Source organism: Chiloscyllium punctatum, chromosome 35 (genome assembly GCF_047496795.1).
Source record: "Chiloscyllium punctatum isolate Juve2018m chromosome 35, sChiPun1.3, whole genome shotgun sequence".
Lineage (NCBI taxonomy): Eukaryota > Metazoa > Chordata > Chondrichthyes > Orectolobiformes > Hemiscylliidae > Chiloscyllium > Chiloscyllium punctatum.
Window position 1 is genome coordinate 6,213,817 of NC_092773.1, and position 278,638 is coordinate 6,492,454.

General features: G+C 48.5%; 4 protein-coding genes across 9 annotated transcripts in view; all 4 read left to right on the forward strand.

Annotated features, from left to right (window-relative positions):
- LOC140459600 (erlin-2-B-like) overlaps window positions 1–10,274 on the forward strand; it is a 20,264-nt gene extending 9,990 nt beyond the window's left edge. The window contains exons 7-12 of the mRNA XM_072553873.1: window positions 441–514; window positions 804–862; window positions 2,553–2,644; window positions 5,016–5,105; window positions 5,885–5,964; window positions 8,076–10,274. Of these exons, the coding sequence (XP_072409974.1) occupies window positions 441–514; window positions 804–862; window positions 2,553–2,644; window positions 5,016–5,105; window positions 5,885–5,964; window positions 8,076–8,279 (599 nt within the window). The 3' untranslated portion in view covers window positions 8,280–10,274. The remainder of the gene's footprint in view (window positions 1–440; window positions 515–803; window positions 863–2,552; window positions 2,645–5,015; window positions 5,106–5,884; window positions 5,965–8,075) is intronic.
- Window positions 10,275–18,790: 8,516 nt separating this feature from the next.
- On the forward strand, window positions 18,791–43,022 carry plpbp (pyridoxal phosphate binding protein). Of its 2 annotated transcripts, XR_011953838.1 has the most exons (9): window positions 18,791–18,892; window positions 19,981–20,088; window positions 24,366–24,401; window positions 27,548–27,623; window positions 30,950–31,084; window positions 35,312–35,454; window positions 39,925–40,023; window positions 41,328–41,542; window positions 42,163–43,020. XR_011953838.1 is itself a non-coding variant. In XM_072553874.1 (8 exons), exons 1-8 carry the CDS (start codon window positions 18,800–18,802, stop codon window positions 41,472–41,474), a joined length of 837 nt encoding a protein of 278 aa, XP_072409975.1. In that variant the 5' UTR covers window positions 18,791–18,799; the 3' UTR covers window positions 41,475–43,022. The 2 variants fall into 2 exon arrangements, 1 of the variants encoding a protein (XP_072409975.1); XM_072553874.1 differs by having other exon boundaries at window positions 41,328–43,022.
- Window positions 43,023–59,333: 16,311 nt separating this feature from the next.
- adgra2 (adhesion G protein-coupled receptor A2) lies at window positions 59,334–204,609 on the forward strand. 5 transcript variants are annotated; one of them, XM_072553877.1, is made up of 19 exons: window positions 59,334–60,138; window positions 87,332–87,403; window positions 137,234–137,305; window positions 141,206–141,277; window positions 142,654–142,725; window positions 143,983–144,146; window positions 157,592–157,805; window positions 159,961–160,125; window positions 164,461–164,659; window positions 165,433–165,582; window positions 166,651–166,812; window positions 167,367–167,558; window positions 169,140–169,347; window positions 174,835–175,043; window positions 183,077–183,201; window positions 184,327–184,450; window positions 188,441–188,586; window positions 188,733–188,822; window positions 196,157–204,609. In XM_072553877.1, the coding sequence occupies exons 1-19, from the start codon at window positions 59,930–59,932 to the stop codon at window positions 197,328–197,330; spliced, it is 3,819 nt and encodes a 1,272-aa protein (XP_072409978.1). In that variant the 5' UTR covers window positions 59,334–59,929; the 3' UTR covers window positions 197,331–204,609. The 5 variants fall into 5 exon arrangements, with proteins under 5 accessions (XP_072409978.1, XP_072409977.1, XP_072409981.1 ...); XM_072553876.1 differs by having other exon boundaries at window positions 59,335–60,138; window positions 183,074–183,201; XM_072553880.1 differs by lacking the exons at window positions 59,334–60,138; window positions 87,332–87,403 and adding an exon at window positions 89,692–89,710 and having other exon boundaries at window positions 183,074–183,201.
- Window positions 204,610–236,768: 32,159 nt separating this feature from the next.
- Window positions 236,769–238,661, forward strand: LOC140459554 (probable G-protein coupled receptor 139). The gene is made up of 2 exons (XM_072553799.1): window positions 236,769–236,838; window positions 237,760–238,661. The coding sequence occupies exons 1-2, from the start codon at window positions 236,769–236,771 to the stop codon at window positions 238,659–238,661; spliced, it is 972 nt and encodes a 323-aa protein (XP_072409900.1).
- The last annotated feature ends 39,977 nt before the right edge of the window (window positions 238,662–278,638 follow it).

Genomic DNA, 278,638 nt, shown 5'->3' on the forward strand with positions numbered 1-278,638 from the left:
TGGTCCAGGCAGCGTCTGTTCAGAACCAAGGGAAGGGTCACTCAACCTGAACCGTTAACTCTGACTTCCCTCCACAGATTCTGCCAAGACCTATTGAGCTTTTGCAGCAGTTAGCATGTTTGTTTCTGATTTACCGCATCTGCAGTTCTCTCGATTGTTATGAAGTGAGGAAATCCTCCTTCGCTTGGGTAAGGCTCTAGATTACACTACCTGGAAATGGGATGGACATTGGATAGTTAGTTAGAAAACAAAACTGTGCAAGGGTGTGGGGGAAAGCCAGAGGTTGGCCGAAGGTAAGGAAGCTGTTTTCATGGGTTGGTGTTGGCACGATGGGCTGAGTGGCCTTCTGGGTGGTTCTGAATGGTTGTAGGATTTGGGGGTCTGGCTTGGCACCAAGTGTGGAGAGTGCTGCTGGTGAGCCTGGTTTCTTGTCTTATCAGATCGGATAGATGAGGACCTGAAGTTGGCACTACAGCAAGATCTAACAGCCATGGCTCCAGGTCTGATCATCCACGTGAGTTTGTCTTCACTGTTTTAAACTGATGGAATTGTGTTGGTCTGATTGACAATCAGCAGCGTCAACTTGTGTGGGGAGCTGGAACCGAACTGACGGAGGAATCTTGTGTTGAATCAGGGAGCTGCAGAAACGATGAGGAATCTGTTTGGGCTGGCTGGCTGTCTGTAAGCCAGAACCACAGTCTTGTCAGTTTGTTTCTCCTCCTGGTGTACATCTCGATGTCACATCCCATCGTGGTCAGACACTGTGTAATTAACCCTGACTGCTATTTATGATTCCTCCATAGGCCGTCAGGGTGACCAAACCCAACATTCCAGAAGCCATTCGCAGGAACTACGAGTTGATGTGAGTCTGGGGAACTCCACGAGAATTCAGTAATCTGTGCAAATCAACCCAGCTGTCACTCTGAGACTGAGGGAAGGTCTCAATTCTGCCAAAGCTTCAATTGCGCCCCACCCCCCAAACCTCCGAGAGGTATCCAACCACAGCCAAAACATTCAGCCATAACATGGCCCGACTGTTCACTCCCACAGGGAGGGTGACACAGTCTGAATACAGCCACGATGTGGAGGAGCTGGTGTTGGCCTGGGGGTGGACAACGTTAAAAAGCCCACTACACCACAGTATAGTCTAACAGGTTTATTTGGAAGCACTAGCTTTCAGAGCGCTGCTCCTTCATCAGGGAATGAACCATTCCTTTGTCACTAGCTACCCGATTAAAGAGCAGTGTTCTGAAAGCTAGTGCTTCCACATTAACCTGTTGGACTATCACCTGGTGTTGTGTGACTTTTAACTTAATGTAGACTGACTGTTCACTCGAACAGTTGTCGTCCAGGCAATGCAGCAGCCTCTGATCAACAGCAAGATTCCACAAATATTTGAACGAGGAGTAAGAGCAGTCTGCTCAGCTGTTCCAGCCTGCTCCTCCATTTGCTAAGATCATGGCTGATCTGATTTTAGCCTCAATTCAACATCTCTGCCTATCCCCAAGAACCATTCATCCCTCGGTAATCCATAATCTACCTCCCCGCGCCTTCAATGGTTTAGCATCCACTATGTTTTGAGGAAGGTAGTCCAAAGACACTCCACCCTCCGAAAGAGGAAATGTTGCCTCATCTTTGTGTTAAATACGTGCACCCCATTATTTTTAAGCTCTGACCCCCTCACCGTAGATTCTCTCACAAGAGGGAATCTCCTTTTAACATTGACCCAGTCAAGTCCCCTAAGGATCCTGAATGTTTCAATGAAATCATCTCTGATCCTTTTAAACTCTCGAGGTGACGGACTTTCGTCATGAGGTAAACTGCTCATTTCAGGAATGGGTCCAGGAAATCTTTTCTGAACTGCTTCCAGTAACATCCCTCTGGAAGGTGGAGTGCTAAATGAGCTGTTAAGCCATTTCAGAGAGTGTTGGAAAGTCAGCCAGAGGCCTGAGTCTGAAGTCAGGTAGCAGCAGATTTCCTTCCCTGAAAGGGCACTAGTGAACCCAATGTCTTTTCCAACAATCTGATGGTATCATGCTCATGATAAATTATAATAGTATTTAATTTGAGTTTTACTCCTGAATTGAAGCTCCGCCACCTGATGTGAAGGGACCTGTTTCTCAGACATTAATTCCGGGTGCCTGAATTACAAGTCATGCCCAGTAAGATTATCACAGGCCGTCGATTCCACATCAGGTTCATGTCCCCTTGGTGTTGACTCCTCCATCAGAGGCAGCATTTATTCTATGTGTACTCCGTGAAATACCTTGATTGTTTTACAACAAAAATGGTGACACTGAGAGACTTGTGTGAAATCTATGTGGTGTTCCTTGGAGAGGGTGGAGGGTGGAGGGGGGGGGGGGGGGGGGGGGGGGGGGGCGTGTGTGGTGTTCCTTGGCAGGGGGGGGTGTGGTGTTCCTTGGCGGGGAGGGTTGTGGGTCGGTGGGGGGGGGGGGGGGGGGGGGGGGGGGGGGGGGGGGGTTTGGTTCTGTCTGACTGGTTGGTAGAGAATACAGCTCCTGATCACAGCTTCCCCTTTGTGTGTCTGGCAGGGAGAGTGAGAAGACAAAATTACTGATTGCGGCGCAGAAACAGAAGGTGGTGGAGAAGGAAGCTGAGACTGAACGGAAGAAAGCACTCATCGGTCAGTGTTTGTTGGGAGAGTCAGTAAACCCTCTTGCAAGCAGTTGTTGCGATGTGACCCTGTGTTTCCTTTTGAATCCAGTCTGAGGTTTATATGACTCGGTTTTGCTGGGCTGAATGACCTTTTTCTGTGCCACGTTGACCCCATATTGCAATCCAGTTTGGGTCTGTCGCTGTCTGTTGGGATTCTGAGATGTGGAGCATCGAAGCAGCTGTATACCTTTGCTTTCAAGAGCTTTAAATTCATAGAATCCCTTTGGCCCAATAAGTCCACACCGACCCTCCAAAGAGTGACCCACTTAGACCTATTCCCCAACCCTATATTTACTCTTGACCAATGCACCTAACCTACACATCCCTGAACACTATGGGCAGATTTAGTGTGGACAATCCACCTAATCCCCACATCTTTGGACTGTTGGAGGAAACTGGAGCACCCGGAGGAAACCCACACAGACACGGGGAGAATGTACAAACTCCACACAGAGAGTCACCTGAGGCTGGAATCGAACCTGTGTTCCTGGTACTGAGAGGCAGCAGTGCTAACCACTGAGGCACTGTGCTACCCTTTGGAAGTTCTCAAAGCAGGTGAAGAAACCTGACCAACCTGCTCAGTATGTTACAGTGTTCAGATATCAGGCAGGGAATGGCTGCAGACAAAGGAAGGTCCTGTTGACCATTGTGTTGGAGACCTGGTAGGAGTTCAGGCAGTGTCTGTAGAAAAGGCAAGATACAGCAGGCACCTGTCGTCAGCACCATCCATTTCAGGGTCAAAGTAGAACAGTCTATGCAGTCTGTTTACAAAAAACTTCTCAAATTCATGGTCTTTCTCTGGTAAAAGGAGAATTATAGCAGTGAGTTGGATCTCATTAAATACCAGTTAGGTTTGTTATATAAACTCCAGTCTGTGTACTTGATTGACACAAGAACATCCAGTGAACTGTCTTCTGCTAAATATAGAGCAGTTAAAGTCACTAGATGTTGGGGTACATGAGGGGTTGAAGGTCACACTGAGTGAACCAGCTTGTTCTGTGCAGGTTGGTGAATCCCAGGTTGGGATTTACTGAAAGGAACAAAGAGCAGGAGTTGTGTTTAGCCCCTTGACTCCTGACTCCAAAGCTCTGGGCTGTCTGCTCTGTGGAGTGGTAATCTTCCCCCTGTCTCATAGCCACTCTTGTTAGCGCACTCATTCTCTGCCTATTCATTCATAGCTGCATTACTGTGTTAACTTCCAGTGTCTACTAGAACTTCCCCTCCCGATTGGCTGTTCTCATACCCTCACCTGTTTACTTTTCACTTCACTGCTTCCTGTTTGCTTCTGTTCTTTCCTTCCCCTGCCAACACGCATCTCGTCACATATGTCTGCAGCTTAGGACAGCTTCCATACTGGGACTGTGTTCAGTGATATACTCTGTGTTCCCAAACCATGTGCCTGCATATTGATTGATTGACTGTATTTGATATATCCCAAGCTGTAGGTCTCTGGAGATTGCCGTCTCTCAGAGCTCGTGGTTTCAGAGCCTTTTACAAACAGTAAAAACCAGAACACATCTCTGGTTTCCTCCAGCTATTTTTAATCATTTCTCTGGAGCTGCTTGCCAGATCCTGGCTGCCGATGAATTCTTGGAAACTGTGTGGGATTTCTGTTTTCCTTGGGATATGAGCCACATTCCTGCCTGGGTCTGGCTCTGCTTTTCAGGGAGGGAAGCTGACTGTTTCTCTGTGAGGCACTGACAGAAAGACCAAGGCTTGTGCTGTAGAACCTTTCCCAGTCCAAAGCACTGGGCACCTTTCTGAGGGAATCGCCACTTGCTGAGTGATGGTGTCATGTTCCTGTTTCACAGCAGCTCCTTGTTATAGTCACCAGCTTCAGCCAAACTGCTCTGACTGTGCGCATTTCCAATGCCTTGGTCACCCAGTCATAACACCCCTGTCATTCATTCGATTCCTGTTGTTTCACATCTCAAGATGCGATGTGGTGGAATTTACGTTTTAATATGTTTGGGGGGGGGAGGGGGGAAGAGAGAGCTGAGGAATGGACTTTGAACTTTCTGACTGATCACTCTGTGAACTTTGTCACCAGGAAAGGTGTCATACTGGCAAACTCAGTAACAGGCTTCAACCAGACCAAACATTCGTGTCCTGAGATCTGTAAAAGTATTTGTTTTCCTTCTTCTTCCATTTCAGTTGAGAACTCCGTGTTCTTACTGTCCCATCTTCATGATGAGGTACTGATCTGGTTTGACTGTCTCCACGTCATGTACCTAATGAGTGTATCTTAGCCACTGCTGGTGTTGACCTGCAGGTTGAAGTATTTCTGCCAGGAGCTTGTCACTGGGTTGTAATGTGGACCTTGGGTTTACGTTTTCCAGAGGCAGAGAAGGTGGCTCAAGTGGCTGAGATTAAATTTGCCCAGATGATAATGGAGAAGGAAACGGAGAAGAGGATATCAGAGATTGAAGGTGAGTGTTTCTCCTCTGATTTCCTGCAGGCACCCCATCCATTGAACTAGATTCTGACATGATCCGATATCATATTGAGCAGATACTCACCTGTGAAGACATCATGTCCTTCTGAAATCTGTATTTCTCATTGTTCTAATGAACGACTGATGTTGGTATGTGTGAGGTGTGGATGGTTCCCTCGCTCTCCCAGGCTCTGCCTACCGCTCCCCCCCCCCCCCCCCCCCCCCCCCCCCCCCCCGCCACCCTGAAGGGCTGTGGAACAAGGGATTCGAGTGGGAGAGAGAAAGCCAGACATTTGAGTGTGATTGCTAAGAGGAGGAGTCAGATGGGAAGAAGTAAGGGCAAACTGAACCGAGTGGTAATGTCCTGATCTCTCTCTCTCTCTCCCTCTCGATCTCGATCTCGATCTCGATCTCTCTCGATCTCTCTCGATCTCTCTCGATCTCTCTCGATCTCTCTCGATCTCTCTCGATCTCTCTCGATCTCTCTCGAACTCTCTCGAACTCTCTCGAACTCTCTCGAACTCTCTCGAACTCTCTCGAACTCTCTCGATCTCTCTCTTGATCTCGATCTCTCTCTTGATCTCGATCGATCTCGATCTCGATCTCTCTCGAACTCTCTCTCGAACTCTCTCTCGAACTCTCTCTCGAACTCTCTCTCGAACTCTCTCTCGATCGGTCTCTCGATCGGTCTCTCGATCGGTCTCTCGAACTCTCTCTCGATCGGTCTCTCGACCTCTCCCCCTCTCGATCTCTCCCCCTCTCTCTCTCGGCTAGATGGTGTGTTTGTCGCACGGGAGAAGGCTCGAGCAGATGCTGATTTCTACACAGCCCAGCGAGTGGCAGAAGCTAACCGGGTAAGAGATCGATCCAGCCCTAGTGGCAATCTCAATGGAATAAAATGAGAATATCCAGCAGATGCTGGAAAGCTGAATAAAAAAAGCAGCAAGTGCTGGAGGAGCACAGCAGGTCAACCAGCATCTGTGGAGAGTGAAACAAAGATAATGCGCGTGTGTAGTGTGACGTTTGAGTTCACAAGAAGAACCAGACTGGACTAGAAATGTGAACTTTGTTTCTCTCACCGTAGGCACTGCCAAACCTGCTGAGCTCTTCCAGCACGTTCAGTCTTGATTGTTTTGATGTTAGGGGGCCAGGCTGTTTGACACAGAGTCATAGAGATGTATAGCATGGAAACAGACCCTTTGGCCCAACTCATCCATGCTGACCAGATATCCGAAATTCATTTAGTCCCGTTTGCTAGCATTTGGCCCCCATCCCTCCAAACCCTTCCTATGCACATACCCATCCAGATACCTTCTAAGTGGTGCAATTGTATCAGCCTCCACCACATCCTCTGGCAGCTCATTCCATAGACACACTACCCTCTGTGTGAAAATGTTTCTCCTCAAATCCCGTTTAAATCTTTCCCCTGTCGCTCTAAACCTATGCCCTGAACATGGAACATGACAGCCCAGTACAGGCCCTTTGGCCCTCGATGTTGTGCCAACCTGTGGAACCAATCTGAAGCCCATCTAACCTACACTATTCCATTATCATCCAAATGTTTATCCAATGACCATTTAAATGCCCTTAAAGTTGGCGAGTCTACTACTGTTGCAGGCAGGGCATTCCACACCCTGACTACTCTGAGTAAAGAAACTACCTCTGACATCTGTCCTATATCTATCACCCCTCAATTTAAAGCTATGCCCCCCTCGTGCTCGCCGTCACCATACTTGGAAAAAGGCTCTCACTGTCCACCCTACCTAACGCTCTGATTATCTTATATGTCTCTATTAAGTCACCTCTCAACCTTCTTCACTCTAACGAAAAACAGCCTGAAGTCCCTCAGCCTTCCCTCCATACCAGGCAACATCCTTTGCACCCTTCCAAAGCTTCCACATCCATCCTATAATGTGGTGACCAGAACTGTACACAATACTCCTAGTGCAGCCGCACCAGAGTTTTGTACAGCTGCAGCATAACCTCATGGCTCTGAAACTCAATCCCTCTCCCAATAAAAGCTAACACACCGCTTGCCTTCTTAACAACCCTATCAACCTGGATGGCAACTTTCAGGGATCTGTGTACATGGACACCGAGATCCCTCTGTTCATTTCCACAACCCAGAAGCTTACCATGAGCCCAGTACTCTGTATTCCAGTTACTCAGGCCAAAGTGAATCACTTCACACTTTTCTGCATTAAACTCCATTTGCCACCTCTCAGCCCAGCTCTGCATCTTATCTATGTCTCTCTGTAACCTACAACATCCTTTGGCACAATCCACAACTCCACCAACCTTCATGTCTTCCACAAATTTCCTAACCCATTTTTCTACACCCTCATCCAAGTTATTTATAGAAATGACAAACAGCAGATCCTTGTGGTACACCACTAGTAACTGAACTCCAGTGTGAACATTTCCCATCAACCACCACCCTCTGTCTTCTTTCAGCTAGCCAATTTCTGATCCAAACTGCTAAATCCCGTGCCTCCGTATTCGGTGTAAGAGCGGTTTTACAATGTGCAATGTTGTTTTGGACTCCCCTACGCTGGGGAAAAAGACTTAGTCTATTTACCCTATCCATGGTCCTCGTGATTTTATAAACCTCTATAAGGTCACTGCACAACCTCTGACACTCCAGGGGTAACAGTCCCAGCTTATTCAGTCTCTCCCTATAGCTCAAACCCTCCAACCCTGGCAACTTCCATTTTCAAATATACATTGCTAATCTTTCAATTCTACCATTGGTTCCATTTTTTCAAATCCTCTCAATTGCGACAGTATCCTTGGACCAGAACAATCCATTTCAGACCATTTCAAAAATAACTTCCCTGGGATTGTAGCTTTTGGCAAAGTCTGAGTGTCCGAGAGGTGCTGTAGAAAACTGTGGTCTTTCTTTGTAAATGCCATCTTTTCATCTGATTGCTGACCAAACCCATCTCATATTCTTGTGCCCTTGCAGCTGAAGCTGAGCCCTGAGTATCTGCAGCTTCTGAAATACCGAGCGATCGCTTCCAACAGCAAAATCTACTTTGGGAAGGACATCCCCAAGATGTTCATGGACCTGAATGCCTTTCCGCCTGGAGCAGTGAGCCAAACATCGGGGGAAGTGAACTCAGCACATGAGATTGACAGCACACTGAAGGAGTTTGAAGGCAGGCTATAACAATGTGAATGGACCGGTGGGTGCAGCTAGGTAGAAATCACTGTGAGCAAGCTCAAATAACACTGAGCTGCTTGAAAAAGGATATGGTCCACACTCTCTCTCTTTTGTTTTTAACTCATTGTGTCCCTTGAACAGAGCTCCTTTTGCTTCCTTTCACTGCAATCAGGCTGCCACTTGTCCATCACTGTTTGAAATATACATCACTCACTTGAAGTTGCATCATGACTCAATGAGATGTTGGGACCCAGTGAAGTCCGTCCAAGAATACACCGAGTCCCGTGCAGGACTGCAGCTGCTGCCAAAACTGTGACCAAGTCTCTTGCCCCAGGTTCCAGTAATAGTTTTGGAAAGTATACTCATGTGTGAGAGACAGAGAGACAACTGGCTGACGTGGTACATGGAGTGGTGACAGGATATGGTGGCATTGGTACTTGGTCAAATGAAGCATGATGCTCTGTTACCTGGCATTATTTCCTGGAGTTGGCTGGTTTATACCATGGAGTTTGATCCATCAGCCTGGTTTTCAAATGTATTTGTGAACGTTCTCTAGCTCCCCTTAATAACACTAAGTATTGTTCACATCCCAGCTTCAGGGACAAACACCTTTACACCATCTTCTCTCAGTCCAATATATGATTGCATCAACAACAAGGGATCAGTGAATGTTGAAGCAGTTTGTTTTAACTGCTCTGTTTAGTCCCATTTCCACTTAACCAGCAATCAATTTTCTACGATTTGCTGCCTCAGGCTGAGAGTTTCTCGGTTTATCTCTGGCCTCCTCGAGTGTTTAAACTAACCATCCTGACCCCTCCTTTATGTTTGCTGCAATGGGTAATCCTGTGAAACCTTCACAGATATGGTTGGACCTGAGGTAAACATAGAGGGGTGACAGCTTACAGGAGTCTAAGCCCATTGTCCTGTAAAAGGGGGTTAACCCCATGGTTTGACAGTGACGATTTCGTTTCAAACCTGATTTCCTTCAGCACATGGGAGTCAGCATTTCCCTGTGAGGTACACCATGGATACAGCTGACTATGGGTGGGAGACTGCTCTTCACTCCTCTCTCCATCGGGTAGAGGATTAAATTTGTTTCATATGCCTGCCATGAGGTCAATTGAATGGAGTTTTATGATGAGGGTTGAAGGAGCTGTCTTGGCCTTTTAGGGAGTGATTAGTGGTCCTCTACTTAACTTTCTGACTGTTTGTTTCAGTAAATCATTGGCACCAGGGTCTGTTTTGATAGCAAGAGAATTGCCAACGGATCTCCGAGTCCTGACTCAGAAACCTTGAGGCATTGCAGTGTCTCCATTGGCAGAAGGATAATATTATGTTGTGATATGTTCCCATGGGCAGTTGCTGTGATACACAGGAACCTCAAATGGAAATTGCAAGGAATAACTGGAAAGAGGAGTTGTGTCTGTCTAGATACGTTCAGTCAGTTATTAGCAGCTGCACCCTGGCCATCCTCGAAAGCTGCTTCATTTGAAACGTGTGGTTCTTTTCGAGAATGTGAAAGGATCTCTCTGGGTCGAGGGCCACCAAGTTGTCTGCTTTGATTTGTCTCAAGCTGTCTGCACATTGCTGAGGGAAACTGATATGTTTCTGGTAGCCTGTATTGTCACAGAGCACGTGTGAGTGCTGTTGTCAGTGGACCTGTCGATTTCAGCACAATCAGCCTTTGGGTCCAGATTGACACCAACATCCAATCTGTTTCTGATCAACAATGGGATTGAGATTCTGAGAAATCAGACCCAGTTTGTCTGAGAGGATTGCTCAGAGAGGATAATTGAATGTGATCTGGGGTGTGAGAGTGCTTTTTAAATGAGAGCAATGTTTCTGGGTTGCGCTCTTGCCCACATTGTGAACGTATTTGTTAATTATTCCTCATGTGCATTTTGAAATGTTGAATTTTTGGGATAATTTTTATTTGTAAAATCTACTCCGTTAATTATTGAGTGTCCTGAAAACCCCTCAATAAAAGAAGTGATGTCTGCACGCTGCTATAAATCTGCAGGAAGTGCTGGGGAATGGCCTTGGCAGCTTGGCTCCAAGAAACTGAAATGTATCTTTTCCCCACCCACTGATGTCTGTTTCACAGAGTTGTACAAATCGATGGCCTTTCATTCACCCTCCCTTAACATCTTCACTGTTCGGGGCATGGTTTCTCACCACACTTATCTACGTAAGAAATATTCTTAGGTGACTCACCCCCCCTGCTTTTTCTTGCATGTGGAAAGCTGATTGGGGCACATTGGGAAAGTATTTTCTCTGCAGGAATGTCATGTTTGGTGCATGGATTATTTGCAGTACAGAAGCTGCCCCATTGGACTGGTCTTTGTGCAACTGCTGAAGTTTATCCCACCATTACTGTGTCCCTCTCGCCCTGCCTCCCTCACATGCCTCTGTACTGCAGCCTGTGGGAGTGACTGCCATATTCCCCACACGTTCTGGGTGAATGAATTCCTGACTTGATTTGGTTTGGGACTATCTTGTGTTTGTGGCTCCCAGCTTTGATTTTGGGATCAATTGGTCAGTATGTTACCAGAGAAGACCCTCCCCCCCCTCTCTCTCTCTCTCTCTCTCTCTCTCTCTCTCTCTCCTCCCCCCCCCCCCCCCTCCCCCCACCTCTGCAGGCTGCTCAGCCTTCACCATGACAAGTGCTGACTCTGAAAGGCCCAGCCTAAAATCTGCATCTCTGTCCTTTCAATCAATCCCTGCAGTGTAGAAGCAGGGCATTCAGCCCAGTGAGTCCACACTGATCCTCAGAAGAGCAACCCACGCAGACCCACCCTATTCCTGCATTCCCCGTGGCCAATCCACCCTAACCTGCACAGTCTCTGGTTTGTGGGAGGAACCCCCATGCAGACACTGGGAGAATGTGCAAACACCACAGCTGAGGGTGGAATCAAGCCCAGGTCCCTGGCCCTGTGCGATAGCAGTGCTAACCACTGAGCCACCGTGTCGCCCAGTTAAAGAAAGAAACTTCACCAGTCCTGTCTGGCTGAAGTCAGCATATACCAGGCAAAGACATGAAGGGCTTATGCCCGAAAAGTCGACTCTCCTCCTTGGATGCCGCCTGACCTGTGCTCTTCCAGCACCACACTCTCGACATTGACATGAAGGCACAACATTTTAAATAAGGTTCCAGTAATGGCCAGAGTTTCTGGTCTCGGCAGATGCTGCTTGAGATGGTGACGAGCTGTTGATCAGCCGATGTGGTGATGATTGCCACAGTGCTGTTTGGGCACAAGTTCTTGGATTTGGAACCAATGAGTTGAAGAGCTTGCTGCTTGTTTTCCAAATCGGGATGTTGTGTGAGGTGGTAGTGTGGTTCCTCATCTTGTGCTTCTGGTCATCGAAGTTCAGAGGCACTGTGAAACAACTCCTGGGAGGTGAGTTCATCAGCCATTAACCAATCATGGTTCTAATCAAGATTGATCCTGTAAGCTGCACTGAGGAAAAACCAGCTCATCTGTTTTGAGTGCGTTGCCATTTGTGGGAGCCTGTGGGGGTGCTGACAACACAACACTGCAGAATCACTTCACTGGCTGCAAAATGCAACATAAAGCTGTTTGGAAAGTCCTTTGAAATGTCCAAAGGCTGCAAATGCTGCTGTATCAATGCACATTAGTTACTGTTGTTACCATGTGGATCAGAAAGGGTTATTTTGATCCTTGTTCATTTAGGGTGAGTGATTTTAGTTGTAAAATGGTCCATTTTCCCATCTCTGTGAGCTGAGGAGTTTCAAAGCAAGGAGTATCATAGGACTGTTGGTGGGATCACCTTCCTGAGACTTTGTTAAAGGGCTGTTTCCCTGCCATGTGCTTAATCTAATAGAAACTGAAAATGATCTTCATTGAAACTTCAAGGGCTGAGGGGTGACCTTACTGAGGTTTATAAAATCATGAGGGACACAGATAAGATAAATCGACAAAGGTTTTTCCCTGGGGTGGGGGGGATCCAGAAGTAGAGGACATAGGTCCCTTTTACATCTTTCCCCTCTCACCCTAAACCTAAGGGGTAACCTTTTCCACACAGAGGGTGGTACGTGTATGGAATGAGCTGCCAGAGGATGTGGTGGAGGCTGGTACAATTGCAACATTTAAGAGGCATTTGGATGGGTATATGAAGAGGAAGGGTTTGGAGGGATATGGGCCAAGTGTTGGCAAATGGAACTAGATTCGGTTCAGATATCTGGTTGGCATGGACGGGTTGGATCAAAGGGTCTTTATGACTCTGTCACATGAAAGTGACCCGTTCATCCCAACTCTAGTCTTATGTTGCCAGTTCTCAAGCATGCTAATACATTACCCCCCATTACCATGGGTCCCAGTCTTGTGTAACAGCTTTTAATATGGCACCTTATCGAATGCCTTCTGAAAATCTAAATACACTACATGGCCTGCATCCCCCTTTTTCAACTCTGCTTGTTTTATCTTCAAAGAACTCAAAATGATCGAATGTGATGTATCATGAGAGACAAGGTATTTGGTGAATGAATGGGATTAAAAACAGACAAGTTTGAACAATGGGTCTGTAGAGACAGGGATGGCGTTGATCGAGATATTCCAGATTGGAAACTGATACCCCTATTCAAGAAAAACACAGTCAAGCGTAAAGGGAAAGGTATTAATATAGGAAATGATAAACAGACCACAACAGAGTGTGATTCTCACAATTAACCAGCAGAAAAGACCAGAATTCACAAAGAGAGTAAGAAGATAAATTAAAGGGATCTGTATCTAAATGCACGCAATATTTAACACTATGAACTGTGCAAATAAAAATAGGTAATTGCAATAAGTTGGTAGCAAGATGACATGAATTGACATCTGAATCGTGAAGGATAAAGGACATTCAGAATTGACAGGAAGCTAGGAAAAGTTGGAGGAGTGACTCTTTTAGTTAATATGATATTATCACAACAGGGCTGACCTGGGTTGAAGAAACCAGGATGAGGAAACAGTTTCTGTTGAAATGAGAAAGGATAAAGGCAGGAAGTTACTGGTGGGGAGTGTTGTGCATCAAGGGTCGAGATTGAAGGGAGAAATTGTGAGAGCTAATCAGGAAGGCCCAGTGATAATCCTGGGACATTTTGATTGACATCTGGACTTGGAAAGTCACATGGGTAAACATATCCCAGATGAGGTGAATGTTTCAGGATGCTTTCTTGGCTCAACGCATTCTGGAGTTGAACAGTGAGTAGGCTGTACTGATCTGATATTAGGAATGATATAAGATTAACGAATGATCTCACTTTGAAGGCACCATCAACCGTGTGACCATGATGTGGTTGAATTTGACACACGGTCTGAGGGTGACAGGAGTGGGTCTGACAGTATTCTTGTAAAACTTAATCAAGAGCCATTGTGAGAGCCTGAAAGCAGAGCTGGCGAAAATTTACTGGCACTTGAGTGTAAAGAATAGGTCAATATTTAAGATATTTCAGAGAAAATTTCAGAATTCTTAGGAAAATATATTCCACCGAGTAAAAGCTTAAAAAAAAAGGGATAGACCCACCATCCACGATGTGAGTGGAAATGAAGAAGATGGTGCCATTGTGTGAAGCCAGATTTTCCAGGTCAGAAGATTAGACAGAATTTGAAAACACAATGCATGTCCAAAACATTAAGCAAGGAGGAAGTGGGAGGACCAGGGAGGGAAAAAACAGATATGAAGAGTATCTGTAAATATTTTTGAAAAGAGCAAAAAAGGTCATCTTTGGCCAAATGGAAAGTGAGACAGAAGAATTCTCTCAGTTTAAGGGAATATAAAGAAATGGCAGATGAATTGCACAGGGATTTACATCTGTCGTTACTGCATAGGATACAAGTAACATCCTGAAAGCAGTCAAAATCAGGAAGTGGAATGGAGGGAGAGACTCAGGAAAGCAGAGAAGTTGTACTGAGTAAATGTTTGGAGCTGCCGGCTGTCTGAACCAGGATCCTGATGGTCTGCATCATGACTCTTCAAAGAAATGGCTAGTGGGATGTGTTAGCCTGAATTTTCCAAAACTCCCTTGATTTTGGGATGATGCCATTAGATTACAAAATTGTGTGAAATTGCCTATTTTGGCAGGAAGAATAAATTGCAGAGATCTGAGATGCTGACGATCTAAGTGATTTTGTGTGTAAGTTGTAAAATGTCAGCTCGCATGTGCAGCAAGTAATTATGAAAGCTCATAGTTTTATTTCTGACAAGGGAAATTGAATTTAAAAAGTGATGCTTCAGTTACTCAGGGCACCAGTGAGACCACTTCTGGAGTACTGTACTGGTCTCTTTATGTAAGGAAGGACTTGCACACAGCTCAGATGTTTGACCAGACTGAAACCTGGAATGGTTGCGTTGCCTTATGAGGAAAGCTTGGACAGGCTGGGCTTATCTCTCCTGGAATCGAGAAGAACAAGAGGCAACTTGGTTGAAACATACAAGATCCTGATGAATTTGGTCTGGCATTTATTGCCCATCCCTAGTTGCTCTAGAGAAGGTGGTGGTGAACTGCCTTCTAGAACTGCTGTAGGTAGACCTAAAATGCCATTACAGAAAGGAATTCCAGGATCCTGACACAGCGACATTGAAGGGATGGTGATATCAGGATGGTGAGTGTCTTGGAGGGGAACCTGCATGTGGTGTTGGTTCCACACTTCACATAACAGCAGCATGCAAACAATGAGATGCTGTGTGTCTCGTGATGTTGGGTTTCATGCCCATCTGAGAGGGCAAGTGCAGACTCAGCTTTCTCCTTTGAACCCAGTGCTGCCAAGAGCAGCACTCCCTCTGCCAGCATGGATCTACATGCTGAGCTCACTGGTGACACTCAAGCCCAGACTCAGAGTTGAAAGTGACACCCACTGCTGACATTTCAAGTAAGAAAATAGCTGTAAGGGGTTACTACTTGATGCAAGAACAGATTTGTCTGGTTTGTTTTCTGGTAAAACAGCTGGAACTTATTAACTTACATTGACTGAGCCTTTTGAAAATTTCCCAAATTCCCACTAGGACGTTGAGAGTCCCCTCGCACTGGGATGTTCAGGGTCTGTTCCCATCGGGATGTTCAGGGTTGGTTGCCAGCTGCCAGTGAGAGTGCGGATGGGTACAAGAAACGAAACGTATCCGATCCGAGGACAGTATGTGGGCAATCACAGGAAGCTTGCCCATTCTTATGCATTGGAGACCTGATGCGTTACATTCCTGGACACTGTCAAGTGGTATCAAGGGGAAAAGATCAGAGGGCCGTTTGAAACTCTGGTCATGATCCTTGGACAGATTGGTAACTTTTCAAACAGACAACTGAACTTCCAGTGAGTAGCTGAATTGATGACACAGACATTTGCAGAAAGGACTATTGATAGTCACTACTTTCGTTGGTAAAATGTACTTTAAATTACACTACAGAAACAGGGAAAGAAAGGAACACCATCAGGTCAATATGATATGGTCTTTGAAGATGATGTTCAGTTCTCCCAGAAACAATCAAGAATGATTCTTAGCTCCTGTGAGCTGACATCTTAATTATACCTCTTCCAGCTAAGATATCTGTAACCCCTGAACCGTTTTTCAAGGTGAGAGTCTTTTCCTGGTTTTAACTCCTCACAAATTTTATGTTTCAAATTAAAGCATGACTCCTTTTTGGAATGTATTCCTTTATTGTGTACTGGCCCAGGGCCCCATTAATGTAGATAGACTTTTTGGTTCTACCACTGCATGTGGTTGTAAGCCTCTTAGATTTCCAGCAAACATTTTATTAACTGGCACTTCCAGGACCAGCTGTGTGCCTGTTTGATCAAATATTCTGGAGAAACAGGAGATCCACATAGTCAATTTAAAAATATGCACAAAATAATTGAAACACAATTGAGGGATATACTGACTGTTATGCATTATTTGCAGCTTAAATCACTTCATTAATAAATCAGCTTTGCATTAAATAAAATTAATTGGCAGAGAGGTATCTGTGAACATTGTGGTTTTTGAGGAGAAATTGAATCACCTGTTAATATTTCATATGACGATTCAACTGAACTGGAAGTATATTTGCATTAAGGAAGCTAAACTAAAAAACTGATAATAATTGGACAGAATAATACAATAAATCTAGCTGTATTTGTGGTCTCTAATTTTTGCCTGTCTATTGAGAGTTCATAATGTACCAGTTAAAACAGTTTGCTGTATTAGTCTTCCACGTCAGCCTTGATTTCTTCTGAGGAAAAAATGACAAGGGTCCATTTGTTTGCATTGTCCTGTAATGCTCCAAAACCACTTGTCACCTTTGGGAAAATGCAATGTTTGCTTGTTCTTTCGCAGTTTCCTGCTGCTTAGCCAATTTCTAAAGCTGCGCCCACACCACCTCCCTCACCTCTATCCAAGGCCCTAAAGGAGCCTTCCACATCCATCAAAGTTTTACTTACACATCCACCAATATCATTTATTGTATCAGTCGCTCCCGATGCGGTCTCCTCTACATTGGGGAGACTGGGCGCCTCCTAGCAGAGCGCTTTAGGGAACATCTCCGGGACACCCGCACCAATCAACCACACCGCCCCGTGGCCCAACATTTCAACTCCCCCTCCCACTCTGCCGAGGACATGGAGGTCCTGGGCCTCCTTCACTGCTGCTCCCTCACCACCAGACGCCTGGAGGAAGAACGCCTCATCCGCCTCAGAACACTTCAACCCCAGGGCATCAATGTGGACTTCGAGGAGAAATTGAGGACTGCAGATGCTGGAGATCAGAGCTGAAAATGTGTTGCTGGAAAAGCGCAGCAGGTCAGGCAGCATCCAAGGAACAGGAGAATCAATGTTTCAGGCATAAGCCCTTCTTCAGGAAATTTCCGTTTCGGGCATAAGCCCTTCTTCAGGAAATTTCCTGAAGAAGGGCTTATGCCCGAAACGTTGATTCTCCTGTTCCTTGGATGCTGCCTGACCTGCTGCGCTTTTCCAGCAACACGTTTTCAGCTCATCAATGTGGACTTCAACTGTTTCCTCATTTCCCCTTCCCCCACCTCACCCTCGTTCCAAACTTCCAGCTTAGCACTGTCCCCATGACTTGTCCGGACTTGTCCTACCTGTCTCTCCACCCATCCTCTCCTCCCTGACCTATCACCTTCATCCCTTCCCCCACTCACCCATTGTACTCTATGCTACTTTCTCTCCACCCCCACCCTCCTCTCATTTATCTCTCCAACCTTCAGGGTCACTGCCTGTATTCCTGATGAAGGGCTTTTGCCCGAAACGTCGATTTTCCTGCTCCTCGGATGCTGCCTGAACTGCTGTGCTCTTCCAGCACCACTAATCCAGAATCTGGTTTCCAGCATCTGCAGTCATTGTTTTTACCTAGTTTCTAAACCAAGTCAAGTATTATGTGCATTGGTCAGGGGTAAATATAGGGTAGGGGAATGAGTCCAGGTGGGTTACTCTTCGAAGAGTCGGTGTGAACTTGTTTGGGCCAAAGGGCCTGTTTCTATACTGGAGGGAGTCTAATCTCAAGTCAAAAGTTTGCCTTTGAATCAACAAGCTTGAATTTGAGCCTGGAGTGCCTGTGGAACAATTTTAGCGCCTGCATTCTGAAAGTGCAGGAACAGTAAATATTTAACTTTTGGCCAACAATTAATTCACTGCCTCTCCAAGGATTCCCTTAGGTTTGTCCGTCATGGCCTAACCCCATGACAAACCCACACTGGTTCCCTACAGTGTCCTGAGTTTGCTGATCCTGAAATTATAGGCACTTGTTATTCACTGGCTGTAGATCTGAGGCTGACTCAGCTGTTAATGCCTTGGTTTACCCCAACCACTGTTTGATTCAGTTCACTCCTGACACATGTGCATCATGACATTTATCTGCCCTCCCTCAGGGTCTGGGAGAAGGTAGACATGAGGTTGTGTGATATTTAACTTTGAGAAGTTAGTGTGAGGGAGGGAGCCCCTCAGGCTAACTGTCAATCACTCAGGAATCCCCGCCCACCTGACTGGGGAGTTCTGATTGAACTGTCAAAGGCTGAACAATGATTGGATAACCTGGGGGTGCTCTGGGGCATTCGGTGATTGGTCTGCAACGCTGCGCTGTGATTGGTTCGAGGACCGAGGTCTGCGGTTGGTTGGTTTTACCGCAGGGTGTGATTTGTCTGGATGCGGGAATTCAGTGAATGGTTAGATTGAAGCAGCTCGCTGATTGGTCAGGGTAAGGTTGCTGATTGGTTGAACTAAGAGCTCACTGATTGGTCGGACTGAAGGAGCGCGATGATTGGTCGGGCTGAAGGAGCGCGATGATTGGTCAGGCTGAAGGAGCGCGATGATTGGTCGGACTGAAGGAGCCCGATGATTGGTCGGACTGAAGGACCGCGATGATTGCCGGACTGAAGGAGCGCGATGATTGGTCAGGCTGAAGGAGCGCGATGATTGGTCGGACTGAAGGAGCCCGATGATTGGTCGGACAGAAGGAGCCCGATGATTGGTCGGACTGAAGGAGCGCGATGATTGGTCGGACTGAAGGAGCGCGATGATTGGTCGGGCTGAAGGAGCGCGATGATTGGTCGGGCGGTGATGGCGGCTGAAGTCGGTGTCCGGCTCCGGGCCGTCACTGAAAACATCAAGATCGCGACATCGAGGAGATCAGCGGTGAGGGGGCGTCAGTATGAAATAAACCCGTCAGTAAATGGTGATAGAGCCCGGGCCCGGGTCTGGGGGCGGGAGCGAGCTTCTGGAATGTTCTCCCGGGAATCCCCCGGAAGTAGGTAATCAGGGAATGGGATCCACTCGATCCCGGATCACAGCATTCAGGGGATTCTTATCCCTGCAGCCCCGAGGGCTCATAGACTGCGCTCGAGGGGCAGAATGGCCTCTTGCTTCCCTGAAGAGACCGGCCCCGGAGGTTGGGGAGGACCCTGACTCTGACCCCTGACCCTGACCCCGACCCCTGACTCTGACCCCGACCCCTGACCCTGACCCCGACCCCTGACCCCGACTCCGACCCCGACTTTGACCCTGACCCCGACCCTGACTCAGACCCCGACCCTGACTCAGACCCTGACCCTGACCCTGACTCTGACCCCGACCCCTGACTCTGACCCCGACCCCTGACCCTGACCCCGACCCCGACCCTGACTCTGACCCCGACCCTGACTCTGACCCCGACCCCGACCCTGACCCTGACCCCGACTCTGACTCTGACCCTGACTCAGACCCTGACCCCGACCCCTGACTCTGACCCCGACCCCTGACTCTGACCCCGACCCCTGACTCTGACCCCGACCCCTGACTCTGACCCCGACCCCTGAATCTGACCCTGACCCCGACCCTGACTTTGACCCCGACCCCGACTCTGACTCTGACCCCGACCCCTGACTCTGACCCCGACCCCTGACTCTGACCCCGACCCCTGACTCTGACCCTGACCCTGACCCTAACTCTGACCCCGACCCCTGACTCTGACCCTGACCCTGACCCTGACTCTGACCCCAACTCAGACTCTGACCCCAACTCCTGACTCTGACCCCAACCCTGACCTGACCCTGACTCTGACCCCAACCCCTGAATCTGACCCTGACTCTGACCCCGACCCCTGACTCTGACCCCGATCCCTGACCTGACCCTGACTCTGACCCGACCCTGACTCTGACCCCGACCCTAACCTGACCCTGAATCTGACCCCGACCCTGACTCTGACCCGTGTCTCTGACCATGTCTGTGTCTCTCTCTGTCCCCAGGCTCTCCCTGATGTCACGCCGCGCCTGGTGGCTGTTGGAAAGACCAAACCAGCGACCCTCATGATAGAAGCTTACCATCACGGCCAACGGCACTTTGGGGAAAACTATGTGAGTAACTGGTGGCTTCATCCCCCTTCCTTCCCGTTCCCCTGTCCTCATTAGGAGAGTGACAGGCATTGGAGCTGGTGACGCACCTCTTTGACCAAACACTTGCCGATGGAATTTACATTTGACTGTTTCCTCTGAGGGACCACCCGAAGGGGGAGATACATCTCCAACTCTTCGGAAACTGCAGCACACCACTGCAGGAGTGCAACACTGTCAGGTGCGCCTGCTAAATTCCTCTTCTCTTGTGGAGGTGAAGCATCCTATTCGATGACTTATTCAATTGTGTGCACTGGAACACTCTCGGGTTTGTAAAGTTGCTGTAATTCTCCATGTTGTTAGGCAGATGTCAGTGCTGTAACTGGACGGATACAGCTTGGTTAGGGAAATGGCAAGTTCTGGAGCACAATATTGCTGGAATATTGTCAGGACTCATCTGTGAGGGACACGGACAGGGGCATAGTGCACAGGGATGTTTGGGTGAGTTGCATTAGTCAGGGGTAAATGTAGAGAAATAGGATCAGGGAATGGGTCAGTGTGGACTTGTTGGGCTGAAGGGCCTGTTTCCATTGTAGGGATTCTATGATATCATATGGAGTGAATTGAATTGGCTGAAGACTGACATTGATGATGCTGAGAGCCATTGGAGGAGGTTGAGATGGATCATCTACATGGCCCTTCTGGCTGAAGAGTTTCGCAAATGCTTCCGCCTTATCTTTTGCACTGACATACTGGGGTCTTCTGTCATTGAGGATGTGGATATTTCTGTTGAATGGTCCACCACCATTCACAACTGGATGTGGCAAGACTGCAGAGCTGAGATCTGATCCGTTGGTTGTGGCATTGCTTAGCTCTGTCTATCACTTGCTGCTTATGCCATTTGACGCACAAGTAGTCCTGTTTGGTAGCTTCAACAGGTTGACATGAGATTCTCAGGTCTGCCTGATGCTGTTCCTGGCATGCCCATTGAACCAGGGTTAATTCCCTGCCTTGATGGTAATGACTGGGAGGTGGGGGGGATGGAAATAAGCCAGGCCATGAGGTTACAGATTGTGCTGGAGTAGTTTTGCTGCTGTTGAACACCTACAGCACCTAATGGATGCCCAGTCTCCAGTTGCTGGATCTGTTTTGAAGTCTGTCCCATTATGCATGGTGATACTGCCACACAAAACAATGGAGGGTATTCTCAATGTGAGGTTGGGACTCCATATTCACAAGGACTGTGCGGTGGTCCCTTTTACTGATCCTGTCATGGACAGATGTATCTGCAGCCAGCAGGTTGAGAAGATTGATGTCTTCCCTCCTTGTTGGTTCCTTCATCAACTGCCACAGACCCAATCCAGCAGCTGTGTCCTTTAGCACCCAACCAGCTTGTTCAGTAGTCCTACTGCTGAGTGACTCTTTGTGATGGACAATGAAATGCCCCATCCAGAGTACGTTTTGTACTCCTATCTCATCCTCAGTGCTTCCTCTAAATGTTGTTCAACATGGAGCAGTAATGATTGATCAGCTGAGGGAGGATGGTATGTGGTTTTCTTGCCCATGTTTAACCTGAAGCAGTGAGACTGCACGGCGTCCAGAGTCAACATTGAGGACTCCCAGAACAGCTGCCTCCTTACACTGTATCCCACTGTGCTGCCACCTCCCCTGGGTCTGTCCTGCTGGTGAGACAGGACATATCCAAGGCTGCTGATGGTGGCTGTGTCAGGCTCCTGCTGGATTAGTCTGTGAGACCGCTCTCCCAGTTTTGGCAGAAGCCACCAGGTGTTTGCAGGCTCGACAGGGTTCTTCCTGCTGTCGCCTTTTTGTCTGTACCTCAGTCAATACCAGGTCATCCATTTGGTTTCATTTCTTTGGTGAGACTTGGTAGTGATGGATGAAAGTGTGTCGTTTGCTTGGCCATTTCAGAGGGCAGTTTGCTTGGGTCTGGAGTCACATGTCAGGCAGATCCGGTGAGGATAGCAGATTTACTAAGACACATGTGGTTTTCTGACAATTGACAGTTGTTGTATGGTGAACGTAGATTCTTCATACCAGATTTTATTTTAAAGTTGAATTCAAACTACCCATCTGCTGTGGCAGGATTTGAACCCAGGTCCCCAGAACATAAACTAACTTTCCAGATTAACAGTCTGGTGATTTGTGCCACTTGGCCATTACCTCACCCTATCTCCATGTTGTCCCTTGAGAAGGTGGTGACAGCAGTTTTTTGTGGCTCTTGCTGTGCTGTTGGTATGTGGGCAAGAACTAATGATGAAAGGTTTTGTGTTGCACTAGATTGCGATCTAGAACATCGAACATAGAACATAGAAGAATACAGCGCAGTACAGGCCCTTCGGCCCTCGATGTTGCGCCGATCAAAGCCCACCTAACCTACACTAACCCACTATCCTCCATATACCTATCCAATGCCCGCTTAAATACCCATATAGAGGGAGAGTCCACCACTGCTACTGGCAGGGCATTCCATGAATTTACGACTCGCTGAGTGAAGAACCTACCCCTAACATCAGTCCTATATCTACCCCCCCTTAATTTAAAGCTATGCCCCCTTGTAATAGCTGACTCCATACGTGGAAAAAGGTTCTCACTGTCAACCCATCTAACCCCCTAATCATCTTGTACACCTCTATCAAATCACCCCTAAACCTTCTTTTCTCCAATGAAAACAACCCCAAGTGCCTCAGCCTTTCCTCATAGGATCTTCCTACCATACCAGGCAACATCCTGGTAAACTTCCTCTGCACCCGTTCCAGTGCCTCCACATCCTTCCTATAGTATAGCGACCAAAACTGCACACAATATTCCAGATGCGGCCGCACCAGAGTCTTATACAACTGCAGCATGACCTCAGGACTCCGGAACTCAATTCCTATACCAATAAAAGCCAGTACGCCATATGCCTTCTTCACTGCACTATTTACCTGGGTGGCAACTTTCAGAGATCTGTGTACATGGACACCAAGATCCCTCTGCTCTTCCACACTACCAAGTAGTCTACCATTAGCCCAGTAATCCATCTTTTTATTACTCTTACCAAAGTGAATCACTTCACACTTAGCTACATTGAACTCCATTTGCCACCTTTCTGCCCAGCTCTGCAGCTTCTCTATATCCCGCTGTAACCTGCCATATCCTTCCTCACTGTCTACAACTCCTCCGACTTTCGTATCATCCGCAAACTTGCTCACCCAACCTTCTAACCCTTCCTCCAGGTCATTTATAAAAATGACAAACAGCAATGGTCCCAAAACAGATCCTTGCGGAACACCGTTAGTGACGGCACTCCAAGATGAACCTTTGCCATCAACTACTACCCTCTGTCTTCTTCCAGAGAGCCAATTCCTAATCCAAACCTCCAACTCACCCTCAATGCCATATCTCTGTATTTTCTGCAGTAGCCTACCATGGGGGACCTTATCAAACGCCTTACTAAAATCCATATATACCACATCTACCGCTTTACCCTCATCTACCTCCTTAGTCACCTTCTCAAAGAATTCAATAAGGTTTGTGAGGCACGACCTGCCCTTCACAAAACCATGCTGACTATCCTTGATCACATCATTCTTATCCAGATGTGCATAAATCCTATCCCTTACAATTCTCTCTAAGACTTTGCCCACAACAGAAGTGAGACTCACTGGCCTATAGTTACTAGGATTATCCCTACTCCCCTTCTTGAACAAGGGAACCACGTTTGCTAGCCTCCAGTCCTCTGGCACTACTCCTGTCGACAAAGAGGACACAAAAATCAAGGCCAATGGCTCTGCAATCTCCTCCCTTGCTTCCCAGAGAATCCTAGGATAAATGCCATCAGGCCCAGGGGACTTATCTATTTTCACCCTTTCCAGAATTTCCAACACCTCTTCCCTACAAACCTCAAAGCCGTCCATTCTAATTAATTATGACTCAGTATTCATATCGACAACAATGTCCTGTTCCTGAGTGAATATTGACGAAAAGTATTCATTCAGCGCCTCCCCAATCTCTTCAGCCTCCACACGCAACTTCCCATTACTATCCTTGATTGGACCTATTCCTTCCCTAGTCATTCTTTTATTCTGCTGACGTTATGCAAGAACTGCTCCAAAGGTATCCCAGCCCTAATTCGCTTGGTGTGCAACTATGTGCAGTTGCAATGCACCTTGTGTTTCTGGCCTCGTGTGGGAATGAGAGTCAATGTTTAAGGTGGTAGATGGGTTTTCAATCAACTGGTTAGTCCTGACTGATGTTGGGTTTCAGATATTTTTGAGCTATCTCTCTGTTCTCACTCACAGGTCCAAGAGCTGGTGGAGAAAGCCTCTGACAATCAGGTACAGTAACTGTTGTTTCCCTTGCTTTGAGTGATTTGATGTGACTTATTCATTGCCGTGTGGATTTTATCCCAAAATGCAGTGAAAAGTGTTGTGTGGTGTTGCTACTCTCCAGTGCCATCTTAAAACTCAGAAAATAAAACCAAACCATGGGATAGAAAGGCAGCAGGATAGAGAAATGAAGAAAAAATGTTCACCTTTATTGTTAATTGGTTTGCCATGGGCGACGAGCCTGGTGATCAGGCATGAGTCCTCCTCGATGCCCCACTGCCAGAGGAATGGAAGTTACCCACTCTTCAGGGTCATCTTATCTCCACCCACACCCTCAGCACTGAGTCCTTGCTGGCCTTGTCAATGCAGTCACCACCACCACTGGGTACTGCATTGGCTCAAACATGACTCTGCCACCACCAGGTGTCTGGGCCATTTTGTGACTGTGCCGGTCTCTCTTGACACTGTGCCAAGCCCTGGGTCCCCTTGAGATAACATCGGGTTACATCAAACTGGGACACCTTGCTGACCACACCAAGTTGCCTTGTTTCATCTATTGTGAGTAACATTTCCTCACCCCTCCCTTCTTAGCAGATCCAACCCTTGAAGAGAAAGGCATTTTCTCCTGTTCCAAATGGACATTCCTGATTTTATAATGGTGACCCCGACGTTTACGTTCTCCTGTAAGAGGAAACCACTTCTCCAGTGTGAAAATCCTTTGGAATTTTGTTTCATTCAAGTTGCCTCTTAGTTTCCTTAACTTCGGCAGATGGAAGCTTTGTTTGTCCAACATTTTCTCAAATGACGATTGGTCCATTTTATGTACAAGTCTGCTAAATCTTCTCTGAACTACTTCCAAGGTATATCCTTACTGAAGTAAGCTGATCAATACGGGCTACAGTACTCTAGATATGGTCTCACCAATGCCCTGTTGAACTGATTATAAATTGGGAATCACTTGGATTGGTAGCTGGTTTGTCATGCAAACAGCATGGGTTCAATTCCTGCCCTGGCTGAGGTTACCATGAAGGCCTCTCCTTCTCAACCTCTCCCCTTGCATGAGGTGTGTCGCCCTCAGGTGAAACCACCACCAGTTGTCTCTCTTTCTATCTCTCTGTCTGTAGTGAGGGAGCAGCCCGATGATCTGGTAAGTCTGTGGCAACTTTAGCTCTTATGACTGAAACGTATGACAATCGCACGAAGCAACTCCACCGTCCCGTGGCCTAACACTTCCACTCCCACACCCAATCCCATTTCGCCAAGGTTATGCAGGTGCTGGGCCTCCTCCCGACGCCTGGAGGAAGAACACCTCATCTTCCACTTTGGGACCCTCCAACCCCACGGGATTAATGTGAATTTCACCAGTTTCCTCAGTTCCCCTCGCCACCTTATTCCAGATACAATCTTCCAACTCGGCACCAGCCTTGTCCTACCTGTCCACCTTCCTTCTTACCTATCCACTCCACCCTCCGCTCCAACCTATCACCATTACCCCACCTCCATCTACCTATCGCACTCTCAGCTATCCTCCCCTAAGCCCCACCCCTTCCCATTTATCTCTCTACCCCCCAGCCCACAAGCCTCATTACTGATGAAGGGCTTATGTCTGAAACATCGATTCTCCTGCTCCTCGGATGCTGCCTGACCTGTTGTGCTTTTCCAGCACCACACTGTCGACTCTGATCTCCAGCATCTGCAGTCCTCACTTTGTCCTCCCTAAAGCTTATCCTCCCTGCCCCTGCATTCAATTCCCCTCCCCCAGTAAATGGTGAGAATATGTTAGCTTTCTGTACCTGGGTAATAACCTTCTGCAATTCATGCATAAGGACACCCAGATCTGTCTGCATCTCTGATCTCTGCAATCCCTCACCAGTTAATTATATGCTTCCTTTTTATTATTTTTGCTCAAATGGGCAATTTCACATTTTCCCACATGGTAATCCCTATGTCAGATATTTGCCTACTTGCCCTGTTCTAACTTAAATAAAAAAGCTTCTGGCATTTTCTTCATGACAGATATGAGGCTAACAGGCCTGTAGATTCCTGCTTTCTGTCTCCCTCTATTTGAAACAAGTTAAATTTGCTGTCGACCAAATCAATGGAGTTTTGGGAAATGTAAAATAACACATCGACTATTTCACTGGCCACTTCTTTCAACATCTGAGTATGATGTCCACCAGGACCCTAGCTCCAGATAGCTCACAGCTGCAGCAGTTTACTCAGTGCCCGTTCTCTAGTGAGTGTGATTTTCCTGGGTCCCTCCCTTCGTTCCATCTGCTGTTTTTATCACTGTTTCTGGGATATTACTTCTAACTTCGAGAGTTAAGACTGATGCAAATTCCAGTTCAATTTATTTGCTGTAACCTTATTTTCCCCTAATAATTCTCTAATCACACACTGTATAGGACCAACACTCAGTCTGTCAACTCTTTTCTCTTTCAAATATGTATAGAAACTCTTACTGTCTGTTTTTATATTTTTGTCTAGCTTTCTCTCATAGTCGAACTTTTCCATGTATTTATTGTTGGATCATTCTTTGCTTTTTGTGTATCCTAATCAGTCTTCTGACCTGCCAAATGTTTGCCCAATTGTACAGTTTTTCACTTGCCTTGATACCATTTTTAATATTCTGATTTACCATGGATGGTGGGTTCATCTCCTGGAAGTTTTCTTGCTCTTGGGATTATATTAATTAAAGTCCAAGAGGTTGTCTCCAAATGGCCTGATCTCCATGGCAAGTTGTGTGCCTAACCAATCTGGGATTCATCTGAATTCAGCAAGAGTTTATCCTTCAACAGATTGTCTATCTGTGTCACTACAAGATAATTTCTTCTCCATCCCTAACTGTTCTTCAGGAACTGCTGGAAGCGTGCTGGATTGAATCACAGCAGTTTGTCTGCTGAAGATCCTCTCCCACAGCATTCAGAAAGGCATTTTTGAGGATGTGTCAGCTGACAAAGTGTAATTGTCAGAATGAGATGGGTGTGTGCAGACATACATCTGTAGATGACATTGCTGTGAACAGTATTGATGTGCATCTGTTGCTGTATTTCTTCATGGGGGAATTGATGGTGTTTCTTGAAATGCTGACATGATGCATGAACCCGTTGGTTCGGCCTGATCATCTAACTGACTCCGTTTCTCCCTGGTTGCAGATTCTCTCTGTGTGCCCCGACATCAAGTGGCATTTTATCGGACACCTGCAAAAAAACAATGTCAACAAGTTGATAGGTAATGCTGCAGACGGCTTGGCTGTGTGTCTTACTCACTGCGGAGTTAGGGATTTATGGTAGCTCTCTTCTGATGACTGGCTGCTGGTTTTACATGCGTTGGTCAATTGAGGAGTAACTAGTGGTGGCTATGAGATTGTTTATGTCTCCTGACAGGGCAGATGAGCTGTGGACTTGAATGTCTCTTCAGCATTTGGGATTGCAGCACTCCAAGTACATCAGGAGTATAACCTTGGTTACACACCAAGGTCTCAGGGTGGGACTTGAACTGTCACTTTATGGCTTAGGAATTGAGAGTGAGTGCAGATGAACACGAGGCTGCAGAGTTGGTGTAGGAGGGAGGCTTCAGATACGTGCATCATTGGGATACCTTCAGGGGAAGGTGGGACCTTTACAAGGAGGACGGGTTGCACCTGAACTGGAGGGGCACCAATATCCGAGGCAGAAGGTTTGCGAGAGTTCTGCGAGAGGGTTTAAACTAGTTTGGCAGAGGGAGTGGGAAGCAGAGCTAGGGATCAGAGGATGGGGTAGCTGGTGAATAGGCAGATGCAGCGTGCAGAGAATCTGTGAAGAAGGCTAGACAGGTGATTGGGCAAAGTTGCAGTCAGTGTGATGGGTTAAAGTGTGTCAGTTTTAATGCAAAAAATGTCAGGAAAAACGGGGAGGGACTTAGAGCATGGATCAGTACTTGAAGCTATGATGTTGTGGCCATTGTGGAGACTTGGGTATTCCAGGGGGCAGGAATGGTTGTTGGATGTTCCGGGGTTTAGATTCAAAAGGAATAAGGAGGGAGGTAAAAGAGGTGGGGAGTGGCATTGCTAATCAGGGATAGTATCACAACTGCAGAAAGGGAGGTAGTCGAGGAGGGTTTGTCTAGAGAGTCACTATGGGTGGAAGTCAGAAACAGGAAAGGCACTGTCACTTTATTGGGAGTTTTCTATAGAACCCTCAATAGCAACAGAGACATGGAGGAGCAGATTGGGAGGCAGATTTTGGAATGGTGCAGAAATAAAAGGGTTGTTGTCATGTCACACTTTCCTAATATTGATTGGAACCTCCTTAGTTCAAATACTTTGGATGGAGCAGTTCTTGTCAGGTGTGTCTAGGAAGGGCTCCGATGAGAGGTAGGTAGGCCGATGAGAGGGGAGGCCATTATTGGATTTGGTGCTTGTAAACAAACCAGGTCAGGTGTCAGATCTCTCGGTGAGAGAGCATTTCAGTGATAGTGATCACAACTCCCTGACCGTTACTATAGTCATGGAGAGGCAAAGGAGAAGACAGTATGGGAAAGTATTTAATTGTGGTGGGGGAATTACAATGCTATTAGGAAGGAACAGTGGAGCATAAATTGGGAGCAGACCTTCTCAGGGAAATGCACGATAGAAATGTGGAGGTCGCTTCAGGAGCAAGCACTTGTTGCAACTGTTGGATAGGTATGTCCCACTGAGGCAAGGAAGGGATGGTAGGGTGAAGGATACTTGGGTGACAAGAGATATGGAACATCTAGTCAGGAGAAAGAAGGAAGCTTACTTAAGGCTGAGGAGGAAAGGATCAGACAGGGCACAGGACAGTTACAAGGTAGTCAGAAAGGAACTGAAGAGTGGAGAGCGAGAAGGGGGCATGAAAAAACTTTAGCAGGGAGGATTAAGGAAAACCCCAAGGCCTTCTACACTTATGTGAGGAACAAGAGGATGGCCAGAGTGAGGGTCGGGCCAATCAGAGATAGTAGAAGGAACTTGTGCCTTGTGTTAGAGAAGGTAAAGGAGGTTCTTAATGAGTATGTGGTTCAATATTCACTGTTGAGAGGGACCTTGTCATGTGTGAGGACAGCGTGAAACAGGCTGACATGCTTGAACAGATTAATGTTAAGGAGGATGTGCTGGAAATTTAGAAAAATATAAGGATGGATAAGCCCCGTGGGCCAGACGGGATATATCCAAGGTTATCACAGGACGCAAGGGAAGAGATTGCTGCACCTTTAGCCATGATCTTTACATCCTCACTGTCCACTGGAGTAGCATCAGATGATCGGAGGCTGGCAAATATTATTCCCTCCTTCTAGAAAGGGAATAGGGATAATCCTGGGAATTACAGGCTAATCAGTCTTATGCCTGTGGTCGGCAAATTATTGGAGAGGATTCTGAGAGACAGGATTTATGGTTACTTGGAAAACTATAGTTTGATTAGCTTTGGTCAGCATGGCTTTGTGAGGGGCAGGTCATGCCTCACAGACCTTAGTGAATTCTTTGATGATGTGACAAAACACATTGATGAAGGTAGAGCAGTGGATGTGGTGTATATGGTTTTTAGCCAAGTGTTTGATCAGGTTCCCTGTGGTGGGCTCATGTAGAAAGTAAGGAGTAAAGGAAACCTGGCTGTCTGGATACAGAATTGGCTGGCCCATAGAAGACAGAGGGTGGTAGTACATGGGGAGTATTCAACCTGGAGCTCGGTGACCAGTGGTGTTCAACAGGGATCTGTTCTGGCACCTCTGCTCTTTGTGATTTGTATACATGGCTTGGATGAGGAATAATAAGTTTGCCAATGACACGAAGGTTGGTGGAGTGGTGAGTAGTGTGGAAGGCTGTTGGAGGTTGCAGTGGGACATTGACAGGATGCAGAACTGGGCTGAGAAGTGGCAGATAAAGTTCAACCTGGATAAATGTGAAGTGATTCAGTTTAGAAGGTCAAATTTGAATGAAGAATACAGGGTTAAAGGCAGGACTCATGACCGTGTGGAGGAATAGTGCGATCTTGGGTCCCTGTCCATAGATCCCTCCAAGTTGCCACCCAAGTTGATAGGGTTGTTAAGAAGGCATATGGTGTGTTGGCTTTCATTAGCAGGGGGACTGAGTTTAAGAGCCATGAGGTTATGCTGCAACTCTATAGAGCCCTGGTTAGATCACACCTGGAATATTGTGTTCAGTTCTGGTCGCTTCACTGAAGGAAAGATGGAAAATGAAGGGAATGTGGGTTAGGTTGATCTTAGAGTAGGATGAAAGGTCAGCACAACATCGAGGGCCGAAGGGCCTGTACTGTTCTATGTTCTATCTCCCCACACCATCATAGCTGATAGCCTATGAGACTGAAGCTCTTGGAAGCAGCAGTGAACTCTTGCTTCAGTTCACATTAGTCAGGTGGTGGGAACTCAAACACAAGCAGGCTCTTGGTTAGCAATCTGATGCAGTATTTGTGAAAGCAGTTTGTTCCTAACAGTGTTGTATTGGTCATTCATGGGGGATTGAACTCACGCACAGGAGTCTCTCTTTCCAAACCTTCAGTCTGTTGACAGATACCTTTTTTATCTTTGTGAACCTCCCTTGATAGGTGCTCCCAACCTGTTCATGATTGAGACCATTGACTCCATCAAACTTGCTGATAAAGTCAACCAAGCCTGGCAGAAGAAGCAAGCTGCTCAGAGGTTGAAGGTGATGGTCCAAGTCAACACCAGTGAGGAAGACAGTAAGTACAGGGTCACAGGGACAGGGTTTGAATGTCCCTGTGATGGGGTGAGAGTTCTTTCTCTGCCAGTTTGCTGTTGAAATCTTTATGTCAGTCTTCTAAGGTTTGGCCATGTTCTGTTAGCTTGTGAAGTATGGTTGAATGTTTGTGCAGAACTCTTTTGAAGGTGGCAGAACAGTTTGAGAGCAATTCATCAAGTATATTGTACCACAGGCTTTATTAACAGGCACAGAGAGGAGACCAGCGAGGAGGTGATGTTGAACTTGTATAAGATGTTTGTGTGATCTCAGCTGAAGTCATGTCTTCAGTTCTGGGTGTGGCTCTTTGCAAAGGATGTGAGCACAGTGAAGACAGTGGCAAAGAGGTTCCTGTGAATGGCTCCTGAGGTGAGGACTTTCAGAAGTTAGGAGTAAAAATCAAAACAAACTGCAGATGCTATAAATCAGCGTTCTGAAGAAGGGGTCAATCGATCTGAAATGTTAACTCTGAATTCTCTGTACAGATGCTTCCAGACCTGCTGAGCTTTTCCAGCCATTTCTGTTTTTGTTTCTGGAGAAGTTGGAGCTGTTTTCATTGGACAAAACAGGAGGAGATTTCCTGGTAGAATTGACAATGATGAGCAGAGTTAGAGAGTGAGGAACTGGACCCACCAGTCGTGAAGGGACCAAGAGCGAGAAGGTATGGATTGAAGACTGAAAAGTGACATGAGGAAAAGCAGTTTGGGGCACTGAATGACTAACGTCTGGAATGCACTGCCTCATTATGTGAAGTTGGATCTGATGGAGGTGTTCTGAAGGGATTGAGAGTGTTCACTGCAAGGTTATTCAGCCATGTCTCCTTCCTAAGCACCTGCCCATGAAACCACCTTATCCTGTATGGACTGCAGAAAGACTAAACTGACTCTCTGCCATCTGCAGACCTCACTTTCTCCTATGGTTGGGATGCAGCTGTAGAACATGTTGCTGAGGTCCTATTCCAGTTTTTGGGTTTCCTGATGAACATTGCGGTGCAGTGAATCCAGTTTGTGTGGGAATCACCTTCCGAATCCCTCCCTGGGCCTAATTGGATCTGACAGGCAAAAGTGAGTGGTGCTGGAAAAGCACAGCAGGCCAGACAACACCCCAAGGAGCAGGAATATCGATGTTTCGGGCAAAAGCCCTTCATCAGGAATAGAGGCAGAAAGGGTGGAGAGATAAATGGGGGGATGGGGCTGGGGAGGAGGTAGCAAAGAGTACAGTAGGTGAATGGGGATGGGGAGAAGGTGATTGGTCAGAGGGGAGGGTGGAGTGGATAGGTGGAAAAGAAGATAGGCAGTTAGGACAGGTCATGGGGACAGTGCTGAGCTGGAAGGTTGGAACTAGGGTGAAGTGGGGGAAGGGGAAATGAGGAAACTGTTGAAGTCCACATTGATCCCCTGGGGTTGAAGTGTTCCGAGGCGGAAGATGAGGCGTTCTTCCTCCAGGCGTCTGGTGGTGAGGGAGCGGCGGTGAAGGAGGCCCAGGACCTCCATGTCCTCGGCAAAGTGGGAGGGGGAGTTGAAATGTTGGGCCACGGGGCGGTTTGGTTGATTGGTGCGTGTGTCCAGAGATGTTCCCTAAAGCGCTCTGCTAGGAGGTGTCCAGTCTCCCCAATGTAGAGGAGACCACATTGGGAGCAACGGATACAATAAATGATATTGGTGGATGTGCAGGTAAAACTATGATGGATGTGGAAGGCTCTTTTAGGGCCTTGGGTGGGGGGGGGGGGATGTGGGCGCGTGGGCGCAGGTTTTGCAATTCCGGCGGTGACGGGAAGGTGCCAGGATTGGAGGGTGGGTTGTTGCGGGGGTGGGGAGGCTTTGACCTGACCCGGTAGTCAGGGACACCAACCCCCCCCCCACTCCCCAAAACATTACCTACCGTGTCTGTTCCTGGATCCTGGTGGCTGTGTTTGAGCTGATTCATTGAGAAGTCGTGCAGACAGTACTGACTTGGCTGCTTACTGGGCTTGTTTTACAAAAAACTGGTTAGACAGGCTTGTCTCCTGCTTCTGGGAGGGATGTGAGGTTGATGTGTGGTTATTCATACCATTAAAATTGAATTAAACAAAATCTTGAATAGAAGGGATGAAAGTGTTGTGGATGTGGGGCGGGTGGGTGCAGACAGGAAAGCAGAGCTGACCCAGGATGGTACAGTGGCTCATTGGTCAGCGCTATGATCTCATGGCGCCAGGAACCCAGGTTTGATTCCACCCTCGGGCCACTCCCTGTGTGGAGTTGAGACATTCTCCCCGTGTCTGCGTGGGTTTCCTCCCACAGTCCAGAGACTTGCAGTTGAGGTGGATTGGCCATTCTAAATGGCCCAAAGTGTTGAGGGATGTGCAGGAAGGTGGGTTAGCTGTGGCAAATGTAGAGATTGGTTATGGGGAGTGGGTTATGGGCGGGATGCTCTTCACAAGATTAGTGTGGACTCGATGGGCCAAATGGCCTGCTTCCATACTGTAGGGATTCTGTTCTCTCCTCTCACCTGCGGCGTCTATCTTCCCCTGCCCTCCCTCTCTCTATCCCTCCCTCCCTCCCTCCCTCGTACGTTCTCGTAAATAGAGCGCATTCAGCTTAGCCAGGCCCCATCTAGTGGCAGATACTGGTCATTGCAAATATCTGGGCTACCTGCAGTAACCAACATCAGCCATAGGATGGGGCTCAGCCCATGAGGGTGAATTCAGAATGTCTGGGAGAGGGGGAAGGTAGGAGAAGATAAACAGACCCTGGAGGTGAAAGGAGAGAACAGGAGGCAAGGCCATAGATGAGCAATACTCTGGAACAAGGTGGGGCTGGCCCTGAAGCCAAGGATGGCAATGGGAAAGAGATTGAGGACAAGAATGGAAACGTTTGGGGGTTTCCATAGGAGAAAGGCTGGTTGTGGTGCAGGGATACTGAAATTTGGCTGGCGGTGTGAAGTGAATATATTGACTCTGTTTAATAAGAACAATGTGAAGGGAGTCAACATGAAGTGGGGACTAATTGAAGGAGGATGTGGTGTTGCATGAGGGATGAGTCGAAGCCAGGGAAGCAGGAGAAATCTTCGAAGAGTGCAGCGCATGAACAGAGGAGAACTTTGCTAAATATCTCATCTGAAAGGTGATCTGTATGACACGACAGTGGTTAGTGAGTTGTGGAGTGACAGTGTCAGCTGGAGTCTTGATCTTCAAATCTCTGGAGAGGGTTTTGAAGCCAGGACCATTGGATTGAGAGAGGTTTGGAAGCAGGAGGTGACTCATTGTCACTCAGAGCATACAGGAGGAACAATGCAGGGGTTTCTCAAAGGGGAAAGTGATGGGTAAGTGAGAGTGCTGGAGCAAGGTTGAGAATGTGTGTTGAGAAGGTGCTTCCTGTTGTTGACTCTGGAGTTGAAGGTGCTGTTGCAGTCTCCCTGTTTGTTCTGAATTGCTTCACACTGAATTTCAGCAGAGTTTATGGTCATCTGGGTTCCTGATCAATGTGTAATTGTAGGTCAGGAATATTTGCAAAGTAAATGCAGGAAATATAATTGAGCCTTGAGTTTGTGAAGGTTAGTTTTGGAATGATCAACGGTTTGATGAAACAGTCCTTCAGGGCAGCATCAGGTTTTGGTGCCTTTGCAGTTGGGGGGATAAGGAGACTGCAGGTGTCTGGACCAGTTCATGGTTTTCCTTTCGACCTGTGAACTCCAGGGACCTCCACAAAGCTGTACTTCTCTTCAATAACTGGACAAGCACAGATGCAGGGAATGGGGAGGAGGGGGTCTGGCCAGGCCAGAGGACTGGGAGCTCAGCTGGCTGGCATTTTTGCGGCATGTTAATTGTGTTTTAAAACAAAACCCTACCAGCAGCATCAAACACAACTTGAAATCACTGTACTCGAAGAGATGTTAGTAATGTGTGATCTCTGGCTCGGTCAGGCATGTTTTCTGTGTCTTCAAGGAAGGAAGCAAAGCTGTGAGACGGAAGTTTAGGGAGGGACTGTGAAGCAATTGCTGTCGATGATGAGGTGGTGAAAAGGGACAAAATGGAGGAGCACTGTGAGTGAAGAAGATCGCAGGAGAGGTTCTGGAGGAACTCTGCAACAAAGATGAGGAATTTTGTTTGAGGTGCCTGTGTCGTTGTAAGCAGGGGTAATCAAGAGAGCAGGCTGGGGGTGGGGGTTTCTGGAGCAGATGGGGGAGCTGGCCTGTGCTTGGTCTGCTTGTCACTTACTTTTTGTTTTCCCAGGCAAGCATGGGCTTTCTGTGGAGGAGACTGTGGATACAGTCCGGCACATCCTCAGCAACTGCCCCTGCCTAGAATTTGTCGGGCTGATGACTATCGGAAGATATGGCTATGACCTGAGTCAGGGGCCCAATCCTGACTTCCAGGTAAAAATGGATACAGGCTTGTTCTTCTATCATATCCTTACAAACTCGGGACGTGCCAAAACACTCGAACGCTCAACCGAGTATTTCTGAAGTGTTGCGATATGGTGTGTTGGTAGGTGACAGTCCATTTACATACTGCAGGATCCCACTAATGACTGGAGAAGGAGTGTCTGTGCTGTTGGTTGAGCAATAAAATTGGCCCAGGGCAGTAGGGAGAACTTTGCTGCTCCTGTTCACAAAGTGTTCAAGTACTTTTGAGATCCAGCTTCTAGAATAGGCTGTTGGGGGAGTTTGTCTGAATTCCTTTGGCAGTGCTGTGCTCCCTCAGTATTGTAGAAAATGTTTCAGGTTTTAAATTTGTGTTCCTTTTGAATTGGACTTGAGGTTGTCAGGCTGATGTGACAGGAATTTCACAATGATATTTGGATAGCTTGTGGAATGCTGTAACCACTTTGCCTCAAGCGCAGGTTCTGTAGAAACTCCTGCTTCCACACAATAAAAGCTAAAGATGCTGGAGCATAATCCACAGGTGAAGTAGCGCAGAGAGAAGGAGCTAAACATGGAGGTGCATCACCTTTTGTCAGGACATGTCACAATATTATTGAAGGGCGGATCAGACTCAGCAATCTCGTTTCTCTGTGTTTGTAACTGCGATTGCTCCAGAGTAGAGCTGCCTTTCAGCTGTCAAGCTGTAGAAGCTAAAGATGAGAACACATCTCGATCAGTACTGAGCCTCCGGGCCTTGTGAGTTGTCAGTTCCTCTTGAAAGTTTGCCTTCTTGAATCAGGTGCCTCTCCCAGCATTGACCTTTGTTTCAGCAACTTTCTCAGTGTCTTCATCTGCTGCCTTGTCCTCGGGCAAAGGGTCACAATGGGGGCTCAGTGCCAGATTAACTGCTTCTCTTAATGTTATTTAAAAATAAGGGTGGCCTATTGAAAACAGAAGTGAGGAAATATTTTTTCCCCTGAGGGTTGCAAGTTTTTGGAATTCCCTTCATCAAAAGGGATCCTTAATTGTTATTCAGGTGGAGGTTGATGGATTGTTCATGACCGAGGGGCTGAAAGGTTCACGGGGATATGCAGGAATGTCAAGTTGAGGTTAACATCCGATCAGCCTTGATCTTGGTGAATGGTACAGCAGGCTCGAAGGGCGGAGTGGCCTACTCTCATTCCTCCTTTGTACGGTTAAATTGGAACACAGTTGTTTGGGACCAACCCAAAACAGCCATGAATCATCTGGTGCAGTATTGTTCAATTGGTTAAGAACATGCTACCTGTAGATTATCACATTTCTGATTTGATTTTTAAAAAGCTGAAGTGTTCTGATCCCCAATTGTCTGCTATTGTGAGTTTTATTTTTTTTCTCAATGTCATAAAAGCCCATGGAGTTCACAAGTGTTCTTCAGGGAAGGAAGTCTACTGTCCTCACCTGATCGACTGACATGTGACTTCAGGCTCACAGTAATGTGGTATGGTGACTCAACTATCCTCAGGGCAATTGGGGATGGACAGGCACATCCTCTGACACCCAAATCTTAGGAGTGAACGAACACAGCTCAGTAGGTCTGTTAGGTATGTTTTTTTAAAATCATTGACTTCCGTGGGTTCTGATTTACTGACCCACGTTTTGATACGTGTAAAGTGCATCGACTTGGTTTGGTGGTGATTTTGACTAAGCTTCAGCTGCACACACAGATTATGTCGTCATTACAATTTTGTGCTCCTTAGCACGACACTGGCCTGATTCTTTCTCATTATCCTGAGGCCATCAGCCAACCCATTCATGTTTTTGTTGGCAGGTACCAAGTAATATGAAATCCGGGCAAGTGAATGGGAGTTGAGATAATGATCAGCCATGATCTAATTCACTGTTGGAACAGGCTTCTTTTAATTCTTTTGGTTCTGGGATGTGAGCGTTACTAACTCCTTTCACCGATTTTGCCTGTCCCCAAGTGCCCTGGAGAGGGCACTGGTGAGCTGTCTTTTTTGTTTGATTTACACATGGAATGTGGTTACCTCCAGCTAGACCAGTATTTCCAGAGTTGAACAGCACGGAAACAGACCCTTCGGTCCAACCAGTCCATGCTGTACATCATCCCAACATAAACTCATCCCACCTGCCTGCTACTGGCTCATATCCCTCCAAATCTTTCCTATTCATGTACTTCTCCAAATGTCTTCGAAATGTTGTATTTATACCCACATTCACCACTTGCTTAAGTTCATTCCAAATGCAAACCACCCTCTGTAAAAAATTAAATCCTTCTCTTTTCACCTTAAAACTGGGTCTCCTAGTTTTGAAATCACCCATCCTCAGGAAAAGACAAGTCCCATTAACTCTCTCTACTCCCCTCATTATCTTATAAACTTCGAGGTCACCTCGCAACCTCCTCTGCTCCAGTGAAAAGAATTCCCTGCCTGTCCACTCTTTCTTTGTTACTCAAACCTTCCATACCTGGCAATATCCTGGTAAATCTTTTCTGAACCTTCTCCAGCTTAACAGTATCCTCCTTATTACCAGGCGACCAGAGCTGGACACAGTATTCCACAGTGAGGAGGCCTCACCAAAGGCCTGTACAACCTCAATATGATTTCCCAACTCCTATATTCACAGGACTGAGCAATAAGCAAGCATGCTAGACATCTTTTTACCCACCCTGTCAATATGTCACACAACTTCAAATAATTATGTCCCTCTGTTCTACAATAATACCAAATCCCTCCCATTCATTGTAGGAGCTCTACCCTTGTTTGTTGTACCAAAATGCAATACCTTGCATTGATCCTGATTGAATTCTCATCTGCCGTTTCTCAGCCCATGGACCCATTTCATCATGATCCCTTTGTAATCTTTGAAAACCTTCCTCACTGAATACAATGCCACCAATTCTGGTGTTACATGCAAACTTACTAACCATCCCTTCTGTATTCTCAGGCAAGTTATTTGTATAAATGACAAACAAAAGAGGACCCAACGGAATACCGCTGGTCACATGCCTCCAGTCCAAAAAGCAACCTTTCACCGCCACTCTGTCTCCTGCCATTTAGCCAATTCTGTATCCACTTGCCAAGCTCACCCTGAATCGCATGTAAACTAACCATTGTCTATCCCTAGTTGCCCAGAGGGCAGATAAGAATGAACCACATTGCTGTGGGTCTGGAGTCACATGTAAGCTAGACCAGGTAAGAATGGCACTTTGCTTCCTTAAAGGGCGTTAGTGACCCACTGCAGTTCTCGGTGTGTAGGTACATCCACAGTACCATGAGGGAGGGTGTTCCAGGATTTTGACCCAGCAACGCTGAAGAAACAGTCATTTATTTCCACATCAGGATAGTGAGTGTGGCTTGGAGGAGGATTTCTGTGTACCCACTGTAGGGACATTGGCCTTCTTGGGTGGTAGAGGTTGTGGATTTGGAAGGTGTTTTCTAAGTCAGTTGGCTGAGTTGATGCAGTGCATCTTGTAGATGATGAACCTTGCTGCTACTGTGACAGGAGTGAATGTTTAAGGAAGTGGATTGAATGCTGGTCCACATTGAGGGAGCAATTCTTCCTGTGCACTAACATCTTGTTCTGATAGACAAAGTTAAAAATCACACAACACCAGGTTATAGTCCAACAGGTTTAATTGGAAGCACACTAGCTTTCGGAGTGCTGCTCCTTCATCAGGTGGTTAACTTGGTGCATCCCAGTCCAACACTGGCATCTCCAAATCATTGTACTGGTAGAATGGCCTTGATGGAGGGAAATGTCCCAAGAGACTTAACAACAGTACCTGCCAGACAATCATGTGTGGAGATCCTGGGATAGGTGAACAAATGGATGATCAAACAGGGGTGTTTGAAGGAGCATTGTAAAACAGCAGCGAACTGCAGTGAGTCAGGGCCAAAACACCTGAAGGCCTGGTCATCATTGCTGAAAGACAAAGGTATTGCATTTGGAGGGGAGCACACAGCTCAGGTGGTTAGGAATTAAAAAGGAAGTGAAGAGAAGAGGGGAGGTCAGGGTCATGGGCTGTTGGAAAACTAGCATGGGAATTTCCTGAATTGAAATACTTTCAGACTGAGCAGCCGGGGAGGTCCCTAACTACAGCATTGATAGTCGAGTGGGATTTGATACGAATTCACCAAACTGCTGAGTCAAGTTTAAGGGGCTTAATCACCTTTCACTTCCTCTCCTGCAGTTTGTCTCCCTTCCAGCCTCCTTGTATCTTTGAGAATGCACATTGTTCCAAGCCTTCCTGTCATTTGATGCATTCCTGTGCTCGATTTGGTGGGGCTTGGTCAGACATCAGTCCTAGTTTTGCAATCCAGACTAATTCTGCTCGATGGGCTATGGTGTCTGTTCCTGGGTGATCCTACGTTGTGGAGAGGGTAGGAAATTTGCTCATCTGCCTCTGGGAAGAGCCCAGAGGCTACCATAGTGAGCACTGCATTCAACTCTTGACCCAAGTTCATTTCTTTGCCAATTCAGGTGTTGGTAACTCGTCGTAAGGAGCTGTGTGATCAATTAAACTTGCCTCTGGAAACAGTGGAGCTAAGCATGGGCATGTCAACAGACTACGAACATGCTGTAAGTCTCTCTAATTGTTCTGGATTTCCTCTCCAGTGGGTTTCTAATCTCTCATTTCCTTGCACAAATAAATATTTTTGGTTTTGACTCTAATGTGTTCCAGACTCTCTGTGTCGGGACAACTGATAATCTGGTGAGCAGGCAGCACACTCGCCTTAGTTCCTGCAGTGTCCCACAGTGACACAGCCCAGAATGTGGCAAAGGTCTCGGTTTCCTCATTGCCACTCAGTTACCTGAATGTGCTGCCCGTCCATGTGTCATTCACCATGAACCCAGGCCAGGGGCAAAGTTCAGCCACCAGCAGTGGTCGCTCAGCTAGGTGTGGGAGTGGCTTTTCCGCTCCCAACAGTCACACACTGGACTGGGATTCCTTCCTCTTCTGTCCCCTCCCCCGACTCCTGACCTCCTTCTATTAAAAGAACAAGCCAACTTGCATTTTTTATACTTCCTTTGACGTCCCAAAGTGCTTCACAGCCAATTAAATACTTCTGAAGTGTAGTCACATTGTGGTGTGGTAAGGAAAATTGGCAGCCAAGAAACACACAGCAAGATCCCACAAATATTAAATTAGGTGCTGGTGTTTTGACCCTGAGTTAAAGACCAACCAGCTGACAGTGTTGATCTGTCATTTGGACACGTGTGGACCATGCTGAAATACGATAGAGTTGTGAAACTCTGCTGGAGCTATCTCCATTGTGTTCTCCTCCCTACAGTCTTCATGTTGGCGTACCACCCTGCGATACCTGCAAATGGTGTTGACTTTGCTCGCACCTTTGTGCTTTCAGTACGTTGCTGGCCTTTGTTCCCAGCTGCTGAAAGAACTCGACTTCAGTTTGGCTGGAGCAACCAACTTAGTAGAGGGGAGATGGTGAGAATTGTTTTATGCTGTGAATTATCATTAGCTGCGTGAGAGGCCTTTGGGAGCAGTTCCAGTCGGAACAACTCAGTGAAGAGACAATTGCAGTGCGATGGGGAAGGATGTTGTTATGGGACTAACTGAATGGTCCTGTCAGTCCTAATGGTCAGAACAGTCTGCTCCTGTGTTTCAGCTAACTGATTCTCTGAGCTGATGTGGACTTTTTCTTTCAAAGATAAACTTTCCTGCAGTTGATAAAGTTTTTTGTTAAGAGCAACTCCACTGAAGTGGAGCAGGCAGGGCTGGCACAAGCCTGGCCCCACTTGTCTGGCGTAGGCAGACAGTTGTTTGGTGCAGGATAGGAGAATGTGTGTCTGTGTGGGAGAAGGGGAGGTGGGTATCGACCGAGGAGCACAGGACATTGTCCAATGTTTTTCTTTACTGGCAGATCGAAGTGGGGGCGACCAATGTGAGGGTTGGCAGCACCATCTTTGGAGAACGGACATACCCCAACAAGATGGGCACGGAGGAGGCCTCAAAGGAGGCAGGAGAGCCAGCGGAAATAGCGGGCAGAGTGACTGCTAAGGCACCTTGATGGACAAGCCAGGTGGAAGGGAGAGGACCTGCTCCCTTTCCACCCTTCACAGGAGTCTCTCTGAGAAGGTGCTCTTTCAGTTGAGCCTCAAACAGCAGTCCCTAGAGTTTTTAAATGATAGGTTTCAAAGGAAATAGTTATTGATATTTGATGGATCATGTTGGGTGTAAGTGCTGAAGGCCTTGGCCTTCCCACCCTTTCGTAAAGTCATACACTGATAACAACACTGGAACTTGCACTATAACACCAGAGACTTGCACTATTAATTATAAAATCACAAACTGATTGAGGACAGATGGAAGCCATTCAGCCCATTCATCTTGTGATGGTTCTCAAAGCACTGCCTAATGAATTCTAGTTTCCTGCTCTTTCTCATCACCCTGTGAACTATTCCTTTTCACAGATTTCACAAGCTCCTGTTCACAAGTCACAATTGAATCTGCTCCTACTGCCTGTTCTGGTGTCTGAAATAAAGACAAAGAGACAGCTCTTGTCAGCTCTGCTTCTCCAGCCAATCACTGTTGTCTGATAAAGTCTTCCTATTTATTCCGTTTGGCAATATGAGTTCAGTTTGCTTTAAAATGTACAAATTTAAAATGTCCTGCAAATAAGAAGGTGATCTCAATGAGGAGGGAGATGAAGCTGTCAGATGGTCTGATAAACTGAACTGGTTCCCTGTGTTCTGTAGGTGAGAGAGACCTGCCTTTGAAATGATGCCTACACGTGAGGCCAGTCCCACACCTTGAAATGGCCAAGCCACCTTCTCAAGGGGAACTTCGAGATGGAGAGTAAATGTAGACCTTATCGGCAAAAGTCACAGCCCTAAATAGTTCTGAAGCGTTAGTCCTTTTGCATGTGAAAGCAGCCACTCTGTCAGAACAGTGAAACTGGAGAGTGTGGTTTGGAGCAAACTCTCAACTTTGACCATCCATGGTCAGCAGGTGCCTTATTCTCCAGGTTCCCATCCCATCCTCTACCACCTTCACTGGGGGGAAGTAACCTTCAGGTACCTGCACCGTCTGATTGCACTGGTTCAAGAAGGTGGTGTAGGTGAAGAAGCAACTGGGAATGGCCTTGTCTTGTACACCCAGTGCCAATCTATGTTAGCTACCAGTCTGGCCATGTCTCCATTTTACAGTTGTCATTCTTTAACTGAAAAGACTTTCACTGCCTCACTCCTCTGTACATTCTTGTAAAAACCTTATGTTCCTCTAATTTTAGCCTGTTACATCTTCCCCTCGTACTCTCTTTGCCCCAGTATTGGCAGCGGTACCTGAGGCATGAACCTCTGAAATGCATTCCCTCAATCTCACCCATCTCTCTCTCTTCCCCCCCCCCTCCCCCTCCCTCTCTCCCCCTCGCTTCCCCCCCCTCTTTCTCTCTCCCTCTCTCTCTCTCTCTCTCTCTCTCTCTTTTACCCTCTCCCTCCCCCGTCTCTCTCCCTCCCCCGTCTCTCTCCCTCCCCCGTCTCTCTCCCTCCCCCGTCTCTCTCCCTCCCCCGTCTCTCTCCCTCCCCCCTCCCCCGTCTCTCTCTTTCTCTCTCTCTCTCTCTCTCTCTCTCTCTCTCTCTCCCCCCCCCCCCCCCACCCCAACTCTCTGCAACCCCCCCCCCCCCACTCCCCCCGGCTCTCTGCCCTACGCCCCCTTCTCTCTCTCTCTTCCCCCCCCCCCCCCCCACCTCCACATCTCTCTCTCCTCTTCTCTTCTCTCCCCCCCCCCCCCCCGTCTCTCCCTTTCTCTCTCTCTCTCCCCCGCTCCGTCGCTCTCCCCCATTCTCAGAGAAACTCCTTAAAACCTTTGACCAAACTTTGGCTGATCTGCCCTGGTAATACTGCTCATGGCTTGTTATTTTGTCTGCTGTCCCTGTGAAGCACCTTGGAATCTTGTACTGTATTAAGGGCACGATGTAAATGGAACTTGAATAAATGAACTGTTGATGATTGATGTCTTGCTGTGTCAATGAGTCACTGCTGGAATCAGGAGGATTTTGGCTGTGAGCCACACATAGACTGCAAAGAAGGCATTGAGATGGCTCCCTGTCATTGGCTGAGGATGGGTTTTTTGACACTTTCCAGCCCCATTTTAATTGTGATTCTCTCAACTATCGTAATGTACTTGGGAGAGTGAAGCAATGAAACTGGCTTTGTATGGTGTTGCAGCTTTCTGAAGGGATTCAGTCACCAGTGTGTCGACTAATCCTAATTCTCTTTGACTTCAATGTGGTTTGAAAGGATTGAGCATAAAGTATATATTGAAGTGGAGCAAGAGTCTCAGGTTTTGATTAAATATTGAAATGCGGTTGGCATCTGTAAAAGCTCAAGCTTTCTTCCTCTGTGTTTACAACTTGCTAAGAAGCTCAACAGTAATTTACAGTCAACACAGAGCTCACTGATTCCACATACAGGACAACCAGATGGACACATGAAGGAGGGCACCTGTCTGGAATATGAAGGTCACTGAGGATTTATCAAGCTGAATGGCCAACCTGTCTACTGGACCTTTGTTGTGTATCTGAAAGAATTTTACCAACACATACCACATTCTCTCAATGTTCATTCCAACCACACAACCCAAGCCATTCGCTTCAATATCAGTCAGATTCAGTCTTGTTACAGCACAGAAGGAAGCCATTCAGTCCAGCATGTCTTTGCAAGTCATAAATATCTGTCGAACCAAAGCCCGGTTTCCAGCTTTTGGCCGAATAGCTGTGGAGGCTATAACAGTGCAAGTGATTATCTGAACATTGCTTGGCTGTTACAAGGGTTTTTGACTTGAGCACCCATTCTGGCAGTGAGTTTCAGACTCTTGTCACCCTCTGAATATCAGTTTACCTCTTTATTGTCTGCCCCCTGTTTATTGACCCATTATGATTGGAGACGTACCTTCCTATCCACTCCTTGTATGTCCCTCAATCTTCTGCCTAATCTAATCAAGCCTGCTCTTCGACACTCCATGGAAAACAACCTCAGCCAATCCAAATTTCCTTCAAGATCAGACTCTCCCATAGAGACAACATCCTGGTAAATCTGTTTGATAGCCTCTCCAGTGTAACAGCCCCGATAGTACGGTCCACACAGTACTCCAATTATGCCCCAGTAAGTGTTTTGCCTGTTCAGTGAAACCTAATGTCTGTTATGTGGGCCCTTGTTGAACACCGGATGAAACTTGCTGTAAGGCACTGCAGGGTAGAGGGGGAAAAAAACAATTTCTAATCAATTTGCACATACAATGCAACATTGACCTTGGAAATATCCTGTTCCAAGTGAACTGAAGTATTGGCTGGGGAAGTATAGTTTTGTTTTTATTCATTGAGGATGAGGGCATCACTGGCTGGTCAGCATCTATTGCCCATCCCTAATTGCCGTGAGGGCAGTTAAGAGTCAACCACGTTGTGGGTCTGGAGTCACATGTAGGCCAGACCAGGAAAGGATGGTGGTTTCCTTCCCTGAAGGGCACTGGCAATCCAGGTGGGTTTCTCCAACATCCCCAATGGATTCATGATCAACATTTAGACACTTAGTTCCGGACAGCCCATTGAATTCAAATCCCATGGTCTACCTTAGTGGGATTCAAACCCAGGTCCCCCGATCATTAGCTGGGTCCAGAGGTAATACCATTAGGCCATTGACTTCATTCTCTATCTCACCCCATGCTTTCCCAGATCTGGGAGTAGTTGGTGGGGACAATGGCAAGCAAACTTTCCTTTTGGTTTACTTGAGTTCAAAGGATTGGGGGAGCTTTGATCTGTATCTGACCCTGTACTGTCCCAGTTTGTTGGGGTTGGGGGGGGGTGGTTTGCAGTACATTTATTTTGAGTTGAGATGAGTGGAGGTAGCTTTGCTCTGTAGCTGGGCCCGTGGAGTACCTGCCCTGAGATTGTTGGGGCGGGACAGTTCTGAGAGTGCTTTGCTTTCAGTTTAGAAGAGGGAGCTTTTCTCTGAATGGAGCCCTGTGCTCCAGAACAAATCAAAGAGTAGAGGGAGCTTTACTCTGTGTCTAACTCTGTGCTGTCCTAATCCTGGTTGTATTTATTAGGGACAGTGCAGAGGGAAGTTTTACTTTCAGTCGGAAAGCGTAGAGGGAACTTGACAGTGGACCTAATGCCATACTATCCTGTGAGTGTATGATGGGAATAATGCAGGAGGAGCTTTACTTTCAGTTTGAAAGAGTAAGTTCAGAAGATACAGGAACAGAATGAGGCTGTTTGGCCTTTCGAGTGTGCTCAGCCATTCGATCAAAGCTGATATGCTCCTCGCCCCCATTTTCCTGCCTTCTCTCTATAACTCTTCAATCAATTACCAATTATAAATCTGTCGAGCTCCTCCTTAAATTCACTCACCATCCCAGCTCCCACTCCACTTTGGGGGAGTGAATTCCACAGGTTCTCAACTCTTTGGGAGAAGTAGTTTTCCTTCTCAAGGACAGGGGACTTGTCTCTGAATTGAAGCCTGTGCTGTACCTGTCCTGTCGTTACTCATCTTGGGTGTGAAAGTTGTGTATGGATTACCACTTTCTGCTGATGCTATCCTGCTGTATTTGTTGACACCTGGTTTTGCTCACGGGGTAAGTGTGTCATGTTTACTCTTTTTGAATTGATGCTGAGACAGCACTTGAGATCGTTTTCAGGTGGGCAGAGAGAGTGGGACAGGGGGCTGGGGGACAAATGTAACACCAGTATAAACTATCCTCAGGAATTAGGGAGGAAGCTGGATGAAGAGCTTCTATTGTGTTTGACTTGCTGTAAACCCATTTAATAGGAGTGAAGTCCTCATCAAACAATGAGCGAGGGACACTACGGATGTCAGAATCCACCGAAGTTGAATTTCTGCAGTGCTTGGTACGTTCTCTACGATGTCCCACAACACTTTTGCATCCAATCAAATCTTTTGTAAATGTGCACACTGCTGTAGCTGGGTAACACAGCAGCCAGTTTCTACACAGAAGGATGCAAAAACATTGTGACCAGGGAATCTGTTGTCTTTCTGTAGGTTGAGTCGAAGATGGGACCCAGAGTACTCTGTAAACCGGCCCGCTGTTCCAGAGCTGGTCTTTCTGGATATTGTATATCCATTTGAAAGGGAGCAAGCCAGGCGTATCCATTAAATATCTGAGTTAAAACGGAGTGTCTCTGACAGTGCAGCCCTCCCTCAGTACCCTGTAATGGAAAGGCCAGGTTTGACTGGTCTGAATTCCCCTGGTTTGGGATTTGGAGCTGTGACCTTGTGCCCGAGCTGACAGTGCCGAGCTCAGAGGGAGCTGCTGCTGCTCCACTTCTGCAATGCACAATCCACCTGCCTGGAACTGCAAGTTGTGTACTCCACTCCCATGTGACACTGGGATCTGCTGCCCAGCTCTACAAGGAATCCGTCCATGATAGGTCCCTGGTGAACAAGTGAAGCCCTGTTGTTGACCTATGATGTGGTCCAAACTCTCAAGAAGAGAACGTCACAGACTCTTCAAGTGAGTGAGCAATAGAGAAAGGTCCCAGCATTATCCTCAGCACTGTCTGCGAGATGGGCTCCCCTTCAGTAACAGAGGAGGAGGGAGATGTCTGAAGAGGTGGAACTCAGACCATCAGATGATAAGAACTAGGAACAGGAGACCATTATGCCCTTCATGCCTGCTCCACTATTCAATAGGATCATGGCTGACACAGCATTCCTCGGATCCAATTTCCAGAAGATCATAAGAGTGGCACAGTGGTTAGCACTGCTGCCTCACAGCTCCAGAGACCCGGGTTCAATTCCAGTCTCGGGTGACTCTCTGTGTGGAGTTTGCACATTCTCCCAGTGTCTGCGTGGGTTTCCTCCGGGTGCTCCGGTTTCCTCCCACAGTCCAAAGATGTGCAGATTAGGTGAATTGGCCATGCTAAATTGCCTGTAGTGTTCGGTGAAGGGGTAAATGTAGGGGAATGGGTCTGGGTGGGTTGCTCTTCGGTGGGTCGGTGTGGACTTATTGGGCTGAAGGGCTTGTTTCCACACTGTAAGTAATCTAATATAACCATAAGACATAGAAGCAGAAACCAGGCCATTAACCCATCCAGTCTGCACCGCTATTCAATCATGGCTGATTAGTTTCTCAACCACATCTCCTGCTTTCTCCCCATTACCCTTGATCGTTTTGACAATCAAGAAGCTAGGAGAAAGTGAGGACTGCAGATGCTGGAGATCAGAGCTGAAAACTGTGTTGCTGGAAAAGCGCAGCAGGTCAGGCAGCATCCAAGGAGCAGGAGAATTGACGTTTCGAGCATGAGTCTTTCTTCAGGAATCCTGAAGATTCTCCTGCTCCTTGGATGCTGCCTGACCTGCTGCGCTTTTCCAGCAACACAGTTTTCAACAATCAAGAAGCTGTCTACCTCAGTCATAAATTCACTTAATGACCTGGCCTCCACAGCCTTCTGTGGCAGTGAATCCCATCGATTCCCCACTCTCTGGCTGAAGAGGTTTTTCCTTATCTCTGTTCTAAAAGGTCTTCCTTTATACTCTCAGGCTGTGCTCTTGGGTCCTAATCTCTCCAACCAATGGAAAAGACCTTCTCAATGTCCCCTCTGTCCTGGCCATTATGTATTCTGTAAGTTTCAATTACATCCCCCTCCCTCATCCTTCTATCGAGTATAGACTTCGAGTCCTCAAATGTTCCTTAAACGGTAAGCTTTTCATTCCCTCCCACCCTCCAAATGATCTCTCAGCCCCCTTCCTCCCCTCCACATTCCTGATGAAGGGCTTATGCCTGAAATGTTGACACTCCTGCTTCTTGGATGCTCCCTGATTTGCTGTGGTTTTCAGCAGCACACAGTTCTCTCCTGCTTTTATAGCCAAGTCCTCTCAAAAGAAATGCCAACATTGCATTTGCCTTCCTAACTACTGACTCAACTTGCAAGTTTATCTTGAGAGAATCCTGGACTTAAACTTCCAAGTCTCTTTGCACTTCAGACTTCTGAATTTTCTACCCATTTAGAAACTAATCCATGCTTCTATTCTTCCCATCAAAGTGCATGACCTCACACTTTGCCACATTATATTCCATCTGCCACTTCTTTACCCACTCTCCTAACTTGTCCAAATCCTTCTGCAGCCTCCCCGCCTCCTCAATGCTTGCTGTCCCTCTACCTATCTTTGTATCATCTGCAAAGTTAACCAAAGTTCTCCTAGTTCCCTCATATAGCTCATTAATGCATAAAGTGAAAGGTTGTGGTAACAACACTTAGCCTTGCGGAGCACCACTTGTCACTGGCTGCCATCCTGAGAAGGACCTTTGTATCCCCACTCTCTGCTTTCTGCCAGACAGCCAAGCTTCTATCCATGCTAGCACCTTGCCTCTGACACCAGGGCCCTTATCTTACTCAGTAGCCTCTTGTGCGGGACCTTGTCAAAGGCCTTCTGGAAGTTCAGGTAGATAACACCCATTGGCTCTCCTTGGTCTAACCTGCTTGTTATCTCCTCAAAGAATTCTAGCAGATTAGTCAGGCATGACCTCCCCTTGATGAAACCATGCTGACTTGGCCCTATTTTACCATATACTTCCAAGTGTTCAGAAATCTCATCCTTCACAATGGACTCCAAAATCTTACCCACGACCGAGGTTCGGCTAATTGGTCTATAATTTTCCATCTTTTGCCTTCCTCCCTTTTTAAACAGGGGTGTCACATGAGCGATTTTCCAGTCCTCTGAGGCCTTCCCTGACTCTAGCGATTCCTCAAAGATCACCAGTAACTCCTCCACTATCTTTTCAGCTGTCTCCTTTAGAACACTGCGTTGTAGTCCACCTGGTCCAGGTTATTTATCCACTTTGAGGCCATTCAGTTTTTCTAGTACCTTCTCCTTGGTGATGACCACCATCCTCAGCTTTGCCCCGTCACTCTCTTGAATATGTGGGATATTACTCATGTCTTCCACCATGAAGACTAGCACATAGTAATTATTCAGTTCCTCAGCCATTTCCTTGTTCCCCGCTACTATCTCTCCAGCGTCATTTCCAGCAGCCCGATGTCCACTTTTGCCTGTCTTTTGCCCTTTATATGTCGAAGGAGACTCTGAAGATCTTCCTTTATATTCCTGGCTCGGTCACCCTCACATTTAATCTTCTCCCTCCTTTTTTTTAATTGCCCTTGGTTGGTCTTTGTCAGCTTCCCAACCCTCTGGTTTCCCACTCCCCTTGGCCACATTTATACACTTTCTCTTTGGTTTTTGTGCTGTCCCTGACTTCTCTAGTCAGCTATGGTTGCCTCATCCTCCCTGTACCATGCTTCTTTTACCTCAGGATGAATCTTTGGCATGTCTCCTGAATTACTCCCAGAAACTCTTGCCACTGCTGTTCCACTCTCTTTGCTGCTTGGCTCCTCTCCCAATCAATTCTCCCCAGCTCCTCCCTTATGCCTCTGTAGTTGCTGATATTCAGCTGTAATACCGTGACCTCTGATTCTATCTTCTCCCTCTCAAACTGCAGAGTAAATTCAATGATATTATGATCATTGCCTCCTAGGGGCTCTTTTACTTTAAATTCCCTGATCAAAGCATTTTCTGCTCTATGCCTTGATTCACCAACTGCTCAAAAGTCTATGAATCTCAGCCTTAAACACTTACAAGGACTCTTCCCCCACACTCTCTGGGGCAAACAGGACCAAAGACACTCAATCGTCTGAGAGAAGAAATTCCTCCTCAGCTCAGTCGTAACTTGGTGCCCCTTTATTCTGAGACTGTGCCCTCTCGTCCTCAACTCTCCCAGGAGGGAAAGCATCGTCTCAGCATTTACCCTGTTAAGCCCCTTAATAATCCTCTCTGATTCAATGAGGTCACCTCCCATTTTTCACAATTCCAATGAGTTTAATCTTAATGCTCATAAGACAATCCATCCAGACCACGGATCATCCCGGTGAACCTCCTGTAAAGTGATTCCTGTTCAATGATATCTTTCCTTTAATGAGGGGACCAAAACTGCTGTCAGTATTCCAGATGTGGTCTCACCAGCACCTTGCACAGTTGCAGTGAAATTTCCCTTCTCTTATACTCCAACCCCTTTGAAATGAAGACCAATGCTCCATTAGCCTTCCTGATGACCTGCTGCGCTTGTGTGCTGGCTTTCTGTGACACATACACAAGTCCCCCTGAGTCCTTGTGTTGCAAGTTTCTGCAGCTTTTCTCCATTTCAATAATACTCTGATCTTTTTTCTCCCTGCCAAAAGAATCATTTCATATTTTCCTACGCTATACTCTATTTGCCAACTTTTTGTCCACTTACTGAATGTATCAATCTCTCTCTGTCAACAGTTTGAATCCAGAACACAACCTGCCTTTCCACCTATTTTTGTGTCATTCGCAAATGTGGCTGTAGTACATTCACTTCCTTCCTCAGTCATTAATGTACATTGTAAATAGTTGTGGTTCCAGCACTGATCCCTGTGGAACAACACTGGTCACAGGTCACTAACCTGAAAAAGAGACCCTTTATCCTCTTGTCCATGAGCTAATTCTCTCTAATCATGCCTGTTTAGTACCTCAACATCATGGGTTTTTGACTTAATCTTTTGTGAGGTACTCTGGAAGTCTAAATACAACACATCTGGTTCCCCTCTCTGGTTGAGACTTGCATGTAAAGCTCGAATAAATTAATTTGACCCGATTTACAGAAGAACATAAGAACCAGGAGCTGGCCATCTGGCCTGTCCAGCCTGTTCTGCCATTCAATAAGATAATGGTTGATCTTTTTTATGGGCTTCACTCCACTTAGTTGCTCACACACCATAGCCCTTAATTCCTTTACTGTTCAAAAATCTCTCTGTCTATCTTTGCCTGAGAAACATTCAGTGAGCTATCCTGAATTTCTTCATTGGGAAGGGAATTTCAGATTGAACGGGGTCAATCCTGCAGTAATTCTGCAGAGAATCCAAGGATTTTTGGGAAATGACTTGCATGGATAACGAGGAGTGAGTGACTGAGAGTTGTTTCGGTACTGTGGCGATACACCAGAGGGCGAGAGTGGACCACACAGACAAGAAAACTTTGTGCCTGTCCAATTAAAGTCAGCAGCGGCCACATTAAAGTGCGTCAATGTTACAAAATTGCTGTTGCCACAGGCATCATATAAAAATTCCTGGAATTTCTCATTCGAAAAGAAGAGAAAAATCTGCTACAGGCCTCTTGCTTTTCTTAGAGTCATGGAGACATACAGCGTGGAGACAGACCTTTCGGTCCAACTTGTCCATGCCGATCAGATATTCCAACCTAATCTAGTCCCGTTTACCAGCATGTGGCCCATATCCCTCCAATCCCTTCCTATTCATATACCCATCCAGATGCCTCTTAAATGCTGTAATTGTACTAACCTCCACCACTTCCTCTGGCAGCTCATTCCATACACGTACCACCCTCTGCGTGAAAAAGTTGCCCCTTAGGTCTCTTTTATATCTTTCCCCTCTCACCCTAAACCTATGCCCTCTAGTTCTGGACTCCCTGACCCCAGGGAAAAGACCTTGCCTATTGACTATATCCATGCCCCTTATGATTTTATAAACCTCTATACGGTCACCCCTCAGCCTCCGACACTCCAGGGAAAACAGCCCCAGCCTGTTCAACCTCTCCCTATAGCTCACATCAATTTGCTTTTCCAAAATGCAGCACCTCACATTTATCTAAATTAAACTCCTATCTGCCACTCCTCAGCCCATTGGTCCATCGAATCAAGATCCTGTTGTAGTCTGAGGTAACCTTCTTCCCTATGAGCTACACATCCAATTTCGGTGTCAGCTGCAAATTTACTAACTTTGCCACCTATGTTTACATCCAAATCATTTATATAAATGACGAAAAGCAGTGGACCCAGCACCGATCCTTGTGGCACTCCACTGGTCACAGGCCTCCAGTCTGAAAAACAACCCTCCACCACCACCCTCTGTCTTCTACCTTTGAGCCAGTTCTATATCCAAATGGCTAGTTCTCCCTGTATTCCATGAGATCTAACCTTGCTAGTCAGTCTCCCATGGGGAACCTTGTCGAATGCCTTACTGAAGTCCATATAGATCACACTTACTGCTCTGCCCTCATCAATCCTCTTTGTTACTTCCTCAAAAAACTCAATCAAGTTTGTGAGACAAGATTTCCCACGCACAAAGCCATGTTGACTATCCCTAATCAGTCCTTATCTTTCCAAATACATGGAAATCCTGTCTCTTAGGATTCCCTCCAACAACTTGCCCACCACTGATATCAGGCTCACCGGTCTATAGTTCTCTGGTTTGTCTTTACCGCCCTTCTTAAACAGTGGCACCACATTTGCCAACCTCCAGTCTTCTGACACCTCACCTGTGACTATCGATGATACAAATATCTCAGCAAGGGGCCCAACAATACTTCCCCAGCTTCCTACAAAGTTCAAGGTTACACTTGATCAGATCCCTTTATTCACTTCTTTGCATTTCCAGCACTTCTTCCTCTGTAATATGGACATTTTTCAAGATGTAACCATCTATTTCCCCATATTCTATACCTTCCATACCCTTCCCTACAGTAAATACTGATGCAAAATACTCATTTAGTATCTCCTCCATTTCTTGTGGCTCCACACAAAGGCTGCCTTGCTGATCTTTGAGGGGCCCTATTCTCTCCCCAGTTACCCTTGTGTCCTCATATCTGTTTGGAGAATCCCTTTAGAATCTCCTTAACCCTATTTGCCAAAGCTATCTTATGTCCCCTTTTTGCCCTCCTGATTTGCCTCTTCAGTATAGTCCAACTACCTTTATACTCTTGTAAGGATTCACTTGACCTCTCCTGTCTATCCCTGATATATGCTTCCTTGTTTTTCTTTACCAAGCCCTCAATTTCTCTAGTCATCCAGCCTTGCCTTTCACCCTATAAGACCATAAGACCATAAGACATAGGAGTGGAAGTAAGGCCATTCGGCCCATCGAGTCCACTCCGCCATTCAATCATGGCTGATGCGCATTTCAGCTCCACTTACCAGCGTTCTCCCCGTAGCCCTTAATTCCTCTAGACAACAAGAATCTATCAATCTCGGCCTTGAAGACATTTAGCGTCCCGGCTTCCACTGCACTCTGCGGCAATGAATTCCACAGGCCCACCTCTCTCTGGCTGAAGAAATGTCTCCGCATTTCTGTTCTGAAATGACCCCCTCTAATTCTAAGGCTGTATCCACGGGTCCTAGTCTCCTCGTCTAACGGAAACAATTTCCTAGCATCCACCTTTTCCAAGCCATGTATTATTTTGTACGTCTCTATGAAGTCTCCCCTTAATCTTCTAAACTCCAACGAATACAATCCCAGTATCCTCAGCCGTTCCTCATATGCTAGACCTGTCATTCCAGGGATCATCCGTGTGAATCTCCGCTGGACACGTTCCAGTGCCAGTATGTCCTTCCTGAGGTGTGGGGACCAAAACTGGACACATTACTCCAAATGGGGCCTAACCAGAGCTTTATAAAGTCTTAGTAGTACATCTCTGCTTTTATATTCCAACCCTCTTGAGATAAGAGACAACATTGCATTCGCTTTCTTAATCACAGACTCAACCTGCATGTTTACCTTTCGAGAATCCTCGACTAGCACTCCCAGATCCCTTTGTGCTTTGGCTTTATTAATTTTCTCACCATTTAGAAAGTAGTCCATGCTTTTATTCTTTTTGCCAAAGTGCAAGACCTCGCACTTGCTCACGTTAAATTCCATCAGCCATTTCCTGGACCACTCTCCCAACCTGTCTAGATCCTTCTGTAGCCTCCCCACTTCCTCAGTACTACCTGCCTGTCCACCTAACTTCGTATCATTGGCAACCACATTTGCCAACCTCCAGTCTTCTGACACCTCACCTGTGACTATCGATGATACAAATATCTCAGCAAGGGGCCTAACAATCACTTCCCCAGCTTCCTACAAAGTTCAAGGTTACACTTGATCAGATCCCTTTATTCACTTCTTTGCATTTCCAGCACTTCTTCCTCTGTAATATGGACATTTTTCAAGATGTAACCATCTATTTCCCCATATTCTATACCTTCCATACCCTTCCCTACAGTAAATACTGATGCAAAATACTCATTTAGTATCTCCTCCATTTCTTGTGGCTCCACACAAAGGCAGCCTTGCTGATCTTTGAGGGGCCTCATAGGAAAATACTGTCCCTGGACTCTTTTGTTATCTCATGTTTGAAGACTTCCTGTTGTCCAGCTGTACTTACACCTGCGAACATCTCCCTCTCATGGACTTTTGAAAGTTCTTGCCTAATACCATCAAAATGAGCTTTCCTCCAATTTCGAACTTTAATGTTTAAATCTGATCTCACCTTTTCCACCATTATTTTTAAACTAATGGAATTATGGTCGCTGGCCTCAAAGTGCTCCCCCACTGACTCCTTGCCCTGCCTTATTTCCTGAGAGTAGGTCAAGTTTGGTTTCTTCTTGAGTAGATTCATCCACACACTGAATCGGAAAATGTTCTTGTACACACTGAACAAATTCCTTTCTGTCTGAGCCCTTCACACGATGATAGTCCCAGTCGATATTTAGAAAGTTAAAATCCCCTACCATTATAACTCTATTATTCTTACAGATTACTCCTTACAAATCTCCTTACAAATTTGCTTCTCAATTTCCTGATGATTATTGGGGTCTGTATAGTACATGGATGTGATAGAGCAGGAAATTCTCTCTGGTGTGCCAGTACTGTAAAGGAGTGTTGTTGGGATAGATGGAATCTGTATTTTTATGATGTCATCGTGCACAGATGCTTTGTCTCTTCCATTTTACCATCTTTTCTTTTGTGGAATAAACTTCTGTTTTATTAGTAAAACCATATTTGCAGCATTTGTATGTTTGCGTTTCAGTGAGAGATCACCTTGTCAAATAAGATGACAACAAGCTGTGATCTACCAAGCAGATTTCATTCTGGGATCTGACTTTGTGCAGTAATAACTCCAGTTGGGCTCCGAACATTGGCGAACAATCCCAAATAGGCATCTGACATTGTCAATGGAGCAGGGACATTGTCAATGTGCCCCCTCCCCCACCCAAGGACACTCTCAATGTGCGGGTATTAAAAATGTGAGCACAGATCAAGGATAAAATGCAGACCGTGAGACTGCATTGACACCCGTGGAGTGATAAGATATTGCATGAAATCTACGTTTCTGCAGATGGGCCAAAGACTGAGGATAGTCCTTGGATGAAGTGAACTTAGACTCCATTCAAACAGTTTCTTCTCAATTTGATATCAGACACTCTGGCTGTGTTTTTGTAACAAATTGAGGAAGAGCCGATTCCCTCAGAGACTGGTAGGAACATGGAACTCCGTACCAAAGGGAGCAGTGGAGAGGGAGAGGGGTATTGCATCCAAAGGAAGTTTGATAAATAAGGAAAGAACAAGAAGAATGTTTTGTCCATTCAGCTGAGGTGAAGAGGGTTGGGAAAACGTTGATAAGGCAGACACTGGCACAAACCCTTGGCTGAAATGGCTAGTTTCTGGGCTCCAAATTCCAGGCCACTTCCTTGTTTCATATGAATCTTGGAAACTGTCAAGGAATTGCAATTGCATGCCCCTGCCAAGGGGTGGTACTGTAGTGTGACATGTTTACATGGACCATTTCCATTATGAATCTGGACCAAGGATTGTCGACAGATGTAGTTTTTGATTTATTTTCAGTGTGTGTGTGTTTAAATACATATGTGTTGCTGTGTTTAGCTTCCCTGTGTGCATCCCTGTACATACATGAGCATAAATGTGAACATGCTTCTGTGCGCACACATACACACTCCATGTGTACAGTCTTTGTGCAAATGTTTCTGTGGGTGCCAGGGCTGTAAACTCGTAATTGAGGATAAGTCACATTTCCCTTTCCTCAGAAAGGCCCTTTGTGCAAAATAAGGAATATTTTTTCATTGATTTATTGAATTTAACACCACGTTGGGCAGCACGTTTGTCGGAAATGTTTTACAGATGTGCAGTGTGCTGCAAAAAGCTCTTGTAATTTATGACTCACATTTCAATCTTTATTTGATGGCAGCTGTTAGAAAAACAGACCCAGCCTTCAGCGCGACACAGTGTTAGTGTTCAGTGAGACAGGCTGTTATAAAAGTGCAGCCTGGACAGAGCTGACACACAACCGACCCACAGAGGCTTGTAACCCAAGCTTTGGAATGAGAAGGCAGAGGTTGAGGTGAGGAGTTCAGCACCATTGGATCTGGGAGACAGGAGGTTCAGCACAGATGAAAGAGCAACACTTCGGAAAGAAGGAAATAGAAACTCTTGTATTTGGAAAGCGTTTTACACAAACCCAGGATGTCCCAAAAGGTTTCAAAGTCAATCAGGACTGTGCCTTCTTGTATTGTTATAGACGGTGTGTGCAGCCACTTTATGAACAGGAGCTTCCCACTGAGAGCAGGGTGATAATGTGACCAGTTTTATTGAGGTGTGGGAGACACGTTGGAGGGGTCTTCAGGCAGAACTCCTTGATTATTCAAAATTGTGGCAGCAGATACTTTAACAGGGCAGAGGAGACCATAGTTCAAAATCACCTAGAAAAGATATAATCTCCAACATTGCAGCACTCCCTCAGTACTGAGTCTCCAACAGAGGGTTGCTTGGACAGTCTTCCCCTTCCTTCAACATAGGAACAACAGAAGGCCATCCCCCCCCGCCACCAAGTCTTTTCCACCAATCAGTGAGATCATTGCTGATCTGTGTTCTAACTCCCTGTCCTTGCTTTAGGCCCAGATCCCTTAATTCATTGGCTGAATAAAAATGCCAGAAGTCACGCAACACCAGGCTTTAGTCCACCAGGTTTATTTGAAATCACAAGCTTTCAGTGTAGTAGGCAATAGACATTAAACAATAGGTGCAGGAGTAGGCCATTCAGCCCTTTGAGCCAGCACCACCATTCATTATGATCATGGCTGATCATCCATATCCTGTTCCTGCCTTATCCCTTGATTCCACTATCTTTAAGCACTCTGTCCATCTCTTTCTTGAAAGTATCCAGAGACTTGGCCTCCACTGTCTTCTGGGGCAGAGCATTCCATACATCCACCACTCCCTGGGTGAAGAAGTTACTCCTCAACTCTGTTCTAAATGGCCTACCCCTTACTTTTAAACTGTATCCTCTGGTTCTGGACTTAGCCATCAGCGGAAACATGCACAGTGCCTTAGTTCAGTTGATCAGTCTGTTTATCTATCTCAGATCTGTCTTCAGCACTGAGTTGCTTCCTGAGCATGAGCACTGAAGGGGTTTGTGAGTGGAGAGCTGAGAGGGAAGTTCAGCTGTTAACAGAGGCATTTGATAAGCTGCCAACTGAAAGATTATTGTGGAAACGTCAAGGTTTGTAGAGTTGAGGATCATGTTGTCAGCACTGGGAGAAGACTGGCTGGCCAGGTGAAAACAGAGAGCCTGTTTGAATGGGTATTTATTTGCTTGATCGAATGTATTGTCTGGAGTCTCGAAAGGATTTCAGCTGTAACTTCAGCATTTTACAACTGATATTAAGAATTCTGATGAGGGGAGCGCAGGCATGAAGGCGAAATTCACAGATGACACAAAGAACAGTGGGAAGGTATGTGGTGAAGGAGATGTGAGGAGGTTACCAATGGTTCTGGATGTGTTCTGTGAGTCAGTGAGTGCATATCAACCTGACAGAGCACAACGTGATGAAATGTGAACTTGTTCACTTTGACAGGAAGAGTAAAAGGTGGATGATTTAAATGGTGACTGTCTGCAGAATTCTCAGGTGCAAAAGGATCAAGGTGCTCAAGTGTATGAGTCACAAAACATTACCCAGCAGGTACAGCATGTAGTCAAGAGAGCTCATGAAATCTATCCTTTAAAATAACAGGAGTAAAAGTAAGGAGCTGATATTTCAGTGACACAGGACATTGGAGAGACCACAACTCAGATATTGTGCATATTTTTGGTCTCTCTGCTTAAGGATGGACATAAATGTGTTGAAGGTAGATAAGGGGAGGTTTACTGGACTGATCCCTGGAATGAATGAGCTGCCTGATGAGGAAAGGTTCACTAGACTGGGTTTGTTTCCACTGGCCCACCCAAGAGTGACAGGCTGACCTGACTGAAGTCTAGGAGTCCCTGATTAGGAGTTCCCAACAAGGGGCACATGGAAAACAGGTTGCCTCATGGGGTTGAGTCCAGGATTAGGAGACACTGTTTTAATATGAGGGACCTCTGTTTCAGGACAGAGATGAGGAGAATGTTTTTTTTCCCTCAGATGGTTGTGTGAGTTTGGAACTTTCTGCCTCAGAAAGTGGTGGAGCCGAGGACATTGAGTCTTTTCCAGACAGAGGTGGATCGACTTGTGTTGGGCAGAGGGATCAATGGTGGTCAGTGAGAGATGGGAATGTGGGATCCCAAACACAGACAGATCAGGAGTGATCTGACTGAATGGAGGGGCCGAATGGCCTCCTTCTGTTGTTCCTGGTTACTGTGTTTTTGTTTTGTTTTATTCATTCACTGAATGAGGGTATCACTGGCCGGACCAACATGTATTGTCCATCCCTAATTGCTCAAGAGGGCAGTTCAGAGCCAACCACATTGTGGTGGGTCAGGAGTCACATGTAGGCCAGAGCAGATAAGGATGGCACTTTCTTTCCCAGTGAACAAGGTGGGTTTCCCCAACAATCAGCAATGGATTCACGGTCATCCTGAGAGTCTTAATTCCAGGTGTTTATTGAATTAAAATTCCACCATCTCCTTCTGCGGGATTTGAACCTGGGTCTCTGAGTGAATAACCCAGTGATAATCTCCCCAGGCTATCGTCTGCCGATTTTGTCCAGCTTCTATCTTGTTTCCCCATTGCTGAGTTTGGGGATTGAAGTTCCCTGGGCTGCACTCAGTCCTGAGGCGAGGTTCAGTGTCTCACTGGGACCTGGTTGGGGGCTGATCCTGGCGCTGGGAGCGCCGTTCAAGCCTGTCTGAGAATGGCTTTAGGACCCAGAGGGAGTTTCTCACTCTCTCTCTCTCTGCCTGATGTGGGATTGAGAGGGAGAACCGCTGCTGTTGTTAATGTTTTTTTTATAAAAAAGTTCCCTCTCTCTTCCCCCGTCCCGGGAACTGGCAGCTTGGAAAACCGACAGGACAAACCTGCAGCATATTCCTGCCCTTTTCTTCCCCCCTTGTGGGTGCTGCAGTCTGTATGGAGTGACTGTACTGTGTCTCTGGGTTTTATAAGCCCAGGACATGTCTGAATTGTAGAAAGCAGCGAGCAGCCGGGACCAAGTAACGGAATCCAATTTGCGTCAAGGAAAAGGCAAAGGCTTCAGGAAGCAGACTGGGACACGGTGGTACATTTCCCTGGACAGGAGAGAGAGAGAGAGAGGAGAAGAAGGGGCTTTGGAATGCCCCCACCCAGTGGGCTCAGAGGGAAGGCGGTGTGGCCGTGAAGTTTGACAAGAGATTTTGGTGTTTGGGCTGCGAGGGCTCTCAGGCAGACTCACTCACATACACACAGCGATGAAGCTGTGCCCCAGGCTCGCCTTCTTCCTGTGCCTGCTCTCCCAGGCTAGCTGCTGCTCAGAGTTGCTCACCAACACATGCATCTGCATCGAGGAGAGACCCAAAGGAGCCAGTTACCCTGAGGTGCGGAGGAAGGTGGTGTGCAGCAAGCAGGAACTGCAGGATGTTCCTCAGAGCAGCCTGCTCCCCAACAGGACTGGACATCTGTGAGTACCGTTACTGTTTGTGTTGGGGGGGGAGGGTGCCACTTGGCAGGCAATTTTGTCCCCACTGCAAGCTGCAAAAGAGTGGGGGGGTGGGGAATGTGACATTTACCTGTGTGCACCAGCTCGGAGTGAAATGATTCAGCAGTAATTATCAGTGAGGGAGAGAATTCCAAATGAATTAATGGACAGATTCAGTCAGCTCATAGGAATCAGAAAACTCCACTTAAAGAAATGGAACCACTGAACAAAAACAGCAGGGTATGACATTCTCAGTCAGATCCACGTTGAATTCTCCAGTTCAGAATCAGGGCAGCAATCATTTCAGGACGGATTCAACCTCTGATGGAGGGAGAGTATGAAAACACCAGCATTTTAACTGAGTCCAGACTGGGTCTGTCAGAGGCACACAGTGTGATGTTTGCTGGGTTTGGTGGATTCCCCGATCTGATCACTATCACAGCTGCTTGTGGACTGGCAGCAGCTCTGTCATCCCTGACCCAGATCCGCCAGCAGCAAACAGCTCCTCTCGACAATGAGCCAACCCAGGCTGGTCAATGATGATCAGCCATGGGGCAGATCATGGCTCCCAGAGCAGGGCTGATGAAACTCTTACAGCCCACTGGGTCAGCCTGGTCCCAAGGAATCTCTGAGCACTTGTCCCATTGAGAAGGAGACAGTGGGCAGAGAAAAACACGCAGCAGCAAGGGGATAGATGTAGGTGGAGGGGTAAAGATTAGTCAGGACAGTGAGGAGATCTCCTCTGTGCATCTCCCAACAATGGAATCTTCTCCAGCTACCAGAGAGGGCACCAATAACAGTACAGCACTCCCTTGGTGGGGAAACTACTGAGAAGCCACGGATATGTGCTCAGTTCTGTTGGCTCCTTCTCAAACCCGCTGACTCTGAGAGGAGAGATCTGCTGGCTGAGGCATCATCACATCACAGTTCATACCAAGCAGGAGGAGAGCGTTCAGTCCATTTTGTCTGCTTTGGCTCTTGAACAACCAGCTCACAATAGTGCCAATCGCCTGTCTGTTTTTGTGACCCTGCACATTGTCCCTTCTCAAAATATTGTCTAAATACCTTCAGAGAGCCTTCAGTGATCCTGCCTTCCCCACACTCTCAGACAGTACATTCCAGACCCTAAATACTCAAGTGGAAGTTGCCTCCATCACCCTCTCACGATAATGCATTCTGGAAGTTAAATAGTTATATCATGAAAAAGATGTTTCTCATATCACTTTTGCCTCTCATTAATTACTTTAAATCCTCACCCTCTCATCCTCAATCCTTTCACCAGAGGGAACATTTTTACTCTTCCCAAACCTCCGTTCTTCCCAAGTCTCATCTTCTCCAGTCTGTCTTCATACCTGAGATTCCTCACTTCTGGAACCATTCTGTTCTGCACTCTCGCCATTGTCTTCACATCCTTCCCTACACAGAACTCCAGCTGAGACTGAACTGGTGTCTTCAACATCACTGCCTTGCTCTTGTGCTCTATGCTGCTATTAGAAAAAAACTGAGGAGATTGTGTGCTTTATGAACTTCTCTCTCCACCTGTCCTGCTCTTTTCAAGAACTTATGCACAAATACACCCAGGTTCCTCTGCTCCTGCACCCCTTTTAAAGATGTTTTTATCATGTCATTCATTTCATATTGTCTGTCCATATTCTTCCTCCCACTTCCCTACACTGAACTGCATCTGCCACCTGTCTGCCCAATCCAACAACATGTGACTGCCTACTTTGTCCTTCTGAAGTTCTTGCCTTCTCACAGTTTGCAATGCTTCCTTTGCAGACATTGAGATTTCCTCCTGAAGATCCGTGGAAAGGCAGGATCCTTCTTCAAAGGGAGACTCTTAAGTAACCAGCTCACATTGCAGTCTGAATCATCTGCAGTTGTTGATGTTTTTATTCAGACTGAGTCCCAATGTCAGCATCCTCTGTATTTCCTCCTGTCTGGTTGCTGACAGAGGTGTCCTTTCAAACACAACCTTTTGTATTCAGCCAGAGAAAGCATCACATTTACAGCATGGCCTTAGCCATGCTTTTGCCTCACAGACAAGGGCCCTTTACCGCAGCAGTCACAACTGGTTACAACTTTAGCTGATTTTGCCTTCTCATATTGGGACACGTTTTAATCCTCTCCCCGTGCCTTGTAGTAATGCTGCCAGTTTGACTCAATGGCTCATGTCGCTATCACACTTATATTTGAGCTTGCAAGGTTTAGATTCAAAACCTATTCCAAACCACACTGTCAGACCCATGTACAGGCCTGAGGGAGTATTGCACAGCCACAGGGACAGAACTTCCAATGGGATGGTAAACTTCTCTGTCCTGACAGGTTTCTAGCAAAGATCAAATGAGACTATTTCAGAGCGTTGTGGTGGCGGGGTGTGGGGGGTGAGCAGCCGGGGGGGATAGAGCTGGTTGTTAGCAGCTGACAGCATGACAGGGGACAGCCCAGCTGCCTGCTCAGTGTCAAGGCCCACATTGTCTGTTCGAGGCTGGGGTCGAGCTCACAGTGGGAAGGGGAAGCTCTAGTTGTTGTTGCAATCTATGTGTGTAACAACCACGCACACAGGGCTCAGAAGGCAATTCTGTTCAGGGATGAGGAGAAGCTCAATGATGAGGCAGAATCTCCAAGGTAAAAAGCTCAGGATTATTACTTGAGCCACAAGCAAGTTGACACACAGCCAAACCCATTGGAGAGGAGAGGCTGAGACACTGGTGTGGGAGAAATAGATTTACATTCATTGGGCACTGGTGCTGGTGATGGGAAAAGTGGGGACTGTGTTACTGTGATGAACTTCACTTGATCAAGTTGGGATCCCCATTGTGGTGAGCCATGTAGCTGCAGCAGTAGAGTGGGTTTTAACCAATTAGAGGGGAGAAAGGATCTTCTGAAAGGAACCACAAGCCAAGTAATCCAAAAGCTCAGGTAATGTTCTGGGGACATGGGGTTCAAACCCTACCACAGCAGATGGTGACTTCAGAATTCAATAACAATCTGGACGAGAAAAGTCTCAGGCTGAGCACGAAACCATTGTCAATTATTCTTAAACCCCACCTGGTTGACTAACATCCTTCAGGGAAGGAAATCTGGTGTCTTTACCTTGTTTGGCTGATGTGTGACTCCAAACCTCAGCAACGTGATTGACTCTTAGCTGCCCTCTGGGCAACTAGGGATGAGCGATCAGTACTGTCCTAGCCAGTGCCAACCCACATCCCATGAACAAATAAAATAAGTCGAAGGAAAATAATAAAAAAACCATGTGGGTCTGCTTTGGGGAATGAAAACAGGAATGTAGCAGAGAGTGACCGAGTGTATAACCTTATGTGCACACCAGCAGCACACAGACAGGGCCCGAGCCAGCAAACTGATAAAAAGGCAGAGTTAAAGGCTGAACATCTGAGTGTGTGCAGCTATTCATAACAAAGTGGGTGTACTTGGAAATAAAGACGATGCACATGACAGAAACATTGTTGCAGGGTGACCAAGTCTTGGGCTTGTACATTGAAGGGTATCTGACATTTGAAAAAAGTAGGAAGTGAGGAGAAGCTGGTCAAGGGATTTCCAGAGGAGGGTAGCCCTGTTCATTTGGGATGCTATTCATGCAATTGTGAGAGATGGCCTTGGCCTTAAAGGGCAATAAATGGCTCCGAGTAAAAACCGGAAGGTTCCGAGCCCATTTGTGAGAGTATTGTGAAGACCCACCCCCAAGCAGCAGTTATGTGACTGATGGAGTGTTACAAAGGCAGGGCAAAGTAATGTGTGACTTGAAACTACCTGTAGTTTGGTTGAATCTGATTGGTAAAGGTAGACTTCAAAAGCTGATCATAAAGTGTTTTTGGCCAAATATCTTTGAGCAGTAGGGTCTGGAGTAACTTGGCAGCAGACTATATCAGCTAATCTGGTAATGAGACAGAGTAAATGGTTAGTTCATGATAAAGGAGCCTCAACGTGACAGTGATCAGAATAATTGAATTCCATGCTCAGTTTGAAGGGGAGAAGTGTGTGCCCAATTCCCTGGTTTTAAACCTTAATTATAAAAAAAATGAAGGTGGCACTGGCTGCAGTGAACTAAGTTCAAAGGTATAACGATAGAGGAACAACAGCAGACTTCAAAGGAACTATGGAATAACTCTCAGTGAAGTTTTATCCTGTGAGAAAGAAAGACTCTTTGAGATGGACGCATCATCTGTGTCAAAGTAAAGAAATTAAGGATAGTGACAAATTGGAAGGAATACTGTGCAATTCTGCAAAGATTCATGGTCACTCAGAACATTGGTCAGAGTTTTAAAAAACAGCAAAGAAAGACAAAAAAATTAGAGGGAGCAAGTGGAATATGAGAGAAAGCTAGTCAGGAATATAAAAATAGATTGGTTTTTTAATAAGCTGAGGGGTGACCTTTTAGAGGTTTATAAAATCATGAGAGGCATGGATAGGATAAATACACAAGGTCTTTTCCCTGGTTCGGGAAGTTCAGAACAAGAGGGCACAGATGTAAAGATGAGAGGGGAAAGATTTCAAAGGGACCTAAGGGGCAAGTTTTTCACGCAGAGGGTGGTACATGTCAGGAATGAGCTGCCAGAGGAAGTGTGGAGGCTGGTACAATTGCAACATTTCAAAGGCATCTGGATGGGTATATGAATAGGAAGGGTTTGGAGGGATATGGGCCAAGTGCTGGCAGGTGGGACTAGATGAGTTTATGGTATGTGGTTGGCATGTATGTGTTAGAGCGAAGGGTCTGTTTCCGTGCTGTATATCTCTATGACAGTGAGTAGATGAATCAGAAAAGAGGAACAGAAGTCAATGTTGGCTCTGGAGGGAAAGAGTTTGGGAAATGGAGAACCCAATCACGTGTAGGGAATTAGAAACAGTCACTGTTCCCACAGAAAAGGTGTTGGGAAGATTCAGAAACCTCAAAGTTGGCCCATCCTCAGGATCAGATTGCATTCATTGTGGGGCCTTAATAGAAATGGCTGCCAAGATTGCAGAGGCATTGGTTATAATTCCTTGGATTCCGGAAAGGTTCCAACCAATCGGCAAGTCGGAAATATAACAGCTTGATCCAGGGAAGGAGAGAGACAGGATGCAACAAAGTCTAAACCGGTTACTGTAATGCTTGTCATCAGGGAGTTGCTGGCTTCCATGAAAAAGAACAACACACCAGGATATTCTGGAAATTATAATGTGACCAGGCAGAGCCAACATGGCTTTGTGAAAGGAATATTTTCCTCAACTGAATTGTTTTACGGTTTTTGTGAGGAAGGGGAGCCTACAGATGTGGTGTCCTCACATTTTCGAAAGGCATTTGAGAGTAATTCCACACCAGATAAGCGCATGTGATGTCTGGGGTAGCATGTTTGGCGGGTTTGACCGCATGGTCGTGTGGTTAGAGGCCTGGAAACAAACAGGAAGCAGATTTGGGATAAATCCATCTTTGTTGAGTTGGCAGGTTGTGACAGATGGAATGCCAGGCGGATCAGTGCCTTAACTTGGCCATCTATATCAGAGGTCCCTGGATGAAGGGACTAACCCTCAATTTGCTGATTATTTTCAGGTGAGCAGGAAAGTAAGTTATATAGAGAGGTGGCAGGTCTGTACAGGAGAGTGTATGCAACGGGATACAGGCAGATGTGGTACCTGGAAAAGAAATTGGCCGACGGAGTATCGTGTGGGAAAATGTGAACTTGTCCACTTTGGCTGGAAGAATAGAAACATCAGGGCGCTATTTAAATGGAGAAGTCATTGACATGGAGAGGTTTCACTTTCCTGGTACATGGACCACAAAACGTGAGGGTGCAAGTGCAGCGTGATCAGAAAGGAGATTGCTGTCATTTTTTGCAAGAGGAATGATCTAGAACAAGACTGAAGTGTTCCTGCAGCTAGACAGGGCATTGCTGGAACCACATCTGAAACACCATGTACGCTTTTGGATCAGTCATTTGGAAAATAGACACCATTACTTTTGAAGGGATCAGAAAAGGTTGGCTGACTGAGAGAATGTTTCGTCTTGTGGGGCAGACTTGAACCAGAGTGCACAGTTTACGTATGAGACATTTCTCTTGAAGACTGAGGCTGGGAGAATTGTTTATTCTCAAAGAGTCTTTTGGCTATGGACTGCCCTTCACTAGAAAGCAATTGGGGCTACACAGGGAATAGAATTTACATAGAGAGGTGCAACTCATCTGTACCAAACTAACGTGAAGTCACATGGTGTGCAGGTGTTCTAGCTAGGTGGATAAAGAACTGGTTGAGCAACAGGAGACAGAGAGTAGTAGTTGAAGTGAGTTTCTCGAAATGGAGAAAGGTGACCAGTGGTGTTACACAGGGGTCAGTGTTGGGGGCCACTGTTGTTTGTAATATACATAAATGATCTGGAAGAGGGCACTGTTGGTATGATGAGCAAGTTTGCAGATGACACAAAGATTGCTGTAGTAGCAGAAAGCATAAGGGATTGTCAAAGAACGCAGGAGAATATCGATAGATTGGAGAGTTGGTCGGAGAAGAGACAGATGGAGTTCAATCCAGGCAAATGTAAGGTGATGCATTTTGGGAAGTCTAATTCTAGAGTGAACTATATTGTAAATGGAAGAGCCTTGGGAAAAGTTGATGGGCAGAGAGATCTGGGAGTGCAGGTCCATTGTACCCTGAAGGTTGCTGCACAGGTGGATAGAGTGGTCAAGAAGGCATATAGTATGCTTGTCTTCATCGGACGGGATATTGAGTATAAGAGCTGGCAAGCCATGTTAAAATCGTACAGGACGTTGGTTCGGCCGCATTTAGAATACTGTGTACAGTTCTGGTCGCCACATTCCCAAAAGGATGTAGACGCTTTGGAGAGGGTGCAGGGAAGGTTTACAAGGAAGTTGCCTGGTATGGAAGGTGCTAGCTATGAAGAGAGGTTGAGTAGGTTAGGTTTATTTTCACTAGAAAAAAGGAGATTGAGAGGGGACCTGATTGAGGTTTACAATATCATGAAGGGTATAGACAGGGTGGATAGAGACAAGCTTTTTCCCAGGGTGAAGGATTCAATAACAAGAGGTCAGGTTTGCAAGGTGAGAGGTGGAAAGTTTAAGGGGGATACACGCGGCAAGTACTTCACACAGAGGGTGGTGGGTGTTTGGAACGCGTTGTCAGCAGAGGTGGTAGAGGCAGGTACGGGAGATTCATTTAAGATGCATCTGGACAAATGCATGACCAGGTAGGGAGCAGAGGGATACAGATGCTTAGGAGTTGGGCGGCAGGGTTAGACCGTAGATTTGGATCGGCTCAGGCTTGGAGGGCTGAAGGGCCTGTTCCTGGGCTGTAAATTTTCTTTGCTCTTTCTTTGTTGTTAAACTTGCCCCATTTGTCTGAATGTGGCCCCTATCCCTTGAAACCTTTCACGTTCATGTACTTGTCCACATGTCTTTTGAATGGTGTAACTGTACTTGCATCTACCACTTCCCTGAGAGATGATTCCACAGACAAATCAGTCTCTGTGTGACAAAGTTGCCCCTCAGGTCCCTTTCAAATTTTTCTCCTCCCTTAAAAACATGCCCCCTCGTTTTGAACTTCACCCTTCACCACCCTAGGGATAAGACCTTTGCTGTACCAGTCATAATTTTCTAAACTTCCACAAGGTCACTCCTCAACATCCTCAGCTTGAGTGAAATAAAATCCCAGCCTTTCCAGCCTGTCCTTATAACTCACATCCTTCAATCCCAGTAACATCCTTGTAATCTTTTTAAATCAATATAATAATTGCCTTCCTATGGCAGGCTGACCAGAAGTGTAAACTGGACCCCAGAAATGGCCTCACCAATATCCTGCAACAACTACAACATATCACCCCAAATCCTGTACTCAGTGGTGTGAGCAATGAAGGCAAGCAGGCCAAATGTCTTCTTAATCATCCAGTCTACCTCTGATGCAACTTTCAATGAACTAAATTCCTACAGCCCAGATCTCTGTTTGACAACACTCCCCAGGACCCTACCATTAATTGTGTAAGTCCTATCCCTGTGTGTTTCCCCAAAATGAACACCTTGCATTTATCCAAATTAAACTCCATCTCCTCTTCCTTGGCCCATTGACTCAATCGATCAAGATTCCTATGTGATCTTAGCTAAAGTTCTTCAGTTTTGCACTGTCCCACCGATTCTGGTATCAACTGCAAATTTATGAACCTACCCTTTAATATTTTCATCCAAATCTTTTATATAAATGACCAACAGCAGTTGACCCAGTACCCATGACTCTCTTACTCTCTTACTGTGTAGAAAGGGAGGTGAGAGTCATGATGGCCGAATGGGAAATGGAGTAGAGATCACAGCCAGACCAGCTGTGATCTAGTGGAATGGTACAGTCTGGTCAATGGGCTGAATGTCCCCACATGTTCTCAGATCTTGTGTGCTATGCTCATGGGCTGGCAGGCTACAGTGCAAGGAAAGAGAAATTCATGTTTCAGACAGAACGATGGGATACAGTGGTGTTTCTTCAGGCGAAAGTGGGTACTGCAGATGCTGGAGGTTAGAGGCCAGGTTAGAGTGGTGCTGGAAATGGACAGCATCCAAGGAGCAGGAGAATCGATGTTTCGGGCAAAAGCCCTTCATCAGAGAGTGATGTTTCTCAAGGTCAGTATAAGGATCACTGCAGAGCGGTGACTTGGATGTTGGAATACAGAGTGAGGTTTGATCAGTGTTGAACAGGCCTGACTGGCTCTGGTAACACTGAGCTTGAGAAGGCTGGTCTGCACTGTGTTGTTGACAGGCTTTCCAAGGGTCACCCAGGAGGTGAGGTTGAGATTGAGAGATGGTGCATTTGGCACAAGAGATAGCAGGAAGCAAAATGGACCAAATGGCCCAGGACAGAAGAGTAATCAGGCTCATGACAACCAGAGTGCACCCATCTTATCTTCTCAGTGTGGCCAGCATTATTGTTTCCTTTCTGAGTATTCTCCTCGGTTGTAGTTTTGATCGGCAGAAGGTAAAAAGATTCAGGTTTAGCAGTGATTGAGGAGCGGACTGAGCAACGCTGAACAACATGCTGCCGAATTCGAGACATTGAACACAAAACCAGGGGAGCAATGCCAGACCTTGATCAAAGCAGGCACATTGATTGAAGTTTCCACTTCTGTTTCAAATGTGGTGAATTGTTCTATTGACGTCTGGCAATAGTCCCTGTTGGGGACTGTGCCCTGTTCTGATCACCACTTGTTGGAAACATTGGGAGGTTGTGCTGTGGAGACCAAGCAGAATGGTTCTGGGGGTGTTTGAGCAACACGAGGTGGTTGGAAAGGTTGGTCTTGATCTGGGGAGATGTGGGAGATGTACATGAGAAGAGGCATTTGGAACAGTTGACCCAAGCTGATCCCCTGAGCTGATGTCTGAGGACTAGACAATGCAGCTTGTGCATTTCAGGGAGACACAAGAAGGTGTGAGGGTAGCCAGTGGGAATTAGCTGGAATTTGCTGCTGAGATGGCTGCTGGAGGGAGAGGTTTTTTTCAAGGATTTCTGAGGGGAATTGGATCAGAACTTGAGGACGATAAACCCTCCAGGCTGTGGGGCTGAGAGCGACAGGGTTCCCTGCAGCATGCTGTGTGGGATCTGCAGCCAACCCGAGAGTGGTTCCTTGGTATCTCGGCCTCAGCTAGGAACAGCACCACACACACCAGACTGAATGAGACTTAAGCATAATGTTGGTGACTGGAGTGTGCTGTGTGCACTTTGCTTACGTGAACCCTGTCTCTCCCGTGTGTTAGCTTGGTTCCATTTTGTTACACACAGGCTAACACCCACAACTATGCTGCCTGGCCCTGAGTTCCACAGTGCCCTCACTCACACCCTGAGGAAAGAAGGCAGCAAGACCTGCTCAGGAGATGGGTCACACTGACAGGGTGACTGAAATAATACTTGTGATACATCTGACTCGCTGTGAGTGCATGAGCATCACTGATAGTTCCTGGTCAAACAGACCACTTACCTTTACTCACTGGGCAATGTCCATTTGTATCAGTGCAGGGCAGCTCAAATCCTTCATCTTCAGTCTCACAAGCACCGTTTACTGACTGTGAATGGACACCTTACTCCCAAGGCCTCATGTCAAATAGGCTTGAAGGTGCTGAGTGGTTTCCCCATGTCTCTGCCTATCTGTCTTGAGGGGCTGAATGGCCTCCTGTTCCTGGGAAGCAGGTTTGAGGAGGAGAATGAGTAGCCTGCTGCTGTAAGTAGTTGTGAAAGAGGAACAGATCCTCATTTGCTGTGCCTGCTGACAGAAAGGATTTGATGGCTCATTAAAAGCCATTGCAGGAGAGCTACAGCTGACAGTAATTTCTAACCTCTCCCTCTCCCTGCTGAGTGCACTTATCAGATGGTGAAAGATTGGCTTGTAATCTGTGTGGTGAAAGAGTGCTTGAACGTGGATGTGGATCGAAGCCATGTTTGAACCCAGCTGGAATTAAACTGCAGGGAAAGTTGACCCAGCCGTATGTCTATCTGACATACTTTACACATAGTTCAGGCAGGAGCTGTACCCATTCAACCACTGACTCTGTCTACAGTCACTTTGACAAATTTGCAGGAAAACTGGCATCTCTCGGAATTGTTCTGATCACAGGAGGGTGTAGGCCGGTGAGAACCAGACTTTAGGGAGGATGACAACGCTCTCGAGACAGAATCCTGGAGGTTTCCTGCAATAGTTTTGGTGATGAAGCAGTTGAGGGGGGGGTCGAGAGAATGGAGGAGCTGAGATTGGTCTCCTTGGAGCAGGGAAGGATGATACAAGATGTCAGAGGGATGTTCAAAAAAAAATGCAGACTGGCTATCACTGAATCTAGCTTCCTGTTCCAGGTTGATTTGATTTAAGTACATTTCGACTCCTCAGTGTCGGAGCCGTCCCTCAACACTGACCCTGTGACAGTGTGGTGCTGCCTGAGTGACAGTCTGGATTGTGTGTTTGAATGTTTTTCACGGGGAGTGATTTGAGGAGCTGAATTTGCAAGTCACAGCATTTGAGGAGTTGATTCCACAGATACCTAACCCCCACCTCGTGGTGATTGGGGAACTGGGAATTGGGGATCCTGTTTGTCATGTGCTGTGCCCTGGGTTGGAGGGGGGGGGGGGGGGGTGGGGGAGAGATTGACTGGAGAGCTGAGCTGCATTGATGTTTCCCACATGCTGGATGCCCTGTGATCCTCTGGTTGATCAGGTTTGGTTTTCAATTTGCCCCGACTTAAACTGAGGTCTCAGTGTCTGGCTCGGTCTTTCTCATGAACAGAGGTCTCTCATTGGCATGTACCAGGGTAGGAGAGCGTGCCCGTTAGCTTTCTGATTTCCCCCACCCTCCCCCCCACAGCAGTGAATGATAATGCAGAGGCAGACTCTGTGAGTGAATCGAGGCAGAACAGTCTCCAGATTACCCAGTGTTGCCGGTGTCCATTCAGCCCACTGTCCCCATCCCTGTTGTCTGACTGTGGGGGAAATCATCCTCAGGAAAGCAGGATGTTTGTCCCTGTCTCGTTGTGTTTGGATTCTGGCAGCTTCCTAGCTGGGGCTGTTTGCATGCAAGCAGCTGGAATCCTGGTGTGTGAGGTTTCTCTCTCCACTGCTGGAAGTGAGCTGTGTGAACAGAGCAGGCCTCTCAGCCACAGTTGCTGGAGGCCCACACAGGAATGCTCTGCCTCAGCCTGTGACTCAGCGCTGGGGTCTGTGTGAGGGATTGAACACAAACCCCAGGCTGCCTTCGGGTGGGGTTCGACACTCTGCACAACTGCTGCCTTTTGATGAGACTTGAGGGCTGTTGGGCCTCTTTGAGATAAATTGCCCACAGAAAATAAAAGCTGAAAACTCAATGTAGAAAGCGGTGGAAAAATGCCCAAGGTCCCACCAGCCTCCCTGGGGAGAAAAACACAGTTAGTGTTTCACGTGTGCATTCTACAGAACTGAAGGTCTGAATGATGAATTGAATGGTCATCCATCCCTTTGCGATCTCGCTCTGTACAAATCTCTCTCTGTGATACAAGGTTTGTGTCATGGGACAGTCATTGAAGAACTGAAACAATTGGAGACCTGCTGAGGATGGGGTAGGCACTATCAAGATTCTGTCTATGCTGGCTCTTTAGAAGGACCTAGCTGTTGAAACATTTGGAGTTGTAGATCAATATTCCGTACTCTTTTTGAAAGTTAATGTCTGCTTTCCAGACTGGATGGTGAAATGTGTTGCTCTGTAGACACGGAGAAATGATATTGTCAGGAAGAGATCCAGCCTTCACAGGAAAACAAGCTCAGATCTTCATCTCCAGTAGGTCCAGCCCCGACCACACTTGACAAGCTTGATACTGTTCAGGACAAAGCAGCTCACTCGATTGGCACCACGTCCACAAACATCCAGTCCCTCCACCACTGACACTCACTTGCAGCAGTGTGTGCCATCTACAAGATGGACGGTAGACATGCAGGAGGTTGGAAGAATACAGTGAGCCAGGCAGCATCAGGGGGTGGAGGTATTGAAGGAGAGTTACACTCAAAACATTGACTTCTCCACCTCCTGATGGTGCCTGGCTCACTGTGTTCTTCCAGCCTCCTGCCTGAATACCTTGGATTCCAGCATCTGCAGGTTTTCTTTGTCTGCAAGATGCACTGCAGAGATTCCCCTGAGATCCTCAGACAACACCTTCCAAACCCACGACCACTTCCATCTGGAAGGACAAGGGCAGCAGATACATGGGAACACCACCCCCTGCAAATTCCCTTCCATGTCACTCACTATCCTGATTCAGAAATGTATCATGATTCCTTCAGGCAGAACATACAGAACATATAAGAGAGTGCAGATGGCAAGTGGACTCTGATTGGTAGAGGTGTTGCCATGGAGGATGCACCGATTAATGCCAGTTGACAGTTAACCACCAGGCGTTGTTCAGTTGTCAGGTTGGCAAGTTGGCTGTGGTTGGTCAGGGCATTACCTGAGATGTGAACTGGAGAATTAGCCAATCTGTTGAGTTGAAGCAGTCGCAGTGTGTGGATATGTTCTGTGTGTCTGGAAAGAGCAGAGCCCTGGGAAATAACATGTGTAGCTTCCAGTACACACCAGTGTGTCACGCTACAGGCCTGAGTGATCATTCTGAACAGGCCTGTAGTATTATTCCCACACATTCAGGATTATCCAGCAAGTGCTGTCCTGTTGAAAGATTGCATCCAGTGTTGGACACTGTGTTGTGAGGCACTGGTTAGTACCTTGCTCACTGTGAACTCTATAAGGGAAGATAAGCTTTGGTATGATCCATCAGCCCTTGGAGCCTGTGGCCTACATACTTGGCATCACACTGGCACTGAAACCCATGTACCACATTACTCTCTTGTGTGTGTGATAGGTCGAACATCTTTCTGACTTGATGGCAGCTTCCTGTTGGTCGCGAGCAGCACGTATGTTGGCCCTGTCCAGTAGCAGTGTGAACCAGCTCCCTCACCTGTCGTTCAAACCACCGAGGGAAGCTGAGAGACTGCCTTGGAGTGTGATAGCCAGTGAGGAATGATGTGATCAAGGTCAACATTGGCTCACAGAATGTGTGCCCTCTTTCAGCCTCAGGCTTGCAGGGTAACTGTTTAACTACAGCCCTTTTCCCAAGGTTGATGAAGAAGCCATTCAGAGAACACGTGGGGCCCCCAGGAATCCCAGTGAGGGCAAGCTGAGCATTACCAAGCAACACCACCTCAGCAGTCATCTGCTGCAGGATTACCAGGGCATGCTGGCTGGTGAGGGGGTCATAGGGAAGGCATGAAGGGGCCTCTCTGTTTGGGATGGGTCACTGCTACAGTAAGAGAGAAGGCTGAGGAATTTCTTGAGAGAGTGCTTGGCTTGGTGAAGTTGTTGAGCCAGGATAGTGGCAGACGGACTGTAGCAGTGTGCTCAGTGCAGCCAACAGCACAGAGCCATGTGAATGCCAGCAGTTCACGATGCTCCGGGGTTCACTGGAGGGACCTGGGGGTGTGTGTGTGTCTGTCTGTCTGTGTGTGTGTGTGTGTGTGTGTGTGTGTATCTGTCTGAAAGGCAACTCTGCAAACTGCTCTGTCGTGGAAATAATTGACTTGGCAAAGTGACCATTTCCTGTTTACAGTAATTGAACAGCATAGGTCTACAGTAAGACGTCATGCAAGCACTGCTGAGAGATTCCAAAGACAAACAGAGAGCTGGAGCGCGGGCCACCTGCCCTGAGGCCACTAGGTTTGAACAGAGCTCCCCACTCAGGGCAGCTGCTCGGGATGTGTTGCTCCAGTCTGCACAGCCTGATCAAAACCTTCTGCTTGGGCATAGGGTCACGTGCTGCCCCGCAGGCAAGTGGGGCAGCCATCCGAGGGCACAGGAAGATCCCACGGACTGTGAAACACGGAGCTTCGGGATGGCCCACTGTCAGAAACGTGGCATTAGCCGGTCAGCTTGTTCTGCAAGCCAGTGCAGGACCACAAGCTGTCTCTGTCACCCTGGAGCTCTGGGATTGCTCAAGACTGCCACAAGAGGCACTGCTGGCCAGAGGGCAACACTGCAACCCAACAGCAAAAGCAAATTCCTGCAGATGCTGGGATCTGTACTGAAAACAACAAATTAGATTATTAGATTCCCTACAGTGTGGAAACAGGCCCTTCGGCCCAACAAGTCCACACCCAGCCCTCATTACCCTCTGACTAATGCACCTAACACTACGGGCAATTTAGCATGGCCAGTTAACCTGACCTCTGTCCATCTTTGGACTGTGGGAGAAACTGGAACATGGAGAGGGAACAAGTTAACATTTGGAGTCGAGATGACGGTTCATCAGACCTGAAGTGAAGTGTGGAGGCAGCAGCATTTCTGCAGTAGTTAGGGAGTGGGGAATATGCTGCGAGTAGGGTTGGAGAAAAGATGTTGACAGTTCAGATAAATTGATCGGATTGTGAGAATGCTCTGATGAAGAGTCATCTGGACTCAAAAACATTCGCTTGCTCTCTCTCCATGGATGTTGTCTGACCCGTTGTGATCTCCAGCATTTGTTGTTTTTGCAACAACAACTTGCCTTTAAATAGCTTCCATAAGTCTTGATTGGACAGCACATGACAGCAGACTGCAAACAGAGCTAGTAGGGCTGGAAAAGCAGATTCAGAGAACAGTTCAACAGAGGAAAAGGAATTTGACAGGTCAGGGAATCCTCCTTCAGGTTTGGGATCCTTGAATAGAGACCCTGCTGCAGGGTTTTGGCAATTGGTCATGGTGGAGGTTTGATCACACAGATTCCTGCAGTCACAGCCCAGTTTCCCTGTCTCCCCCTGTTGCTCCTCCTGACTGTTGCTGTCAATCACCCATGCACCCTCACTCCTAATTGAGTATTCATCACCATCTGCTTCCTCTTGCCCTCACACCCAGTATTTCTGAACCTGATCTGCAGGAGCCTGACATGCAGCAGAGAAAAGGCTTCCTCCATGCCCCCCTCCCGCAAACCAGCTGTTTCTGCTGGACACATGGGTTTGTGCTACCTCTGGGACAGGCCTAGCCCATGGAGGGCTGTAGGACCGACTCTACAGGGCCTGGGTGGCTCCCTTCATCTCTCTCTCTCTCTCACTCGCTCGCTCTCTCTCTGTGTCTTTCTCTCTCTCTCTCTCTGGGATTTACTACAGCTCAGAGGCTGAAGTTTGTGACATTAGAACCAACACTACCTGTCAGTGACTGTCCAGCACTTTGGAGAGAAATGCAAGCGTTTCTTGTGTGTCCTAGACATTGGAACAGCCTAATCCATGCCTCCCTGACACTCTGCACCAGGAAGAAAGCAGCACGATTCACTCACAGCACCATTCCCCATCTCAAAATCTCCTTTCGGTGAAGATGTGTGCTTAATCCTCCCTCACCTCAGACAAGAGGACAAATTTCTGCTGCCTCGATTTGACTTTGTGCCTGAAAACTAAAGCGTGGTGATGTTTAGCCTTTTGGGATATTGATCTGGAGTTGGCTGAAATAACACAGACTGACGTGGGAGTGTCGTTCTGACATCCTTGGGAACACTTTAGAGAGTTTGCAGAGAAACAGCAATAACACAATCAGGTCACAAGGTCAACAGGAAGAGACTAGCTCAGTGGTCCATTCACTCCCACCAAAGGCCCAGTGCTCCTTGCCTCATCCCATCTGTACTCACAAGATGTTCAACGACTTGGAAGCAGAATGAACTGCCAGGGACACATCGGAGCAGAAATTACCTCCTTAACTTAGGACCGATAGCACCTTGGAACTTTTTCTTGCCTTCAATGTGATGGGCTGCTGGGGTCAGTGTGAGAATGCCACACTGGGAAAGTGACTGAGCTGGCACAGGCAATGGGAGTGGCTAGGGCACTGCTGGGCCAACTGCATGTCCCCACCTCTGGACCCTCCCACCCTACCCATCATTCCCAAACGGTGGCATGTCCACATGAGAGAGCTGTGCAGGGGTTTGGTTGCCTTATTATAGAAGGAACAGAAACATCTCTGAACAGGTTCAGCCTTGCTCACAAGGGGCAATGGGCAAGATACTGACAAAGGCAGGCCCAGGCTCAGGCCTAGACAGGTTTCCCACTGGGAAATCGGATTGAGCATTCCAAATAGTGGAAGGTTTTGATGCACTCAACTTGTCAAAGCCATAACTTAGTTGTTTGTTGGACCAAATGATCTATTTCCATGCTGTATGACAATAAGATTCTGCTTGGCCCCCTCCCTGCTTGGTGTTCTCGAAAACCTGGCCCAGCTCCAGTACACCACGAGGTTCCCTTTCAGACCATGGGTTTGTGCACAGGGAGCTGCAGGTGAATTTGACATGGCCCCCTCACACTGGGGGGTGAGTGTGCTGGTGCAGATTGAGAATCGGTTACCACACAGAAAGCAAAGAAGTGGATAACTCTGTGAATGGAAGACTGTTCCTGGTGGTGAATCAAATGGATCAGAGCTCTGATCACAACTGTTCATGGTCTGCTTCCATGACTTAGATGTGGGGGACTGATTTTCCAATTTGCTGATAACATATAACTGGGTGGAGGTGGAAGTTGTAGGGGGAGACAGTGCAAGGAGGCTTTCAGAAAACTTGGACAGGCACGGTGAACAAGTTAGAACATGGCAGGTGGGATAGAATGTTACCAAGTGTGAAATAGCTAGATTGGATTGGGATATCTGGTCGGCATGGACGGGTTCGACCAAAGGGTCTGTTTCCATGCTGTACATCTCTATAACTCTGTGTTCAATTTGAGAGAAAAGAAATCAAGGCAGGATTTTTTGTGTGACGAGGGGGTGTTCTGAAATACCTCTGACAGAGAGAGAAAGTCCTTCACTGAATTTTCAGCTGGGGCAGTTCATTGACTGAGTGTGTTTGAGATCAAAAACGAGAGGATTCCAGACAGTGTGACATTGAGATAGAATATGCACCAAGGGTGGGATTGAATGGCACTCTGGGAATGTGGCAGAGAGGGAAAATGTCAGTGCAAGAATATCTTAACGCTGCTCAGTGGAACATGGACGGGAATGATTGAACAGGAAGAGGAAGGATGCTAATTGATGTTGTCCCTGCTTCCAGGAGGTACCAGTTAATCCAATGGGAAATCCTGTCTTTAACAAATGATGCCTTTCACACAGCAGGGTCTTTCTGGTCAATGAGGGCGTATGTTTTATTACATAGCTCTGTGCTGTGCCTCTGCAATGTGAGAGAATACAGGAGACAGGAACAAATGAGGCACACCCACTGACCCTGCTCAAAAATGGCTCTTGTTCAGATTTCTTCCCCCTCAAAATCTAAGTCATTAGCAGCTGTCTGTCCAGCTCACATGGTTTCCTGCTAGCTTGATGTCTCTCTCTCTCTCTCTCTCTCTCTCTCACTCTGATCTGCCTCACCCAGTCAAACAGCCGATTCTCTTCCATTCCTCGCTTCACAAGAGTCTGTTGGAATAACACAACTGGTTCACTAACTTCCTATCCCCATACCCCTGTATCGATCCTCAAACTAATCTCACTGTCCCACTCTCTCCCCAAATCTTGCATCAATCCTGAGTGAATATATGTTACTCCAGACCCACCGCAATTTGGATGATTCTTGTGTGCTCTCTGGGCAATTAGAGTTGGGCAATAAATGCTGACCGAGCCAGTGACGCCCTCGTCCTGTGAATGAATTTTTAAAAAGGCTCCCAATTCTTTTACTTTGAGAGAGATTGTTTTGTGCACAGCAGGGTGCGAGAAGGATCAATGAATTAAAAAGACTGGTTAATCTGGGTGTTTGACTAAGTGTTACTGAAGCCCTGTGGACGCACGGGAGAACTCTCCTTCTTCTGCAGCTCAGAGCCATCAAGTATGTAATCCAGCCTGAAAGACAGCACCCCCTGCAGTCAGGCACTGGAGGTGTCAGCCTGAAGTATGGACCAGTCTCCTTCCGCCAGCACAGTGCTGCTTTGACCCTCTCACCATCACAGTGTAACCTGGTGCTACAGTGGGAGAAGGGACAAGAGACAGGGTCCACACAATCGCATCTCTCATCCCCAGGAAATACCACGAGGGTGCTCAGAAAACAGCAGCAAACCAAACCTGACCCTGAAACCCAATAGGATGTGAGCTCCAGTGACCAAGAGCTCAGTCTCCGATGGGAATTGGAGACACTCTGAGCTCTGTCATGGTTGTAATGTTGAAAGCATCGGAGTGACAGTTTGAAGGAGGGAACAGAGGATGTGAGTGGGGGTAAATACGAAGTGTTGCTGGACCGGGGACTAGAGTGAGTCAGGTGTGTCCGTGGATGGGCTTGGGCTTTGAGGTCAGCACCAGAGTTTCAGCTGAGCTGAAGTCAAGAAGGAAAAGCTGAACAGGGAGGTCAACCCAATGTCCGGTTTCACAGACCAACATCTCTGGCGTAGGGTGGCATGGTGGCTCAGTGGTTAGCACTGCTGCCTCACAGTACCAGGGACCGGGCTCGATTCCAGCTTCAGGCAACTCTCTGTGTGGAGTTTGCACATTCTCCCCGTGTCTGTGTGGGTTTCCTCTGGTTTCCTCCCCCAATCCAAAGGTGTGTAGTTTAGGTGGATTGGCCATGCTAAATTGCCCACAGTGTACATGGATGTGTAGATTAGATGCATCAGTCAGGGTAAATGTAAATTAATTGGGTAAAGAAATGGGTCTGGGTGGAATACTCTTCAGAGGGTCGGTGTGGGCTTGTTGGGGTCAAAGCGCCTGCTTCACACTGTAGGGATTCTATGGTTCTGCAGGGATTCCACATCAACTATACCCCAGCTGACCGCTGTTCCCCCTCAGTCATTGGAAATGTCCCATTGGAACCTGTTCAGATTGTCAGTTATTTTCAGGAATAGAATGTGAAAACAGCAAAGCTTGCTGTAGTCAGAAAGTCAGAGAGATGTACAGCACAGAAACAGACCCTTCGGCCCAACTCATCCATGCTGGCCAGATATTCCAACCTTAACTAGTCCCATTTACCAGCACTTAGCCCATATCCCTCCAAACCCTTCCTATTTATACACCCATCCAGATTACCTTTTGGATCTTGCAATTGTCCCAGCCTCCACCCCTTCCTCTGGCAGCTCATTCCATACACGTACCACCCTCTGTGTGAAAACGTTGCACCTTAGGTCTCTTTTATATCTTTCCCCTCTCACCTTCAACCTATGCCCTCGAGTTCTGGACTCCCCCACCCCAGGGAAAAGACTTTGTCGATTTATCCTATCCATGCCCCTCCTAATTTTATGCGACTTTACTTTCAAGGAGCTATGAACCTGCACTCCAAGGTCTCTTTGTTTAGCAACACTGCCTAGGACCTTACCATTAAGTGTATAAGTCCTGCTAAGATTTGCTTTCCCAAAATGCAGCACCTCGCATTTATCTGAATTAAACTCCATCTGCCACTTCTCAGCCCATTGGCCCATCTGGTCCAGATCCTGTTGTAATCTGAGGTAACCCTCTTCACTGTCCACTACACCTCCAATTTTGGTGTCATCTGCAAACTTACTAAGTATATCTCCTGTTCGTATCCAAATCATTTATATAAATGACGCAAAGTAGTGAAGCCAGCACTGATCCTTGTGGCACTCCACTGGTCACAGGCCTCCAGTCTGAAAAACAACCCTCCACCACCACCCTCTGTCTTCTACCTTTGAGCCAGTTCTGTATCCAAATGGCTAGTTCTCCCTGTATTCCATGGGATCTAGCCTTGTTAACCAGTATCCCATGGGGAACCCTGTCGAACGCCTTACTGAAGTCCATATAGACTACATCTACTGCTTTGCCCTCATCAATCCTCTTTGTTACTTCTTCAAAAACCTCAATTAAGTTTGTGAGACATGATTTCCCACGCACAAAGCCATGTTGACTATCCCTAATCAGTCCTTGCCTTTCCAAATACATGTACGTCCTGTCCCTCAGGATTCCCTCCAACAACCTGCCCACCACCGAGGTCAGGCTCACCGGTCTATAGTTCCCTGGCTTGTCTTTACTGCCCTTCATAAACAGTGGCACCACGTTTGCCAACCTCCAGTCTTCCGGCACCTTACCTATGACTATCGATGATACAAATATCTCAGCAAAGGGCCCAACAATCACTTCTCTAGCTTCCCACAGAGTTCTCAGGTACACCTGATCAGGTCCTGGGGATTTATCCACCTTTACCCGTTTCAAGACACCCAGCACTTTCTCCTCTGTAATCTGGACATTTTGCAAGATGTCACCATCTATTTCCCGACAGTCTATATCTTCTATATCCTTTTCCACAGTAAATACTGATGCAAAATATTCATTTAGTATCTCCCCCATTTTCTGTGGCTCCACACAAAGACCGCCTTGCTGATCTTTGAGGGGCCCTATTCTCTCCCTAGTTACCCTTTGTCTTTAATGTATTTGTAAAAACCCTTTGGATTCTCCTTAACTCGATTTGCGAAAGCTATCTCATGTCCCCGTTTTGCCCTCCTGATTTCCCTCTTAAGTATACTCCTACTGCCTTTATACTCTTCTAAGGATTCACTTGATCTATCCTGTCTGTACCTGACATATGCTTCCTTCTTTTTCTTAACCAAATCCTCAATTTCTTTAGTAATCCAGCATTCCCTATACCTACCAGCCTTCCCTTTCACCCTGACAGGAATATACTTTCTCTGGATTCTCATTATCTCATTTCTGAAGGCTTCCCATTTTCCAGCCGTCCCTTTACCTGCGAACATCTGCCCCAATCAGCTTTCGAAAGTTCTTCAAAAATACCGTCAAAATTAACCTTTCTCCAATTCAGAACTTCAGCTTTTAGATCTGGTCTATCCTTTTCCATCATTATATAAAATCTAATAGAATTATGGTCACTGGCCCCAAAGTGCTCCCCCACTGACACCTCAGTCACCTGCCCTGCCTTATTTCCCAAGAGTAGGTCAGGTTTTGCACCTTCTCTATTAGGTACGTCCACATACTGAATCAGAAAATTGTCTTGTAAGCACTTAACAAATTCCTCTACATCTAAACCCTTAACACTATGGCAGTCCCAGTTGATGTTTGGAAAGTTAAAATCCCTGACCATAACCACCCTATTATTCTTACAGATGACTGAGATCTCCTTCTAAATTTGTTTCTCAATTTCCCTCTGACTAGTAGGAGGTCTATAATACAATCCCAATAAGGTGATCATCCCTTTCTTATTTCCTAGTTCCACCCAAATAACTTCCCTGATGTATTTCCAGGAATATCCTCCCTCAGTACAGCTGTAATGCTGTCCGTTATCCAAAATACCACTCCCCCTCCTCTCTTGCATTCCTTTCTATCCATCCTGTAACATTTGTATCCTGGAACATTCAGCTGCCAGTCCTGCCCATCCCTGAGCCATGTTTCTGTAATTGCTGTGATATCCCAGTCCCATGTTCCTAAACATGCCCTGAGTTCATCTGCCTTCCCTGTTAGGCCTCTCGCATTGAAATAAATGCAGTTTAATTCATCAGTCCTACCTTGTTCTCTGCTTTGTCCCTGCCTGCCCTGACTGTTTGACTCACGTCTGTTCTTAGCTGTACCCATGTCAGATCGATCTCTTTCCTCACTATCTCCCTGGGTTCCCCCCCCCCCCCAACCTTACTAGTTTAAATCCTTCCAAGCAGTTCTAGCAAATTTCCCTGCCAGTATATTAGTCCCCTTCCAATTTAGGTGTAATCCGTCCTTCTTGTACAGGTCACTTCTACCCCAAAAGAGATTCCAATGATCCAAAAATGTGAAGCCTTCTCCCATACACTAGCTCCTCAGTCATGCATTCATCTGCTCTATCCTCCTATTCCTGCCCTCACTAGCTCGTAGCACCAGGAGTAATCCAGATATTACTACTCTCGGGGACCTCCTTTTTAAATTCCTGCCGAACTTTCTATATTCTCCCTTCAGAATCTCATCCTTTTCCTTCCCCATGTCATTGGTACCAATGTGTACAATGACCTCCTGCTGATCCCTCTCCCCTTTTGAGAACATTCTGCACCCTCTCTGAGACATCCTTGATCCGAGCACCAGGGAGACAATGCACCATTCTGGTTTTTCACTGCTGGCTGCAGAAACATCTGCCTGTGCCTCTGAGAGTCCCCTGTCACAATCGATCGCTTGGAACCTGACATACCCCTCATTGCATTAGAGCCAGCCTCGACACCAGAAACTTGGCTGTTCGTGCTACGTTCCCCTGAGAATCCATCACCCCCTACATTTTCCAAAACAGCATATTTGTTTGAAATGGGGATAGCCACAGAAGACTCCTGTACCCCACACCTACCTCTCCTACCTTTCCTGGAGTTGACCCATCTATCCCCATCTGTGGTTTTTTTCTCCCTTCCTATAACTGCCATCTATAACACCCCCTAACTCTTATAAATTCCTCAGCGCCACTAACTGTTGCGCTAACCGATCCACTCGAAATGACGTAATTTGCAACCACCGACATTTATTGCAGATGTAATCTTCCGTAACACACAAACCCTCTCAAAACTCCCAAGTCGGTTTGGAAAAGGTCGCATCTCGTGGATTTCATTGTTTCAGGCAGTTAGCAAGTGTGAGGGAGGTACTTAGCAACAACTCGCAGCATTTAAATGGTGCCTTTGGGAATGAGGGAATTTCCAGCTCGACTTGCTATATTGCGGTCACACTCCCATAGACATCCAGAAGTAAAGGGAACTGGGAGGCAAATCACTCAAGATCACCTCAATAATGACACGGACAGGAGGGGCTGAACGTCCTGCTCCCTGTCTTGTATAACAGGCTCAAAGGGCTGAATGGCCTCCCCCAGCCCTTTGCATCCAATGGAGGGGCTGAATGGCCTGTGCTGAGGCATTCTGAACTTGTGCTGCCTCTGGTCGTCAGTCTGAAGCTGCGAAGGCTTCCTTGCTCCATGCTGAGTTCCTGTGCATTGGTTGGTGCTGACCTGGTGACACGGTATTCCACCATGATTGGGTCCAGTCCACAGCTTGCTGCAGAAGGAGCTGGTTCACCCTGAAACACTCTGAGGTGGTTCAGACCAGGGACACAGTCAGGAAGGTTGGATCGGCCAGTGAGCTGCTGGATAATGGGAGATTAACAGCTAACCCAGACTTCCATGGGCTCCCTATTGGGGAAGGAGGAGAACCCTGGGGAGGTAGACCGGTACACCCAGCTGTGAGATACTCCCAGAGTAGTGGGAAGTCAGTGGGAAAGTGCAGCATACCTTGGGAGTGTGAGATAAAAACTGGGAGGGAGACAGTGCAGGACACTGTGGGAGTGTGTGCTATACTGAGGGAGACAGTGCAGGACACTGTGGGAGTGTGTGATATACTGAGGGAGACACAGTACAGGACACTGTGGGAGTGTGTGATATACTGAGGGAGACACAGTGCAGGACACTGTGGGAGTGTGTGATATACTGAGGGAGACACAGTGCAGGACACTGTGGGAGTGTGTGATATACTGAGGGAGACACAGTGCAGGACACTGTGGGAATGTGTGATATACTGAGGGGGACAGTGCAGGACACTGTGGGAGTGTGTGATATACTGAGGAAGACACAGTGCAGGACACTGTGGGAGTGTGTGCTATACTGAGGGAGACACAGTGCAGGACACTGTGGGAGTGTGTGATATACTGAGGGAGACACAGTGCAGGACACTGTGGGTGTGTGTGATATACTGAGGGAGACAGTGCAGGACCCTGTGGGAGTGTGTGATATACTGAGGGGGACACAGTGCAGGACACTGTGGGAGTGTGTGATATACTGAGGGAGACAGTGCAGGACCCTATGGGAGTGTGTGATATACTGAGGAAGACACAGTGCAGGACACTGTGGGAGTGTGTGATATACTGAGGGGGACAGTGCAGGACCCTGTGGGAGTGTGTGATATACTGAGGGGGACAGTGCAGGACCCTGTGGGAGTGTGTGATATACTGAGGGAGACACAATGCAGGACCCTATGGGAGTGTGAGATATACTGAGGGAGACAGTGCAGGACACTGTGGGAGTGTGTGATATACTGAGGGAGACAGTGCAGGACCCTATGGGAGTGTGAGATATACTGAGGGGGACAGTGCAGGACCCTGTGGGAGTGTGAGATATACTGAGGGGGACACAGTGCAGGACCCTGTGGGAGTGTGTGATATACTGAGGGGGACAGTGCAGGACCCTGTGGGAGTGTGTGATATACTGAGGGAGACAGTGCAGGACCCTGTGGGAGTGTGTGATATACTGAGGGGGACAGTGCAGGACCCTGTGGGAGTGTGTGATATACTGAGGGAGACAGTGCAGGACCCTGTGGGAGTGTGAGATATACTGAGGGGGACAGTGCAGGACCCTGTGGGAGTGTGTGATATACTGAGGGAGACACAATGCAGGACACTGTGGGAGTGTGTGATATACTGAGGGAGACACAGTGCAGGACACTTTGGGAGTGTGTGCTATACTGAGGGAGACACAGTGCAGGACACTGTGGGAGTGTGTGATATACTGAGGGAGACACAGTGCAGGACACTTTGGGAGTGTGTGCTATACTGAGGGAGACACAGTGCAGGACACTGTGGGAGTGTGTGATATACTGAGGGAGACACAGTGCAGGACACTGTGGGAGTGTGTGATATACTGAGGGGGACAGTGCAGGACACTGTGGGAGTGTGTGATATACTGAGGGAGACACAGTGCAGGACACTGTGGGAGTGTGTGATATACTGAGGGGGACAGTGCAGGACCCTGTGGGAGTGTGTGATATACTGAGGGGGACACAGTGCAGGACACTATGGGAATGTGTGATATACTGAGGGGGACACAGTGCAGGACACTGTGGGAGTGTGTGATATACTGAGGGAGACACAGTGCAGGACACTGTGGGAGTGTGTGATATACTGAGGGAGACACAGTGCAGGACACTATGGGAATGTGTGATATACTGAGGGGGACACAGTGCAGGACACTGTGGGAGTGTGTGATATACTGAGGGAGACACAGTGCAGGACACTGTGGGAGTGTGTGATATACTGAGGGAGACACAGTGCAGGACACTGTGGGAGTGTGTGATATACTGAGGGAGACAGTGCAGGACCCTGTGGGAGTGTGTGATATACTGAGGGGGACACAGTGCAGGACACTGTGGGAGTGTGTGATATACTGAGGGAGACAGTGCAGGACCCTATGGGAGTGTGTGATATACTGAGGAAGACACAGTGCAGGACACTGTGGGAGTGTGTGATATACTGAGGGGGACAGTGCAGGACCCTGTGGGAGTGTGTGATATACTGAGGGGGACAGTGCAGGACCCTGTGGGAGTGTGTGATATACTGAGGGAGACACAATGCAGGACCCTATGGGAGTGTGAGATATACTGAGGGAGACAGTGCAGGACACTGTGGGAGTGTGTGATATACTGAGGGAGACAGTGCAGGACCCTGTGGGTGTGTGTGATATACTGAGGGGGACAGTGCAGGACCCTGTGGGAGTGTGTGATATACTGAGGGGGACAGTGCAGGACCCTGTGGGAGTGTGTGATATACTGAGGGGGACAGTGCAGGACACTGTGGGAGTGTGTGATATACTGAGGGAGACAGTGCAGGACACTGTGGGAGTGTGTGATATACTGAGGGGGACAGTGCAGGACCCTGTGGGAGTGTGTGATATACTGAGGGGGACAGTGCAGGACCCTGTGGGAGTGTGAGATATACTGAGGGGGACAGTGCAGGACCCTGTGGGAGTGTGTGATATACTGAGGGAGACACAATGCAGGACACTGTGGGAGTGTGTGATATACTGAGGGAGACACAGTGCAGGACACTGTGGGAGTGTGTGCTATACTGAGGGAGACAGTGCAGGACACTGTGGGAGTGTGTGATATACTGAGGGAGACACAGTACAGGACACTGTGGGAGTGTGTGATATACTGAGGAAGACACAGTGCAGGACACTGTGGGAGTGTGTGCTACACTGAGGGAGACACAGTGCAGGACACTGTGGGAGTGTGTGATATACTGAGGGAGACACAGTACAGGACACTGTGGGAGTGTGTGATATACTGAGGAAGACACAGTGCAGGACACTGTGGGAATGTGTGATATACTGAGGGAGACACAGTGCAGGACCCTGTGGGAGTGTGTGATATACTGAGGGGGACAGTGCAGGACCCTGTGGGAGTGTGTGATATACTGAGGGGGACAGTGCAGGACTCTGTGGGAATGTGTGATATACTGAGGGGGACAGTGCAGGACCCTGTGGGAGTGTGTGATATACTGAGGGAGACACAATGCAGGACACTGTGGGAGTGTGTAATATACTGAGGGAGACACAGTGCAGGACACTGTGGGAGTGTGTGCTATACTGAGGGAGACACAGTGCAGGACACTGTGGGAGTGTGTGATATACTGAGGGAGACACAGTGCAGGACACTGTGGGAGTGTGTGATATACTGAGGGAGACACAGTGCAGGACACTGTGGGAGTGTGTGATATACTGAGGGGGACAGTGCAGGACCCTGTGGGAGTGTGTGATATACTGAGGGGGACAGTGCAGGACCCTGTGGGCGAGTGTGATATACTGAGGGTCACTGTCTCAGTTTGCTGTAACTGTCCATTATACACCTCTGAGGGATGGTTATGTTCCAGTGTTTCTCCCCAATCTCTCGAGTATTTGACCCTCATTTACATGAAGTTTCTGTGATTTTGATGGTGCAGGAATCCCGATAATGTGTCTCACCTCCAGTGTTTGTCTACCTTGTTGTTTTACAGAATACTGAGCAACAACAAGATTGTAATCCTCAAGGCTGGTGCTTTCTCTGGACTTCAGGCCCTTGAGAAATTGTAAGTGCCCTTTCTCACCTTGCTTGCTGTGATTGCGTTGGCATTGTCTGCTTGTTCTGAGTTGAATTATTTGCACAGACTTTGTAGCAATGAATAAGAATTCCTGTATCAGCATACTCTCCTTCTGCAGCCTCACTCCTTCCAGCTGTGTTCTGACAGACCCTCAGACAGCAGCGTCTGTATCTTGGACACTGCTTCTTGAAAAGGCTTCTGTAAAATCGGTGGTCATTGGCTGGGGTAGAATGGACTGCAGAGGCTTGGTGAATGGCTGGGGGTGAGGACCTGAAAAATGGGGGAGTGAGGACAGGCAGCAATCTGGAAGCTCGGGGCAAAGTGATGACATTAGGAAGGCAATGAGGAGTTCTGGGAAATGTGGAGTGGGAGATGAGGGAGATTCTGGCCTGAGTGGGCTAGTAGGGGAGCCCAGCAGGGAAGATGGCAGGGTTTTACCTGGGGGGAACTGGGGAGGCCCAGCAGAAATTCATCCCAAGGCTGAAGGGACATGCTCAGGGGAAGAGGAGACAACCATGGCTGACACCAGAAATCAGGGACAGTGGAAAAACAAAGGAAAAAGCGTACATTGTGGGAAGCCTTTAAAAACCAGCACAGGATAATTAGACCAGCAATAAAGGAGGGGGGGGGGGGGTGGGGAAGGATGAAACATCAGGGTAAGCCAGTTTGTTATGTAAAAGAAGATTGCAAGAGCTTTTTTTTAAGATAATTAAAAGCTCAGGGAGAGGCAAGAGTGGAAGTTGGAGCACTGGAAGGTGAGGCTGGAGAAGGAGTAATGGCGAAATGGTGGGGGAACTGGAATGGAACTTGGCATCAGCCTTCACAGTGGAAGACACCAGCAACATCGTAGAACTTGGAGAGAGACAGGCCAGAGGTGAGTGCAGTGGTCATCAGGATTTTAGTAAGGCGTTTGATAAGGTCCCCCATGGTAGGCTACTGCAGAAAATACAGAGATATGGCATTGAAGGTGAGTTGGAGGTTTGGATTAGGAATTGGCTCTCTGGAAGAAGACAGAGGGTAGTAGTTGATGGCAAAGGTTCATCTTGGAGTGCCGTCACTAGCGGTGTTCCGCAAGGATCTGTTTTGGGACCATTGCTGTTTGTCATTTTTATAAATGACCTGGAGGAAGGGTTAGAAGGTTGGGTGAGCAAGTTTGCGGATGATACGAAAGTCGGAGGAGTTGTAGACAGTGAGGAAGGATGTGGCAGGTTACAGCAGGATATAGAGAAGCTGCAGAGCTGGGCAGAAAGGTGGCAAATGGAGTTCAATGTAGCTAAGTGTGAAGTGATTCACTTTGGTAAGAGTAATAAAAAGATGGATTACTGGGCTAATGGTAGACTACTTGGTAGTGTGGAAGAGCAGAGGGATCTTGGTGTCCATGTACACAGATCTCTGAAAGTTGCCACCCAGGTAAATAGTGCAGTGAAGAAGGCATATGGCGTACTGGCTTTTATTGGTAGAGGAATTGAGTTCCGGAGTCCTGAGGTCATGCTGCAGTTGTATAAGACTCTGGTGCGGCCGCATCTGGAATATTGTGTGCAGTTTTGGTCGCCATACTATAGGAAGGATGTGGAGGCACTGGAACGGGTGCAGAGGAAGTTTACCAGGATGTTGCCTGGTATGGTAGGAAAATCCTATGAGGAAAGGCTGAGGCACTTGGGGTTGTTTTCATTGGAGAAAAGAAGGTTTAGGGGTGATTTGATAGAGGTGTACAAGATGATTAGGGGGTTAGATCGGGTTGACAGTGAGAACCTTTTTCCACGTATGGAGTCAGCTATCACAAGGGGGCATAGCTTTAAATTAAGGGGGGTAGATACAGGACTGATGTTAGGGGTAGGTTCTTCACTCAGCGAGTCGTAAGTTCATGGAATGCCCTGCCAGTAGCAGTAGTGGACTCTCCCTCTTTATGGGTATTTAAGCGGGCATTGGATAGGTATATGCAGGATAGTGGCTTAGTGTAGGTTAGGGGTGCTTTGATCGGCGCAACATCGAGGGCCGAAGGGCCTGTACTGTGCTGTAATGTTCTATGTTCTATGTTCTATGTTCTATCACTAAGGAGAAGGTAGTTGGGAAGCTTAAAGTGAATAAATCAGCTGGATTGGAGGGAATACCACCTGGATTTCTGTAGGAAACCACTGAGGAGATTTCTGAGGCATTGGTGTAATCTTTCAGGAAACATTGGAGCCAGGGAGGATCCCAGAGGCCTGGAAAATGGCCATCGTAATCTCCTGGTTTATAATGGACCGAAAGAGAAGACAGCAAACTACAAGCTGGTTAGCCTGAGCTCAGTCGTTGGTAAGATTTGAGAGTGTAATAAGAATGGGGTTGGAGAGTAGTTGGAAGTGCATGCTAAAATAGGGCTGAATCAACATGGCTTTGTCAAGGGAAGGTCATGCCTGACAAATCTGTTGGAATTCATGGAGGAGGTAACAAGCAGGTTAGACAAAGGAGAGCCAGTGGCTGTGATCGATTAGAAATTTCCAAAGGTCTTTGACACAGGAGGCTGTGAAATAAAATAAGAGCCCATGATATTAGGGGCAAAGTGCTGGCATGGATTGGCTGACTGGCAGAAGGCAGAGAGTGGGGGTAAAGGGACCTTTTTCAGGATGGCAACTGGCAACTAGTCCACAGAGGTCAGTGTTGGGACCACAACAAACCATTAGTGATACATTTGTGATCTGATGAGGGAATGGAGGTCATTGTTGCTAAGTTTGCAGATGACACAAAGATAGCTGGAGGGACTGGTAGTGTTGAGGAAGTGGGGAGTTTGTAGAAGGACTTGGACAGGCTAGGAGAATATAGTGACAGGTAGAATATAGTGTGGGAAGGTGTGAGGTTATGTACTTTGCTGGGAAGGATAGAGACATAAACTATTTTCGAAACAGGGAAAGGCTTCAGAAATCTGAAGTGCCAAGGGACTTGGGAGTTCTAGTTCAAGATTCTGTTGAGGGTAACATGCAGGTTGAGATAGGAAGGCAAATGCAGTGTTAGCATTCATTTCAAGAGGGCTAGAAAACAAGAGCAGGGATGTACTGCTGAGGCTGTAGAAGACTCTGGGGGGAGAGTGCATTTGGAACATTGTGAGCACTTCTGGGTCCCGTATCTCAGGAGCGATGTGCTGGTGTTGGAGGGGGTCCAGAGGATGTTTACAAGAATGATCCTGGGGATGGAGGGCTTGTTACCTGAGAAATGGTTGAGGACTCTGGACTTGTACTCGATGGAGGGAAGTGGGATGAGGAAGGATTTCATTGACACTTTGAGAATGCTAAGAGGCCTGGATATGGTGGACATGGTGAAGATGTTTGCAATAGTAGAACCCAAGGGCACAGCCTCAGAGTGAAGGGACTCCCCTTTTGAACTGAGATGAGGAGGCATTTCTTCATCCAGAGGGTGGTGACGCTGTGGAACTTACTGCCACTGAGGGCTGTGGAGCCCAAGTCATGAAGCGTATTTAAGACAGAGATAGATAGGTTCTTGATTGGTAATGGGATCAAGGGTTCTCAGGAGAAGGCAGGAGAACGGGATTGAGAAATGTATGATGGAGAAAACCTGATGGGCTGAATGGCCTCTTTGTGTCCTCTGGCCTGGAGAGTTTGTGGTCAGCCTCAAGCAGCAAGAACAAGGGAAGACTTGACCTCCATGAGGAAGAGACAGACGGCAGTATGCAGTGAGCAGACTGTGTTGTCAGGCTCCCTGCTAGTGTGTGTCTGTCTGTGTGTGTCTGTGTGTGTGTCTCTCTCCCCCCTCTCATTAGAGTTATAATGTATGCTTCTGCTGTGGGCTCCCATTTCAATCAGCCCTGTCATCTTCCCTCTCTGATCTCAACATGCAAACCGCTTGCACAGCCACAGGAATGCTTTACCACGTTGCCGTAGGGATCGGTGTGTGGGTACAGAGTGAGAATTTCCCACAGATGAGGGGCAGCACAATAAGCTGCTGGGCTTGGGCAAGGGCTGCAGACAGTGTGTGGACTGCCTGCTCATTTTTCCTGAGCCTTCAGAACCCATTCAGTGTATTGTCGCCAAGCATTTCTGCTCCCTCAACAAGTCCAGTGCATTCGGTGGGGAGGTTTCCCGAAGGTTGGTTGGATTTACTTGGGGAGGCAGGCGGTGTGCCTGGGAGCCCAGTTAGACTCCAGACAGGGTGAAGACTGTTCAACGTGTCAGGTCCCCAACGCCTGGCCTGTGGGTGTGTCAGCCAACAGCAGGCGCTCAAGGGATGCAGGCTTTGGCAATGAGTCCCAGTGGAATTTGGCAAACCTCCTGGAGAGGCTGCAGAATGTGTTGCTAACCTTGGGAAAGATCTCCTTGTACTGTCTGTGTCATGCAGGCTCTGTGAATGCCTCAGTGAAAAATATATCTAAAAAAGGCAGGCTCCCACACAGGCAGACCACAATTGGAACTGGATTCTGCCTCCAGGAGTTTTTCTCAACTTTGACCCTACACACATACACACACACCAGACACACACACATACACACACACACACACACACACACCAGACACACACACACACCAGACACACACACACACAAACACACACGCACACACACTGCACAAACACAAACGCACACACACACAGACACACACACACACACACACACACCCCGTCACATGATTTCCCAAGTGCATTTGAAAGGGTTCAGAAAAGATTTACAAGGATGTTGCCAGGGTCAGATGGTTTGAGCTATAGGCAGAGGCTGAATAGAGTGGAGTTGTTTTCCCTGGAGCGTCAGAGGCTGAGGGGTGACTTTATAGAGGTTTATAAAATCATGAGCGGCATGGATAGGGGAAGCAGACAAGGTCTTTTCCCTGGGGTGGGGGAGTCCAGAACTAGAGGACATAGGTTTAGGGTGTGAGGGGAAAGGTATAAAAGGGACTGAAGGGACAACGTTTTCACACAGAGGGTGGTACATGTATGGAATGAGCTGCCAGGGGAAGTGGTGGAGGCTGGGACAATTTCAACATTTAAAAGGCATCTGGATGGGTATATGAATAGGAAGGGTTAGAGGGATATGGGCCGGGTGCTGTCAAATGGGATTAGATGAGTCGGGATATCTGGTCAGCGTGGATGATTTGGACCGAAGGCTGTATTTTCGTGCTTTATGACTCAGATGTTGGAACTATTGCAGGCCAGTTACAGACGATGGCTGTTTGTCATTGTTCCTGCCCTGTGACCTCCTGTCACTGTCTCTCCCCTTTGGCCCCATCCTCTCACAGTGACTGTCTCTCTTCTGCAACCTCTGGGTGACATACATCCCCCAGCTGAATCCTCCCTTTTTCTGCTGCCTGTAGTTTTGCCTCATCAGCTTTGATTAAAGAGCTCAGTTTGTCGAGTTCCACCATAGAAACAGGCCCTTTGACCCACCATGTCTACACTGACTAACACATATCAAACTACACTAATCCCAATTAGCTGCACTTGATCCATAGCTGAATATGCCCTGACATTATAAATGCTCTCCCAGCTCCTTCTTAAATGTCTTGAGGGGGTCTCCACCATCTTCACAGGCAGCACGTTCCTGATGTCTACCCTGTCTCGGTGAGAAAAAACCTTTTCCTCAGATCCCTTCTAAAACACTTAGTCCCCATCTTGAACTGATGCTCTCTGGTCTCAGATATGTTGGCCGCAGGGAAATGATTCTCCTGATCCACCTTAGTGATGCCTCTCATAATTTGGTAAACCTCAAGTAGGTCCCACTTCGGCCTCCTCTGCTCCAAGGAAAGCCAATGCCGCCCATTCTGTCTGTTTTCAGAAGTAATACTTTCCCATTCCAGACAATCTCCTGGTGAATCTCCTCTGCACCCTCTCCAGTGTCACCACCTCCCTCTGACAGTGTGGCTGGTGTTCAGGAGTACAAACATCTCATCTCATGTTGTCTTATCGGTATGTCATTTTCACCATCTATTTTTGCTTTTGCAATTTTGAGCACCTCTTCATTTACCTTGTGCTGTGTGTGTGGAATTTTAAACATGTCTCTGACATCCACGTTTCAAAAGCTTCTAGTTTCTTGGAAAGATCTTTCAAAATGGTTTTTGTTTCTGAGGCTGACAGGAAAGTGAATAGAATGAAGCATCTTCTGAGTTTTTCCTCGTTAAAACCTTCAGTTTCCATTTTGTTAATACATTGTCATCTTTGTGAAATGACTTGTCACATACTCTGTACTGTCCTAACCTGAGCACTAAGCTGTCTTTTGCATGATCATTTGGTGTAAACAGGCAAATGCATTAACTTGGCAAAAGTGAGGACTGCAGATGCTGGAAACCAGAGTTTACATCAGAATGGTGCTGGAAAAGCACAGCAGGTCAGGCAGCATCCGAGGAACAGGAAATTAGATGTTTTGAGCAAAAGCCCTTCATCAGTGCATTAACTTGTCCCAGTCTGAGACACTTCGACCTTCACTCTAGCTTCTCTGAATGTCTTTCCTCTCTGTCCATAGGGTTTGTCTGTTTGGTCTTCATATTCTATCTCTATTCAAAGCATCTGCATTGTCCTCGCTCTGTGATACTTTGTCGACTCTGGAGTTTGTGATGTGTGGTCAGTGTACCAGACTACACATTCATGTCTCCAGAGTTTCTGATGAGATTTTTTAGATTAGATTCCCTACAGCATAGAAACAGGCCCTTCGGCCCAACCAGTCCACACCGACCCTCCGAAGAGTAACCCACCCAGACCCATTACCCTCTGACGAATGAACCTAACACTATGGGCAATTTAGCATGGCCAATTCACCTAACCTGCACATCTTTGGAGTGTGGGAGGAAACCGGAGCACCCGGAGGAAACCCACGCAGACACTGGGAGAATGTGCAAACTCCACACAGACAGTCGCCTGAGGCTGGAATTGAACCTGGGTCCCTATTGCTGTGAGGCAGCAGTGCTAACCACTGTGCCACCCCCCTGTCCAGTTTTCTGAATCCTTGTTTTGGTCTCCGGTTTGAAGAACACTGGTGACAGTACAGACTTGCTGCAGTCCGCCCAGACGTTAGCAGTGTGTGAGAGAAGAGCCATCTCAGGGATGTTTGTGTTCTCATGGGAATGATAACATATCCCTTGCTACTGCCCTGGGAATGTTAGCCTGCATCATGGCTTGTGCAGCATTTAGTCTCTCAGCATTTAGTGTGTTCAGAGTGTGTCCAGGGAGCCAGGAAGCTGTCACACACCACACTCATGAGCAGAGAAAACACAGCGGGCAGCCTCTGAGAGATCACCGGGAACATTTGTGCACAGCTTCCTCAGAAAACTCCCCAAGTCTGTCTGCAGCCTGTCTGCCCTGAAGGAGCTGGGCCTGACACAGTAACTCAGCTCCCATGACCAACCTTGACAGAACCCCGACGTCCAGCTGCACACCACACTGACTGCACTTGTGTCCTGTTCCAAACAGATGGGCTAAACTCTGGGGCCTGTGAGATCTGAGCTATCTCTGTCACAGCTTTTACAGTCACTGGCTGACCCTTAGTGTTTCACATCAGCTGGCATGGAGGCACAGCACGATCCCACACGAACGAGTGACCAGAGCGCCTGCTTTAATTGCCCAAGGGAACTGGGGAGCAGAACTCCTCTGCTCGCTCTGTGAAGCTGCCTGAGAGGGACGACACACCCTTGGGTACTGCCCAGATCACGTGCTCAGGGGCAGGAGGGCCATCTGGGGAGCAGATGTGGGAATGATGTTCCCTCCTGCTCCTGAGTCCCAGAAAGTGCACTGCCCAGGTAAGGGAGCTGCCTTACTAGCTTTGCAGGAAAGATGTGGTGGGGGGGTGTGTGGGGGGGGAGGTGGTGCGGGGAATCAAATGCACAGCCAGCCTCGGGAGAGCAATCCAGTCAGCCACATCTAAAACTCTAACCACTCATTCCTGACAGAAATCCTCCAGACCATTCCAAATATTATGCTTGCTGCGAGGATTCAATAGAGTGAGTGTGCTGAGGTCCGAGAGTGGTTTATCTAGTAAATGGAACCGGGTGCAGTGTAAACACAGCTCCCACATCAGCTGCATAAAGGATTGACTGTTCACTACTGATAGATTAAAGAGCTGGAGGAACACACTGTCAGCAACAGGATTTCAGTCCACTCTACAATACAGTTTGTACACAAGCTGCTGCCCCCCCCCTCCCCCACTCACTGAACTCTGCCTGGTCTGGGGAGAGTCATTACTGAAGACATACTGCACTGTTGGAGGGTCAGTACGGAGATGATTCTGTTTTCTAGCATTTGGCCCAGACCCTCACACAGTGCGGCAGTCCAAGTGATCATCTCAGTCCTTCCTTTATCACTCCAGGGTTTCTGCTTCTCCCATCATCTCACACCGAGAGTTTGAGAGAAACAGTTTGAGATAAAATGGGTCACTTATTTTTTTTTAAATCACCTCTAAACACCCTCCTCCTTGCCACTGCCCTCTGGTTATTGTGCCCTCCGCTAAAGCGATCTATGCCATCTAAGCCCATTAATAGCCTTCTCCAGCTCAGTCATGTTCCCCACTCCCCAGCCTTCCCTGCTGTTAGGACAACAGGCCCTAGCTGATCGCCTCGCTCTGCAAGGGTTCACGGTTAGACTCCCCACAGCTGGGAGAGAGAGAGAGAGACCCTCACCCTGAGACCCAATGAGATTTGGAACATGACTGGATGAGGTACAGGCTATCCCTATGGTAACGAGATGCGGCCTGCAGCCCGTTTCCCAGAGGATTTCACAGCCTTTTACACAGACTCGCTGTTGAAGGGTGGGAATGGTTGGTGCCATTCTGTGCACAGGTGGATCCCACAGCTTTGGGCCATTGATGAGGCAGATTGTTATAGTGAGGGAGAGAGACTGTGCACGGCTCAGGGCTTGGATGGGGACAGGGTACTATACTTGCATCAGTGACGGAGAGTCGGGAGATATGGGCATGTCTGATTCCACCTCCATTTGGATACAGTCTGCTCGTTCAGCTTCTCTGTGCCCTTGGCTAAACAGTGAGAAGCCATTTGAGTCCCTCCATCTGTGACAAATAGTGGAGATCAGAGCCAGTTGGGCAGTATCTGTGGAGATAGAGAGAGAGAGAGAGAGAGAGAGCAAGCTAACGTTTTGAGTTGAGGTGACTTTTCAGTCTGTGAGGGACAAACAGGCTCAGAGAAACTCCAGCACTGGATGAATAGCAGGATCCCACTGTCTCATTGTTCCACTATTTCAGTCTCTGGGCATTTACCTTTGAGTCAGGTCAGACCAGATCCAACTTGAGTCCTAAAAAGTAATTGTCGCCATCTTCCGAAATCCTCTGTTTTTACTGATGTGGCTCCAGCTTTGGTTTTACTGATTTCCGAAGGTATGACTTGGCTGAGATGTCATTTTGGAGATGGCTTTGACAGGCTGGAACCAAACCGACTTCCAGTGTGACATCCCTGCTCACTGCTCACCCCCCCCCCCCCCCCCAACCTGGGTCAAAGCAAATTCGACAGCATCTGGAGAAGTGCTGAGAAGTATTTCTGCAGGATTCTATGTTTCCAGTGATGATCATGCTGATATGCAGGCTGACCCTGTACAGTAGGCCCAGTGCCACTGGCTGGTGAGGCTTCAGGCTGCTTTAACCTTCCCTGACCTGGACCACGTACCCTGTTCCCCTCCACCACAGCGTGACAGCCTGCCCTTTGCTGAGCCCCTCCTTGAGTGGGGTGTTCACTGACAGAGGTAGGGCCACTGAAACCTTGGTGTTTACTGTGGAGGAGGAGGTGGAGGTCAGAAACTGGGAGGAGATCAGTGGCTGAGTGACAACAAAGTGACTACAACCTGAAGATGGGAAGTTTACACTTGAGCCAGAGCCGGACTGGGAGCTGAAGGGCTGATGGGCCAATCAACAGAGCCATTGGGCTGAGCGAGAATCTGAATCTTTTCCAACCCAGTCTGCTTTGTATCAGGGCCAGAAGGAGTGAGAGCTGCTCTGATTAATGGTGATTTATTGAACACACCAGAAGATCCAATCTGTATTTCAGGTTCATAAACGGGAGGTTTGGACAGAATTCAGTGCCGCACGATAGAACTCTGGGCTTTCCCAATGTGTATTTGTGAAGTGTGGGTTACATTAAATCCAGATTTACTCGCTCTGTCGTACATGAGATCAAGATTAAATATTTAAAAAGAATGATCTAAAATGCAGGATAATCCATCTGGATTGAGTTACGTCGCATGTATCAAATACAAGTGGGATAAAATATGGTTTCATTAACGTCACATCTGACTGGAAGTTTGTTGTGGATCGGTGCAGAGCATAGCCAATCATCTGCGTGGTGTTGCATGTTGGCAAAGAGTCACTGTTTGTGCTTGACTTGGTGTTTAATGGGTCTGAGGCCCAGCCAAGGCCAGTCTGTTAGAGGAACCTTCTGCCTGTCACCAAGTGGTGAAAACACAGTCACTGGGTCTGGCTGTGAGGGAGAGCTGAGAGGGCAGTGTTGTCAACTGGCTGACCAGCACAGAGTTACCCCCTGATGGTGTAGCCTTGGCAATACCCCAGCCCTGTGGTATGCAGACAGCAGACTGCAGTGTCTTGCTCCATGACACAACATGACAGTGTAGAGGGAGGGTAAACCAGGGAGAGAGCTCCACTGTATCAACACAGGGCAGAACATCAGAACAGGAAGAGGCTATTCAGCACCTCGAACCTGCTCTGTTATCCCTCTTCGGGGCTGCTCACCTTTCCCAATTGTGCACGCAAATTCCCATGGTTCACGAGCAACTCGAAATCTCTCTGTCTCTATCTTGACATCTTCCACAGCTCTCTGGGAGAGAGCTTTCCAACCATTGCTCATGCTCTGAATGGTGCACTTCCTCTCGATCTCTGTCTAAAACAGCCTGCCCTTGTTCTGAGGCAGTGTTCACTTGAAACTGCCCAGCCTCTGAACTTGTACATGAACACAGCAAGGAATGGCTCCAACATCCAGAATGTGCTGCCACACCTCAGCCTCAGGGTTGGGCAGTGATGGATCCAAACGACAGGGAACATTGGACTGTGTGAGCTCGTTTGAGAACCCACAGCGAGTGGCACAACATCCTGTGTGCATCCCCTCTGTGTCTCCCTTTCTGCCTCTGTATTCTCGATCACCTCTCATAATCAATATGGACCCGGGTTTTCTCTTCCTGTCCTGAAAGGACAGTCTTGCTGTCCCAGAAATCAATCTGAGGAACCCATTCCACACCTCTCGATGATAAGTGCACACAGTCCTCCTGGTTCACCCTCAGTACTGATCTGAACCGTGGAAGGCAGCCTACTCTGATCCCATTGTGACAAAGGCTAATTTGCTGTTTACATGCAGCTGAAAGGAATGTGCAAGGACACCAGGTCCCCTTGAGACATCTCCCCTTTTTCAGAAATACTCTGGTTGGGGCAACGAGGACTGGATGGAGTCACAGTTCCCCACGGTCTCTTCCATCTGCCATGATCTTGGTCATCCCCTCAGTTAGTCTCAATCCCCCTGAAGCTGATTTGTATTGCCCTCACATTCCAGCTGAGACCTGGTATAGACGGGGATCCGCTGGGATTCAGTCCCTGATCCTTGCAGTAGTTGACTGGTCACAACATGAGAATGACCTGATTAATCCGACTCTCTACATTGTTTATCATTGATATTCCTGAAGACTGACAGCAGGCTAACAGCTCAGTTGTTGCCAGTTTCTCTGTATCCCTCTCGCTCTCTGTCTCTCTCTCTCTCCCTCTCTCTCTCTCTGAAACCCTCCTATCTCAGGCACCATCAATTAATTGAATTAATTGAATCTCTGTAGCCGTCTCTTACAGCACTTGAGAGTGAGGGCCATTGGGTCCCAGGGTGGGGGTTGATATTTATGAATGATCTGGATCTTGGTGTGTGGAGGACATCTTCTGAGTTTGCAGGTGACAGCAACTTTGGGAGGAGGAATGTGTGAAACTCCAAAAGGACATTGACAAGTTGGTCGAGTGGGTGGATAGGTGGTAATGAGAGAAGTAGGAGATGATGCACTTTGCTCAGAAGAGCATGAAAGACAATCTAAAATAGGGACTGCAGGAGCACAGAGACCTGATCGTTGAAGGTGGCAGGACAGGTGGAGAGAGCAGTAAATAAAGCACACAGTGGTCTCAGCGTTAGAGATAACAGCATCGAGTACAAGAACAAGGAGGTGATGTTGAGTTTGTATAAGACACTTGTTAGACCTCAGCTGGAGTAATGTGTCCACTTGGGCACATTATGGGAAAGATGGGAACACATTGGAGAGAGTGTAGGAGGGATTTCCAAGAGTCTTTCCAGGGATGAGGATAGGTTGAAGAAGTTTGGAATGTTCTCCTTGGAGAGAAGGAGGCTGAGAAGAGATTTGAGAGAGGTTTCCAACCTCATGAACAGGCTGGGCAGAAAGAAACTATTTCCACTTGGAAAGGAACAAGAACGAGAGGGGTCCAGAGTGAAAGCAAGGATAGTGTAAGAGAAAACGTTGAACTCAGCAAACAGATAGGGTCAGGGAAATGGAATGGAGGCAGGTTCAGTTGAGGCATTTAAGAGGGTCTTGGATGGTTACTTGGATTGAAATGGTGTGCAGGGATTTGGGAGAAAGGGAAGAAAATTGTTACTCAGTAAAGATGCTTGTCTGAAGAGGCTGGTAAGGAGACAATGGGCCGAACAGCCTCTCCCTGTAGTATAAAGCCTGTGGTGATTCTATGATCTGATCGGGGCTAACACACTGGAAATCATGGCCCTCTGTTCCCAGAGTCAACACAAAAGGTAGAGTTTGAAAAGAATGTATGCAATCCCCAGCCCGGCTGATTTCTGACCCTGGGCCGAGAGAGCCCTCGCACTGGGATACAGTACTGAGCAAGAATGACCATTTATTGCAGGGCAATAGATTCTCGCAACAGTGAAACAGTGAAGCAAAATGAAATAATCTCAACCAACTGAAAACCCCTGCTGGAGGGAAAACTGGGAGATCATTCCCATCACCTTTATTTCCATGATCTCCTGGCCTGGATCTTACTGACCCAAAGATTTCTCCTTGACCTTGCTTTGTCCGAATGCTTCCACAGTTTGCAATAGGCACAGGGTGGCTGTGTCTCTGCTGAATCATCTTGGACTTGTCTAATTCCAAACTCCTCACTTGCCGCATCTGCTGAAAGCAAGGATTTGAAGTGATTTCTTGTTGAGCAGTAAGAGAGTTCAGCTCCTGCAGACTGGCTGATTGCTCTCATGGTCTGATGAACTTCTCTCTGTCTTGTTGAAAGCCCACTCTGTTCAGCAACCTGACAACCGGTCACACGGCAGTGAGAATACAGAGGGCAGGGTCCGTGTCCACACCAGTCAGCATCATGTGAAAACTGTCCAGGTTGTCTGCATATGGCTGGAAACCCCAGCTACACAGAATGTATCCAATCACAGACTTTCAAATTATTCAGCCATCCTCGGAAATCCCACTGTTTCAGATTACTTCTTTCACAGGGTCGTTCTAAAAACCACAAAAATAACAGTCTTTTCAGAGGGCCATTGTTGTCCATGACCTGACAGTGACTGGCGCCTCCTTTCCACCTGCACTATAAATCCTTGCACCTTTTGGAATTTGGAGAAAGTGAGGACTGCAGATGCTGGAGACCAGCGTTGAATGGTGTGGTGCTGGAAAAGCGCAGCAGGTCAGGCAGCATCCGAGGAGCAGGAGGATCGATGTTTCAGGCATAAGCCCTTCTTCAGGAATGAGGCTGGTGTGCCAAGCGGGCTGAGATAACAGGGTGGGGGGGGTTGGGGAATTTGGGGGAGGGGCGCTGAATTTTTTTTAACACTTCCCCCCCCTGTCTGCTTCACAGTGATACTGACACACTGCACACTCCTCCTGGTCTCCCAGCATATTCCCAGCACCCACCCTTTATCTCAGCCCGCTTGGCACACCAGCCTCATTCCTGAAGAAGGGCTTATGCCCGAAACATCGATCCTCCTGCTCCTTGGATGCTGCCTGACCTGCTGTGCTTTTCCAGCACCACACTTTTGAACACCTTTTGGAATTTGGCATTCTTGCATTTGTCCTGATGAGTGCAAGAAAGAACATTGAGAGAAGATTTTTTTTGTTTGATCTCTCTGGTACTGCAGAGACTGGTTGAGTGAGCTTTCTTTATTAACATGTTAGTACATTACTGATGAAGAGCTCTTGCCCGAAACATTGATTCTCCTGCTCCTCGGATGCTGCCTGACCTGCTGTGTTTTTCCAGCAACACTATCTCGAACTTCCTTCAGAAACAGGCAGCAGCAGGAAGCAATTCAAGCAGATCAGAAAATCAGCTTTGTTTTTCAGTTCAGTTAGATATTTCTGTCAGGCATTTACTCATTTACTTTCAGATCAGTCTATCACAATCTCCGATCACTATCTACTCCTCCAGTCCTGACACCCCCCTCTGTATCTCTGTTCCCTTCACTAGCCCCTGTCCTCCCCTCTAGCTGTTCAGTTGCCCTGGAAACCCCTGGACCCTGTCTGTTGTCTGTGTTGACAGCTACTCTCTGAGCTCCTTCAGCACTCTGGTGTGGATTTTTACTGGTTCCTCTCTCCTGTGCCTGGGATGTGTCACTTGTTGAAGCTGCAGTAAAAGCAGGGCTGTGTCTCCGGTTTGTTCAGACTGGAGCAGGCTCCTTGCTGAAAGATTGTTGTGAAATGAGGAAAGCCGGTTCCTGACTGCAGCGAGGGACTGCTCTGTGAGCGAGGGACTGCTCAGTAGACAGTCCTGTGCTCCCACAACGAGAATTAGCCAGTGACTGACCTTTCAGACATTGTTCACAGCCAGCGACTTGACAGTGAGTGGTCAGCTAGTAAGGGATACCTTCACCTCTCATGTGGAGAATGACCTTTGTGTCAGGATGGATTAGGGTTCTGCTTCTTGACTAGCAGGCTGGAGGTCACAGAAGGTCAAATGCCACCACGACCAAGCTGTGAAACAGAATTGGGGAAAACTGATCATTGACACCGGTTAGGAGTGATGGCCAAGTCTGCTGGGAAGTCCAATTGGTTCGTTAGTCAGGGGGCCAAAGGTTACAGCGAGATGAAGGTGAATCTTATTCGGCAGTGGTTAGCAATGCTGTTCCAGTGTTAGGGACTGGCGTTCGTTTCCACCCTCTGGCAACTGTCTTTGTGGAGTTTGCACACTCTCCCTGTGTCTGTGTGGGTTTCCTCTCACAATCCAAAGATGTGCAGGTTAGGGTGGATTAGACATGGGAAATGCAGGGTTCCAGGGATAGGGTAAGGAATGGATCTGGGTGGGATGCTCTTCAAGGGTTGGTGTGGTCTGGATGGACAGAATGGCCTGCTTCTGATGATTTGATGTAACTCGCCATGATTGAACAGCAGAGCAGAGTTGGTGGATTGAATGTCCAAATTCTGTTCCGATACCGAATCGTCTCATTTGTGTTATTCACCCAACTCCTCCAGCTGTGGTCATATGTGACTCCAGTCATGGGGAGCACAGTTGCTGACTGGCTGGAAACCTGATGTTCTTTGGGGATGTGGGTGGACATGGGTGGCCTGATGCTTTTTGCTGAGCTGACACAAATTGGTCAGGGAGAAAGAAAGTGGCGGGAGGGGAAGTTGGCAGTTCTGTCTTCAGCCTGAGGCCTGTCTCTAACACTGTCTGTTATGTAACCATTCCCCAACCCACAGTGGTCAGGGAGACATCAGGCTTTCCTCTGTGTACGCCATTGGTCAGAAACTCAACTGCTCAGTGCTTGTTGATCTCCTCACAGGCTTCCTTGGATGTCTTTAACTCCACCCACACTGTGCTACCTATACCCAGTGAGGAGCAGCTCTGAGATCTCATGGTCTGGTGCTCGGAGGTAACATCTAACCCCCAATCGGCAGGGAGTAGAAAGAGGAGCTCTCTGTTCCACTGTACAGCAATGACTCTCATTGGCTGGAACCTGCTTCAGAACAGCCTGAGTCCATGAATGTGCTATATAAATGCAGAGCTTTTTCCCTTTTGAGTTGAGAATGTAATGTCAGAGAGAGGAGAGAATGATGAGGGAAAGACTGACTCACCATCTTGGAGCACGAAATGAGGCTGGTCAGCTCTCTTTTGTCCCAGAGCCCAGCTCTTTCCCAACATTGTGGATATTGAGTACATGTCTGCCTGGCTCCTGAACTGTCCTGGAATCCCAGCTGTTATCAATATCTCCCTCATCCTTGATGGATTCCAGCAGATTTGGATATGTTTTCAAGCAATGGATTCATCCAAGTGTCACTCTGGGCCAATCTTCCAGCAAACGTTTTGCCTCAGTTGCAAGTTCAAAGACATTATTCCCTTTTTAATCTGATGCCAAAACAAGTGGAGAGAGCAAGGGGCCGTCGACAGTTTTATGGCATTCCTTTGCACACTGACTGCAAGTGAGAAATGTCAGCTGGTTGGAGCACAGCCCTGCCCAGAGCCTCTTCCTTGGAGCGTTTCGGGAATGACGTACCTCAGGCCTTATCGAGGCACAGGCTCAGTACTGACCCTCTGACAGTGCCTGCTCCCTCAGTACAAAACCTCTGACAGTACTTGCTCCCTGAGCACTGACCCTCTGACAGGGTTAGATATAGGGTACAGCTCCCTCAGTACTGACCCTCTGACAGGGTTAGATAGAGGGTAAAGCTCCCTCATTACTGACCCTCTGACAGGGTTAGATAGAGGGTAAAGCTCCCTCATTACTGACCCTCTGACAGGGTTAGATAGAGGGTAAAGCTCCCCCATTACTGACCCTCTGACAGTACCTGCTCCCTGAGTACTGACCCTCTGACAGGGTTAGATACAGGGTAAAGCTCCCTCATTACTGACCCTCTGACAGTACCTGCTCCCTGAGCACTGACCCTCTGACGGGGTTAGATACAGGGTAAAGCTCCCTCAGTACTGACCCTCTGACAGGGTTAGATACAGGGTAAAGCTCCCCCATTACTGACCCTCTGACAGGGTTAGATACAGGGTAAAGCTCCCCCATTACTGACCCTCTGACAGGGTTAGATATAGGGTAAAGCTCCCCCATTACTGACCCTCTGACAGGGTTAGATAGAGGGTAAAGCTCCCTCATTACTGACCCTCTGACAGGGTTAGATAGAGGGTAAAGCTCCCTCATTACTGACCCTCTGACAGGGTTAGATAGAGGGTAAAGCTCCCCCATTACTGACCCTCTGACAGTACCTGCTCCCTGAGCACTGACCCTCTGACAGGGTTAGATACAGGGTAAAGCTCCCTCAGTACTGACCCTCTGACAGGGTTAGATAGAGGGTAAAGCTCCCTCATTACTGACCCTCTGACAGTACCTGCTCCCTCAGTACTGACCCTCTGACGGGGTTAGATATAGGGTAAAGCTCCCTCATTACTGACCCTCTGACAGGGTTAGATAGAGGGTAAAGCTCCCCCATTACTGACCCTCTGACAGTACCTGCTCCCTCAGTACTGACCCTCTGACAGGGTTAGATACAGGGTAAAGCTCCCCCATTACTGACCCTCTGACAGGGTTAGATATAGGGTAAAGCTCCCCCATTACTGACCCTCTGACAGTACCTGCTCCCTGAGCACTGACCCTCTGACAGGGTTAGATACAGGGTAAAGCTCCCTCAGTACTGACCCTCTGACAGGGTTAGATAGAGGGTAAAGCTCCCTCATTACTGACCCTCTGACAGGGTTAGATAGAGGGTAAAGATCCCTGAGCACTGACCCTCTGACAGGGTTAGATAGAGGGTAAAGCTCCCTCAGTACTGACCCTCTGACAGGGTTAGATAGAGGGTAAAGCTCCCCCATTACTGACCCTCTGACAGGGTTAGATAGAGGGTAAAGCTCCCTCAGTACTGACCCTCTGACAGGGTTAGATAGAGGGTAAAGCTCCCCCATTACTGACCCTCTGACAGGGTTAGATAGAGGGTAATGCTCCCCCATTACTGACCCTCTGACAGGGTTAGATATAGGGTAAAGCTCCCCCATTACTGACCCTCTGACAGTACCTGCTCCCTGAGCACTGACCCTCTGACAGGGTTAGATAGAGGGTAAAGCTCCCTCATTACTGACCCTCTGACAGGGTTAGATAGAGGGTAAAGCTCCCTGAGTACTGACCCTCTGACGGGGTTAGATATAGGGTAAAGCTCCCCCATTACTGACCCTCTGACGGGGTTAGATACAGGGTAAAGCTCCCTGAGTACTGACCCTCTGACAGGGTTAGATACAGGGTAAAGCTCCCCCATTACTGACCCTCTGACAGTACCTGCTCCCTCAGTACTGACCCTCTGACAGGGTTAGATAGAGGGTAAAGCTCCCTCAGTACTGACCCTCTGACAGTACCTGCTCCCTGAGCACTGACCCTCTGACAGGGTTAGATATAGGGTAACGCTCCCCCATTACTGACCCTCTGACAGGGTTAGATACAGGGTAAAGCTCCCTCATTACTGACCCTCTGACAGGGTTAGATAGAGGGTAAAGCTCCCCCATTACTGACCCTCTGACAGGGTTAGAGAGAGGGTAAAGCTCCCTCATTACTGACCCTCTGACAGGGTTAGATAGAGGGTAAAGCTCCCTCAGCACTGACCCTCTGACAGGGTTAGATAGAGGGTAAAGCTCCCTCATTACTGACCCTCTGACAGGGTTAGATAGAGGGTAAAGCTCCCTCATTACTGACCCTCTGACAGGGTTAGATAGAGGGTAAAGCTCCCTGAGTACTGACCCTCTGACGGGGTTAGATATAGGGTAAAGCTCCCTCAGTACTGACCCTCTGACAGGGTTAGATAGAGGGTAAAGCTCCCTCAGTACTGACCCTCTGACAGGGTTAGATAGAGGGTAAAGCTCCCCCATTACTGACCCTCTGACAGGGTTAGATAGAGGGTAATGCTCCCCCATTACTGACCCTCTGACAGGGTTAGATATAGGGTAAAGCTCCCCCATTACTGACCCTCTGACAGTACCTGCTCCCTGAGCACTGACCCTCTGACAGGGTTAGATAGAGGGTAAAGCTCCCTCATTACTGACCCTCTGACAGGGTTAGATAGAGGGTAAAGCTCCCTGAGTACTGACCCTCTGACGGGGTTAGATATAGGGTAAAGCTCCCCCATTACTGACCCTCTGACGGGGTTAGATACAGGGTAAAGCTCCCTGAGTACTGACCCTCTGACAGGGTTAGATACAGGGTAAAGCTCCCCCATTACTGACCCTCTGACAGTACCTGCTCCCTCAGTACTGACCCTCTGACAGGGTTAGATAGAGGGTAAAGCTCCCTCAGTACTGACCCTCTGACAGTACCTGCTCCCTGAGCACTGACCCTCTGACAGGGTTAGATATAGGGTAACGCTCCCCCATTACTGACCCTCTGACAGGGTTAGATACAGGGTAAAGCTCCCTCATTACTGACCCTCTGACAGGGTTAGATAGAGGGTAAAGCTCCCCCATTACTGACCCTCTGACAGGGTTAGAGAGAGGGTAAAGCTCCCTCATTACTGACCCTCTGACAGGGTTAGATAGAGGGTAAAGCTCCCTCAGCACTGACCCTCTGACAGGGTTAGATAGAGGGTAAAGCTCCCTCATTACTGACCCTCTGACAGGGTTAGATAGAGGGTAAAGCTCCCTCATTACTGACCCTCTGACAGGGTTAGATAGAGGGTAAAGCTCCCTGAGTACTGACCCTCTGACGGGGTTAGATATAGGGTAAAGCTCCCTCAGTACTGACCCTCTGACAGGGTTAGATAGAGGGTAAAGCTCCCCCATTACTGACCCTCTGACAGTACCTGCTCCCTCAGTACTGACCATCTGACGGGGTTAGATACAGGGTAAAGCTCCCCCATTACTGACCCTCTGACAGGGTTAGATACAGGGTAAAGCTCCCTCATTACTGACCCTCTGACAGGGTTAGATAGAGGGTAAAGCTCCCCCATTACTGACCCTCTGACAGGGTTAGAGAGAGGGTAAAGCTCCCTCATTACTGACCCTCTGACAGGGTTAGATAGAGGGTAAAGCTCCCTCAGCACTGACCCTCTGACAGGGTTAGATAGAGGGTAAAGCTCCCTCATTGCTGACCCTCTGACAGGGTTAGATAGAGGGTAAAGCTCCCTCATTACTGACCCTCTGACAGGGTTAGATAGAGGGTAAAGCTCCCTGAGTACTGACCCTCTGACGGGGTTAGATATAGGGTAAAGCTCCCTCAGTACTGACCCTCTGACAGGGTTAGATAGAGGGTAAAGCTCCCTCATTACTGACCCTCTGACAGGGTTAGATAGAGGGTAAAGCTCCCTCAGTACTGACCCTCTGACAGGGTTAGATAGAGGGTAAAGCTCCCTCATTACTGACCCTCTGACAGGGTTAGATACAGGGTAAAGCTCCCCCATTACTGACCCTCTGACAGTACCTGCTCCCTGAGCACTGACCCTCTGACGGGGTTAGATATAGGGTAAAGCTCCCCCATTACTGACCCTCTGACAGGGTTAGATAGAGGGTAAAGCTCCCTCATTACTGACCCTCTGACAGGGTTAGATAGAGGGTAAAGCTCCCTCATTACTGACCCTCTGACAGGGTTAGATAGAGGGTAAAGCTCCCCCATTACTGACCCTCTGACAGTACCTGCTCCCTGAGCACTGACCCTCTGACAGGGTTAGATACAGGGTAAAGCTCCCTCAGTACTGACCCTCTGACAGGGTTAGATAGAGGGTAAAGCTCCCTCATTACTGACCCTCTGACAGTACCTGCTCCCTCAGTACTGACCCTCTGACGGGGTTAGATATAGGGTAAAGCTCCCTCATTACTGACCCTCTGACAGGGTTAGATAGAGGGTAAAGCTCCCCCATTACTGACCCTCTGACAGTACCTGCTCCCTCAGTACTGACCCTCTGACAGGGTTAGATACAGGGTAAAGCTCCCCCATTACTGACCCTCTGACAGTACCTGCTCCCTGAGCACTGACCCTCTGACAGGGTTAGATACAGGGTAAAGCTCCCTCAGTACTGACCCTCTGACAGGGTTAGATAGAGGGTAAAGCTCCCTCATTACTGACCCTCTGACAGGGTTAGATAGAGGGTAAAGATCCCTGAGCACTGACCCTCTGACAGGGTTAGATAGAGGGTAAAGCTCCCTCAGTACTGACCCTCTGACAGGGTTAGATAGAGGGTAAAGCTCCCCCATTACTGACCCTCTGACAGGGTTAGATAGAGGGTAAAGCTCCCTCAGTACTGACCCTCTGACAGGGTTAGATAGAGGGTAAAGCTCCCCCATTACTGACCCTCTGACAGGGTTAGATAGAGGGTAATGCTCCCCCATTACTGACCCTCTGACAGGGTTAGATATAGGGTAAAGCTCCCCCATTACTGACCCTCTGACAGTACCTGCTCCCTGAGCACTGACCCTCTGACAGGGTTAGATAGAGGGTAAAGCTCCCTCATTACTGACCCTCTGACAGGGTTAGATAGAGGGTAAAGCTCCCTGAGTACTGACCCTCTGACGGGGTTAGATATAGGGTAAAGCTCCCCCATTACTGACCCTCTGACGGGGTTAGATACAGGGTAAAGCTCCCTGAGTACTGACCCTCTGACAGGGTTAGATACAGGGTAAAGCTCCCCCATTACTGACCCTCTGACAGTACCTGCTCCCTCAGTACTGACCCTCTGACAGGGTTAGATAGAGGGTAAAGCTCCCTCAGTACTGACCCTCTGACAGTACCTGCTCCCTGAGCACTGACCCTCTGACAGGGTTAGATATAGGGTAACGCTCCCCCATTACTGACCCTCTGACAGGGTTAGATACAGGGTAAAGCTCCCTCATTACTGACCCTCTGACAGGGTTAGATAGAGGGTAAAGCTCCCCCATTACTGACCCTCTGACAGGGTTAGAGAGAGGGTAAAGCTCCCTCATTACTGACCCTCTGACAGGGTTAGATAGAGGGTAAAGCTCCCTCAGCACTGACCCTCTGACAGGGTTAGATAGAGGGTAAAGCTCCCTCATTACTGACCCTCTGACAGGGTTAGATAGAGGGTAAAGCTCCCTCATTACTGACCCTCTGACAGGGTTAGATAGAGGGTAAAGCTCCCTGAGTACTGACCCTCTGACGGGGTTAGATATAGGGTAAAGCTCCCTCAGTACTGACCCTCTGACAGGGTTAGATAGAGGGTAAAGCTCCCTCAGTACTGACCCTCTGACAGGGTTAGATAGAGGGTAAAGCTCCCCCATTACTGACCCTCTGACAGGGTTAGATAGAGGGTAATGCTCCCCCATTACTGACCCTCTGACAGGGTTAGATATAGGGTAAAGCTCCCCCATTACTGACCCTCTGACAGTACCTGCTCCCTGAGCACTGACCCTCTGACAGGGTTAGATAGAGGGTAAAGCTCCCTCATTACTGACCCTCTGACAGGGTTAGATAGAGGGTAAAGCTCCCTGAGTACTGACCCTCTGACGGGGTTAGATATAGGGTAAAGCTCCCCCATTACTGACCCTCTGACGGGGTTAGATACAGGGTAAAGCTCCCTGAGTACTGACCCTCTGACAGGGTTAGATACAGGGTAAAGCTCCCCCATTACTGACCCTCTGACAGTACCTGCTCCCTCAGTACTGACCCTCTGACAGGGTTAGATAGAGGGTAAAGCTCCCTCAGTACTGACCCTCTGACAGTACCTGCTCCCTGAGCACTGACCCTCTGACAGGGTTAGATATAGGGTAACGCTCCCCCATTACTGACCCTCTGACAGGGTTAGATACAGGGTAAAGCTCCCTCATTACTGACCCTCTGACAGGGTTAGATAGAGGGTAAAGCTCCCCCATTACTGACCCTCTGACAGGGTTAGAGAGAGGGTAAAGCTCCCTCATTACTGACCCTCTGACAGGGTTAGATAGAGGGTAAAGCTCCCTCAGCACTGACCCTCTGACAGGGTTAGATAGAGGGTAAAGCTCCCTCATTACTGACCCTCTGACAGGGTTAGATAGAGGGTAAAGCTCCCTCATTACTGACCCTCTGACAGGGTTAGATAGAGGGTAAAGCTCCCTGAGTACTGACCCTCTGACGGGGTTAGATATAGGGTAAAGCTCCCTCAGTACTGACCCTCTGACAGGGTTAGATAGAGGGTAAAGCTCCCCCATTACTGACCCTCTGACAGTACCTGCTCCCTCAGTACTGACCATCTGACGGGGTTAGATACAGGGTAAAGCTCCCCCATTACTGACCCTCTGACAGGGTTAGATACAGGGTAAAGCTCCCTCATTACTGACCCTCTGACAGGGTTAGATAGAGGGTAAAGCTCCCCCATTACTGACCCTCTGACAGGGTTAGAGAGAGGGTAAAGCTCCCTCATTACTGACCCTCTGACAGGGTTAGATAGAGGGTAAAGCTCCCTCAGCACTGACCCTCTGACAGGGTTAGATAGAGGGTCAAGCTCCCTCATTGCTGACCCTCTGACAGGGTTAGATAGAGGGTAAAGCTCCCTCATTACTGACCCTCTGACAGGGTTAGATAGAGGGTAAAGCTCCCTGAGTACTGACCCTCTGACGGGGTTAGATATAGGGTAAAGCTCCCTCAGTACTGACCCTCTGACAGGGTTAGATAGAGGGTAAAGCTCCCCCATTACTGACCCTCTGACAGTACCTGCTCCCTCAGTACTGACCATCTGACGGGGTTAGATACAGGGTAAAGCTCCCCCATTACTGACCCTCTGACAGTACCTGCTCCCTGAGTACTGACCCTCTGACAGGGTTAGATAGAGGGTAAAGCTCCCCCATTACTGACCCTCTGACGGGGTTAGATAGAGGGTAAAGCTCCCCCATTACTGACCCTCTGACAGTACCTGCTCCCTGAGTACTGACCCTCTGACGGGGTTAGATATAGGGTAAAGCTCCCCCATTACTGACCCTCTGACAGTACCTGCTCCCTGAGTACTGACCCTCTGACGGGGTTAGATATAGGGTAAAGCTCCCCCATTACTGACCCTCTGACAGTACCTGCTCCCTGAGTACTGACCCTCTGACAGGGTTAGATAGAGGGTAAAGCTCCCCCATTACTGACCCTCTGACAGTACCTGCTCCCTGAGTACTGACCCTCTGACAGGGTTAGATAGAGGGTAAAGCTCCCCCATTACTGACCCTCTGACAGTACCTGCTCCCTCATTACTGACCCTCTGACAGGGTTAGATAGAGGGTAAAGCTCCCCCATTACTGACCCTCTGACAGGGTTAGATATAGGGTAAGGCTCCCCCATTACTGACCCTCTGACAGTACCTGGTCCCTCAGTACTGACCCTCTGACAGGGTTAGATACAGGGTAAAGCTCCCTCATTACTGACCCTCTGACAGTACCTGGTCCCTCAGTACTGACCCTCTGACAGGGTTAGATATAGGGTAAAGCTCCCTGAGTACTGACCCTCTGACAGGGTTAGATAGAGGGTAAAGCTCCCCCATTACTGACCCTCTGACGGGGTTAGATATAGGGTAAAGCTCCCTGAGCACTGACCCTCTGACGGGGTTAGATATAGGGTAAAGCTCCCCCATTACTGACCCTCTGACAGTACCTGCTCCCTGAGTACTGACCCTCTGACAGGGTTAGATAGAGGGTAAAGCTCCCCCATTACTGACCCTCTGACAGTACCTGTTCCCTGAGCACTGACCCTCTGACAGGGTTAGATAGAGGGTAAAGCTCCCCCATTACTGACCCTCTGACAGTACCTGCTCCCTGAGTACTGACCCTCTGACGGGGTTAGATATAGGATAAAGCTCCCCCATTACTGACCCTCTGACAGTACCTGCTCCCTGAGTACTGACCCTCTGACAGGGTTAGATAGAGGGTAAAGCTCCCCCATTACTGACCCTCTGACAGTACCTGCTCCCTGAGTACTGACCCTCTGACGGGGTTAGATATAGGGTAAAGCTCCCCCATTACTGACCCTCTGACAGTACCTGCTCCCTGAGTACTGACCCTCTGACAGGGTTAGATAGAGGGTAAAGCTCCCCCATTACTGACCCTCTGACAGTACCTGCTCCCTGAGTACTGACCCTCTGACAGGGTTAGATAGAGGGTAAAGCTCCCCCATTACTGACCCTCTGACATTACCTGCTCCCTCATTACTGACCCTCTGACAGGGTTAGATAGAGGGTAAAGCTCCCCCATTACTGACCCTCTGACAGGGTTAGATATAGGGTAAAGCTCCCCCATTACTGACCCTCTGACAGTACCTGGTCCCTCAGTACTGACCCTCTGACAGGGTTAGATACAGGGTAAAGCTCCCTCATTACTGACCCTCTGACAGTACCTGGTCCCTCAGTACTGACCCTCTGACAGGGTTAGATATAGGGTAAAGCTCCCTGAGTACTGACCCTCTGACAGGGTTAGATAGAGGGTAAAGCTCCCCCATTACTGACCCTCTGACGGGGTTAGATATAGGGTAAAGCTCCCTGAGCACTGACCCTCTGACGGGGTTCGATATAGGGTAAAGCTCCCCCATTACTGACCCTCTGACAGGGTTAGATAGAGGGTAAAGCTCCCTGAGCACTGACCCTCTGACGGCGTTAGATATAGGGTAAAGCTCCCCCATTACTGACCCTCTGACAGGGTTAGATATAGGGTAAAGCTCCCTCATTACTGACCCTCTGACAGGGTTAGATATAGGGTAAAGCTCCCTCAGTACTGACCCTCTGACAGGGTTAGATATAGGGTAAAGCTCCCTCATTACTGACCCTCTGACAGGGTTAGATAGAGGGTAAAGCTCCCCCATTACTGACCCTCTGACAGGGTTAGATAGAGGGTAAAGCTCCCCCATTACTGACCCTCTGACAGGGTTAGATAGAGGGTAAAGCTCCCCCATTACTGACCCTCTGACAGGGTTAGATAGAGGGTAAAGCTCCCTGAGCACTGACCCTCTGACGGGGTTAGATATAGGGTAAAGCTCCCCCATTACTGACCCTCTGACAGGGTTAGATATAGGGTAAAGCTCCCTCATTACTGACCCTCTGACAGGGTTAGATATAGGGTAAAGCTCCCCCATTACTGACCCTCTGACAGGGTTAGATATAGGTTAAAGCTCCCTCATTACTGACCCTCTGACGGGGTTAGATAGAGGGTAAAGCTCCCTCATTACTGACCCTCTGACAGGGTTAGATATAGGGTAAAGCTCCCTCATTACTGACCCTCTGACAGGGTTAGATACAGGGTAAAGCTCCCCCATTACTGACCCTCTGACAGGGTTAGATATAGGGTAAAGCTCCCTGAGCACTGACCCTCTGACAGGGTTAGATAGAGGGTAAAGCTCCCTCATTACTGACCCTCTGACAGGGTTAGATACAGGGTAAAGCTCCCCCATTACTGACCCTCTGACAGGGTTAGATACAGGGTAAAGCTCCCTCATTACTGACCCTCTGACAGGGTTAGATACAGGGTAAAGCTCCCCCATTACTGACCCTCTGACAGTACCTGCTCCCTGAGCACTGACCCTCTGACAGGGTTAGATACAGGGTAAAGCTCCCTCATTACTGACCCTCTGACGGGGTTAGATATAGGGTAAAGCTCCCCCATTACTGACCCTCTGACAGGGTTAGATAGAGGGTAAAGCTCCCCCATTACTGACCCTCTGACAGTACCTGCTCCCTGAGTACTGACCCTCTGACAGGGTTAGATAGAGGGTAAAGCTCCCCCATTACTGACCCTCTGACAGGGTTAGATACAGGGTAAAGCTCCCTCATTACTGACCCTCTGACAGTACCTGCTCCCTCAGTACTGACCCTCTGACGGGGTTAGATACAGGGTAAAGCTCCCCCATTACTGACCCTCTGACAGGGTTAGATAGAGGGTAAAGCTCCCTGAGCACTGACCCTCTGACAGGGTTAGATAGAGGGTAAAGCTCCCTCAGTACTGTCCCTCTGACAGGGTTAGATAGAGGGTAAAGCTCCCTGAGCACTGACCCTCTGACAGGGTTAGATAGAGGGTAAAGCTCCCTCATTACTGACCCTCTGACAGTACCTGCTCCCTGAGCACTGACCCTCTGACAGGGTTAGATATAGGGTAAAGCTCCCTCAGCACTGACCCTCTGACAGGGTTAGATAGAGGGTAAAGCTCCCTGAGTACTGACACTCTGACAGGGTTAGATAGAGGGTAAAGCTCCCTCAGTACTGACCCTCTGACGGGGTTAGATAGAGGGTAAAGCTCCCTCATTACTGACCCTCTGACAGGGTTAGATAGAGGGTAAAGCTCCCTGAGCACTGACCCTCTGACAGGGTTAGATAGAGGGTAAAGCTCCCTCAGTACTGACCCTCTGACGGGGTTAGATAGAGGGTAAAGCTCCCTCATTACTGACCCTCTGACAGGGTTAGATAGAGGGTAAAGCTCCCCCATTACTGACCCTCTGACGGGGTTAGATATAGGGTAAAGCTCCCCCATTACTGACCCTCTGACAGGGTTAGATAGAGGGTAAAGCTCCCTCATTACTGACCCTCTGACGGGGTTAGATAGAGGGTAAAGCTCCCCCATTACTGACCCTCTGACAGGGTTAGATAGAGGGTAAAGCTCCCTGAGCACTGACCCTCTGACAGGGTTAGATAGAGGGTAAAGCTCCCTCATTACTGACCCTCTGACAGTACCTGCTCCCTCAGTACTGACCCTCTGACAGGGTTAGATATAGGGTAAAGCTCCCCCATTACTGACCCTCTGACAGGGTTAGATATAGGGTAAAGCTCCCCCATTACTGACCCTCTGACAGGGTTAGAGAGAGGGTAAAGCTCCCTCATTACTGACCCTCTGACAGGGTTAGATAGAGGGTAAAGCTCCCTCATTACTGACCCTCTGACAGGGTTAGATATAGGGTAAAGCTCCCTCAGCACTGACCCTCTGACGGGGTTAGATAGAGGGTAAAGCTCCCTCATTACTGACCCTCTGACGGGGTTAGATACAGGGTAAAGCTCCCCCATTACTGACCCTCTGACAGGGTTAGATACAGGGTAAGGCTCCCCCATTACTGACCCTCTGACAGTACCTGGTCCCTCAGTACTGACCCTCTGACAGGGTTAGATATAGGGTAAAGCTCCCTCATTACTGACCCTCTGACAGGGTTAGATACAGGGTAAAGCTCCCTCAGTACTGACCCTCTGACAGGGTTAGATATAGGGTAAAGCTCCCCCATTACTGACCCTCTGACGGGGTTAGATAGAGGGTAAAGCTCCCTCATTACTGACCCTCTGACAGGGTTAGATAGAGGGTAAAGCTCCCTCAGTACTGACCCTCTGACAGGGTTAGATATAGGGTAAAGCTCCCCCATTACTGACCCTCTGACGGGGTTAGATATAGGGTAAAGCTCCCCCATTACTGACCCTCTGACAGGGTTAGATAGAGGGTAAAGCTCCCTCATTATTGACCCTCTGACGGGGTTAGATATAGGGTAAAGCTCCCTCAGTACTGACCCTCTGACAGGGTTAGATATAGGGTAAAGGTCCCCCATTACTGACCCTCTGACAGTACCTGCTCCCTCAGTACTGACCCTCTGACGGGGTTAGATAGAGGGTAAAGCTCCCCCATTACTGACCCTCTGACAGTACCTGCTCCCTGAGCACTGACCCTCTGACAGGGTTAGATACAGGGTAAAGCTCCCCCATTACTGACCCTCTGACAGTACCTGCTCCCTGAGTACTGACCCTCTGACAGGGTTAGATATAGGGTAAAGCTCCCCCATTACTGACCCTCTGACAGGGTTAGATAGAGGGTAAAGCTCCCCCATTACTGACCCTCTGACAGTACCTGCTCCCTGAGTACTGACCCTCTGACGGGGTTAGATATAGGGTAAAGCTCCCTCAGCACTGACCCTCTGACGGGGTTAGATAGAGGGTAAAGCTCCCCCATTACTGACCCTCTGACAGTACCTGCTCCCTGAGTACTGACCCTCTGACAGGGTTAGATATAGGGTAAAGCTCCCCCATTACTGACCCTCTGACAGGGTTAGATAGAGGGTAAAGCTCCCTCATTACTGACCCTCTGACAGTACCTGGTCCCTCAGTACTGACCCTCTGACAGGGTTAGATAGAGGGTAAAGCTCCCCCATTACTGACCCTCTGACAGTACCTGGTCCCTCAGTACTGACCCTCTGACAGGGTTAGATAGAGGGTAAAGCTCCCTCATTACTGACCCTCTGACAGGGTTAGATATAGGGTAAAGCTCCCTGAGTACTGACCCTCTGACAGGGTTAGATAGAGGGTAAAGCTCCCTCATTACTGACCCTCTGACAGGGTTAGATAGAGGGTAAAGCTCCCCCATTACTGACCCTCTGACGGGGTTAGATAGAGGGTAAAGCTCCCTCAGCACTGACCCTCTGACAGGGTTAGATAGAGGGTAAAGCTCCCTCATTACTGACCCTCTGACAGTACCTGCTCCCTGAGTACTGACCCTCTGACGGGGTTAGATATAGGGTAAAGCTCCCCCATTACTGACCCTCTGACAGTACCTGCTCCCTGAGTACTGACCCTCTGACGGGGTTAGATATAGGGTAAAGCTCCCTCATTACTGACCCTCTGACAGTACCTGCTCCCTGAGTACTGACCCTCTGACAGGGTTAGATACAGGGTAAAGCTCCCTCATTACTGACCCTCTGACAGGGTTAGATACAGGGTAAAGCTCCCTCATTACTGATCCTCTGACAGTACCTGCTCCCTCAGTACTGACCCTCTGACAGGGTTAGATAGAGGGTAAAGCTCCCCCATTACTGACCCTCTGACAGGGTTAGATATAGGGTAAAGCTCCCTGAGCACTGACCCTCTGACAGGGTTAGATAGAGGGTAAAGCTCCCTCAGTACTAACCCTCTGACAGGGTTAGATATAGGGTAAAGCTCCCTCATTACTGACCCTCTGACAGTACCTGCTCCCTCAGTACTGACCCTCTGACAGGGTTAGATAGAGGGTAAAGCTCCCCCATTACTGACCCTCTGACAGTACCTGCTCCCTGAGCACTGACCCTCTGACAGGGTTAGATAGAGGGTAAAGCTCCCCCATTACTGACCCTCTGACAGGGTTAGATACAGGGTAAAGCTCCCTCAGTACTGACCCTCTGACAGGGTTAGATAGAGGGTAAAGCTCCCTCATTACTGACCCTCTGACAGTACCTGCTCCCTCAGTACTGACCCTCTGACGGGGTTAGATAGAGGGTAAAGCTCCCTCAGCACTGACCCTCTGACAGGGTTAGATAGAGGGTAAAGCTCCCTCATTACTGACCCTCTGACAGTACCTGCTCCCTCAGTACTGACCCTCTGACGGGGTTAGATAGAGGGTAAAGGTCCCTCAGCACTGACCCTCTGACAGGGTTAGATATAGGGTAAAGCTCCCTCAGCACTGACCCTCTGACAGGGTTAGATAGAGGGTAAAGCTCCCCCATTACTGACCCTCTGACAGGGTTAGATAGAGGGTAAAGCTCCCCCATTACTGACCCTCTGACAGGGTTAGATATAGGGTAAAGCTCCCCCATTACTGACCCTCTGACGGGGTTAGATAGAGGGTAAAGCTCCCTCAGTACTGACCCTCTGACAGGGTTAGATACAGGGTAAAGCTCCCTCATTACTGACCCTCTGACGGGGTTAGATATAGGGTAAAGCTCCCCCATTACTGACCCTCTGACGGGGTTAGATACAGGGTAAAGCTCCCTCAGTATTGACCCTGCGACACTGTGGCACTCTCTCAGCACTGACCCTCCGATACTGCAGCACACCCTCAGTACTGACCCTCCGACACTGCAGCCCTCCCTCAGCACTGACCCTCTGACAGGGTTAGATATAGGGTAAAGCTCTCTCAGTACTGACCCTCTGACTGTGTCGTTCACTCCCAGGTCTGATTGGGTAATTGTCCTGACATTGTGTGGAATTGGTTTGGATCGACCCTGCTTTCGAGTAAGGGCTGAATGTTCAGGTGACTGAGCAGTGTCTGACCCAGAGTTAGAGATCTGTGTGGGGCGTGCATTGGAGCGCTCAGGTGTGTTTTGATATTTTTCTGTTTGTCGGTGCATCAAGCAGCAGTGATTTCCATCTCACCAGGTTTGGAGACTGGACGGTACAGAGGTTTGAATTTGGAAATACTTTCTGTATAAACAGCATGAAAATTGCAGTGAAAGGTGATCTTTGTCAAATTATTTATTCAAATTCTGCACTTCCACTGCCGGCAAAAAAAGGCCAGTTCAATGAAAAGAAAATATTTGGAATATCCTGAGGAGTGGGTGGCACAGTTCAGTCAAAACTGGAGTCTGATCCATGTAGCACCAACACTCAGTGCTCAGAGCTCCGAGCTGCCAGAACCAAACCCAGGGCAAACTCTGAAAACAGGCACTTCACATGGAGTGTGGTCATACGATCAAGGCCAGAATGGAACAATTGGTGGGACAGTGTAGAGGGAGCTTAACTCTGTATCTAACCCCGTGCTGTCCCTGTCCTGGGAACGTTTAATGGGGGGACAGTGCAGAGGGAACTTTACTCTGTATCTAACCCCTGTGCTGTCCCTGTCCTGGGAATGTTTAATGGGGCACAGTGTAGAGGGAGCTTTACTCTGTATCTAACCCCATGCTGTCCTTGTCCTGGGAACGTTTAATGGGGGACAGGGTAGAGGGAACTTTACTCTGTATCTAACCCCGTGCTGTCCCTGTCCTGGGAACGTTTAATGGGGGACAGTGTAGTGGAAGCTTTACCCTGTATCTAACCCCGTGCTGTTCGTGTCCTGGGAGCATTTGATGGAGACAGTATTTTGGAGACTGTACCTTCATTGTAAAAGAGTGGAGAGAGTTTTACTCTGGATGTAATGCTGTGTCCTGGGAGTGTTTGATTGGGGGAATGTATGTGAGAGGGAGGCAGGGCAGTCGAGGCAATGCTGACTCAGCTGGATAATAAAATGTGGAACGGGTGCTTCAGAGCTTTGGTCAGGATGAATGTGAGATGTGGGAATGGATGTAGTCGTGGAATTTGACTGTGAGCCTGAACTGAGAGGGTTGGGGTAATTATTGGCGGAATGCCCCCTGAAGAGGGAGAAATAGTTTCCACATGGTAGGTCACACACAGATTTGTGTCCGCTGCAGGTTTTGGGATTGAGCAGTGAGGAAATAGTACGGAATGGTGTCTCACTCTAGGAAGTGAACAGCAGTGTGAGGACACACTGGGGAGATCAGGAATTTACTCCGTGCTGAAATCCTGCTTGGATTTGATTTATTCTTGTCCCATGTTCTGAGAGACAGTGAAAAGTATTGTGTTGTGTGCTAACCAGAGAAATCATACTTTACAGTAGTATGTCCAGGCGAATAGAACAGAAAGCAGAGTGTAGTGCAGGACATATCAAAGGAGATCTCAGAGGCAGTTCTTTTACAGAGAGGGAGTGCAAGGAGTGTGGAACGTGGTGCCAGGGGTGGTGGTGAAGACAGATGTAATCGGGACGTTTAAGGGGCCTTTGGATAATCACATGAATATGCAAGGAATGGAGGGATACAGACCTAGGGCAGGCAGAAGGGATTCATTTCATTTGGTGTCACGTTCAGCACAGCATTGTGGGCTGAAGGGCCTGTTTCTGTGCTGTACAGTTCGATGTTCTACAGTGCCAAAGCTACAGAGAAGGGACAGAGAGAGATTTTTATAACTCTAATTCTTGGAACTGAACTTGAAAAGAGTCCCGTGATTATCAAAGATGTGGGGAATGATCTGCTTTGGAGAGCTCACAAAGTGGTCAGCTGCAATCAAAGGGAGAATCCAGATTGGAATGAGAGAAGGGAAGAGGTGACAGAGGGCAGTGAGGAGAGAGGTGTGCCACTGTGAAATGGCTATGGTGGAGTGGACAGGGTGAGTGAAAGGCGCACAGGCATAGACCCTGTCACTGTCTGAGCTGACCTGAGCACAGCCCTCTGCTGTCGATTCTCTCTCTCTCTGTCTCCCTCTTGCTGTGGAAGTGAAGGAGATCTCCCAGTGCTGGGGAGAGAAGCCTCCTGACCCTGTAAGCCACCAGCAGCACGTCCCTGCTGTACCCAGAAGCACAGGAATGGTGCAGTGAGCATGTCCTGACAAACAGGCCCCTATCGCCCAAGACCCAAGTGCCTGCTTTCCCAGTGTGCTCTGGGTGTGTTTGTGAACAGAAATGTCACTGCAATGCCTGCTGCAGATGGAAGTGATTGGTGGTAAGCCTGGAGCTGAGACATGTGTCTCTTTGAGATGGCATCTTGCCTGATACACTAAGGGAGGCAGCAACCACAGAAGACATTTCAATGGGACCTCCTTACTGTAGTCAGACTGTCCCAGAAACAGGAACGATCACTACAACAAGCAAGAGGCAGGTGACCGCACTACTCCCCACTCTCCGAGCAAACACTTCCATCTCTCTCTCTCTCTCTCTCCACTAGGATTGCTCTTCCTGTGTTCGGCCAGAGTGGTGCTCCACAGTATTACCCCCCTGCATTCCCTCTGTTGCTTCCCCCGGAATCTCCAGGGAATTCTCTCGTCCACACCCACATGATGGACAGGCCGTCAGCCGTGAGGAGTGTTCACTGTCTCCCTCTCCCTCTTCCCATCACTCTCCTGCACACTCTCTCTCTCTGTATCTTCCTCACCACTGGGGCAGCCCAGCCTGGGTTTTCCACTGGATGGGGCGATATAAATGCAGGTTATTGTTGTTGTTCTATGAGACAGTGGTGAATGAGCTGATGCTCCGGGGACAGAGGGCTGGCCTGGTCTGGCTGACAGCCAGTCCCAAGACCCCAGGTCTCACCCACCCACAGGCCCCAGGAGCTGGCAGCTCAGATTCTAATGGATCTCCTGAAACAGCCCCCACACCCACCCATAGCGATCCCATGCCTCACAATAAAGGCCCCAGGGTCACCCTGCCCACTGCCCTCTCCCTCCCCAGGGTCACCGTGCCCTTTCTTCCCCACCCACCCCTCCCCAGGGTCTGTGCAGCTTCATCCTGCCCCTGGGCCATGTGACTGACAGCTTGCTGCTGGGATTTGTGACAGTGGACAGGAGTCACATGTAATATTCTGAGGGCTGGGCACTGAGGGGTGGCTCCCTCTGGTGGTGTGCAGGAGAACCTGGGGATACAGGTGAACAAATCAAGGAGGTGTCTATGCGGGCCACGTTGATAAAACATGTTCAGGCGTGGAGTGACCTTCGCCCAAAGAGCTGTGTAAAACCGAGTTAAACTCTCTGTCAACAACACTGTCAGACAATATCGGGGGCTCGAGACCACTTACAAGCTAGCACCATCAGATTGTAGAGGGGCAGAATGGCCTCACCTTGTTCCTAGGTGAGTGATTCTGTGTGTTATGTTTGTGTGTGCAGTGGTGTAGAACATAGAACAATACAGCACAGAACAGGCCTTTTGGCCCACGATGTTGTGCCGAACATTTGTCCTAGCTTAAGTACCTATCCAAATGCCGCTTAAAGGTCGCCAATGATTCTGACTCTACCACTCCCACGGGCAGCGCATTCCATGCCCCCACCACTCTCTGGGTAAAAAACCCACCCCTGACATCTCCCCTATACCTTCCACCCTTCACCTTAAATTTATGTCCCCTTGTAACACTCTGTTGTACCCGGGGAAAAAGTTTCTGACTGTCTACTCTATCTATTCCCCTGATCATCTTATAAACCTCTATCAAGTCACCCCTCATCCTTCGCCATTCCAATGAGAAAAGGCCTAGCACTCTCAACCTATCCTCGTACGACCTATTCTCCATTCCAGGCAACATCCTGTTAAATCTCCTCTGCACCCTCTCCAAAGCTTCCACATCTTTCCTAAAGTGAGGCGACCAGAACTGCACACAGTACTCCAAATGTGGCCTAACCAAAGTCCTGTACAGCTGCAACATCACCTCACGACTCTTGAATTCAATCCCTCTGCTAATGAACGATAATACTCCATAGGCCTTTTTAGAAGCTCTATCCACCTGAGTGGCAACTTTCAAAGATCTATGAACATCGACCCCAATATCCCTCTGCTCCTCCACCTGACTAAGAACCCTACCGTTAACCCTGTATTCCGCATTCTTCTTTGTCCTTCCAAAATGGACAACCTCACACTTGACAGGGTTGAACTCCATCTGCCACTCCTCAGCCCAGCTCTGCATCATATCTAAGTCCCTTTACAGCCGACAACAGCCCTCCTCACTATCCACAATTCCACCAATCTTCGTATCATCTGCAAATTTACTGACCCACCCTTCGACTCCCTCTTCCAAGTCATTAATAAAAATTACAAACAGCAGAGGTCCCTGCGGAACTCCACTTGTAACTGGGCTCCAGGTTGAATATTTACCATCTACCACCACTCTCTGACTTCGACCGGTTAGCCAGTTTTCTATCCAATTGGCCAAATTTCCCTCTATCCCATGCCTCCTGACTTTCCGCATAAGCCTACCATGGGGAACCTTATCAAATGCCTTACTAAAATCCATGTACACTACATCCACTGCTCTACCCTCATCCACATGCTTGGTCACCTCCTCAAAGAATTCAATAAGACTTGTAAGGCAAGACCTACCCCTCACAAATCCATGCTGGCTGTCCCTAATCAGGCAGTGTCTTTCCAGATACTCATAAATCCTATCCCTCAGTACCCTTTCCATTACTTTGCCTACCACCAAAGTAAGACTAACTGGCCTGTAATTCCGGGGTTATCCCTATTCCCTTTTTTGAACAGGGGCACAACATTCGCCACTCTCCAGTCCCCTGGTACCACCCCCATTGACTCTCAGATCCTGTCTTACAGCATTATATTTACCCTTCCCCCAATTGTAAACCTTACCCTGTTGCACGCACCTATCTCTCTCCATAACCAAGGTGAAAGTCACAGAATTGTGGTCACCATCACCAAAATGTTCACCCACTAACCATCCCATCACTTGTCCCGGTTTGTTACCAAGTACCAAATCCAATATGGCCTCCTCTCTGGTCAGACAATCTACATACTGAGTTAGAAAAGCTTCCTGGACACACTGCACAAACACTGCCCCATCCAATCTACTTGATCTAAAGAGCTTCCAATCAATATTTGGGAAGTTGAAATCGCCCAGGACTCCTACCCTGTGGCTTCTGCACCTTTCCAAAATCTGTTTCCCAATCTGTTTCTCCACATCTCTGCTGCTATTGGGGGGCCTATAGTAAACACCCAACAAGGTGACTGCACCTTTCCTATTTCTGACTTCAGCCCATACTACCTCCAGAGGCAGATCCCCCTCGAACTGCCTTTCTGCAGCCGTTATACCATTTCTAATTAGCAACGCCACCCCCCGTCCTTTTTTACCACCCCCCCCCCCCCACCCCCCAATCTTACTGAAACATCTGTAACCAGGAACCTCCAACAGCCATTCCTGTCCCTCTTCTATCCACGTTTCCGTGATGGCCACAACATCGTAGTCCCAGGTACCGATCCACGCCTTAAGTTCACCCACCTTATTTCTGATAGTCCTTACGTTGAAGTATACACACTTGAACCCATCTCTGTGTCCGCAAGTATTCCCTGTCAGCGCTACCTTCTCCACAGCCTCCCTACATTCTTGGACATCCTGAAAAACAGCTAACCTACTTGCTGGGCTACAAGTCCGGATCCCATCCCCCTGTCAAATAGTTTAAACCCCCCTAAAGAGTGCTAGCAAACCTACCTCCCAGGATATTGGTGCCCTTCTGGTTCAGGTGCAACCCGTCCTGCTTGTACAGGTCCCACCTTCCCCAGAATGCAGTCCAATTGTCCAAATACCTGAAGCCCTCCCTCCTACACCATCCTTGCAGCCACGTATTCAACTGCACTCTCTCCCTATTCCTTGCCTCACTGTCACGTGGCACCGGCAACAACCCAGAGATGACAACTCGGTCCGTCCTACCTTTTAGCTTCCAGTCTAACTCCCTGAGATCCTGAATGACCTCCCCACCCCTCTTCTTACCTATGTCGTTGGTGCCAATGTGCACTACGACTTCTGGCTGCACACCCTCCCCCTTAAGGATTCTGAAGACACGGTCCGAGACGTCTCGGACCCTGGCACCCGGGAGGCAGCAAACCATCCGAGAGTCTCGCCCATGTCCACAGAACCGCCTGTCTGTCCCTCTAACTAGAGAGTCTCCTATAACTAGCGCTATCCTCCTCTCCCCCTTTCCCTTCTGGGCCTCAGAGCCGGACCTCGTGCCAGAGACCCGGTCACTGCAGCTTACCCCTGTTAGGCCGTCCCCCCCAACAGTATCCAAAGCGGTATACTTATTGCTGAGGGGAACGACCACAGGGGATCCCTGCACTGCCTGCTTCCTCCCCTTTCCACCTCTAACTGTTACCCAGCTCCCTCTGTTCTCCGGCGTAACTATGTCCCTGTAGCTTCTATCTATCACCCTCTCAGCCTCTCGAATAATCCTCAGTTAATCCAACTCCAGCTCCAGTTCCCTAACGCGGTCTGTGAGGAGCTGGAGCTGGCTGCACTTCCTGCAGGTGAAGTCGGCAGGAGCATCGGTGTTCACCCCTACCTCAAACATCCTGCAGGAGGAACATTCAACTGCCTGTGCTGCCATAACTTGATTGTGTTGCTTTACACATGTCTGTGGTCTTGTTACATTCTCTGTGTCTATGTTTTGGGTATTTTTTGGTGTTTCTCTGTATCTTTCTACATTTGTGTGTGTGTGTATTACTGCCAGGATTGGTGTGTATTTTTGTCTCTGTATCAGAGGGGCTGTGTGTGTATCTCTGCGACTGTTAACAGGAGTGAGTGGGTGTGTTTATCTTTGTCAGTATATTGGCTTGTGTCACCTGTGGGACTGTGTACAAACATAGGGGACAGGAGTAGGCCATTTGAACCCATGAGTCTGTTGTGCCATTCAATATGGTCATGATTGATCACTGAGCCAGATACCCTCATCCTACCCTGCTCCCACATCTGCCTGCTCCTTGGAAAGGCAGCATGTTTTGGTCTCAACCACATTCTGTGGCTGTGAATCCCACAGGCTCACCACTCTCTGGATGAAGACATTTCTCCGCATCTCAGTCCGAAGTGGTTGACCCCTTGACCTGAAATTATGCCCCCAGTTCTTTCCTCCCCCCACCATTAGGAATAACCTTGTTGTATTTAACCTGCCTTGTCCTGTTAAGATTATATCAGCTTTTTACAAGATCCCTCCTCTCAACTTCCTCTGAACCATCGTCCGTTCAGTCCTAACAGACCCAATCTCAGTCCCGCCATCCCAAGAAACCTCAGCTGCACTCCCTCCATCACCGGAACATCCTTCCTCAGGAGACGGAGACCAAAACCCCACACGGTATTTCAGGATTGGCCTCGCCAAATGCAGCCAGACATTCCTGTTGCACGACGCAAACCCTCTCACTATCAAAGGCCCATGTGTAGTTTGGCATCTTCACTGCCCACGGTACCTGCACACTCCCTTTCAGAGACCGGAGTACCCCGGGCTCACGAAACATCCCCCTCTCTCAGTTTACAGCCATTCAAATGATAATCTGTCTTCATACTATTCCGAACCCAATAGATCGCCTCACAGTTTTCCTCATTAAACTACATCAGCCGTGCATTGGTGCACTCACCCAACCTGGCCACATCACACTGCAGCATCTCTGCATCCTCCTCACAACTCACCTCCCCATCTGCAAGTTTTCATTGATCACATCTTGTTCCCTTCTCTAAACCATCAGTATATCCTGTGAGTAGCTGGGGTCCAAGCACTGAGCCCTGCAGTAGCCCAATACTAACTGCCTGCCATTCAGAAACAGACCCATTTATCCCTGTTCTCTGTTTCCTGTCTGATAACCAGTGTCCTATCGATCTCCAGACATGAGTCCCAATCCCCTGGGATTTCATTTTCACATTCATTTCTAATTTGGGAGTCTGTGGAAAACCTTCTGAAAATCCAGTCAGTGTGTGTGTGTGTGTGGGTTGTCGTACAGGATCCCCCAGCGCTGCAGGCTGTACCCCTGGTGGAAGTCCAGTCTTCAGTGATTCAGTGGGCTGGGGACAGGAAGTACCACTGGCCAGTGTCAGGTAGTAGCCAGTGTAGTATGCTGCACCATTGACCCAAGGCCACCCAGGGACATGCCAACAACACGACAACATTTCTGCTTTGCCCATAAAACCACCAGGAAAGCTAGTGAGACTGAGATAGGCTTCTGGATTAGTGGTGCTGGAAGAGCACAGCAGTTCAGGCAGCATCCAAGGAGCAGCGAAATCGACGTTTCGGGCAAAAGCCCTTCATCAGGAATAAAGGCAGTGAGCCTGAAGCGTGGAGAGATAAGCTCGAGGAGGGTGGGAGTGGGGAGAAATCAGCATAGAGTACAATGGGTGAGTGGGGGAGGAGATAAAGGTGATAGGTCAAGGAGGAGAGGGTGGAGTGGATAGGTGGAAAAGAAGATAGGCAGGTAGGACAAGTCCGGACAAGTCATGGGGACAGTTACTGAGCTGGAAGTTTGGAACTAGGGTGAGGTGGGGGAAGGGGAAATGAGGAAACTGTTGAAGTCCACATTGATGCCCTGGGGTTGAAGTGTTCTGAGGTGGAAGATGAGGTGTTCTTCCTCCAGGCGTCTGGTGGTGAGGGAGCGGCGGTGAAGGAGGCCCAGGACCTCCATGTCCTCGGCAGAGTGGGAGGGGGAGTTGAAATGTTGGGCCACGGGGCGGTGTGGTTGATTGGTGCAGGTGTCCCAGAGATGTTCCCTAAAGCGCTCTACTAGGAGGCGCCCAGTCTCCCCAATGTAGAGGAGACCGCATCGGGAGCAACGGATACAATAAATGATATTAGCGGATGTGCAAGTAAAACTTTGATGGATGTGGAAGGCTCCTTTAGGGCCTTGGACAGAGGTGAGGGAGGAGGTGTGGGCACAGGTTTTACAGTTCCTGCGGTGGCAGGGGAAAGTGCCAGAATGGGAGGGTGGGTCGTAGGGGGGTGTGGACCTGACCAGGTAGTCACAGAGGGAACGGTCTTTGTGGAAGGCGGAAAGGGGTGGGGAGGGAAATATATCCCTGGTGGTGGGGTCTTTTTGGAGGTGGCGAAAATGTCGGTGGATGATTTGGTTTATGCGAAGGTTGGTAGGGTGGAAGGTGAGCACCAGGGGCGTTCTGTCCTTGTTACGGTTGGAGAGGTGGGGTCTGAGGGCGGAGGTGTGGGATGTGGATGAGATGTGTTGGAGGGCATCTTTAACCACGTGGGAAGGGAAATTGCGGTCTCTAAAGAAGGAGGCCATCTGGTGTGTTCTGTGGTGGAACTGATCCTCCTGGGAGCAGATCTGGCGGAGGTGGAGGAATTGGGAATATGGGATGGCATTTTTGCAAGAGGTAGGATAGGAAGAGGTGTAATCCAGGTAGCTGTGGGAATCGGTGGGTTTGTAAAAAATGTCAGTGTCAAGTCGGTCGTCATTAATGGAGATGGAGAGGTCCAGGAAGGGGAGCGAGGTGTCAGAGATAGTCCAGGTAAATTTAAGGTCAGGGTGGAATGTGTTGTTGAAGTTGATGAATTGCTCAACCTCCTCGCGGGAGCACGAGGTGGCGCCAATACAGTCATCAATGTAGCGGAGGAAGAGGTGGGGAGTGCTGCCTGTGTAATTACGGAAGATCAACTGCTCTACGTAGCCAACAAAGAGACAGGCATAGCTGGGGCCCATACGTGTGCCCATGGCTACCCCTTTGGTCTGGAGGAAGTGGGAGGATTCAAAGGAGAAATTGTTAAGGGTGAGGACCAGTTCGGCCAAACGAATGAGAGTGTCGGTGGAAGGGCTTCAGCTTCCTCTGAGGTGGAGCTGAGTGGGACGAGCTGGATGGGTACTATGCCCTCTCCCGGTCACTGGGCAGAGTGAAGTTGGCAATTTGTCAGGGAGCTCTTCCAGAGAGAGAGTCGCTGTCCCAGAGCTCAGCAATCTCTCCCCAACAGTACCTCGTCTTTCTTCATCACTGGGTCCACAGGGAGGCTGTGTGCCTCAGAGTGGCACAGGGCCCTGTGTTTGGGTGACGGGATTTTGGATCACATCGCTGGCTGTTACCCTTGTGCCTGCAAACCCCTCCCGGTCTGTGGTTTCATTCACATTCCCCTAAAGAGGGAAATAGCCACCTGCGGGGCACTGTAGGCCCCTGGCTTCAAGTTGCAACTTCAGACGGTGTCTGAGGTCCATCTGGTCACACAGGGCCTCAACCTTGGAGCTAGGTTATTCAGCAAGAAGCACAATGCTGTGAACTCGGGACTGGCCACATTGTTCACATTCACCCAGGCATTGACAGCTCTCTCCTCAGAACACACAGCAAAGGCAGGAAGTTACCAGACAGCTACAGATCAGTCAAGACCTCCAGCATTCTTCAAGTGGGCCTCAAGCCCTGCTCCCCATTCTGACCGAGGGGCTTGAAGGGGCTGAATGGCCTGATTGTGTTGTGAAGTCTTCAGAACAGTGTTACATTGTGCCAGTGCGGGCTGCAGCTCTTCTGTGTGTGACTTCACTTTGTAAGCAGCTGCTTTACGTTAAACTTTCACCTAAAAAAATGTTTCCAATTGTTTTCTATAGTTCCTTGACGTGTGGGAGGACACATGCTGCTGATTGTGAAACAGTCAGTTAGTCAGAGCCAGCACACAGGCCTGGCCTTGCTACTCAGGCCTACTCCTTCAACATGTAGCCTTCTCCTGGTTCTGTCAGAGATAAACAACTCGTATTTCAACAGCACTATCTCAACTTCATTTGCAAATGCCTTCCAGCAGCTGAAAGACTTAACCACTTTAGTCTTTATTTCAAAATCTCATCAGATTGTCATCCAGTGACAGACAATATTCTTTGTTGCTTTTCACCCTTCGAGATGGTCTTTTTAACTTTTCCAATCTGTACCTGAGCCGATGTTAACCCAGTTCCCTCACACTGTCACTCAGTAACCCCGCTCCCCGCAGTTCCCTGTGTTACTGTCTGTATTTCGACTGATGTTAACCCAGCTCCCTCACAATCACTCCATTAAATATCCCAGAGCTCTAGTTCCCAGCTGTCACAGAATAATAAAGTATAAATCCAGAGGGGGAAGTCCGCTTGAATGTGTGGTCGTTAAATTTAATTGAAAGTCATTGAAAGTGGTCTTTAAGGGGACGTTGAGCCTGGCTTTTAAAGGGTGCCCTGTTTCTGATCAACTTTGACAATACGTGACAGGAAGTGAGAGGGGAAAGGGAGTGAGACTGGCCTGTTGGCAGCTGTGAAACATTCAGCTCTATGCTGAGGCAGACAGAGTAACCCATGCAGTGACCTCCAGCCTCCCCTGTGCTGTCTGTGTTGTACATGGAGACAGCATCTCAATGCCTGCTGCATGCCTTTCCTGGACACAGTGAGGCAGTTACAAACCTGTCGAATAGGACCCAGAGTAGGCCATTCCCCTTGGGCCTGTTCTGCTGTGCTCTACCAATCACAAGGCTGGAGATTCAAAGGGCATATTCTCATCAATTCCTCAGAATCTAACCACTGTTCTCTTAAATATACGCAATGAGCTCGAGCTCGAAGTCTCTCAGCTCCACAGGCAGAGATTTCCAAACATGCTGACCCCCCCCCTCTGGGTGGAGAGACAAAACCCCCTCGTTCATGTCTGTTCTCAATGGGCAAGGCCAAGCTTGAAACCAGTGTTTCCTGCATTCTGGACTGACCCTCATTCCCATGTCCAGCCTGTTAAACTCCTTCAGGATCTTAGACAATTCCGTTGAGTCACCCTGAGTGGTAACACAGCCAGTCTGTCCACCCTTCACTGAGAAGGCAGGAAAAACCTCCTGGGAATTGCTCCCAATGTAGTCTGATCCTTTGTTCACCAAGGAGACCTCAAGCAGACCCATGACTCCGAGTCCCATGGAACTGGGACCCAGGAGCTCCCACATGCTGCAGCCGTCACACATTACCAGTCCAGCCATCGTTCACGGCTTTTCACTTATTCCTTGGTTCTCGTGTTCACATCTCTCTTGCCTTTTTCCATGTTTTATTTACTTCAACACCAGGATGCAAGCTGGTGAAAAACTTCATGATGGAGAGGACATAAACTGTAATCCACACCCTTTGTAGCAGAGGAGCAGCACAATCCTGTCAACATCACTCAATCTCCTTCAGTCACATCCTGTCCCCTCCTCCCCATGTCTGCCTGTCTTCCCCCCCGCTCTCAGTGTCGGTCTCTTCCCCCCCCCTCCCCCCCTCAGTGTCAGTCTGATGTCCCATGCCAGGAGTGTGGGAATGCCGTGTGTTGTTAACCCCCTGCCCTCACACCTCCTCTGGCTGTGGGTTTCAGGCTGGCTGTTCCTCCCCATCACTGAGACAAGTGTGGGTGATCAGGTGACTGTTACCTTGCTGTTGTTTGGGATCCTGCTGTGCGTCCAAGACCCAGAGACATACCTGGTTGGTCTGAAGCTGTGAGGTTGTGAGACGTCGTGGGTAGATGGGATTTGAACTTCCCTGGTGCCCTGTTTCTCTCTCATACTGGAGCTGTGAGGAATTCGAACTCCAGGGTCTGTCTGGGACGGATGTGAGCACTCTGTTGGAAGGGGAGACAGGTCCTGTGGAACAACTGAGTAAACAGGAGCCACCTCCTGACCTCAGGAAGATCTGCTTCCCAACTGGTTCATAAATGAACCCTCCTCACCCCGTCCGGCCTGAAACCTCCTCCCAGCACAGTCTTACTGATCCCCTGGTGATCGAGTGATCAGATCGAGGCCAATTCATGATATCCAGATCCTCCCATCACAAAGGACTCTCTTTGACAAAGAGAGATCTTGCACTTATCTAGTTTATCTTGACCTCCAGTCTGGTCTGTCCCCAGTCCACATAACAGGCAGGCAGGTCGTCTGTGTACAAGCCTGGTTGCTGACTGCAGGAAGTGATGATCAGAGTGACAGGGCCAGGTATATATATACACACACACACGCACACACACCTGCTGTCCTGACCCTGCACTGCACCCACTGGAGATCACAGTCACAGGTCAGCCCAGATTAAGGACAGAAATAAGACACTGAGAGGGCAGCACAGTGTGCACTCCGAGAGGGACAAAGAGCCCAGCAGGGAGATCTGACACAACACCCAGGCTAACTAGTCAATATGGAGCCTAACCGCAGGCCGGATTATACAAACCTCTGGAGAAATATCTCCCCCAAAAAACCTTTCATTTCAGGCAGCACCTTTCAGGCTGTTCATCACGAAAAGCAGAAATATAGAGACCTACTAAAAGGCACTATTAAACATCGCTGTCACTGAGAATGTGGGGGACAGAGTGAGACTGACCCATCGCTGTCACTGAGAATGTGGGGGACAGAGTGAGACTGACCCATCGCTGACACTGAGAATGTGGGGGACAGAGTGAGACTGACCCATCGCTGTCACTGAGAATGTGGGGGACAGAGTGAGACCGACCCATCACTGTCACTGAGAATGTGGGGGACAGAGTGAGACCGAGCCATCGCTGTCACTGAGAATGTGGGGGACAGAGTGAGACTGACCCATCGCTGTCACTGAGAATGTGGGGGACAGAGTGAGACCGAGCCATCGCTGTCACTGAGAATGTGGGGGACAGAGTGAGACCGAGCCATCGCTGTCACTGAGAATGTGGGGGACAGAGTGAGACCGACCCATCGCTGTCACTGAGAATGTGGGGGACAGAGTGAGACTGACCCATCGCTGACTCTGAGAATGTGGGGGACAGAGTGAGACTGACCCATCGCTGACTCTGAGAATGTGGGGGACAGAGTGAGACTGACCCATCGCTGTCACTGAGAATGTGGGGGACAGAGTGAGACTGAGCCATCCGTGTCACTGAGAATGTGGGGGACAGAGTGAGACTGAGCCATCAGTGTCACTGAGAATGTGGGGGACAGAGTGAGACCGAGCCATCGCTGACACTGAGAATGTGGGGGACAGAGTGAGACCGAGCCATCGCTGTCACTGAGAATGTGGGGGACAGAGTGAGACCGAGCCATCGCTGACACTGAGAATGTGGGGGACAGAGTGAGACTGACCCATCGCTGACACTGAGAATGTGGTGAACAGAGTGAGACTGACCCATCGCTGTCACTGAGAATGTGGGGGACAGAGTGAGACTGACCCATCGCTGTCACTGAGAATGTGGGGGACAGAGTGAGACTGACCCATCGCTGTCACTGAGAATGTGGGGGACAGAGTGAGACTGACCCATCGCTGTCACTGAGAATGTGGGGGACAGAGTGAGACTGACCCATCGCTGTCACTGAGAATGTGGGGGACAGAGTGAGACTGAGCCATCGCTGTCACTGAGAATGTGGGGGACAGAGTGAGACCGACCCATCGCTGTCACTGAGAATGTGGGGGACAGAGTGAGACTGACCCATCGCTGACACTGAGAATGTGGGGGACAGAGTGAGACAGAGCCATCGCTGTCACTGAGAATGTGGGGGACAGAGTGAGACCGACCCATCGCTGACACTGAGAATGTGGGGGACAGAGTGAGACCGACCCATCGCTGACACTGAGAATGTGGGGGACAGAGTGAGACCGAGCCATCGCTGTCACTGAGAATGTGGGGGACAGAGTGAGACCGAGCCATCGCTGTCACTGAGAATGTGGGGGACAGAGTGAGACCGAGCCATCGCTGTCACTGAGAATGTGGGGGACAGAGTGAGACTGACCCATCGCTGTCACTGAGAATGTGGGGGACAGAGTGAGACTGACCCATCGCTGACACTGAGAATGTGGGGGACAGAGTGAGACTGAGCCATCGCTGACACTGAGAATGTGGGGGACAGAGTGAGACTGAGCCATCGCTGACACTGAGAATGTGGGGGACAGAGTGAGACCGAGCCATCGCTGACACTGAGAATGTGGGGGACAGAGTGAGACCGAGCCATCGCTGTCACTGAGAATGTGGGGGACAGAGTGAGACCGACCGATCGCTGTCACTGAGAATGTGGGGGACAGAGTGAGACTGACCCATCGCTGTCACTGAGAATGTGGGGGACAGAGTGAGACCGACCCATCGCTGACACTGAGAATGTGGGGGACAGAGTGAGACTGAGCCATCAGTGTCACTGAGAATGTGGGGGACAGAGTGAGACTGAGCCATCAGTGTCACTGAGAATGTGGGGGACAGAGTGAGACTGACCCATCGCTGACTCTGAGAATGTGGGGGACAGAGTGAGACTGACCCATCGCTGACTCTGAGAATGTGGGGGACAGAGTGAGACTGACCCATCGCTATCACTGAGAATGTGGGGGACAGAGTGAGACTGAGCCATCCGTGTCACTGAGAATGTGGGGGACAGAGTGAGACTGAGCCATCAGTGTCACTGAGAATGTGGGGGACAGAGTGAGACCGAGCCATCGCTGACACTGAGAATGTGGGGGACAGAGTGAGACCGAGCCATCGCTGTCACTGAGAATGTGGGGGACAGAGTGAGACCGAGCCATCGCTGACACTGAGAATGTGGGGGACAGAGTGAGACTGACCCATCGCTGACACTGAGAATGTGGGGAACAGAGTGAGACTGACCCATCGCTGTCACTGAGAATGTGGGGGACAGAGTGAGACTGACCCATCGCTGTCACTGAGAATGTGGGGGACAGAGTGAGACTGACCCATCGCTGTCACTGAGAATGTGGGGGACCGAGTGAGACTGACCCATCGCTGTCACTGAGAATGTGGGGGACAGAGTGAGACTGAGCCATCGCTGTCACTGAGAATGTGGGGGACAGAGTGAGACTGAGCCATCGCTGTCACTGAGAATGTGGGGGACAGAGTGAGACCGACCCATCGCTGTCACTGAGAATGTGGGGGACAGAGTGAGACTGACCCATCGCTGACACTGAGAATGTGGGGGACAGAGTGAGACCGAGCCATCGCTGTCACTGAGAATGTGGGGGACAGAGTGAGACCGACCCATCGCTGACACTGAGAATGTGGGGGACAGAGTGAGACCGACCCATCGCTGACACTGAGAATGTGGGGGACAGAGTGAGACCGAGCCATCGCTGTCACTGAGAATGTGGGGGACAGAGTGAGACCGAGCCATCGCTGTCACTGAGAATGTGGGGGACAGAGTGAGACCGAGCCATCGCTGTCACTGAGAATGTGGGGGACAGAGTGAGACCGACCCATCGCTGTCACTGAGAATGTGGGGGACAGAGTGAGACTGACCCATCGCTGACACTGAGAATGTGGGGGACAGAGTGAGACTGAGCCATCGCTGACACTGAGAATGTGGGGGACAGAGTGAGACTGAGCCATCGCTGACACTGAGAATGTGGGGGACAGAGTGAGACCGAGCCATCGCTGACACTGAGAATGTGGGGGACAGAGTGAGACCGAGCCATCGCTGTCACTGAGAATGTGGGGGACAGAGTGAGACCGACCGATCGCTGTCACTGAGAATGTGGGGGACAGAGTGAGACTGACCCATCGCTGTCACTGAGAATGTGGGGGACAGAGTGAGACCGACCCATCGCTGACACTGAGAATGTGGGGGACAGAGTGAGACTGAGCCATCAGTGTCACTGAGAATGTGGGGGACAGAGTGAGACTGAGCCATCAGTGTCACTGAGAATGTGGGGGACAGAGTGAGACTGAGCCATCGCTGACACTGAGAATGTGGGGGACAGAGTGAGACCGAGCCATCGCTGTCACTGAGAATGTGGGGGACAGAGTGAGACCGACCCATCGCTGTCACTGAGAATGTGGGGGACAGAGTGAGACCGACCCATCGCTGACACTGAGAATGTGGGGGACAGAGTGAGACCGAGCCATCGCTGTCACTGAGAATGTGGGGGACAGAGTGAGACCGAGCCATCGCTGTCACTGAGAATGTGGGGGACAGAGTGAGACTGAGCCATCCGTGTCACTGAGAATGTGGGGGACAGAGTGAGACTGAGCCATCAGTGTCACTGAGAATGTGGGGGACAGAGTGAGACCGAGCCATCGCTGTCACTGAGAATGTGGGGGACAGAGTGAGACCGAGCCATCGCTGACACTGAGAATGTGGGGGACAGAGTGAGACTGACCCATCGCTGACACTGAGAATGTGGGGAACAGAGTGAGACTGACCCATCGCTGTCACTGAGAATGTGGGGGACAGAGTGAGACTGACCCATCGCTGTCACTGAGAATGTGGGGGACAGAGTGAGACCGACCCATCGCTGTCACTGAGAATGTGGGGGACAGAGTGAGACCGACCCATCGCTGTCACTGAGAATGTGGGGGACAGAGTGAGACCGAGCTATCGCTGACACTGAGAATGTGGGGGACAGAGTGAGACCGAGCCATCGCTGTCACTGAGAATGTGGGGGACAGAGTGAGACCGACCCATCGCTGTCACTGAGAATGTGGGGGACAGAGTGAGACCGACCCATCGCTGACACTGAGAATGTGGGGGACAGAGTGAGACCGAGCCATCGCTGTCACTGAGAATGTGGGGGACAGAGTGAGACCGACCCATCGCTGTCACTGAGAATGTGGGGGACAGAGTGAGACCGAGCCATCGCTGTCACTGAGAATGTGGGGGACAGAGTGAGACCGAGCCATCGCTGTCACTGAGAATGTGGGGGACAGAGTGAGACCGAGCCATCGCTGTCACTGAGAATGTGGGGGACAGAGTGAGACCGACCCATCGCTGACACTGAGAATGTGGGGGACAGAGTGAGACTGAGCCATCGCTGACACTGAGAATGTGGGGGACAGAGTGAGACCGACCCATCGCTGACACTGAGAATGTGGGGGACAGAGTGAGACCGAGCCATCGCTGTCACTGAGAATGTGGGGGACAGAGTGAGACCGAGCCATCGCTGTCACTGAGAATGTGGGGGACAGAGTGAGACCGACCCATCGCTGACACTGAGAATGTGGGGGACAGAGTGAGACCGACCCATCGCTGACACTGAGAATGTGGGGGACAGAGTGAGACCGAGCCATCGCTGTCACTGAGAATGTGGGGGACAGAGTGAGACCGACCCATCGCTGTCACTGAGAATGTGGGGGACAGAGTGAGACCGAGCCATCGCTGTCACTGAGAATGTGGGGGACAGAGTGAGACCGACCCATCGCTGTCACTGAGAATGTGGGGGACAGAGTGAGACTGACCCATCGCTGACACTGAGAATGTGGGGGACAGAGTGAGACTGAGCCATCAGTGTCACTGAGAATGTGGGGGACAGAGTGAGACTGAGCCATCGCTGACACTGAGAATGTGGGGGACAGAGTGAGACTGAGCCATCGCTGACACTGAGAATGTGGGGGACAGAGTGAGACTGAGCCATCGCTGACACTGAGAATGTGGGGGACAGAGTGAGACCGAGCCATCGCTGACACTGAGAATGTGGGGGACAGAGTGAGACCGACCCATCGCTGTCACTGAGAATGTGGGGGACAGAGTGAGACCGAGCCATCGCTGTCACTGAGAATGTGGGGGACAGAGTGAGACCGAGCCATCGCTGACACTGAGAATGTGGGGGACAGAGTGAGACCGAGCCATCGCTGTCACTGCGAATGTGGGGGACAGAGTGAGACCGACCGATCGCTGTCACTGAGAATGTGGGGGACAGAGTGAGACTGACCCATCGCTGTCACTGAGAATTTGGGGGACAGAGTGAGACCGACCCATCGCTGACACTGAGAATGTGGGGGACAGAGTGAGACCGAGCCATCAGTGTCACTGAGAATGTGGGGGACAGAGTGAGACTGAGCCATCAGTGTCACTGAGAATGTGGGGGACAGAGTGAGACTGAGCCATCGCTGACACTGAGAATGTGGGGGACAGAGAGAGACTGAGCCATCCCATACCATCGCCTCCTAGTTCCAGCTGCTAGTCATTCCTTGTTAATCTGTGGGACAGTCCCCAGACGTTGGGGCTTTGAACTGATGAAGGAAGGACAGGAGTGGTGGAGCGGTCATGAATCCAGCAGGGGATCAGCCTGGGTTTGTGAGGTTGCAGGTTCTGTCTTGTTCTCATTGGCACTGTTTGTGTCTGTTCCTGCAGGGATTTGAAGAATAATCTGATCAGCACCATCCAACCTGGAGCGTTCCAGGGTCTGCCAGCTCTCCGACGCCTGTAAGTAACTCTCACTCCTTCGTTGTCATGGGAGAGGTGTCCCTGATCTTCCGACCTCCTGAAAACCACCCTGGGCTGGCTGCAGGAGAGCGGAGTGGGTCACACACACACACTCACTCACTCCTGGGGACTGCTGTCTATGAGGAGTCCCCAGGCATGTTGTGAAAGGGGATGTTATACTGGCTGAGGATGGGGAGGATATTGCAAGGTGACAGAGCTCAGTTCCCTGGGGAGATGGAGCAGCACACAGACTGTTGCTGACCCAGGAGGTAGGTCAGCAGCACCTTCTGAAAGGGCAGTCTTCTTTCAATGTTGAAAGTTTCATCTGACAATAGACAATAGACAATAGACAATAGATGCAGGAGTAGGCCATTCTGCCCTTCGAGCCTGCACCGCCATTCAATATGATCATGGCTGATCATTCCTAATCAGTATCCTGTTCCAGCCTTATCTCCATACCCCTTGACTCCACTATCTTTAAGAGCTCTATCCAATTCTTTCTTAAAAGAATCCAGAGACTGGGCCTCCACTGCCCTCTGGGGCAGAGCATTCCACACAGCCACCACTCTCTGGGTGAAGTAGTTTCTCCTCATCTCTGTCCTAAATGGTCTACCCCGTATTTTTAAGTTGTGTCCTCTGGTTCGGCACTCCCCCATCAATGGAAATATGTTCCCTCCTGCCAGAGTGTCCAGTCCTTTCATAATCCTATACGTTTCAATCAGATCCCCTCTCAGTCTTCTAAACTCAAGGGGATACAAGCCCAGTCGCTTCAGTCTTTCCGTGTAAGGCAATCCTGCCATTCCAGGAATTGACCTCGTGAACCTACGCTGCACTCCCTCAATAGCCAGAATGTCTTTCCTCAAATTTGGAGACCAGAACTGCACACAGTACTCCAGGTGTGGTCTCACCAGGGCCCTGTACAGCTGCAGAAGCACCTCTTTGCTCCTATACTCAATCCCTCTTGTTATGAAGGCCAGCATGCTATTAGCCTTCTTCACGACCTGCTGTACCTGCATGCTTGCCTTCATTGACTGGTGTACAAGAACACCCAGATCTCTCTGAACAGTCCCTTTACCTAATTTGATACCATTGAGGTAGTAATCTGCCTTCCTGTTCTTGCCACCAAAGTGGATAACCAGACATTTATCCACATTAAACTGCATCTGCCATGCATCTGCCCACTAACCTAACTTGTCCAGGTCATCTGTCATCCCTGTCTCTGGTTTTAACATGATAACGCTGGACAGCCTCTCTATGTCCCTCAGCATCTGCAGTTCCTTGTTTTGATTTTGACTTTGATGTGGATGCCCTTATTTCCCAGCTCCTCTATTCTGTCTGTGTATCTGTGTGTGTGTGTGTGTGTGTGTGAGAGGTGTCTGTGTGTGTGTGTGAGGTGAGGTGTGTGTGTGTGTGTGTGTGTGTGAGAGGTGTCTGTGTGTGTGTGTGAGGTGAGGTGTGTGTGTGTGTGTGTGTGTGAGAGGTGTCTGTGTGTGTGTGTGTGAGAGGTGTGTGTGAGAGGTGTCTATGTCTGTGTGTGAGGTGAGGTGTGTGTGTGTGAGAGGTGTGTGTGAGAGGTGTCTGTGTCTGTGTGTGTGTCTGTGTGTGTGTGTGTGTGTGTGTGAGAGGTGTCTGTGTGTGTGTGAGGTGAGGTGTGTGTGTGTGTGTGTGAGAGGTGTCTGTGTGTGTGTGTGAGGTGAGGTGTGTGTGTGTGTGTGTGTGTGTGTGTGTCTGTCTGTCTGTCCGTCTGTCAGACATGCTGTCTCACATTGTCGCTTGTTTGGATCTTTGGGGATTTTGTGCACAGTTTTGTTCCCCCCTGTTACACCCAACATGTATCACCTGGTTCAAAAACAGAAGTTACTGGCAAAGCTCAGCAGGTCTGGCAGCATCCGTGAAGAGAAATCAGAGTTAACGTTTCGGGTCCAGTGACCCTTCCACAGAACTGATGGTAACTGGGAAAATGTAGGTTTATATGCAGGAGATAGGGTGGGAGATGAGACAGGGAGTAAATGATCGGTGGGGATAAAGTCCAAAGGGAGAGAATGGTTGGCCAGATCATGAAGTGAATTACCATCTGACTGGGAGGGTGAAAAGCTGTTCATGGGGACTGTTAGCAACTTATATTAGGTGATGTGTAATGGCAGACTGTGATAACAAGGCCTGGCGTGTGGGATAGAGGTCTCAGACATGGGGGAGTTCAAACCCATGACCCTCCCAGCCAGAACATTCTCCACTCCTTGGTCTGTCCAACTGTTCTCCCTCCATGAGCTCTTATCTCCACCAATCATTTACTCCTTATCCCCTCCCCTATCCTATCTCCTGCATATAAACTGCCCTTTTCCCAGTTACCATCAGTTCTGTGGAAGGGTTCTGGACCCGAAACGTTACCTCTGATTTCTCTTCACGGATGCTGCCAGACCTGCTGAGTTTTTCCAACAAGTTGTTTTTGTTTCTGATTTCCAACATCAGCAGTTCTTTTGGTTTTGATCTCCCACCTGATGTTTGGGAAGCCCATCCCTCAGACTGACTGAACTGCTGGAATTCCTGTTGCTGGAATCGCCCTCCGTTACTGTGTGTGCAGGTCATCCTGTCACCAACTTGTGGCTGTGTGCTGGGCATCACCATTTCAGCAGTGACCCCTAACCCTGGGAGAACAGCACTGTTCACATCCCTCCCAGACATCAAACCCTCCACACTGCCCTATTCTGTTCACTGCTGGGATAGAGCTCTCCTCACTTTTAACATTGACTTATAGAGATGTACAGCGTGGAAACAGACCCTTCGGTCCAACCCATCCATGCCGACCAGATATCCCAACCCAATCTAGTCCCACCTGCCAGCACCTGGCCCATATCCTTCCTATTCATATACCCATCCAAATGCCTTTTAACTGTTGTAATTGTACCAGCCTCCACCACTTCCTCTGGCAGCTCATTCCATACACGTACCACCCTCTGCGTGAAAAAGTTGCTCTTGGGGCTCTTTTATATCTTTCCCCTCTCACCCTAAACCCCTATGCCCTCTAGTTCTGGACTCCCCCACCCTAGGAAAAAGACTTTGCCTATTTATCCTATCCATGCCCCTCATAATTTTGTAAACCTCTATAAGGTCACCCCTCAGCCTCCGACGCTCCAGGGAAAACAGCCCTAGCCTATTCAACCTTTCCCTGTAGCTCAAATCCTCTAACCCTGGCAACATCCTTGTAAATCTTTTCTGAACCCTTTCAAGTTTCACAACATCTTTCCGATAGGAAGGAGAGCAGAATTCCACAGAATTGCAGAATTCTAACAGTGGCCTAACCAATGTCCTGTACGGCCACAACATGACCTCCCAACTCCCATCCTCAATGCACTGACCAATAAAGGTAAGTCTGTATTGCCGAACGCCTCCTTCACCATTCCCCTACCCTGGGAGTAAGGCCTTGGCTATTTCCCCTGGCCATGCCTTTTGTGATTTGATAAACTTGAATGAGGTCACATATTTGACATGTCGGGACAGCCTTGCTGAGTATCTCTCTCTCTTTAACAGAAGTATCAAATTGAAAGCCAGCATTTCTTCATTCATCAGTGGTCCTAAGTGTGGCTTTTTATCTAAACCTCCCAAGCACCTCTTCAGAAACAGCCCTCGATCCTGCCTCAGCTTTTCCATCCATTTCTCAGGGACCCCTTGTCTTTAACAGATCAGTGTTCCCTCTCTCCTCCCCAGTTTGATGTCCGGTGAGTGACCTCTATCCCACCTTGTGAACTCGGCAGACGTGCTTCCTGGTGGCTGACGTGGGTGGTTGGTCCTTTTGTGTTGGCAGTGCCCTGGACAATGGTCCATCTTTCAGACTGTGATTGGGTTGTGTGAAACTGCAGAGTATTGCGTTAACGCAGCACGGTTTTGTTTTTGAAATCACAGAGACCTGTCCAACAATCGGATTGGCTGCTTGAAGCCGGCCATGTTCCAGAACCTGACCAACCTGACCAGACTGTGAGTATCTGTGAGACCCCGGCTGGGCCCATTCAACATGTCTTCCTCCTCTTCAGTGGTGTGCTCTCTCTGATATCACCTCCTCCTCAGAGAGGTTCAGAAAAGATTCAGCCGAGCTAATCGCTTCTAATCATCCAGGGGTTCCGTTGAGTCAATCAGGAGGGACTGTGACCAGTGGGGGGAAGGTGGGGGAGCATGGACTGAAGGGGTTTGGTGGAAGGGAGATAGAAGGAGGACTAAATACACTTGTTTTGATGTGAAACACTCAGCCTGTAAGAGTAGTGAAGGCAGACTGAATAGTCACTCTGGAAGGAAAGGGGGAAAGCTGAGAGATTAGCTGGTGAAAATGGAAGCAGCAGAGGGAGAGTGATGGGTCACCTGGCCTACCTGAGAGTGTACCTGGCACCATCCCTGGCATCAGCCAGTGCCCACGGGTGATTGAGGGTGTTTACTCTCAAAGAGGTTATTAATTTCACCACATGGTGATGGAGGGTGGGAGGTTGAATTTGAATTCAATTTTTCAAGAATTCTGGGATTAAGAGTCTCAGGATGGCCATGAAACTGTTGTCACTCATGTCCTTTTGGGAAGGAACCTGCCATCCTTCCCCAGTCAGGCCTACGTGTAACTCCACAGCGATGGGGTTGGCTCTGAACTACCCTCTGGGCAATTAGGGATGGGTAATAAATGCTGACTTGGGCAGCAATGCCTTATCCTGTGAATGAATTGGAAAAAAAAGGTGTTCCTCCGTGGCCTCCCACAGAATTCCTGCAGTGCGTAAAGAGTCTATTTGGTCCATCGAGTCTGCACTATCCCCCCATCCCACCCAGACCCACCCCCCCTCCCCCAACCCCCATCCAATCCCTGTAACCCTGGATTTCCCAAGGCTAATGCAGTTAGCCTGCACATCCCTGAACACTATGTCTCTCCATGAGGCTCAGTGTCTCATGAACAGAAGTTTAGCATGGCCATTCCATCTAACATGCTCATCTTTGGATGGTGGGAGGAAACCAGAGCACCCGGAGGAAACCCCACGCAGACACAGGGAGAATGGCCACTTGCTGCTCTCGGTTCTGGTGTTCTTGTGAAAGCTGAATAAAGAGCTTGATGTGAAGGTGTATCCGAGGAGAGAAAGCTGAAGGATTGAAATGGTATCAGCAGTGTGGTGTCCCAGCGAGCTGAGGGAAATAATTCAAACGATGGAGCAGTGCAGTGGTTTAATAGTGCTGGGAATGTAAAAGAGGCCAGAATTGGAGCTGTGTTCACGTCTGATGGGATAAGAGAGCTGGAGGAGCTCAGGATCCTGTACTGTGTGTGTTAAATTGTCCACCTTCCTCTCATTGCTGTCAGAATCTCTCACAGCTGATTCTTTCTCCAGGAATCTGTCAGGAAACATCTTCTCCACTCTCCATCCAGAGCTCTTTGCTGCCTTGCTCTCGTTGAAAGTGGTGTGAGTATGATAGCGATTGGATTAAATTCCTGGATATCAAACCTACAGCTCAGCGAGCAAACCTACACCCTAAACCTCAACCTGAGCTACAAACCTTGCATTTAAATTCCTCTTGCTGTTTCGTTTCCCTTCTGTCAGTCTCTGTTCTGGGCTCAGCACTCTCATTGCCCCGACCATGGTACAGTTCCTACTGTGCTAAACCATGATCCGAACGACTGGATCACTCCTGTTTGGGATCAAGGAGTAGCCAGCTAGTCTAGGAACATTTCAGAGGGGAGAAATCAGAGAGTAAACCTCACACAGATCAGCTTGCGTTTACGTCGGGGTTTCCTGACAACTGTATCATGGCAACCTAAGCAGATTCACGTGTTAAAAATTGTAACTCCCATTTCACTTGCTTCCAACAAAATCTCAATTCCTGCTGGAGCAAGTCTATATCAACCCTTGGCTTCAGAAATCACCAGGACAGCGATTAGAATGGGTACTGCTTATGTAAACATGTCACGCTGTAATGACACCCCTCCTCCAGAGATGGCAGTGTCACACCTTTCATTCATCTCTGCTCCATCTCAAGGGCAGAAACAGTGTGCCTTTACTCGAACTGTATTCAGCCTCCAAAGTTGCCTGAAGTTATCCTCTTTGTAATAGTATCAAACAGCAGCCCATTGTACTTTACTAAGGACAGTATGGCTGATGAGAAGGTGAACTGAATCACAGTCACATATCCTGCTCCTGTTTTTCACAGCCTTCAGTTAAAGACCATGTTCGTTCCTGGTCCTTTGTGTGCTGAGTCTGAATTCAGGCAGAGTAGAGGAAAGACAGATCTGAAAGAGAAACAGAAAATGCTGGAGAAACTCAGCAGCTACGGCAGTGTCTGTGGAGGGAGAGACTAGGCCTTGTGTGTTACAGGGGCTGCATAGCTGGTCCATACTCCTCACACTGCAGGCTGTGGTGAATGCCTGGGCACCTTCTCGGTGGTATCATCACCATCAGCACCCAGCAAGCAGAGGTACACTGTCAGAGGTACTTGCCCTCACCCCCTGCCTGAGGGTCACTGTCACATCGCTCACCTCCGAGCCCAGAGTCAGCTGGTTCGGCTTGTGTCAAGTGAGTGACCAAGGGCGAACTGCTCTGACCAATGCCCAACACATTGCAGACCCTTCAGCTGAGCAGAGGGCACCTGAGTGCCAGGGTGAGGTTTGAAGGGAAAGGTCAGTCTCCCTGAAATGACAGAACCTGTTGTGCTTTTCCACACAGTGACTTCAACACAGAATTCCTGATTTGTGACTGTAATATGCGGTGGGTCCTGACCTGGCAGCAGAGAAGGCTGGTACGCATCTCCAAGGACACCCTCTGTGCCTATCCTAGGGCACTGAGGAGGCAGCCGTTCAGGGACCTGAAGGAAAGCCAACTGGTGTGTGGTAAGTCTGACAGTAATCCCACATTCCCCAGGCTCCGGCATGGTCTGTCTGCTCACGTATCCCGGGATAGTCTGCACGAATTCAATCAGGCACTGAGCCTCATGGAGAGATATTAACCGAGCAGCCTGAAATATTCAAAAAGCTGTCTTACTGTCTCTGAAAGGACATGGGAGATGAGGGAGGTATAATACCCACCTTTCACCGCATAGGCATGGCTGCCCACGACAAATGGGTGTGAGCGAAAAAGGTAGTAGTCTAGAAAGGAGAGATGTGAGGAGAGAGTGGGATCAGACTGGGTGGGATAGTAAAGGGAATGTGGAGAGAGAGGGAACAGTGGGATCAGACTGGGTGGGATATTAAAGGGAATGTGGAGAGAGAGGGAACAGTGGGATCAGACTGGGTGGGATATGAAAGGGAATGTGGAGAGAGAGGGAACAGTGGGATCAGACTGGGTGGGATATTAAAGGGAATGTGGAGAGAGGGAACAGTGGGATCAGACTGGGTGGGATATTAAAGGGAATGTGGAGAGAGAGGGAACAGTGGGATCAGACTGGGTGGGATATTAAAGGGAATGTGGAGAGAGGGAACAGTGGGATCAGACTGGGTGGGATATTAAAGGGAATGTGGAGAGAGAGGGAACAGTGGGATCAGACTGGGTGGGATATTAAAGGGAATGTGGAGAGAGAGGGAACAGTGGGATCAGACTGGGTGGGATATTAAAGGGAATGTGGAGAGAGAGGGAACAGTGGGATCAGACTGGGTGGGATATTAAAGGGAATGTGGAGAGAGTGGGAACAGTGGGATCAGACTGGGTGGGATATGAAAGGGAATGTGGAGAGAGAGGGAACAGTGGGATCAGACTGGGTGGGATATGAAAGGGAATGTGGAGAGAGAGGGAACAGTGGGATCAGACTGGGTGGGATATTAAAGGGAATGTGGAGAGAGGGAACAGTGGGATCAGACTGGGTGGGATATTAAAGGGAATGTGGAGAGAGAGGGAACAGTGGGATCAGACTGGGTGGGATATTAAAGGGAATGTGGAGAGTGGGAACAGTGGGATCAGACTGGGTGGGATATTAAAGGGAATGTGGAGAGAGAGGGAACAGTGGGATCAGACTGGGTGGGATATTAAAGGGAATGTGGAGAGAGAGGGAACAGTGGGATCAGACTGGGTGGGATATTAAAGGGAATGTGGAGAGAGAGGGAACAGTGGGATCAGACTGGGTGGGATATTAAAGGGAATGTGGAGAGAGTGGGAACAGTGGGATCAGACTGGGTGGGATATTAAAGGGAATGTGGAGAGAGAGGGAACAGTGGGATCAGACTGGGTGGGATATTAAAGGGAATGTGGAGAGAGAGGGAACAGTGGGATCAGACTGGGTGGGATATGAAAGGGAATGTGGAGAGAGAGGGAACAGTGGGATCAGACTGGGTGGGATATTAAAGGGAATGTGGAGAGAGAGGGAACAGTGGGATCAGACTGGGTGGGATATTAAAGGGAATGTGGAGAGAGGGAACAGTGGGATCAGACTGGGTGGGATATTAAAGGGAATGTGGAGAGAGGGAACAGTGGGATCAGAGTGGGTGGGATATTAAAGGGAATGTGGAGAGAGAGGGAACAGTGGGATCAGACTGGGTGGGATATTAAAGGGAATGTGGAGAGAGGGAACAGTGGGATCAGACTGGGTGGGATATTAAAGGGAATGTGGAGAGTGGGAACAGTGGGATCAGACTGGGTGGGATATTAAAGGGAATGTGGAGAGAGAGGGAACAGTGGGATCAGACTGGGTGGGATATTAAAGGGAATGTGGAGAGAGAGGGAACAGTGGGATCAGACTGGGTGGGATATTAAAGGGAATGTGGAGAGAGAGGGAACAGTGGGATCAGACTGGGTGGGATATTAAAGGGAATGTGGAGAGTGGGAACAGTGGGATCAGACTGGGTGGGATATTAAAGGGAATGTGGAGAGTGGGAACAGTGGGATCAGACTGGGTGGGATATTAAAGGGAATGTGGAGAGAGAGGGAACAGTGGGATCAGACTGGGTGGGATATTAAAGGGAATGTGGAGAGTGGGAACAGTGGGATCAGACTGGGTGGGATATTAAAGGGAATGTGGAGAGTGGGAACAGTGGGATCAGACTGGGTGGGATATTAAAGGGAATGTGGAGAATGGGAACAGTGGGATCAGACTGGGTGGGATATTAAAGGGAATGTGGAGAGTGGGAACAGTGGGATCAGACTTGGTGGGATATTAAAGGGAATGTGGAGATAGGGAACAGTGGGATCAGACTGGGTGGGATATTAAAGGGAATGTGGAGAGAGTGGGAACAGTGGGATCAGACTGGGTGGGATATTAAAGGGAATGTGGAGAGAGAGGGAACAGTGGGATCAGACTGGGTGGGATATTAAAGGGAATGTGGAGAGAGAGGGAACAGTGGGATCAGACTGGGTGGGATATGAAAGGGAATGTGGAGAGAGAGGGAACAGTGGGATCAGACTGGGTGGGATATTAAAGGGAATGTGGAGAGAGAGGGAACAGTGGGATCAGACTGGGTGGGATATTAAAGGGAATGTGGAGAGAGGGAACAGTGGGATCAGACTGGGTGGGATATTAAAGGGAATGTGGAGAGAGGGAACAGTGGGATCAGACTGGGTGGGATATTAAAGGGAATGTGGAGAGAGAGGGAACAGTGGGATCAGACTGGGTGGGATATTAAAGGGAATGTGGAGAGAGGGAACAGTGGGATCAGACTGGGTGGGATATTAAAGGGAATGTGGAGAGTGGGAACAGTGGGATCAGACTGGGTGGGATATTAAAGGGAATGTGGAGAGAGAGGGAACAGTGGGATCAGACTGGGTGGGATATTAAAGGGAAAGTGGAGAGAGAGGGAACAGTGGGATCAGACTGGGTGGGATATTAAAGGGAATGTGGAGAGAGAGGGAACAGTGGGATCAGACTGGGTGGGATATTAAAGGGAATGTGGAGAGTGGGAACAGTGGGATCAGACTGGGTGGGATATTAAAGGGAATGTGGAGAGTGGGAACAGTGGGATCAGACTGGGTGGGATATTAAAGGGAATGTGGAGAGTGGGAACAGTGGGATCAGACTGGGTGGGATATGAAAGGGAATGTGGAGAGTGGGAACAGTGGGATCAGACTGGGTGGGATATGAAAGGGAATGTGGAGAGTGGGAACAGTGGGATCAGACTGGGTGGGATATTAAAGGGAATGTGGAGAGTGGGAACAGTGGGATCAGACTGGGTGGGATATTAAAGGGAATGTGGAGAGAGAGGGAACAGTGGGATCTGACTGGGTGGGATATTAAAGGGAATGTGGAGAGTGGGAACAGTGGGATCAGACTGGGTGGGATATTAAAGGGAATGTGGAGAGTGGGAACAGTGGGATCAGACTGGGTGGGATATTAAAGGGAATGTGGAGAATGGGAACAGTGGGATCAGACTGGGTGGGATATTAAAGGGAATGTGGAGAGTGGGAACAGTGGGATCAGACTGGGTGGGATATTAAAGGGAATGTGGAGAGTGGGAACAGTGGGATCAGACTGGGTGGGATATTAAAGGGAATGTGGAGAATGGGAACAGTGGGATCAGACTGGGTGGGATATTAAAGGGAATGTGGAGAGAGGGAACAGTGGGATCAGACTGGGTGGGATATGAAAGGGAATGTGGAGAATGGGAACAGTGGGATCAGACTGGGTGGGATATTAAAGGGAATGTGGAGAGAGGGAACAGTGGGATCAGACTGGGTGGGATATTAAAGGGAATGTGGAGAGAGAGGGAACAGTGGGATCAGGCTGGGTGGGATATGAAAGGGAATGTGGAGAGAGAGGGAACAGTGGGATCAGACTGGGTGGGATATTAAAGGGAATGTGGAGAGTGGGAACAGTGGGATCAGACTGGGTGGGATATTAAAGGGAATGTGGAGAGAGAGGGAACAGTGGGATCTGACTGGGTGGGATATTAAAGGGAATGTGGAGAGTGGGAACAGTGGGATCAGACTGGGTGGGATATTAAAGGGAATGTGGAGAGTGGGAACAGTGGGATCAGACTGGGTGGGATATTAAAGGGAATGTGGAGAATGGGAACAGTGGGATCAGACTGGGTGGGATATTAAAGGGAATGTGGAGAGTGGGAACAGTGGGATCAGACTGGGTGGGATATTAAAGGGAATGTGGAGAGTGGGAACAGTGGGATCAGACTGGGTGGGATATTAAAGGGAATGTGGAGAGAGAGGGAACAGTGGGATCAGACTGGGTGGGATATTAAAGGGAATGTGAAGAGAGAGGGAACAGTGGGATCAGACTGGGTGGGATATTAAAGGGAATGTGGAGAGAGAGGGAACAGTGGGATCAGACTGGGTGGGATATTAAAGGGAATGTGGAGAGAGAGGGAACAGTGGGATCAGACTGGGTGGGATATTAAAGGGAATGTGGAGAGAGAGGGAACAGTGGGATCAGACTGGGTGGGATATTAAAGGGAATGTGGAGAGAGTGGGAACAGTGGGATCAGACTGGGTGGGATATTAAAGGGAATGTGGAGAGAGAGGGAACAGTGGGATCAGACTGGGTGGGATATTAAAGGGAATGTGGAGAGAGAGGGAACAGTGGGATCAGACTGGGTGGGATATGAAAGGGAATGTGGAGAGAGAGGGAACAGTGGGATCAGACTGGGTGGGATATTAAAGGGAATGTGGAGAGAGGGAACAGTGGGATCAGACTGGGTGGGATATTAAAGGGAATGTGGAGAGAGGGAACAGTGGGATCAGAGTGGGTGGGATATTAAAGGGAATGTGGAGAGAGAGGGAACAGTGGGATCAGACTGGGTGGGATATTAAAGGGAATGTGGAGAGAGGGAACAGTGGGATCAGACTGGGTGGGATATTAAAGGGAATGTGGAGAGTGGGAACAGTGGGATCAGACTGGGTGGGATATTAAAGGGAATGTGGAGAGAGAGGGAACAGTGGGATCAGACTGGGTGGGATATTAAAGGGAATGTGGAGAGAGAGGGAACAGTGGGATCAGACTGGGTGGGATATTAAAGGGAATGTGGAGAGAGAGGGAACAGTGGGATCAGACTGGGTGGGATATTAAAGGGAATGTGGAGAGTGGGAACAGTGGGATCAGACTGGGTGGGATATTAAAGGGAATGTGGAGAGTGGGAACAGTGGGATCAGACTGGGTGGGATATTAAAGGGAATGTGGAGAGAGAGGGAACAGTGGGATCAGACTGGGTGGGATATTAAAGGGAATGTGGAGAGTGGGAACAGTGGGATCAGACTGAGTGGGATATTAAAGGGAATGTGGAGAGTGGGAACAGTGGGATCAGACTGGGTGGGATATTAAAGGGAATGTGGAGAATGGGAACAGTGGGATCAGACTGGGTGGGATATTAAAGGGAATGTGGAGAGTGGGAACAGTGGGATCAGACTGGGTGGGATATTAAAGGGAATGTGGAGAGAGGGAACAGTGGGATCAGACTGGGTGGGATATTAAAGGGAATGTGGAGAGAGTGGGAACAGTGGGATCAGACTGGGTGGGATATTAAAGGGAATGTGGAGAGAGAGGGAACAGTGGGATCAGACTGGGTGGGATATTAAAGGGAATGTGGAGAGAGAGGGAACAGTGGGATCAGACTGGGTGGGATATGAAAGGGAATGTGGAGAGAGAGGGAACAGTGGGATCAGACTGGGTGGGATATTAAAGGGAATGTGGAGAGAGAGGGAACAGTGGGATCAGACTGGGTGGGATATTAAAGGGAATGTGGAGAGAGGGAACAGTGGGATCAGACTGGGTGGGATATTAAAGGGAATGTGGAGAGAGGGAACAGTGGGATCAGACTGGGTGGGATATTAAAGGGAATGTGGAGAGAGAGGGAACAGTGGGATCAGACTGGGTGGGATATTAAAGAGAATGTGGAGAGAGGGAACAGTGGGATCAGACTGGGTGGGATATTAAAGGGAATGTGGAGAGTGGGAACAGTGGGATCAGACTGGGTGGGATATTAAAGGGAATGTGGAGAGAGAGGGAACAGTGGGATCAGACTGGGTGGGATATTAAAGGGAATGTGGAGAGAGAGGGAACAGTGGGATCAGACTGGGTGGGATATTAAAGGGAATGTGGAGAGAGAGGGAACAGTGGGATCAGACTGGGTGGGATATTAAAGGGAATGTGGAGAGTGGGAACAGTGGGATCAGACTGGGTGGGATATTAAAGGGAATGTGGAGAGTGGGAACAGTGCGATCAGACTGGGTGGGATATGAAAGGGAATGTGGAGAATGGGAACAGTGGGATCAGACTGGGTGGGATATTAAAGGGAATGTGGAGAGAGAGGGAACAGTGGGATCAGACTGGGTGGGATATGAAAGGGAATGTGGAGAGAGAGGGAACAGTGGGATCAGACTGGGTGGGATATTAAAGGGAATGTGGAGAGAGAGGGAACAGTGGGATCAGACTGGGTGGGATATTAAAGGGAATGTGGAGAGAGGGAACAGTGGGATCAGACTGGGTGGGATATTAAAGGGAATGTGGAGAGAGGGAACAGTGGGATCAGACTGGGTGGGATATTAAAGGGAATGTGGAGAGAGAGGGAACAGTGGGTTCAGACTGGGTGGGATATTAAAGGGAATGTGGAGAGAGGGAACAGTGGGATCAGACTGGGTGGGATATTAAAGGGAATGTGGAGAGTGGGAACAGTGGGATCAGACTGGGTGGGATATTAAAGGGAATGTGGAGAGAGAGGGAACAGTGGGATCAGACTGGGTGGGATATTAAAGGGAATGTGGAGAGAGAGGGAACAGTGGGATCAGACTGGGTGGGATATTAAAGGGAATGTGGAGAGTGGGAACAGTGGGATCAGACTGGGTGGGATATGAAAGGGAATGTGGAGAGTGGGAACAGTGGGATCAGACTGGGTGGGATATTAAAGGGAATGTGGAGAGAGGGAACAGTGGGATCAGACTGGGTGGGATATTAAAGGGAATGTGGAGAGAGAGGGAACAGTGGGATCAGACTGGGTGGGATATGAAAGGGAATGTGGAGAGTGGGAACAGTGGGATCAGACTGGGTGGGATATGAAAGGGAATGTGGAGAATGGGAACAGTGGGATCAGACTGGGTGGGATATTAAAGGGAATGTGGAGAATGGGAACAGTGGGATCAGACTGGGTGGGATATTAAAGGGAATGTGGAGAGTGGGAACAGTGGGATCAGACTGGGTGGGATATTAAAGGGAATGTGGAGAGAGGGAACAGTGGGATCAGACTGGGTGGGATATGAAAGGGAATGTGGAGAGAGAGGGAACAGTGGGATCAGACTGGGTGGTATATGAAAGGGAATGTGGAGAGTGGGAACAGTGGGATCAGACTGGGTGGGATATGAAAGGGAATGTGGAGAATGGGAACAGTGGTATCAGACTGGGTGGGATATTAAAGGGAATGTGGAGAGTGGGAACAGTGGGATCAGACTGGGTGGGATATTAAAGGGAATGTGGAGAGTGGGAACAGTGGGATCAGACTGGGTGGGATATTAAAGGGAATGTGGAGAGAGAGGGAACAGTGGGATCAGACTGGGTGGGATATTAAAGGGAATGTGGAGAATGGGAACAGTGGGATCAGACTGGGTGGGATATTAAAGGGAATGTGGAGAGTGGGAACAGTGGGATCAGACTGGGTGGGATATTAAAGGGAATGTGGAGAGAGAGGGAACAGTGGGATCTGACTGGGTGGGATATTAAAGGGAATGTGGAGAGTGGGAACAGTGGGATCAGACTGGGTGGGATATTAAAGGGAATGTGGAGAGTGGGAACAGTGGGATCAGACTGGGTGGGATATTAAAGGGAATGTGGAGAATGGGAACAGTGGGATCAGACTGGGTGGGATATTAAAGGGAATGTGGAGAGTGGGAACAGTGGGATCAGACTGGGTGGGATATTAAAGGGAATGTGGAGAGTGGGAACAGTGGGATCAGACTGGGTGGGATATTAAAGGGAATGTGGAGAATGGGAACAGTGGGTTCAGACTGGGTGGGATATTAAAGGGAATGTGGAGAGAGGGAACAGTGGGATCAGACTGGGTGGGATATGAAAGGGAATGTGGAGAATGGGAACAGTGGGATCAGACTGGGTGGGATATTAAAGGGAATGTGGAGAGAGGGAACAGTGGGATCAGACTGGGTGGGATATTAAAGGGAATGTGGAGAGAGAGGGAACAGTGGGATCAGGCTGGGTGGGATATGAAAGGGAATGTGGAGAGAGAGGGAACAGTGGGATCAGACTGGGTGGGATATTAAAGGGAATGTGGAGAGTGGGAACAGTGGGATCAGACTGGGTGGGATATTAAAGGGAATGTGGAGAGTGGGAACAGTGGGATCAGACTGGGTGGGATATTAAAGGGAATGTGGAGAGAGAGGGAACAGTGGGATCAGCCTGGGTGGGATATTAAAGGGAATGTGGAGAGTGGGAACAGTGGGATCAGACTGGGTGGGATATTAAAGGGAATGTGGAGAGTGGGAACAGTGGGATCAGACTGGGTGGGATATGAAAGGGAATGTGGAGAGAGGGAACAGTGGGATCAGACTGGGTGGGATATTAAAGGGAATGTGGAGAGAGGGAACAGTGGGATCAGACTGTGTGGGATATTAAAGGGAATGTGGAGAGAGAGGGAACAGTGGGATCAGACTGGGTGGGATATTAAAGGGAATGTGGAGAGTGGGAACAGTGGGATCAGACTGGGTGGGATATTAAAGGGAATGTGGAGAGTGGGAACAGTGGGATCAGACTGGGTGGGATATTAAAGGGAATGTGGAGAATGGGAACAGTGGGATCAGACTGGGTGGGATATTAAAGGGAATGTGGAGAGAGGGAACAGTGGGATCAGACTGGGTGGGATATGAAAGGGAATGTGGAGAATGGGAACAGTGGGATCAGACTGGGTGGGATATTAAAGGGAATGTGGAGAGAGGGAACAGTGGGATCAGACTGGGTGGGATATTAAAGGGAATGTGGAGAGAGAGGGAACAGTGGGATCAGACTGGGTGGGATATGAAAGGGAATGTGGAGAGTGGGAACAGTGGGATCAGCCTGGGTGGGATATGAAAGGGAATGTGGAGAATGGGAACAGAGGGATCAGACTGGGTGGGATATTAAAGGGAATGTGGAGAGTGGGAACAGTGGGATCAGACTGGGTGGGATATTAAAGGGAATGTGGAGAGTGGGAACAGTGGGATCAGACTGGGTGGGATATTAAAGGGAATGTGGAGAGAGGGAACAGTGGGATCAGACTGGGTGGGATATTAAAGGGAAGGTGGAGAGTGGGAACAGTGGGATCAGACTGGGTGGGATATTAAAGGGAATGTGGAGAGTGGGAACAGTGGGATCAGACTGGGTGGGATATGAAAGGGAATGTGGAGAGAGGGAACAGTGGGATCAGACTGGGTGGGATATTAAAGGGAATGTGGAGAGAGGGAACAGTGGGATCAGACTGGGTGGGATATTAAAGGGAATGTGGAGAGAGAGGGAACAGTGGGATCAGACTGGGTGGGATATGAAAGGGAATGTGGAGAGTGGGAACAGTGGGATCAGACTGGGTGGGATATGAAAGGGAATGTGGAGAATGGGAACAGAGGGATCAGACTGGGTGGGATATTAAAGGGAATGTGGAGAGTGGGAACAGTGGGATCAGACTGGGCGGGATATTAAAGGGAATGTGGAGAGTGGGAACAGTGGGATCAGACTGGGTGGGATATTAAAGGGAATGTGGAGAGAGGGAACAGTGGGATCAGACTGGGTGGGATATTAAAGGGAATGTGGAGAGAGAGGGAACAGTGGGATCAGACTGGGTGGTATATGAAAGGGAATGTGGAGAGTGGGAACAGTGGGATCAGACTGGGTGGGATATGAAAGGGAATGTGGAGAATGGGAACAGTGGTATCAGACTGGGTGGGATATTAAAGGGAATGTGGAGAGTGGGAACAGTGGGATCAGACTGGGTGGGATATTAAAGGGAATGTGGAGAGTGGGAACAGTGGGATCAGACTGGGTGGGATATTAAAGGGAATGTGGAGAGAGAGGGAACAGTGGGATCAGACTGGGTGGGATATTAAAGGGAATGTGGAGAGTGGGAACAGTGGGATCAGACTGGGTGGGATATTAAAGGGAATGTGGAGAGTGGGAACAGTGGGATCAGACTGGGTGGGATATTAAAGGGAATGTGGAGAATGGGAACAGTGGGATCAGACTGGGTGGGATATTAAAGGGAATGTGGAGAGTGGGAACAGTGGGATCAGACTGGGTGGGATATTAAACAGTATGTGGCGAGAGAGGGGACAGTGGGATCAGACTGGGTGGGATATTAAACAGTATGTGGCGAGAGAGGGGACAGTGGGATCAGACTGGGTGGGATATTAAACGGTATGTGGGATCAGACTGGGTGGGATATTAAAGGGAATGTGGAGAGTGGGAACAGTGGGATCAGACTGGGTGGGACATTAAACAGTATGTGGCGAGAGAGGGAACAGTGGGATCAGACTGGGTGGGATATTAAACAGTATGTGGCGAGAGAGGGAACAGTGGGATCAGACTGGGTGGGATATTAAAGGGAATGTGGAGAGAGGGAACAGTGGGATCAGACTGGGTGGGATATTAAACAGTATGTGGCGAGAGAGGGGACAGTGGGATCAGACTGGGTGGGATATTAAAGGGAATGTGGAGAGTGGGAACAGTGGGATCAGACTGGGTGGGATATTAAAGGGAATGTGGAGAGAGCGAACAGTGGGATCAGACTGGGTGGGATATTAAACAGTATGTGGCGAGAGAGGGGACAGTGGGATCAGACTGGGTGGGGGATGAGAGAATGAGGAGTGAGCCACTGACTGGACTCAGTGACCAGTCCTGATGCAAGCTTCCGACGGTCAGGACATTGTTGAGTAATGGTGCTGACCTTCATATTGTCTTGATTCAGTTCAGTCACACCAGGAAAGTCAAATTACATGGTTGTGAAATGGTGAGGAATTCACGATTGCTTTGGAAGCTGGTGTAAGATACTGAAGGATTTTCCATAATCCAGCCTCTGACAGATTCTGTCCTGAAGTTAGCTCCCAGTTTTGACAAACTCCTTTTGATCTGACAAGCCATGTATTAAAGTGTGGAAGTTTGGAGGTGAGCTGAACGTTTGTACAAATCATTTTCCAGTGTGTTTAACAAAGATGCTACTTATTAAAGCTTCTTGGAGGAGTTTGGTTTGGAAGGATTGTGGAAGAATGGATTGATTGTGAGTTTTGTGGAATATCTGGGGCAGTTTAATTCCAAGAGGTCATTGAAAGGTCATTGTTATCATTTGTATGTTCATTCCAAGACTGCGTGGAAATGACTTGATGAGTGATAACTGCTGGCTGTGCTGGAGGCTCTGGGTCAGGGTGCATATGGGGGCTTTCCAATCGGGAGTGAAGTGGGCTAGGAGCACAAAGGGACTGAAGAAAGGCTGTCCGGCCACTAGTTCCTGCTCCTGAAAAACCCTTGTGCTAAATTCAGGGTGAAACCTCTTTGCTGTTCTCGGCATATGGCTGAAGGAGCTGGTCAATATTTAACTTCGTGAGCACGCTGCATCTGCCAAGACTCCAGAGGTGTGTCTGTGTGTGTGTGTCTGTGTGTGTGTGTCTGTGTGTGTGTGTCTGTGTGTGTGTGTGTGTGTGTGTGTGTGTCTGTGTGTGTGTGTGTGTGTGTGTGTGTCTGTGTGTGTGTGTGTGTGTGTGTGTGTGTGTGTGTACATGCACGCCCGCGAGTGAGTGACCGACATCGCCTCAGAACTGAAGCACTGGGAGAAGTGAGGCTGTCCCTCTTCCCAGTATTGGGAAGTTAGGCCCTCACCATCTTACTGCCGAGAGAGCGGGATGTGGTCGGACTGGACCATATCTCCGGGCCCCATAGGAGAACCTGATGGACACCTTCACACTAAGCTCAGCACGTAGCACCCTTGGTCCCTGCAGCGAAACTAGATCCGAGATCCTGCCGAGTGGATCCCAGAGGAGACGGGATCCTGCCGAGTGGATCCCAGAGGAGACGGGATCCTGGCGAGTGGATCCCAGAGGAGACGGGATCCTGGCGAGTGGATCCCAGAGGAGACGGGATCCTGCCGAGTGGATCCCAGAGGAGACGGGATCCTGCCAAGTGGATCCCAGAGGAGACGGGATCCTGCCGAGTGGATCCCGGACCAGACGGGATCCTGCCGAGTGGATCCCGGACCAGACGGGATCCTGCCGAGTGGATCCCAGAGGAGACGGGATCCTGCCGAGTGGATCCCGGACCAGACGGGATCCTGCCGAATGGATCCCGGACCAGACGGGATCCTGCCGAGTGGATCCCGGACCAGACGGGATCCTGCCGAGTGGATCCCGGACCAGACGGGATCCTGCCGAGTGGATCCCAGACCAGACGGGATCCTGCCGAGTGGATCCCAGAGGAGACGGGATCCTGCCGAGTGGATCCCAGAGGAGACGGGATCCTGCCAAGTGGATCCCAGAGGAATCTGTTGCACCATTTGACAGAGTTTGCCGGCTCTCCCTAACTAAGCTGCAGGATGGAGCTGGGCATGTCTGCTTGTTGTCCAGGCCTGGTGTTTCAGTGCCTTCAGTATGTTTCCCTTGAGGGGGCTGTGAGTGAGGGAACCTCCTCAGTGCAGTGTGTACCTGTACTGGGAGGAGCTGCCCAGCTCCAGGCACCAGGGTTCGAGGGAGACACATACTGAGGCCAGCAGCAGCTGGGGCAGTCAGTCCAGCAATTGGAGGGAAGCCAGTCTCCCAGAGCAGGCAGTGGTCCTCAGTGTCAGCCCTCAGTGTTGCAGCCCAGCCCAGGGACTGTGTGCTGACAGTCACACTGATGCTTGGGGCAGGCTGTAGCTGCTGTCTGGGGTCAGAGCACAGTGACTGTGGGCTGTGGGCTGGTGAAATCCCGAATCCCACAAACACATTGGGGCACGTCCAGATGAGGCGTGCTGTGTCCACAAGGTTCGATCAATAGCACCTTCTTTAATGAGTGAATGTGAAATGTTTCTCCCCTCTGTGGTGTGGACCTGGGACGGGATGGATTTCACAACAACAAAGACTGTTATCATCGTAGTGAGTGGAATAAGCTGGCTGGTAACAAGTTAAACTTGATTCCAAACTCTGGTACTCAGGAGGGCATGTTCAGCGATGTGATTTTGGATAAATTTTCTGAACAAAGTCTAGTTTGGAGAGAAATGAAGTCTGGGAGGGCAGTGACAGCAACTTCAGGAATAATCCCTGAAAGGGGATCACAGACACACTCCCAGCAGAGAGGAATTGTTGGGTTGTGGGGCAAGGCTGGGGACACAGGAGGTTTGAAAGGGTGGGACAGTGGGAAGCTGATAACCTCTGCTTGCTGATGAACTGATGTTACTGAATTCTCTCCTGGATCTAGATGGGCCACTGGAGCTGCCAATCCTGCAGTTGATTCCATCCCTTCGGCAGGTAGTTTTCCAAGGGGATCGGCTGCCGTTCCTGTGCACCGCGACCTATTTGGACAACAGCACCAGGGTGTTGTGGTACCATAACAACATGTTGGTGCAGCCGCAGGAGGACGGAGCTGCAATCACTGTGGAGAGCTTGATTCATGACTGCTCTCTGATATCCAGGTATTCTCAACACACTCACAGTCTACCAACTCCTGAAGAACAGCCCCAGGGAATCCCAGCAATGACCACTTCACAAACACAGCAGCTTCCTGTGCTTACTTTCCCCCACTGTCAAGCAGTCTCTCTCACCAGGAACGACACGTTAGTTGAAGTTAAATTGCAATTTGGTATTTAGTGTATAAGGAACAGGGAGATATGGCTCACTTCCATTTTAGATTTGTAATTGGGAGTGGTGTCAGCGTGTCTGAAGCTTTGCTTGAGTGCATGCACTTTTAATAAGGTGTTTACATTCCTTATCGCATCAGATCAGGGCTCCTGGTTTAGTGCACTGAAAAGCAACAATTCCAAAATTCCACACATGCTCTGTCTCTCTCTCACACACACACACTCTTGCACATGCACACAGGCACACACATATACACACAAACCTGGACACAGACACGTACAGACACCAACATAGACACCCCAGACCATGGACATGCACAGACGCAGAAGCAATGTGTGTTCGAGGTTAGAGGCATCTGAGTTCTCAATGGGCAGGGATTTGTTTGGAAGGTCCGAGTAACAGTTCGGTGAATGTGCATGGAGTGGCCCAGGGAGAGAGAACAGCTAAAGGGAAAGAGCTTCCAGTGACTGCACAAACATTCACCCGAAGGAAACTGATTGTAGCTGTTCTGGCCCAAGGTAGAGTCATACATAGAACATACAGCACAATACAGGCCCTTCGGCCCACGCTGTTGTGGTGACCTTTTATCCCACTCGAAGACTAACCTACATACCCTTCATTTTCCAATCATCCATGTACCACCGCTGACAGTGCATTCCACACACCCACCACTCTCTGTGTAGAGAACCTCCCTCAAACATTTCCCCTAAACCTTCCTCCAATCACCTTCAAATGATGCCCCCTAGTGATAGCCATTTCTGCCCTGGGAAAATGTCTCTGACTATTCACACACTCTTTGCCCCTCATCACCTTGTAACACCACTGTCAAGTTACCTCTCATCCTTTGTCACTTCAATGAGAAAAGCCTGAGCTCCCTCAACCTCTCTTCATAAGACATGCCTGCCAGTTCAGGCAGCATCCTGGTAAATCTCCTCTGCACCCTCTCTAAAGCTTCCACACCCTTCCTATAATGAGGCAACCAGAACTGGACACAACACACCATACGCCTTTGTAACAACCCTATCACCTTGGGATAAAGGATTCACTGATGGTAGAGCAGTGGTCAGAATATTGTTGGGTTCAGAGGGTTAGTCCCGAATGGAATCTTTTTCTCATGCCTGTCATGAAATCTTTCGAAGCTTCCTTTTCCCCAATCTTGGACACTTGATCTTTTCTTTTCTTATTCATAAACTTGTCGACTCCTTGGGAGCGTGAGTGAGTGAGAATCAATCTGAGCTAGGGCTGGAACTCTGTGTCGACCTGACATTGTCATCATTTCCAATTGCAACCTCACAATGTCAAAGAGATGTACAGCATGGAAACAGACCCTTCGGTCCAAGCTGTGCATATTGACCAGACCAATCTAGTCCCACCTGCTAGCACCCGGCCTATATCCCTCCAAACCCTTCCTATTCATATACCCATCCAAATGCCTCTTAAATGTTGTCATTGTACCAGCCTCCACCACTTCCTCTGGCAGCTCATTCCATACACGTACCACCCTCTGGGTGAAAACATTGCCCCTTAGATCTCTTTTATATCTTTCCCCTCTCACCCTAAACCTATGTCCTCTAGATCTGGACTCCCCAACCTCAGGGAAAAGACCTTGTCTATTTACCCTATCAATGCCCCTCATAATTTTGTAAACCTCTATAAGGTCACCCCTCAGCCTCTGACACTCCAGGGAAAACAGCCCCAGCCTGATCAGCCTCTTCCTATAGCTCAAATCCTCCAACTCTGGCCAACATCCTTTTAAATCTTCTCTGAACCCTTTAAGATTCACAACATTTTTCCGATAGGAAGGAGACCAGAATTGCACGCAATATTCCAACAGTGGCCTAACTAATGTCCTGTACAGCCGCAACATGACCTCCCAACTCCTGTACTCAATGTACTGAAGTGACAGTGACTGAAAGGCACCTTCCTTCCTTTTGAATTGCAGTCAGTTGATGCAAGGGTTAAAGTGATCTTCATGCTTGTGTCTTGCAGTGAACTAATCCTTTCAAACATTTACCTGCTTGCCAGTGGGGAATGGGAGTGTGTCATCACAACATCACGTGGCAAAGTCTCCAGGAAAGTGGACATTGTGGTGATCGACACATCTGCAACGTACTGTCAGGCTGAACAGGTCACAAACAACAGGGGAGAGTTCAGGTCAGTGTGTGTGTGTGTGTGTGTGTGTGTCTGTGTCTGTGTGTGTACGTACACTGGGGGGGAGTGGGCAGTGTCAGACAGAAACAGAATCACCTAGAGAGACTCTGGCAGCCTTTGTGCAGAGGGTAGAGAGAGAGAAAACAGAGTTACTGTTTCAGTCCAGCGACCTTTCACCGGAATGAGCAGCATTGTCAGACTGAGCTGGACCGACATGGGGCAGTTTCAGTGAACTTTCCCATGGCCATCACTGAGGCTGTGTCTCCCTCCTTCCACAAAGTGGATGTCTGTCTGCCCTCAGCTCGAACAGGGGGCTGTCTTCACTATCTTCAGCTGTACCTCCCAAGAAACAAGTCCCACTTCCAGCACGGACAGCTGTATCCTCAGAAACATCAGCAGGGAGAAGGGAGAAGGGAAGTCAGAGTTATAGAGCCTGGAAACAGACCCTTCGGTCCAACTTGTCCATGTCGGCCAGATATCGGAAACTGATTGAGTCCCATTTGCCAGCATTTGGCAGATATCCCTCCAACCCATTCCTATTCATGTCCCCATCCAACTGTCTTTTACATGTTGTAATTGTACCCACTTCTAACACCTTGTTCCACACATGCACTAACCTCTGCGTGAAAATGTTGCCCCTCAGATCCCTTTTAACTCTTTCCCTTCTCACCTTCGAATTATGTTCTCTAGTTTCGGACTCCCTGACCCTGGGAAAATGACCTTGGCTGTTTACCCGATCCCTGCCCCTCATGATTTGCGAAAAACCTGTCATCATCTGCAGAGCTCCCAGAAGCTCTGCCACCAGTGAGGTGTTGAGCGTTTGGTGGTGTCCTTGCTGTGGGATCTGTCTTGTTGCACCATGATGTTGTGTTGTTTGGTTGAGGGGTAAATGTTGGCCTCAGGACAGTCCTCCTTCAGATATAGTCATGGGATCTTTTCCAACCCCCCCCCCCCCCCCCCCCACCCCAGCAACACTCAGGGAGTCAGGCTGAGCTGCTTCATCACTGAGTGCTTGGCACAGAGCTGGGGAGACAGTTACCAAAGGGTTAAAGCAGGAACTCACAGGGTATACTTTTGAAAAGCGTGTGGGAACAAGGGGTTTTTAAATGGCACTGGTAATGTCTGCAGGCCACGAGCGATAGGTGTTGGAATGCATTTGGCAGTGCAAGAAAGTATAACACGGGCTGGTTCAAACTGGGAGACACTGTCTCCTCCTGAGTGGAAATGTGGTTTGAATTAATGCAGAGGCCCAGCTTGAGGGCAGGAGAGGGAATATCTGAGAGAGTCCAGAGGCCGGGCTGGATGTCGTAGATACACTAAGGGAGGGAGAACCTGTCAGGTTGTTCCCAAAAAAACGTGACTCCCCGCCCATCTGAGGCTGGACAAAGACTGTGATTTGCTTCTCTGCTTTCTCAAGAAAGCCTGAATCCGATTGTCAAAGTGTACGTGAGATGCTTTCACAGTGAGCCAGGCCAGGGCCCAACGAGTTTCATAACTCCACAGACAGAGCTGCTGAACAGAGCCAGGATCTCCCCACACTGTGCCTTCTGTGATTCAGCACCTCCCTGTTCACAGCCAGGGGTCAGGGCACATACAGAAAGTCCTGCTCTCGACACTCTGCCCAAATACTTCCCAGACTGGGGCCAGGCTCCCTGGGGTCTCTGCTCAGGTCTGTTGAGACCCCAGGGTGAGCCATGTGACAGTGCTCCCTGCCAACATACTGGCTGTCTAACTGGAGGTCAGTCCTGGTGTCGTTTGGCACTGTGCTCTCAGCCAGTTTACTGAGCCTCGGGAAATTCAGGGGAAGCCTCGAGGGTCCAGCTGTAAATACAAAAACAGGACGTGGTGTTGGTCGACAGAGTTAGCTTGTTTTCAGTCTCGTTATTTCTGAGTGAGAACGACATTGGAAAAGGGCAGTATTCAGTCAGGCTGTGCTGGCTGTGGGAGGCTCGGTAATATGGGGAAGGACACTATGACAGACCCCACTACCCCATTGGATAACAGCATGAGCCTGGTGTCTGCTCTGTCAAAGTGCAACCCCAGGGAAACAGCCGTGCCCTGGGACCCTTGTTCCTTCAGCCTTCCTGGAGCACCGTGTTAGGATGGGATTGTAATTTGCAGTTGAGTGTTGTGAGGGCAGGCTGCAGCACACTGACAATGAAAGCTGAGGGCCAGGGCAGTAAGGCAGAAGGTTGAGCTGTGTGGGTAAAGGGATCCCCCTGCTGTCCAGACCTGCTATTGCCCAGCACACACACACCTTCTCCATCTCTCTCTCTCTCTCTCTACCTGCTATTGCCCAGCACACACACACCTTCTCCATCTCTCTCTCTCTCTCTCTCTACCTGCTATTGCCCAGCACACACACACCTTCTCCATCTCTCTCTCTCTCTCTACCTGCTATTGCCCAGCACACACACACCTTCTCCATCTCTCTCTCTCTCTCTCTACCTGCTATTGCCCAGCACACACACACCTTCTCCATCTCTCTCTCTCTCTCTCTCTCTACCTGCTATTGCCCAGCACACACACACCTTCTCCATCTCTCTCTCTCTCTCTCTACCTGCTATTGCCCAGCACACACACACCTTCTCCATCTCTCTCTCTCTCTCTCTACCTGCTATTGCCCAGCACACACACACCTTCTCCATCTCTCTCTCTCTCTCTCTACCTGCTATTGCCCAGCACACACACACCTTCTCCATCTCTCTCTCTCTCTCTCTACCTGCTATTGCCCAGCACACACACACCTTCTCCATCTCTCTCTCTCTCTCTCTACCTGCTATTGCCCAGCACACACACACCTTCTCCATCTCTCTCTCTCTCTCTCTACCTGCTATTGCCCAGCACACACACACCTTCTCCATCTCTCCATCTCTCTCTCTCTACCTGCTATTGCCCAGCACACACACACCTTCTCCATCTCTCTCTCTCTCTCTCTCTACCTGCTATTGCCCAGCACACACACACCTTCTCCATCTCTCTCTCTCTCTCTCTACCTGCTATTGCCCAGCACACACACACCTTCTCCATCTCTCTCTCTCTCTCTCTACCTGCTATTGCCCAGCACACACACACCTTCTCCATCTCTCCATCTCTCTCTCTCTACCTGCTATTGCCCAGCACACACACACCTTCTCCATCTCTCCATCTCTCTCTCTCTACCTGCTATTGCCCAGCACACACACACCTTCTCCATCTCTCTCTCTCTCTCTCTACCTGCTATTGCCCAGCACACACACACCTTCTCCATCTCTCTCTCTCTCTCTCTACCTGCTATTGCCCAGCACACACACACCTTCTCCATCTCTCTCTCTCTCTCTCTACCTGCTATTGCCCAGCACACACACACCTTCTCCATCTCTCCATCTCTCTCTCTACCTGCTATTGCCCAGCACACACACACCTTCTCCATCTCTCTCTCTCTCTCTCTACCTGCTATTGCCCAGCACACACACACCTTCTCCATCTCTCTCTCTCTCTCTCTACCTGCTATTGCCCAGCACACACACACCTTCTCCATCTCTCTCTCTCTCTCTCTACCTGCTATTGCCCAGCACACACACACCTTCTCCATCTCTCTCTCTCTCTCTCTCTCTCTCTCTCTCTCTCTTTAACTGACATTTTTACTTTGGGAAAAAGACTCTGATTATCCATTTTATCCACGCATCTCACAATTTTGTAAACTTCAGTCAGTGCCATGTTCAAGTGAAAACAAACCATGTTTGTCCAATCTCTCCTCATAGCTAACACACCCCAAACCAGGCAATATCCTCTTAAACATTTTCTGTACACTTTCCAAAGACTCTACATCCTTCTCATGGTGTGACGACTAGATCAATATTCCAAATGTGGCCTAACTGAAGTTCTACAATAGCTGCATCATGCCTTCCAATTTCTATACCCAACACTGTGACCAATGAAGGCAGCCATGCCGTACACCTTCCTGAACACCTTATCTCCTTGTGTTGCCACATTCAGGGAACCGTGGACCTGTCGACCTAGATCCCTCTGTATGTTGATGCTACTAAGAGTTCTGCCATTTATGGTAAACCTCCCTTCCGTATTTAACCCGACAAAATCCATCACCTTGCATTTGTCTACATTAAACTCCAACTGCCATTTCTCTGCCCAAGTCTCCAGGCTGTCGGAATCCTCTGGCAATCCTCCTCACTATCTGCAGCTCCCCATTCTCTGTATAATCCACAAACTTACAAACCAGACCATCTGCAATCTTCACCCAATCATTTCGATGTGTTTCACCAATAGGGGTCCCAGCACTGGTCACTGAGCAGGATCTGGTTTGTATTGTCTCACAGGATGTTGTTCTCTCTCTGCTAGGTGGCCTCGAACTCTGGCTGGGATAACAGTCTACCAGCCGTGCCTGCAGTATCCCTATCCTTCCAGCTCTGTCAACGGAGTCTCCCTGGAGAAGAGGACTTCCCGGAAATGCCAGCGCTCAGGCCAGTGGGAGGAGGCGGATTATTCCGAGTGTCTCTACACCAATGACTACACCCGGGTCCTGTACACCTTCATCCTGGTGAGTCAGCCCAGGCGTGCGAGAGCTGCTGCTCAGCTCAGACTATTCCCCTGCACCAATGGGTGCAGATTCGATCTGACCCAGCTGTCCTCAGCCAAGAAGGTCCTTTTCTCTGGAATGAGATGGTGGAACCTTTGCTGCATAGTTTTGAACAGCCTCCTGTCTCCTGTCCTTTCTTAAAGAAGGTGATGTCAACTGCACACACTCACGTGATTCCACCAATTCTGACAGAGTGAATTATCCCTTTCCCTCCAATCTCCTTGGCATTCCCAACCACCAGCTGTTCCTGCACGTTGTCTGGTTTGGGATTGGTCTCCTATGGCCCCCCCCCCCTTCTACTCCGCAATTCTGGAATGTCTCCTCCTGCCAAGTTTGCATTTTCCCACCCTGTAGTCCAGCTGCTAACTTCCTGGCCTGTCTGGGAGCTGTCTGGATGCCTGTGTAGACTCCTTGCTGCTCCTCTGAACCAACTGCACAGCAGCAGACTGACCAATCCCCCCCCATTGGGTTCATCCAGCCCATTCACCGAGCAACTGTACTGACCTCGTGTTTGGTGGAGACGGGATGGGACGGGGTGGTGGGCAGCTTGATGTCACTTTATGGTGGATCTCTGTGTTGACATTGATCAACTACCTGTGTACCTGAGAATGTGCTGGACACTGTGATGGAATATTCATGACCTTTTCACATTTCAGGCTGGATATTTGGGTGCATGACCTTTGTCTCTCTCTCTCTCTCTTCCCCCCCCCTCCCCTTGCATGGGTGGTCTGCAGATGCCCATCAACAGTTCCAATGCCCTGACCCTTGCTCATCAGTTGCTGGCCTACACAGTGGAAGCTGCCAATTTCTGTGATATGATGGACGTCATTTACGTGGCTCAGATGATTGAGAAATTCATCAGCTTCACCGCTGAGATCCATGATGTAATGTATCGGTTTCTTTCTGTTTGACTGCGTGCTCCTCCTGCCTCCGGGTGTGTGTACCAGCCTTTGGGCTGACCCTAACCCCACACTCGGGACGTGTAATGTTGCTGTGTCAGCTTCAATCTGTTTGAACGGCAGCCGGCGTATTTAGGACCAGACACTTTAGACACCAACCGTACAGCACGAGGAAGCACTGCTCAAAACAGCCACTGAGCTGTGGATGCTGGAAATATCCCCAGGGCCCCTTCCCCCTGTAACACCTACCCATTTCAGTCTCCACGTGTCCAACCACACCTGACCTACCCTTCCCCCCAATCTAGTTTACTGCATTCACTGCTCACAATGTGGTCTCCCTTCCAGTGGGAACTGTTTCTCAGAATACCTACGTTCTGTCCCAAATAGGAACACCCCGAGTTTCCGGATGTCTGCCACTTGAGTACACCACCCTGCTCCCTGGTCAACATCTCTGTCTCCAGCGAACAAAGACCTGCATCTTTCCTTTCCCCACCACCCGACACATCTCCCATCCTCTCCCCAGCTGCCATCAGTTCTGAGGAAGGGTCACTGCACCTGAAGCCTCAACTCTGATTCTCTCCGCAGATGCTGCCAGACCTGTTGAGTTGCTCCAGCAACTTCTGTTTTTGTCCTAGGAGCACAGGATCCAGTTCTATTCACAGTGCCCTGTGCTGACTCGATCCCATTCAGGTCACAGTGCTGACTGGATCAAGGTGTAAGTGCCAGGCAGAATTGTCGGACTGTTAGGGTCGAGGTGATGGAAGGACCTGGGAGACAGATCTGTTTCTCCATATTCCAGGGAGATGTGATGGGGGATTGGAGCAGGGTCCTATTGCAGTGAGAAGGGTTGAGCTAGCCTGAGGGACGTTTGAATGGACACTGGGACGGGGTAGCCTGGGGGTTTCTGGATGGTGTCACAGTGCAAATGCTGTTTCATCACCTTGCCACTCTCCTGTATGAGGGACCAGCTGCTGGTGGATGTGAAATTCCCATTCCGATAGAAACACTGACCTTCCCCACCCTCTCTCCCCCCATCCCCCACCCCCCCTGCAGCTCAGCGACCTGGTTGTGGAAATGGCCAGTAATATGATGTTGGTGGATGAACATGTTCTATGGATGGCACAGCAGGACAGTGCTGCCTGTTCCAGGATTGTCCGATCGGTCGAACACATCGCTGTCCTCACCCTGGCGTCGGATTCCCAGGCCATCACCAAGGTAACGCTCCGGGAAACTCTCCATCCATCCCAGGCTCTCAGGCTCCCTGTCCAACCCCCCTCCACCCCCGTCTCTCTGCTCTCACTCTCTCCTGCTCTCTCTCTCTCACTCTCTCTCTCACGCGCTCTCTCTCTCTCTCTCTCTCTCTCTCTCTCCTGGATCAGTCTCTTTCTTCCCTGGTCTCCCACTCCCTCTGAGCACTCTCTGTGGTCCCTTGCCCACAGCCAGCTGCCAGGGGGCATCTGGGTTGAAGAGGCCGTCTGTGCTTCACACCGACAGGGAGGTGCAGCAAGATCCCACACTGCAGGCACTCCATCTCCACGGGGCACAGGGAGATCCCATCACTGTGGGAACCTTCCCTCACCCAGTAGCTTGCTGCTGACAGGAGGATGTGATGTTGAGGTGGGGAGGTGGGTGATGGACAATCCCTGTGAGAGATTGGGATTTGGGGAAGTGGCGATGGGGTTGGGATGGAAATGGAGGAGTTGTGTTTGGGATGAGATGACAATGGGGTTTGGGGCTGACCTTCAGAAGCTCGGACTGTCTCCCCACAGGTGTCTACAAACATTGCCGTGGAAGCGTTCCTGGTGAAGCCGGCCGGATACATGGGTCTCAGTTGCACAGCATTCCAGAGGGAGCACCCGTTCCCCAACAGGGAAGGCCAGGTGCATGGGACCAGACCACAACTGAGCTTCCGTTGTAACACTGGGAACCTCACCGGCTCTCTGAGAAACTTCCCCGTCAAGGTAAGGAGCTCGATGTTTCTGACTGGCACACAGGGTCACTGTCTGGGTGTGTCTGTGTGTGCCCGGTGTGTGTGTGCCTGGTGTTTGTGTGTCTGTGTGTGTGCCCGGTGTGTGTGTGTGTGTGTGTGTGTGTGTGTGTCTGTCAGTCAGTCAGTCTGTGCCGTGTGTGTGTGTGTGTCTGTGTCTGTCAGTCAGTCTGTGCCGTGTGTGTCTGTGTGTGTGTCTGTGTCTGTCAGTCAGTCTGTGCCGTGTGTCTGTGTCTGTGTGTGTGTGTCTGTGTCTGTCAGTCAGTCTGTGCCGTGTGTCTGTGTGTGTGTCTGTGTCTGTCAGTCAGTCTGTGCCGTGTGTCTGTGTCTGTGTGTGTGTGTCTGTGTCTGTCAGTCAGTCTGTGCCGTGTGTCTGTGTGTGTGTCTGTGTCTGTCAGTCAGTCTGTGCCGTGTGTGTGTGTGTCTGTGTGTGAGTGTGTCTCAGTGTCGGGGCGGGCTGAGGGTGTGTGTGTGTGTGTGTGTGTGTCTGTGTGTGAGTGTGTCTCAGTGTCGGGGCGGGCTGAGGGTGTGTGTGTGTGTGTCAGTGTCGGGGCGGGCTGAGGGTGTGTGTGTGAGTGAGTGTGTGTGTGTGTGTGTGTCAGTGTCAGGGCGGGCTGAGGGTGTGAGTGTGTGTGAGTGTGTGTGTGTGTCAGTGTCGGGGCGGGCTGAGGGTGTGAGTGTGTGTGTGTGTCAGTGTCGGGGCGGGCTGAGGGTGTGAGTGTGTGTGTGTGTGTGTGTGTGTGTCAGTGTTGGGGCGGGCTGAGGGTGTGAGTGTGTGTGTCAGTGTTGGGGCGGGCTGAGGATGTGAGTGTGTGTGTGTGTGTGTGTGTGTGTGTGTGTGTCAGTGTCGGGGCGGGCTGAGGGTGTGAGTGTGTGTGAGTGTGTGTGTGTGTGTCAGTGTCGGGGCGGGCTGAGGGTGTGTGTGTGTGAGTGTGTGTGTGTGTCTGTGTCGGGGCGGGCTGAGGGTGTGAGTGTGTGTGTGTGAGTGTGTGTCAGTGTCGTGGCGGGCTGAGGGTGTGTGTCAGTGTCGGGGCGGGCTGAGGGTGTGAGTGTGTGTGTGTGTGTGTGTGTGTGTGTGTGTGTGAGTGTGTGTCAGTGTCGGGGCGGGCTGAGGGTGTGAGTGTGTGAGTGTGTGTGTGTGTGAGTGTGTGTCAGTGTCGGGGCGGGCTGAGGGTGTGAGTGTGTGTGTGTGAGTGTGTGAGTGTGTGTCAGTGTCGGGGCGGGCTGAGGGTGTGTGTGTGTGTGTCTGTGTCGGGGCGGGCTGAGGGTGTGAGTGTGTGTGTGTGAGTGTGTGTCAGTGTCGGGACGGGCTGAGGGTGTGAGTGTGTGAGTGTGTGTCAATGTCGGGGCGGGCTGAGGGTGTGTGTGTGTCTGTGTCTGTGTGTGTGGTCGGGGCGGGCTGAGGGTGTGAGTGTGTGTGTGTGTGTCTGTGTCTGTGTGTGTGGTCGGGGCGGGCTGAGGGTGTGTGTGTGTGTGTGTGTCAGTGTCGGGGCGGGCTGAGGGTGTGAGTGTGTGCCCGGGGTTGTAACTCCTTTCCTTCTCTCTGTCCCTCCAGAACAGCATTGCTTTGGCCTCAGTGCAGTTGCCTCTATCCCTGTTTTCCCAGTCAGCCCCTGGCCCCGGTGGGAACAGCTCCAGTTGCCGTCTGCAGTTTGTGGTGTTCCGTAATGGGAAGCTGTTCCCCAGCACCGGGAACTCGAGTAATCTCGCTGACCAGAGTAGACAGAGGAGTCCCTCCACCCCAGTCATCTTCACCGGGACAGGTGAGCCACTCCGAGTACTGACTGACTGGACAGACCAAGTCTGGCAGGGACACCACGAGAGAGAGAGAGAGAGAGAGAGAGAAGGAGAGGGTGAGCGTGTATCTGGGGCAGGCAGCAAGGGGAGCTCTGAGTCCACAGCTGTTCTCAGACGCCCTGTTTCCCTGGTAAGCTGGGTCCTCCTGGGTCTGACAGCGCTACCTCTCAGGGGCAGGAAGGCCTGACTTGGAGGAAGGTCTGCCAGCCACAGGCACTGAGGGATCAGGCTCCACGTCTGTGAATGAGCAAGTTCAGGAGTATAGCCCAAACCTCCAATGTTCAGCCAATCTGCTAGGCGGGAGGTGAGCACTCTGTGTTCCAGGAGGACTTCTCCCTCACCTGCTCCTCTGGCTCAGTCCCAATGATAGGAGGAGGGCTGAATGGCCTCCTCCTGTTCTGATATTCCAACGGCCTGTCGGACCCAAGGTGGTTACTGAGGGTTTCGGTGCCAAGATTGAGAGGGCTGTGGACAGGGCTAACTGAGGCCTGCTCATGTGGGAGGGCTCTCTCTGACACTGTGACCCCTGGAAGTGTGTGAACTGACTGAGTCAGACTGTCCTGAGCAATGCCAGCCATCAGCCCTGGCCTCCACTGGTCTGAGCAAAGAGGTCAGTTGAACTTGGCTCTCAGTGACAGACTGCTCCAAGAGGCTGGATGTCATGGAGAGCCAGCCTCATGGTGCCCCCTCCTTGGGCATTGAAGAAGCTGATGGAAGGAACGGAAGCTGGCGAGGGACTGAGATCCCACGTAGCCCAGCGACAGTGTGGGAAGGTCAATCACAAGGAGTCAGATACAGTGAGAAATGCAGCACCAAACTGACAGAGGGAGAAAGAGAACTGACATATCAAAGGGGGTCACCATTGTTCTAATGTAGGAATCTTGGTAGCTGAACTGTGCACAGCAAGATCCCAATGTGATTACGGAGTGAGTTCAGCTGCTAATTGGTGTGAGGAGTACTGTTGGGAAGTTTAAGGGGGTGAAACAGACAGAAAGCACCATGTCATGTCCACTTTCATACCCCCTACCTGCCTTAGTCCTTCTCCCTCTCAGGAAGGGCCTGTGGGGTTGAGAAGGAGAGAAGAGAAGGAGACACGACATCCTGTGGAGAAGGGTGTCAGATCAAGTAGGCACAGACAGGCGGGCACTTTCACAAGGAAGCAGGGAGAGACATCGGCCTTTTCACCCAGGCCGAGAAATGTGGTGGAGGCATCACACAGGGGACAGGATGGTTATTCAGACAGAGGGAGACAGTCGACAGGCTTGAATAAACCCATGCAGAGAACTGGAATCAGCATGATGAACTGAATGGCCTCATTCTCCTGGACTTGGAGGAGGAGGGGTGGTCTCGGTGGTACTTGCTGGGCTGTCTGATCTGACACCCTGCAGTAATCTGAGTTAGTTTGGATTCCCAGGGTAACCCACAAGATGCTTGGAGGAACATACAATGTCAGGCTGTCAGCAAGATGGTAGACACCCTCTGGGTGAAAAGGTTGCCCCTTGGGTCTCTTTTATATCTTTCCCCCTCACCCTAAACTTATGCCCTCTAGTTCTGGACTCCCCCACCCCAGGGAAAAGACTTTGTCCATTTACCCTATCCATGCCCCTCATAATTTTGTAAACCTCTATAAGGTCACCCCTCAACCTCCAATGCTCCAGGGGAAACAGCCCCAGCCTGTTCAGCCTCTCCCTATGGCTCAAATCCTCCAAACCTGGCAACATCCTTGTAAATCTTCTTTGAACCTTTTGAAGTTTCACAACATCTTTCCAATAGGAAGGAGCCCAGAATTGCACGCAATATTCCAACAGTGGCCTAACCAATGTCCTGTACAGCCGCAACATGACCTCCCAACTCCTGTACTTAGTGCACTGGCCAATAAAGGTAACCCCATGATGTAATAGCTCAGAGCAGGAAGTCTGTCCCTGGAAGAAGGCAGGGACACACAGATGGGAATATGTCCTGTGTCTCACCTCTCCCCCCCCCCCCTCTCCTTGAGAGGGAGATGACCATTCGGGACTCCTGCACCTCCTTCCTGAGCCTGTACCTTTCTGCCTGTGTGCCTCTCAGTGGCAGTGTGCCCACCTCACGGGATGGGCTGTCTCGGGATTGGGGATACTGCACCCACAGCTCCAGCTCAGAAATGTGGTTAGCCAGGAGCTGCAGATGTACCCAGAGCCATGAGGGAACATCCCTTATTTCCCATTTTGTGCAAGTGCAGTACGCCAGGGGGTCTGAGGTGACTATTCATGACAGCTTTCCACACCAAGCACATTACTCCCTTTTTGGAGAGTCGAATTAAGCTCAAGACTTTCTATTGGTTTAAATACTTCTATATAATCAAAAGTTCCTACCTTTTTTATCAAAGCTGAAATATTACGGTTTAAAAACTGAATAAAAAATACACTGCAGGTATCACTGAACAGTTGGAATTTCCCGTTGGGGCCAAGAAACTTTGTGAATGGCTTGGACAGACACTGAACACCATATGCAGTCTTTCAGCTTCACCGTTTCCCTGTCCCCCACCATCTCCCTGTGTCACCGCCCCCCCCCCCCCCCCCAAATCTCCCTGAACCCCCCATTTTCACTGACTCCCCACCTCCCTGAATGAGAGGGCTGATACGATAGGGAGAGGGAATTAAAACCCTCGGGATCAATGACTCCGTTCCAACCAAGGACCCTGCATTCCTCTCTGATGGCCGGATGCAAATCCTCACCTCCTTCCTGACCAAGAAAAAGATCAGGGGCTTTCCCAGATCCCGGTCAGTTGGAAATGGAGAGACTGTTGTCATGTCACATTTGGGAGCCAGTCTCCGATTTGGGTAAATTTTCCAATCACCTCGTTCAAAGTGACACTGGGCCACATGGCTGGAGTAGGTGTAGGCTGAACCTGGGGCTCTTGGTCTAGAGGTCAGGACATTACCACCAGGGTCCTGCACTGGGGCCAGATTCCCATTGTGAGCAGGCTGAACTGTTCCATGATGTGGATTCAGGATGAAATGTTAGACTCAGCATTGGCCTTATGGGAACCAGGGAATTCCCTTCCTTCCAAATCGTGTCTCAGAATCGATGATATTGAACCACAACAGAGTTCCTCCAACAACATCAGCATCCCACAGTGCTGAACCGGACTGTCTGCCTGGACGGTGTGTGGGAATGACCGCTTTCTGGGACACCGAGAATGGGCTTATTGACTGAGCAGGTACTCTGAGAGCAGTGAGGTAAGGATCCAGCCTTTATACTGGCTCTGTGTTGATGGTGGGAAGCACTCTCACTGCTTGTTACTGTGTATTTTAGGGACATAGTGAAAGGACACTCTCAGCTCGAAAACCCTTCCTGCTGTTGAACAACACAAAAGGCAGCAATGGGGACACACTACAAAGTAATGTTTACATTTGACATCTTCATCCTGGGATTGGGCCTTCCGAAAAACTTCTCCCACAGAACCTTAGCACTGTAAAGGGAACTTGAAATGCTGATACAAGCAAATAAAATCCCAGCATTATAAACGGAATGGGATGAAGATTGGACAGGGTGAAAGTCAGAGAGTTACAGGGAAAAGGTACCTTGGATTGGGATTTTTTTTCATTGCTCTGGTAAAGATCTGGCACAGTTGTAAAGGCCAAATGGTGACTTGCTTTGAAGGGATTTATGTTTCCAACGGAGTCATCTCCAATTGTTCTTGTCATTTCAGACACTTAACAATTTGTGTCCAAGGATATCTGACCATATTCTTCAATTGTTCTCGGAATTTAGTCTGAGTCAGTGTGTAAATAAATGTGTTTGTGCAGCAGCTCAAAAGCTGAAGCATAAATCCTACTTCAGTGAAAATACTCGCAGGGCTGTTGAAACCATCCGGTACGTCAGCAACTGTAAACCGATAAATCAGAAAATTTAAAACAAATGTCATCCATAACAAGAGGAAGGTGCCTGAAACAGTTAGTAGTAAAACGATGGATTTTCTCCGGCTCTCCATCTCGGGATCAGCGTGTTTGTTATTGTTGGGATCTCCCCGAAACCTCCTGCGGACTTTACCAGCCACTAGAATGTGTCTGATGGTCAGAACGTTGAGCAGCAAAATCAGCAAAAGTGGAAGACATGGGGTTAAGATCGAATCCAGCCACTCAAACACCTGCCACCCAAGATCCAAGTTGAAGGCTTGGCGTACAGCACAAAACCATTCCACATTATTATACGTATCGATAGATGTGTAGGTAAAGTACACAGGAATATTTTTGATACAGAACAGAGTGCATACAGCTGATATCACTATAACTGCAGTTTTCCCTGTACAATATCTTAATCTCAGTTTCTGGCAACTAATGGCCACAAAGCGATCCAAGGTGAAAGCGACAGATAACCAGAGTGAGCTGTCAGTGGATATATACAACAGGACAGATTTCAGACTGCACACAACAGTTATATCCAGGAAGCAATATGGAAAAAGAAGGTTATTAATCTGAGTAAATATCACATCAAAGATAACCACCATTAGATCCGCTGCTGCCATGGCAATCATGTAATAACTGATGCAGTTGGAGAGACCACAGTTCCCTTGAGACAGGATGATAATCGCCACCAGGTTGACTAGTGAGAAAGAGAAACAAAGGCATTTACTGATCAGGCTGGTTGACATGACAGTGTTTCTGCATCAGACATTGTGTAATCCTCACCCACTGATCACAACAAATGTATACAGGAACAATTCCAGGTGATGTTCTTCCTTCTCTACCCCTTCCTTAAATCGCTCTGACAATACCCATTCAACATCTCCAGCTGACATCCTTCACTGAGAAAGAGGAACTGAAGGTCTCAAAAAACTCAAACAGGTTCCAAGATGAAACAGTGACCGTACGTGATGAGCTTAAATTCTGACAAGTCACAGCAGCAGAACCCAGCTGAGACTCTCATCTTTCTGTGGAAAAGCCGATCACACATTTACTAACAAAGTTGTCTTATTTACCAGGAATACCAAGAGCTGCAAGAACTGGGTAGTAAATGTCTTGTATCTGTAAAATGATCGCCCGCCTCATTTTCCGTCAGGAATGATGTCAGCCTCTGCCACAGGCACTGATTCTGACAGATATACTGATCCAAACGCTCCAGAAATCTCTTCCTTATCCCTGAAGAAGTCTCCCACAGTCCCCCCACATCCCTTCTCCCAGTGGGAGTATTAGTTCTGGTTGCTCGAACAAACACAGTCAGTCAGGCGTGTCAAACGCTCATTAGTTCCCTGGCCGGATGCAGAGACTTTGATGGTGGAATTTTGTGAAAGGAGGGATTTCGAGCTCATTGGGACAGAGCGTTTTGGGGGGAATCCTTCAGCCAAAGCAGGCCAGTAGAAGGTTCCAGATTGTGGGGTGGGGGGGACTGTGGGAGGAGGTGCTGGTCACTGGCTGCATGCAGAATGGGACCGGTGATTTCATGTTGTCTTTTTCTGTCTTGCTGCTTCCTAGATGGTTGTGGTGTGAGTGAGGCCAGGGATCCTATCCTGGTATCTCTGCGTCACTGGCAAACGGGTGAAGACCAGGTGGCTGCCCATTGGAACTTTGAGCTTCTCAACGGCTATGGAGGCTGGCAGGTCGCAGGATGCCACATCACACATACCAAGACCAACATCACCAGTATGTGGTGCCACACGTTCAGTAACATGGCAGTGCTGAAGGTGAGCAGACCCTGGGTGTGCGAGCACCGCTGGTGTCTCGGGAATACCATTCCGACAGATTGATGGTGGTGCTTCCTTGTTGAACTCTTCAGATCCTGTCAGAACCTTCATGGCCATCCCATTGCAAGTGCCCATCCCCAGGTCTCCTTCACCCATCCTTCCCTCTGGTGTCTCTCTCTGCTTCTCTTCCAGGAACAGCTGAATGTTTAAATTCTCGTGTCACTGAACTGATGCCCTCACAGCCTCCCAGCTCTCGGTCTCTGTAACAGTCCCCTCCCTCGCACTGAACCCTTTTGGACCAGGGAGTAAGTGGCTCTGGGAATCAGCAGCTGTGGAGGGAGTCCTGTGCTGCACTGAGCTGTGCTGCACTGCGCTGTGCTGTGCTGTGCTGTGCTGCTTGTCTGTCTGTGCTCAGATGAAGCATGCCAGGAACTCCCTTTTCCAGGGAAGGGGAAAATGGCCATGGTTTAAGGTCTTGCACCGGGAGGAGACAGGTCTCCGTGTTTTGAACTTCTCCAGGTCTCCTGACATTCCCCGTCTGAAGGAAGGCAGCAGTGCCTCTGAGAGTCCGTCCACACCAGAACCACTGCCCCAGTTTCGAGGTCTGTTACCAGTGTCCCTGCCAGTCAACCTCAGAACAGGTGGATGAAGAAGAGACGCACTGTCTGGTCAGGGACTCGTGACATTGGAACTGACAGCTTTCACCAAGCTAAGCTCATCGTATCTGCTCCAATTGAATAGATTCACATCACTGTTTAGTTTATAACTCTGTAGGTTCGCCATTGGGGGTTTCCTTTCTCATTTCCACCAAGAATTCTTGAATGAGAGACATTAACCTGAAAGTAAGGCTGTCCCATTCCAGGATTCTGGTTACGTTCCCCTCCTTCCAAACTTACTCAGCTGGTTGGTTGAGTTTGGAATGAGACCCGGTGAGGCCCACTGCTAACAGCTTCACATTAGGCAATCTTCATGTTTCTGTTCCCTCAGCAGATTCACACCAGGATTAAATCTACCTTGCGCACAGCCAGTAGCTGACAGGGCAGCTCTGTGTCAATGCCACTTACATTGGCTCGCTCTCCTCTCAGTCAGCTGCAGACCACATCAACTTGTCCAAGCTGAAAGGAACTCTTCCAGCCATACCCCCTCCCCCAGACCGGAAGGAGGCCATTCAGCCCAGCAAGCCTGACCTGAGCCTTCAAATGAGCTGGTGCTAATCTCCTGTTCCTTCCCCATAACCTTGCACATTCTTTGTGTTTAAATAATGATCTCCTTTTGATTGAAGCCAAGCTTACCTGCACCTCCATACCCTGATTACTCACTGAGTGAAAAAGGTTTCCCCTCACCTCACATTTGTGTCTTTGGCAAATCACTTTCAATCTGTGCCTGTGTGGGAAGAGTTTCTCTTGATGTACTTATTCCATCTTGGTCTTGAAAACCTCACTCAAATCTCTTCTCAGCCTCCTTCTCTCCAAGGAGAACATTCCAAACTTCTTCAACCTATCCTCATCCCTGGAAAGACTCTTGGAAATCCCTCCTACACTCTCTCCAATGTGTTCCCATCTTTCCCATAATGTGCCCAAGTGGACACATTACTCCAGCTGAGGTCTAACAAGTGTCTTATACAAACTCAACATCACCTCCTTGTTCTTGTGTTCGATGCTGTTATCTCTAACGCTGAGACCACTGTGTGCTTTATTTACTGCTCTCTCCACCTGTCCTGCCACCTTCACTGATCTGTTCATGGAAACACTCAGGAACCTCTGCTCCTTTGGAATGGTACCCCCGATTTTAGATTGTCTTTCAGTGCATCATCTCCGATTTCTCTCACTGTCACCTATCCACCCACTCAATGCCATAGAGTCATGGAGCCCTCCGGCCCAAAGTGTCCATTCACACTCACCCCATCTCCCTGCACTTGGCCCATATCCTTCTAAACCTTTCCTATCCATGTATTTCTCCAAACCCTGGGAAAAAGACTCAGTGCATTCACCCCACCCATGCCTCTCATGATCTTATACAGTTCGATAAGGTGTCCTCCCGCCCCCTCTCTTCCCCCCCCCCCCACCCCCCAGTTTCCTACACTCTGAAGAAAGATGTCCTGGCTTGTCCAATCTCTCCAACTCTGCCTCATGAGTCCTGGTAACCTCCTTGTAAATTTCTTCTGCACTCTTTCCAGCTTAATGATATCCTTCCTAAACAGGGTTAACAAAACTGAACACAATACTCCAAGCACGGCTTCCTATATAACTGCATCATAACTTCCCAACATCTATGCCCTGACTGATGAAGGCCAGTGTGCCAAAAGCCTTCTTCATTGTCCTGTCTACCTGAGACTCCACTTCACCTGAACTCCAAGGTCCCTTTGTTCCACTGCACCCCTTAAGGCCCACGAAACTCCTACCTTGATTTGACTTTCCAAAATGCGAGACCTCACACTTCTCTGTATTAAACTCCATTTGCCATTTCTCGGCCCACTTCCCCATCTGTTCAAGGTTCTGCTGCAATTACTGATAACCTTCTTCACTGTCCCTGATACCGACTATTTTAGTGTCACCAGCAAACTTACTAATCATGCCGTGTACATTCTGATCCGAATCGTTGATATAGATAACAAACAGCAGTGGGGCCAGCACGGAGCCCTGAAGCACTCCACCAGTCACAGGCCTCCAGTCTGACAAGTATCCTTACACTATTACCCTCTGCTTCCTACCATCAAGCCAAATGTCCTTTTGAAGTTCCACGCTGTCCTCCTCCGAGTTTCCAATTCTTCCCAGGTTGCTGTCATCTGTAAACTCTGAAAGTGTCCCCTGCATACCAAAACCTAGATCATGAACATAATTCAGGAAAACCTATCATCGACCTGTGGGGAACCCCACAATAAAACTTGCTCTCACCTGAACAATGTCCATTGACTGTAACTCTCTGTTTCCTATCAGTCAGTCAGTCTTGGATCAACATTGCCACTCTCCGTTGTATACCATGACCAAGAACCTTCCTCACAAATCAGTCGTGTGGCTCTGTGTTGAGCACCTTCTGCAAATCCACATACACCACGTGAACAGCATTTCCCTCATTCAGCCTTCCTGTTTCCTCTTCATAAAACGTCAGTAAGTTCATTCAAGTTAGCGGTCAGCGATGGTCGGGTGGTATTGCTGTTGGACTGTTAATCCTGAGACCCAGGTAATGTCCTGGGAATTCAGGTTCAAGTCCCACCATGACAGATGGTGAAATTTAAATTCAATTATATAAAAATCTGGAATTAAAAGTCTAATTATAGTGTAAATCCATTGTTGATTATTGGGAAAAGCCCATCTGGTTCAGGAAAGCAATCTGCCACCCTTACCTGGTCTGGCCTCTATGTGACTCCAGACCCATAGCGATGTGGTTGGCTCTTAACTGCCCCCTGGGCAATTAGGGATGGACAATAAATGCTGGTGACACTCTCAACCTATGAATGAATTATTTAAAAATTCAACATGCTTTCCCTGTTAGAAATCCATGCAGACTCTTCCAAATCAAACCAACTATTTCCTATGGGACTGCTGACTCTATCCTGAATCATTGGAAATAAAGCTGACTGATTTCAGTCAATGGCTTTTATCGCTTTTCATGTTTCATTCATTTGGTGCTCCACTTCTGCTGGCTGTGTTCCTTCTCGGGTATTGGTGAGGTTTTAACAACCTCTGTCTGGGAGCCCTCCCTCTGCTATTTTGCTGTTTCACACCGACAGGAAGTTGGGATTTGGGGTAGCCTCACTTTTCTGCTGTGTTGATTTCAATTGAACACCATTGGCCTGACTTCCTGTTCTGTCACTTCCTGTCTACTCCAGCACTTTTCACCCTCAGTCCATTAGAATAGGAACAGGAGGAGGCCATTCAGCCCGTCGTGCCTGCTCTTCCATTCAGTAGGATCATGGCTGATCAGACACATCTCACATTCACTTCTCTGCCCTTTCCCTGTGACCCTTGATTCCCCTGATCAAGAATCTATCCATCTCAGCCTTAAATAGACACAAGGACGCTGCCCCGACAGCTCTCTGTGGCAAGGAATTCCAAAGGCTCATGACCCACTGAGAAAACAAATTCCATCCTCATGTCAGTCTTAAACTGAGGGTGTACCCTCTGGTCCTACACTGCCCCAAGAGGGGAAACATCCTCTCAGCATTGACCCTGTCAAGCCCCTGAAGAAGCCGAGACATTTCAATGAGATCACCTCTCTGTCTTCTCCACTCCAGTGTGTAGACTCTGTACCTGTGTCCCTGTGCGACCTGCCTTGGCTCCTGGCTTTCAGGTCTCACTCTGACCCGACCATGCCTCTATCCCAGATTTCCCTTCTCCTCCGAACTTCACTCCTTGGGTTTTGTAACTCTCCCAGTCTTTACGTTTCCCACAGAATTCCAGAGTTGCTTCCCCACCTTGATCCCAACCTTCTCTTCAGTACTGTCCTTGCCTCCTGGTCTCCCTCTCTCTTCCCTAGGGGTTCCGGCCATTCTTCTCTTAGCTCTTTGCTCTGTGACTAGCATCATCGATTCCTGAATGTGCAAGCTCTGGTCTCCATGCAATGACAGGAGTTAGTCAATGTGGGCTCTCCACCTGCACTGACCAGTGTCTGCCACAGGATGCAGCCTGGTCTATGCACATGGACACAATTGTTTGGTGGGTGTATTTTTAAAGTTGTACTTGTGATAATCCCAAAATGGTGTTAATTAGGTTAGTTTAGATTCCCACTGACAAATCCGATCCCACAGTGACACCTGGTTTGATAAGAGCCTAACTTGGATTTTGTTTACCAGTGAAGGTCAGCTACTGACCACATTCACAAGCTCTTCCATGTTTCACTCAAACTATAAGCCATGAACTATAATGTTACTCAATAAGAAAGGATGGAAAGATTGCATTACAAACGCCTAAAATGGTTTCAGACCAACTCTGTCTTTCTTGCTGTGCAACATTCTCACACTCTGACCCAGCATAACATCAGTACTCTCTCACCCACAATCACATCAGGGCATCTTCACACAGTTCATTCAGTTTGGAGTTTGAACTGGGGCATTGGGCTGTCAGAATGAAGCTGTTTCATGATTAATGCTGTGACATTTTTAAACCAGCCTGAGAATGATAGTGTGGCGAGGGTGATAAAGGGAATTTGTTTGCATTGTCATTGGGAGAGGTTTGTAAATAGATGGAGGAAACATTGAGCTTGCCTTCAGTTGGAAAAATTTCATTTTGTGTAAGTCTTGGTTGGAGTTAGATGCACAATCACAGCCCCCCCCCCCCGAAGAAATGAAATATTTCAGAACAGTGACCACTGTGTAAGGATTTTCGTTTCATAGTTCCAGACGAGACATGTTTGATGGGAACACTGAAGAGATTATTCAAAGCTGAGAAAGTCATAGCTCAATTGTGTGAATAATTGAGGAAGAGGTTATCAAGCTCCCAAGACACGTAATGAAAAGAAACAGTTAAATCCCAAATATAAGTTGAAACAGTGAAGGGAATTGTGTCTTGTGCTTGAGTACTGGAAAGTCATTATTTTAGAATAGATGAAATTGGAATTTTACTCTGTGTTTCTATGGAAATGGATTTGTTTATTTTATTTCATGTGTTCTTTTCAGAATTTACTTGTGTCTTTCTGTTAAAAGTAGATTAGCAACATCCTGTTGTTGTGTTCCAGTGAAAGAGCAGCCCCACTAAGTTTTAAAATGCTAATGTCTCCAGCCCAGTGTCAGTCTAGGATCTGACTTGTGCAGTAATAATACCAGCAAGGGGCCATGCTGCCACACAAAAAAATTATTTCTCAGCCTGCAACAATCACAACCAGTTTCCTTCCTGCAAATTTCTCCATGTTACCAGAAGGTATGTCTTCAGCGAGTATCTGTCCCGAGATACTGAAAGCAAACCGTGAGTTAAATTTCCTCATCACTTAACTTCAGAGCCAGTTCCAACAATTTTGCAGGGGGTCCTGGTGATGTATATAGTCTTGGTCTCCTTACTTGAGAAAGAATGTCGGGGCACTGGAGGGGGGTGCAGAGGGAGTTCACTGGGGTAATTCTAGAGTTGAGGGGGGGTCAGCTGATGAGGAGAGACTGAGTAGATTGGGGCCATACTCATTGGAATTTAGAAGAATGTGGGGGAAATCTCACGGAAAGATCTAAAATGATGAAGGGAATATGTACGATTGAAGCAGGGAGGTTGTTTCCACGAGTGGGTGAAACTAGAACTCGGGGGGTATAGTCTCCTCTAAGTGAGGGAAGCGGATTTCGGACGGAGGTGAGGAGGAACTTCTTCACCCAAAGGGTTGTGAATCGGTGGGATTCCCCACCCCAGGCAAGCAGTTGAGGCTACCTCGCTGAATGTTTTTCAAGGCAAAGACAAAACCGTTTAGGAATTACGGGTTATGGTGAGTGGGTGAGTCAGTGGAGCTGAGTCCATGAGAAAGTCAGCCATGATCTTATTGAATGGTCAATCAAGGAGTCAGATGGCCTACTCCTTTATGTTGTGTTCACTTCTCTGACATACCCACACACCGATTCCCTTCTGTATTTCCCTGTCTGTCTGTCTCTCTCTCTCCCTGGAGCCCTGTTGTGAGATAGCAGCATTGTTTTCCACCTATTTTTTCAATGTTCGAAATTACAAACCTGCTTTTACCAGTCCGAAAACCTGAGTAAAATGCCTCCTCAGTACAACAACTCTGAGTGAAGCAATGTCTCCCATTCTTAACACACAAAATACAAAACTTCAATTGAATGTATTCCTCAGACAGTATTCCTGGATTTTTGTTTTTACTTCTGCATCTTGTTGAACTTTATGTTGTGTTAAAGTTAAAAATCCCCCAACGCCAGGTTATAGTCCAACAGGTTTATTTGGAAGCACTAGCTTTCGGAGTGCTGCTCCTTCATCAGGTAGCTAGTGGATAGGACCCAGAATTTATCAGTAAAAGATGAAAGTGTCAGACAACTGGTACAATGTATTGAACAAACCTAGATTGCTGTGAGGTCTTTAATTGCTGAGAATGGGGATGAGGTTTCAAGGTACATTGTGTGTCCCATCAGCTGGAAACACCCAGTTCTGTTACATCTGTGGCTCGTGATTTAAAATTGCACATTGTTGTCTTTCTGAGGGAAACATGTACCTGGGAACCTAACTCCAGCTTTAACACAGATTCCTTCGGGAACCCCAGATTCACTTACAGTTGTTTCACTGAAAGTTGTGACCTTCAGAAATGTGGAGAAAGTGAGGACTGCAGATGCTGGAGATCAGAGCTGAAAAATGTGTTGCTGGAAAAGCGCAGCAGGTCAGGCAGCATCCAAGGAACAGGAGAATCGACGTTTCGGGCATAAGCCTGAAGAAGGGCTCATGCCCGAAACGTCGATTCTCCTGCTCCTTGGATGCTGCCTGACCTGCTGCGCTTTTCCAGCAACACATTTTTCAGCACCTTCAGAAATGTGGCCATCACTTTCAATGTGGACTTAATGTGAAGCTTCATCGATCTATTCTGAAAGCTTCAAGTTCTCTTTGAAAACACATGAACCGCAAGATAGACAGTCACAACAGTTGTAAAGAAGTTTTACAGATAGATTGAAGTGACTTCCTGAGGTGGCCAAAGGTACATGAGCCAGGCTATTCAGGATCAGGAATGTCAGGAAGCACTCCTTCAAATAACGGAGTGGAAATCCGGAAAGCCATCCAGAAAGCTGTTGAGGCTGGAGGTCAGCAGTAGACCTTAAAACTGAGCATGATTGATCACCACTGGGAAATTCACAATGGGCTCCAAAAACAAGATGCTAGAGAGACCACAAACAGAGATCTCACTGAATGAGGGAGTAGTGTCGAGGGGCTGAAGGGCCTGCTCCTATTCTGATGTCACTGGTTCTCCTTATCTGAGGCTGTCTTCATGGCACTGAAGTGATGGGCAAGAAACGCCAAGCTCACCATGAAGGAGCCAGATGAAAAGAGTGTTCCCGGGAAAGATGAGGAGATTTGTATTGTGGTTACCTGTGTAATTCCTTGTTCACTGTGCTCTCCTTCCAGAAGATAAGGAACCAGCCTGTGCCAACTCCTGGTGCCATCCAAGCTCTCCACCCTATTATCTACAGCTGCACCGTGGTCCTCTTGATATGTCTCTTCATTGCCATCATTACCTACATCCTGAAGCACAAGTAAGTTACTAACTGCACTTCGTGTGCCAATGGTTTAAATGGGTTACTTGCAACCTACAACACGGAAACTGGCCATTCAGCCCGTCTGCTTCATGCTGCTGTTAAACTCCAACTATCCAATCTGCTTCACCTCAGCCAATCAGAATGCTGTCTGAACTCTGGCTCGGTCCCCAGTTGGTGGAAGGTGCTGCCACTCACCTGTTTCCTGGTGCTCTCAGAATGGCATTCCCTTGGGAAGTTATGAGAAGCATTCACTACAGCAGGAGGCTTGCTAATATGGGATTGAGGAAAGCTTCACCATGTAGGTGTGTTTTATCAGTCTCTGAGAAGACTCACTTGGCTCTGGGCATGAGGCATCTACCCCATTCCCACCCTCTGTGGCGCCTCTGTCCCCTCCAAACTCTCCATACTGGATCAAGGTTCAGCCCAGGTTTTGCTCAAATGGTCACCTTTTCTAATATAGACCGAGGCCATGGGTGCATCACTGGATTCATCATCCTGAGGAGCAGGATAACACTTGAGGAACAGCGAATCAGGAACCCCCAGGTTCCCTTCAGACTCGATGGGCCCAATGGCCTCTTGCCACACTGCAGGGAATCTGGGATTCTGTCTGGAGTATTGACCTGGCTTCAGTCTCCATGTAACCATCATTGATTGGTTTAGGGAGGGGAAACTTGCTCTCCTTACCCAGTCTGACCGACACGTGACTCTGGACTAGAAGAGAGATGTGGGCTGCCTCTGAACTGCCCTCAGTAATGGCCAAGCAAGGCACTCAGTTCCTGGGGGCAGTTTGGATGGGGCAGCCAATCCTGGCTTTGCCAGCAGCACCCACGATGCATGAAGGAATGAAGGACAGAAATTCCCAATGGGAACGCCATCGTGTTCAGGCTGACACTCCTGTCATGTTCAACGACATTGTCCATTCATTCAGTGTGTCTGGGTTAACCTGCCTCAGCAACATGGGAGCTTGGGCAGGTCCACATGACCCCCAGTGGGGGTAGATGGCCAATGCTGACCTGCTGTTACCTCAATGCCAGAGAGGAGGGGCGGGGTGGGGTGGCGTTAGGTCGAACCACTCTGACCCTGCAGCCGTGTGCTCGATTTAATCCCATCATCCTTTTCCAGCACAATCCGGGTCTCCAGGAAGAATTGGCACATGCTCCTGAACCTGTGGTTTCACATCTCGATGACGTGTGCTGTGTTCACCGGTGGGATCAATCGGACTGAGTATGGACTGATCTGCCAAGTGGTGAGTGCTGATTGGAGCTGTACTGAATGGTGGGTGTGAGGTACAGACTCTGTCCTACAGACACATGTCCCATTCTGCCATTGCTGCTAGGAATTTCCGTGCTTATTGTTCCCGCTGAGCTGGGAAGAGAGTGACTGTTCCATGATGTGTCAAGATGTATCCGAAATCCCAAAAAGAGTGCCTGGGGGAGGAGGGGGGTCCCATTTGCCTGCCTGACGAATATTGAGGACTAAAACAGTTCACCCCAGCATCTCTCATGAACAGAACTTCACTTTAACAAAAGGCAGGGAGAAGGCAGGATTTCTTCTGATATTACTGTGCAACATCAACCCTCCCCCTTTAACACACACTCACACACTCACTCTCGCCCTCACCTTCCCCCCCTCCCTGCACCAGAAGACAAGGTAACAGACAGATGGACTGACCCATATACCGTGAGTGGAAATGTTGACAGGGTAAACAGGATTCCAAAGTCAGGAATTGTGTGAAAAGTTCAGGCAGGACTGGCCACACCTCATAGAGTCATAGTGTCCTACAGCACGGGGAGACAGGCCCTTCGGTCCAAACTGGTCCACGTCGTCTGAAATGTTCATCACTGCTACTTGGTTTGATGTCTTTCTCCCACACACAGGGAGGAGGGTGGGGAGAGACAGAGAGGAGAGGGGGGTAGGAGATGGATGCTTTCAGTTTACAGCCTCTGGACATTTTGTCCCTCAGTACAGCTCCACCAATCAGAAGGCTGTTGTCAGGTAACATTTACTTCACTCTCTCAGTGCCATTCAGTGTGTCCGTCACTGCTTCCAATAGCAACGTGGTCTGGACAGCCAAACGGGTGTGATTTCAAATGACAAAACTCCCTTGTGATTGCAGTTATCCAGCAGCCCAATGTTCATTTCAGATTATCATACCAGCAGGGAAAAACATGTGGTCTTACACAGTTGGAACCTGCCAGGTACAAATCCAAACAAAGTAATTGTAGCAGGCAGCAGGTCCACTCAAAATGATAACTTCACAACTGTCATCCTGTCATTTAAAGACAACCCTGAGTAAGAGAACATCACACAACCTTTCACTTGAACTTTCTGAGACTGCTTATCGTTGACCTGCCCTGTGCAACACACAGAGATCCATAAGATCTTCAGGACATTCAAAGACTGTGAAAGGTAGTTGCTGTAACTCTCTCATGTCAGTGAGTTTCCCTGCCTGCCTATTACTGTCAATTACCTGAAGGGTTGTATTTGATTCGATCCACCCCCCCATCTGCAGCCACTCTGTCGCTGCCGTGGCCTGACCCTGACCCTGACCCTGAGCCTGTAAAGACCAGCTCTTTGACCTCCCTCCCAGCCTCAGCCCTGTTCAGCTCCTCAGCAGCAAGCTCTGACAGTCTGTTCTGTCCTCATTCAGTGCAGATTCCTACGTGCGACCTTCAATTCGGTAACTCATTCCGAAATCTTACAGGCAATTAATTAATACCTCAACAACTTCAACTTGATCATATGTAGCTCCCCAAATAAACACCCTCAAGTCAGCAAGTGAAAGCTAGCAACCCAGTTGAGTTATTGCCCGAGCACAGGTGGAATTTAGCTCCGATTCCAACCAACTGTGTCTGTCTCTGGCTGCAATCCTTGTGTATTATGGTTCTCCGGAGGGCTGCTGCTGTCGAATCCCCAAGTTGGATTCTTGGAGGATTTTCTGTCGAGTTTACAATGTGGTATTATAAATGACATTTCTGAAGTCACAAAGTCTGTAGCTTGCTTCCTTCTCTGGAGTAGTGTGATGATGGTGTCAGGATAAAAGGTTTTATTATCCTGGTTTAGTTTTGCAGAGTGGTTGGAAGGCAGGTGGACTGAACTGGCTACTGAAACCGACTGAAGGAAACAATGTGTGAGGGCTTAGAGTGTTTTATTTTAAAAGTTGGAACAATGGATACACTCTCAGTGTGGCCAGTTCGCTCAGACCTCTAGTTTTCTTTAGCTTTAGCTTGGGGTCTGATAAGAAACGGAAGCTTCAGTGAATGATTCTGAGCTGCTCCACTCTCTGAATGTACTCCTGATGTTGTTTCCGTCTGGATTGGAGAACTCCATGTGAGAATCTGTGTCTGAATTTTCCTTTGTCTGAAGGGGTTTTGTTTGTGGGATGTTACTACATCGGGACTGTCTATTATATAATATGGTTGAGCTTTTCATATTTCAGTTTTTCTAACTTCCTCTTTCTTTTGTTTTTGTACTTTAACTATTGTGTTTCAATAAATTGCATTTCACTTAATGTTGAGGAGTTTGACCTGTCGCATCATGTTTGAAATATGGCGCTTCACATCGACCTTGAAAATGAGGAAATGTTAGTGTCTAGGCTACCCTTCTGAAATATTCACAGGGGTTCTGGACTCATCCATAACACTAGATTCTCTGTTCCTTTGTTACATTCAGTGTTGGCTGTCTGTCGATGACAAACCCCCTCCTTACCCTCAGGCCATTGATTCAGCAAGACAGGCTTGTTAGCACACAGGATGCCAAAACACTCTGTCTCTGTAACCTCGATTCCTTTTCCCTGAGGCCGGTTAATTGGCAGCTTGGATTTTAATTCCTTTCTAACAGTCTGTCCTTGCCCTTTCCATTTCGGGAATGAGTTTATTTCAGAAGGAGGAATTGCTGTTTCTTTCGGTCCCTGAACATTTCTGTCAGTGGGGACATAGACATTGTCATAACAGCAGGTTGGCTGCTGCCTGAGGGTGAATCCACTGTGACTCCTGGGAGAATGGAACTGAGAGTAACACTGGCCAGCTGACTGGGTTGGATTGAGCTGAAGTGAAGAATTGAGGGGGGGAATCTGGAGCGAATTTCCAGAGCAGTTTTGGGAGCGACCTGGAGAACGTAGTGCAGATTTCTCACTGATGATCTGGGCGCAGGTTCGAGAGTGGAGCTTACACCGTGAGTCACTGGGCAGCACTGTCTCTGATGGGTCAGCATCAAGCCCCATTCCTGGAACACACAATCCAGGCAGACACTGCCACTGCACTGTCACCCTTGCTCTGTTTCAGGTGAGATGCTCAATCAAAACCCGTCCCCTCTCGGATGGAAGCATCCTCTGGAATGATTACGAGGAGGTGGATCAGGCAGTTAGCAAGGCAAACGTTATCCTGGTCTCCATTTCAAACAGAATTCAGTTCCAAACCAGAGAGGTTTTGCTGAAGTTTAGATTAGATTAGATTAGATTACTTACAGTGTGGAAACAAGCCCTTCGGCCCAACAAGTCCACACCGCCCCGCCGAAGCGCAACCCACCCATACCCTTACATCTACCCCTTACCTAACACTACGGGCAATTTAGCATGACCAATTCACCTGACCTGCACATCTTTGGACTGTGGGAGGAAACCGGAGCACCCGGAGGACTCCACACAGTCAGTCGCCTGAGGCGGGAATTGAACCCAGGTCTCTGGTGCTGTGAGGCAGCAGTGCTAACCACTGTGCCACCGTGCCGTACCTGGAAGATTGTGTGCAGTTTGAGTCTCCCTGCAAACCGAGAACAGATCTTCCATTGGGAGATTACGGGGAAGTTCACCAGGCTGAAAGCAGACCTGGCAAGGCTCTCAGACAAAGGGTAAAGACTTCACCTAGGTCTGGATTCACTCGAGTTTAGAAAGATGAGAGGGAATCTGATTGAAATGCATACAGTTCGAGCAGGGCTGGACAGATACAGGATGTGAGCTGGTGTGTGTGTGGAAGGTGCAGTCTGGATCGGACTGGAATAGTCTATCACAACACTCACCTCATTGGCTGGAACGTGCTGGCAGACATGTCCTGGTTGTGAAATATGTAAATCCCAGTCTGCTTTTGTTGATCCCATCAGTGTGGTTGGGCTGAGTGGCCTATTCCTCTTGTTGGTATTTAAACCTTAATAAATACCTTGGCCCACTCCATGCAGGATAGGGTGCGAGTGCTCCTTCCAGCTGCTACTTTTGACAGACACCTAATTGCCTGTCTCTTCACAGATTGGGATAGTCCTCCATTACTCATCTTTGTCGACCCTGCTGTGGATTGGAGTGGCAATGAGAGTCATCTACAAGGAAGTGACACACAAACCACCCCGGCAACAAGAGCTTGAAGTCCCTTCACCCAGCCAGAGACCAATGCTCAGGTACAGCACAGCTCACACCCCCCCCCTGTCTGCCTGCCTGTGGTTTCCACATCCTGGCCAATTCTTGGCCTCACTGTTTTGCTGGAAATCCTATTGTTGGTCTGAAGTGTGACCTGGACCATGAATATGTCTCTTTCTCTCGGCAGGTTTTATCTCATTGCGGGAGGCATACCTTTAATAATCTGTGGGATCACAGCGGCAGTGAATCTGCACAATTACAGTGACTACAGCCCATAGTGAGTATCTGTACACCTGAGCCTGCTAACCTGTTCACTCAGCTCGAATCATTCCTGTCTTTTACCCCCCCCCCCACACACACACCCTTCCATCCAGCAAATCCCCACTCTATTTATGACACACTGTTCTTGTTGCTTGTCTGTCACAAGGTGATAATGAATGAACACAATTCTAGTTGGATCTGTTCCAAATATAAGAGGTCATTGTTTTACATATTTCACAACCCGGACACGTCCGCCAGCACGTTCCAGCCAATGTTGTGATAGACTATTCCAGTCCTATCCAGACTGCACCTTCCACACCCACACCAGCTCACACCCAAAACTGCCCACACCCTCACTCGCGCCAAGTGTCACTCACCCTGACCAAAATGGCTCTTGCTCCATCAGAGCCTCGATTGGAGAATTCCAACATTGCCTTCCGATCCTTCTGTGGCTTCATCCTTCTGGAATTTCCAGCCCCTGGATCGCTTCTCGGCCTTTTGGCTTGGAATATGTGTAGTTCCTGAGGACCAGAGGAAGAGATTCTGTTTGAGTGCTGCAGGTTTGGCGCAGCGGACGTGTGCTGGCGGGGGAGAAACCGCGGGGATTGTGTTGCAAGTCGTCGGAGCTGCTGGAGACCATCACTGGATTGTGACTGGACGTTGGAGGATTGTGCTGACCTGCTCTTGGTGGATCTTTATGCTGGCTTTGGCCTAACGCCAATTCAGGTACCAGCCAACCTCAGAGCTATGGCCTCAGCAGCTGCTCGCAGCCCTGGCCAGGGCATTCGCAACACAGTCAGGGTGACTGTGAAGAAGGTGGAGCTGCACACAGCAGTCGATCGGACGGTGTTTGTGAAGAAGATTTTGCTGGAGTGCTGCGGGTTCGAAGCAGCTGACGTGTACTGCCTGCAGGATTTCCCTGGGGCAGGCTATTTCGACATGACCTTCAGGAGCGTGAAGAATTGTGAGCAGCTCCTGAAGGTCTTCAAGGAGAAGGAAGGGGAACCTCTGTTCTCCATCTTGTCGGCGGTCCTGTTGTGTGGGCTTCCTGCGCAGAGGAGTCTGGTTGTAACAATCCAGATGTACAACCCTCACGTCCCAGCAGCAGATGTCCTGACCTTCCTGAGATGATACGTCCAGGTCGAGGGAGAGAGTACTGATGTGGTCGATCCTTTCGGGATCTGGACCAGCAAACGACAGGTCAGGGTAACCCTGAGGGTCGATGCTAGTGGGAACATCCTCCACCCACCCTCCAGCTTTGCCAGCAGAGGAAGCAGAGGTTACCTGACACACGCAGGGCAGCCGAAAGTGTGCCGAACCTGCGGGAGGTCAGGCCACATGGCGGCGGATTGTAAGGTGACCGTCTGTCGAAACTGCAAGAGGGAAGGCCACCCGACCAAGGAACGTAAGGAGGCCAAGAACTGTAATCTGTGCAGAGAGGCAGGCCACATGTACAAGGCCCTGCCCAAGACGAGGGGCCGCCACCTACGCACAGATGGCTGGAGGTGGCAACACAAGCTGTGGACCACCTAAGACCAGCAAGGTACCACAAACCAGCACGGGAACAGTGTCTGGGGGTACCCAGAAGGAAGGGCAGGCTGTAGCAGAGCAGACAGCGGAGAGATGCAGCAGCCGATCCAAGCTCCTGCAAGACAGACGGAGGAAATGGAAGAGGAGGGATCAAAGGAGGCAGAGGAATGGATAACTGTCAAAAGCAGGAAGAGGAAACCTCGCCAGGCCCCCAAAGCCACCCAGCAAAGGGGGAAATGACACCTACACAACGAGGATACAGGCAGCTCTTCCAACGGTGAGGACGGGCGCAAGGAGGGTCATCACCAGAGGAAGAGACAGAACGCTGTGGGGAAGAAGGAGGGCAGCACCGCCCAAACAGGAAAAGTCGATCCCTCTGAGGGGATGGGTAAAGGCCTCCCCCCACCCGGTGAGAACCACGAGGTACCCACCGGCCCACAGCTCCAGGTAACTGGGAGCAGCGGTCCTGTGACAGCCCCGCTGTCAGATGGAGAACTGGACTGTGCGGACCCTGGTTCTGACACGATGACACCAGAGCGGGGAAATGGCTCCAGTGTGGAACCGGACAGCTACCTCAGCCCTGGGAGGGTCCAGCAGTTTGCTGTCACCACGGGGATGCACACGGCTACCCCAGAGGGGCAAGACCAGCAGCAAATGGACACTGGTAACCTCGTAAACTGTTAAGATGGGGATAAGAGTTGCCAGCATCAATGTGTGTAGCATCAAATCGGCTACGCGATGTGTATCTATGATGGCCTTCCTGGCCAACGTTAAAGTCAACGTCCTGTTTCTGCAGGAGTGTGGGATACCGCACCTCAGCAGTTACAGGAGATGGTCGAGCTTGTGGGCCCATGGGCCGTCAGTTTGGTCGGGGGGCAATGATAGCCGTGTCTCCGGCCTGGGTATCCTGTTGTGAGGAGACACCTTCACCATCTCCGAGGTTAAGGAGGTGGTGGGCGGGCTCCTCCTCGTCACCGACGTCTTGTACAGGAATGCTCCCCTGAGCCTGATTAATGTGTACGCCCCAGTGGGTAAGAGTGAACGGTTGGCCGTCCTGCAGCAGCTTCCACTGTTGCTGGCTACGTCCAGACCGGAGACTTCAACTGTATCATTGATGCAGATGGACGATCCGGCGGGGGGGGACAGTAAACCGGACACTACGTCCAGAGCCCTGATGGACATGGTCAAAGACGCCAAGCTGCACGACGTCTTCAGCGCCCCTGCAGATGGAGCGCAGCGTAGATACACCTGGTCACGGGCAGACGGGTCTATGCACTCAAGGATAGATTACCTGTTTGTGTCCCGAATGCTCTCGGTCAGATCCACCGACGTCAAGCCAGTGTTCTTCTCTGACCACTGCCTCCTGCTGGCCAACTGTCACCTACAGGACAAATAGCGGGCTGGTAAGGGAACGTGGAAACTGAACACTAAGCTGTTGACCCCGGGAAACATTGAGGAGCTCAAGGGGGACTACGCAGGTTGGAGAACCGTGAAGCCCCTCTTTGAGTCCCCAGCGGACTGGTGGGAAACGGTAAAAGGGAACATCAAGAGGTTCTTCATCCTCAAAGGTGTTCAGGGGGCGAGAGAGAGGCGGGGAAAACTGTCCCAGCTCCAGGAAAGTATGCAGAACCTGCTCCTGCTGCAGATGATGGGGGTCGAAGACACGGAGGACCTCAAGGTGGTGAAGGGCCAGCAAGCCTCGCTCTTTGCCTCGGAGGCCTCCAGGATAATCTTCTGGTCCAGGGTCCGCTTGGTGGAGCAGGACGAGATGTGCTCATGTTTCTTCTTCCAGAAGGTGCACAAAGAGAGCTCCGTGCTCAGCAGCCTGACGGAAGAAGATGGCTCGATAACATCATCTCAGGCTGACGTCATGAGGATCAGTAAATCCTTCTATGCCAGTCTGTATGACGCGAAGCTGACCGACAGCGTGGCCTCCCAGTCGTTCCTGTCCTCTATCACAGAGATCTGAGATGACAGAACATGAGAGAGGCTGGACCAGCCGCTATCTCTGGATGAGCTGACCAAGGGTCCTCGAGTCCTTCAAAAAGAATAAAACTCCTGGAAGTGACGGCTTACCAGTCGAGCTCTTTTCCGCTCTGTGGGACTTGATCGGCCAGGACCTGCTGGAGGTGTATGTCAGTATGCTTCGGGCAGGTACCATGAGTGAATCCATGAGGAAAGGCATCGTCACCCTCATCTACGAGAGGAAGGGGGAGAGGGAGGAACTCAGAAACTGGAGACCAATCTCACTGTTGAATGCGGATTACAAAATTCTGTCAAAGGTAATCGCCAACCGGGTCAGGTCTGCTCTGGGGTCGGTGATCCACCCTGACCAAACCTGTGCTGTACCAGGCAGGAAGATCGCTGAGAGTCTCGCACTCCTCAGGGATACGATTGCCTACGTGCAGGACAGAGGGTTGGACACCTGCCTGATCAGCCTGGACCAGGAGAAAGCCTTTCACAGGATATCACACTGGTATATGAGAGATGTTCTCTCCAAAATGGGCTTTGGGGAGGGAATCTGTAATTGGATCAGACTGCACTACACCAACATTGTCAGTGCAGTCTCAATCAATGGGTGGGAATCAGATAGCTTCCCAGTCAGATCTGGCGTCAGGCAGGACTGCCCTCTCTCTCCTGCCTTGTTTGTGTGCTACATAGAGCCATTTGCTGAATCCATCAGGAAGGATGTGAGCCTGAGAGGGGTAACTATTCCTGGCAGCGGGGGCCTGCAGGTTAAGGCCTCCAGTTCGAACGGGCCTCGAGGGCCATGGTAAACCGAGGCAAGAACGAAGCCATGCTCTTCGGGAACTGGGCCGACCAATCCTCAATCCCCTTCACCGTCAGGACCGACCACCTGAATGTGCTGGGTATTTGGTTTAGGAGGGCTGGGGCGTGCGCCAAGTCTTAGGAGGAGCGGATCAGCAAAGTGAGGCAGAAACTGGGCAGATGGAAGCTACGGTTGCTCTCCATCGCGGGAAAAAACCTGGTCATCAGGTGTGAGGCACTGTCATTGCTATTATACGTGGCACAGGTCAGACCCTGTGCCGCTGCAGTCACCCCGGCCATCTTCCAGTTTATATGGAGGTCAAAGATGGACCGGGTCCGAAGAGACTCGCTGTACAAAGATCTGGGCAACCGGGGAAAAAATACACCCAATGCCACCCTCACCCTGATGGCCACCTTTGTGTGTGGCTGCATCAAGCTGTGCGTGGATCCCCGGTACACAAACACCAAGTGTCACTATGTACTGAGGTTCTACCTGTCCCCGGTGTTGCAAAGGATGGGCCTGGCCTCGCTGCCGCGGAACGCTCCGAGTAGTTGGATCGTTCCGTATCACCTATCCTTCATGGAGAAATTTATGAGGAAAAACACCTTTGACCACAAGTCCATCAGGAAGTGGTCAGCACGTAGCGTCCTTGAGACCCTTCGGGAAAAGGAGAGGGCGGATCCTGTCGAGCGGTTCCCTGAGCAGACTGTCAAAGCCATTTGGCAGAATGCCTCATCGCCAGAACTTTCCAACAAGCACCAAGACGTGGCTTGGCTGGTGGTGAGAAGGGCTCTGCCTGTGAGATCCTTCATGCACGTCCGGACTCTCAACCGCACTGCACACTGCCCTCGAAGCGGGTGGGGGTGGGGAGGGGGGTGGGGACGAGACTGTCACACACCTCCTTCTGGAATGTGCCTATGCAGAGGAAGTCTGGAGAGGAATGCAGTGGTGCTTGTCGAGGTTCGTCCCGAGCAGTGCCGTGACGCGGGACTCCGTGCTCTACGGCCTGTTCCCCGGGACTCACACCGAGACGAACATCAACTGTGCCTGGAGGATCATCAACTCGGTGAAGGACGCTCTCTGGGCAGTCCGAAACCTGTTGATCTTCCAGCTGAAGGAGTTGACCCCGACTGAGTGTTGCAGACTGGCACATTCCAAGGTCCAGGACTACGTGTTGAGGGACGCGCTGAAGTTTGGGGCAGCTGCTGCCAAGGCGCGGTGGGGAAAGACCACCGTGTAACATCTGCCTGCCTAAGAAGAACAAGGGGCCCACGCAGTCATTTGGGCTCTGCTGACGCCTCAACTAAATATATGGACAAATGATTGATAAACGTACAGACCTGTATATAAAAAAAATGATAAATTCTGATCTGTATGTAAATGTTTACATATGTATGGCATTACCAACTGGACAGACCATCACATTATTTTATGAGTAAAGTATATTTTTGAAATAAAAAAAATCATTCCAGCCCCTGTATTCCCTGGGATCACTGCACTGTCCAAATTGTGGCTGCATGAACCTTTCTGATGGAGTCACTCCATATATGGGTGGGCATCCCTCCAATTGCCAAAGCTGTAAGGTTCTCACTTTCTCAGGGTACACTTGAAATCTTTGTCTCAACATTGAGTTACCTAGCTTCATGTCTTCTTGTGTATTGCAATGTCAAATGTTGTCTGATCACACTTGGGAAAAGCCTTGGGACATTTTCAGAGTTGCTTTGGAAATGGAGGTTGTTATTGTAGGCAGGCTGGGATTTGGCACTAAGGCCAAACTTTGTCAAACATCGTTTGAGGACTCTGGTGGAGAACAGTGTCCCCGTTCTAGCCACGGTGCTTTCATAGAGATGTGAACATCTCAGAGAAGGGACCAAGCAGATTTACCAGAATGCCATCATCAATGAGGGAGAATTAGACAGAGAAACAGGCAACACTTGCCTTCTCATGGAGAAGGTCATTGACAGAGTTAGACATTTGTAACCAGGGAGACACTGCAGGGTAACAAAATGACAGTCATTTCTGAAAAGCGACCAACTGGGGGTAAAGATGCGAAATGTGACCTGACATGGTCTGAAATTCTGGGCCTGAGTGTGTGCAGTCAGTGCTGGGGCCTGTCAGTTTTACGATTGAAGTCAGTGACCTTGCTGTCAGGAGTAAAGACAGAGCCGGTTACACTCCCAGACCACACGGAGAGGGTCAGCAAGTCAGTCTCAGCGGATGGATGATCATGTGGGAAATGGGAAGTTGTTTGCTTTAATAGGTTAACCTTCTGGATGGGGAATGCTGTGCTGGGTTCAGATTTCCTTTCAGGAAGCAGTGAGATAGATCAGATCCTTTCCAAAGGGGTTTACTGAACTGATCCCTGGAATGAATGAGCTGCCTGATGAGGAAAGGTTCACTAGACTGGGTTTGTTTCCACTGGCCCACCCAAGAGTGACAGGCTGACCTGACTGAAGTCTAGGAGACCCTGGTTAGGAGTTCCCAACAAGGGGCACATGGAAAACAGGTTGCCTCATGGGGTTGAGTCCAGGATTAGGAGACACTGTTTTAATATGAGGGACCTCTGTTTCAGGACAGAGATGAGGAGAATGTTTTTTTTCCCTCAGAGGGTTGTGTGAGTTTTGAACTTTCTGCCTCAGAAAGTGGTGGAGCCGAGGACATTGAATCTTTTCCAGACAGAGGTGGATCGAATTGTGTTGGGCAGAGGGATCAATGGTGGTCAGTGAGAGATGGGAATGTGGGATCCCAAACACAGACAGATCAGGAGTGAGCTGACTGAAGGGAGGGGCCGAATGGCCTCCTGGTTTGCTGGTTAGTTGGTGGTTGAAGATGAATTGAGTGAGGAGTTGGATGAAGACAGGAAAAGGGAGAGGGGAACTAACTGGAGAGCTAAGTAGATTGTCCATGGACCAGGAGGGTGTGGGGACACTGTCAGATTGTGCAGTTCAGGTGCTGGGAGGGTGTGGGACCCACATGGATGGGAGCAATGTCAGTGTGGAGCCACAAAGTGACTGTTGTATTTCTTGTCTCTCTGCTCCTCCCCTGAAAAGCTGCTGGTTGGCCTGGAAGCCGAGCCTGGGAGCGTTCTACGTACCAGTGGGATTTACTGTACTGGTCAGCTGGATCTACTTCCTGTGTGCTGCCCTGCATCTCCGCTGTTACCCACAGGGCAAGGCCAAAGGTCAAAGGGCACCAGAGGGAGAGCAGCAGCTTGCGGCCAATGGCATCCAGCTGACAGACTCTGGATCGGGATCGGGATCGGGATTGGGATCAGGTCTTTCTGATGGTCCCTCGCTGGCCAATGAGAATGAGGATACCCTGGAGGGCCACCTCTGGGCCCTGCTCACCACCCAGTTCCTCTTCATCGGCCTTTGGACATTCGGAGCTCTGTCCGTCTCTCAGGGTCAGTCTTTGCGGGTTGTGTTCAGTTGTTTGTATGGGGTGACAGCAGTCAGCCTGGGTCTCCTGGTGCTGATCCATCACTGCCTCAAGCAGCAGGATGTCTGCAGGCCATGGCTGCCCTGTTTCGGGCCAGGACCCACAGTGAACGGCAGCCTGTCCACCCCTCCTGTCGGCCTTACCCAGAGCCTGGGGCCTCAGCTCTGCCTGCCAGCCTGGAAGCCAGACAGCCCACACTCCAACAAGTCCTCCTCGCTGGGCAGTAACTTCTCTGGGGTGGGCCAGGGCAAACTGAGCAACCTGCAGGCAGCCCTGAACCAGTCGGACTCCCCCAACCCCAATGGCCTGACACCGTGCGATGTGGAGGAGCTGCCACAGTGCAGCAGTCAGTGGGCCCGGACCAAGGCACCGCGCCACTGTAAACACCACCACATCAGGAGGCCGAAGGGGGCAATGTCAGACCTGGGCTCCAGTGAGAATGGCAGCCAGCTGGAGAGTTGTGCCAGCAGTCGCACCAGCCAGTGGAGTCACCTCGGCACGGGGAGAGGGGTAGCTGAACCAGATGCCAGCGTGAGCCCCTCAGAGGGGAGCGACACTGGCAGCCAGCCCCGATGCCAAAGCACGGCAATACAGTGCAGCGTCAGTGGGGAGAACCTGAAACAGCCAGCCACCTTGGACAACCAAGTCAAGAGAAGGTCCTACCCACTGAACATGGCCAGCCAGAATGGCACACTCAAGGGAAGCAAGTATGATGTCACGCTGTTCGGCATTGAGGGAAACCCAACCATAAATACCAGCATGTGGAAGAGTGAGACAACAGTGTAGCTCATTGCCGACACCGGGGAGATGCTTCCAAACTGGGACTTCACCAAAGCCACCACCCCCACCCACTGTCTGCTCCAGAGCTCAAAGAGAAACACACCAACTTGAGCTGGTCTCGTAGCAAGCTCTTTCCTGAATGGGCCCCTGAGAACCTCTCGCTGCCATGATCTCTCACTATCACTTCACACTTGGACTGCCTAAGGGGGGAATGTTCCGAGCGTCCAGCTGGTTGGCCGCTCAAGAAAGGTCGGAGGTCAGGCCGAAGCCCCGCCAAGGCAGAACCGCACCCAAACAGGAAAGACTCTCCCTCTGCACTGACCTCGATCACAGACTGTGGAAGGGAAAAGAAACAGTGTGGAAGGAAAAGGAATGGGGAGAAAATGAAAGGGATGCTCTGTATGTGTGTGAGAGACTCTGTTAGCTTTGACTGTGTGCAGATCGGGAACAACTGCTGATGCACTTGATGAAGAAATTCTGTGCTTTACTGCACCGTACCTTACCATGGTTTACCGTGCTGTGCCTTAACTTAACTTGCCTTACCGTGGTGATTTATACCACCCTGTGCCTTACCGTGCTGTGTCCCACCCCGGTGCGTTACCGTGCTGTGTCCCACCCCATGGGTTACCGTGCTGTGCCCCACCCCGGTGCGTTACCGTGCTGTGCCCCACCCCGGTGCGTTACCGTGCTGTGCCCCACCCCGGTGCGTTACCGTGCTGTGCCCCGCCCCGGTGCGTTACCGTGCTGTGCCCCACCCCGGTGCGTTACCGTGCTGTGCCCCACCCCGGTGCGTTACCGTGCTGTGCCCCGCCCCGGTGCGTTACCGTGCTGTGCCCCACCCCGGTGCGTTACCGTGCAGTGCCCCGCCCCGGTGCGTTACCGTGCTGTGTCCCACCCCATGGGTTACCGTGCTGTGCCCCACCCCGGTGCGTTACCGTGCTGTGTCCCACCCCGGTGCGTTACCGTGCTGTGTCCCACCCCATGGGTTACCGTGCTGTGCCCCACCCCGGTGCGTTACCGTGCTGTGTCCCACCCCATGGGTTACCGTGCTGTGCCCCACCCCGGTGCGTTACCGTGCTGTGCCCCACCCCGGTGCGTTACCGTGCTGTGCCCCACCCCGGTGCGTTACCGTGCTGTGTCCCACCCCGGTGCGTTACCGTGCTGTGTCCCACCCCGGTGCGTTACCGTGCTGTGTCCCACCCCGGTGCGTTACCGTGCTGTGCCCCACCCCGGTGCGTTACCGTGCTGTGTCCCACCCCGGTGCGTTACCGTGCTGTGTCCCACCCCGGTGCGTTACCGTGCTGTGCCCCACCCCGGTGCGTTACCGTGCTGTGCCCCACCCCGGTGCGTTATTGTGCTGTGCCCCACCCCGGTGCGTTACCGTGCTGTGTCCCACCCCGGTGCGTTACCGTGCTGTGTCCCACCCCATGGGTTACCGTGCAGTGCCCCGCCCCGGTGCGTTACCGTGCTGTGCCCCGCCCCATGGGTTACCGTGCTGTGCCCCACCCCGGTGCATTACCGTGCTGTGCCCCACCCCTGTGCGTTACCGTGCTGTGCCCCACCCCATGGGTTACCGTGATGTGTCCCACCCCGGTGCGTTACCGTGCTGTGCCCCACCCCGGTGCGTTACTGTGCTGTGCCCCACCCCGGTGCGTTACCGTGCTGTGCCCCACCCCGGTGCGTTACCGTGCTGTGCCCCACCCCGGTGCGTTACCGTGCTGTGTCCCACCCCGGTGCGTTACCGTGCTGTGCCCCACCCCTGTGCGTTACCGTGCTGTGCCCCACCCCGGTGCGTTACCGTGCTGTGTCCCACCCCATGGGTTACCGTGCTGTGCCCCACCCCGGTGCGTTATCGTGCTGTGCCCCGCCCCGGTGCGTTACCGTGCCGTGCCCCGCCCCGGTGCGTTACCGTGCTGTGTCCCACCCCATGGGTTACCGTGCTGTGTCCCACCCCGGTGCGTTACCGTGCTGTGTCCCACCCCATGGGTTACCGTGCTGTGTCCCACCCCATGGGTTACCGTGCTGTGCCCCGCCCCGGTGCGTTACCGTGCAGTGCCCCGCCCCGGTGCGTTACCGTGCTGTGCCCCGCCCCGGTGCGTTACCGTGCTGTGCCCCACCCCGGTGCGTTACCGTGCAGTGTCCCACCCCGGTGCCTTACCGTGCCGTGTCCCACCCCATGGGTTACCGTGCTGTGCCCCACCCCGGTGCGTTATCGTGCTGTGCCCCGCCCCGGTGCGTTACCGTGCCGTGCCCCGCCCCGGTGCGTTACCGTGCAGTGTCCCGCCCCGGTGCGTTACCGTGCCGTGTCCCACCCCATGGGTTACCGTGCTGTGTCCCACCCCGGTGCGTTACTCTACCTACTGCACTAACCCTGAGCTGTCTGACCTCTATGGCCATATGTCAGGACGCATTGCTGAGAAACCTCTCACTCTCAGCATGGGGCCTACTTGCCTTAAACATATAGAGTATTACTCTTCTATAAGTGCCAAAGAGTTATATAAATCTGATTGAGACTGAGATTCGGAGTGCAAACTCTGTGTGTGTTGATTTAAAATCCATGAATAATGTCATGCCTTCCTTATATTGACTGAACTGTCCAACATTGTCTTGAGTCGGAGGTTCAGTGTGCTTGGTTAAAAGGTTACTCATGAGTCAGGCCCATGTTAACCTGTCGATGTGCTTTTCAGTTCAGAGTGTTGAGACTCCAAGCTGGTGAGACTACCTGAGGTAGTGTACTTGAGATAATTCTCAGGACAGTCCTGCTCTTCCATACTGGCCCATTGTGGTCAGCACTATGTGAACAGGAGGACAGGCTGTAGCTTGTGCTGTGGAAGAGCTCGTAGGCAATCCTGGCTTTCTCAGGATTTCACTGTAATCTCCAGTTACTGAAACAAATCTTCAGGACACTGCTCCCAGCAGAACACAAGGAAACACATCAGTGACAATTGTGAAAGAAGAGATTGGTTTTCATTTGGTTGAAGGCTTTTGTTCCTTGTTCCTGTGGGATAATACCAGGCAGTTTGACAGAGTTGAGACATAGAATCGGCTCCTGAAACTTGGACTGACATTCCCAAGGGGCAGTGGGATGCTGAGGTCACTCAGGATCAGGGTGGAGCTGACGGGCGTGTGAAGAAGGAACTGGCTGGAATGGGTCAATCTCCCCCAAGATACCCAGACGAACCCAGTGCATGAATGTGCACTGAAGAGGTAGCTTATGCCCTGGAGTGTTCGCCCACAGAAAGGGTGGGTCTTTGAAATGTCCCCTCAGAGTAGCTCCATTTGTACTTGGCGATGAGGAGGGAGGGAGGGAGTTTGGGTAGCCTCACCCTCACGGCCCTGCACCTTTGACCTTGGTACATTTTCCTCTGAATTCTTTGGGAGAAGAAGCTGTGCTACTATTTTCTGGTGAGTTGTTTCTGAGATATTTTTGTGTATCTGGTGTTGAAGGTGAACAGAGAGGAATTGTTTGACCGTTTGAGGGAGGGGAGATTGTCGTCCTGTTGATAGATGTGTGAGCCCCTCATTTCCTCAAACAGGCAGGTTCTGGGTTGTCTCGGATCAGGAAGGAATGAAAGCCATTTCTGCAGCCAATGTTGTGACTGCTTCATTCTTGTGACAATCCGAATCCATTGTTGGAATGGACAGTTGTGGTCTGATTGGCTTTATTTATAATTGATGATTTCCAATTTATTTTCATCAAGAACATCCTCCATATTGTCTGAACAAATGTCTTGGTTTCAGATCTCCAATATCCTCAGCTGCCTCCCTTTGGGTTCAATCGTTTTGACAATGTGTTGTTTCAGTTTGTTTGACCTCACTGTCTTCACCCAGTGGAGATTTCCATACAGAAAGAGCTGCTGAAGAGATGTTGCTGATGTACTCTGCAGGAATCTATGTTATATGCCATGTATTTATGATGCTGTTCACATTGTGTAGAGGCAGCAGTAAGTTCACCCCAGCCAGAACTTTCAGAGTCCCAGTTCTAAGGGCCAACCCAGGCTCCAATCATCCTTCGGGAATGAGACCTCAGTTTGGACTCTCTCACTTGGCTTTGTCAATCCCAGGGTTGGACTCAGCTCCGATTATATCCTGCCACGTTTCATTCTCGATAATTCGGATGAAAACTGGTTGGACTGAAGGGTCTGTTTCTGTGCTGTATGTCTGTATGAGCTCCTCCTGTCATAGAGTCATAGAGATGTACAGAATGGAAACAGATCCTTCAGTCAAACCTGTCTGTGCCAACCTGATATCCCAACCCAACCTAGTCCCACCTGCCAGCACCCAGCCCATATCCCTCCAAACCCTTCCTATTCATATACCCATCCAGATGCCTTTAAATGTTGGAATTGTACCAGCCTCTACCACTCCCTCTGACAGCTCATTCCATACACATACCACCCTCTGTGTGAAAACATTGCCCCTTAGGTCTCTTTTATATCTTTCCCCTCTCACCCTAAACCTATGCCCTCTAGTTCTGGTCTCAATTGGCTCCATAATCCTTGCCTTAGGATCTTGCATCACTTCCAGTCTGAACATGTTCAACTGACCCCCAGCCTCAGCAGTGTCTTGGGGAAGATAATTCCATTGATCTTCCATTGATTCCAAGGCAGAGATCCTGTTTGCTGACATCACTCCTGAAAGGGACAACTCTAATTTCAAGGAAATACTTTCTCTGATCACCCTTAATCATCTTCACTCAACAGCCACAGAAAACCTTTGCTTCATTCACTCATGTGATGTGGGTGTTACTGGCTGGGCCCAGTATTGATTACCCCGTCCCTAGTTGCCCCTTGAGTAGGTGGGGGTGAGCTGTCTTCTTGAATCATTGCAGTCCACGTGCTGCAGTAGACCCACAATGTCCTCAGGGAAGGAATTCCAGGATTGTGACCCAGTGACAGTGAAGGAACAGCGATATATTTCCAAGTCAGGATGGGGAGCGGCTTGGAGGGGAACTTGAGGCTGATGGTGTTCCCATGTATCTGCTGTCCTTGTCTTTCTAGATGGAAGGTGCTGCCTGAGGATCTTTGGTGAATTTCTGCAGTGCACCTTGTAGATAGTACACTGCTGCTACTGACCATCGGTGATGGAGGGAGTGAATGCTTGTGGATGTGGTTCCAGTCAAACAGGGGCTGCTTTGTCCTGGATGGTGTCGAGCTTCCTGAGTGTTGATGGCGCTGCATCCATCCAGGGGCAAGTGGGGAGTAATCCATCATACTCCAGACTTGTGCCTTGTCGATGGTGGACAGGCTTTAGGGAGTCAGGAGGTGAGTTAATCGCCACAGTAGCCCTCGTCTCTGACTTGCTCTTGTCGATCGTGTCTTTATGTGATGAGTTCAATTGGGTTTCTGATCCATGGTAACCCCTAGGACGTTGATCGTGGGGGAATTCAGTGAATAGCAGTAGCAGACATTAAATTGTCTCTCCTTGGGGGCGGCCATTGCCTGGTATTTGTGTGGTATGAATGTTACCTACCACTGGAGATTGTGTTACATTTGAACATGGACTGCTCCACTGTCTGAGGAATTGCAAATGGTGCTGAATATTGTGTAATCTTTGGTGAACATCCCCAGGTCTGACCTTGTGATGGAGGGAAGGTCATTTTGTTTGGTGTCGGCTGTGCCTGCAATGTTGTGATGAACAGTCGCTGGCTTTCTCTGCACAGAGGCTGCGAGACCTGCTGAGTTTCACCAGCAATCTAACTGTTTCACAGCTAGTCACATGCTCAGAATCTGAGCAGGGAGCCAGTATTGATTCAGAAAGCTGCTCCTGTCTCAGGTTGGAAGGCAGGAGATGGAGATCACAAACCCCAGATTAGACTTGTTGGGCCGAATGGCCTGTTCTTGTTGGATAACGCTGCTGTCTTCTAACATTTGGAATTAAACAGTATCAGGCAATTGTTAATGTTACTGAAAGATAAATCTTATTGATATGCAGCTGTATGAATGCTGTTGATGTGGGACTGTTGCTAAATCCACATAAGGGAGCATTGAGAAGCAATGTCAATGTGAAGTGTCAGGATTAACCATGTATTGTAGTGTTCATGGTAAGGTGCAGATTTAACATCATGTCGTAGCAGTAACTTACAGCAATAACAAAGCGATCTTATTTGTGGGGAGTTGATGCACTTTGAAGTGTTCATGACAAGCTGAAATGTTATTGAAAACTTAACGTCTTAATCTACATTGCAGTATTATTGGAGAGTTGCAGGATTAAAATGTTGGTGAGTTCGTGTTGAGGCCCAGCGAAGGCTTCAGACTCCATGTTTTCCCTCCAATAGCAAATCCTAGGGATTAACAAAAGGAATGTGAAGTCGGAAACTCATGACTAGTCACAACTCCGGGAAGGGAGTGAACAGTGCACTGGATTTAGGAATATGGGAGGAGGCTATTTGGCCCCTCAGCCTGATCCACTAGATCCTTGCCAATCTGACAGCACACCACCATTTTCTTGGGCTGTCCATGTATCCCATAGTTCCTTTAATAAGGAGAATGTGTTGCTCTCTACGATCTGTCTTGAACACATTCATTGACCTGATCCTGCACTGTCCCCCGGGGCAAGGAATTCCAAAGGTACACTGGGCTGTGGGTAAAGACATTCTTCCTTGACTGAGTCCAAGGGAACCTGCCCAGGATACTGAGGCGAAATGCTGCAGTTCTGGAATCCTCTGCCAGGGGGGCAGACATCTTTGCTGTCTCATGCAGGCATTTTGTCCATTTGAACAGATTTCCTTCTGTGTTGGGGACGGGAGTCTCGTTTCTGACCCCGGGACAGGCAATGACGGGCTGTCCCTGAGCTCAGCTCGAAGAGGCCAGGCTGTGGTTCGCGTGAGAGCCAGTGTCTTGTTTCGGATGAATTGAGCGATGTGGCCTGACCAGAGAAATCCACCGATATTGAACAGTGTAAAAGTGGAAGGTCTATCTGGGCTCGTCTGGGTGCCTCACTTCCTCATAGCTCTGTCCAAAGTGGTGAAACTGAGTCAGGTGGGCACCCCTCATGATGCCTGCAATGCAGTGGTGCCCTAAAATGAAACAGGCCCCAGGCCCTGCCTGAACCCCCCCTGTCCCCATGGCAGCTGCTCGTGGGTGGGAGGAGAGATTCTGAAAGTTCCCTCTGGTGCTGCTCCTGTGCAATAGCAGAACCGATCTTTCGCTGGCTCTTAATATCTTGGCTGCATGTTTCGAACCAGAGTATTCTTCATGCTTTTGATATTCAGGTGCTTTATAAATTTCAAAGGATTTTTTTTTTGTGAAGAGCTATTTTAATAATAAACGATGGTTACCAGGAATGGGTCTGGAATGTGCCTGTTTTCCCTCTTGACCTTCCCTCTCAGACACGAAAGGAAACCGTTTTTCTCAGACCAGAGATAGCAGCTGATGGAAGTCCTGGCCTCAGGAACGGGAATTGATAAGAATTGGTCGGTGATTTTTTAACCTCATCTTTCAGTGTTTTGATGTTGTAAAATGAAAGGGTGATTGAATGGGATTAGTTTTGTTGTTATTGCTGAGTTTGTTAATTAAGTGGTGACTGAAGCCCAGTCCTTGCCAGCACCAGCCCTAGTTCTGTCAGGAGTACCAGTGTGTCAAACCGCTGAGCTCACGCTGTCCCACCTCATCAACGGTGATGACCTCATGGTATTATTGTACAACTGTCCAGCTGGAAACCCAGCTCACCTTCTGGGGATCTGGGTTCAAATCCTGCCATGAAGGAATCCGATATCAAGGAAACCCATCAGGTTCCCTGATCTCCCCTCGGGATGGAAGCTGCTATCCTTACCCAGTCTGGCCGACAATGTGACTCCAGACCCACAGCGATGTGTTTGACGTGTAACTGCCCAGTGGACACTGACAGCTGGGTAACAACTGCTGGCCTGGCCAGGAACAGCCACATCCCAGGACTGAACGTAAAGAAGCAGATCCAGCAACAGTGATCAGAGAATTGATCTTTCTCACAGAGCAGGGACTGGGAGGCTGGAATGCACTGCCTGAGACTGTGTTGGAGGCTGTTAGAATCTGCATGGGGCAGAATCACACTCTGAAATTCCTCCATCTTTACCTGGCCTACCTTTCCAGTGAACAGAGTGAGCTGTTTGTTCAGAAAGCTAGTAACAGGCATGGCGAGATGGGCCGAAGGGTGCACTGTCAGCATCACGGTGATAGCACACTTTCTGAACATCACCAACCCAGATTCTAACTGCGAGCACAGCTCGGTGATACATGCCAACTGAAGGAGAAAAGAAGGCACAGGGGGTCAGTGCTGAACACCAGTATACCTAGGATTTGTGATCATGCTGATCTTTTCGTTCGGTGACTGACAATGTTCAGCTATGTCCCAGGTGTGACTGACTGAGCTGGCAGTATCAGTGAGTTCAGGAAGCTGGGAAGCTGAATGTGTTCAGGAACTGGCTCAGCAGTTCGGAAAATGGCATCATATTGAGTCAATATTTCAATGATTTTGGCTTGGACCATTAGTCGCATCATCCTCCCTGCGTGAAAAAGTGTTCTCACAGAAATACTCCCTGAGCTTCGTTTCCAACAAGCTGTTTGCGCTCCCAGCTCGGTTGCCGTACAAGGACAGTGGGATTGAAAACAGTTTGGATAATATTTGTGTCAGAAACATTTCATCCAGAACCTTGACTCTGCAAACTGATGACGCAGGGAGCATTCTCATCACACATGACAAGAAGGGGTACAGATGGTGTTACTACAAGTTGTTACAGCAGGAGTGAGGACCAGGGGGCTGCTGGGTAAGGGACGTAACATATTTGAGTGGTTGCTTTACCTGAAACACTACTTGGGTAGTGTCTCCCACCCATCCTCCACCTCTAACCAGAAAGAGGTTCTGTGCACTAGATTGGTAAGGTAAATAGTTGTATTTTTAAAAATTTTCCAGTAGTCTCTTTGGGAATTGAGAATACTGGGAATGGAGGTTAGGGCAGTTGAATGTTCCTCCTGCAGGATGTGGGAGGGAAGGGTCACCCACTAGTGTCCTTACTGATTACTTCTGTGGGAAATGCACCCAATTCCAGATCCTCGAAAACCACGTTAGGGAACTGGAGCTGGATGACCTTCGGATCATTCGGGAGGCAGAGGGGGTTATTGAGAGGAATTACAGGGAGTAGTCACACCTTATGTACAGGATAGTGGAAGATGGGTTACTGTTAGGGGATGGAAAGGGGAGGAAGCAGGCAGTGCAGGGATCCCCTGTGGCCGTTCCCCTCAATAACTAGTACACCATGTTGGATACTGTTGTTGGGGGACAACTTACCAGGGGTAAGCCATGAAGTACAGGTGTCTGGCACAGAGTTTGTCCCTCTTACTCAGAAGGGAAGGGGGGGAAGAGGAGCAGAGCATTACTCATTGGGGACTCCATAGTTTAGGGGAACAGATAGTAGGTTGTCTGGGAATGAGACAGACCCATGGTTGGTGTGTTGCCTCCCAGGTGCCAAGGTTTGTGGTGTCTCTGACAGTGTTTTCGGGATCCTTGAGGGGGAGCAGCTACATAGGCACTAACGACATAGGTAGGACGGGAGAATGGGATTTCAGGCAGAAATTCAGGGAGCTAGCTTGGAAGCTGAGTGCTAGAACAGGCAGAGCTGTTATCTCTCATTTGTTGCCTGTGCCACGTGCTAGTGAGGCAAGAAATAGGGAGAGAGGGGAGTTGAACACGTGGTGACAGGATGGTGCAGGAGGGACGGTTTCCGATACCTGGATAATTGGGGATCATTCTGGAGGAGGTGGGACCTCTACAAACAGGATGGTCTTCACCTGAACCAGAGGGATACCAATATCCTGGGGGCAGTTTGCTAATGCTATTCAGGAGGGTTTAAACTAATTCAGCAGGGGGATGGTGACAATAATTGTAATTCCAGTGTCCAGGAGATTGAGAGTAGTGAGGTCAGAAATATGGTTTCAAGGTTGGAAGTGTTCACCAGCAAGCAAGAAGGTAGTTTGGAGTGTGTCTACTTCAACGCTAGGCACATATGGAATAAGGTGGGTGAACTCAATGTTGTGGCAATTTCGGAGACATGGATAGAGCAGCGACAGGAATCGTTGTTGCAGGTTCCAGGGATTTAGATGTTTCAGTAAGAGCAGGGAAGTTGGGAAAAGTAGAAGAGGTGTGGCATTGTTAGTCAAGGACAATATTACGGTGGCAGAGAGGACGTTTGAGGATTCGTCTACTGAGATTGTAAGGCCTGAGGTTAGAAACAGGAAAGGAGAGGTCACCCTGTTGGGAGTTTTCTTTGGGCCTCCGAATAGTTCCCGAGATGTAGAGGAAAGGATAGCAAAGATGATTCTGGGTAGGAGCGAGAGTGACAGGGTAGTTCTGGGGGGGGCTCTTAAACTTTCCAAATATTAACTGGAAATACTATAGATCGAGTACTTTAGATGGGTCAGTTTTTGTCCAATGTGTGCAGGATGGTTTCCTGACACAGTATGTAGACAGGCCAACAAGGGGCGGAGCCACATTGGATTTGGTACTGAATAATGAACCCGGCCAGCTGTTAGACTTGGAGGGAGGTAAGCACTTTGGTGATAGTGACCACAATTCGGCTATGTTTACTTTAGTGAGGGAAAGGGATTGGTATATACCGCGGGACAAGAGTTATTGCTGGGGAAAAGGCATTTGTGATGCAATTAGGTGAGACTTAGGATGCCCAGGATGGGGAAGGAAACTGCAGGGGGATGGGCACAATTGAAATGTGGAGCTTTTTCAAGGAAGAGCTACTACGTGTCCTTGGTAAGAATCGACCTGTCAGGCAGGGAGGACATTGTTGAGTGTGGGAGCCGTGGTTTACTAAAGAAGGTGAAGCTCTTGTCAGGAGGAAAAAGGTCTCTTACGTTCGGATGAGATGTGAAGGCTCAGTTAGGGTGCTTGAGAGTTACAAGTTAGCCTGGAAAGACCTAAAGAGAGAGTGAAGGAGAGCCAGGAGGGGACATGAGAAGAAGTCTTTGGCAGATAGGATCAAGGAAAACCCTAAAGCTTTCTATCAGTATATCAGGAATATAAGAATTACGAGGGTAAGATAAGGGCCAATCAAGGATAGTAGTGGGAAGTTGTGCACGGAGTCAGAGGAGATAGGGGAAGCACTAAATGAATATTTTTTTGTCAGTATTCACACTGGAAAATGACAATGTTGTTGAGGAGAATACTGAGATACAGGCTACTAGACTAGACGGGACTGAGGTGCACAAGGAGGAAGTGTTAGCAATTTTGGAAAGTGTGAAAATAGATAAGTCCCCTGGGCTGGATGGGATTTATCCTCGGATTCTCTAGGAAGCCAAGGAGGAGATTGCAGAGTCTTTGGCTTTGATCTTTATATCGTCTTTGTCTACAGTAATAGTGCCAGAAGACTGGAGGATAGCAAATGTGGTTCCCCTGTTCAAGAAGGGGAGTAGAGACAACCCTGGTAATTATAGACCAGTCAGCCTTACTTCAGTTGTTGGTAAAGTGTTGGAAAGGATAAGAAATAGATTTATAATCATCCAGAGAGGAATAAGTTGATGAGGGATAGTCAACACAGTTTTGTGAAAGGTAGGTCGTGCCTCACAAACCTTATTGAGTGCTTCGAGAAGGTGATCAAACAGGTGGATGAGGGTAAAGCAGTTGACGTGGTGTACTTGGATTTCAGTAAGGTTCCCCACTGTAGGCTATTGCAGGAAATGGGATTGGGGGTGATGTAGCGGTTTGGATCAGAAATTTGCGAGCTGAAAGACGACAGAGGGTGGTGGTTGGTGAGAAATGTTCACACTGGAGTTCAGTTACTAGTGATGTACCACAAGGATCTGTTTTGGGACCACTACTGTTTGCCATTTTTATAAATGACCTGGATGAGGGCAGAGAAGGATGGGTTAATAAATTTGCGGACGAAACTAAGGTTGTTGGAGTTGTGGGTAGTGCTGAAGGATATTGTAGGCTACAGAGGGACATAGATAAGCTGCAGAGCTGGGCTGAGAGGCGGCAAATGGAGTTTAATGCAGAAAAGTGTGAGGTGATTCACTTTGGAAGGAGTAACAGGAATGTAGAGTACTGGGCTAATGGTAAGATTCTTGGTAGTGTAGATGAGTAGGGAGGTCTTGATGTCCACATACATACATCCCTAAAAGTTGCCACCCAGGTTGATAGGGTTGTTAAGAAGGCATACAGTGTGTTAGCTTTTATTGGTCGTGGGACTGAGTTTCGGAGCCACAAGGTTATGCTGCAGCTGTACAAAACTCGGGTGCGGCCGCACTTGATGTATTGCGTACCGAATTACAGGAAGGATGTGGAAGCTTCGAATAGGGTTCGTAGGAGATTTCCCAGGATGTTGCGTGGTATGGAGGGAAGGTCTTATGAGGAAAGGCTGAGGGACTTGAGGCTGTTTTCGTTAGAGAGAAGAAGAAAGTCGAGAGGTGACTTAATACAGACATATAAGATAATCAGAGGGTTAGATAGGGTGGACCGTGAGAGGCTTTTTCCTCGGATGGTGAAGGCTAGCATGAGGGGACACAGCTTTAAATTGAGGGGAGATAGAGATAGGACAGATGTCAGAGGTAGATTCTTTACTCAGAGAGTAGGAGGGATGTGGAAAGCACTGCCTGCAACAATAGACTCGCCAACTTTAAGAGCATTTAAATGGTCATTGGATAGGCAAAGGGCTGAAAGTGGAATAGTGTAGGTTAGATGGGCCTCAGATTGTCACACCAACCTGTGAAACCATCAAAGGCCGAAGGGTCTGTACTGTGCTAGAATGTTCTATGTCACTGGATCCAAAACGTTAACTCTGATTTCTATCCCCAGATGCTGCCAGACCTGCTGAGCTTTTCCAACAATTTCTGTTCTTGTTTCTGATTTTCAGCATCTGCAATTCTTTCACTTTTTCTCTCTGAAGAAGTCACGTTGGATTGAAACATGAACTCTGCTTGTTTCTTCCCAGATGCTGCCAGTCCATGTCAGTCTCTCCAGTATTTTATTTCAGATCTCCAGCAGCTGCCGTTCCGTAGTTTTACATTAGGATGAGATGTCTCTGCTGGTCTGTTCACACCAGGCAGGAGTCTGGCCCAGTGTGTAACACTGTCAGTTACTCCTGCAATGGTTCTGATCCTTGGATTGAGTGATTGGGATTTATTTTGTTCTGTTTGAAATGAATTGGTCCTTATTTCCTCAAACAAACAGCCTCTCAGTGGTACTTAAGTGCAAGATGGTGCCAGTGCAGTTGGCGAGTGTGGGACAATCAACCATCACAAGTCAGATTTCTTTGGTTCCAGCATAAGGGAAAACAATAATCTGATGGTAGACTGACCGATAGTAAAATGGGAGCTGGAAGCAGCACCAAGTTGGAGGCCAGCCACTACAGCGATGGGGGGAGTTGCAGGGTTTTGACCCAGTGACACTGAAGGAATGGTGATGTGGTGAGTACTGTGGAGGAGAACCTGCAGGGGGTGGTGTTGCCATTTATCTGCTGCAGCCCCCCACCCCCCTGTCTCAGTGGCAGAAGAAGTGTTGGGTTTTGGAAGGTGCTGTTTCAAGCTGTTGCAAAGAATAGCCACCTCTTTCTGATGAGAAAGGATGACCGAGTGCACAAATCAGAGCTGTCTATCCGCTGAAGGTGAAAGTGCAGAATGAGGTGGTGACAGGAGGGAGGAGGAACCAAAAATGAGCATCTCCATGGAATGGGAAAGCACTCAGTCATGCAAATCTGTCAAAGGAAACATTGTGGCTGTGCCTGCTGGTGCTGGAGGCCAGTGAGAAATCCGACATTGACTAACTTCAACGTTTCGACCAATTCTGGATCCAAAGTTTGAAACACTTGGCTGACCACCACTGTTCATTCCAGCTTGTAGGTTAGAAAAAGAGGATTTTTTTTTGTTGATATCACAGTTTCAGAAGATAAGTATCCCTGAAGAGTAATCCTTTCAGACATGTGTCTGGTGGCACGCAGTTAGAGAGCCTGGGTAGGATCTGAAAGGTCTAGGGTTCAAGTCCCAGAGTAGGGAATAAGCCTAGCCTAAGATATGAAAGTTTAGAATACCTAAATTTGGTTAGTGAACTCAGTGCTGAGTAAGATCCATTCCAACTCTGTGATAACTGGAGGGAGTGTCACCAGCAGATGTCAGGTTTTACTGCTCTTCCCAAAATAAACATTTCCTTAAAAAAAATCACTAAAATCCCCAGCCAGGATTCGAAGGTATGGGGCTAACTTCCACAAGCCATTCCTTTACCACTCTGCCACCAGCACTTTCACATAGACTAGCATTCGGAACTTATACTTAACATCTCAGCAGCGCAACTGGTTCCTCACAAGATAAATACACCCAGAGGATTGAGCTCTACCTATAGCCAGTGTCCTAATGGATAGAGCAGAGGCCCAGTTGATATTACCTACTCCCAGAACTATAGGTTCAAATCTATCCTCAACATTTAGCAAATAATTTCTTGTACTTCTTTCACTATTTATGAACAATTGATTATGCAAATTGATTGATCGATAATGAATCAGAATGCTTCAAGCAGAGAACATTTCAAGTTGTTGTTTGGAACCTTTCTCACTCTGGAATAAAACCCAGCCATCGCTCTGTGCTCATTCAGTCACTCAGCACGAGCCTCCAGAACTGCACCCTCAGCTGCTGGGCTGGCAGCCTGAACTAGTGAAAGAAAGATTCCCATCTCAATATTCTTTATTTCATGGCACCCTTCACCGAGTTGTACTTGTCTGGCTCAGTGTGAGGTTAATCAGGAGTCACACTCTCAAGGAGTCTCCTCCAAGAACGTGTTATCATGAATTTTTATGGGGCTGTGACACAGGTTCAACTCAAAGCTGTGAATTTTGCTACTGGCCCCTGAAGGAACAATAATCTGTGAGGGAGGAATTATTGGGTCTGAGGATCCATTTAAAACCAGAGGCCGTTCTGCCCGTTGTTTGCCTGCTTTTAAAAGCAAGACGGTCGGTTCCCTCAGAGAGACAATAAGAAGCAGCAATGTGTGATGGACAGCAGACAATGTGAAGGAGGAGACCATGGGGGGGGGGACTCGCTCTCCTGCAGCACAATCTTGTTACAGGGAACATTGTCCAGGATGAAGGGAACTGTGAAAGAATCACCTGCACGTGTGGGGAAATGATACAAGGATCCCATTCCCTGTTCCTTAGTCACATCCCAAAAACAGTGCCTTTGTCATCTTTATCCAGTTTCCAATTCACAAACTGCTGATACACAGCTACCCATCAGCGAATGGGGAATGACTTCCCAAATGTTGACGATTCGCGTTAAGGGACTGCAAGGTCGACCTGCTGTGTCTCTCTTCCACCTGAACAGAAAAACTAACAAGATTTCTTTGCCTCTTTGCTTTGATCAAGCTGCCGTCCATCAGCATTGCTCTGAAAGAGTAAGCAGCAGGACAGCTCCTTCAACCATATCGTGGGGAAAAGCATGAACCTTAAATGGAGAGGCTACCCTTGACCCAACTTGTATAAGATACTGGCAACTCATTAAAATAGAGCGTTAACAAATTTGGAATCTCCTGCCGGAATCCTGGCAATGGTTCCATGTGATGGATGAGGTAATTTTGTATCTCTCATAGTTCCAATGAAGACTCAATCGAGCACTTGGACATATCGTTCATTCTGAAGAAGGGGATCCATCCCAACCTATCCACTCATTTTGCAGCATTTATCCTGGAATAGATGGGCAGAACAGCCTGTTCCTGCAGAATTCTGCTGTTAAAGAGGAGCTGAGTGACGGTTAATATCTTGGACTTCAAACACAGTGTCCTGGCTGACATATTGACTGAAAGGTATTAACTGACTATGTCAAGTCAAAGCAAAGTCCTGCCGATACTGGAGATCGGGAATCGGAAGTGAAAATGCTGGATCTGTCAGCATCTGCTGACCGAGGAAGAGAGTTGACATTTGATGTTGGATATGACTCTTCTTTCAAAGAGTTAACTTGTTGGTTTATTTCTTGTTTATGGGATATTTCTGTTTTGTATTTATTGGACAAGAAGCACACATGTTTCCAAAGATCCTTCACCCAAGGCTGACTTGGCAATTCCTCAGGCCAGTGATAATCCCAGGAACAGTGAGAAGTTTATGAACTCCCTCCTGTAAAACACACCCATGTGTACACATGAAGACACATGCATTCAACACCTGGTTCCTTGATTTTTATTCTTCCAAATCTGCATGCTAATGTCTGTGACATTTTAAGGCTTCATCACATAATAATTCCTTCAATGAGCAAGTAACGTTTTTAAAATCAGCTCCAGAAATTTCAAAGCTAGTGCGATATACATAGAAATATTCTCAGGCATGTTTGCACAACATCAGGACTGGGAATATTAAGAAAACAGGAGTCATCAAAACAATTCTGGTCATCTTTTTTCCTGATTACCATGTTCAGCAAAGTTCCCTTTTCCCATCTTTCACATTGTCTCTGATCAGCTGAGTGCAGCCTCAGGACTACTCCTTCGACCCAATCTGATTTATCGCCCTTTAAATACTGATCAAAGACAGCAACTGTGCCAACCTCCATTTGACTGAGACAATATAAAATAACAGCAAGCCTGCAGACAGCTCAAGCAGATTCCTTCTCTAAATGAAAGCTGCATCGCCTGAGACAATCATACTGATACAGTGCACTCACTACTTCAGAGGTAATCCACTCCACAAAAACAAACAAATAAACATTCAGTAGATAGAAAGACTACATACTTATCAATCACAACACAAAAAAAAACTATCCTGATATTTTAAAAACCCCACCTGCTCCAAGTAGAAGTGAGACTGACAGACTCAGACCCACTCCTGAAGGCACAATGACAAACATACAGCAAATTCAAACAGCAAAGATTTCATATGATTCGAGTCCGACAGAAGTAGCCCTTCACCTGTGATCATTATTCCAGGAAGAGAACCTGAGCTAGTTTAACTGCTCATCGGAATACTCATTCCTAAAGCAAGTCCTCTGTCTGTCCTTTCCCTCATAACAATGAAACACCCCAGGAGAAGCCCAAACCCTTTTGGTTTTCCAATAGTAGTCATCATTTGGAGATGCCAGTGTTGGACTGGGGTGTACAAAATTAAAAATCACACTAAAGCAGGTTATCGTCCAACAGGTTTAATTGGAAGCACTAGCTTTGACAACCACCTGATGAAGGAGCAACGCTCCAAAAGCTAGTGTGCTTCCAATTAAACCTGTTGGATTATAACCCGGTGTAGTGTGATTTTTAATTTTCTTTTTCCTTCCAGGTAAATTGACCACTCATTTCAGCTTTGGTGACTAATCAGCTGCTCTGCATATTAATTCCTAACTTCCGAGGTGTGGAAATAGTGACAAACTAATGTCTTGTTCTCAAAAGGTCAGTCCCATACCAGGATTGTGTATCCACCTGCCACTCAGAAACCACAGACTGGATCCAATACCTGAGCTTGGACAACCACCATTTCAACCCTAAAGTGAACAGCATTTGCTTCCTGACTTTTGCAAGTGCTAATCGGCACTGAGAGCAAGTGACCTTCTGATCAATAATAACTCACAATCAATCACCTCTAAGCTTGATACTGACCCGACCCTATTCCTACACCAACACTGAACCAGCCAATCATCCTTATGAACACTCAATAATATTTGGAAAAAAAGACGTGCTTGCCTGAGGGAACACTGGTTGAGGACGCTGGCACTAAAATGACCCTTAGTTGCTACAAATGTGTGTGTTTTCATTGAGAGAGGAGAGGTTGCGAGAGAATTTGACAGGATCAATGGGGACAGGGTCTCTTCCAAGTCGATAACTGGGAAACAGCTTCCAATTCTGGGGCCTCCCATGTAAGACAGACAGAAAGAGAGAGAGAGAGAGATGATTCCCTCTTATGTGAGGGTTACAGCATGGGTCAGAATCTCCAAAGGAGTGGGAACCATTCATTGACAATCTCAATGGTCACATGATAATTCAGAGTTTTTTGAAATCTGGAACTGTCTCTCCCCAAACAGTATTCCAGGGAGGTGAGGGAGGATTGTCTCCTGCAAATTGGAGGATAATCAATCTGTGCCATGTTGTGTTTTGGAGGGATAAGGAGTCAGGTTCAATGAATGAAATTTGACTGAAAGATCTGAGGGACCGACCAGCGACCCCCTGTCTCGACGAAAACACTTCAATTGAATTTTCTCACCTCCTCTTATCCAGCAGCAAGAAACACAAATGGATTCGGAGGTGGGGGACTTGGAATGGAAGTGAAACACTGGAAATGGAGTGAAAGCAGCCCAGCATCTAAAAGAAATCAATGCCAGCTACAGAGGCAAGAGCAAAAGCAAACCCAACTGTTGGACAAGACAATCTTCCTGGAGTATTTCTCCCTTTTATTTCACTTTTACCATCTCACATTTTCTCTTCACCAAGACAGACTGCAACAAGCCCAAGGGTTGTGGTAAAATACAACGATTACAACTGAAACCATGAACACAATGAGTGACATTGACATTCACTCAGTGAGTTTCCAAACTGGACACTCATAAGGCCCTTACTCCCTCATGTCTCAAGCTGCACAAATAGACAGGAAGAGCATAAACTTCAGAAGGGATAACCGAAATCAGGGGAAGTCTCACTGATATGAAAAGTCCGAAAATGAACCTCCCAGCTCAGTGAGCAAACTTACATCCAGAACCTCAACCTGAGCTACAAATCTTCTCAATACTCACTGGTCTCATCAATATCTGAGGCGAGTGGAAGCAGAGAGGGAAGAGTGGTCACAGTTGAACTGTGGGTACACAAGTGTGGAGCACACAGGATTCACGTCAGCAACTGGGGAATTGTAAAGTGATGCATGCAATTGTCCAAGCCAGCAGCACTGTGTGGAAAAGCCTGTGTTGATGTTGATGATGGTGGTGCCCTGGATATGTGTTCTGAGAGTTTGACCTCGGCTCTAACAAGGTGCAGCAGCAACAGGTCACAGTTTTAATACTGCTCAGACCAGAAGGGAGTTTCTGCAAGGGAAACACAGAGGAAAGAGATTTGGAATGCAGATCCCAATCTCAGTGAAGCACTTGCTGGAAGGTATAGAGAAGCAAAGAGCATGCAGGTAGAAGCCACACAACACTACAGTGAAACACAGTACGTTAGTGTAAGGACTGAACCCAACAGCCAGATCCTACCCATTGGGCAAGGGCACATCCCACCATTTCGCCCAGTCCCATTGACATAGTTCTGGTTATGGTTCTGGTTCCGGTGATGGTGGTGGTGGTGGTGATGGTGGTGATGGTTTCTCATCTGGTCCTCCTGCCCATGGCTCAAACTTGAGCCAATGACTCCCCCTCCCAGGGCTCCAGCTCCAGCAGCCATCGCTATCTTGGCCTTGTCAGAAATCTTCTTTTTGCTGTGGCCGGGATGTTTGCCTGGTTTGGGTCCTGACCTGGGGCCTGACCTGCCCTTTCCTTCCACAAGGATGAGATCAGCAACAAGAGCGATGATGACCAGAGTAACTGCCAGCTTCTGTCTCATGGTGGATACCTGGTCAAAATAGGAGATACAAACAAATCAAACACAATCCTTCTCTCAGATTTCAATTCACAGCTCGCAATTGTGTTGTACTGAAAGGTACACGTGAAATGTGGACAATATAGTCTCAGTCAGGCTCACCCCAGTTTGGGGAGATAGTGGTGGATGTAAATCACTGGACAGGTAATCTGAGACTCATTCAAATACTCGGAGGTCATGGGAGGTGGAGGAATCGTCAATTTAGTCTTGCTCAGTCTCAGTCACCAATAATTGTTACAAATCCCATCTGGTTCACCAATGTTGATCAGGAATGGAAGTCTGCCTCCATGTGACTCCAGACCTCCAGCCACAAGGTTGGCACTTCACTCTTTCTGAGATGATGGAGCAACCGGACAAGGGGACAGGCTACAACTGCTGCCTTTGTCACTGTTAGTCAGACACCAGGAGAGTAGAGAAGACTGAGAATGAAAACATGTTCATCCTGGGCTGTTTTCCCTGGAGCGTCGGAGGCTGAGGGCTGACCTTATAGAGGTTTACAAAATTATGAAGGGCATGGATAGGATAAATAGGCAGAGTCTTTTCCCTGGGATTGGGGAGTCCAGAATTAGAGGGTGAGAGGGGAAAGACATAAAAGAGACCTAAGGGGCAACGTTTTCACGCAGAGGGTGGTACATGTATGGAATGAGCTGCCAGAGGAAGTGGTGGAGGCTGGTACAATTTCAACATTTAAGAGGCATTTGGATGGGTATATGAATAGGAAGGGTTTGGAGGGATATGGGCCAGGGGCTGGCAGGTGGGACTAGATTGGGTTGGGATATCTGGTTGGTATGGACAGGTTGGAACGAAGGGTCTGTTTCTGCGTTGTACATTTCTATGACTCTATGCTCCCACAGCTCACCTTTATCAATGAAAGGCACATGAATTTTTTTCATCTGAATTCACAGCATTCAGGAACAATAATAAGATCAGCAGATGACTTTAACATTGAAAAAAAAACAGCCTCAAATAGCTAACTCCCCCCTTTTCACAACAACAGCCAAAATACTCTGGGATGCTAGAAATCTGAAATTAAAACACAAGGTGATCTGAAGAGTCATTCTCAGTTTGGTGAATAAGTTCTGTTTTTTCCTTGTTCATTCTCCCCAGCTGTTGTCAGCACTGCTTTTCTCTCTGCTTATTCTCAACTTTCATTCCTCAGTTCAACACAGCGTTCAGCTACAACATCCCTGTTTATATCAATGCCAGCTCCCTCCCATGTAGGACCACTTTCAAATAATTCCCTCCTTGCAAAATTCCTATTCCTTCCCAACTCTCCACTTGTACTCTGCTGCACCTCATCAGGATTTCTGAAGAGATTAGGTTCAAAGGTGCAGTTAGGAATCGGACTCTCAGCCAACAAGATTTAACCACCACCCGAGGAAAGGGTATAACCAGTCACTGGCTCTCTCAGAGAGAATGGAGGTGAGGGACCTCCGATATACCATTGATCCCAGGCTAGATCAGAGATAGTACTGCGCAGGGGGTGACCAGTCCCAGCCTGGAGACTTCCCCAGATCATCTGGGTGGATTCTTCTGGTGTTCTTATTTCAACCACCTGTTAAACTAAGGTCCTGAGAAGAGTATGAAAGGATTGGATCGGGGAAATTCTCCCCTTCTCTCTCCCACCCCCACCTTCCCTCTCTCCCTCCTGTCTTCTCACATATCTCTGCCAAGGTGCACATGGCTCAGGTAGTAATCCAGACACTGTAACCCTTGAGGGCCTATTCTGATTTGGTTCCTAGTTCCTGATGATTCCTAAACAAGTCCTGTTTTCTAGTCTTGCTTTTGTTGTTTGTCCTGACATGGAGCACAACTGGATTCCCCCCCCCCCCCCCCTCTCCAATATCCTTTCAAGCCAGTCAGACATGTCCCTTCCTCTGACACCAGGCAGGCAACAGACGCTGTGGGATTCTCTATCCTGCCTACAAAGGATCCTATCTCCTCCCCTAATTAAAGAACCCCCTACAACTACCACTTGTCTTTTCACTCCTGCTCTTGAATGGTCTCCTGTATCACAGTGCCATGGTCAGCTGGCTCATTCTCCCTACAGCTCTGTTCCTCATCCACACAGGGAGCAAGGATCTTGTATCTGTTGGACAGGTTCCTCTCTTCGTGAATTCAGGATCCCTCACACCCTGCTGTCCCTGGCCACTGACTGACTTTGTGGTACTTAATCTCCCAGGCATGACCACCTCCTGAAACAAAACATTCAGGTAACTCTTCCCCCTCATTGATGTGTGTAGTGTGGACTCCAGCACATCCACGCTGAGCCCAAGTTCCTCCAGCAACCAACACTTGCTGCAGATTGTGGTCACTGCAGCTCACAATGGGATCAGCCAGCTGCCACATCATACAGCTGGAGAACGTCACCTGCCCAGCAAGCTCTACTTTGTTAGTTAAATTATTACTTAGTTAATCCTTGGTTAAATCAGGTCTTTAGTTTTTGGCTGGTAATCTCAAACAGATTTCCTACCAGCCCATCAGATAACTGCTCTCCTGAGAGGTCACTTTTTCAGTTTGGTTTCAGTTACTCCCTATGCTCGGACTCCAAAATCACCCATTGGTAACAATGGAGAACACCACTATGGTGCCTGCATTAACTGGGTCTCGGAATCAAAAAAGGTCCCCTTCGGACAGAGCCCTGTCTTTTCCCAGCCACTGTATCTATTACTCCCTGTTCAAAACCAATCTGATTCCCTTCTGAGCTCTCCCTCATTCTCAGGCAGTGCCTCCCAGGAATCTTCACTCCCTGCATGGACAATTGCTTTTCTAGGAATATTGTAAGCGAGTAATTCCTCTCCTGACTCCTCAGAGCCAGCCCACCACTAACAAGCCACATGTCAGGGGTGTAATACTCACCACTTGCCTTACTGAGTGCAGGTCAAACAAGACTCAATGTTTAACACCATCCAGGACAGAGCTACCCACTTGAACAGGATCTGATCCATTACTTTAAACATCCACTCCCTCCACCACCAATTCTCAGCACTAGCAGTGTGTCCTATCTACAGGATACATGGCAGAAATTCACCAAAGATCATTGGAGATGGCACTGGGCTGGCGCTGAGATTTTTCAGATTTAAAAACTCCCTGCATAACCGGATACAGCACAGAAACAGACTCTTAGGTTCAACTCGTCCATGCCAACCTGATTTAATCTAGTCCCATTTGCCAATGCTGGCCCATATCCCTTGGAACCCTTCCTATTCATAAACCCATTCAGATGCCTTTTCAATGCTGTAACTGTACCAGCCTCCACTTCCTCTGGCAGCTCATTCCATATACACACCACCCTGAGAAAAAGTTTCCACTTAGGTCTCTTTTATATCTTTCCCCTCTCACCTTAAACCTATGCCCTCTAGTTCTGGACTCCCCGACCCCAGGGAAAAGACTTTGTCTATTTATCCTATCCATGCCCCTCATAATTTTATAAACCTCTATAAGGTCACCCCTCAGCCCCCGACGCTCCAGGGAAAACAGCCCCAGCCTGTTCAGCCTCTCCCTGGCAACATCCTTGTAAATCTTTTCTGAACCCTTTCAAGTTTCACTACATCCTTCCAATGGGCTGCTGGAAGAGTAGCAAGTTGGGTGAGAAAGGATTGTTACCTTTAACTGAATAAATGAAAAGGCACCCTCGATTTCAGGGAAAACAGCCACAGAGGCGACATTTACACTAGTGAGAGAAAATATCATGAAAGCCATTTCAATCATTGGCCCAGTTTCATGACTTCCTCTTAGTAAATACAAATTTGGAAGATGACCAAGAAGATAACCTGTAAAGTGCTTCCTGTAAATTGAAGATGCGAAAGTGTACACTCACTGTGAGTGGAAGGAAAGAGATATCCAGTTCCCAGATTTCTCTCAGCCTGAGCACTGACATCAAGGCACCCTGAAAGTGCTTGTATCTGTTAGAATAGATCTGTGATCAGGGCTCAATTAGAAAAATGATCACAGATTTAGACAGAATCAACATGGGTTTTTGAAATTGAAGACATAGACAAACCTGTTCGATTCCTTTGAGGATTTGAGGAGCAGAATCAGTCAGGGAATGTCACCTGTTGGGGACATTTCAGAAAGGTTTTTTTTTCAAAAAAAGCTCGGGTCCCACACAAGGTCAGTGAAAGCAAAATGAAACAGTGCAGGGTACAAACTTGGTGTGACACAGAGAGGCTGAGTGAGTGACTGGCAGACATTGACAGGAGCAATAGGGGATGGAAAAATGTGAGGTTATCCACTTGGGGACATAGACAGTATACAAACACAGAGAGGGGAGAGATTGAGAAGGGGGAGAGGAGAGACAGAGCGAGAGAGAAGAAGATCAAGAAAAAGCCAATGTAGCTCTCTCCCTCAGAATGCCCGAGGGGGAAGTTTCCCGTTAGAGATGGAAAGGTTCGGAGTGAAACGCTTTTCATTCTGAACCGAGGCACTGGGTGGAGCTCATTGTGTTACTAAGTGAGAATCCTCACTCTCTCTCTCTCTCTCTCTCTCTCTGTTAGCAATGGCGTTTTCCTCAACAGAAACACGGGGCTGCAGTCATTTTGTTTGTTGAAAGGAGATTAAAGTGCATCTCTGGTTGTACCCTGAACAGGGTCCATGCACTCACCTTGTCCTCTGTCAAACACAAGTGACTTTCGGCAGAATGCTGAGCTCAGTTCAGCAACGACATTCCCAGAGGGATATTGTTCCCGAGCCACACCCAGTTTCAGTTCCTTTGACATTCTCCAGGCTCACCAACAGGATCCTGGGGGGTTGGCCGAACTGATGCAATGTTGGATCCATTTATTTGCTATTATCGATCTGTATTTCAACAAAGACGGAGAATCGTGCAACAGGGAGTCTGCTCACATCACTTCAGATTGTGAAATCGGTGTTTTCACCAGCTCTTTAGGGATCTGTTTAATAACACTGGATATGCTACTGATGGACTTGCCTGGCTCACCACGAACAATTGATCCTGCCTTGTTTTTTTCAGTGTTGGGTTTTCCTTTCCTTATTCTAGCCACCAATGCTTCCTCGAGCACTCTGAATTTCCTTTTGAAATTCCCTTCTGCACTTCCTAAGCAGCCCCATGTACTATCAAGTACTGAGCCCTCAGTATTTATCCTAAACGTTGATTTTTCTTTGAACCTAACCTTTGCACCCCTTGACATCCAGGGTTTCCTAGTCTTGGTCTTAATATTTGTCATCCGAGGAACAATTTGCCCTTTGCTCTCTTAATAAAACAACAAAGAACTCCGACTGCTGTAAATCACAGAGTTGGGTAGGACGGTGGCTGATGGGTGAGCAATGTTGTCTCATAGCACCAAGGATACAGGTTCAAATCCACTCTCCAGCAACTGTTTGTACATTCTCCCCCTGTCTGCATGGGTTTCCTCCCCTGGTCCACAGGTTAGGTGAATTAGCCATGCTAAATTGCTCACAATGTCCAGGGATTTGTACGTTAGGTCCATGAGGCAGGGGTAAATATAGGGAATGGGTGTGGATGGGATACTCTGAGTGTACGATGAACTTGTTGGGTCAAACGGCCTGTTTCCACACTGCAGGGATTCAGCTTGAAGCTAGCTTTCATTTATTGATACAACAAAAGGAGTTCCCAGTCAGCGACACACAATAGGTTTCTGAGGAAGGGTTACTGGACCGGAAACATTAACTCTAATTTCTCTCGACTGATGCTGCCAGACCTGCCGAGCTTTTCCAGCAACGTCTGTTTTGGTTTCTGCAGTGTATATCAGCTTACCAGGTCACTCAAATATTCATCAGGTAGATGAGGACAAAGTGAAGATGATATTCTGATATTCATTTCCAAGAGATGGATCTTGCTCATTCACCTCCTGCTCTGAGGCTAATCAGACAGCTCAGCTGGATCATTCCTGATCAGAAAGCTGGCATCTGGCCATAAACTCACTGTATGCCACCCTCTGGAGTAGCCTCCAATGGGCTTCTTCCTTCGAGATGAATGCCACAACCACTGGCATATTCTGCAGAGAGTGACATGTCTCCAAATCCACACCTTGTCATCGGCACCAGCCAGCAAGTGCTGTTAGTGCCTTTCCACCCAGTTTACTGAGTAACAAGCCAATTCCCACTCCAAACCCCTGTGCATGGTGACAGTAACCTATACTGACTACCCCTCTCCTCCCCCCAGCTCTGTTCAAAACCATCACAAAGATGGTCAGCAGCTCGTGCTCCCATCACCTTTGATCAATCCTGTTATTCCACGCCTTCCCATGGGGTATTCCAGCCTGCCCTGAGCTAACTCTAATCACAGAGAGGGGCAGTGGTGTGGAATGAGAGTTCTCTGGCACATTGAACACCCTCCACAGTCCTGCACCAAGATGGACATGGAACAGGACAGCCCCACAGCTCTCCACCATCATTCAATCGGAATCATGCCTTTCCAATAACACATCACCATAAACCATCAGAAACCACACACACTCACAGGCTCAGCTGCTACACCCCCCTGTGGGAGAGAATTCCAAACATTCACCACGCTCTGGTAGAACAGTACGATATAGTACAGGCTCTTCCAGCTTTTGATATTGTGCCAGCCTTTTATCCTACTCTAAGGAGAGACTAACCTAGGTACCCTTCATTTTCTGATTATCCATGCACCTATCCAAGGGACACTTAAATGTCCCTAATGTATCGGACTCTACTACCACTACTGACAGTGCATTCCACACACCCACCACTCTCTGTGTAAAGAACGTACTTCTGACATCTCCCCGAAATCTTCCTCCAAACACCTTAAAATTACATCCCATCATGACAGACACTTCCACCCTGGGAACATGTCCCTGGCTATCCACCCTATGGTTTCCAACATCTTGTACACCTCTATCAAGTCAGCTTTCATCCTTCTTTGCTCCATTTGAGGGAGCGAGGGCTTTTCTCACTTTTCTTCATAAGACATGCCCTCCAGTCCAGGCAGCATGCTGGTAAATCTCCTCTGCACCCTCTCGAAAACCTCCAGATCTTTGCTATAATGAGGCGATCAGAGCTGAACTCAATATTCCAAGTGTGGTCTAACAAGGGCTCTATAGAGCTGCAGCATTACCTCAATCACTGCTAATGAAAGCCAACACACCACCTGATCAACCTGGATGGCAACTTTGAGAGATCCAAGATTCCTCTGTTCTTCTACACTGCCAGGAACCCTGCCTTTAACCCTGTATTCTCCATTCAAATTTGATCTTTCAAATGAATCACTTCACAATTTTCCAGGTTGAACTCCATCTGCCACTTATCAAGCCAGTTCTGTATCCTGTCGATGTCCCGTTTCAACCTATAACAGTCCTCGACACTATCCACCACTCCACCAACCTTGGTGTCATTGGCAAACTTACTAAGCCAACCTTCCACTTCCTCGTCCAAGTTAGTTGTAAAAATCACAAAGAGCAGAGGCCCCAGAACAGATCCCTGTGGAACACCACTGGTCACTGAGCTCCAGGCTGAATACTTCCCACCTACTACGACCCTCTGTCTTCTATGGGCCAGCCAATTCTGTATCCAGACAGCCAGGTTTCCCTTACTCCTTGCTTTCTGCATGAGCCCACCACGGGGAAGCTGATCAAATGCCTTGCTAAAATCCATGTACACCACATCCACTGCTCAACCTTCAATGTGTTTTGTCACATCCTGAAAAAAATTCAATAAGGCTTGAGGCATGACCTGCCCCTCACAAAGCCATGTTGACTATCTCTAATCAAACTTTGCTTTTCTAAATAATCATACTTGTCTCTCAATCATCTCCGATCATGAATTTTTCCTGCACCACACTCTGGCTTCCTTCTTGCTCCTGACGAGATGTTCCACATCCCCTTGTCACCCAAGTATCCTTCACCCTACCATCCCTTCCTTGCCTCAGTGGGATAAACCTATCCAGCATTTGCAGCAAGTGCTCCCAAATCAACCTCCACATTTCTGTTGGTCCATTTCCCGGAGAATATCCATTCCCAATTTATGTAAGATGTCTCCTCATCTCAGATCCATTTCTTGTTTTTAAATGGTGTCTCCTGGTTCCAGGCCAATTCCCCCACCATACCTGCATCTATGTTTCAACGAAATCACTTTTCATTCTTCACAACTGAGGAAGACACAGACTCAGTTTGCCCAGCCTCTCCTCACGGTTCAGTTCCATCACCCTGGAAACAAGTGGAGGTGAACCTTTCTTTACTCAGTCACAACTCCTACAGCAAGGAACCAGGTCATCCAGCCCATTGAGTCAACACTGACCTTCTGAGGAGCATCCTAACCCCATCCCTGTTATCAGACATTCCCCATGGCTCACTCACCAAACCTGCACATCCCTCGACGTGATGAATAATTTAGCACGGCCAATCCACCCGAACCTGCACTTGAAATTTGGAAGGAAACTGGAGGACATGGAGGAAACCCACGCAGACAGCTGCCTGAGGCTGGAATCGAACCCAGGTCCCTGGCACATTGAACCACAGTGCTGCCCCATGGCTCCCTGAATGGCAATAATACCTTTGCTAATGTAAGGAGCCCAAAATTGCACATGAAGCAAAACCTCATTCCTCCTGTCCTCAAGAATAAAAGGCAACATTCCAGTTGGCTTCCTAATAAAACCAAAATACTGTCGATGCTTGAAATTGGAAATAAAAACAAGAACTTCAGAAGCAGCAAGTCATATCTGGCTTGAAACATCAGCTCCCTGTCTCTGCACAGATGCAGCCACACCTGTTGAATTCCTGCAGCAATTTCTGTTTTTTTTTTCTGTTTCACCTTCCCAACAACTTGTTGTCACTGCACACGAGACTCAGGAGGGTCACTGACAAGGATACCACCCTGTCTCTTGGAACATTGACTCCTGGCAGCCTCTCACAAATTCAGAAATAAAGGGCATTTCTGTTTTCTCTGAGCAACAGACAGTAAAACTGAGCGATCACTTTGACTGTGTACGCTGGCTCCTGCCTCCCAGTGTTTGATGCAAGTCTGTCAGCAACTGGGAGGGATTGATTCCAAATCTCATCCTGACGCCCACATCAGAAAACCAAACAGAATGTCTCTCTCAGGGGAGCTGAAGGCAGTTCAGAGATAGGCTCTCAATGTGAATCGTTATATGGGAAGAATGATAACACCATTCAATATATTACACAATCAGCTTCCAGACTGGACACAACCTTCCAGTAACAGAGAGAGAGTCTTCACAACGCACTAAGCCGTGGGATTTGTTTCAATCGATTCCGTTTTCCACCGTGCACTTTGACATGTTCCACAGCACCGAGGTCAGGATTTAATCTCAGGAGAAATCAGGAGAGACTGTGGACCGCCCACTTTGTCGACCTTGTCCCTGCATCCAGACAAAGAGATGGTGAACCACACCCCACTGCTGCCTGCCCATGCAGAACAGGGATGTCCTGAACTCGGGGAGTGAACCCACGAAATTCTGTTTCCTGAAACAGAGAGACTGGGACAGAACGTGCTGTCACAGCAGCAACAGTTGGGAGAATGAATTGTTGAGTGATCAGTGAACCCGGGAGCTGAGAAAGGGACCTTCCCACCTTTAATGGGATCCGTCTCCCAACAGGACCCCAAACGGGGCACGGTCAGTTTGATATTCCGCTGCAGGACAGGGACAACAAGACACAGGACAAGCTCAGGACTCTCATCGCCCTTGCTCTACTCCAGAAGCTCTCCTTTCTCAAACACACACACACAGACAGACAAAAAGCTGCTGGGAAAGACTCACTTTACAGCCACAGTCGGACCAGTCCCAAGGCTCAATGTTTCCAGTCAGAGTTTTCCAGCACCACTCTAATCTTGACTCAAACACCACCCTCTCGACCAGTTCACTTCCCAAGTGGCGAGAGCAGGAGCCCTGCTGGGTTTTAACCAGATCCCCTCCACTGATTGGCAGCGAGAGACACCAATGGGAGTGGCGATCCAATACACTTGGTCAGGATCCAAGGGCTGAAGAGAGTCACTCGACCCGAAACGTGACCTCGGAATTCTCTGCAACTGGGCTGCCAGACCTGCTGAGTTTTTCCAGCAATTTCTGTCTCTCTTTCAGATTTCCAGCATCCACACTTCTTTCAGTTTCTATTGGTTAAATTTCAAGTTTGATGGAAAGGGACACTTTTTCACCCAGAGGGTGGTACGTGTATGGAATGAGCTGCCAGAGGATGTGGTGGAGGCTGGGACAATTACAGCATTTAAAAGGCATCTGGATGGGTATATGAATAGGAAGGATATGGGCCGGGTGCTGGCAGGTGGGACTAGATGAGTTTATAGTATGTGGTCGGCCTGTATGTGTTAGAGCGAAGGGTCTGTTTCCGTGCTGTATATCTCTATGACTTGGAATGTTTACTTCAGAAGAGGTGAGTGAATGTTTCCTGTGGAAGTTGAAGTTTCTTTCTTTAACAAATAATAGAGTAAAGTGGGTTCTTTCTTTTTTATGTTTTTATTGGGATCTGTCTCTTGATTAAATTTTAAAAATAGAAACCGTAAGTATTAAGTTAGCCTGGAGCAGTGTTTTGTAGAGGAATAAGGTGGTCCTATTTTCTGGGTCTGCAGACTGGAAGAAGCAAAGATGGCATTTAGTAGAGTGACATACTCTTCTTGTGGGATAGGGAAGTTGAGGGAATGTTTATGGGTGACTGAGGATTATATTTGCAACATATGTCATTGGTTGGAAATCCTATCAGAGCAAATGGATCAGTTGGAGAGACAGTTAGAGGCAATGAGGAATTTACAAGGGTGAGGGGGTATTATGGATGGCAGTTATAGGAAGGGGGTAAGTCTCAGATATATCAGGGAGATGGGTTAACTCTACGAAATGTAGGAGAGTCCTCTGTATCTTTCCCCATTTCAAACAGGTGTGCTGTTTTGGAAAATGTAGGGGGTGATGGATTCTCAGGGGAACGTAGCACAAACAGCCAAGTTTCTGGTATTGAGACTGGCTCTAGTGCAATGAGAGGTAGGTTGGGTTCCAAGAGATTGATTGTGACAGGGGACTCTCAGAGGCACAGGCAGATGTTTCTGCAGCCAGCAGTGAAAAACCAGAATGGTGCATTGCCTCCCTGGTGCTCGGATCAAGGATGTCTCAGAGAGGGTGCAGAATGTTCTCAAAAGGGGAGAGGGATCAGCAGGAGGTCATTGTACACATTGGTACCAACGACATTGGAAGGGAAAAAGATGCGGTTCTGAGTGGAAAATATGGAAAGTTATGCAGGAATTTAAAAAGGAAGTCCTCAAGATTCGGAATATCTGAATTACTCCCAGTGCAACAAGCCAGTGAGGGCAGGAATAGGAGGATCGAGCAGATGAATGCATGGCTGAGGAGCTGGTGTATGGGAGAAGGATTCACATTTTTGGATCATTGGAATTTCTTCTGGGTTAGAAGCGACCTGTAGAAGAAGGACAGATTGCACCTGAATTGGAAGGGGACTAATATACTGGCAAGGAGAATTACTAGAGCTACTCGGGAGGATTTAAACTAGTAAGTGGGAACAGGGGGGAGTTGGGACCCAGGGAGATAGTGACGAAAGAGATCAATCTGAGACTGGTACAGTTGGGAAAAAGGAGCGAGTCAAACAGTCAGGACAGTCAGGGACAAAGCAGAGAACAAGGGAGGACTGATCAATTAAATTGCATTTATTTCAATGCTAGGGTCCTAACAAGGAAGGCAGATGAACTCAGGGCATGGTTAGAAACATGGGACTGGGATATCATAGTAATCACAGAAACATGGCTCAGGGATGGGCAGGACTGGCAGCTTAATGTTCCAGGATACAAATGTTACAGGAAGGATAGAAAGGGAGGCAAGAGAGGAGGAGGAGTGGCATTTTTGATAAGGGACAGCATTACAGCTGTGCTGAGGGAGGATATTCCCAGAAATACATCCAGGGAAGTTATTTGGGTGGAACTGAAAGATAAGGGAGAATCACTTATTGGGATTGTATTACAGACCCCCTCATGGTCAGTGGGAAATTGAGAAACAGTTCTGCAAGGAAATTTCAGTTATCTGTAAGAATAATTGGGTGGTTATGGTAGGGGATTTTAACTTTCCAAACATCAACTGGGACTGCCATAGTGTTAAAGGTTTAGATGGAGAGGAATTTGTAAAGAGTGCACAAGAAAATTTTCTGATTCAGTATGTGGATGTACCTACTAGAGAAGGTACGAAACTTGACTTCCTCTTGGGAAATAAGGCAGGGCAGGTGACTGAGGTGTCAGTGGGGGAGCACTTTGGGGCCAGCGACTATAATTCTATTCGTTTTAAAATAGTGATGGAAAAGGATAGACCAGATCTAAAAGTTGAAGTTCTAAATTGGAGAAAGGCCAATTTTGACGGTATTCGGCAAGAACTTTCGAAAGCTGATTGGAGGCAGATGTTCGCAGGTAAAGGGACGGTTGGAAAATGGGAAGCCTTCAGAAATGAGATAATGAGAATCCAGAGAAAGTATGTTCCTGTCAGGGTGAAAGGGAAGGGTGGTAGGTATAGGGAATGTTGGATTACTAAAGAAATTGAGGGTTTGGTTAAGAAAAAGAAGGAAGCATATGTCAGGTATAGACAGGATAGATCGAGTGAATCCTTACAAGAGTATAAAGGCAGGTAGGAGTATACTTAAGAGGGAAATCAGGAGGGCAAAAAGGGGACATGAGATAGGTTTGACAAATAGAATTAAGGAGAATCCAAAGGGTTTTTACAAATATATTAAGGAAAAAAGGATGACTAGGAGAGAATAGGACCCTTAAAAGAGCAGCAAGGCAGCCTTTGCGTGGAGCCGCAAGAGATGGGGGAGATACTAAACAAGTATCTTGCATCAGTATTTACTGTGGAAAAGGACATGGAAGATATAGACTGTAGGGAAATAGATTGTGACATCTTGCAAAATGTCCATATTACAGAGGAGGAATTGCTGGATGTCTTGAAATGGATAAAAGTGGATAAATCCCCAAGACCTGATCAGGTGTCCCCGAGAACTCTGTGGGAAGCGAGAGAAGTGATTGTTGGGCCCCTTGCTGAGATATTTGTATTATCATAGTCACGGGTGAGGTGCCAGAATACTGGAGGTTGACAAACATGGTGCCACTGTTTAAGAAGGGTGGTAAGGACAAGCCAGGGAACTATAGACCGGTGAGCCTCTCATTGGTGGTGGGCAAGTTGTTGGAGGGAATCTTGAGGGACAGGATGTACATGTATTTGGAAAGGCAAGGACTGATTAGGGATAGTCAACATGGCTTTATGCGTGGGAAATCATGTCTCACAAACTTGATTGAGTTTTTTGAAGAAGTAACAAAGAGGATTGATGAGGGCAGAGCGGTCGATGTGATCTTCATGGACTTCAGTAAGGCTTTCGACAAGGTTCCCCATGGGAGACTGATTAACAAGGTTAGATCTCATGGAATACAGGGAGAACTAGCCATTTGGATACAGAACTGGCTCAAAGGTAGAAGACAGAGGGTGGTGGTGGAGGGTTGTTTTTCAGACTGGAGGCCTGTGACCAGTGGAGTGCCACAAGGATCAGTGCTGGGTCCTCTACTTTTTGTCATTTACATAAATGATTTGGATGCGAACATAGGAGGTATAGTTAATATGTTTGTAGATGACACCAAAATTGGAGGTATAGTGGACAGCAAAGAGGGTTACCTCAGATTACAACAGGATCTGGTCCAGATGGGCCAATGGGCTGAGAAGTGGCAGATGGAGTTTAATTCAGATAAATGCGAGGTACTGCATTTTGGAAAGCAAATCTTAGCAGGACTTATACACTTAATGGTAAGGTCCCGGGAAGTTTTGCTGAACAAAGAGACCTTGGAGTGCAGGTTCATAGCTCCTTGAAAGTGGAGTCACAGGTAGATAGGATAGTGAAGGAGGGGTTTGGTATGCTTTCCTTTATTGGTCAGAGTATTGAGTACAGGAGTTGGGAGGTCATGTTGCGGCTGTACAGGACATTGGTTAGGCCACTATTGGAATATTGCCTGCAGTTCTGGTCTCCTTCCTATCGGAAAGATGTTGTGAAACTTGAAAGGGTTCAGGAAAGATTTACCAGGGTTGGAGGATTTGAGCTACAGGGAGAGGTTGAAGAAGCTGGGGCTGTTTTCCCTGGAACGTTGAAGGCTGAGGGGTGACCTTATAGAGGTTTATAAAATCATGAGGCACGTGAATAGGATAAATAGACAAAGTCTTTTCCCTGGGATGGGGGAGTCCAGTTCTAGAGGGCATAGGTTTTGGGTGAGAGGGGAAAGATATAAAAGGGACCTTAGGGTGATTTTTCACATAAAGGGTGGTACGTGTATGGAATGAGCTGCCAGAGGAAGTGGTGGAGGCTGGTACAATGACAACATTTAAGAGGCATTTGGATGGGTATATGAATAGGAAGGGTTTGGAGGGATATGGGCCGGGTGCTGGCAGGTGGGACTAGATTGGGTTGGGATATCTAGTCGGCATGGACGGGTTGGACCGAAGGGTCTGTTTCTGTGCTGGACATCTCTATGACTCGACATTGTCAACAAATCCCAGTACTGGATTGACGTGGCCTGGTGCTGGAATTGTTTGAATAGTGGCTGGCTGCTCGCACCATATGCATCCAAAACTGAGCGCTGAATCATCCAGCTGTCCAGCATGGAAACAGTCCCTTCACCCACCCAGTTTTCTCAATCTAAGTGGGTCCTGTTTGCCTGTGTTTGGCCCATATGATGCCTCCAGAGCTCCTGTCTCTATGTTTCTGAAATGAGCAAACTCACTCCCTCAGACGGCCTGTTCCACCACCAGCCTCTGTGTTGGAAACAAATGCCCCTGTGGGCCCTTTTGTTTCTCTCCCCTCTCACTTTAAACCCCGTGCTCTCCCGTAGACCCCCCCCCCCCCCCCCCAACCACAGGGAGAACCTGTCAGCTATCTACCTCATCTGCACCTCTCCTGATTTTATATACCACTATAAGGTCACCACTCAGTTTCCTATGTTCCAGGGAAAATGTCCCAGGCTGTGCAACCTCTCCGTTTAACACAATCCTCCTCGTTCTGGTCGTATCCCAGTCTTTCTCAGTTAATCATTTCCTTTCTACAGTAGGGTACATGCAGTGTGGTCTCACCACTGTCCTATCCAGCTCCAACAAGGTTTCCCATCTCCTCTCGTCATAGTTCTGTCTGATGAAAGTGAGCAAGCTGAAAGCTTTCTTCACCACCCTGTCTACCTGCGACTCCAGTTCCAAGGAGCTATGAACCTGTCCCCCTCGGTCTCTTTGTTGAATAACAGTGCCCAAGGCCCAACCATTGAATGTACCTAAATCCTGTCCTGGTTCGCCTTTCCAAAGTACAACACCTTGTCTTTATCACAATGAAACTCCATCTGTCCTTTCCTCAGCTGGCTGGCACTGTTGGTAGAGATCTCACTCTATTTCCAGATAACCACCTTCACTGTCCACTGTGGCACCAATCTTGATGTCATCCTTAAACTTACTAAGTGGACCTCCTACATTCCCATCTAAACCATTTCTATCACTGGTGAATACCAGTGGACCCAGCACTGATCCCAATGGAACACTGCTGATCTCAGGCCTCCAGTTTGAAAAACAACTCTCTACCATCACTCTCTGTCTCGTAACCAGCAAGCCCGTTTTGTATCTGATTGGCCAGCTCTCCCTGGATCCCGTGAGATACAACCTTTCTCAACAACGAAACATGCAGTACCTTGTCAAGGCCTTGCTAAAGTGCATGTAGACAATACCTACCACACTGCCCTCATCTCCTGTCATAGTCACCCCCTCAAAAAACTCAGTCCAGTTTTCGAGACTCGATTTCCCCCGTACAAAGGCGTACTGACTATCCCAAATGAGTCCTTGCCTTTCCAAATGTCTGGAGATCCTGTCTCCGAGAATCCCTTTCGTCAACTCCACACCACGGACTTTGAGCTCACCGGGCTCTAGTTCCCAGGAAATTCCCTGCAGCCTTTCTTAAATAGTGATCCAACATTGTCCAGCCTCCAGTCTTTACACACCTGACCCATGGCTGTCAATGATAGAAATATCTCGACCATGGGTCCCTCTTATTCCTCCTTCACTTCCCACAAAGTCCCGGGATTTAATTCATCAGGTCCCAGGGATTCGTCGACCTTAATACGTTCTAAGACCTTCAACAGCACCTCTTCTATAATGTGGACACCCTCCAACACATGACTATTTATTTCCCCAAGTTCTCTCACATCCATGCCTTTCTTGATGGTAAATGCTGATGAGAAATACTTATTTTGGATCTTACCCATCTCTTATGTTCCGCAAGTAGATGACCTTGTTGATCTTTAAGAGGCCCTATTCTGTCCTGAGTTATTCTTTCAAACTTCCTGTCCTTGGAGAATCTCTTTGGATTCTCTTTTACCTCATCTGCCAAGCCACCTCATGTCCCTTTAGCCTTCCTGATCCCTGTCTGAAGTGTATTCCGACTCCCTCTGTACTCCTTGAGGAATTCACGGGATCCCAGCTGCCCATACGTCCCATTTGTCTCTTTTCTCCAAACCAGGACTTCAGTAACCCGAGGGTTCCCTACACCTGCTCGCCTTACCTTTCACTCAGGCAGGAATATGCTGGCCCTGAACCCTCAGGAACTCCCTTTCCAAAGTCTCCCTTTCCCTACAAACATCGCTGAGATGGGTACAGGACTGACTGTTCACTGTTCTTGGGGACTGATGCTGTAGGAAGGATAGAAGGGGAGACAAGAGAGGAGGGCGAGCTGTGTTTTTGATTCAGGAGCACATTCCAACAGTATTGAGAGAAAACAACTTCTGAAGATTCTGATCTAACACCATCAAAATTGTCCTTGCCCCAGTTTTAGCAATTCAACCTGTGGACCAGATCGGTCCTTTTCCATAGGTATTTTAAAACTCATGGAAATATGGTGAGTCGGCCCATTCCTTGCCCTGCCTTATTTGCCAAAAGGAGGTTAGGTTTTGCCCCTTCTCTCACTGGGCCATCTCCATACTGCATGAGAGATCCTTCCCAAACACACAAAACAAATTTCTGTCCATCCAAACCCTTACACTATGGCAGTCCCAGTTGATGTCAGGAAAGTGAAAATCCCCTGCTATTACAACCCGATTATTCTTGCAATCTCCGAACATATTTGCTCCTCAATCTCCTGCTTACTATCGTCGGGTCCCCGGGCAGAATACCCTGAAAGTCATCTCCTTTTTATTTCTCAGTTTGACCCAAACAGACTCAGAGAATGAATTCTCAAGAATGTCTTCTCTCATTACTGTCATGAGGTGATCCCTGAATCAAAAACACAGCTCACCCTCCTCTCTTGCCTTCCCTTCGATCCTTCCTGCAGCACCTGTCCCCAAGAACATTGAACAGTCAGTCCTGTACCTCCTTCAGCCATGTTTCTGGAAAAGGTACCATATCTCAGTCCCATGTTCCCATCGTGTACCTTCCCTGTCAGGCCTCTTGTGTTGAAATAATTGCAATTTAGCCCAGACTTGCCTTGCTTCCTGCTGTACCCTTTCCTGCCCTGTCTCATACTGGAATTACCAACACTGCCTTGAATTATTTAACTTGCTCTCATTAACTTCTGCACTGTCTCCCACCTTCTGTTTCATCTCCATACTGCGCTGGATCCCAGCCCCAGCCAGACTCATTTAAAACTTCCGGAATAGCTCTTGTGATGGACCAGTCCAGAGCCCCCCTCAAAACATCTGAAGAAAGGAGCCCCCTCCCTAACTTTGCTCGTTGTTTTAAGAAGGTGTGAGGAAGATATTCTAGGAGGGATGTAGCTGGCCCAACCACTTCGTTGGAAACTAAACAAAATTTATTTGCAAGATTACCGAATGAGACACAAACAAGAGAAAACAGAACATAGAATAACCTAATTCATCTAAAAACCCAGCAGATTATCCCGTTTTAATGATGCTGTTCCAACTACATACAACAATCCCCATAACCACCCCTTGGTACAAAAGGTAAAATCAAACACGGGGTCTTACAGGAGCAAGAGAGAGATGGCAGAGGGGCTCAGCATGGAACACCTTCTTCCATGTCACTGTTTCCTGAACCAGCAGCCTCAAACTGAACTAACTGCTTTTCAGTGAACAGTCAGGTTGTTAAAACCCAACCAAACCAGAGTCATAGAGATGTACAACACAGAAACAGACCCTTCGGTCCAACCTGTCCATGCTGACCTGATATCCCAACCCAATCTCGTCCCACCTGCCAGCACCCAGCCCATATCCCTCCAAACCCTTCCTATTCATACACCCATCCAGATGCCTTTTAAATGTTGTAAATGTACCAGTTTCCACCACATCCTCTGGCAGCTCATTCCATACACGTACCACCCTCTGTGTGAAAAAGTTGCTCCTTAGGTCTCTTTTATATCTTTCCCCTCTCACCCTAAACCTACGCCCTCCAGTTCTGGACTCCCCGACCCCAGGGAAAAGACCTTGTCTGATTACCCTATCCATGCCCGTCCTGATTTTGTAAACCTCTATAAAGGTCACCCCTCAGCCTCCGACATTCCAGGGAAAACAGCTCTCGCCTATTCAGCTTCTCCCTGTAGCTTAAACTCTCCAACCCTGAAAACATCCTTGTACAAGGCGTTGTCTGGAAATTACTACTCTTGAGGTGCTGTATTTTAACCTCCTGCCCAGTTCCCTATAATCACTTTTCAGGATCTCATCCCTTTTGCTGTCTAGATCATTGGTACCAATCAATGTATACAACTGCCTCTGACTGTTCACCCTCCTCTTTCAGAAATTCATGCAGCCGCTCAGAGACATCCATGGCCCAGGCACCAGGGAGGCAACACACCGTCCTGAATCTTGAATGCAGAGCCAGACATGTCTGACTGTGCCCCTAACTAGTGAGTCTCCAAGCACGACCGCTCCGTTGGATTTGGCCTGACGCTGGTCTACAGCTCAGCCAGTCATGGATGCCACAGGCTGAGCTGCTTCTGTTCCACTTCCCTGACAGGCTACTCTCCAAACCAATCTCCCAGTGACAGAGGGGAGAGCTACAGGAGACTCCTGCACTGCCTGCCTGCACTCTCATGTTAATGATCAGATGAAATTCCCTTCAATCCATCTCACACTGGCACAAAGTTCCAATCTGTTTATTACAACAAGCCAGAGGCGCACTGGACACCAGACAAAGAAGAAGTGAAACTCTGTTGTCAGGTTAGGGTGAGAAATGACAAAGTAAAACTTGCATTTCACAACCCAATGGATATCTGAAAATTCGGCACAGCCAATGAAAACTGTTTGTGTGCAGAGACCATCGAAGGTAACATTGTGTTGAACATGTGCACACGGCATCCTGCCCAGGAACAGCCTTTTTATCCTGACCAGCTAAACTGCTTTGTTTGCGCTCGAGAATGGGTTGCGTGTGCAGGCAGTAAAACATGGGCTGCACTCAGAGTTTGGCTGATGAATTAGCAACCACCATTTTCACCAAACCAGGCAGTGACCACACCCAGAATGTGTACTGCACAGTCAACACACCCAACCAGATCAGCAAATCAAGATTTACCTCATCATTAACAATGAGATGGTGAAATATTAACCTTCTTAATAAACAGACATCTTCAAGGCAATGGGAAAATCCATCTGCATTCTTGTATTTTAAGATCTGGTTTTGGATGGGACTCTGGTCCCACACCAGGGTGGTTAACATTGCAGCTCTGCAAGAATCTCTGTTTTCTGCAAAGACCACAGCATTGTTAAACATAAAGGGATACTCAGTACACCGACAGCAACAATTAGGAAGGTCCCATGAGTATCCTGCCAGGGAATTAATGAGTGTTTAACACGCCTGACTGACTGTGTTTGTTCAAGCAACCAGAACGAATACTCCCACTGGGAGAAGGGATGTGGGGGGACTGTGGGAGACTTCTTCAGGGATAAGGAAGAGATTTCTGGAGCGTTTGGATCAGTATATCTGTCAGAATCAGTGCCTGTGGCAGAGGCTGACATCATTCCTGACGGAAAATGAGGCGGGCGATCATTTTACAGATACAAGAGATTTACTACCCAGTTCTTGCAGCTCTTGGTATTCCTGGTAAATAAGACAACTTTGTTAGTAAATGTGTGATCGGCTTTTCCACAGAAAGATGAGAGTCTCAGCTGGGATCTGCTGCTGTGACTTGTCAGATTTTAAGCTCATCATGTACGGTCACTGTTTCATCTTGGAACCTGTTTGAGTTTTTTGAGACCTTCAGTTCCTCTTTCTCAGTGAAGGATGTCAGCTGGGGCTCAGACAGCACACTACATGCTCAGAGCTGAAAGGTTATGGGTTTTGAACCCCCATCAACATTTCACACAGACTGTCCCTCCCACCAGAAAGCTGCCCTACCTGAGGCACTGTCTTTCAGATAAGATGTCAACCTGAAGCACTGACTGCCCTCTCAGGAGCTTTGCAATGATCCCAGTGCCCGATTCTGAAGAGCAGGTCAGCAGTTCCATCCAGTGCCTTGGCGAATCTCTACACCCCACTCAACCCCTCACTGGCACAGATGAGCCGCTCATCATCTCCTTGCTGGCTTGTGTGAACTTTCTGCTTTGCTTCTGAAATGAAAACAGTGGCTGGTCATGTTATACTATTATCCAATGCCTCCTGTTGTGTGTTACTGATCAGATGGTGTTGGGTTTACACTTTAATCTGTTCACCTGTCTCAGTAAGGTCGAGCTCTCTGACCTCCTGTACATACACTGACATCTCACCCTCCCTAAACAGCTTCAGAAACTGTCCGAGTTTCACATTTCCTTCAAGAACACTCCCTTCTTTCATTTTGAGATGTTGAATGGGTATTGTCAGAGCTATTTAAGGAAGGGGTAGAGAAGGAAGAACATCACCTGGAATTGTTCCTGTATACATTTGTTGTTGTGATCAGTGGGTGAGGATTACACAATGTCTGATGCAGAAACACTGTCATGTCAACCAGCCTGATCAGTAAATGCCTTTGTTTCTCTTTCTCACTAGTCAACCTGGTGGCGATTATCATCCTGTCTCAAGGGAACTGTGGTCTCTCCAACTGCATCAGTTATTACATGATTGCCATGGCAGCAGCGGATCTAATGGTGGTTATCTTTGATGTGATATTTACTCAGATTAATAACCTTCTTTTTCCATATTGCTTCCTGGATATAACTGTTGTGTGCAGTCTGAAATCTGTCCTGTTGTATATATCCACTGACAGCTCACTCTGGTTAACTGTCGCTTTCACCTTGGATCGCTTTGTGGCCATTAGTTGCCAGAAACTGAGATTAAGATATTGTACAGGGAAAACTGCAGTTATAGTGATATCAGCTGTATGCACTCTGTTCTGTATCAAAAATATTCCTGTGTACTTTATCTACACATCTATCGATACATATAATAATGTGGAATGGTTTTGTGCTGTACGCCAAGCCTTCAACTTGGATCTTGGGTGGCGGGTGTTTGAGTGGCTGGATTCGATCTTAACCCCATGTCTTCCACTATTGCTGATTTTGCTGCTCAACGTTCTGACCATCAGACACATTCTAGTGGCTGGTAAAGTCCGCAGGAGGTTTCGGGGAGGTCCCAACAATAACAAACACGCTGATCCCGAGATGGAGAGCCGGAGAAAATCCATCGTTTTACTACTGACTGTTTCAGGCACCTTCCTCTTGTTATGGATGACATTTGTTTTAAATTTTCTGATTTATCGGTTTACAGTTGCTGACTTACCGGATGGTTTCAACAGCCCTGCGAGTATTTTCACTGAAGTAGGATTTATGCTTCAGCTTTTGAGCTGCTGCACAAACACATTTATTTACACACTGACTCAGACTAAATTCCGAGAACAATTGAAGAATATGGTCAGATATCCTTGGACACAAATTGTTAAGTGTCTGAAATGACAAGAACAATTGGAGATGACTCCGTTGGAAACATAAATCCCTTCAAAGCAAGTCACCATTTGGCCTTTACAACTGTGCCAGATCTTTACCAGAGCAATGAAAAAAAATCCCAATCCAAGGTACCTTTTCCCTGTAACTCTCTGACTTTCACCCTGTCCAATCTTCATCCCATTCCGTTTATAATGCTGGAATTTTATTTGCTTGTATCAGCATTTCAAGTTCCCTTTACAGTGCTAAGGTTCTGTGGGAGAAGTTTTTCGGAAGGCCCAATCCCAGGATGAAGCTGTCAAATGTAAACATTACTTTGTAGTGTGTCCCCATTGCTGCCTTTTGTGTTGTTCAACAGCAGGAAGGGTTTTCGAGCTGAGAGTGTCCTTTCACTATGTCCCTAAAATACACAGTAACAAGCAGTGAGAGTGCTTCCCACCATCAACACAGAGCTAGTATAAAGGCTGGATCCTTACCTCACTGCTCTCAGTGTACCTGCTCAGTCAATAAGCCCATTCTCGGTGTCCCAGAAAGCGGTCATTCCCACACACCGTCCAGGCAGACAGTCCGGTTCAGCACTGTGGGATGCTGATGTTGTTGGAGGAACTCTGTTGTGGTTCAATATCATCGATTCTGAGACACGATTTGGAAGGAAGGGAATTCCCTGGTTCCCATAAGGCCAATGCTGAGTCTAACATTTCATCCTGAATCCACATCATGGAACAGTTCAGCCAGCTCACAATGGGAATCTGGCCCCAGTGCAGGACCCTGGTGGTAATGTCCTGACCTCTAGACCAAGAGCCCCAGGTTCAGCCTACACCTACTCCAGCCATGTGGCCCAGTGTCACTTTGAACGAGGTGATTGGAAAATTTACCCAAATCGGAGACTGGCTCCTAAATGTGACATGACAACAGTCTCTCCATTTCCAACTGACCGGGATCTGGGAAAGCCCCTGATCTTTTTCTTGGTCAGGAAGGAGGTGAGGATTTGCATCCGGCCATCAGAGAGGAATGCAGGGTCCTTGGTTGGAACGGAGTCATTGATCCGGAGGGTTTTAATTCCCTCTCCCTATCGTATCAGCCCTCTCATTCAGGGAGGTGGGGAGTCAGTGAAAATGGGGGGTTCAGGGAGATTGGGGGGGGGGGGGGGGGCGGTGACACAGGGAGATGGTGGGGGACAGGGAAACGGTGAAGCTGAAAGACTGCATATGGTGTTCAGTGTCTGTCCAAGCCATTCACAAAGTTTCTTGGCCCCAACGGGAAATTCCAACTGTTCAGTGATACCTGCAGTGTATTTTTTATTCAGTTTTTAAACCGTAATATTTCAGCTTTGATAAAAAAGGTAGGAACTTTTGATTATATAGAAGTATTTAAACCAATAGAAAGTCTTGAGCTTAATTCGACTCTCCAAAAAGGGAGTAATGTGCTTGGTGTGGAAAGCTGTCATGAATAGTCACCTCAGACCCCGTGGCGTACTGCACTTGCACAATATGGGAAATAAGGGATGTTCCCTCATGGCTCTGGGTCCATCTGCAGCTCCTGGCTAACCACATTTCTGAGCTGGAGCTGTGGGTGCAGTATCCCCAATCCCGAGACAGCCCATCCCGTGAGGTGGGCACACTGCCACTGAGAGGCACACAGGCAGAAAGGTACAGGCTCAGGAAGGAGGTGCAGGAGTCCCCGATAGTCATCTCCCTCTCAAACACACAGCCCACTTTGGGAGGGGAATGGCAGCAAGACCAAGTTCATGCTTCCTCTGTCCCCACGGCCCCAAGGGGAGGAAAGGAACTGGCTGTTCAATATGATCAGGGATTGAATAGGAAGGGGGACAGAGTCTGTGCCTGCAGTTGTGAACTCAGGATGGTATATTGCCTGAAAGAACAAGTGCTGGAGATCCCAGCAAGTCAGGCAGAATCTATAAGGAGAGAGAGAGAGAGAGAGAGAGGGAGGGAGAGGGAGACACAGGGAAAGAGAGAGAGAGAGAGACAGAGACAGAAAGCGCAAATATTTCTGTTCCTATGGGACTCTTTCTCATTACTGACTTGAAGTGTGGAGGCAGCAATATTTATGGAATGGTTGGGGGTGGGGGGGGGTGAGGGGGTTGGGCATGGTGAGGGAAGGATGTTGATAATTCAGACTAAGTGATGGGAATGTGAGAATGCCAGAACAAGATTGTGTCCATCTAGCAGACTGGGAAGTGGGGTTGGGGGTGGGGACAAAGCCACTCAGCAGGACATTCTGGAAGGGGGAAGAGGGTGTACCCAGTGGGTGTCATCCACTTAACTAACATCGACAGAGGTAAATACAGGGATAAGGACCAGAAAGCTGAAATAGGGGAGGTTAGGAGAGAAACAAAAATGGAGGACCTCAAATCAAGTATTCAGGATTAATCCCAGTGCCAGCAACTAGTGACAGCCAGAATAAGTGGAGAGATCATATCAATGGGTGGCTGGAGAAAGGGTGTAGCAGATACGGGCGAAGAATCTTGAGACAATGGGACTGTTTCTGGGGAATATAGGATCTGATGGGAGAGCTGGAACAAATCTCCTCATCGGGACTTTTGCTTGTTCTGTTGGTGAGGTTATAACCATGTATGGCAGGGGGATGGGAGCCTCAGTGTCGGCTGGAATGGGTAGAACCTTAATCCATGATAAAGGCCGTGACTCAGAAAGACAATAGAAACGAGATTTAACGGTGTCCTGTTATGGACCAGACCAAACTCTCTGAAGAGATTTTCAGAAGATAGCCTAGACCCTAACTTTCTCTCATTTTAAAGGGAAGTGCAGGTGTCATGTTCCAGATGCAATTCGATTGGTCAAACTACCAGCCTTGAAGAAAAACATACTTTATTCATACACTGTAGTTAAAATGCAACAAAAGAAAGAAACAATTGGAATAACTGAACTCTGCTGGAAAACTTAACAGAATAATAAATTGTTTAACTAGTAACCAGCTATTGTTCCAATACAATAACGTCCCACAAACACACCCTTGGCAAAGGCAAAGTCAGTTAAATGGCTTGTCTTACTGCAACTCTCCAGTCCAGGAAGTGAAAACCATCAAGAGAAAAATCAAACAGAGAGAGAGAGAGAAGTAGCAGGGAAAGATATACTGTAGCTTCCACACCAAGTTTCAAAATCCCAGCAATAACCGCGACTGATAAAAAGTACAATCCTGGTTCTGCAACTTGAACCCAACCATCAGGCTGCTTCAGTTATTGCGACTTGTTACAGGGCCTCACAAACTGTTCATTGCATTCAATTAGATAGCTCAACATCTCGGTCTTAAAACCTCTCTTTAATTAAAAGAAACCCAGGACAAAGTGCATCTCTTCAAGCCACAGTGTAGCCACAGTCCAGCCAAGGAAATTGATAGGGTTTAGACTTCAATGCAAGGAATATTACAAGCAAGGCAGATGAACGAAGGGCATAGACAGACACATGGCAGTATGGAGATGGACAGAGATAACCCATAGTATCAGTTTTTTGAAACTGAGGGAAGGTAAATTTTATAAAAACGGAGACGGGATTTGGCTGAGGTCGGCAGGACAGGGCTGCGAAAGGGTAAATCAGTGAGAAGATTATTGACTAGGTCAGACTCCTCAAAACATTCCCAAACAGGGAGCCCCAGACCATAACTTTGCAATTTCTTTCAGTAAGTGTACAGTTAAAAATTACCCGGAATAAATTAGCGAGGTTGGCTACTAGATTTTGAAACAGACAAAAATGTTTTTACAAAATTACACAATGAAACACAAAGAACACAATGCAGAACCTCGACAGAACTATCCAAACCAGACATAATTCCCGCCATTCCCCCACCCCCGACCTCATCCTTCTAAACTCAGAGTATAAACCCAGAGTCCTCAAACGTTTCTCTTAGGTTAAGCTTTTCATTCCCGGGACTATTGTAGTGAACCTCCTCTGAACACACTCCAGCACCAGTCCATCCTGCCTGAGATATGGGGCCCAAAACTACACACAATCCTCCAAATGTGGCCTGACCAGAGCCTTATAGAGCCTCAGAAGTACATCCCTGCTTTTATATTCAAGTCCTCTCTAAATAAATGTCATTATTGTATTTGCCTTCTGAATTACTGATTCAACCTGCAAGTTTATCTTGAGACACTCCTGGACCAGGATTCCCAAGTCTGTTGGCACTTCAGACTTCTGAATTATCTCCCCATTTAGAAAATAATCCATGCCTCTATTCTTCCAACCAAAGTGTATGACCTCACACTTTCCCACGTTGTACTCCATCTGGCACTTCTTTGCCCACTCTCCTAACTTGTCCAACTCCTTCTGCAGCCTCCCCGCCTCCTCAATGCTACCTGTCCGTTTATCTTTCTTTGTATCATCTGCAAAGTTTGCCAGAATGCACTTGGTTCCTTCACCTAAATCATTGATGTAGAAAGTGAAAAGTTGTAGTCCCTACACTGAGCCTTGTGAAATACACTGGTCACCGACTGCCATCCTGAGAAAGGACCCTTGTATTGCCACTCTGCTTTCTGCCAGACAGCCAAGCTTCTATCCATGCTAGCACCTTGCCTCTGACACCGTGGGCTCTTATCTTATTCAGTAGTCTCCTGTGCGGGACCTCTTCAAAGGCCTTTTAGAAATCTGGAAAGATAATATCCATTGGCTGTCCTGAGTCTAGTAGAACCCTCCCTGAGAGGTAAGGGAGACTCCCTACTGGAGTTGACTCAACCTTCCCTGGTTCTTTCCCTGACATTGTTCAATTGCCTGGAATCAAATTCTTCCAAGCAGTCCATTACAGGTTTCCTAAACCTTCACTCTGTAATACAGTAATCACAGTTACAGAGTAACAAGACATGAAGCCCTCGGCTAAGGAGAGGTTATAAAACCTCAGCAGAGTAGCAGTAACCTCGTGCTCCCACAGACTACTCCAAAGCAACACCCACAATCTTCAGTATTCATACAGTTTTTACCCAATCAACATGTCAATCAAACATCTGCTGATGGACACGAATTCCTCACCACCTTCCTGCTGTGCTTATGATAAACTGATGTTAGTCTTTTGCTGATTGTGATTGTTTAATCACACGACTGATTTTGTGATTGAGAGTAGCGATGACGAAAATCTGTCCTTGTGACCATTCGTCCCAAATTGGGTGATGACATGAATTGCTGGTATCCCCTAAAGTTTGGTCACATGCCCATCACCCCATGTCCTTATCGAAACCTGATTACTGACTGTCTTTCAGGTCTTAGAACCATTCCTCATAATTTTCCACCTCACATGCTTGGTCAGTAAACTCTTTCTCCAAACCCCTGTTGTCTCTTCTCGTACATCCTTTCAGTTTTAAAGTGATCTGTCAATATGTTCTGTTCTTCCTGAATAATGAATGTCACATTTGCAGCTGCCTAAACTTGGTTTTGCACAGAGCTGAACTTCCTGTGAAGCTTGAAACCTTTATTTAATATATTTTAGTTGATACTTTTTACTTTGGTAAATTTAAAGCTTTATTTCTAACATTATTTGGTTTCTTAAATTCTATGCTTTCCCTTCATGTCCTTTCTCAGTCTAACCTGCTTGTTACTTCCTCAAAGAATTCTAACAGTTTTGTCAGGCATCACCTCCCCTTGATGAAACCATGCTGACTTGGCCCTGTTTTCCCATACACTTCCAAGGATTCCGAAATCTTATCCTTCATAATGGAGTCCAAAATCTTGCACTGGCAGAGATGAGGCTGATCGGCTGGTAATTTCCCATTTTCTGCCTTACGCCCTTCCTAAACAGGGGGGGGCTTACATGCACCATTTTCCAGTCCACTGGGATCCCTCCCTGACTCCTGTAATTCCTGAAAGATCACGACAAAAGCCTCCACTATCTCTTCAGCTATCTCCTTCAGAACGCTTGGGTGTAGGCCATCTGGGCCAGGCACTTGATCCACTTTGAGAACTTTCAGTTCTTCTTTCAGCTTCTCCTTGGTGATGGTCACCATACCCATCTCTGCCCCCTTCTACTCTTAAAGGTTTGGGCTATTACTCCTAAAGACTGACACAAACTAATGATTCAGTTCCTTGTTCCCCACGATTATCTCTCCAGTGTTATTTTACACTGGCCCAATGTTCATTTTCCCCTCTCTTTTCCCCTTTATATATCACAAGAAAATCTAGCAGTCTTCCTTTATATTCCTGGCTCAGTCAGCCTCGCATTTAATCTTCTCCCTTTTTTGTTGCCCTCTGTTGGTCTTTGTAAGCTTCCCAGTCCTCTGGTTTCCCACTGCCCTCCGCTGTAATATATTCTTTCTCTTTCACTTTTGTACTGGCCCTGACTTCTCTAGTCAGCCATGGTTGCCCCGTCCTCCCTGTATCGTGCTGCTTTTCCTGCTGTGTCTCCTGAATTACTCCCAGAAACTCCTGCCATTGCTTTTCACGGTCTTTCCTGCAGGGCTCCTCTCCCAGTCAATTCTTCCCAGCTCCTCCCTCATGCCTCAGTGGTTGCCTTTATTCAGCTGTAATACCATTGCATCTGATTCCACCTTCACCTTCTCAAATTGCAGAGGAAATTCGAACATGTAGTCACTGCCTTCGTAACGGTTCCTTCACCTTAAGCTCTCTTAGCAAGTCTACCTCATTGTGCAACACTAAATCCAGAATTGCCTGTTCCCTTGTGGGCTTCACCACAAGCTGCTCCAAAAAGCCATCGCGTAGACATTCCACAAATTCCTTTTAGAACATAAAAGATAGAACAGTGCAGTACAGTGCAGGCCCTTCGGCCCACAATGTTGTGCCAAGCATTTATCTTAACCTAAGACCAACCTAACCTACACACCCCTCAATTTACTGCCATCCATGTGCTTATCCAGCAGTCACTTAAATGTCCTTAATGTCTCTGACTCTATGACCACCGCTGGCAGTGCCTACCACACACCCACCACTTTCCGTGTAAAGAACCTACCTCTGACATCTCCCCTATACCTTCCTCCAATCACCTTCAAACTATGACCTCTCGTGACAGCTATTTCTGCCCTGAGGAAAAGTCTCTGGCTATCTACTCTCTCTGTGCCTCTCATTACCTTGTACACCTCTATCAAGTCACCTCTCTTCCTTCCTCTCTCCAGTATGAAAAGCCTGAGCTCACTCAACCTCTCTTCATAAGACAATCCCTCCAATCCAGGCAGCATCCTGGTAAATCTACTCTGCACCCTCTCTAAAGCACCTATATAATGAAGCGACCATATCTGCACACTATACTCCAAGCGTGGTCTAACCAGGGTTTTATAGGGGTCGGGTACATTTTGGTGCCACCCTTCTGGCTCGAAACTGTTTTGGTGCTCATTACTTTGGCACTGAGCTGTTTTGGCACCAATTCAGAATTTTAAAAAAAGTCTTGCTTGGTTGAAGAAGGGAGAATAACTAACGACCTGATATAATTTTCTCAACTAGCAAGAGTTGATAGTCAAAGCTATAATGACCTGCTGTAGATTGAAATCTCGTTTTGCAATCATTTTCTCATTTAACAATTGTTAATAGTCATCTCCTGCCTTGATGATACTTAAACCCTTCTGTCTTCACATTGAAAAGCTGTAATACAATTTTCTTTCTATTTTCTTGTAGAGCCCATACCAGGAATGGCTGAAAACATTCTAAGCGAGAGAGATAAACCAAAATTTCACACGATGGTTATCTATATGTATTGGCACCAAAACAGCTCAGCGCCAAAGTCATGAGCGCCAAAACAGTTTAGAGCCAAAAGGCTGGGGCCAAATAGTCCCATTCTGTTTATAGAGCTGCAAGTAAAAACAAGGACTGCAGCTGCTGGAAACCAGAGTCTAGATTAGAGTGGTGCTGGAAAAGCACAGCAGGTCAGGCAGCATCTGAGGAGCGGGAAAATCGACATTTCGGGCAAAAGCCCTTCATCAGGAATACAGGCAGTGTGATAAATGAGAGGAGGGTGGGGAGAAAGTAGCACAGAGTACAAGAGGTGAATGGGGGTGGAGATAGAGGTGATAGGTCAGAGAGGAGGGTGGAGTGGATAGGAAGATAGGCAGGTATGACAAGTCCGGACAAGTCATGGAGACAGTTACTGAGCTGGAAGTTTGGAACTAGGATGAGGTGGGGGAAGGGGAAATGAGGAAGCTGTTGAAGTCCACATTGATGCCCTGGGGTTGAAGTGTTCCAAGGCAGAAGATGAGGCATTCTTCCTCCAGGCGTCTGGTGGTGAGGGAGTGGCGGTGAAGGAGGCCCAGGACCTCCATGTCCTCGGCAGAGTGGGAGGGGGAGTTGAAAGGCCACGGGGCAGTGTGGTTGATTGGTGTGGGTGTCCCGGAGATGTTCCCTAAAGCACTCTGCTAGGAGGTGTCCAGTCTCCCCAATGTAGAGGAGACTGCATCGGGAGCAACGGATACAATAAATGATATTGGTGGATGTGCAGGTGAAACTTTGATGGATGTGGAAGGCTCCTTTAGGCCCTTGGATAGAGGTGAGGGAGGAGGTGTGGGCGCAGGTTTTACAGTTCCTGCGGTGGCAGGGGAAAGTGCCAGAATGGGAGGGTGGGTCGTAGGGGGGTGTGGACCTGACCAGGTAGTCACGGAGGGAACGGTCTTTGCAGAAGACGGAAAGGGGTGGGGAGGGAAATATATCCCTGGTGGTGGGGTCTTTTTGGAGGTGGCGGAAATGTCGGCGGATGATTTGGTTTATGCGAAGGTTGGTAGGGTGGAAGGTGAGCACTAGAGACGTTCTGTCCTTGTTACGGTTGGAGGGGTGAGGTCTGAGGGCGGAGGTGCTATGTGGACGAGATGCATTGGAGGGCATCTTTAACCACGTGGGAAGGGAAATTGCGGCTCTAAAGAAGGAGGCCATCTGGTGTGTTCTGTGGTGGAACTGGTCCTCCTGGGAGCAAATACGGCAGAGGCGGAGGAATTGGGAAAACGGGATGGCATTTTTACAGGAGGTAGGGTGGGAAGAGGTGTAATCCAGGTAGCTGTGGGAGTCGGTGGGTTTGTAAAAAATGTCAGTGTCGAGTCGGTCGTCACTAATGGAGATGGAGAGGTCCAGGAAGGGGAGGGAGGTGTCAGAGATGGTCCAGGTAAATTTAAGGTCAGGGTGGAATGTGTTGTTGAAGTTGATGAATTGTTCAACCTCCTCGCGGGAGCACGAGGTGGCGCCAATACAGTCATCAATGTAGCGGAGGGAGAGGTGGGGAGTGGTGCCAGTGTAATTACGGAAGATGGACTGTTCTAAAGAGTAGCCAAAGAGACAGGCATAGCTGGGGCCCATACTTGTGCCCATGGCTACCCCTTTAGTCTGGAGGAAGTGGGAGGATTCAAAGGAGAAATTGTTAAGGGTAAGGACCAGTTCGGCCAAACGAATGAGAGTGTCAGTGGAAGGGTACTGTTGGGGACATCGGGAGAGGAAAAAATGGAGGGCTTGGAGGCCCTGGTCGTGGCAGATGGAGGTGTAGAAGGATTGGATATCCATGGTGAAGATGAGGCGTTGGGGGCCGGGGAAACGGAAGTCTTGGAGGAGGTGGAGGGCGTGGGTGGTGTCTCGAACGTATGTGGGGAGTTCCTGGACTAGGGGGATAGGACAGTGTCGAGGTAGGTAGAGATGAGTTCAGTGGGGCAGGAGCATGCTGAGACAATGGGTTGGCCAGGGTGGTCAGGCTTGTGGATCTTGGCAAAACCTCACACCTCTTAAACACAATCCCCCTGGTAATGAAAGTCAAAACACCAAACACCTTAACAACCATATCAACTTGGGTAGCAACTTTGAGGGATCTATGTAGATGGACCCCAAGATCCTGCTGTTCCTCCACACTGCCAAGAATCCTGCCTTTAACCCTGTATTCAGCATTCAAATTTGACCTTCCAAAATGAATCACTTTGCAGTTATCCAGGTTGAACTCCATCTGAAGGGCTTATGCCCGAAACATCGATTCTCCTGTTCCTTGGATGCTGCCTGACCTGCTGCGCTTTTCCAGCAACACATTTTCAGCTCTGAACTCCATCTGTCACTTCTCAGCTCAGATCTGCATCCTGTCAATGTCTTGTTGTAGCCTGCAACAGCCCTCGACACTATCTCCAACACCACCGACCTTTGTGTCATCGATAAACTTACTAAGCCACCCTTCCACTTCGTCATCCAAGTCATTTATAAAAACTACAAAGAGCAGAGGCCCAAGAACAGATCCATGAGGGACACCACTGGTCACTGACCTCCAGGCAGAATTCTTTCCATCCACTATCACTCACTGTCTTCTTTCATCCAGCCAAGACTGTATCCAGACAGCCACATTTCCCTGTATCCCATACCTCCTAACTTTCTGATTGAGCCTACCGTGGAGAACCTTATAAAATGCCTTACTGAAATCCACATACACCACACCCACTGCTCGACCTTCATTAACTTGTCTCATCACATCCTCAAAGAACTCAATGAGGCTTGTGAGGCATGATCTACCTCTCGTAAAGCCATGCTGACTATCATTAATCAAACTATGTTTTTCCAAATAGTCATAACTCCTCTCTCTCAGAATCTTTTCCAGTACCTTGTTCACCATAGATGTAAGATGGACGGGTCTGTAATTCCCAGGGATTTCCCTATTCCCTTTCGTGAACAGAAGAACAACATTCATCTTCCTCCAATCAGCCAGTACTACTCCCATGGAGAGTGAGGATGCAAAGAGGCACAGCAATCCCATTCCTCACTTCCCTTAGTAACCTTGGATTTATCTGATCTGGCCCCTGGGGTTCCATCACACCCACTGTATTAATTTCAATCTGTTCCAGCCATTAACCTGGTCCACAGTGTTCTCGCCATCAACAAGATCCCCCTCTTTGGTGAATACTGAAGCAAAAAACTGACATAGGTCTCCCCTACCTCTTCAGACTCTTGGCACAAGTTCCCTCCACTCTCCCTGATTGGCCCTTCCCTCTCTCTGATCATTCTCTTATTCCTCGTGTACATGTAGAGTGCCTTTGGCTTTTCCCTAATTTTTCCCACCAAGGCTTTTTCGTGACCCCTCCAAGCTCTCCTCAGACCATTTTTTGAGTTCTTTCCTAACTACCCTGGGATCTTCTAAAGCCATGCCAGATCCTTTCTTCCTCAACCTTAAGTAAGCTTCCATCTTCCTCTGATTCCAATGCTCCTCCACTTTCCCATTCCTTGCCTGTCTCAGTGGAACAAAGTTATCCAATGTATACTCCATCGTTCCTGTCTAACAGCAGTATAATTTCCCCATCCCCCATTAAATACCTTCCCAAACTGTGTTCCTATCCTCCATGGCTATGGTAAAGATGAGGCAGTTGTGGTCACTGTTACTGAAATGCTGTCCCACCGAGAGATGCGACTCTGACCCGATTCGTTGCCAAGCACCAAGTCCAACGTGGCCTCCTCTCGAGTCGGCCTATCTATACATTGAGTCAGGAATCCTTCTTGGGCACACCTGACAAAATCTGCTCCGCCCAAACCATCTGTATGAAGGAGGTTCCAATCAATATTGGGGAAGTTGAAGTCACCATAATAACAACTCTGGTATATCTACCCCTTTTACAAGATCTGCTGTCCAATCTGTTCTTCTGTGTCTCTGCTGCTGTTGGGAGATCTACAAAAATTGACTGCTCATTTCCTGTTACTGACTTCCACCCATTCTGACTCAGTAGGCAAACCCTCTTCAACAACCTCCTTTTCGGATGCTGTGATGTACTCTCTAATTAGCAATGCTACTCCCCCCTTTGACCACCATTCCCCCTCCGCGTTCTTTTTAAAAGATCGAAACGCTGGAACATCCAGCAACCATTCCTGCCCATGCAAAGCCCATGTCTCTGTTATGGCCACAACATTGTTGTTCCAAGTACTGATCTTGCAATCCGCTACCGACCTGATTTACCCAGTCCGCCTGCAAAATGAAACTCCCCATGATCATTGTAACTTTGCTCTTGTTACACCCCTTTTCTAACTCTTGGTGTATCTTGTGTACCAAATCCTGATGATTGTTTGGAGGATTGTGGGTAACTCCAACCATGGTTGTTTAACCTTTGTGGTTCCTCAACTCTACTCACACAGACTCAGCACCATCTGACCCAACTTCGTTTCTTGCTATAGACTTAATTTCATTTCTGACTAATAAGGCAACCCCATCCCTTCTGCCTACCTGCCTGTCTTTTCGACAGGATGTAAATCCTTGAATATGTCGCTCCCAATCCTGCTCCCCTTGGAGCCACGTTTCTGTAATACCTACCTGTCAATTTCAATCTGTGTCACAAACTCATTTACCTTATTTGAAAAGCTGACAGAACCCTTCCAAAAGATAAAAATGGCACTGCCAAATCTAGACCCCGCTGTTGAAACGTACCAAGTTAAAAATCACACAACACCAGATTATAGCCCAACAGGTTTATTTAGAAACACTAGCTTTCAGAGCGCTGCTCCTTCATCAGGTGGTTGTGGAGTCTACTTTTGGCTACCTGATGAAGGAGCAAATAAATCTGTTGGACTATAACCTGGGGTTGTGTGACTTCTAGGAGAAAGTGAGGACTACAGATGCTGGAGACCAGAGCTGCTGAAAAATGTGGTGCTGGAAAAACACAGCAGATCAGGCAGCACCCGAGGAGCAGGACAATTGACGTTTCGGGCATAAGCCCTTCTTCAGGGACTTTTATCTTTGTACACCTCAGTCCCACACCAGCTCCTCCACATCTTTAAAAAAACAGGGGAAGATTAAACAGAAAATAAAGCTTATTATACTCACAAAAAAACTCAACACTGCAAATAGCTCAGAGGGGTGACAATGTAAAGGATCAAGGGATGAAAACAAATAAGAAAATCAAATATAGAGGAAATGATAAAAATATCAACAAGCAAACGAAGGAACACTGAAGAATGTTTTCCCTGGATCTAAAGAGCAAAAGGACAGTTCAGGAGCAAGTGGCACCGATCAGAAATGGGGAAGGGAACTTGTGTGGGTCATAATTATAGCAAGGTCGGCCAGGGTTGGGGGAGGGGGGGGGCGGGCGGGGGGGATGTCCACATCTCAGTTCCCCGATTTGGGCTGTTAACCTGGTCCAATCAGGGAGCCCTGGCTGACACACACACAAACAGAAGTGTCAGACATCCTGTTCACTCTGAGAGCTGGGCTCTGAGGGAGCTGGATCAGTGTGAAGGACTGTCCACACGTGAATAAAGGGGGACTTGGTGATAGGGTACCTGTGCAGTTATTTCAGTGTGACGATGCAGAGAATATGGGAAGACCTTGAAATGAATTTTCATCTTCATTTTCACAAAGGAAAAGAATGATATGGATACAGTAATCTCAGAGAAATATCGGACAAAATAATGATGTCAAGAGAGGAAGTGTTAGAAGAATTGGAATCCTTAAAAGTGGATAAGTTGCCAGGGCTGGATTATTCTCTGGGATGCTGAATGGGTTCAGGGAGGAAGTAGCAGATGTTCTGAGGATTACTTTACAATCTTCACAAGTCACAGGGGAGATGCTTTTCAATTTCATAAGATACAGGAGCAGAATTAGGACATTCGGCCCATCGAATCTACTCTGTCGTTCGATCATGGCTCATATGCTCCTCACCCCAATTTTCCTGCTTTCTCTCCATATCCCTTCAACCCATTACACCAATTAAAAAATCTGTCTAACTCTTCCTTAAATTTACTCCCTGTCCCAGCATCCATTGCACGTTGGGATAGCAATTTCCACAGATTCATAACCCTTTCTTAACTCTGCTTTTAGTTTGCTACCCCTTTTGCGAAGACTATGACCTCTCATCCGAGAATGCCCCACAAGAGGAAGCACCCGCTCCACGTCTATTTTATCCACATCTTTTATCACCTTTAATCCCTCAATCTCCCCTCACTCTCCTTCATTCCAGAGAGTATAGGCCTAAACTGTTTGATCTCTCTTCAGACACCAAACCTCTCATGACTGGGATCAATCTCATGAACCTCCTCTGAGCTGCCTCCATTACCACTCCATCTTTCCTCAAATAACGGGAACAAAACTGTGCACAATACTCCAGGTGCTGGAGGACCACAGGAAGGCCCATGTGGATCCTTTGCTTAAAAAGGAAATGCCAAACTATTTTCAGTTAGTTAGTCAGACATCAATGGTGGGCAAATTGTGAGAATCAATCCTCAGAGATCAGACGAACTGTAACTTCGAATTGTAATGACTAGTCAGGGATAGTCAGCATGGATTTGTTAAGGGAAGGTCAGACATTATCAATTTGATGGAATTCTTTGAGGAAGTGACAAGGAGGATTGATTATGCTCAAAACTCCTGGAGTTATCCAGCATGGAAACAAACCATGCTGGAAACAAACTCGTGCACACTGACCAAATATCCTCAGCTATTTATTTCTCAGCCCCCTTCCCCTCCCTGCTCCTGACAAAGGGCCCAGCCCAAAACATCGACTCTCCTGTCCCTCGTATGCAGTCTGACCTATTGTGCTTTTTCCAGCACCACTCTTTAATCAACTCCCTCACCCCTCAGCCTCTGAATAGATAGAAAACCCTTGCCTATTCAGCCTGTCCCCTTAGCTTATACCCTCCAACTCTGGCAACATGCTTAGAAATCTTTGCTGAACGCTTTCAACCTCTCGCCTATCACAGGTGCAGTGGATGTGGTCTTCTGTGGGTTATATTCGGTCATTTGACAAGGTCGACTGGTCACAAATGAAAATCCAATGGTATACCACTTGGATCTAAGGTTGCCTTAGTAACAGGAAACTAGGGGTAATGGTCAATGAGTACCTTTGCAGCTGGAAAGCTGTTCCACCAGATGTTCCACAGGGCTCGATGCTGGGACCCCTACTATTTGTTTCATACATTCACAATTAGGAAATTTGCAGTGAACACAAAAACTGGTCATGTGGTGGATATTGTCAAGGATAATTGTAAACTCCCAAATGGTACAGATGGGTTGATGGAGTGGCCAGGTAGGTAGCAGGTGGAGTTGAACTCTGGCTGTGTGTGAGGTCATGCATTTTTGAAAAGTCAAGTAGGGAAAGGGAGGACACAATAAGTGGGAACATACTGAGAGGGGTAGGTGAAGGGAGAGGGTCCCAAGAGGTATCAGTACAGATCGCAAATCACATATTCTCTTTCAGATGTATAGAATGTAAAAGTTAGAATATAATGATGAAACTATTGAAGATACTGGTGAGGCCAAAACCAGCTGATTGTGTGCAGTTCTGCTCATCACATGACAGGAAGGATGGAATTACTCTGGAGAGAGTGTCGACAAGATTGACGAGAACACTGCCAGGGTTGGGGTTGTGATCGCAAACCTCTGTCATGTTTCCCTTGCAACAGAAAAGGCCGAGGACTGAGATGTTTGAGGTGCACAGAATTGTGAAGGGTGGAGATGGACATGAGGAACCTGTTTCTCCTTTGGAAAACCGGGAGGGGCGGGGGTGGGGCAGTGAATAGGTTGAAAGATGAGAGTGAATGTGTTTCTGCGCAGGATAGTGATTGTCTGCAATAGCACCACCTCCAGCAGAGATGGTAAACTGGGGGTCTGCACCTTCACTGCTGTAAACTGCAGGCCTCTGGGCCACACGCACAAAGATGGGATGAGAAACTACAGCTGGGTGTCTTTGGGTGACTGTCAACGTGACCAGTTAAGCAGGTCACCCTTTCATTTTTATTCCCTTCAGGTATCACTGGCTGAGCCAGCACTATCGCCCGTCCCTAATTACCCAAAGGTCATTGGGAGCGGGTCTGGAATCACACGAGGGCCGGTTTAATGAGTCAGATCGGTCTCACTTGACAAATGATCATGGTTATCAGTCGATTCTTAATCCCGGAAATTGTTCATTGAAATCAGATTCCACTCTCAGCTGTGGTGGAACTTCAACTTGTACCTCTGGGACATTGACTGAGGTATTGAGTGAGCAGTTCTGTGATAATACCAGCTCCCAATGGTGACCTGTAACCAGAGGCCTTTCTCTGCACCCTGTCTGTGTTCTGGACCATTCATTGAAAGGAAGAGTAATCGGTGAAAGGGGATTGAAAAAAAATGGGAGTGTTCCCTCAGCCAAGGCCCAGCATCTCCTCACAGGCACTGCCAAAGGACACATCGAACCTCAGGCTCACCTCTTCATCCGAGGAATAGGGAGGGAGAAGGGTCAGGGAAACAGGCTGCTCTGATTGGGGGAAATGTGGGTGACAGGGGGATGCTGATTGGTGGAGACTGGAGGCGTGATTGTGACTCGGTGACTAGTTTCACTTTTTTCCGTTTTTCTGTCGTCTCGTTGGGAACTAGGAACAGTGGGAATGGAGGTTAGGGCAGTTGAATGTTCCTCCTGCAGGATGTGGGAGGGAAGGGTCACCCACTAGTGTCCTTACTGATTACTTCTGTGGGAAATGCACCCAATTCCAGCTCCTCAAAAACCACGTTAGGGAACTGGAGCTGGAGTTGGATGACCTTCGGATCATTCAGGAGGCAGAGAGGGTTATTGAGAGGAATTACAGGGAGTAGTCACACCTTATGTACAGGATAGTAGAAGATGGGTTACTGTTAGGGGATGGAAAGGGGAGGAAGCAGGCAGTGCAGGGATCCCCTGTGGCCGTTCCCCTCAATAACTAGTACACCATGTTGGATACTGTTGTTGGGGGACAACTTACCAGGGGTAAGCCATGAGGTACAGGTGTCTGGCACAGAGTTTGTCCCTCTTACTCAGAAGGGAAGGGGGGAAGAGGAGCAGAGCATTACTCATTGGGGACTCCATAGTTTAGGGGAACAGATAGTAGGTTGTCTGGGAATGAGACAGACCCATGGTTGGTGTGTTGCCTCCCAGGTGCCAGGGTTTGTGGTGTCTCTGACAGTGTTTTCGGGATCCTTGAGGGGGAGCAGCTACGTAGGCACGAACGACATTTGTAGGACAGGAGAATGGAATTTCAGGCAGAAATTCAGGGAGCTAGCTTGGAAGCTGAGTGCTAGAACAGGCAGAGCTGTTATCTCTCATTTGTTGCCTGTGCCACGTGCTAGTGAGGCAAGAAATAGGGAGAGAGGGGAGTTGAACACGTGGTGACAGGATGGTGCAGGAGGGACTGTTTCCGATACCTGGATAATTGGGGATCATTCTGGGGAAGGTGGGACCTCTACAAACAGGATGGTCTTCACCTGAACCAATGTCCTGGGGGCCAGTTTGCTAATGCTATTCAGGAGGGTTTAAACTAATTCAGCAGGGGGATGGTGACAATAATTGTAATTCCAGTGTCCAGGAGGTTGAGAGTAGTGAGGTCAGAAATATGGTTTCAAGGTTGGAAGTGTTCACCAGCAAGCAGGAAGGTAGTTTGGAGTGTGTCTACTTCAACGCTAGGCACATACGGAATAAGGTGGGTGAACTTGCAGCATGGGTTGGTACCTGGGACTTCAATGTTTCAGAGACATGGATAGAGCAGGGACAGGAATCGTTGTTGCAGGTTCCGGGGATTTAGATGATTCAGGAAGAACAGGGAGGTTGGGAAAAGAGGGGGAGGTGTGGCATTGTTAGTCAAGGACAGTATTAGTATGGCAGAAAGAACGTTTGAGGACTCATCCACTGAGGGAGTATGGGCTGGGGTTAGAAACAGTAAAAGGAGCGGTCACCCTGTTGGGAGTTTTCCATAGGCTCCTGAATAGTTCCAGAGATGCAGAGGAAAGGTTGGCAAAGATAATTTTGGACAGGAGCGAGAATAACAGGGTAGTTTTCATGGGGGACTTTAACATGCCCAATATTGACTGGGAATACCATAGTTCGAGTACTTTAGATGGGTCAGTTTTTGTCCAATGTGTGCAGGATGGTTTCCTGACACAGTATGTAGACATGCCAACAAGGGGCGGAGCCACATTGGATTTGGTAGTGGGTAATGAACCCAGCCAGGTGTTAGACTTGGAGGGAGGTGAGCACTTTGGTGATAGTGACCACAATTCGGTTATGTTTACTTTAGTGAGGGAAAGGGATCGGTATATAACGCGGGACAAGAGTTATTGCTGGGGAAAAGGCAATTATGATGCGATTAGGTGAGACTTAGGATGCACAGGATGGGGAAGGAAACTGCAGGGAATGGGTACATTTGAAATGTGGAGCTTTTTCAAGGAATAGCTACTACACGTCTTTGCTCAGTGTCTCCCTGTCAGGCAGGGAGGAAGTTGTGGAGCAAGGGAGCCGTGGTTTAATAAAGAAGTTGAATCTCTTGTCAAGAGGAAGAAGGCGGCTTATGTTAGGATGAGATGTGAAGGCTCAGTTAGGGCACATGAGAATTACAAGTTAGCCTGGAAAGACCCAAAGAGAGAGAGTGAAGGAGAGCCAGGAGGGGACATGAGAAGTCAATGGCAGGTAGGATCAAGGAAAACCCTAAAGCTTTCTATAGGTACGTCAGGATTAAAAGCTGATAAATCTTTTCATGAGCTAGGTCCCATATGGTGGGCTGAATGGTCTTCAGTCGTGTTAACGGCACTAGAACAATGTGAAGATCTGCCAGCAATGCACTGAGTGAAAATTAAAACGCACCTCCCCCTGCGACATGAAGGTGGGGAATCAGCAAATATGGAACAGTTTGTGGAGACAGTGACATTAATCCCTGATCTGTCTGGGTTATAGACCCGGCCAGACCACTCAAAACGTTCTTAAACAAGCATCCCCGGACCATAACTTTACAATTTGTTTCAGTCAGTGTATAGTGAACGTTACCCAGACTAAGATAGCTAGGCTGACTACCAGGTTTTAAAACAGACAGAAATTTATTCACAAAATTATACAATGAAATACACTGAACAGAATAAAGGACCCTTACAGAAGGCAGTCTATCCAGTAATTATGCTGTTCTGAATGTATACGACAGTCCCAATAAGCAAACCCCTTTAAAGAACAGTTTAAAAAAAAAGGAACAGATGCTTATAGGTTCAAGTTAGAAGGGCAGAAAGAGAGAGAGAGAGAGAGTTTCCCCACAGCTCACTGTTGAACTTCTAACCAGTTCTGGACTGAACTAAACTGCTCAGCTAGAGAGCTGACCACTCCCCTTTCATTATACAGGTCGCTTCGAAAACATGACCACTTTGGCCTGAAGTCTCATCTGTCTACAGAGAAACAATACCTTTTAATCTTTGTCTAACTGGAACCGAGAGCAGTTTATGACCCCTCTGAAAAGAATCAAGGACAGAGTCTTCTTGAGAAAAGGAACAGCTTTTTAGAAAAAAGGCAGCAGCTTTGTGACAGTCTGAATGATGAACATTCAGGAGGGGCTGAGTGTTCCCCACTGCTGCACTGAGACAGCAATCAGAGTAATATGGAGGGGGCATGCAGACATGGAGCCTACTGAATGCTGGGATACCATCAAGCCAGGTGGACCTGTTAGATAGAACCACAGTGAGGTGCTTCAGCAGCCTGGAGCCTGGTACATGTGAGAAGGAAGAGGTGTTTCAGACCCTGAAAGCTTTTACACAGGAACAGAAAGTAGCCAAAGCCCCTCAACTTGTGACAAAGCAATCCACAGCTGCTCTCCAGCCCCTCAACTGTGATAACAAGCCAAACCATTCACCCGTTTCACTCTACAATATTAAAAACGAGAGAGAACAATCAACCTCTCTGACCTGTCATTCAGGACCATGAGGTACCCATTTCACCTTCCTCACAGGCAAGAGCGAGTGGTTAATAACCACAAGTCTGTGGTACACTGGCTGTGCAAATTATGTCACCCTCCATTCTGAAGTTAGCAGTGAAGATGTTTGCTGATCATCTCAGAATGTGCAGGACCCCTCGAGAATCTTCTGAAACTCAAGCAGTTTGTGTTGATATGCAGCGTGAGCACGATAATATCAGGGCTTGGGCTGGCATATGGCAAGTGACAGTCAGACCACACAAATGATGGAGAAAAAAAAAACCCCACTTGCAGCAGGAGAGAATCGAGCCACCACCATGTCATGTTCCTCAGCATCACCATGGTTGAAACACCTCACCACCTTCTGGGTATGATCACTGATGAGGAACTGAACAGGAACAGCGATCCAACTACTGCGCTTACAACAGTTCAGAGGTTAGCAATTCTGTGGTGAGCAATTCACTCTACATCACATGGTCTGCCCACCATCTGCAATAAGATGAGATGTGTCTGATGGAAAACTCCCCACTTGATTGGCACCACATCCACCACTTTCCGCATTCCCTCTCTCCAGCGCTGGTACATAATAACAGCATGATGGACCATATCTTCGATCTGTGACAGCAGTTTCCAAACTCCTACAGAAACAGGACAGAAAATTCATGACAACATGAACAACTGCAAGTCACTGAATCATGGGTAATTATGGACGAGCAGCTAATACAGGCAGACAGACCCTTTGGTCAAACTTCTCCAGGCTGACCAGGTTTCCTAAAGCAAACTAGTCTCACATGTCTGCCTTTGGACCATATCCCTCGAAACCCTTCCTTTTCAATGTACGTGCCAAAAATGTCTTTTGCATGTTGCAAATGTCCTCGCCTCTACCACTTCTTCTGGATTTCCATGAGATATTCCTATTTATCATTCAAGTCGCCCATGGAAACGTGTCATGACATAATTGTTGCTTCCTGCTGGCTTTACTTCACCCTTCGTGTCAGTTCCACCATTCACCCAGATGGTGGTCAATCTCGTTTCAACTGAGCTGCCCGTCCTGACTCAATGTCCCTTTTTTGACCTTCGGTTAACGTCAGTCTTGGATTTCCACTGAACTGAGAAAAGATCAAGGTAACGGTGGGGAGGTGCCAGCTCTGCAGTCGAGCTCATTGCTTCCGTCCGCTGATCTGTTTTTCCCTGCTTTTCGTTGTTGCTTTTTCTTTCTTTTCCCCCTTTTCTTTCATGCTTTTCCAAAAGCACAAGACTGGATTGAAGGGCACTGTCTGAGCATGTACTAGGGGCTGGTGAGGGACGCAGCCATTCGGAGACTGTGAGCGGGCACTGTCTGAGTATGTACTAGGGGCTGGTGAGGGACGCAGCGATCGGAGACTGTGAGCGGGCACTGTCTGAGCATGTACTAGGGGCTGGTGAGGGACGCAGCGATCGGAGACTGTGAGCGGGCACTGTCTGAGCATGTTCTGGGATCCTGTGGTGGCAGAAGCAGTTCCAGAAGACTCACAGGCAGCAGCAGCAGCACCAGGCCACTGGAAGCATTAGGCTCCTCCCGAGATTATGGCTGTGGCTTGGCCTGTATGGAGAAAGGACCACACAAAGATTTGGATATCAGGATATTCCTCATTCCTTGTGGCTTTGTGTCCTTTAGGCTTCATTTCTGCTGTTTAATTCTGATTTCGTAATCAAGTGCGTCAGCAAGATGGTGCCAGAGAACGGTGACGGGTGGTACACTTTTCACTGTCCTCCTGTATTCCACATTGGAGTAATCATGACAACAAAATCAAATTCTAATTCCAGAGACACTCGAATGCCCAAATGCTGATGAAGCCTGATGAAGGAGTTATGCCTGAAATGTTGACTCGCCTGCTCCTCGGATGCTGCCTGACCTGCTGCGCTTTTCCAGCACCACACTCTCGACTCTGATCTCCAGCATCTGTAGTCCTCACTTTCTCCAAAGGAAACACCATACCTGTTACGAAGAGAGAGTGCACTAAGTGGGGTTGTTTTCCCTGGAGCAGAAGAGATATAGACGTGATTGAGATGTACAAAATTATTAAACGGAGACAGGAACAAAGTTTACCCCCTGGTGGAGGACCACTGAGCAGAGGGTACAGACTGGGGCTGAGAGGCAGGAGGGTTTGAGGAGTGTGGTGGGAAACTGGGACTGACTGCCTGTAAGGTAGAGACAGAAACCATCATAACATTGAAGTGACAGTTACAGATATCTCAAAGTCACATGTGCCTGGCTATGCCTGCAGCTTGTGTATAAATTCCATTCCACTCCTTGCATCAAAATACATTGCAGTTGGCCTTGTGAAACTCTGCTCTTTCTGATCTCCCCTATATTCTCCCTGCTGTGAAACTCTCTCGCACTTTCACATAGAACTCGGTCTCGGCATCTCCTGTTTAAGGCTGGGATCTTCAGAACTTCGACCGTGAACTTAAGTCAAATGAAAATCAATGCTGGTTGCAAATACTGATAGATTTGTGCCAAATATTGAAAGCTTTGTGACTTAGCTCTCACTTGTGTCACAGTGTTCACATTTCTTCAGTTTTCTCTGTATTATTGGCGTTTCATGAACATTGTTTTCCAAAGTTTCACTCCATGTTGCTGGCCCCAACCAATGTTTGAACATTGTCGCACTGCTTCTGTGATACCATGATTTGGACTGGGGTGTACAAAGTTAAAAATCACACAACACCAGGTTATAGTCCACGACCAACTGATGAAGGAGCAGTGCTCCGAAAGCTAGTGCTTCCACATAAACCTGTTGGACTATAACCTGGTGTTGTGTGATTGTTAATTCTGTGATACCACTGTATGCTTGCCTGCCTGTTGTTCTGGAAGTTACCTTCTTGCAGATGTTGCCTCTGGCCACATGGTGGGGCTGTTGACCTGCCAAGCAACTCCACTGTGGTATCCTGAGGTTCACATCAGGCAATGCACTGACTGACCAAACTCTCCAGCCACATGACACCAGGGTAGAGTCCAACAAGGTGATCTGACATCACGCCAGCTTTCAAATAACCCTGTCAGACTGTAACCTGGTATCGTGTGACTTCTAACTTTGTCTACACCCGTCCGAAGCCAGCACCTCCACATCGTGATCAAACTGTTAACGGTCACTCATTCACTCAACTCCCTCTTCCCTATCACTCATCCACAACCCTGCAGGGATCACTCTACTCCTGATTCGGGCCTCTTGAAAAGCCCCTTGGTTCACGAAAATTCAAGAACAAAGATGCGAATGCTGGAGATCTGAAACAGAGATAATTCCGACAAGGGGTCCCTGAGTTCAAACCATGAGCTGGGATTTTGCCTGCACAGATGTTGCCAGGCCAGCTGCGTTTCTCCAGCACTTTCTCCCATTTTCATTGTTCAATCTTTGGCAGCATTGCTTTTCTCTTGCAAGATGGCAGTGGAGTAGCAGCACAATGTGCAGGTTCCATTGTCCAGGAGCCCTGACTCATCTGCTCTATCCACTTCACTTTTATTTTCCCCTTCTTTAAAATGTTTCCATTTACAATGGTACCTCACCTTCAGCGGAAAGTGTCTTCTCCCAGCCCAGGCTAAACAATGAGGTGGCTTCCAACAGCCAGGAATGGTGGGATAGTCTCCCAGTGAGACGTTGTGAGCCTTCAGTGGAGGTCTACCTCAGTGGCTCCAGCTATTCAAGCACCTGGGCGTGAAGATCTTATCCTGGCTTTGGAGGCAGCGTCCAGATCTTCCAATAGCCCAGCCTGTAGATCCAGTCCCCACACAGAGAGCTCTTACCTCAACGGGGTGGGATGGTCACTCCCTGGATTTTCCAGCGCATCCTGAAGCCAGGAGTCTTTCATTGAACTGTGTTGGATTTGTGTTATTTCAGACGTGGAGGAGCCGGTGTTGGGCTAGGGTGGACAAAGTTAATAATCACACAGCGCCAGGTTACAGTCCAACAGGTTTATTTGTAAGTATGAGCTTTCAGAACGCTGCTCCTTTGTCAGGGAGCTAGTGGAGCAACATTCTGAAAGCTCATACTTCCAAATGAACCTGTTGGACTGTAACATGCTGTTGTGGTTTTTAACTTCTTTATTTATGACAACTGTCATTACTTTCGATGCCATGGTATGGCGACCTATAACATTTTTCACTCTACCTTTATGGTAAATATACACATGACAAGAAATTGTGATTCTCCTTCTATTCAGGTGTTGAGCTGAGGCAGCAATATGTCCTCCTGCTCCCTGCAGATGCCCGGAGAAATCTAGCCCAGACACCAGATCGGTGTACACTTGTGGCATTATTTCCCTTCAGGTTGAACTTTGTAAGCTAATGGTCCTGTAGTCACTGGCTTCAGAATTGTTCTTCAACCAAGTGAAAGCAATTTGTCAACAAAACACAAATCTTTCTAACATGTCCAACTGTCTGACTGTGAAACAGAATGGGGGAAAGAAATCTCTAAATGCTGGAGGGACAGAGTCTGTGCAGAAAGGATACGACCTTTCTCAACTCAGCTTCCTTCATCTCGAAGGAGCAGTTCATGTGTTCTCCCGGATTTGTTGGATTGTGGGTGTTGAAGAGAAGTCAGTACTTGGTGACAACCAGTATCAGAAACACATAAACGGGGAGATCCCTGGAAATTCCTCATTCTGCTCCCCTTGATAGAACATGGAACATTACAGCACAGTACAGGCCCTTCTGCTCTCAATGTTGTGCCAACCTGTGGAACCAATCTGAGGCCCATCTAACCTACACTATTCCACTTTCAGCCATGTGCCTATCCAATGACCATTTTAATGCCCTTAAAGTCGGCAAGTCTATTACTGTTGCAGGCAGTGCGTTCCACACCCCTACTACTCTCTGAGTAAAGAAACTACCTCTGATATCTGTCCTATATCTCTCACCCCTCAATTTAAAGCAATGTCCCCTCGTGCTAATCATCGCCATCCAAGTGAAAAGGCTCTCCCTGTCCACCTGATCTAACCCACTGGTTATAGAACACAGAACATAGAAAAGTACAGCACAGAACAGGCCCTTTGGCCCACGATGTTGTGCCGAGGTTTAATCCTCATGTAAAATATAGTAACTTAACCTACGCACCCCTCAACTCACTGCTATCCATGTACATGTCCCGCAGTCGCTTAAATCTCCCCAATGACTCTGCTTCCACCACCACAGCTGGCAACACATTGCATGCATTCACAACTCCCTGCATAAAGAACCTACCTCTGACGTCTCCTTTATACCTTCCTCCTAATATCTTCAAACCATGACTCCTTGTACCAGTCAATCCTGCCCTGGGGAAAACCGTCTGGCTAATTGACTCTATCTATTCCTCTCATTAATTTGTACACCTCGATCAGGTCTGCTCCCTTCCTCCTTCTCTCCAGAGAGAAAGTCTGAGCTTATTCAACCTTTCTTCATTAGGCAAGCCCTCCAGTCCAGGCAGCATTCTGGGAAACCTTCTTTGCACCCTCTCCAAAGCCTCTGTACCTTTCCTGTAGTAGAGGAACTGGACACAATATTCCAAGTGTGGTCTCACCAGGGACTTGTAGAGCTGCAGCAAGACCTCGCGGCTCTTAAACTCAACCCCCTTGTTAATAAAAACCAAAACACCAAATGCTTTCTTAACAACCCTATCCACTTGGATGGCAACTTTGAGCGACCTATGTACTTGCACACCCATCTCCCTCTGTTCCTCCACACTGCCAAGAATCCTGTCTTTAATCCAATATTCAGCATTTGAGTTTGACCTTCCAAAATGCATTTATCCAGGCTGAACTCCATCTGCCATTTCTCAGCCCAGCTCTGCATCCTGTCTATGTCGCGCTGCAGCCTGCATTAGCCCTCTATACTATCGACGACACCTCAACCTTTGTGTCATCTGCAAATTCACTAACCCATCCCTCAACCTTGATAAAAACTACAAAGAGTATAGAGGCTCAAGAACATAGCCCTGTGGGTCACCACTCAACACTGTGATTATCTTGTATGTCTCTGTTAAGTCACCTCTTAACCATCTTCTCTCTAATGAAAAACAGCTTCAAGTCCCTCAGCCTTTCCTCATAAGATGTTCCTTCAACACCAGGCAACATTTTAGTAAATCTCTGAACCCTTTCCAAAGCTTCCACATCCTTCCTGTAATGTGGTGACCAGAACTGTACGCAATACTCCAAGTGTGGCCGCACCAGAGTTTTGTACAGCTGCAACATGACCACATACTTCTGAAACCCAGTCCCTCAACCAACAAAAGGTAACACTCCGTACCCCTTTTTAACAACCCTGTCAACCTGGGTGGCAACTTTCAAGGATCTGTGTACCTGGACACCGAGATCTCTCTGCTCATCTACACTACCAAGAATTTTACCATTAGCCCAGTACTTTGCATTCCGGTTACTCTGACTAAAGTGAATCACCTTACACTTTTCTGCATTAAACTCCATTTGCCACCTCTCAGCCCAGCTCTGCAGTTTATCTATGTTCCTCTGTAACTTACAACATCCTTTGGCACTGTCCACAACTTCACCGACCTTTGTGTCATTTGCAAATTTACAAACCCATCCTTCTCTGCCCTCATCCAGGTCATTTATAAAAATGACAAACAGTAATGGACCCAAAACAGATCCTTGCAGCATACCACTAGGAAGTGAACTCCAGGATGAACATTTCCCATCAACCACCACCCTCTGTCTTCTTTCAGCTAGTCAATGTCTGATCCAAACCATTAAATTATCTTCAATCCCATGCCTCTGTATTTTGTCTAATAGCCTACTATGGGGAACCTTATCAAATGCTTTATTGAAGTCCATATACTCCACATCAACCACTTTACCCCCATCTACCTGCTTAGTCACCTTAGTCTCAAAGAACTCAATAAAAGGTTTGTGAGACACGACCTACCCTTCACAAATCCATGTTGATTATCCCGAATCAATTTATTCCTTTCCAGATGATTAAAAATCCTATTTCTCATAACTTTTTCCAAAACCTAACCCACAACTGAAGTAAGGCTGACTGGTCTATAATTACCAGGGTTGTCTCTACTCCCCTTCTTGAACAGGGGAACCACATTTGCTATCCTCCAGTCTTCTGGCACTATTCCTGTAGACAACAATGATAAAGATCAAAGCCAAAGGCTCTGCAATCTCCTCCTTGGCTTCCCAGAGAGTACAAGGATAGACCCTACCCAGCCCTGGGATCTTTTCTATTTTCACACTTTCCAGAATTGCTGACACTTCCTCCTTGTGCACCTCAATCACGTCTGATCTTATGGCCTGTATCTCAGTATTCTCCTCGACAACATTGACAAAAAATATTCATTCGGCACTTCTTCTATTACTCGGACTCCGCACACAACTTCCCATGACTGTCCTTGATTGGCCCGAATGTTTCTCTCATCATTCTTTTAATCCTGACATACCTATACAAAGCTTTAGGGTTTTCCTTGGTCCTACCTGCCATTGACTTCTCATGTCCCCTCCTGGCTCTCCTTCACTCTCTCTTTGGGTCTTTCCTGGCTAACTTGTAACTCTCAGGTGCCCTAACTGAGCCTTCACATCTCATCCTAACATAAGCCGCCTTCTTCCTCTTGACAAGAGATTCAACTTCTTTATTAAACCACGGCTCCCTTGCTCGACAACTTCCTCCCTGCCTGACAGGGAGACACTGAGCAAAGACGTGTAGTAGCTATTCCTTGAAAAAGCTCCACATTTCAATTGTGCCCATCCCCCTGCATTTCCTTCCCCATCCTGGGCATCCTAAATCTCACCTAATCGCATCATAATTGCCTTTCTCCCAGCAATAACTCTTGTCCCGCGTTATATACCAATCCCTTTCCCTCACTAAAGTAAACATAACCGAATTGTGGTCACTATCACCAAAGTGCTTACCTCCCTCCAAGTCTAACACCTGGCTGGGTTCATTACCCACTACCAAATCCAATGTGGCTCTGCCCCTTGTTGGCCTGTCTACATACTGTGTCAGAAAACCATCCTGCACACATTGGACAAAAACTGACCCATCTAAGGTCCTCAAACTATAAAGTTTCCAGTCAATATTCAGAAGTTTCCAGTCAATATTCAGAAGGTTAAAAGTCCCCCATAACAGTTATCCTGTTACTTTCACATCTACACAGAATCTTCTTTTTCTATCCTTTCTTCTACATTTCTGGAACTATTCAGAGACCAATGGAAACTCTAACAGGGTGACCTCTCCTTTCCCTGTTTCTAACCCCAGCCATAATACCTCAGTGGATGAGTCCTCAAAAGTCCTTCCTACCATAATACTGTCCTTGACTAACAATGCCACACCTCCCCCATTTTTCCCAACTCCCTTGTTCTTCCTGAATCATCTAAACCCTGGAACCTGCAACAACCATTCCTGTCCCTGCTCTATCCATGTCACCGAAATGGCCCCAGCATCGAAGTCCCAGGTACCAACCCATGCTGCAAGTTCACCCACTTATTCCGGATGCTCCTGGCATTGAAGTAGACACATTTCAAACCACCTTCCTGCTTGCCAGTATACTCCTGAGACGAAACCTTATTCAGGACTTCACGACTCTCAATCTCCTGTACATTGGAGTTACAGTTCTGACTCCTGTCCCCTTGCTGAATTAGTTCAAACCCTCCCGAACAGCACTTGCAAAATTTCCCTCCCAGGATATTGGTACCCCTCTGGTTGACCAACTGATTGTTTCAGACAGTTGTTAAAGATCAAACAGAACTAACTCGAGTTTTATCAGAATCTCAGAACATTCTGGAACATTGTACAATCCCTGAATGGGTGAGAGAGAATACTGCGTATAATTCTAGTCACTGTGTTAGGATGGTATGAAACTTGAAAGAGTTCAGAAAAGATTTACAAGGATGTTGCCAGGGTTGGAGGATTTGAGCTACAGGGAGAGGCTGAACAGGCTGGGGCTGTTTTCCCTGGAGCGTCAGAGGCTGAGGGGTGACCTTATAGAGGTTTATAAAATCATGAGGGTTATGGATAGGGTGTATAGGCAAAGTCTTTTCCCTGGGGTTGGGGAGTCCACACCTAGAGGGTACAGGTTAAAGAAACGAGGGAATAGACTTAAAAGGGACCTAAGGATGAACCTTTTCACCCAGAGGGTGGTGTGTGTATGGAATGAGCTGCCAGAGGATGTGGTGGAGGCTGGGACAACTGCAACATTTAAGAGGCATCTGGATGAGTATATGAATAGGAAGAGTTTGGAGGGATCTGGGCCGGGTGCTGGCAGGTGGGACTAGATTGGGGTGGGATATCTGGGTCAGCATGGACGGGTTGGACCGAAGGGTCTGTTGCCATGCTGTATATCTCCATATCACAGAGAGATGTTGAGACCTGCTTTGGAGCTTTTTAATCCACATTCCAAGGCAGATGAAATGAAGGGAACAACTTTTTCCGTGATCACAGAACGGTCCTAGTACAGAAGCTTGGTTGCCATGGTTGTTGAAAGAATGCAGCCAGTTTCACTCCCTGCTTTCTCTCTGGAACCCTGCACCTTCGACTTTGACCAATAATTCAATTCCTCCGGTGTCTTCAGTGAACCTATATCCAGCAGATTGCAGATCCCAGTCACTCAGTGTACAAATAAGGTCCTCATATTTACACTAACTCGTCTGGCAATTTGCTTCAATCCATGACCCCCCACCCCCACCCCCACCCCCATTGTCAATCTTTCCGTCTGCCACCTGCAGAAGTTTCTCCCTCTTCACTCTGTAGAGAGCCTGCACAAATGTTGAATATCTCTCAAGTTTCTTTCCAACCTTTTCTCCAAGGATAACATTCCGAAACTCTTCCCTCAATGCCAGTCAGTGAAGTCACTGATTACTGGAACTCCAGCGTCTTTGCTCTGTTCTCCAACCCTGTCCCAGCATTGCACTCTTCCCACTGACAGTAACCAGGATTGGATACATGTTCACCTGACATTCTTGGTTTTGGCTACTCTGGGATGGTGATTGAAGATACTGTCAGCTCCAGGAACTCAGCTACATTGGACTTTATGAGCCACCTGTTAAACCATTCCACCAATTCAGGGAGAAAGTGAGGACTGCAGATGCTGGAGATCAGAGTCAAAAAGGGCATTGCTGGAAAAGCACAGCAGGTCAGGCAGCATCCGAGGAGCAGGAGAATTGATGTTTCAGGCATAAACCCTTCATCAGGAACGAAGGGCCTGACCGGCTGTGCTTTTCCAGCACCACATATTCCACCAATTAGTCCATGTCCTTGGTGAATTTCTATGCTGTCTATCTCACTGGTCACAATGTTTCCCAAGTTTTGGATTGTGCAATATTTGAAGTTGTGCCCGAAACACTGAAGTTTTGGTAATTACTACATAATCAAGCAAAAATGCAGGTCTCAGGCCAACACAGATACCGAGATCTCCCAAAAAACAAACTTCAGTAACTCCTGCTGTTTCCTGTCTCTCAGCCAAGGTTTTGGATTGATATTGCTGCTGAACTTGTTCATGTTGCATGAACTGCACCTTTGCTTCTCGGTTTGTTATTCCGACTTGCATCAAAAGTATTTCAGGAATCGGTGTGCTCACATTGCCCTCATCAGCACGTTCTGGTATCTCTCCAAAGAAACACCAGCAACTCAATGAAACACAACTTCCCTGATCAATGCCTCTGCTCAATGAACATGCATTCGCACAAATCACTTCAAGTTTTGTGCCAACATATTTTAAGGAGGTTCCTCAACGTGGGCAGCACAGTAGCTCAGAGGTTAGCACTGCTGCCTCACGGCACCCGGGACCCAGGTTCAATTCCACCCTCGGGCAACTGTCTGTGTGGAGTTTGCACATTCTCCCCGTGTCTGCGTGGGTTTCCTCCGGGTGCTCCGGTTTCCTCCCACAATCCAAAGATGTGCAGGTCAGGTAAATTGGCCATGCTAAGTTGCCCGTAGTATTAGGTGCATTAGGCAAGGGCAAATATAGGGTCTGGGTGGGTAACTCCTCGGAGGGTCAGAGTGGACTTGTGGGGCCAAAGGGCCTGTTTCCATACTGTAGGGAATCTAATCTAATCTAATGAGACCGAAACTGACCGACCTGAACATACTGAGCTTATTTTTGTACACACTTCTGAACAAGGATGTAATCTGTGTAACTTGGCATTACCCCAGGGCAAAGATGTGCAGGTCAGGGTGGATTGGCCATGGGAAATGCAGGGTGACAGGGGGAGTTGGGTCTGGGTGGAGCCTCTGCAGTTTCCAAGTATCCTGAAATTCATCACATTCAGTCCTTTTGCCATATCACCCTCAGTCTGCACACTAATACCATCTCCTGATCAATTTTAATACCTTTCCGTGAGTGAACGGCCTCCTCTCTCACCACAGCCTAGCAGCATGGTCTTCCTTCAGAAAAGTACACAGTTGACACCTCTGCTGTACCCCCACCCACAAACCTTTGTGGTTAGCAGTTACTTTGACTCCTTTTACAAGTCTTCTGACTGTTTATTTGTCGATAGCAAACTCCATTGGTACTTCCCATGCCAGTATCTTTTTTTGATTTCTTGAATTTGATTTCTCAGTCCCTGCTCTGAACCTTCTGAACTCAGCCAGATTCGCACATGTTTGACCCACCTGACATCATGAGCAAACTGCTTAGCTCTTGATGCTCATTTTGGAATGTACTGGAAGAGCACAGCAGGTCAGGCAGCATCCGAGGAGCAGGGAAATCGACATTTCGGGCAAAAGCCCTTCATCAGGAATAGAGACAGAGTGCCTGAAGGGTGGAGAGATAAATGAGAGGAGGGTGGGGGTGGGAAGAGAGTAGCATAGACTACAATAGGTGAGTGGGGGAGGGGATGGAGGTGATAGGTCAGGGAGGAGAGGGTGGAGTGGATAGGGGAAAGGAAGATAGGCAGGTCGGACAAGTCATGGGGACAGTGCTGAGCTGGAAGTTTGGAACTGGAGTGGGGTGGGGGAAGGGGAAATGAGGAAACTGTTAAAGTCCACATTGATGCTCTGGGGTTGAAGTGTTCCGAGGCGGAAGATGAGGTGTTCTTCCTCCAGGCGTCTGGTGGTGAGGGAGCGGTGGTGAAGGAGGCCCAGGACCTCCATGTCCTCGGCAGAGTGGGAGGGGGAGTTGAAATGTTGGGCCACGGGGCGGTGTGGTTGATTGGTGCGTGTGTCCCGGAGATGTTCCCTAAAGCGCTCTGCTAGGAGGCGCCCAGTCTCCCCAATGTAGAGGAAACCGCATCGGGAGCAACGGATACAATAAATGATATTGGTGGATGTGCAGGTAAAACTTTGATGGATGTGGAAGGCTCCTTTGGGGGGGGCGGGGGAGCAAACTTCCAGCTCAGCACCGTCCCCATGACCTGTCCTACCTGCCTATCTTCCTTTCCACCTATTCACTCCACCCTCCTCCCTGACCTATCACCTTCATCCCCTCCCCCCACTCACCTATTGTACTCTTTGCTACTTTCTCCCCACCCCCATCCTCCTCTCATTTATCTCTCCACCCTTCAGGTACTCTGTCTCTATTCCTGATGAAGAGCATTTGCCCAAAACGTTGATTTTCCTGCTCCTTGGATGCTGCCTGACCTGCTGTGCTTTTCCAGCACCACTCTGATCCAGAATCCCCACCATCAACACTGCCATCAGGAGCAGCTGACATTTTCTTGAAAACTGATATGGATTTGGAGGGTAGATATTTGCCAGGGCACTATGTGGATCTTCACAAGCCCTCTGGGAAATAGTTCTATGGGATCTTCTGACATTCCTGAGAGTGACCCTCGGTTCACCCAATCCTGACCCGAAAGGTTACCTCTGATTTCTCTCCACGGATGTTGCTTGCGATTTCTGTTTTTATTCCCCCAGTTTACTGTTGCACCTGAGGCCAACACCATGGGACAGGAGCACCAGATTCAGGGGGGTGGGGGGGTGCGGGGACTGAAAGCATTGGTGTGGGATTGAAAACAATTGAAACCATCGCCGCTCCCTCACCACCTGACGCCTGGAGGAAGAACGCCTCATCTTCTCCCTCAGAACCCTTCAACCCCAGGGCATCAATGTGGACTTCACCAGTTTCCTCATTTCTTGTCCCACCTGACCCCAGTTCCAAACTCCCAGCTCAGTACCGTCATCTTGATCTGTAACCACCTGTCAATCTTCCTTCCCACCTATCCGCTCCACCTTCCTTTCTGAACTATCACCTTTACCCCACCTCCATCCACCTATTCCCTTCTCTCTAGCTCCACCCCCCCTCCCATTTATCTCTCCACCTCAGAAGCTCCCAGCCTCATTCCTGATGAAGCACTCCTGCCTGAAACGTCGATTTTACTGCTCCTCGGATGCTGCCTGAACTGCTGTGCTTTTCCAGCACCACTCTCGCGACTCTGGTCTACATCATCTGCAGTCCTCACTGTCTCCCCGTGGGATTGAAAACCCAAACTGCTGGCTCCGAGCAAAACAGGCAGAGCCATGGCTGGCATTGTAATGAAAAGGGACAATTCACCATGGACAAGCAAGACCATGGCACTAAACGTGGCTCCAGATGACAGGATCACTTGATCCAGGTAGTCAATGATCCAAACAAACTGGATACAATGAGATTCTCTCAGTGATGGACCTGAACAAATTGACACAGTGCTGAGATTAAATCCAATGGTGAAGAGCAGAGGTTTCACTCCACACGAGTGGAGAGACCCTGGGGAACAGTGACATCCAGGAGACCGCAAGGACTGCAGATGCTGGAAATCAGAGTCGAGAGTGTGGTGCTGGAAAAGCACACAGCAGGTCAGGCAGCATCCGAGGAGCAGGAGAATCAATGTTTCAGGCATTCCCGATGCTCCTTGGATGCTGCCTGACGTGCTGTGCTTTCCCAGCACCACACTTTTGGATTCTAACAGTAACACCCTGCATTGATATGACAGAGACCTCAGTGGGTCAGACAGCATCCATGGAGAGGAAGCAAGCTAATGTTTCACAACCCAGTGACTCTTCATCAGAGCAGCATTTCTGGTTTTCAGTGCAGGAACACGCTCCTGCATTGATGTGGTGCCTTCGATGTTGGAAACCAATACCAATGCACTTCACAGGGGCTGGTCAGACCACGTTGATCAGTGACCCAGATCGTGAGCTATCAGGCAGCTGGGCACAGACAGGGGTTTGAAAGGGACAGAGAGAGAGAGAGGGAAGAGATTTTGGAGTCAGTGTCCCAGTCAAGTGAGTGGTGGAGCTATTAAAATCAAGGATGTTCACTGGGCGGGGGAATGCACTGAGGTCTCAATTTCTGTGATGGGAACAGGATGGTGAGCAGACCATGTCCTGGAGGTTTGAGATAGTTGCTGCATTTACACGTCAGTTCAGTCAGCATTGAGAATATAATCGCCTGTCTGAGCCAGCTGACATACCCTTGGGATTGTGGAGAGGGAGCTCCCCTGATACAGAGCCTACACCAGACCAGCCACATTGATCTGAGAGGAAGCCTGTCTATCTCACCCTCATCAGAAAGCACATCCTCTCCTCTCCCACACTGGGGCTATGTTTGCTGCTCCATGGACCAAGCTGAGGAAGAGCAAGGAGAAGCAAGAAGAGGTCTGGAACCTGGGGGGGTGGGGGGACGGAGTTACTGCATCCTCCTGAGCATCAACATCCTCCCCTGCCCCACTCTCCCCAGCTGGAATGTGTGAGGGGGTGGGGACGTTGAGGTGGAAGGGGGTGAGGTTGGTGAGGGGGGTGAGGATGTTGAGGTGGTCAGTGTAACATTGGCAGTCAGTAATGAAGACGTCTCGGGGCAGGTTCTGAACCATCAGGTACTGGCCAAGTGGAGGAGGATGGTTGGAGACCATTTAAATTCCTCTTGCCACTCCCTCTCTGGACAATGACCAACATTGACCTCCATTGCCACAGAGAATGACACTACAAATTGTAGGAACGGCACCTCATCTTCCACCTGGGCAGCCTACAGCCCGGAGGACTCAGCACTGAGTTCTCCAATTTCAAATAACCTCCCTCCCCCTCCCCCTCCCCCTCCTCTTCCATTCCTCCCATTGACCAATCAGGTGGTACCCTCTACCTGTCTTCACCTATCCCCAGTTCACCACCCTGACCCCACCACCCCCTTAATCTCAGCCCCACCGTGCCCCCAACACACCCATCCCCAACCCTGAAGAAGGGTTACCCCCGACATGTTGACTTCTCCACCTCCTGATGCTGCCTGGCTCACTGGGTTCCTCCAGCCTGTCTACTTTGGGGTGTTGTAGACAGAGTTCATAGATGGCGTCATGTCACGGTGGCCACTGTGAACGCTGAGCTGTGCTGTGTGGAGGAACATACTCCGACATGTCAAGGGACCCAGTGCTCAGACAGCAATACCTGACCAACAGGAGGCATTGGCTGCAGACACCTTGTGGTAGGCATCTCTGGCTGCTGATGTTTGGAATAGTCTGGTACACATTAGCAAACCCAAAGGCTCACTGCCCCTCTGTGTCACCTCTCTGGCAACTCATAATTGCACTCTACTCCATGGCCTCAGACTTCAAAATATTCCCTTTCAAATAGGATCTTTGTTCTGCTTCAACATCGCCTCATCCTTCAGATCAATACCCTCGGGTTACCAACTTACCCACCAATACAAACAGTTATAGTGTCAGAGAGATGTACAGCACAGAAACGGACCCTTCACTCCAACCCATCCATGCTGACCAGATATCCCAACCTAACCTAGTCCCATTTGCCAGGACTTGGCCCATATCCCTCCAAACCCTTCCTATTTATACACCCATCCAGATGCCTTTTAACTGTTGTGATTGCACCAGCCTCCACCACTTCCTCTGGCAGCTCATTCCACACATGTGTGAAAAAGTTGCCCTTTAGCTCCCTTTGTTTCTCTCTGTGTTTGGGATTTACATTGTAGTGAGAGCTAAGCTGAGTGAAGTTGATTTGCCAGAAGCTCTGGAGATGGAAATGCTTTCCCAGCCACCTGGTCCCATGTTATCTACAACTTCCCACGTCTTTGTTGCACCCTGGTACCACTCAGTTCTAAAGTTTCCTTGCGGGAATGGGCCTAACGACATATTGGCAAACTGAGTGAAAGCTCACTCTGCGAACAAAGGAGCTTATTCAGCAAAGGCAACATTTACCCTGCCTTCCTTCAGAAAGAAACAATTTGCTTTTAATCTCTGGAAATCCAATTTAATAGCTCGTGACACCTTCGCTTAATCAAGGCAAAGAAAGAATAGCAGTCTTCAAACACTTGGGCAAACAGCACGTCACACCTTGTCAGGACCAAATGAAGAGTAGGGAGCATGAAAGGGAACCCACTGTGCTGGCAGAATGGGCATTAAGGTGCTCCTCATTGATTCACAGTCTGATTGAGTTCAGAGGTGTTACCTTTCCCACAGGTATGTGGCGAGGACCCCATGCTGGTGCCTGGACATTCACAGTAAACACAGCATTTTTAATTAACCTACCGATTGTTCGCGAAATGATTACAACCTTCACAGCCACTTTCCCCACCCACTCCCTTTCTGACCGGCACCCTCACACGGAGATTGCCGGGCCTTTGATGTGGGGGGGGAAACACAAAAAAAAGCCCTTGGATTCTGCAGCTCACAATGTATCTAGGTAGTGGTGGGTTTCAATCACAGGGGATTACGGGACAGTACTAAGAACTTTAACCATTTGCTAACTGGGAGCTTTGAAGAAACCTTTCTGGCCTTGAAAAGGGCCGACTCAGAGGAGACATTTGGAGAACGGAAACAACTGCAAAGAAAAGGAAATCCAGAAAATTGCTTGCAATTAAGTTGCATAACCAATGGGGGATGGGGAAAACGCAGGTCCCATCAATACAAGATACATTTCTGACCAAGTGAAACACATTCCTCACACAAGCTGGTCAGTTTTGACTGCATGTCATAGTGTGCTCATCGTCAGTGTTACATCTTTCCCCAATTTTATCCACACTGAATGAAGGGGACGTTGCCTTTTCTTAAAAACCAAATCACTTTTTCAAGTTTAACTATGTCGCACATGATGTGGAGGTGCCAGTGTTGGACAGGGGTTAATATGGAAAATCACACGACACTGGGTTATATTCCAACAGGTTTATTTGAAAGCACAAGCCTTCGAAGTGCTGCTCCTTCGTCAGGCTGCGAGTGTCTGAGAAAGGAACAGGGACTTGGAAAGTTTGCAATTTCAAATAAACCTGTTGGACTAACCCGGGGTTGTGTGATTTTTGACAACGTCACACAGACGTGACCTACCCCGAGGATGCGTCGTATCAGGAATGTAACCTCAACATCAAGCTGTCAATGCAGTGAAACATCCAAAAGGTGCATCACCGCAACCAAACTAACACCACAAAAATCTGAGAGTAGATGGCTAAAAGTTTGATCAGAGAGTTAGGATTGAAGAGGCCAGCTCAAACAGGCGAAGGAGATAGAGGCCAACAAGTTCAGGAAAGAATTTGAGAGCTGAGGGAAAGAGGAAAGGGGTATTAGTAAATAAATTAGTAAATAAATAAATCATCTTAATAAATGTGATGCCGTAACTCAAAGTCCGTCCAAAAATAATGACAAGCAATACAGAGAAACATTAATGGAGATCTATGCCACACCATTCATCAACCAACAGGGATTCATGTCAATGAAAGATTATCAGGAACAGAATAAACGTCTTTTTCTGAAAAAAAAAATGGAGGCTTTCTAACAAAGACCAGGCAAACAAAAGTTCAAACTTACCCAAGGAGGAAAAGCAGCTCATGAAATGCAGGGAAAGGAGAAATAGAAAGCCAGGCTTAAGGCCTTATAACAGCCAATACTGAACCAAGGAGGGAGAGGGTGTGTCTGTGTGTGTGAGAGAGAGAGAGAGAGAGTGTGTGTCATCAAAGCAACCTATGAGCTGATTGGCTTTTGATGGTTATAGCCTTGTTTTCCCAGCTCAAAAGTTCAGGAGTTAGTTGAAACAGAGGGGAAATGAAAATAATTCATTTTAAATACTAAGGGTTGAGGAAAACATTTAACATGAACAGGTAATGTCACTTGACTAGTCATCCAGATGAATAATCTGAGCACACAGAGTCATAGAGTTGTACATCACAGAAACAGACCCTTTGGTCCATGCTGACCAGATATCCTAAATAAATCTAGTCCCATTTGCCAGCACCCGGCCCATATCCCTCCAAACCCTTCCTATTCATATACCCATCTAGATGCCTTTTAAATGTTGTCATTGTACCAGCCTCCACCACTTCCTCTGGCAGCTCAATCCACACACGTACCACCCTCTGTGTGAAAAAGTTGCCTGTTAGGTCCCTTTTATATTTTACCCCTCTCACCCTAAAGCTATGCTGTCCAGTTTTGGACCTCTCTATCCTGGGAAAAAGACCTTGTCTATTTACCCTATCCATGCCTCTGACGTTACGGGGAAAACAGCCCCAGCCTGTTCAGCCTCTCCCTGTAGCTCAAATCCTCCAACCCTGGCAACATCCTTGTAAACCTCCTCTGAACCCTTTCAAGTTTCACAACATCCTTCCGATAGGAGGGAGACCAGAATTGAATACATTATTCCAAGCGTGGCCTGACCAATGTCCTGCATAGATCAGTGTGGTGCTGGAAAAGCACAGCAGGTCAGGCAGCATCCAAGGAGCAGGAAAATCGACGTTTCAGGCAAAAGCCCTTCATCAGGAATAGAGGCAGGGGGTGCCTGCAGGGTGGAGAGATAAATGGGGGGATGGGGCTGAGGAGAAGGTAGCAAAGAGTACAATAGATGAATGGGGATGGGGATGGAGATGATAGATCAGAGGGGAGGGTGGAGCAGATAGGTGGGAAGGAAGATTGGCAGGGTAGGACAGGTCACGGGGACAGTATTGAGCTGGAAGGTTGGAACTGGGGTAAGGTGGAGGGAGGGGAAATGAGGATATGTTTCCCTCCCCACCCCTATCCACTTTCTCCAAAGACCGTTCCCTCTGTGATATCTGGTCAGGTCCACGTCCCCCCCAACAACCCACCCACCCTTCCTGGCATCTTCCCCTCCCACCGCAGGAATTGCAAAGCCTGCACCCACCTCCTCCCTCACCTCCATCCAAGGCCCTAAAGGGGAAGGGTACTGTTGGGGACGTCGGGGGAGGAAGAAACAGAGGGCTTGGAGGCCCTGGTCATGGCGGATGGAGGTGTAGAGGGATTGGATGTCCATTGTGAAGATGAGGAGTTGGGGGCCGGGGAAACGGTAGTCTTGGAGGAGGTGGAGGGCATGGGTGGCTACCACACCCACAATGTCCTGTATTGCCACAATATGACCTCCCAGCTCCTGTACTCTATCCCTTGACCAATAAAAGCATGCAACCAAATGTCTTCTTCACTATCCTGTCTACTTGTGACTCCATTTCAAGGAACTGTAGGTTAGATGAGCTTCAGATCAGCTCAATACTGCACTGTTTTGTTCTATGTTCTAACTATGAACCTGCACTCCAAGGTCTCTTTGTTCAACAACATTCCCCAGGACCTTACCATTAAATGTATAAATCCTGCTCTGATTTGCTTTCCCAAAATGCAACACCTCGCATTTATCTGAATTAAACTCCATCTGCCACCCCTCAGCCCATTGGCCCATCTGGTCAAAATGCTGTTGTAATCTGAGGTAATCTTCTTCGCTGTCCACTACACCTCCAATTTTAGTGTCATCTGCAAACTTACTAACTATACCTCTTATGCTCACATCCAAATCATTTATATAAATGACAAAAAGTAGAGGACCCAGCACTGATCCTTGTGGCATTCCACTGATCACAGACCACCAGTCTGAAAAAGAACCCTCCACCACCACCCTCTGTCTTCTACCTTTGAGCTAGTTCTGTATCCAAATGGCTAGTTCCCCCTGTATTCCATACGATCTAACCTTGTTAATCAGTCTCCCATGGAGAACCTTGTCGAACACCTTACTGAAGTCCATATAGATCACATCTACTGCTCTGCCCTCATCAATCCTCTTTGTTACTTCTTCAAAAAACTCAATCAAGTTTGTGAGACGTGATTTCCCACGCACAAAGCCATGTTGACGATCCCGAATCAGTCCTTGCCTTTCCAAATACATGTCCATCCTGTCCCTCAGGATTCCCTCCAACAACCTGCCCACCGCCGAGGTCAGGCTCACTGGCTTTTCCTTACCCTTTCTTAAATAATGGTAGTACATTACCAACCTTCAGTCTTCTGGCCCCTCACCAGTGGCTAAAGCCAATCCATTTCACTCTGTCTTTTTGAGAAAGATGTCTTCCATTTGCACACAGTCTGGCCTACAAGTGACTCCATCCTCACAGCGAGGTCGTTGATTCCTATGTGCTGTCTGAAATGATCAAGCAAACGCTCCATTGTAACAAATGGCTACTGAAACGTCTCAATCAGATGGAACACACACAGGTTCAACAAAGTGGCTCTCCGTATTTGGAAAAGCCAATGGACATCAGCCAGAAATGCTGGCCTTGCCTG

Excerpts from the sequence above, each read along its gene's own strand:
- LOC140459554 (XM_072553799.1), top strand. The coding sequence starts at position 236,769 with ATGAGGCGGGCGATCATTTTACAGATACAAGAGATTTACTACCCAGTT. Across the intron at positions 236,839-237,759 it reads TGCAGCTCTTGGTATTCCTG|TCAACCTGGTGGCGATTATC; the intron begins GTAAATAAGACA and ends CTTTCTCACTAG.
- plpbp (XM_072553874.1), top strand. The coding sequence starts at position 18,800 with ATGATTGGTCGGGCGGTGATGGCGGCTGAAGTCGGTGTCCGGCTCCGG. Across the intron at positions 27,624-30,949 it reads CAATGTCAACAAGTTGATAG|GTGCTCCCAACCTGTTCATG; the intron begins GTAATGCTGCAG and ends CTCCCTTGATAG. Across the intron at positions 40,024-41,327 it reads CAACAGACTACGAACATGCT|ATCGAAGTGGGGGCGACCAA; the intron begins GTAAGTCTCTCT and ends CTTTACTGGCAG.
- adgra2 (XM_072553876.1), top strand. The coding sequence starts at position 59,930 with ATGAAGCTGTGCCCCAGGCTCGCCTTCTTCCTGTGCCTGCTCTCCCAG. Across the intron at positions 87,404-137,233 it reads CTTCAGGCCCTTGAGAAATT|GGATTTGAAGAATAATCTGA; the intron begins GTAAGTGCCCTT and ends CTGTTCCTGCAG. Across the intron at positions 183,202-184,326 it reads ACCTACATCCTGAAGCACAA|CACAATCCGGGTCTCCAGGA; the intron begins GTAAGTTACTAA and ends ATCCTTTTCCAG.